Below are 288,358 nucleotides of genomic sequence, written 5' to 3'. Positions count from 1 at the left end.
AACAGCCTATAAAGGTTTACTTATCAAAACTTCAGAGTTTGCAGTGAGAACTATAAATTGCCTGCTGTCCCCTGTATCGCAGCTGGCATTGAAAGTCATTGACTCTCTCCACTGCCTACCACAATTCATAATTCAGTGCCAAGAAATTACCAGTTCTATGCACTGTCACATGGAATGTTTGCCCTGTGCAATATGAAACTTTAAGCAAGTCAAATGTTGAGTAGCAAAACAGACCGGTAGGGGACCAAAGTATAGATTGGTCACGCCTGCAGCAAACACCGCGACTTTTGAATTTGATTATTAAAATAATCAGTAAGAACATATCTAGGTATGGTAAAACAAATATTGTTGTATGTAAAGTTAAAAGTATAAAATATTACTGGGCGATGGTGACCTTTTAATTAGGCTTGATTTCTTAAATATATTACCTTGAGTATAAATATACCAGAATTAAATTTAATTATGACATAACTAACTACTGCCTATATCTAGTCTGAGAAAGAAAGTTTTATGAAGCAGAAACGACTTAAGACGCTTTGTCATTTCAGGCACAATGGTAGGTGTGGATGGAATACACTAATTGTCACTTTGGTTTGTCATGTATTGAGGCAGAGTGCCAGGTTCCCATGGGACAGCTGGCAGTGTCACTTGGGTAAATCATGCACACAAATCGAGCTGGTGTGATCTGTTAACTATCAGCTCTAAAGGATAACTGTACTTTTAGTGCTGCTGCACTGGGCCTAGAAAATCAAGTACAGAAAGTACAGGAGAAGGAAGTTAAAGCTGAGATTGATAGGATGAAGGGAAAACATGAAGGTGAGATGGTTAGGAGTTAGGTGAAACATGAAGGTGAAATAGGATGGAGGTGAAACATGAAGGTGAGATGGTTAGAATGCAGGTAAAACATGGAGGTAGAATTATTATGATGGGGTGAGATGGTTAGAATGGTGGTGAAACTTGAAAGTGGAATTATTACGATGGAGGTGAATTGGTAAGATGGAGGTGAAACATGTAAGTTAAATGGTTAGGATGGAGGTGAAACAGAGGTGAGATGGTTAGGTACAGGAAAAGAAACATAAAGGTGAGTTGGTTAGTATGAAGAAGAAATATGTAGGTGAGATGGTAAGGGTTTTGATGAAACATGGAGGCAAGATGGTTAGGGTTGGGGTAAAACATAGAGGTGAGATGGTCAGAGTGGAGATGAAACATGTAGGTGAGATGGTTAGAGTGGAGATGAAACATGGAGCAGAGATGGTTAGGGTGCAGATTAAACATGGAAGTGACATTGTTAGGGTGAATGTGAAAATGTGAAAAAAACTTTCCTCGCTATCTCTAGGTATAAACCACCTATTACTCAACTCTATATACTATAGGAAGCAGCTAGCACCACTATGCAATCAACCACCTCTACTAATATTGTTAAAATGAAGGTGAAACATGGAGATGAGATAGTTAGAATGGAGGTGAAACGGTTGGTATGGAAGTAAACTCTTCGGGGTGATGTCATCACACCCGAAAAGTCGGTGAGCGCCTATTTTAACTTATTTGTCCTGGATGTCCATGCTTAAGGGGGAAATAACATCTTTATTTTAAACTGGCGATTTTTTCTAGTGTAGCAGGATTCCAAGCCATTTTGCTGGATGTGGGTCCGCCTGGGTTACCGCTAGAACCAACAGCACATTTAAGCATGTTCTCCAAGTGTGAGCACTGAGACAAGAAACAGTCCAGTATCTTTGTGTTTTTTTGGTTTATTTTGGAACTTAGATGGGAGAAGGGATGAGTGGGATACTTCTCTGGCTCAACTATGCGCAATTTGAGTGGGACAACAGAAAAATGCCCATTGGCGCTGACTTGACGCTGGCTAGATGCGAGTCAACGCTGATTGACGCTGGTTAATGCTGACTTGCTGTCTGTTAACGCTGAACTGACTTCTGACACCTTCATGTGGCACAAAGTCCTATTAAAGCTTCTTTTAACCCTCTGCACTGAGGTACTGTAGCTACTTGTAAGTCTGCTGTATTGCTTAATACTTCAGGGCCCGCACCGGCACTCTCTTTCTCACACTTATCTTCAGGGGTTAGACACTGGCATCCCCTTTCTAAGCCTTCTCTAAAGGTTAGCTGGCTCCTGGATCCCTCCGACCTTCTGGAGTGGTCCTCTATCCTAGGCAGACCCCTGGGCAGTTTACAGTACTCACGGCACTGCTTTCCTGGAAACTTCTGCCCCAGCAGCTCCACTCGGCCCACAACACACTGGATCCCTCTCTGCAGCCCAGCTCAACCTTCTGTCCTTCAAGCCGACCGCCAGGGACACTTTCCTCACGTTGACAGGAGAAGAGACAGCCGTCACCCTCCTCCTGGGACTCTGTTTCTCGCCAAAGACGCCCTGTCATGTGCTCCCCCCCAGACGTATACCCCATCCCAGGATGCATTGCGGCAGATTCTGCCCTCTGGGATAGATACAAGCCCTGGAGTGCCATTGGCCAGGTTTCCTCCAACATTCAATGAGAGCCCTCATTGGACACAGTGGGGAGACTCCCCAAGCTCAACATGCACACCTGGAAACACATGACAGCCTAGCTGAACAATCAGCCCCCCCTGATAAGCAGACAGGCTCCCCCTTGTAGTTTTCCTAGCACCTACCTAGGAGGGTGCTACACTTGTGCACTTGGAGTGCACATTGTTTGTGAGTATTAATCTTTCTTAGCTAATAAAAGATCAGAGTGTTTGGCATACTACACTATGGTAGTGGGTCTTTCTGTGAGGTAAGAGGCAGCATAAACAGGTGGTGGAGCACTACTGCAGTGGATCATGTCCTTTTGCACATGCATTTAAATTAAATACATGGGTCCCCCTAGCGCATACTGCAATTAATTTTGTCTCTTGTCAATTGTCTACAACCAATTAGGAAAATTAGTGGGGGGGGGGGGAGCCTGTGATATGTAGAGTCACTATATATTTCAAAGTTTTGTGTCTAAATGTAGTTATGACTAAGGCCTTATAGAGCGAAACACGTCAACTGATCTCATCAGCAGTTGTGTTCTGTGGTTTTTGAATAAAGATGAAGATTTTTTAAGAGCAACTTAGTGAAACGGTTTGGGATCGGGCACCCGGGAGCTCTTTCATCAGTGAGTTGTATGGTAGTAGGACTGTTGCTTCTGTTTGCATTTAAATTAAAGCATGCATGTTTTAGATGCACTTTATTTATGTTACACACAATATTGGCGGACTTTTGGATAATTTTTATGTTTTACATCAATTATTGTATTCAGTTACTTATTTATTATTTTTTCACTCTTTGAATTTTTTATATATTTGTAGTGACTTATTTAAATTGTTTTCACAAAGTGTTATCACTTTTTTGGCACATATTCATTTGGTTTAGCGCAGTGTATTTTGTCATTCTTTTCTTTTACTTTTATTTGAATTTTCCCCAAAATAAAGCAATAGCACAGAAAGTCCCCATCTTCTCTGCTATCGGTACAGGTCATGCAGCTGTCTGGACTCCATCCAGTCTCGATTTTCAACTGTACTTTTCTTGCATCCACTGTGGTTCTGCCACTAAACACTGGCCTCAAGTTTGTCCTAACAAATGTGTCAAAAAATAACAAAGTGGCAAACCGTATCATAGCTAAATACAACATTTACTACATTCTATAGTTTATTTTATATATAAAGATGACAATCAAATATTTAATTCAGCCAATACATACTTTGCTACCGTAATATGTTGAACTTGCCAAAAAACACCCATTTAATCCAATTGAAGACGAGTTCCAACTGTCTTTATTGCATTCATGAAAGAACATCATCACCCTGAGAAAATTCCGCACATGTGACGTAAATGGATTTAAATGAATTAGAGTTATTCAGATTTCTTCTACAGAAAATACTGACTACATAATTGGATATAAAACATTTTAAAGATTTCAACATCAATAACAGTTTTAGAAGAAGGAACTTAACAGAGTTTTATACATTTTTTTTAACCGTCAGCACTCTCTAAACGTGGTATTAAAGTGATAGTAGACCGCATAAAAAAATATATATATGTATATACAGTGCATTGCGAAAGTATTCGGCCCCCTGGAACTTTTTGACCTTTTGCCACATTTCAGGTTTCAAACATAAAAATATAAAACTGTAATTTTTTTTGAAGAATCAACAACATGTGGGACACAATCACGAAGTGGAATGAAATTTATTGGATATTTCAAACTTTTTTAACAAATAAAAAAACTGAAAAATTGGGCGTGCAAAATTATTCAGCCCCCTTAAGTTAATACTTTGTAGCGCCACCTTTTGCTGTGATTACAGCTGTAAGTCGCTTGGGGTAGGTCTCTATCAGTTTTGCACATCAAGAGACTGAAATTTTTGCCCATTCCTCCTTGCAAAACAGCTCGAGCTCAGTGAGGTTGGATGGAGAGAGTTTGTGAACAGCAGTTTTCAGTTCTTTCCACAGATTCTCGATTGGATTCAGGTCTGGACTTTGACTTGACCATTCTAACACCTGGATATGTTTATTTGTGAACCATTCCATTGTAGATTTTGCTTTAGGTTTTGGATCATTGTCTTGTTGGAAGACAAATCTCCGTCCCAGCCTCAGGTCTTTTGCAGACTCCATCAGGTTTTCTTCCAGAATGGTCCTGTATTTGGCTCCATCCATCTTCCCATCAATTTTAACCATCTTCCCTGTCCCTGCTGAAGAAAAGCAGGCCCAAACCATGATGCTGCCACCACCATGTTTGACAGTGGGGATGGTGTGTTCAGGGTGATGAGCTGTGTTGCTTTTACGCCAAACATAACGTTTTGCATTGTTGCCAAAAAGTTTGATTTTGGTTTCATCTGACCAGAGCACCTTCTTCCACATGTTTGGTGTGTCTCCCAGGTTGCTTGTGGCAAATTTTAAACAACACTTTTATGGATATCTTTAAGAAATGGCTTTCTTCTAGTTCTTGCCACTCTTCCATAAAGGCCAGATTTGTGCAGTATACGACTGATTGTTGTCCTATGGACAGAGTCTCCCACCTCAGCTGTAGATCTCTGCAGTTCATCCAGAGTGATCATGGGCCTCTTGGCTGCATCTCTGATCAGTCTTCTCCTTGTATGAGCTGAAAGGGACGGCCAGGTCTTCGTAGATTTGCAGTGGTCTGATACTCCTTCCATTTCAATATAATCGCTTGCACAGTGCTCCTTGGGATGTTTAAAGCTTGGGAAATCTTTTTGTATCCAAATCCGGCTTTAAACTTCTCCACAACAGTATCTCGGACCTGCCTGGTGTGTTCCTTATTCTTCATGATGCTCTCTGCGCTTTAAACGGACCTCTGAGACTATCACAGTGCAGGTGCATTTATACGGAGACTTGATTACACACAGGTGGATTCTATTTATCATCATTAGTAATTTACGTCAACATTGGATCATTCAGAGATCCTCACTGAACTGGGCTGAATAATTTTGCACGCCCAATTTTTCATTTTTTTATTTGTTAAAAAAGTTTGAAATATCCAATAAATTTCATTCCACTTCATGATTGTGTCCCACTTGTTGTTGATTCTTCAAAAAAAAAATACAGTTTTATATCTTTATGTTTGAAGCCTGAAATGTGGCAAAAGGTTGAAAAGTTCAAGGGGGCCGAATACTTTCGCAATGCACTGTATATAGGCATCGGGCAGTTTAGGTTATAATGTGCTAGTATGCATCACATTCTAGCACATTATGGCAGACTTACTTTTAAAAGAAGCCTGCCAGCGGCACACTGTTATTGCTGAAGGCGCTTCTATCTTCACTCGGTCTTCCTTCTGGGTTCGCAGGCTTCGGCGATATGAATGGCCGAGTCGACGATGATGTCACTCCCGTGCATGCATGCGAGAATCACGGCATGGTTCTAAAGGAACAGTACGGGTATAGTTTGTTCTGGTATTGACATCTTGGAGCTGCATGGTTTCTGTATAAGACCTGTATGTTTTGGGTATAAAGGGCCTTGGTGCAGGATGTGCAGAATACGACTTAATTATCATTGGGGCTAAATCCTGGTAAACACAAATAGTTTTTTTGTTCAACCCAGCGGGTTAAATGAAAAAAAAACTGACCGCTCCAGTCGGAGCCACTGTGCTAATGATCCGACGCTGTACTAAAGGTCCCCCCCCCCCCCCCGTTGAGCTGTTGTGTCTTGACAGGGGGATACACCCCCCCATCCCACCGCCAGAACACTCCAGTCAGCACTCTCTGCACTCTCTGCCATTGGTCAAGAGTAAGTTGGCTGCTGGTTTTCCAGCATGCCGTCCGACAAAAGCCGGCCAAACAGGTGGCTTCTGTCGGAGCGGCTGACATACACATGGGCAGAATGTCGGCCGGTTTTCATTGAACCGGCCGATGTCTCCCGACATTCGGCCCGTGCATACTAACCAAAGGTCTAGGGGTTATGTGCATGTTAGGTTTAGATTGTAATGAATAAAGCTCATCTCTACCCCTTGCTAATCACATTTTATATTTAAAAACAAACTAAATGAATGACCCCCAAAACGTCCCTGAACCTGCAGACACATCAGGTCTGATCCCTTCTTCTCTTGCTCTGTAATATGGGAGGGTCTTTCTTGCAATGCCCACATATCTTCCTTGAGATGAGGGCACTGACTATTGGCTGCTGAGTTTGCTAATTTATATAGACCCAAAGAGGGTAGGTCCTAAAGGGATTGTAAAGTCAGAAGGTTTTTCATATCTTAGAACATTCTATGCATTTAGATAAAAAAAAAACCTTTTGTGTGTAGCAGCCCCCCTAATACTTACCTGAGTCCATCTCTATTCAGCTATGTTGCAGGAGTGTCTCAGCTGCCCAGGATTTCCCTCCTCATTGGCTGAGACTGCAGTATGGCACGATTGGCTCCTGCTTCTGTCAATCAAAGTCAGTCAGCCAATCAGGAGGGAGAGGGGCCGGGCCACGGCTCCATGTCTGAATGGACACAGGTCACAGCTGTGACTCGGCTCGGATGCCCCAACAGCAAGCTGCTTGCTGTGAAGGCACTCAACTGGAGGGAGGGGCCAGGAGCACCGAAGAGGGCCTGATAAGAGGAGGATTCGGGCTGCTCTGTGCAAAACCACTGCACAGAGCAGGTAAGTAGGACATGTTTGTTATTTTAAAAAACAAAACAAATTAGACTTACAATCACTTTAACTGTGTTGTGATGTCACAAAGGGGTAGTAACAAGACCGGTCAGGAAAACAGAGTCCAGTGGAAAACAGCAAGAGATCACCACCAACACTGGTAGAGGCCCCACAGGGGTACACGTGATTTGGTAAGTTATTATGGGATTTAAAAGCCTTTTTAAAGTGGCTGTAAACCCTTATGTATACCCAGTAAAGTGACTGACCTCAGGGGATACAAAGAGATGAAACAAATCCTCATACATAAGTTGTAGCTGTTTATCTTCAGTCTTCTCTTCTCTACAGCCGTTAAAGTGCAGAATTTATTCAGCTTGTCTGAGCTGTCAGAAGGCATGGGGAGGAGAGCTGAAATTACACTGGATGAGAAGAGCTCTGAGAACTGATTGGAGAGAAGGGGCACACCTAGAGGTCCCAACCCTGTCACTTTTTTTCTCGTGGTGTCAGGAAAACTTGTCAGAAGTGACTCATGTAGATAGCAGAGGAACAAGGCAGCAAAAGAAATGTCAAGGGATATCCTTTTAAAATATTTCATGTCTGAGGTTAGAAACTACTTTAAGCTAGATGGGGGGGAACAATGGCTCCACCTACCAAACATTACATCTCACTAGTGTGTTCCAGGTACATTTTTAAATGTGTCAGGCAATTTATTATTGTCCCATTTAGATGTCTTTATGCAATCTAGAGTGTGTTTTGGTCCATTTGGCTCATGGGTGCTGATCCTGGTGGTCTAAAAGTTGCAGTCTAGGATGTGTGTTTTTGATAAAAAAGCCAATTATTGAAAAAAAAAAAAGAGAGATTTTTTTATTTTGATTTAGTATCTGGGGGGTCTAAAAGGGGTACCTGTGAAGTTTCAGCTCTGTAGCATGTCCAGAACCATAAAAAAGATCATTTTTCAGTATTTTGTATTGTTTGTATTTTGTCACTTAGAACACAGGCAGTTGGCTTCTCGCTTTTCACACATTGCCGGTTTAATAGCAGGCGTTTTTTTGGGCATTTTTTTGGGTTCTTTTGAGGCAGGAAAAACATCTGAACTTGTGTATACGGGTATATATACCACTATATGTTTAAAAGTGATGGTGCGCTTTTCTTGAATGTGAAAAATCATATATTAAACAATATATATCAAAATTGGGAAAAAACCAAATCAAAATCACAGTGATAGGTGAATGGGTGTAAAATAAACAAACAAAATGGTCAAATAATATTCGATGTGACTTTCCAAATAAACATTAAAATAAAAGTCCATTGAATAAAGTGATCCAAAATGTGAAAAAATGGTGAAGAAAGTCCAATTAAAAATCAAGGTGATGATGTAGTGTTCCCTCCACCGGGTGAAATGCCTCCTTACCTGGCGGAAAGAAGGTAAGTGCCTGATAATGATATTCTAATATGGAAACCGGTGCTCTATTTCCACCTGCACACGTGCAAGGTCACCCAGGTGATAAATAAATACAAGCCTCTTACCAGATGTAAGAGACAATCAAGCCTCTAAATATCCTGATCATGAGGATGCTTCTTTAACACCATGGATGGATGAAATCATTCGCACTTTCTTCCCTCTGTATATACCAACATGTGTCTCCTATCCTTTTGGGGTGATGGACTCCCCGCGATGTTCCAACGTACATAAAAGAATGGATGGGACTAATAGTGCATTACCAAAAAAATTACGTTTGTCTTCATAATATTTATTGCCATACTTGTCCACACCAACAAGTGCACCTGTTTTCAGTTCAGCAGACCTGAGCAGCTCCCAGAAAGAGCCAAACAGTCCCCGCGCCCGGATCTGCTTTACAGAGCTGAAACTTCACAGGTACACTTTTTAGACCCCACAGATACTAAATCCAAAGATTTTTTTTTTTTTTAATTTTTTTTGTTTTTTTTTTTTATTTTTTCAATAATTGGCTCTCTATCAAAAAACTATCAAAAATTACAATTTTTAAGAACTTTTTTTGTGTGATTTTGTGTCTGGGGGTCTAAAAGGTGTACCTGTGAAGTTTCACCTCTGTAGCATGTCCAGAACCCCCAAAAAAAGATCATATAGGTGTAAAAGGGGGTCCCACCATCCCTGCTTTACTGAAAAATGATCTTTTTTTCTGGTTCTGGACATGCTACAGAGCTGAAACTTCACAGGTACACTTTTTAGACCCCCCAGATACTAAATCCAAAGAATTTTTTTTTTTAATTTTTTCAATAATTTTTAAGAACTTTTTTTTGTGTGATTTTGTGTCTGGGGGGGTCTAAAAAGTGTACCTGTGAAGTTTCAGCTCTGTAGCATGTCCAGAACCAGAAAAAAAAAGATCATTTGTATTAGTGCAATTATAGGTCTAGAATATGGCTTCTCTCCTTTCACACCTTGCCGGTTTAGTAGCAGGCGTTTCTTTGGGCATTTTTTTTGAGTTCTTTAGAGGCAGGCAAAACATCTGAACTTGTGTATAGTGGTATATATACCCGTATACACAAGTTCATATGTTTAGCCTGCCTCCAAAAACCCCCAAAAAATGCCTGCAACAACACACCTGGGCGTTTTTTTTTTTTTGACGCTAGCGTTTTTTTGGGCATTTTTCTTGGGTTCTTTGGAGGCAGGCAAAACATCTGAACTTGTGTATAGTGGTGTATATACATACATACTTATATGTATATACACACCTACACATATATCGATGTGATAGGAGCAGAAATATATTGGTGTAAATTATTTCATTAGCGCAAGTAGTTTTTTCTGCTCCTTTCACACCTATATATGTCTAGGTGTGTATATACAGACATGGGTGTGTATATATACCCCCTATACACATGTTCAGATGTCATGTCTGACTCCAAACATGTCCTCAAAAAAGCACTAGCAACGCCTGCAGCCAAAAATGCTGGCGGCGGCGAAGCCATATCCCTGCAGCGAAAGTGACACAAGAGAAACTAGCTTTTCTCTATAGCGGTCACCCTGATATGGAAGGGTTTGGTCACCCTGCCATAGCAGTCACTGTCAGTTCACCCTACACTACATTACGGTCACCCTGACACTTCACACTTTCCCTACAGAAACTAAATTTTTGAAGCTAACTAAAGTGTAAAGGAGCACTCTAACTACACTAGATATCCCTTTCCTCACACTAATAAATGCTAAATGACACTTTTAAAGTAAAATTAACAGAACTGCTTCCATTCTCTTCCATGTCCTGTATAACAATGCTAGGAATATGGCGGGGGCTATCTTATATACTGGGGGGCGTATTCACTAATGATTGGTCTAGGGACCCCCTAGTCACTCCAATCACATTCCTAGCATTCTCCTGCCCCCTCAATTGGCTTTTGCTAATGGTTCTGGTCCAATCACGGGTTTTTAAAGCCAATTTCCTGAACCATTGCATTTTAGTCGGTTCTGGTTGCCGAATTCCAAAATTTTTGGGCAAAAAGTTCTAAATTCGGCCGAACCTCGAACACCCAATGTTCGGGCCGAACCGATGGTCGACCCGAACTGTTTGATCATCCCTACCCAGGACCTTGCATTCACTGTATTTGATCTTCCACAGTACACAGAACATAGAAATGCAATAGTTTTAGTAAATTTAAACTGGTAAATACCGTTTTCAATCAGCAGTATATAGCAGTCCTATGTTTTCTATGAGTGCCTGGTTAAGCTTAAAGGAGGAGTTTCCATTCAAATTTGACTTTCCTATGAGGCTGCAGGACCCCTGATCCTCTGTCTGGACAGTGCTGATTGGCTCTTGTGCTGATCACATGCACCCTCCCAAGAGAAAGAAAAAAACTCTCTAGCAATACACACCGAACTGAGCATGTGCAAAGTGACTCCAAAAGCTCTGTCTTATTAGGAGATGGATTAGGGAAAGTAAAAGAAGGAGAGGGTCAGAAAAGACAGGATCAAACAGCCTTTTTACACAATGCAGTGAATGGAGATACCACTGCAAGGGTAACTTTTTCTGCTGCGGCAAACTGGAGCTTTAACATGCTTTAAGAGTGTAGATTATACAGAGACTGAGCCAGACCCATTTCTCAATAAGCCACTGTAAACCGATCCACTATAATAATGCTCTGGTGCAAGTGAAGTATAATGGCAACACCATGCTGGTCATCACAGCGCCCAAGTGAAGCTCAGCATGGATTAGCAGATAGGAGGAGAGAGAGAGAAGAGAGCTCTCATGGTGTAGTACTTAAAACCTTTATTTTAAAACAAACAATATTGCACTCAAATTCTAATAGACAAGAATCAGCATTTAAGACATAGGAATGCTGGTTTGCATTCCATCTGCTTTTCACCAACTACTGGAAATGACGTATCTCAGAGGTACCTCTCTACGTGTTTCGTCAGTAAACATCTGACGTCCTCAGGGGTCTCTCTCCTCTTACCTGCTAATCCATGCTGAGCTTCACTAGGGCGCTGGAGCGCCGTGATACACAATATCTGAGGATCTCCTTATCAGGATATCTGGGCGGATGCTAGGAACTATCTGGATTCGGGTGTGTGGATCAGTCTGTGAATTTTCAGGATATACCCCATTGCTGGTTTTGACTCTCGCATTTACAGTGCCTTGCGAAAGTATTCGGCCCCATTGAACTTTTCAACCTTTTGCCACATTTCAGGCTTCAAACATAAAGATATAAAACTGTAATTTTTTGTGAAGAATCAACAACAAGTGGGACACAATCATGAAGTGGAATGAAATTTATTGGATATTTCAAACATTTTTAACAAATAAAAAACTGAAAAATTGGGCGTGCAAAATTATTCAGCCCCCTTAAGTTAATATTTTGTAGCCCCACCTTTTGCTGCGATTACAGCTGTAAGTCGCTTGGGGTATGTCTCTATCAGTTTTGCACATCGAGAGACTGAAATTTTTGCCCATTCCTCCTTGCAAAACAGCTCGAGCTCAGTGAGGTTGGACGGAGAGCGTTTGTGAACAGCAGTTTTCAGTTCTTTCCACAGATTCTCGATTAGATTCAGGTCTGGACTTTGACTTGGCCATTCTAACACCTGGATGTGTTTATTTGTGAACCATTCCATAGTAGATTTTGCTTTATGTTTTGGATCATTGTCTTGTTGGAAGACAAATCTCCGTCCCAGTCTCAGGTCTTTTGCAGACTCCATCAGGTTTTCTTCCAGAATGGTCCTGTATTTGGCTCCATCCATCTTCCCATCAATTTTAACCATCTTCCCTGTCCCTGCTGAAGAAAAGCAGGCCCAAACCATGATGCTGCCACCACCATGTTTGACAGTGGGGATGATGTGTTGGTGGAAAGGACAGCACTTTGTCTTCACATTCTGGTGGATAGTCACTTCACTGTAACTGGATTTCATTTGAACTTTATGGACTGCCACGCTATAATATATTTATATGTTTTTTATATTTTTGTGACACTAATCACTTCACTTTGGCGCCATTTTATTTTTTTTTATTTTGATTGTGATTACATGTTTGCTGGCATACATTATATTTGGGAGTGCATTAAATGTTTAAGTTGATTGAACACAAAAATTGCAATGTGTGTGGCCAACATTATAGGGTACGGATTTTGCATAGTTGCCAACATTTAAAAAGAATTTCCAGGGACACTTTGCAGCACAGCTATCAATTACTTACCACACCCACTTCCCAAAGCTCCGCCCACTCTGCATAATTAATCTTGCCCATTTATCAGATTATAGAGTCTACTCAATATAGAGAGAATTAAAGGAAATGAAAACGGGAATTTCAAACTTAAGGCCAAAGTAGCAGAGTTGGAATAATTCTCCCATTCAGCTGTGCTACTTCTGCGTAACATCTATGGGCAGCCGGATTAACAGGCGCTTCCAGGGACAATATAAATTACCTGGGACAGGCTCCTATTTGCAGGGACTGTCCCAGGAAAAAAGGGACAGTTGGCAAGTATGATTTTGGAAATTCTAAAGAGGTGTTTTGGAACAAGGTTTCTATTACATCCATGTGAACATGTGAGAAGCTAAACAAATACACTGATCCTCTCTGCTGTAACTTGGAGGAAGCCAAGAACTTTCCTTCTCAGTATCAGCCAGTAAAACTAGCATAGTCAGCACTTTGGTGATCTGCTATAGCATTTAGTGTTGTTCTCGGATGTATCTATCGGATGTCTGGCTGTAGCAGCTTAATTGCGTTCTGGGGGAACACTGAGATGAGAACAGGGAGGGAGATTTCCTGAGCCTTGACACTGGTTTTGTAAGCTCTGAGAAAGTTTTCTTGCAGGAATTCCTACTTTGTTTCTGTCGCTGAGTACAAAACAGGAACAATAGTGTGAACTCAAGGCCGGCACACCCAGGTTACATACTGACAGAGCTTGTCTTTCAGTGGATGAACATTTACCCAGAGTATCTAAGCTGGCAATCACTGCCTTGTTCTGGAAATAAATGTAAATACAGTATGAGTTCAAAATAACCGATACTCAACTTCACTCATAAGGAATTGTTGTGTGGGAGAAAGTCATCAAAGCTGTTATCCACACTGTAAATTTAGCTACTGGTTTACTTAAAGCTGAACTCGAAATAGCTAAATACATCTTTGAAATACAAATATTGAAGCTGTTTAACCTGCCGCAGGATTTGCATTTCTATCCATCCAGTCCTGAGAAATATACAGTACTTTTACAGGGTGCAACCAGCCTGGCGACCTGGCTTTTTTCTGTTACTTTTAAGCAATACAGCAAGGTCACTCCCCTGCTCATAACCTGTGTCTGGACAGTGCAGTTCACCCATCTGCTCACGCTAATCTCTCCTTCCGTCAGTGTGCTCCTTGTAAATACATGTGCATGCTGAACCTTTCACTGGCTCCTTCTAATTCCCCTCCCTCTAATACGGTGTTGCTGGCCAATACGAAGTGAAACTAACTACAAGTACAAAATACATTTATTATTAATAAAAATGAACTGCATTAAAGTGGTATTAAAGCTTTGTTTTTTTTTTTGTAAATTAAAGAAGAAGTAAAGCTTTCTCTGTAACTTGTTCCTATAGGTAAGCCTATGATAAGGCTTACCTATAGGTACTGTAAATATCTAAACATGCACCGTTTAGGAGATATTTACTTTGCATGCAGCCAGTGACATCACGCCCGTGCCGTTCCTTCAAATCCCTGTGCCATGAACGGCGGCCCCCACATGCATGCACAATCAGATGACTGGAGAACGCGATGAGTGAACGTGTCAGTAGCGAGCGGGCTGCACTGCAGGGGCTTCATTCTAAGGTAAGTATTTCATAATGAGCTAGTATGCGATGCATGGGCTCCAACTGCTTTCTCAACCAATGAGGAGGGAGTGTCCTAGGACAGCCGAGGCTATCGTGAAAACATAACTGGAGTGGAGGGAGCTCAGGTAAGGATGAGGGGGGGGGGGGGGGTCAGGGGAACCACTGCACACAGAATGCTTTCTACATTTATGCATTGAATGCATGAAGAAAAAAAAACCTTCGGCATTTACAACCACTTTAAATGTTGTTATATTTGCCTGGATTTCATCTTTAAATTTGATAAAGTATTTTTGGTAGATGTAAATTGTTTTTGTGTATGTATATTTCTTATCATTGTAGCGCTTACCCCTGCAGGAGCCGATAGTGATGATGGGTCCTCTATTCTGCCACAACTCTCTAAATTGTTTAGTCTCCACTGACACACCTGGTTTTAAGGTAGAGGATGTTAGTAAGCTACCACTCTAAAAAAAATGCACAGAAATTAGGCCACATGCAGCTTAATGGTAGATTAATTCAATGCACAATAGAAATGCGGTTAAACAATATGTAAATCAATGAACAGGTAACCAAAAAGATTTAAAGATAATATAGTAGGTAGTAGATGGTCACTGACTCATAAATTGGCAATCAATAGAAGTATAGCAATGTTAAACTTAACAATAACTAGTGCAACTAGAGTTTAATTAACGGCAACAACAAACTCAGGAAAATAAAGGTCCTGGTGTGCACACTATGCATACAGCCCCAGTAGCAGGTGGGTTTATGCTTTCCTGGCATAGGTCAACCCTGAAGGTGACTAAAAGTACCTGGTGCCTAATTGTCCATTTTGACTGGATTTCAGGGGGCCCTTCTGTGGGTGGTGCATGAGTTTAAATTGATCAGTTCAGCTCACCACTTCTAGCAGGTGACAGACCTGATTCCATGTGTTTGGTAGTCAGCAGTTCTCTGAAGTCAGGTCCCAGCAGCTTAACTTCTCAGTTCAGGTGTAGGCTCCCATGGCAGCGAGTCTCTCAGCTCTGGTGTAGGCACTCACAGCAGCGGGTCCCTCATTTCTGGTCCCAAGGCAAAGCAAGAAATCCAATGGTGGCTCAGCCCTTAGGCTATTATGGACACAGCAAGAGCTACCCGTCCCCATAGGGGCTCAGATAAGGCAACAGGTCTGTGCATCTTGGCTTCTTCCTGCAAAAAAAGACCAAGAGTTCTCCAGATTTGTCCGGGAAAATAATCTCCATGTCCTTCCATGAGTGCCGGGATTTGTGGGTAGAGAAAGCTCCCAGAAAGAAGAAAGGCCTCCTTCTGCCTCTGATTGGTTCAAGCCCGCTGCCATTAGGGAGGGGGATGGTTGAAGCAGGAGAGGGTGATTTCACAGAGATCTACCCCTGTCAGCTGCAGCGAGAGAAGGGAGAGACACTGGCTGCACATACACACACATCTTTCATGACATGTAGCGTCCCAGCCGGAGGGTGAGGTGTATGAGGGGAGCAGGCACCAACACACATACAGCACACTTTTTGTATACAGCAGGGGTTGCAGGGACTTCAGCAGCTCCAGCTGCTGCTACACAATGCTCAGGAATAAAAACTACATTTCATTTTAAAAAATACTTATTTTATTATCAACATTTTCTTTTTAAAATGCCAGCAGGTGGCACTCCAAGTTCATTTTCACATGTTTACCAGCCTATTCTTAGCTGCCTGTGGAAAAATACTAGTTTTAGTCAATTTGAAAGTGCCTGTCTACAGGAGTCAGGTGTCAAATCTCCAGATAGACTATAAAAGGCTACTAAACACATATCCGGGAGGAATTTCATACAATATAATATACAGGTTAAAGCTCACAGCATAATAGAAGATAGAATAGAAGATACTGGAACATACTTGCATACTTACAGAAGCCACTGGTTGATTTGGGTCCTGTTTGAGGCCTCAACCTCACTGACGCCACCAGTATATATTTCTTTGAGCTTTATTGAGCACACAAGAATTAGACTCACACCTCTATGGAATATAGAAGTGTGTATTAGCGAGTTAAACTCAACCAACAGTTGACTAACAGAAACACAATCAGATCCACAGAGTTCCTTGCAGCGATATTAAACTTTAACATACTGTATATGATGACCCCAATAGCATAATCTGTAGCTCTCCTCATAAGATGAGCTGCAGTTAGTGACACCAATGAGTAACAAACTTGAGTATAGGCTGGCTCACTTGGAAGCTCTCACAATGAGGGACGAAGCTTAGGCTTGTGGTAATTGAATTAATGCCGAATATGGATCTGCCCTCAGGATAAGGTAACCTGGATACAGTCCTTAGCTTTCATTTTCTTCCAGCTTAGTTGGGGCCCTTGAAGACGTTGGCACGCATAAATGTGGTATGCCAATTATGTCAATAGTTGCAATCATGCGGGGTAGGGGTTCTTTAAGAGACAATTTTAGCAGTTGTGTCATAAGCAGGTTGAAAGTGTCCGGGCAGGCTTATTTCAGATGCAGCAGAATGCTAGGCCAGTTATGTGTAAAATTTTAGAAAAAAACACAAACTTCTTGCTATTGAATAATACAAACAATGTCAGTATTCCAGCTTGACTGTGGGTCTGCGACCCTTTCAAAACTTTCTCTTGGTATTTCCTTACAGTAACCAACCAGTTGACGGCTTTCTACAACTTCCCCCTCCTTCGCTTCCTGGGCTTTCCTTGTGATACCCCCTTTCTGTCTATTTCTCTCGGGTGCACTTGGGTACAGTAGTTCCTTTCCCAGCAGTGGTAAAGGCTCTGTTCTCTACATTTCCCAGCATCCTGCAGTCTAAATTGAATCCAAACAGCAAACACACCTGCTGCTGCCATCTTGTGGAAGAAAAAGAGGCCTGAACAGTCTAGTAACATGAATTCCTGTTACAGGTGGCAATGGAATAAAGAAGTATTCCTTAATGTGGCTACCTGTGTTTAAATTATAATAGAGGCCTTTGGGATTGAATTTTTATGGATGGTTGTCATATTATATATCTGTAAAAACTATCCTAAAAGTGCCCATATTTTCTCAAGGGTTAAACAACCTCTCCTGTATCTAATAAGTGATGTCATGTACTTCATGCCCCTGCACACCATTGTTGCTGCTTACCAGGAAAGCCTTGACACATCTCAGTGCAATGTATTATATGCAAGCCTGGACGGAGTGTGGTGGAAGAGGAATGTGTGTAGGAGAAATGGTTCTGGCTATTTTGGCACAATAGGAACAGAAGTTCTCAAAGAACTTTAAGCTCACTGAAACCTGAGAGATGACCTACAGTGCTGCTAAAACCTTTTAGACCATGAGTTGGCGGCACAGCTGTTATAAGCAAGGACACATAAGCTCAGCTATTGCAAAAGACAAATGTAGTGATCCCTCTGTAGACATTTCATGGCATATTGGAACCTGTTGTGATCTAGCATAGCCTGTAAATGTCTACCTTTTAAAGTTACATAAACGGTCCCTTCTTCAGGATGGATGGATTTAACATTTTACAGATAATCTTAAAGTATAATTTAAGTTTTGGATAGATTAGGGTAGTGCTAGGACAAGGTCATCTAGAACCGAGGGCAAACATGCCAAACTGCCCCCCCCCCCCCCCCAAGATACATGAGCATTATGTGTCATAAAAAATCCCCCCCCCCCCAAAGAAACTTAGCAGTAATCTGCATGATCACCCCTTACGCATAAACCCCCCCTCCCCCATTCAAATCTGCCCCCTTGCTGGACAAATCTTTGCCCCCCCCAAAAAAAAAAAAAATTAATAGAGGCCTTTGGGGTCTAATTTTTATGGATGGTTGTCATGTTTTATATCCGTAAAACTATATTAAAAGTGGCCATATTTTCTCAAGGGTTAAACAACCTCTCCTGTATCTCATAAGTGATGTCATGTACTTCATGCCCCTGCACACCATTGTTGCTGCTTACCAGAGAAGCCTTGCAACATCTTAGTGCAATGTATTATATGCAAGCCTGGACGGAGTGTGGTGGAAGAGGAATGTGTGTAGGAGAAATGGTTCTGGCTATTTTGGCACAATAGGAACAGAAGTTCTCAAAGAGCTTTCAGCTCACTGAAACCTGAGAGTTGACCTACAATGCTGCTAAAACCTTTTAGGCCGTGAGTTGGCGGCACAGCTGTTATAAGCAAGGACACATAAGGTCAGCCATGGCAAAAGACAAATGTAGTGATCCCTGTGTAGACATTTCATGCCATATTGGAACCTGTTGTGATCTAGCATAGCCTGTAAGACCGCATTCACACTGAAGCGGCACGACTTCGGGGGCGACTTGTGAAGTCCCGTGCAGCGCAACTTCGGCGCGACTTGCACGGACTCCACAGAATGAATGTCTATGCAAGTCGCTCCAGGTCGCCCCGAAGTAGTACAGGAACCTTTTTCTAAGTCGGAGCGACTTGTGTCGCTCCTATTAGAACGGTTCCCGTACCACACAACGGACCGCGACGGACCGTGACTTGTCAGGATGGCAAGTCGCCTGACAAGTCGTATTAGTGTGAATGGAGACTTCACGTCTCCCCTTTAAAGTTAAATAAATGGTCCCTTCTTCAGGATGGATGTATTTAACATTTTACAGATGATCTTAAAGTATAATTTAAGTTTTGGATTGAGTAGGGTAGTGATGAGACAAGGTCATCTAGAACCTAGGGCAAACATGCCAAACTGCCCCCCCCCCCCAATATACATGAGCATTATGTGTCAGCAACCCCCCCCCCCCCCAAAGAAACTGAGTACTAATCTGCATGATTACCCTTTACACATAAATTCCACCTCCTCCCCATACATATCTGCCCCCCTGCTGAAATCCCTCCACTCATAAAAAATCTTTGTCCCCCCCCCCCCCCCAAAAAAAAATCCTTTACCACTAAAATTAGTACACATCCTCTTCCCCCTACTCCAAACCCCCCCCAGCACAAATTACCGCCCAATCCCCAAATTTCCCCTCCTAGCACAAATCACCCCCCAATCATTCCAAGTTGCACAAATCTCCCTACAAAATATTTTTTTTCCCCTCCAAGCACCATCCCTCATCATATCACCTCTTCTAGCACAAAACACCTAAATCACTGCTCCTAGCACCCCCCCCCCCCAGATTTCCCCTCCTAAAGCAGTTCTTACCCCCTGTCTCCCCCCAACACAAATCCCCTCCCTCCAATCTCCGCACGATACCATCCCACTTCCCATGATACCACAGTGCCCCTCCTGCCCCCCCCCCCCTTGTCCTGGCCCTGGTGTAGGGAAGGATTAGACCCCCTGTTAGGGTTTTACTGATTCCTGGGTCCCACCTGTGGAGATTCGCTCTTTCAATTTGTCCTAGTGACCATTGTCGCTGGACAGAAAGTAATAGGAAATCCAAAATTTTGCAGTTGTCACTGATTCCTACTATATTAAATTGTATTTTAATTGTACTAGCTGCCATTATGTTGTAAAGCAATGTTGGCACTATATAAATCCTGTAAAATAATAATATCGGAGTGGGGGAAAAACTTCCAATGGGTGCATCTGTGCTGGTGACAACTGTCTAAGAGGAGATTTTCCTTTGCTCTGGGTAGATTTCTTCTTACTTCCTGCTGTGTTTCCAGGACAAACGGTGAAGGGAAATCACCCCAAAATGACACGGAAAGCAAATACAATGGCTTTATATAAATTATAATATTGTGTTTGATGGAACAAGTGGAATGAATTACAGGGAACATGCAGTGAGTGTAGTCATACATTTACATCTTTAAAATAATTGAACCTGCATATATAATATATACTGTATAAATACACATTATACATGTAGCACCACCTGACCCATGAAGGCAGGTGGAGTACCCCAGAGACAGCATTTACCCAAGGCTGAGTCTATGCCTGAAAGGTGGGGGACTTAAACACATTAGGCGCCAGCCACTTTAATGTCTTTTGAGACTTTTTATTACCCATCACACAAGGAGAGAGGGACAGGGTAGCATATCCTGAGCAACACTTACAAACTTCCAGATCTGCATCAAGCTTGTATAGTGTGAAGAGCTGTTAGGCCGACACTGGCAACATTGTTGGATAGCACCTCTGGCTGGTTAGCGAACTTCATCTATACTTATTCCCATGCCTCTGGGCATCCTTCCAGACCTCCATGCATCCCCCACAAGAGAGATCCCGGGCTGTTACGAGAAAACCAGCCTTTTTCCTGCTTTCTTCCCCCAGCAAGGTCCTCTCCCTGGTTCTCAATTCTGGTTCAACTTCCTTCAAGGCCAGACAGAACAGCTTCCAAGGACTACTTCTAGCCTAACTCCCAGGACAGAGCACATGCTAGATCCCACACAGGCTATGGGCCTAACAGATCTGAACAATCAGCAGCAGCTGACCAGGCCATAGCTGAAGAGAAGAGACAGCTCACATGGTCCACACCTAATATTTATGCTCTCCCCAGCATGCACCAGGGGTAAAAAAAAAACATCCTACCGGTTGGCTGGAATAAACTCAAGTATTCATACCTCAACATCACTGTGGAATCTCATACTATTGTCAAAGGTACTGGTGACTCCTACTGGCTGCAGAGAGAACCAACAGCAACAATGAGCTACGGGAAACCCAAGTGAACAAATAGACTATAAATTAGCTTGGGCTGCTGCCACCTAGCAAGGCTAAATGTATATAGTCACCTCAGTTCAGGACAGGGTGGCTACATATAATTGTCACTAATTAACGTATATGTTCTTTTAAAGCAGGGGTGGGGAACCTATGGTTGGGGGGCCGTATGCAGCCCTCAAAGTCATTTGGTCCGGCCCCCGTGCAGCTGAGTCTGTGTCTCTCAGCTGATCTGTCAGAAAGGAGCAGATTCTACTTGTATAGTTTCGGCTCTGTTCTGACAGTCTGAGTGAGTCACAGGCGAAGTGATATCAAATGCACTCCGCCTGTGACCAATACAGGAAACATTGCCTCTTCCTCCAGCGTGGCCCCGCTGCTAGCCAGCATTCCGACAGCAGCACACACAGCAGTACCAGCCAGAGCCAGCAGTACCAGCCAGCTATACCCACCAGCAGTACCCGCCAGCAGTTCTTTTCAAAACTTACCACCACAAAGAGTCGACTGCGCTCCAGACTAACTGACTCAAACCTGGAAAACCAGTTGCGAGTAGCAACATCATCAATATCAGCTAACATCACACACCTCACCAAAGAGAAGCAGTTGCAGCCATCACATTAGGGGTGAGTTAATTAAATGTTTGACCAAATATAACAGGCACATTTTTAAGTTGATAATTTTGTACGGCCCCCGAATGATTTTATAAATACCCAAATGGCCCTTGGCAGAAAAAAGGTTCCCCACCCCTTTTTTAAAGAGTAATAAATGAATTGTTCAAGTACTGCAAAAGTGCATCTAAAGCCTCCTATATGATGGTCTAAACCAGGGGCGTAAATACAGGAGTTGCAAGGGGTTGCAATTGCAACCGGGCCCCATGCTCCAGGGGGCCTGTGCGGCTCCCCTGTACACCTGGATAGGAGGGGTGGCGGGGGCAGCATGTAGAGAAATCACTGTCCTCCTTTTTCCTACTGTAGCCTCAGGAGGAAAATGGAGGAGATTGGTTCCTCTGTATGCTGCTCCCGCCACTCCTCCTATCCAGTTCACTTGTGTTCTGCTGTCTCTGGGCCCCTGAGTGCTCCCCTGGTTCCCCCCCCCCATTGTTCTGCCCCCCCCTCCCCCCACTGTGCTCCCTCCCATCACTGTGCTCCCTCCCCTCTCCTGTTGGCTGCTGCAGGGAATATGTCACAATAGAGAACCAGGAAGGGGTCGGTAAATATGTAATTTAATGTAATATATAATTTACCAGCTCCTTCCTTTTCTGAATGGACAGAGTCATAGTCAGTGACAATGACAGCGACAGTGACAATGTAAAAAAATAAATAAATATTATAAAAAATAATACAATTAAAATACAAAAAAATAAATACTACTGATATCAGTGGGTAAGCTTCCAGGATTGCAAAGGTTACACTTGCAACCGGGCCCTGGCATTCCACCACCACGGGGAGACCCCAAGATGGCAGAAAGGGGGCCCATTGTAAAGGCAGATGCACTTATAATTAGATGCTGCAGCACATTTTTTTTTTAATGGGAATCCATAGTTCTACTACAAACCTTGATTAAAGGTTGGAAGATTGTTTCTACAGTAGGGCAAGACCTCAAGGCGGGTACCACCAGAGTCATGCTGCTTATGTGTATTCCACTGTGCAGACAGGAGGATGGCCAGTGACATGGAGTATGTAAATGCTCCATATGTAGTGTAGCTTATATCATATTAATGGAGATAAACAAAGAAATTAACTATTGCGTTAATTGTTTAGTGTTTTCATTTTTGAATTTCAATATTTTTTGCCACTGAATTTTTTTCATGCCTGTTATTGTGTATGAAAATCTACCATATTTTAATTGGCTCCATCTCAATTGTTTTGGAAGAAGTCATACAAGTCTTACATCACAGACACATTAGAAATTACTCATTGTATGCTACTGACATCTAGAGGTCACGATCTCGTTTGTCATTGCACACGTCTGTGGATTCTACTGTTCATCATTACGTTCACTAACTTGGTTTACATCCGCAAAACAATTATTGGAATTCCAACTTCTTTGATAGATTTATTGATTCTCAGATGTGAACCACTCATAGATGCTCATTCACAAAGCAATACTGTATAAATAAAAAGCCATCCAGGGCTCAGTCCATAGAACTTACCAAAAGGACTATGGCAGGCAATAGTTTCAACGATGCAGCCAACCTGAAACTGGGCGACCTTCAGGATACTGTAGAAACACACACAAGAGAGCACGAACGCTTAGTGCGTTACCACCAAAAACCATTTATGAAAACACCTAACAATGTTATACTCACAAAAATAGGATTAAATCAAGCTCATCAAGTGCACAGCTCCAGCAGGTGAGACAGGTATCTCATCTGTAGAAAAATTATTATAACCCACGCTTAAAAATAAAAATATCAATGAAGTGTGTTTTGCAGCTGCTGTTCACTAGGTAAAATCCAAGAAAAATATGATATAAGATGCCAAAAACAGCGCTTGCAATAGTGTAGATATTAAAAAAATGGGTAGGTGTAAAGAACTTCAATTAATAAGAAGTGGGTATTCATATAGTGTAAAGTGCACTCGTGCTATACCAAATATTAACAACAAATGCCATCAATTAATAAAAAATGAAAGTGCAATCGTGCCAAAACGAAATAACAATAATATTGTGCATAAAGTGCAATAGTACTTGATGAAAAATGCAATAAACAGCATAAATGCAATAACTGGTGCTAAGGTGCAGAAAATGGTGTAAAATGTCCAAAATTAGGTAAACAGTCCCACTCAAAGTGCAGCTCAATAAAGTGCTGAAGCCAAAAGGAAGGTGCTATGGTGCTCCACACAGGGAAAGGTGCTTCAAAAACCCTTTTGGGGATTCACTCACCGGAACTAAATAGTTAATGGGCCTTGGAAATGGGAAGAACCAGTGATCCTCCAGCACAGTATGTTCCCTTCTGGGGTTACCCAAAGGATAAATGAGCCTCTGAAGTAAGTGGGTCAATAGATCTCCAATGGTGTGAAACCATCCAATATCACTCAAAAAGGAAGGAATGGACCAAAATAGTGAAGCCCGCAAGGTATCTTTATTTTAAATCCAAGATTATAAACACTTACACATGATAAAGGGTAAAAGCGTATGTAAGGCATGAAAACCACATCAGAACAAACGATCACCGTCTCCTTCCGGGAACGCCTAATAAAAAATACAGCTCTAGCAGGTGAGACAGGTATCTCATCTGATGTCACACGGTGGAAAAGCTTATGCATTTTGGGGGGACAAACTCCATTAGGCAGAGCTCAGGGCTTCCTCAGGGCTCTGAGGAAGGGGATCTGTCCCCGGAAAAGCATACGTTTTCCACCATGTGGCATCAGTTGAGATACCTGTCTCACCTGCTGGAGCTGTCCAGCTTGATTTTATTCTATTTTTGTGAGTATAACATTTTGTGTGCTTTTAATTAATGTTTTTTTTTGGTGGTAAATTAATACTGTATACATTAGATCTCTGTCAATGTCAAGCTATGTCAAAGTATAATCCCAATTTTTATTTGTTTTTTAAATTAATGTTAAGTAAAAACTTTAAAAAAAAAACATTTTTTATGCCTAAGCTGTCCCATAACACCCACTTACCTCCTTCACATATATTCTTCTGCACTTCAGACAAATTAAAATACTTTGCTTTTGGTTTCCCTAGGTTCGGTGTTTAGGTTCAGGGTTCATTTTTAGGGATCTGGTTAAGTTCAGGGTTCAGTGTTGGAATCGGGTGTATAGTTAGGTTCAGGGTTTGGGTTCACGGATCAAGGGTGAAGCTGAGAGTTTGGGCTCAGAGGTCAGTGTTAGGGTCAGGTTAGGGGTTAAGTTGAGTGTCTGAGTTCAGGGTTCAGTGTTAGGGATCAGGTTAAGGGTAAGTTCAGTGTTTGGGTTTAGAGGTCAGTGTTACAGTCAGATTAAGGGTTGAGTTAAGGGTTTGAGTTCAGGGTTCAGTGTTAGGTATCAGGTTAAGGGTAAGTTCAGTGTTTGGGTTCAGAGTTCAGTGTTATGGTCAGGTTAAGGCAGGGGAGGACTGGGAAGGGGGGCAGGGTGGCAATTGCCCCCCGGGCTGCTGTGATGCCAGGTAAAAAGGCCAGGAGCTTCCTAGGCACCGTCTGGTGTGATATCATGTATTTTTGTCAAACCTCCTTTGTTGCTATTAACATTAAATTATGTTATCGCATTGCATCATGTTTGTCTTGCTTCATAACATTAATATCCATTATAAAACCAGGTGGGCCTAGATGGTGAGCTGATTCGATGGTTCAATGGGCCACTTGACTGGACTTGCCCCCCCCAGGCCTAAGGCTGCCAGCCCTCCCCTGGGTTAAGGGTTAGGTTGAGGGTTTAAGTTCAGGGTTCAGTGCTAAAGATCAGGTTAAGGGTTAGGTTGAGGGTTTGTGTTCAGGCTTCAGTGTTAACCTCAGGTTAAGGGTTACGTTGGGGGTTTGGATTCAGGTTAAGTTTAGGCTTTGAATTCTGGGTTCAGTGTTAGGGTCACATTAAGGGTTACCTTGAGGGTTTTGGTTCAGAATTCAGTGTTAGGGTTAGGTTAAGAGCTTTAAGCTTTAAAGAGGTTGTAAACTTGTTTAAAAAAATTTTTTTTTTTTTAAAACCTGCAAGAGAAAGACATAATGAGCTAGTATGCATCGCATACTAGCTCATTATGAAATACTTACCTTAGAACGAGCCCCCGCCGTGCCGCTCTCTTACCTGTATGACGGGCGACATGACATGTCGCTCGTCTTCCGGGATCGCGGCATCCGGTCATCTGATTGGCCGGAGCCGCGGTGACGTCACTCCCGCGCACGCGCGCGGGAGCCGACGGTCACGGCACGGGGCTCTGAAGGAACGGCACGATCAGCCGTTCCTTCAGAGCGCATGCGCCAGTGACGTCACTGGCTGCATTAAAGGTAAATATCTCCTAAACGGTACATGTTTAGGAGATATTTACAGTACCTATAGGTAAGCCTTATCATAGGCTTACCTATAGGTACAACTTCCTGAGGAGGGTTTACTTCCTCTTTAAGAGCTAGGGTCTTAACTGGGTGCTAGGGTCATTTTTAAGCTTTAAGTGTTAGGGATATCATTGATCGTTAGCGGATATGTAGTCGTTGAGATATGGAGGAATTTTTCTTTACCTTTTTGGTGACTAAACCACACACCAAACACTAACAGCACTAGAATCCTGGTGCTAAAACATAAAAGTATATCCAATAGTTTCCTGGATGATACAGGCTGTCCCTAACTCTGCATGTCATTTTGGTGTTATAAGAAGCAATATACATTGTGTTTTGTTAAACGAACTACTCCAGCTTCTCCCTACAATGTTCATACCCTATTCATGGGCAGCACTAGGTGAATTATCACTCAATATAACAATTAGTAATAAAAACATAGAGGGAGCGGAAACACTGTAACCTTTTGAATTGATTTGTATGTCATTATAGTTTTATATGATTATATTTTGTTGCAGTTAGTTTATAGCCACTTATCCATGTTTTTACTTATGTTGCATTATGTTCTTATTTTTTTCATCTGAACCAGTATGTTCCTGGAGTTTTTGTGCATATACTTACATGCAATATTTTTCTTTTTATGACATTCCTGTTTCACCATATGTCATATAATAAAGCCATTTTTCTTTTGTGACAATTTCATATTATGTGTATTTGTAGATCCATGTTCTGTTCAGTTGACACTAATGCAAACCACTACCAAATCGGTTAATTGTACCAATTAGACAAGCTAATTTTCTTTTGGGTGGAGTTTTTGCCTAGGTATAAATATTTTGTCATTTTGTTTTACATTAGCTACGACTAAGGCTCTTTGCCGAAACACGTCAGCGTTATCTTTTTATTGTCACTCCTATGTAGCCAAATAAAGTACACTTTAGGATTACAGTGTTGCCGGCTCCCTCTACGTTTGCATGCTGATTTAGTGTGCAGGGACACACTGAGCCACGGCACCTGGGAGAGGATCTTGTGCTTGGACTGGGTTACCCCCTGTGGAGAACGCTGCCTCTATTTCTATTTTCCATAACAATTAGTAATAGCTTGTAAATTTTTTCTGTTTATTAAAGTGGAACTTCATTCTCCCAATCAAAATGTATTATTTTTAATCCTCATGCTGCTAGCATTAATAAAGAAATAGGAAAGTATATCTTATTTATTTGTTTTAAAATCTTTGTCTACATTTCTTTAGTTACTTCCTGGTTTCTATGCTAGGCAAATGATGTCATACATCCCAGGAGTCTTCAGGGGGGGGGGGCTAAGCATACTCTCCTGCATGCATACTTAAGCTAAGGGCAAGACGTAAATGCTACATAAATCATCTGCCCTTAGCAAAGATGGCCACAGCCAGAAATGCTAAGGGGGTGTTTTTCAAAGTGATTTCTCACCAAAATAAAGCATGAAGACATGGGTGGATGGGGGAGTGTGCTTTGAATATTAAAAAATTACTTAAATAGCTATTTTAGTTTATGGTGCTCAGATGCAGTAAAGATCCTCTTTAAGCCTAGTACACATGGGCTGAATGTCGGGCGGCATCGGACGGTTCAATAGAAGTCGTTCAATATTCGGGCCATTTGGCCAATGGCTGAGAGCGCTGACTGGAGTGTTCTGGCAGGAGGTGCCCTCTGTCAGAACACAATAGCACAGCAGGGGAGATCGCTGTACTAACATCGGATAATTAGTACAGTGGCTCCTTCTGAGCAGTCAGTTTTTTGGGGTTGAACAAAAAAAACTTGCAGTATGTACCAGGCTTTAGGCATTGAAACAATAACATCCCAGATATGCTTGGTTAGAACAATACAGACTCATTGTATATTTTTCCATGCTATAGTACCTTTACTCAGCCAGTAAAGCAATCTTATTCCACAGATACAGCATTAGCCGCTTCTTTAAGCTATCAGGGTAGCACATATGTCAGCATCCTGGCATGCTCTCTAGAGAGGAGCGAAATGTGACTGGCACAGCCTTCTGTTAATGAATCTACAAGATTCTTGTCCAAATGCTCAATCCCACATCGTGTGGTAAAATATGCTTCAATGATAGGCACAAGAAGTGTGGTATACGAAGATATGCCATGGAAGATGTGAAGTCATTGTCTTCCAAGAGATAAAAAAAACATTATTCATATGATGATGAGCACGATTCATTAATGCTTGCCATAAAATCTTGGCTTCAGTTATGATTAATTAGAACACAAACATTTGTTATTGGAGTCTTCTATGATTTATACGAGTTTGCTGCTACAGTGTGAAAATAGTATTATTAATAGTCATCTCTGATCAATGTTTTTTTTTTTTTATTATTTGGACAATTCATAGAAGGGGCAGAGAGAAGTGCAGGTTAGTGGGAAGCAGAAGTTACATTGAACTGAGACTTTGAAGGGCTAACCCAACCTAAAGAGATATTTGGGTATAGGTGGGGCTGGGTGTGTAGAGTCAACTTCTGGCTTCTTAAAAATCTCAGATACTCCAAGATATTTCAGACAAATGTAGCGGGGTTTCCCCTTATCCAATATGCATAAAGATGACTGTTTGACATTTGGAAGGAACTCGGCTCCATCTAGTGGCCAAAATGACACATTGCAGCTGCTCTGTGATTTCCTGTCAGGGAGTTTAACAGACTACATCATCCATAATTCTCTTGGAGTACCAGGGTGCACTGCCTCACCGCAAAGCCTTCTGGGGGAAGCTTTATAAAGGAAGGGAGGAGCCAGGCTCACTCTCTTGGGACAAAACTGTGAGACAAGCAGGAAGCCAGCGCTGTGGGCTGATGCTGCATGCTAGGCCAAAACTTCTGGGCCTGAAGTGATTAAGTTGAAGTGTTTCATCTTCAGTAGAAGACCCATCGATGTTTTGCAGAGACTAGAGTCATCCACCACCAATACCTAGCGCTGCTGGTTACAGAGGCCGGAGACTGAGACAGCAGCGGGGAGTTCCTGGGAACCAGTTCTATTGGTGAGAGGGCAAAGAAGTAACTTTAGTCAAGATTAGCAATACAGTAGTAGAAGGCAATATACTGGGTGGCCCAGTACATCTCTCACAGAAGTTTTACCGCCAAACCTGCACAGACACCCCGCGGTGATTACTAACTGTTTACTAACTGTTTGCTGCCATTCTCTCTATTGATCATCCATCCTCAATGTAGATTACAAATCGCGAGTGCACCAACGTTGCTAGCGAAGATATAGAGAAGAAACAGCGGAACCGCATGTGGGACTCAGATAGGTCTGTCTGTCTGGTACTGTGTCTAATTAAACGCTGAGCCTCATTTCCAAAAGTATAATAGTGATTAAGATGGCGGTCCTATAGGCTCTGAGACATTTCCTGAAGTAATTAATGTGCCCTTGGGGAGTGATATCACAGTATTTATCTTATCTTTGATTAATTAATCAGTATATCCTTTTACAAAGTCATATTTTACTGTATCAAAACTGTTTATTTGATTTACAGTAAATAATTTTCCTGTTTAAAAGCAAGCTTGTGTGTGGTCACATTGTGTTATCCAGAAGGACTGCAGCTGGAGAGAAGTAACAGGTCATTATTATTTATTGAAGTGTTCTATTCCAATCTGTGTAGCCATTTGGTATTCAAGTCCTATTCTGGGTCAGTTGTGCCTAGGGAGGGTTCGAGCCTATTTTGTGGGTTGTTAGGCAGGACGTAGACCCAATAATCTAATCAGCAGCTCCTGCGGGGGTGGTGCTACACAAATAAAAAGACATATTTATTGTTGTTCTGTAATTATTAATAGTGTTATTTAAATTTCTGTACCTAACTTGCACTGCCTGTACAGCAGACCTTAGACTGGGAGAAGATGAATTAGCAAACGAAACCATTCTTTTATGTGCTGACAAGAAGCATGCTGATAGGAACAGAGTGCAGAGTGACAGGGAGATGAGCCCATCCCCATACTTCCAATTTTATGAGATGGGAACCAGGGACACCTATTATGGTAGCAATAGTATGTAGGCATAGGACACACCCCTTAGAGGGGAAATATACAAAAAAATTATTAGTTAAACCCACAAATGCTTTTTTTTGTTTTGTTTTGTTTTTATCACTACTATTCCTTTATACTGGCTTTTTACATTTACAAATGCAGCAATTTAGAATTCGGATGAAAGGTGTAGTACTGGGAAACACTAAAAAGTGCATTTTATATACAACTATATATATATCAGACCAAAATGAGGGACAATGAGGAGGAAAGAGGGACTTTGTTCCAAATCAGGGACAGTCCTTTGGAATCAGGGATATTTGGGAGCTATACATCCCTGTGCTGCGTTCCCTACACAGTTCAGTCACTGGTTCAGGTAAAGACCATGTCAGCCTGGACTCAAAGAAAGTAATTTAAATGATGCTGGCAATTTTTTTTTAGCCAGGAAGTCTAGGGACATCTTGTGGCAGGAAAGAATTACTACAGGAGCAAACAGTTTTTTTTTCTTTTTTTATTGTATTTTTGACTGGAGTTCTGCTTTAAAGGATCATTTAATCCACAAGGTATATTTAGTTATAGGAAGGGCCTGCTGAGGGTTAATGAATTATCCCTGTCATAATTATGTTGCATCTGATACTGGTGTTTCTACTTACCTTTGCATGTTCCAGCTACTCCTGTTGCATTCTTCATAATATAACACACACACATATATATATACAGTGCCTTGCGAAAGTATTCGACCCCCTTGAACTTTGCGACCTTTTGCCACATTTCAGGCTTCAAACATAAAGATATAAAACTGTAATTTTTTTGTGAAGAATCAACAACAAGTGGGACACAATCATGAAGTGGAACAAAATTTATTGGATATTTCAAACTTTTTTAACAAATAAAAAACTGAAAAATTGGGCGTGCAAAATTATTCAGCCCCCTTAAGTTAATACTTTGTAGCGCCACCTTTTGCTGCGATTACAGCTGTAAGTCGCTTGGGGTATGTCTCTATCAGATTTGCACATCGAGAGACTGAAATTTTTGCCCATTCCTCCTTGCAAAACAGCTCGAGCTCAGTGAGGTTGGATGGAGAGCGTTTGTGAACAGCAGTTTTCAGTTCTTTCCACAGATTCTCGATTGGATTCAGGTCTGGACTTTGACTTGGCCATTCTAACACCTGGATATGGTAATTTGTGAACCATTCCATTGTAGATTTTGCTTTATGTTTTGGATCATTGTCTTGTTGGAAGACAAATCTCCGTCCCAGTCTCAGGTCTTTTGCAGACTCCATCAGGTTTTCTTCCAGAATGGTCCTGTATTTGGCTCCATTCATCTTCCCATCAATTTTAACCATCTTCCCTGTCCGTGCTGAAGAAAAGCAGGCCCAAACCATGATGCTGTCACCACCATGTTTGACAGTGGGGATGGTGTGTTCAGGGTGATGTTGCTTTTACGCCAAACATAACGTTTTGCATTGTTGCCAAAAAGTTTGATTTTGGTTTCATCTGACCAGAGCACCTTCTTCCACATGTTTGGTGTGTCTCCCAGGTGGCTTGTGGCAAACTTTAAAATGACACTTTTTATGAATATCTTTAAGAAATGTCTCTCTTCTTGCCACTCTTCCATAAAGGCCAGATTTGTGCAGTATACGGCATATGCCGTGCACATATGCATTAGGGACCGCAAATCCCTCGTGTAGCGGTGTAGCGGTGCCCTTCCGGGACGCGATGCGCTCCACCGACCGGATGAGCGGCTCACTCAAAAGGCAGCGGAACTGAGCGTGGTCACGTCAGTTCCGCTGCCTTGTGAGTGAGCCGCACATCCGGTCGGTGGAGCGCATCGCGTCCCGGAAGGGCACCGCTACACGAGGGATTTGCGGTCCCTAATGCATATGTGCACGGTTTTTAATTGCTAAATGTGAGTACCATGTACTATTTTTATTAATAAAGTGAAAGTTTATTAGCAATACTTCACTATTGGAGTCTTTTCTCTTCTTCACATTTTCCCTGGATACGGTTCCCCATTACTATTGTATCGGCATATTACTGAGGATTTACTGGCTACTGATTTCTAACTTGGAACAAGTGGATATCTGGTTAAGCATTGGAGGGACCCTCAGGATATATATATCACGCTGGTTACCCCTGTAGGGGTGCTACCCTCTGGTGAATGCGGGATCAAGAGGAGGGGAGCACTTATTCCTTCACTGAGCACCCCCATCCTTATTTATCACCCGGAACCCACTTTTTCCTCACTTTATCTGGAGTGTTTTTTAAATTTTTGTATGGACTCAATTGTGATCATTACCATATACATTTATTGCTGCTGACCTCTATGGACTGTTTATTTGAGGCTATTGGTTTTTCACATACTTTATAATAAGTGGTTTAATTTTTCTGAGCACTGTATACGCACTTTAATTGAACACTTCTTTTGATATATGCACTTTTTTAAATAAGCACCAATATTAGGGTGCGTCTTAATTTCTATATATGTGATCACCTTATATTGTGCACCTAAAGATTCTTTCATATATGTGTTTATATGTACTAGATTTTTTACTCACGCCTACCCATCACCAATTTATTTATTGCATTTATATTATTATCCATATTAATATCAATCACTTGCATATTTTCAAACAATTTTTTACTGCACATATTTAATATTATTTGCATTTTATTCAATCCTTTATTGCACTGATTTAGACACATATACTTTTATACACCAGATCATATATTTATTGGCCCTAGATTGCGAGATATATACCCTTACCCAATTTATAATATTTATATTGTGGCAGCGCCACTTACCTCTACATTTATTTCTATCTGGAGAGAGTTTGCTGCACTGAAAGTAAAGGGGCTGAATAATTTTGCACGCCCAATTTTTCAGTTTTTTATTTGTTAACAAAGTTTGAAATATCCAACAAATTTCGTTCCACTTCATGATTGTGTCCCACTTGTTGTTGATTCTTCACAAAAAATTTAAGTTTTATATCTTTATGTTTGAAGCCTGAAATGTGGCAAAAGGTTGCAAAGTTCAAGGGGGCCGAATACTTTCGCAAGTCACTGTAAATAACTAAAAGCAGCAGGAATGGGGGATATCTCTTGGAATTAATTTCTTCCATGTTGAAAATTGCTCTCTGTAACATTCTGCTCAGTGTAGATGTTAGTGAACTTTAGGGCCCTTTCACACTTGACGATTTTACCGCAATGTTTACTGGACTTGCCTGTCTATAGACCTCAAAATGCATAAAAGTTAGATCAAGGTAGTGCAGGTGCGACTTGAAGTCACACAGATATGAACGTTACTCATTGGAAACCATGGAGTAGGACTTGTCACGTGTCTCTGCAGTCCAGAGTGGCAGGACAAGTCGCACAAGTGGGAAAGGAGCCTTAAGATGACTGCTGCTATGCAATGCAAACACTGCCAGTGTGCAGCAAGGAACCATCATTTACCAGTGTGCGGCCTCATCTGCCACATTCCACACGCTTGTCACATGTTCACCAGAAGAACCCTTGTAGCAGCACTTATTGGGTTTGTGTTATAGTGGTCATGCTGATGAATGTATGAGTTGATATTGTTGCAGCTGGTCATGACATAAACACAGAAACAAGCCACTTGGCAGTTAGAAATAAGCAATGTTATTTTTAGTAGATGATTCCTCTGCTTAGTGAAAGCAAAGGGGAAAATACGCACTACGACAGTGTTTTCAAACATGTCATCAGTAGTTTACCACCATCTCAATTTCCAAAGAACCACCTTCAATCCTGCCAATGTTTAGAACATTAAAGGATCTCTATGGATAGCTACCAACTGCCCTTTAATTGGACTAAATGCTTCTGTACTTCTTTTCTAAGTTATCCCATTTTATAGTCTAATATATAGACATCTAAAACATTTACCTATCAAAAGTGTTTCAATAATTTTGAAAAGCCAGTATGAAGGAAAAGTATCAGTGAATAAAGCACTTTTTGAATTTAACCAATCACGTCTGCCTTTGCAGCACTGGGGGTCATCAGTTTAGGGTATTTCTTTACAAAAAGTTAGCCACTGCCCCCATCTATAACTGGCATTTGCAGCAAGGAGCATTGGAGGGCAACAGGGAAAAATTCAAAGCTCTATTTACCGACCAGCCTGCGACCAACCAAATTGACCTGTCTAACAGTATGCATTTGTAGCACCCTACAGGTATGTGCTAGGTAAAAGTATATTGGGCCTTGGCTGCCTAACAGCAGCGCCATGATTCAGAAGGCTGTCATGTATCCCAGGTGTGTCTGCTGAGAGGGGAGTCTCCCCACTCACTCCATGAGAGGATTCTCGTTGGACAGTGGAGGAAACCTAATCAGAGACACAATCAGGCCTGTATCTACCCCTGAAGGCAGATTCTGTTGCAGAGGATTCTGGGAGTGGGTATAAGTTCTGAAGGCAGGAAGCAGAGTCCCAGGAGGGAGAGTATGGCTGTCTCTCCTCCCAGGTGGTGGCCTGGGAATCCAAAGAGTGTGGAGCTGAGCTGCAGAGGGGATCCGGTGTGCTGAGAACCAGCGGAGAGAGAGAGAGGGGTCAAGTTCCAGGAAAGTCTACAAGTTATGCCTGTCCCTATGCGTGGAGAGAACTAACCATGGAGGAATTTAAAATATTATTGGGTCTCACTTTTAAAATGGGGACTCACAAAAAAAATAAATGTTACTCCTACTGGTCAACCAACCCTATCCACCACATGCCAATCTTCTCATTCATTATGCCAAGAAGGAGATACCTAATGATTATGTGGTTCCTTCATTACAACAACAACACCAAGTGTCCTCCCCAAAATGACCCAGCAATTTAAATTATTATTATTATTATTATATTATTATTAATTATTTAAAATTTGGCCACTTCTAAATTTTTTTCTCTGAGAAATTTGCCCAGTTATTTACCCCTGACCAAAATATCTCTGTGGATGAGTCACTTGTCCATTTCACAGGACCACTTGGCTTCAAGCAGTTTATCCCCAGCAAAAGGGCCCCAATATGGGGGTAAACTCTACAAATTATGTGACAGAGCCACGGGGTACATAGTTACATAGTAACATAGTAGTTGAGGTTGAATAAAGACATCAGTCCATCCAGTTCAACCTATATAGGTGTGTGTGTCTTTGCTGTAGGTGGTGCCTGAACACCGTAACCAAGCCCTCGCAGTTACTCTTGCTGGGTGCAGGAACGGGACCTGCTGGTAAGAATTCCATACAAATTCGAAATTGCATGTGCTATACAGGTGCCAAAAATTGGGCCTTTGCTGTAGGTGGTGCCTGAACACCGTAACCAAGCCCTCACAGTTACTCTTGCTGGGTGCAAGAACGGGACCTGCTGGTAAGAATTCCATACAAATGTGAAATTGTATGTGCTACACAGGTTCCAAAAATTGGGCCTTTTCTGTAGGTGGTGCCTGAACACCGTGACCATGCCCTTGCAGTTACTCTTGCTGGGTGCAGGAATGGGACCAGCTGGTAAGAATTTCATGCACATTTGAAATTGCATTAGCTACACAGGTGCCAAAAATTGGGCCTTTGATGTAGGTGGTGCCTGAACACCGTAACCCCTCACAGTTAGCAGGGCAGAGGGACAGGGCCTGCTGTTAAAAATGACATACAGCATTTAAATTGTATGCACCTGTTATACAAGTGCAGAAAAATTAGGCCTTGGGGGTTGGTAGTGACCTAAACCAAAACATTGTTGGAAGCTAGCAGAATCAAGGTAGAAGAATAGGATAGGCAGCAGATGCAGTCTTCAAGGGATGGCAGACCCCTAGCAAATTCAATCAGTTACATCAGCATCAGGGGCTTGATAGCTCTTGTTGATCCAGGACTGGTTCATTTTGATAAAAGTCAGTTAGTCAACAGAGTCTGTGGATAGACGCACTCTTTTGTCCGTCACAAAACCTTCAGCAGCACTGAACGTCCATTCCTAAAGCATGCTGGAAGCAGGACAGGCCAGTAGCTCCATTGCATATTGAGCAAGTTCTGGTCAGTGGTCCATCCTCAAGACCCATAAGCCAGTGGATGCTAAGCTTAAACTTAGATGTAGGGTTCCCTGGGAGAGGGCTCCTAGAGTCCTTTTTGATTCCAGCGTAAGAGAAGAGAACATCTAACTGTGAGTACACCAACAGCACACATACATACACTTAGCTAGGCATATTTACCCCCCGATCACCCCCCAGTTAACCCCTACACCCCCTGTCACATTGCACACTATATATAGTGTATAGCTGTTTTGCTAATTTCTGTATTAGTGTGTCTTGTGACTTCATTTAGCGTTAGCGACAGTTAGTTTCTGTCCCAAATAGTTTTAGGGTATCCGCCATCCCCCTCCAATAAAGATTTAACCCCCTGATCACCCCAAGTTAACCCCTTAATTTCCCTGTCACAGTGTCACTTTTATAGTGTACAGTTTTTTTTTTCTCATTACTATTATTAGTGTCACAGGTGACATTAGTTAGGGTTAGCGCTAGTTAGCGTCAGTCTAGGACAGCACAGATCCCCACCGCATAGTTAGAAATATTATTTAACCCTTTGATTATCAGTAACACACACGTACACACACATACACACACATACACACACTAAACACCTCCATTACTAGTATAGTATCTGAACGGATCAATATCTTTGATCTGATGAGAATTATACTAGTGTCCCCAATAGTTTAGGGTTCCCAAAATGCAGCGTTAGCAGGATCGGCCACAACACCTGCCAGCATCTGCGTTTAGCCCCTCCGCCCAGCCCACCCCACCCAGGCAAGTGAAGTAATCAATACATTACTGTCACTTCCAAAAACACATCACACAAAGCGGCAGCGTTAGCAGAGTCAGGCCTGATCTCTGCTAGCACTAGCAGTTTTTTTTTTGTAGCGTTTCAAATAGTCCTTGACTACCAGGTGCTTTTTTACCTGTGAGTCACACTAGGTACCTATAAATTTAGTGGCTAAAATGTCCAAACGGAGGCACACTAGTGAAGAGGCCATATTGGTCCACTAACCCAATCCTTCATTTGCGCGTGTTCTCTGCATGTACAGTATGGCCAGGGGGAGATACGAGCAAATTCTGCGGTTCATGCACTTCACTGACAATTAACTCTGTCGTCCTCAGGGAGACCCTGGATATTCGGCCCCTCGTAAACCACTCCAATCAGCAGTTTGCAGCCTTGTTTACCCCCCAACAAGTTGTCTGCGTTGATGAGTCCCTGATTAGGTTTTCTGGCCGCCTTGCTTTCAAGCTATTTTTCCCCAGCAAGCGTGCCAGATACGGGGTCAAGCTGTATACAGGGTCACAGGCTATACAGTTAGTTTTCGTGTTTACGAGGGTAAAGATAGCACTGTGGAGCCTCCCAACCCCCCAACTACATAGGAAGCAGAGGCAAGATTGTGTGGGACTTGGTTTCACCCCTATTTGGAAAGGGGTACCATTTGTACGTGGACAATTTTTTATTCAAGCGTGCCACTTTTTAGTCATCTTCTTCAATTTCAAATTGGTGCATATGGCACCATGCGACCTAATCACTGGGGCTTCCCCCCAACGGCTTGTAGATTCCCGTCTTAGTCGGGGGGAGAGAGCCTGCTTTAAAACTGACAAATTGCTTGCAGTGAAGTGGAGGGATACACAGAATGTTTTCCTTCTGGCCTCCCTTCACGCAGACATGACGGTCCAAATTTCTACGGCAGCTGGTGTTTTGGAGAAGCCCCTCTGTGACCACGACTACAATTTAATATGGGAGGGGTGGACCTCAATGACCAGTTTTGTCGCCGTACGTTGTTGCCCGTAAAGCCAGACGCTGGTACAAAAAAGTGTCTATTTATTTATTCCAATTGGCTTTGCTGAATGTTTTTGTGCTATACAAAGTGTAAGGACGAACTGGATCCTTCCTACAATTCCAGGTTGAGCTCATCAGTGCCTACATGTATCCAGGAGGTGCTCCTGCGCAACTTCCCCTACCAGATGCAGTGAGCCGGCTGCATGAGTGGCATTTTCAATATGCCATCCCAAGTACCCCTACCCAAACATACCCCCAAAGAAGATGTGTCTGTAGGAAGCTTGGATTTAGGCGTGACACCTGCACTTATTGTCCCACCTGTCCTGGCCAACCTGGTCTCTGCATCGGGGAATGTTTAGAACGCTACCACGCACTAGTGGAGTATTAGCATAGGGTACAGCACGGCACAGTCTAGGGCACACTTACACAGGGTCTCAAAAGATGTTCGATGGCTATCATTTTGAGAGACCCTAAGCTGGAACCTTTTACAGTTGAAGAAAAAAAAAGTGTAAAAAAAAGTGTAAAAAAAAGTTACAAAAAGAATAAAAAAAAACATAAAATAAAAGAGGCAAAAATAGTTGTTTTTGAGTTATTCTTTCTACTTTTACTGTACTTTATTGTTACTGCTTTTCATTGGTAACCGTTTTTTACTTTTCAGGTACCAATGTGATGTTTTATTTTTACTGTTCTATCTATCCAGTTTGCCTTGCAGGTACACCCATCAGCTGCCACACTGATTTATATATATTCTGACACAAACAGTGTTTGCGCTCAGCATTATTATTATTATTATTATTATTATACAGGATTTATATAGCGCCAACAGTTTGCGCAGCGCTTAACAAAATGAAGGCAGTCATTAGAATACAATTTGGAACAAAAGGAATCAGAGGGCCCTGCTCGTTAGAGCTTACAATCTAAAAGGGAGGGTCAATTGATACAAAAGGCAATAGCTGTGGGTGATGAGCTGATGGAGCAAGTGAAACAGTGTTATTAGTTAGTAGCTGGGTAGGCTTCTTTAAAGTGAAGGATTTTCAGGGATAGTCTAAAGATGGATAGATTAGGGGACAGTCGGACAGATTGGGGTAGAGAGTTCCAAAGAATGGGAGAAGCTCTGGAGAAATCCTGGAGGCGAGCATGGGAAGAGGTGACAAGGGAGCTAGAGAGTAGTGATGTCGCGAACATAAAATTCGCCGTTAGCGAACGCGGACATCGGCGAATGTTCGCGAACCGGCGAACATTGCGAACCGCCATAGACTTTAATAGGCAGGCGAATTTTAAAACCCACAGGGACTCTTTCTGGCCACAATAGTAATGGAAAAGTTGTTTCAAGGGGACAAACACCTGGACTGTGGCATGCCGGAGGGGGATCCATGGCAAAACTCCCATGGAAAATTACGTAGTTGACGCAGAGTCGGGTTTTATTCCATAAAGGGCATAAATCACCTAACATTCCTAAATTGTTTGGAATAACGTGCTTTAAAACATCCAGTGTGTGTATACGATCAGGTATGATGTTGTATCGATCAGGTAGTGTAAGGGCTACGCCCGCTTCACAGTAACAGACCAAACTCCCCGTTTAACGCACCGCAAACAACCGCAAACAGACCAGAACCGACCAAAATGGGACAGGAACTGGGCTTTAAGGGTTAGGGTTAGGTTTAGTGTTAGGGGCTAGGGTTAGGGTTATGGTGAGATACTTAGGGTTAGAGTTAGTAACCCTACCCCTATGCCTCTAACCCTAACCGTCTAACCCTAAGCACTAAAAATAACCCTAACCCTAGCCCTAACCCTAACCCTAGCCCTAACCCTAATTCTAATTTTTTTTCTGGTTCTGGACATGCTACAGAGCTGAAACTTCACAGGTACACTTTTTAGACCCCCAGACACTGAATCACACAATATATATATATATATATATATATATATAAATAAAAAAAATCCTCAATTACCAGCCCTTAAAAGGGCTTTTGGGGACACTAGATATATATATATATATATATATATAAAGAGAAAACTCAATTACAAGCCCTTAAAAGGGCTTTTGGGGACACTATATATATATATATATATACATATATATATATATATATATATATATATATATATATGTAAAAAAAAATTACACAAATACCAGCCCTTAGAAGGGCTTTTTGGGGTGCTGTCAGGATGCTGTCCTTACAGCAGTAGTGGACCAAGAACACTGACTAGCAAGACCAGGAACACTGACTAACAACTGTCCCTAGCTATTAACAGCAGCAGCAGCTCTCCCTGCTCTCACTAACACACACTGCTTCAGAATGATCTAAGATGGATGCTGCCCTTGCTTATTTATAGGAGGTGGGAGGGTGTGGGAGGGAGGTATGCTGATTGGCTGGAAATGTGCCTGCTGACTGTGAAGTTCAGGGTCAAAGTTTGCCTCAATGATGTATTATAGGGGGCGGACCGAACATCGCATATGTTCGCCCGCAGCGGCGAACGCGAACATGCTAAGTTCGCCGGGAACTGTCCGCCGGCGAACAGTTCGGTACACCTCTACTAGAGAGCAGGAGGTCTTGGGAGGACCGAAGAGAGCGGCTTGGCTGATATTTTGAGATCAGGTTAGTGATGTAGCTGGGGGCAGAGTTGTGAATGGCTTTGTAAACTATTGTTAGCACTTTGAATTGTATTCGTTGGGTGAGTGGAAGCCAGTGAAGGGATTGGCAGAGAGGGGTGGAGGACACTGAACGGTTGGTAAGGTGGATAAGTCTTGCAGCAGCATTCATTATGGATTGAAGGGGGGATGATCTATGTAAAGGTAATCCAATGAGTAGGGAGTTGCAGTAGTCAAGGCGAGAGATAACCAGGGCATGAATTAAAAGCTTTGTGGTGTCATTGGTTAAAAAGGGCCGTATTCTAGCGGTGTTGTGGAGGTTGTGAGCCTGAAAGGACAGTGCAGAGTCCAGGGTTACCCCTAGCACCCTGGCATGTGTGACAGGACTGATAGTTCCATTGATCTTGACAGAGAATTCCGGGGAAGGGGCATGTGGAGGAGGAAATATTATAAGCTCTGTTTTAGATAGATTCAGTTTGAGGAAGTGGTGAGACATCCAGGCTGATATGTCTGTTAGTAGATCAGTGATGAGGGAGGAGACTGATGGGGTGAGCTGAGGGGTAGAGAGGTAGATTTGGGTGTCATCAGCATAGAAATGGTAGTGAAAGCCATGGGAGGCTATTAGATTGAGAATTGTAGCGGTCCAAGGACAGAACCTTGAGGGACCCCAAGTATTGAGTGGTGACCATTGGTTTTAGCTGTTAGTACGTCATTTGTAAGTTTTAGGAGAGAAGTTTCTGTGGAGTGTTGCCGGCGAAATCCAGACTGAAGGGGATCAAGGAGGTTATTCTCAATGAGGTGCTTGCTCAGGCGGTTGTAGACTAAACGAGGAGTTTGGAAGCAAAAGGGAGTAAGGAGATGGGTCTTAAGTTATTATGATTGGTGGGGTCTAGTGAGGCTTTCTTTGGTATGGGAGTTATTAGCGCATGTTTTAGAGAGTTGGGGAAGATGCCAGTGGAGAGGGAGAGGTTGAAGATATGATTTAAAGAGTGTAGGATAGAGTCAGAGGGTGACCATAGTATTTGAGAAGGAACAGGGTCCAGGGGGCAGGAAGTTAGGTGGGCATTAGAAAAAATTTTAGTGACTTCCTCTACAGTAGTTGGGTTAAACAAGGGTAGTATTGATTGTGCGGGAGGACAAGGTGTGTAAGGTGAAGGAGATATCTGTAGTGTAAAGATCTCTCCACGAATTGTATCAATCTTATTTTTGAAGTGATTGGCAATCTTTTGGGTAGTGAGTAAGTTAGTGGGTGGAAGTAATGGAGGACGAAGTAGAGCGTTGACGGTAGAAAAGAGTTGACGGGGACTGTGTGAGAGGGTGTTAATGAGAGTGATAAAGTAGGTCTGTTTGGCAGTGAACTGTATTTTTGGAGGGCAGATTTATATTGGCTGAAATCTTGCTGTGTCTTAGTCTTACGCCACAGACGCTCAAGAGCACGATTACGTTTTTTGAGGCTTCTGGTATTGTCTGTCTGCCAGGGTTGTAGCGGTCGGGGCCTTATTCTGTGTGTAGTGAGGGAGGCCAAAGCATCCAGGGTAGATGACAGTGAACTGTTGTAGACAGAAGTGGCCATGTTGGGGCAGGAAAGGGATGAGATTGTGTTGAAGAGATAATCTGTAGCAGAAAAAAGAAGTGAAGGGTTAAGATGGCGAAGGTTTCTACGGGTAATTGTTCGGTAGTTGGAAGGTAAGGAGGAGGACAAGGAGAGACTGAAACTAATGAGGTGGTGATCAGAGAGAGGGAATGGAATGTTGGAGAGGTTGCGAGGAGTGCATAGGTAGGAGAACATGAGGTCAAGGCTGTTGCCATTAGAGTGTGTAGAAGCATGTGTCCATTGTTTTAGGTCAAAAGAGGAGGTTAAGCTCAAAAGTTTAGAAGTAGCAGGAGTGTTAAGATTAACAGGGATGTTGAAGTCTCCAAGAATGATTGTGGGAATTTCAGAAGAGAGAAAGTAGGGTAGCCAGGCAGAGAAGTCATCAAGGAAGCCTGATACCGGTCCGGGAGGCCGATAGATCACAGCAATTCTCAACAAAACTGGAGAAAATAGACGAATACAGTGAGCTTTAAATGAGGAGAGAGACAGAGAAGGGGGTGGATGAAAAACCTGAAAAGTGCTTTGAGGGGAAAGCAGAATTCCAACCCCACTTCCTTTCCGTCCACTAGGCCTGGGAGAGTGAGTCCACAGGAGGCCACCATGGGAGAGGGCAGCAGGAGAAGGAGAGTCAGATTCTTGAAGCCAGGTCTCTGTAATTGCAAGCAGGTTGAAGGAGTTTGTGATAAATAGGTAATGGACAGAGGTGAGTTTGTTGCAAACAGAGCAGGCATTACAGAGGACGCAGGAGAAGGTGAGGTTGGCTCTAGGCAGAAGAGGAATAGAAACCAGATTGTGTGGATTTTGGCTGGTGTCAGAGGATAGGGGGTGACGGGTATGTTTGCCAAAGGTAAATGATGGGGGTCCAGGATTTGGGGAAATATCTCCAGAGGTTAGGAGAAGCAGAAGGGTGAGGGAGGTGATATAGGAGTATGATTTATGAGGGGGGACACATCTCAGTGTCCTGGAGGTTTTATTGGTGTGTGGGTTGAGAATCCGCAGGAGTTGATGAGTGCAGTATAAAGTTGAGGATAGGAGTGAGGGTGATATATACAAGCTGTGGGGCGGAGAAGAGGGGTAAAGGAGAGAAAGTTTTAGGAGAGAGGATGCTAACATGAGAAGGAGAATTAGGGATTGCATAATACAGGGTGGTGAGATTGAGAAGTAGACTGAATGTGAAATGGAAAAGTTGTATAGAGACTCAGGTTACCTGTAGTTTGTCTGTTGGCTTGCAGTTGTATGCTTTGTGCATTCGCTGAAGTGCTGAGCCGAAGTGTAATACTTAATCCAATATTAATACTTTATCCAAGATGGTAGTTGCCAATGTAATCCCCGCCTGTGCTTCCCCTAGAAAGGGCTTACATTTATACTGAGTTGGGTGGAGGTATTGCCAATTAATCAATTAGGATTGCATATGAGGGACACATGGCTGACAGAATAAACTTCTCACACCAAAGACAGACTACAAGAAATAGCAAGAGAGCAGAATGGCAGAGTAATAAAGATAAGGACAGCTCATAATTTAGGTATAGACAAGAGAAAGCAAAACAAACATAAGTGTTCTATGGACAGAGGTAAAGATTTTGAAAGCAGCATAGATTACCATTGAGCAAGTTTGAAACAAGGATTCTATTTCAGTTAAAGGTGGATTTTGAAAGCAGCATAGATTACCTGTGGAGGGATAGAGAAGAGCTTTTTAGATAGTGCTGAGCCGAAGTGTAATACTTAATCCAATATTAATACTTTATCCAAGATGGTAGTTGCCAATGCAATCCCCGCCTGTGCAACCCCCTGCCATATATGGAAATCTATGATGGCAGCGCTGTAGAAGGTGATTTCACCACCGCAGTTAAAAAAAAAAAAAAAAAAACAGGCATACATGGCTTTCATTATGTATACCCATCATTAGAGAAGTGGGTGGATGTTTTGGGTGGTCTAATGATGGGTATACTACACATTTTCTGGTGGATATGTCTTCATCCACATTGATCAATGTGGATGAAGGAATCTGTTAGGTTCTCTTTTTTTCATCAGCCCACAGGCTGCATTAAAAAAAAATACCTACAATACTGTATATGCCAAACAAGAACCAGCAATGTACTGGTATGTTGCTGGACTTTGAGTGATTATACCAGGATGATGCCTGCAGATTTAGGCATCATACTGGTATAGTTTTTTACAGCCAGCAGTCAGCTTACATGTAAAAGCGATCCTAGTGGATAATTAGCCGCTAGACTGCTTTACAAGCAGTGGGAGGGGACTCCCCCCCCCCTCCCGCCGCCTTCCGCGGTTTTTCTCGGGCTCTCCTGTCCCATCGGGTAACCAGGCGGTGGTTCAATTATCTAATCACAGAGCTGATTGGAGACGAGAATGGCTCCAATCATCTCTATGGCCTAAGGTACCGGAAGCTATGAACATTTCATGACTTCGGTTTCGCCAGAAATAAACAGCGCCATTAGGAAATTGGGAAATCATCTTATCACACCATTCTTGGTGTGGTCAGATGCTTTAAGGGCAGAGGAGAGATCTAGAATCTAATAGGCCCCAATTTTTTTTAAAAAGAGTACCTGTCACTACAGATTGCTATCATAGGGGATATGTAAATTCACTGTAATAACAATAAAAATGATTAAAAAAATAAATAAATGAAAGGCAAGGTGTCAAAATAACATAAAAAAGCAAAATAAATAATAATAAAAAAAATTTAAGCACCCCTGTCCCCCCGGGCTTGCGCACAAAGGCTCACGCAAGCGTTGGTCTAGTGTCACATGTAAACAGCAATTGCAGCATGCATGTGAGGTATCCCCACGAGCGCCAGGTCGAGGGCAGTAATTCTTGCAGTAGATCTCCTCTGCAAGTCCAAAGAGGTAACCAGTAAAGACTTTTAAAGGCTTTTAAAAATGTACGTAGTTTGTTGCCGCTGCACGGGCGTGTGCAATTTTAAAGCATGTCATGTTAGGTGTCTATGTACTCACCATAAGGTCATCTTTTAAATTTTACCAAACAATTAGGATTTATATAGTGTATTTGTTAATTAAATTTTAGAAAAGTGTTTTTTTTTTCGCAAAAATTGCGTTCGGAAAATCTGTGCGCAAATACCGTGTGCCAAAAAAAAATAGCAAAATTGCAACATCCACCATTTTGTTTTGTAGGGTCTCTGCTTTAAAAAAATATATAATGTTTGGGGGTTCAAATTAATTTTCTAGTTAAAAAAAATATATTTTTTTTCATGTAAACAAAAAGTCACAGAAAAGGCTTGGTCTTCAAGTGGTTAGAAGAGTGGGTGATGTGTGGCTAAGATTGAGCATAAAATGCCAGGACAGTTCAAACACCCCCCAAATTACCCCTTTTTGGAAAGTAGACACCCAAAGCTATTTGCTGAGAGGCATGTTGAGTCCATGGAGTATTTTATATTTTGCCCTAAGTTTCGGGAAAATGACAATTTGTTTTTTTTGGGGTTTTTTTTACACAAAGTTGTCACTAAATGATATATTGCTCACGCATGCCATGGGTATATGTGAAATGACACCCCAAAAATACATTCTGATGCTTCTCCTGAGTATGGGGATACCCCATGTGCGAGACTTTTTGGTAGTCTAGCCACGTACACCAATCACCACCTTCAGGCTTTCTAAGGGTGTAAATTGTTGATTTCACTCCTCACTATCTTTTTATCTGTTGACTCTTGATATAAAGGGATATAAATATTTAATATCACCTATAACTAAGCGCCTTCACACCTTTTTTACTTTTATACTCCTCACTATCTATCAAAGTTTTGGAGGCCATGAAATGCCAAGATAGCAACCCCCCCCCCCCCCAAATTACCCCTTTTCGAAAAGTAGACACCCCAGGGCATTTGCTAAGAGGCATGGTGAGTATTTTGCAGCTCTCATTTTTTTTGGAATGAAGAAAATAAAGGAAAATGCATTTATTTTTCTCTTTTTTACAATTTCAAAACTTTGTAACAAAAAGTGAGATCTGCAAAACACTCAACATGCCTCTCTGCAAATAGCTTAGGGTGTCTACTTTCTGAAAAGGGGTCATTTGGAGGGGGTTTGTGCTTTCTTGGCATTTCATGGCCTTTAAAACTGTGATAGGTAGTGAGGCGTGATATCAACAATTTACGCCCTCGGAAAGCCTGAAGGCGGTGATTGGTTTTTGGGGTCCTCTACGCGGCTAGACTGCCAAAAAGACTTACACATGGGGTATCCCCATACACAGGAGAAGCAGCAGAATGTATTTTGGGGTGTCATTTTACATATACCCATGGCATGTGTGAGAAAAATTTAATTTAGTGACAACTTTATGTAAAAAAAAAAAAAATAATAATAATTTTCTCGAAACTTGTGGCAAAATATAAAATATTCCATGGACTCAACATGCCTCTCAGCAAATAGCTTGGGGTGTCTACTTTACAAAATTGGGTAATTTGGGGGAGTTTTGTGCTATCTTAAAATTTCGGGGCCTCCGAAACCGTGATAGGCAGTGAGAAAGTGCAATGAGCAATTTATGCCCTTTGAAATTCTGAAGGTGGTGATTGGTGTTTGGGGTCCTGTACACAGCTAGGCTCCCAAAAAGTCTCACACATGTGGTTTTCCTGTACTCAGGAGAAGCAGCAGAATATATTTTGGGGTGTAATTACACATATACCCATGGCATGCATGAGCAATATATAATTTCAATGACAACTTTGTTTTTAGTCATTTTTCAAACACCTGTGACAAAAAAATAAAATATTCAATGGGCTCAACATGCCTCTCAGGACATTTCTTAGGATGTCTACTTTCCAAAAAGTGTTAATTTGGGGGGGGGGGGGGTTTGTACTGCCCTGCCATTTTAGCACTTCAAGAAATGAGATAGGCAGTTAGAAAGTAAAAGCTGCATAAATTCCAGTATTTGCACCATAGTTTGTAGACGCTATAACTTTTGCGCAAACCAATAAAAAAACGCGTATTGTGATTTTTTTCTCAAAATTTTCGCTCTTTTTTTATTAATATATCGCAAAAAATAAAAAGCGCAGAGGTGATCAAATACCACCAAAAAAAAAGCTCTGTTTGTGGGGAAAAAAGGATGTAAATTTCGTTTGGGTACATGACCGCGCAATTGTCAGTTAAAATCACACAGTGCCAAGTTGGAAAAGTGGCCTGGTCATTAAGGCCTCCCTCTTATTGAGTGCCCCCACAGCAAGCAGCTTGCTATGGGGGCATCCCAGCCGAGCTACAGCTCCGTGTGTTCATTCAGACACAGAGCTAACGTTTGTCCCCGCCCCTATCTCTCCCGATTAGCTGACTGACTTTGACTGACAGCTGCAGGAGCCAATGGCCAATGGCGCGGCTGTATCTCAGCCAATCAGGAGGAAGAGTCCCGGGATGGCCGAGGAACTCGTGGATATTGCTGGACAGAGAAGGGCACAGGTGAGTGTTAGGGGGTGCTGGGGAGGCTGCTACACCCAGAAGGTTTTTTTTATCTTAATGCATAGAAAGCATTAAGATAAAAAACCTTCCTGAATTTACAAATCCTTTAAGAACAATATTAAATCTATTTATGAAGTTAAGCTGTTGCACAAGTATATAATTATTATTTAGTGATATCTAGTGTTTGTTTTGTCAGTTACTTAATGGCAGTAAATCATTTCAATTGCCAGACTGACAAAGATAAAAGCAAAAAAACCATCACGCTATATTAGGATCATCGAAACCTAAAGCAGAGCTTCACCCAAAATGGGAAGTTCTGCTTTAAGGCCTCCTTCCCTGCTCCTGTATACAACATGGCACTTTTTTGGAGGGGGGGGGGTGTAGCAGGTACTTGATTTTGGTTTTGGGTTATTTCTTGGAAGGTGAACTACATGCCCACTTCATATATGTCATATGGACTCTAAGATCTTCTCATTATAATTCCTTATAATTCCCTGTTCTGCCCCACAGCTGCTACTGGGGATAAGTCAAAGGTACATTCCAGTATAAACTGTAATTATATCTTGAATTACAAAAATGGAACATAACCTGTGTCAGGACCTGAATCACCCGCTAGTGGTACTGTGGTTCCCTGAGTGGAATGTTGTAGTTCCAGTGTTCACCAGTGGGCATCTCCTAGCAGCCAGCAGGTTCTAGTAGTCACTCTCAACCTGATGCTAGCTACTGGGACCCCTGAAATGTTTTTCTCCTCCTCTGCAAAAACGGCACCGACTGATCCGAGGCGCCAGACGGAAATACATCTGGCAGTGGCACACTTACTATGTGCTACTGCTAGTGGCATTACTAAGGTTGGTGTCACCTGGTGCAGTAAAACATGGTGCCACTCCCCCTCAAAAACATAAAAACCTGATTTTCCTGTTTTCTGAAAGTGCGCCAAAGATGCAGCATGCGGGACTTTTGGTGCGCTTTCAGAAAATGCATAAAAAAACGCGCAACATAAAAGAAATTCATAGTACTGCAGCTATAACTGCAGGTAAAATGTAGAAAGACCCCCTTTACATTACACAGCCCCCGTATCTCTGGACCCCTTTACATTACACAGCTCCTGTACTTCTGGACCCCTTTAAATTACACAGCCCCCGTACTTCTGGACTCCTTCACGTTACACAGCCCCCATACCTCTGGACCCCTTTACATTACACAGCCCTCATATCTCTGGACCCCTTTACATTACTCAGCCCCTGTACTTCTGGACCCCTTCACATTACACAGCGCCCGTACCTCTGGACCCCTTTACATTACACATCCTCCATACACAGAGCTGTCGTTTGGCCCCACCCCTATTTCTCCCGATTGGCTGACTGACTTTCCAGAAGTATGGGGTCCAGATGTACGGGGGTCTGTGTAATGTAAAGGGGTCCAGAGGGGCTGTGTAATGGAATGGGGTCCAGAGATATGGGGGCTGTGTAATGTAAAGGGGGTCTTTCTACATTTTACCCACAGTTATAGCTGCAGTCCTATAAATTTCTTTTAGGTTGCGCGTTTTTTTATGCATTTTCTGAAAGCGCACATAAAAGTCCCGCATGCTGAATCTTTGGCGTACTTTCAGAAAACTGGAAAATCATGTTTTCAGGTTTTTCAGGGGGGAGTGAGACCATGTTTTTCTACACCAGGTGATGCCAACCTTAGTGATGCCACTGGCAGTAGCACATAGTTAGTGTGCCACTGCCAGTTACATGTATTTCTGTCAGGCGCCTCGGGTCAGTCGGTGCCATTTTTGCAGAGGAGGAGAAGGAGAGGCCTGGCCACTGGGGGGAGCAGAGAGAGGAGGATTCTTTCTGGTTCCAGGCCGCACTTCCTCTCTATGGTCACTGATCCCAGTACCGCCCTTTCAAGCACTGTCAACCTGCATGACTGCAGCTGCCCCTTTCACTAGCCCTCCGGGCTAACATTCCCCCCACAGTCCTCCAGACTGACACTCTCTTCACAGTGCTCCAGACGAACACCTACTGGCCCACCCAGCTGACTCTCAGTCGATCTCCCAGACGTGGTGACTTGTTCCTGCTGTCCCCTCACATTCTCCCGTGCCTCCAGGAAGGGCTTCTTCCGTATGCTGTTGAGGGTCCCTCCAGCACCTGAGCCCCAGGACTAAAGTCATCCCCTCCAGATTTGGGGGTGCCCTCAAGGACCACCAACAGCCTCATCAGCACTCCATCTTCATCTTCCACCCGACTGCCCCTCCTAGCATGGCTCATGGCTATTTATGAGGTGGCCTGTCCCCTTCCAGCCCCTTTCTGCTGAGAATTGGCTGGGACCCTCTTACATATTCCAAACAGCCTCCCTAGCCTCCACCCACTGCATTTAGAAGCTTCTCCAATGTTCAGAAAACAGGGGGAGGCACCAGAAGAGCTGTCTGAATGAGTCATCCAGCCTCCCTAAGTCACTCAACCCTAACCCAGTTTCAACCCAGGCCTGGCTGTCAGCCAAGCCAATTTACTTACACTAACAACTAAACCTGTACACCTAGCACACTAGCTAGAGGGAGCTACACTAAAAAAAAAAAAACTGAGGTAGCCAATATATGAAAGGACTATAAGCTGCAATATATTACATTTTTGTTTTTGGGTTTAGTAATCCTTTAAGGAAAAGGTTACTGTTTATGGTAGATGACAGAGATAATGATTGTCTCTGTTAGAGAGATGTGATGCCACTTGTCTGATATCTTGGAAGGTCACTCTCATTAGTACAGCATTAGCTTTCTTCTGTGTTTCCTTCTGCTGTCATTTCTTAATTATACAAGCAGTAATGGGGCTTGTTTGCTTAATAAGTGAAAATCTCCCAAGCATTCATAATGGGAAAAACAGTCAAACTGTTGGAAGTTTACCTATCACCTGCATGGTAAGACGGAAGTCATAACAAATACCCATATCTGTATAGCAAAACACATTAGGCAACATCGTTTTTACATATAAGAGCTATAAGGTTTATTTCAATTACAGCTCTTTCAGTCTTCAGGTGTCATGTGGTACCCTCTGAAGTGTGGTCCTCATTTAGATCACTTTTCAGAGGGCATTTGACAGGTATTGAGGAGCCGTTCTATCGTCTCCTCATCTCTTGTTTTACCCTATAATGCTGCACTACTGCGCGTGTGCAGCCCCATTGAACTCAACAAGCGAGTTTGACAAGCAGTGCTGAATATCAGATGCTGCACCCCGAGTTCAGAAGCACAGCATCACACCCACTCTATGTGAACAGCCCCATTCAGCTGTTATTTTACAGTTCGGCTAAAGGCCAGGAAGCAGTAAAACCACTGCTCAGCCATCTGTCTTTACAGCCCCGCCCGCCGACCGCTTATCTTAAGGAGACCTTACTGAGATGTTGATGGATGTAATTCTATTTTAAAATGAAGACCACAGAAATGGATGATCAAGGGTGATCACACACTTCTTACCAAGAATGATAAAAAAATGTATTGCTTAAATATGCTTGATCCCTTCTCTTAGATTTTGCTCACATATGTACAAATATGTGATGATTGTTCAAACAGACTTTCCAACATAAAAACCTCTGCATGTGATTACATGACTTAAAGCGGAGTTCCAACCTAACCGCACACTCACCTGTCCCACGGTCCAGCGATGCGCCGTCTTCTCCCTCTCTGCTCCGCGGCGCCGGCATCACTGATGTGGGCACCCGGCAGTTTGCGGCTTCACAGCCGGGTATGCACTGCGCATGCGCGAGTTGCGCTATGTGTCGTAATTGGCCGGCAAACTTCTGGGACCTCTGACATGCCCCAGAAGATTGCAGGGAGGGAGGGAGAGAGGAGAACTTCCGCTCAGGGCGCCGCGGCGCTCCGAGCGGAAGTGGGAGCGGGTACATGTCAAATCTAGGTACCCGCTCCCCCCCCCCCCCCAAAAAAATGACTTGCCAAATGTGGCATGTCAGGGGGTTAGGACTATTTAAAGCGGAAGTTCTACTTTTGGGTGGAACTCCGCTTTAAGTTGGGTACACAGGGCCAGAATGTCGGGAGACATTTGCCAGTTGAAAAAAACAGCTGACATTCAGCCCGTGTGTATGTCGGATGAGCATGCTGGAATACCAGCAGCCAACCGACTCCCGATCAGCGCTCTCAGCCACTGGCTGAGCTGACTAACTGTACAAACTGCACCAGGCTTTAAGCTGTTCAGGAGTGGTTGGAATCCCTTTGAATTTGTCCGAATGGGGCCTAATTATAGCTATCAATATTTATATTTGTTGCATCCTTTGGATTTATTAGGTCATGTATAACCACTCCCTGCACAGAAAGTAATGTTATTAAATCTGAACTCCATGTATGATATATAGTAGGGCCAAGTTGAAAAATTGTTATCAATCATTGGCGGAGGCTGTTGTCAGAATACAATGTAGTGGCTGGGGGGGTTCCTCCATCTACCTAGTTTGTGTGATGGAAGAATTTGTTAGTTTTGTCCCATTCAGCCCACTGGCTGATTGAAAAAAACAGTGTATGGCCAGCATAAGCGTTTCCTATTAGCGGCTTTCTTTATTTGTTTGTAAAATTATGAAAATAGTTACAGGAGAGATGTTGTTTGGGTTCATTGAGTTTCAAAATGTGCATTTCTTTAACAAAAAAGCCTGTTATTTAATGAACTAAGTAGCTCAAGTTTCCAATTGAATGCACAATAGGATAACTCAGCTTGTCTGAAATGTTTCACACTGGTCCAATAGGGAGGCATATTGGACAGTGGGAGGAAACATGACAAGTAAGAGCACAGGCGTTGTTACAGCCCTGGTAATTGGCAGAGGAAAGTGCCTTGGTGCATACTGGGTGACTGTATAAATGCCAAGGGCACATGTGCTTGGGGTCTTTGGCTGGAGAGGGGGGTCCCAGTGGGAGGCGGCAGCTGCCCCTCCTCTGTAGAAGCTGCCATGCGGCCTCGGGTGGTCGACCTGAGGGCCTGAAAGTCATATAGGAGCTGAACTCAGAGGTCCTGCAGAGCTGATTGGAAGGGAGACACTGGAAAGGTTCTGATTCTGCCTACAGTGAGTACAGCTCTATGTCATGGGGCCTGTCATGTAAGGGCCATCCCTTAAGAGGAAGAGTCAGTGGATGGGAGTCAGTTTTGGAGATAAAGTAATTGCATCAAGTCTGCTGCTAGAGAGAGCAAGAGGACCTAAATTCTTCCATACAAGTGACAGTACGGTTAAAGTAGTGTGTCTGCTTCCACAAATAACCTGGTGAGGCCACGTGAGAGTTGTCCTTATCTACGGTGAATAGTTCAGTTCACGTATCTCACTATTCCCTTCTCCCCATTTAACTTCTCCCCACAATAAATACAAAACCAAATACCAAGCACTGTTTATTGAGTAACAAGCAAGCAGGAGTAAGGATGGATGTGTGAAAAATCCCCTAGTGACTGTATGCAGGTAATCAGAGGGGGACCCAAGAAGTAATCACACAGCAAGCCCTATGTGGACAGTGCTAAATATGGGGGCGTCGTCCGGCATTTTCCTTTGAGTTACAGCAGTGATTTCTACCGGTAATGACAGGATATATACCCAAGAAACACCATGTCTTCTTATGTAAAGTGCTGAAATGTTAGCGAAGGAAGTATTGTCTGCTTTACAGTGATCAAGGTAAGTGTGCTTTCAAGTTATGGTCAAGAAAGCAGTAACCTGGGATGCAGGGATCGGCGCATCAGGGTTTGTGTTAGTACACATGTCTGCAATGCAGTCAGTAACAGCAGGACAGTTTCCAGCAACAGTGGGGGAGTTCGGTTGACATGTGAATGAAAAGGTGTAACCGGAGCTCAAGTAAAGACAGAAGAGGCAGACTTATGTGTATCTGTGGCAGGGAACACAATCTACATTTCAGTACCAATCCTGGAGGCAGAGCAGTGGTATTGAGGCAGCGAATGGGTTACTATACCACATGGAAGAGAGCATGCCAAAGAGATCTGCCTAACAGGAGGAGCCACTGCCGGAGAGTCAGCTAGTCTGGGAACATGGACGGAGTCACCGTCTGCGGGCCGCCAATCCGAAAGGAGAAAGGGAGCTGAGACGTCACTTACCCCGTCAGGTGTAGCTGAGGAGAAGACACTTGTGTGGAATAGCAAGATGGCGGATGGAGTGAGCCAGAGAACGGAGGCTATCCCAGTGTTGGCTGAGATGCAGAATCTGACCTGTTGGACACAGGAGTCCGATTGATGCCTAAGGGAAGTCTGGCATTGTGCAGTGGAGGGGACACCGAGCATCTTGAACTGGTATGTGGAAGATGCCTAAATGTATCCGTGCGGCTGCGAGCATGGGGCCAGTGTAAGCACTGCATTGACATGTTGCTGAAGTTGAAGCAGAGCGATTGCCAGCCCAGAAGACTGTGTGTGAACTGGGAGGTAGGAACCCCCTCTGAACTGCTAATGCCAGTATTGGCTATTCCCTTTGGGAGAGGACGGGGAGTGCCGAGAACACCTCTGGGGCCCGAACCATTGGTGTAGACCCACACAATTATCTGCAAAACCAGGGAGACCCACATTTCAGAGGTGCAATGTACCCAAGAAATGAGAGGCCAGCAGCGGCCACAGGGTGCATTGGTTGCGGTCGCAGCAACAAAAGGTTCAGCTCTTAAAGAGGCAGAGGGGCCTCAATGGATCCAGAAGTTGAAGTCCTCTAGTTTATCCAGTGAGGAAGAGGCAAGGATCATTGATGTGGGGTCACCCAGCTTTGAATGCCGATATGGATCCCTGGAAGAGGGAATCTGTGAATGGGGATCAGATATGGAGACTGAGTGGAACTGGGGAACTGAAGGAATAAGAAGTCCTACAAGTTTCAGTTCACATACCAAAGAAACAGAAGCAGCGGTTGTTCGTATGAGGTGAGGGAGGAATCTCAGGTTCTGTGAGGCCTATGCTACAAGGGAACCACACTTATCCCGCCCCCCACCTATGCTCGGGCCTGAGCACAGAATGATGCTTATTCTACACTGATCTCTAAAGTAAAGACCCCATATGCCCCGCCTGGGAGAGAAGATAGGCAGAAACTTCCCAGGTTCTTTCGTTTCCAACGACTCATTCAGAGGAAGGTGGCAATGGAATACGGATACGATTATCCATATGCTCAACGGGAGGTAATGGAGGAAATCAAAAGCAAGAGGGAGGCTTGGTGTGAAGAAGTTGTCTGGGACTTTCTATAGGTCCCCAAGCCGCATTGGAATCCAACCAGGCCTCATCTGAGATGGTCAATAAACATTGATCGGGTGAAAGTCACGAGTCCAGATAGGAAACATCAAGCTTGGGCCATCACCATCTTGAGCCTGAAGAATTGCCACTACTGAAATGTTGCTGTTGTGTTGGAGATAAAATCCTTTTTTTCCCCAAATCCCCTTTCCCTTCTATCCTTGCAAATGAAGATGGGGATCATCAAAACTGCCATTGTTTCATCAACTGGGAGAAAAGAACTTCTGCCACAGAGGACTTCTCCTGTTAAAGCCAGGGGTTGCTACCTGGGAAGGTAGTTCACAGAGACACTTTGTGAAGATCCTTTGGGCCATGGGCCATTACCATTGCTGAGGCAATATCTCTTTAATGACACTTTGCGATGATGCCTCATTTGAGGACACTTTGCGAAGAAACTGTATTGAAGGGGAACTTTGTGAATATTCCTTTGCGCCAATGGGCCAGTATTATGTTGAAGAAAATTTGTGTGAGTTTCTACCTTTTGAAAAAAGGTAAGGGGGTAGTGGCTCATTGTATTTTCAGAGAGAGGGGTGCCAGGAAGAAAGGACCCCTTGAAGAGTTCTTACAGGCACTCACAAGTAGGCCAGCTATTGCTAAGGCTCCAGCAATGACAGCGTGTCGCCAAAAGAAGATGTGTTGCCTTGGTGTTGCAAAGGGAAGGATACTGTGAACACCAGTTGGATGGACTGTGCACTTCTTCATCCTAACTTGTGGGTCTGACTAGGATAGGAAAGAGTCAGTACCCTGGTAATTGAGAGGGACTTTGCCTATGGCTAGTCATGTGGTTCCTGAATGGAACCAGTACAGAATATGTTTAGTTAGTAAGAGTGGCAGGTTGTTCTTTTGTCTATTACAGGAACACAACGGGAAAGACGAGTTAAGAGTTGCCATTAGGGGGCTGGATGCATCAGCTGTCTCTACATGAATTCTAGTGATAGAGATTCTTCAGGTGAGAAGGTCGCCTCTGCGAAGAGGACAGTCTCACTGTGAGTACATAGAATGTAAATTTGCTACATGCTTACATTTTTTTGCAGGCTTGTAAGGGGTCCCCATGCTTCTTGGGAGGTTGTCCATGGCCCATTTCTGTGTATATGTGTGTAGCACTGTCCCCGTAGGGCTTGCTGTGTGATGACTTCTTGGGTCTCCTCTGATTACCTACAGACAGTCACTAAGGGACAGTTCACTCATCCTTCCTTACTCCCAGTTGCTTGTTACTCAATAAACAGTCCAGGGAATTTGTTTTTTGGTGTTTATTGTGAAACTTGGATGGGAGAAGGGAATAGTGAGATACTTCAACTTGAACTATTCACAGTAGATACTGTAAGTACAACTCTCACTTGGCCTCACTGGGTTATTTGTGGAAGCAGACACATTGCTTTAACCATACTGCCACTTGATTGGAAGAATTAAGTCTTCTTGCTCTCTCTAGCAGCAAACTTGATGCAAATACATTATCTTCAGGAGACTCTCTAGTATCCCCTTGACTGACACCCATCCACTGACTCTTCTAGCAGAAGGGATGGCCTTCTCAGGACAGGCCCCACGACACAGATCTGTACTTACTGTAGGCAGAATCAGATTCTTTCCAGTGTCTCCATCCTAGACAACTCTATAGGACATCTGGGTTCAGCACCTCTCTAAATCTCTGGCCCTCAGGTCGACTACCTGAGGCCACATGGCAGCTTCTACAGAGGAGGGGCAACCGCTGCCTTCCTCCGCACCCACTCTCCAGCTGAAAGATCCCGAGCACATGTACCCTTGGCATTTATACAGTATCCCAGCATGCGCTGAGGCACGTTCCTCTGCCAATCACCAGGGCTGTACTAAATTACTGTCAGGTTACTTGTCAGGTTTCCTCCCACTGTCCAATATGCATCACTATTGGACCAGTGTGAAACACTTCAGACAAGCTAAGCTGCACCTGAGCATCATGAGCAGACCTCACTTACAGCTCCTGCTCTCTGGTAGGCAGAGAACAATATAGATTTAACCGGCAATCTCTCTGATAAGCAGAAAATATTCAAAAACTATACTCTCTCTTCTAGAACCTACCTAGGAGGGTGCTACATGTCTACAAATCTTATTTGTAGTATAGTTAGTAAGGATGTTTAAAATGTATGGGTGGTTCCTGCGCTATCTGAGGTGGTGTATATTTTCCTTCTTACTGCAGCCCCACGGTGCTGGTACCAGAAACCAGTTTATACAGGTAAAAATAATTTGTATTTGTGGCGCGCTTCAGAAGTGAAAATACAAGTGCCTTATAAACTATTGTGAATCTGTATATAATCCTTGAATAAAACTGTGTTCTTATTTAGCTAAAAAATAGTGGGTCACTTAAACTTATACCGTGATTACATATAATACAAAATATAAATAAATAATTAAATGGTTCCAATATGTCTCTATATATATCAAAAAGTGCTGGGTGCTTATGTTCCAAATAAAATGAATAACTATCCAATTGACTCAATATAAATATTTCTTCAAAATCAATCAAAGGTGCTCTGTGCTTTCTTCAATAAAAAATTAATACAATACTGTGTTTCATAATGTCCATATACATAAATCCAAACGGAAAGGTGCAATACTATTCAATATCTTCAAAAGTGCTCTCATGCAAAGGAAAAGTGTTGTGACTTTCTACTTCCACCAGGTGTCACATCTAGGTGCTCTGGACTCTCACCTTAATGAGGTGTATATTGCGCCTATTATATACAACTTGGTCTCCGAATCGATAGTTGAGGGTTTTTTTAAAACGTTCCGATATCCTGTTATGACCACGGGTGTTTCCTGTCTTGTCCGTGTCTGGGGGGTTATATGCTTTCTAGCGTCCTTGACTTCTTATCATACCTCGGGCTCAATAAGCACAAAGGGGCATCATGGTGTAGTATATCAAACCAGTTTATTGTTAAAAAAATAGAGTTGCACTTACATTTAGCAGGTATTTTGTATGCCAAGATAATACAAATACAGCGTTGGGAGCGCTTCGCTCCGATCTCCAACGTCACTTCCGGTAATCTGGCGGCTCCTCCTACGCGTTACGTCACATCACGTGACTCCCTGAGGAAGTCACGTGATGTGACGTAACGCGTAGGAGGAGCCGCCAGATTACCGGAAGTGACGTTGGAGATCGGAGCGAAGCGCTCCCAACGCTGTATTTGTATTATCTTGGCATACAAAATACCTGCTAAATGTAAGTGCAACTCTATTTTTTTAACAATAAACTGGTTTGATATACTACACCATGATGCCCCTTTGTGCTTATTGAGCCCGAGGTATGATAAGAAGTCAAGGACGCTAGAAAGCATATAACCCCCCAGACACGGACAAGACAGGAAACACCCGTGGTCATAACAGGATATCGGAACGTTTTAAAAAAACCCCCAACTATCGATTCGGAGACCAAGTTGTATATAATAGGCGCAATATACACCTCATTAAGGTGAGAGTCCAGAGCACCTAGATGTGACACCTGGTGGAAGTAGAAAGTCACAACACTTTTCCTTTGCATGAGAGCACTTTTGAAGATATTGAATAGTATTGCACCTTTCCGTTTGGATTTATGTATATGGACATTATGAAACACAGTATTGTATTAATTTTTTATTGAAGAAAGCACAGAGCACCTTTGATTGATTTTGAAGAAATATTTATATTGAGTCAATTGGATAGTTATTCATTTTATTTGGAACATAAGCACCCAGCACTTTTTGATATATATAGAGACATATTGGAACCATTTAATTATTTATTTATATTTTGTATTATATGTAATCACGGTATAAGTTTAAGTGACCCACTATTTTTTAGCTAAATAAGAACACAGTTTTATTCAAGGATTATATACAGATTCACAATAGTAAGGATGTTTAACCATTTGTTGTCAAGCAAAGTTTTTTTGTTTGGCGGGGAATGTGTTAATATAATTCACTTGGTGGATACTTCCGTGTAAATTTGTACATTCTTGTACAGCAGACATCTAGATTTGTTCACATAAATGATTGTGCTCACTGGCCACATATGGAGTATGTCCCATGGCCCTTTACATATGTTATTTCCCTTTTCCCCCTTTTCCAAGTTTGTGAGATACTCCTCGTATATGTTTGTACAGGTATTTTTTTGTAGGGGGGATGCCCAGAGCCAATGAGGACATGGCTCAGTTTGGCGGGAGTGGATGTAGCACCCTCCTTGGTAGGTGCTAGAAGACTAAGAGAGTATAGTTTTTGGGTCTTTCTGCTTATCAGAGAGATTGCCAGGTAAATTTAGATTGCTCTCTGCCTACCAGAGAGCAGGATCCATTGATAGGGTCTGCTCATGGTACTCAGGTGCAGCTTTGCTTGTCTGACATGTTTTGCACTGGTCCAATAGGGAGGCATTGTTACAGCACTGTTAATTGGCAGTGTTAGGTGACTCAGTGCATGCTGGGTGACTGTATAAATGCCAGGGGCACAGATCTGTGTTATGGGGCCTGTCATGTGAGGGCCAACTCTTCAGAGGAGGAGTCAATGGACAGGTGTCAGTCAAGGGGATACTAGAGAGTGTCCTGAATCTAAAGTAGTTGCATCAAAAGTCTGCTGCTAGAGAGAGCAAGAGGACCTCAATTCTTCCATACAAATGGCAGAATAGTTAAAGCAGTGTCTGCTTCCACAAATACCCTGGTGAGGCCAAGTGAGAGTTGTCCTTGTCTGCTGTGAATAGTTCAGTTGGAGTATCCTACTACTCCCTTCTCCCATCCAAGTTCCACAATAAATAAATAAATACAAAACCAAATACCCTGAACTGTTTATTGAGTAACGCGCAAGTAGGAGTAAGGATGGATGTGTGAAAAATCCCCTAGTGACTGTCTGCAGGTAATCAGAGGAAGACCCAAGAAGTAATCACACAGCAAGCTCTACGGGGACAGTTCTACACACTATATTGTCAAAAGCATTGGGGCACCTGCCTTTCCACGAACATGAACTTTAACACCACCCCAGTCTTAGTTTGTAGGGTTCAATATTGAGTTGGTCCACCCTTTGGAGATATAACAGCTTCAACTCTTCTGGGAAGACTGTACACATGGTTTAGGAGTGGGAATGTTTGACCATTCTTCCAGAAGTGCATTTGTGAGGTCAGGCACTGATGTTGGACGAGAAGGCCTGGCTCTCAGTCTCCGCTCTAAGTTACCCCAAAGGTGTTCTAACAGAATGAGGTCAGAACTCTGTGCAGGCCAGTCAGGTTCCTCCACCCCAAACTCGCTCATCCATGTCTTTATGGACCTTGCTTTGTGCACTGGTCCAAATCTTTTGGTGGCGGGGGGGATTATGGTGTGGGGTTGTTCTTCAGGGGTTGGGCTTGGCTCCCTAGTTCCAGTGAAGGGAAAATCACAGGGCCCCAAACAGCCTATTATATTTTTTCTCCTCCCCCTCCCAAAATATCAAATTATATTTTTACTAAAATGCAAAGCCTGCAAAACTATGCCAGAAATTATACCCCTGCCAAACAGGACCTATTCAAGGGAAAAGTGGCACAGAGGCGATAGCTGCATCCCACAGCAGTGAGCAATCGGTGGTGTGTTCTTTCAAGATGGTGACACCCCAGCCCCCCCCCCCACCAACCACCGCACACCATCCTGAAATAACACACCTGTGTTCCCTCAGCAGCTGCTGGTGGGACAAAGGAAAGGAGAGGAGGGAAAACGGCAGCACTGCGGAGGAAAGAGGTGCACAGGGGTCCAAGACCCAGACAGCGGGGGGGGGGGGGCGGTCAGATACTAGAGCCGATCCCTCTGCAGCTGGAGGATGATAACACAAGTAGAAGCTGGTAGCACTGCACAAGAGTCAGCAGTAAGGCAGTACTGCCCGGGCCCCCCTTTTGAACTGATGAGGTCTGGGCCCAGTACAGGAGGGCTGGCTGTACTGCCTTATCAGCGGCCCTGTTCATAGTCAATCCTGGATGCTGGCTGCTATAGTCCGCCTCCACTCTCCATTGAAAATATGAAAAAATATCAGCTGCAGTCCACTTAGCGTATTTTTTAAATAGTCAGTGAATTGACTGCATAAAGCACGGTCTGCACCCAAGAACCAGCCTTCCTTGACGCGTTTTACCACTCCTGGCATGCTCACAAGGATCCTTTGGAGCAAACCAGGATTGGTGAGACAGATCAAAGAAGGCTAGTTCTTGGGTGGAGACATTACTATATGCGGTCAATTCATTGACTATTAGAAAATACACGAGGAGGAGCTAAGCAGAGTGCAGCTTCATTTTTTTTTAAATAAATAAATATGTAATTACGTTTTTATTAAAATTATGTAAAAGCAGAAAGTGTCTGTTTTTAGCTACTGGGAAATCTTTGTCATTGATAAATGCTCATTTTTAAACAAAACTATTATATAGATAGCAGAAAAAGCAACTAATATACAACTAATATAAAATTGACCCAAACAATATTGTTTTCCTTATCTTAAAGAGGAAGTCCACCCTAACACTAAAATCTCTACATCTAAAGACATTCATGACCTAAGACTAACCTATCTAGCTCTGTAAAGAAGAATAGTATACATACCTGTTTTGAAGCCGCTCCGGTCTGGTCTCCAGCGGCAGAAGCTCTGCATAGGGAGCAGACAGTTGACAACGGCTGTGAAATGAATGGGAAGTGACATTACCCGTAGAGTTATTATGGGGCTTCCATTGTGGGCTGCCTCCTCTGCACCCACCTACACAGCGAAGCCGCCGTGGACAGCTCAGTGTGGGACCGGATCAGTTAGGCTTCAGAAATTGTATGTATAGCGGTTTACCTACTGTATCTTTACAGTGTTAGATAGGTTAGTCTTAGATTGTGGATGTCTGTAGATGTAGAGATTTTAGTGTTAGGGTGGACTTATCCTTTAACCACTTGCCGACCGCCCCACGACTATATACTCGCCCACGAGCCTGTAGGGGGCGAGCGAGCGCCACCGGTCACTCGCGATCTCGTGCAGGAGAGGGAGAAAGGCAGATGGCTGATGTAAACACAGCCGTCTGTCATTCTCCCTGATGTAAGTACAGAGACTATACGATCCTGCTATGTAGGATCGTATGTCTCTGTGGTTACATGACAAGCCACGCCCCCCCCAACAGTTAGAATCACGCCCCTAGGGATACATTTAACCCATTGATCACCAATAAAGTCAACCTCTTCCCTGCCAGTGTCATTTTTACAGTAACAGTGCATATTTATAGCACTGATTACTGTAGTAATGTCACTGGTACTCCCAAAAGTGTCGAAAATGTCAGTCAGGGGTCCGATCTGTCCGACGCAATGTCGCAGTCCCGCAAACAAAATCGCAGATCGCTGCCATTACTAGTTAAAAAAAAAAACAATAAAAATGACATAAATATTTCCCGTAGTTAGTAAACGCAATAACTTTTGCGCAAACCAATCAAAATACGCTTATTGCGATTTTTTTTACCAAAAATATGTAGCAGAAGACAAATTGGCCTAAAATGTTAAAAAAATTAGATTTTTATATTTTTTTGAGAATTTCATATAAAAAAATTTGAAAAATAGTTATTTTTTCAAAATTGTCGCTTTTTTTTGTTTATAGCGCAAAAAGTAAAAATCGCACAGGTGATCAAATACCACCAAAAGAAAGCTCTGTTTGTGGGAAAAAAAGGACATCAATTTCTTTTGGGTACAGCATCGCACAACCGCGCAATTGTCCGTTAAAGTCATGCAGTGCCGAATCGCAAAATAGGGCCTGGTCTTTGAGCAGCCAAATCCTGAAGTGGTTAATGTGAAACTAAATTCCCATTAGGGCTCTTTCACACAGGCATTGAAAATAGGAAGTTGGCTCACATTTTTAATGCTTTCCGAACGCCTATCAATGCCACACAAAATTGTTACAATGGGGAGCGAATGACGAGGGAAAAATAACACTGTCTCTAGAGCTTAGCAAGTGTTGACACTTTGCAACTGCCTCCATTCACTTCTATTGAAATGCACCACAACCGCACCTTAAACATACTAGAAACACACCTATGTGTACCATGCGGTTGCAAAGCGTCAAAAGTGATTATTTCCCATCTTAGCCTTGTTGAAAAAAACCCAACACACACGTTTGAGAAGAACCATGCAATTTCCCTGTGGCTAAATTTTTTAAAAGGTGCATGCACCTTTTTTGTGGAAACACAAGTACAGCAGCCCTTTCATTTAAATATGCTGCTGTGCATACACAAACGCGGTGGGAACCTAGGGTAAAGAAGTGCCTTACTTGCCAAACAGCACCTTTCTTTAATGCACTTAAGCCCTGTACACAGGGGTAGAATGCCAGCCGACATTCGGCCCGTGTGTATGCCAGGCAGTCCGTTTGGCTGGCTTCTGTAGAAAATGCAGACCAGCTCCCGATCAGCGATTTCACCCAAAGGCAGAGAGCACCGACCAGAGTGTTCTGGTGGGGGGTGCCATCTCCCTGTCAGAACATAACAGCTCAGTGGGGGAGATCCCTGTACTAACGTCGGATCTCTAGTATAGTGGCTCCAACTGAGCGGGCAGTCTTTTTTTTGTTCAACCCGCTGGAAAATCCTTCTGGGACAACAGCCATGCAGACCAATTTAATGCAGTGTTCAGCATATGGTCTGAGCACTGACAGGCTGACCCCCCCACCCCTTCAACATCTGCAGCAATGCTGACAGCACCCATAGGTCTATTTCCCAAAGACAACCTCTGTATATGACGCTGAGCATGTGCACTCAACTGCTTTGGTCGACCATAGCCAGGCCTGTTCTGAGTGGAACCTGTCTTGGTCACTGTGCTGCAGCTCAGTTTCAGGGCCTTGGCAATCTTCATATAGCCTAGGCCATCTTTATACAACAATTCTTTTTTTCAGATCCTCAGAGAGTTCTTTGCCATGAGGTGCCATGTTGAACTTCCAGTGACCAGTATGAGAGTGAGAGCGATAACACCAAATATAACACACCTGCTCCCCATTCACACCTGAGACCTTGTAACACTAATGAGTCACATGACACCGGGGAGGGAAAATGGCTAATTGGGCCCAATTTGGACATTTTCACTTAGGGGTGTACTCACTTTAGTTGCCAATGGTTTAGACATTAATGACTGTGTGTTGAGCTATTTTAAGGGGACAGTAAATTTACACGGTTATACAAGCTGTACACTCACTACTTTACATTGTAGCAAAGTGTAATTTCTGTACCTCCTTGTATGATTATCTTTTACTGCCCTTCTGCACCCTTCTTTCTTCCAGGACACCAGGGAGGTTCAGATCAATTCTCATGGATCATCACGATCATGTTCAGACCAATGTCAGCTCAGCACCATGATGCTACACAGTCTCCAGGCTGCATATAGCTTTTTTCAGATGCCTGGGCTGCTGCACTGGCTGTGTGGGCAGCAGAAGATAATCAAAGAAAGAGGTATGTGCAGCAGGGACAGGGGGTGTGGAAAAGGTATAGTGAGTTAGTTCACCTTTTCATTTTATGTCAAAGGATGATTTAACACTTTATAAATCGGTTCACATATATGCAAATTGGATGTGTTTTTAACTGCATCCAATTCACATAACATGTGAATGTGACCGGCTTTCATTGGAGCTGGTTCACACATGTCCGGGCGGCCGGAGTGTGGTTTTGCAAAAGGTCTTGTGTGTTTTTGGGTCCAGTTCAGGTGCAAATTCAGGCAAAAATTTACACCTGAATCGCACCTGAACCAGGGAACAGGAACGCACCGGATTCCGGACTCCAAACCGAAGCCAAACATGTGTGAACTAGAGATGGGCTCAGACGTGTTCAGGATCCTAATCCCAACCTGCCTGCCCAAACCTGCTAGGAAGCCGACACTCCACATCTCTAATCACAGGCATTGAGACATTTCCTGATCTGTGCAGCTGCGGACCGGGCAACGTCTCACTGCCTGTGATTAGCGGTGTTCAGTGTCGGCTTCCTGGGAGGATCGGGCAGGTGGGTTGGTACTAGGATCCCGAACACACCTGAGCCCATCTCTAGTGTGAACCCAACTCACAGTTGAACTATACTTACCTTCAGTCTAGTGATTCGGCGTTCTGGAGTTCCCTGCCAGCCGCTGACATCTTTGAGCAGCTGGCTTCTGGGCTGCTATGAAGTCACTCCTGCAGCCTGACAGCAATGCAGCAGCCTAATGCGCAAACAAAGTTTCCCCTCTCAATCTCCAAATGTGAGTGGTAATCTAAAAACAGATTCACATGCAGTAGGACATTTCCCGTTAACACTAGTGCATTATTTGCACATTAACATGGATTGCGATAAGCAGCCTATTTTTTTTTTTTTAAATAGGCTGCCAACACTTCAAAATGCACATAAAAGCAGATATGCTTTACTTTAACCACAGCACACAACAAAACACAGATGGCTTACATCCATGCTTTGTAGTGGGCTACAATCAGAGGCGTAACTAGAACCTTCAGGGCCCCGGTGCAAGAAACCACGAAGGGCCCCCCGGACCACTGGCTGGGGCCCTTTTCTTCAAGCCTGGGGCTCTTCCGACTGATCCTGGGGCCTTTTACTCTCGTTGCGGAGGCCTTTATTACGGTCCCGCAGCGGGACCCTTTCACAAGTTCTGCAGTGCAGTGGGCCCCCATTCCTGCCATCTTGGGGCTCCCCCACGGTGGTGGAATGCCAGGGCCCGGTCGCAAGTGTGACCTTTGCGATCCTGGAAGTTCACCTACTGGTGTCAGTAGTTTTTATTTTTTGGTATTTTAATTGTATCATTTTTTATAATTTTTTTTTTTTTTTACAATGTCACTGACTATGACTCTGTCCAGAAAAGGAAGGAGCCCGTAAATTACATATTTACTGACCCTTTCCTGGTTCTCTATTGTGACACATCCCCTGCAGCAGCTGGCAGGAGAGGGAAGGGAGCACAGTGAGGGGGGGGGGGGCCAGGGGAGCACACAGGGGCCCAGAGACAGCAGAACACAAGTGAACTGGATAGGAGGAATGGCGCGGGCAGCATACAGAGGAACCAATCTCCTCCATTTTCCTCCTGCAGCTACAGGAGGAAAAAGGAGGACAGTGATTTCTCTACATGCTTCCCCTGCCGCCTCTCCTATCCATGTGTAGAGGGGAGCCGCACAGGCCCCCTGGAGCATGGGGCCTGGTTGCAATTGCAACCCCTGTAGTTACGCCCCTGGCTACAATGAAAGTGAATTGCACTGAGCTGCGCAGGTGTGTTGTGCTGCCATTATAAATGAATGGCACTGTCACCTAACACACTGTGCTTTATTCGCTGATTTGTATTGCAGTAATGCATGGTAAACCATGCTTATTTTCAATGCATTGCTCCAATGCACTGGTATGAAGAGGCTCTCACTAATGACTTTGGATAAATCCATAGGGAGCTTATCTCTATAATAATATTCATACTTACCATGACCAAACAATTCTGAGGTCAGAAATGATTTTCTTGCTGTGCCTATCTAGGCCACAATGTTTCTGTAAGCTGTATTTAGCTGTGCACGTAGCGAATGTCATCTGATTGGCTTCATGGCCTAATACTATGCCTGTTGCATAAAACATAATGTTGGAGGATGATTCAGATCATGACAGTATGTGGGAATGAGGGCAAGCCATGTAACATCATCGTCTGATAGGAAAGTGCCACCAGCTACGATCTGGCCTTGTTTTACATTTCTTCTGCCTAGTGACCTTTAGTCTTGTTTTTATGTCTGTTTATGTTTTTTTTCGAGTTGCCTTATTACATTGTGTGATTAACATTCCTTTAAGATTAGGGTGGAGCCACAGCAGGAATGTGCAGTCTCTATGATTGTATAACAACCTGGATATGAATAAGAGTAATTGGGTCAATGACTGGTTTATTCATTTGTAATACAGAAGATTTTTACGGGAAGAGAATTCTAGAGAAAGCGTTGAAGCAATTAATAAATATATAAATTGATACAAATAAATTCTCCCCTTACCTTAATTTTAATGTATTATTATAAGATTACACAGCTGCTAAATTTAAACAAATTAGAAAAGAAAAGGGACCTTAACCTGTGCCACATCCGGGACAGTTACTACAATAGGAAGAGAATGCAGGACCACGTCCGGCTAGTGGTGGATTTTAAAGGCACTCACTTGGGACAAATATATTGATTTCTAAAAAGTTATTTATTAAACATCATGTAAAACATAATAGGCACCATAGGTGACTATATAAAAAAAATACAAATATGCACATATACATATCAGTGATGGAGTTCGTGGCATATATTTAACCTCTGTACAGTGGCTTCACACAAGAGGTATCTGGATGACGTAGTTGGTCCAACCATATACCTCTTGTGTGAAGCCACTGTACAGAGCTTAAATATATATGCCACGAACTCCATCACCGATATGTATATGTGCATATGTGTATTTTTTTTTTTTTTAATATAGTCACCTATGGTGCCTATTATGTTTTACATGATGTTTAATAAATAACCTTTTAGAAATTCATATATTTGTCCCATGTGAGTGCCTTTAAAATCCCCCACTAGCAGGACATGGGGGTTCATGTCTTAAAGCGGTAGTATCCCGCTTTTTGACACTTTTACCTACAGGTAAGCCTATAATAAGGCTTACCTGTAGGTACAAATAATATCTCCTAAACCGACACGGTTTAGGAGATATTTACAGTGCATGCGCTCTGAAGGTCCGGGGGGACCTTCAATTAAGTTGCCGGGAGCTTGCCGGAAAAATCACTCCCGCGCGCATGCGCGGGAGTGACGTCATCGCGGCTCCGGCCAATCAGCGCGCCGGAGCCGTCTCTTCCGGCCAATCAGCGTGCCGGAGCCGCCGAACCCGGAAGAGACGACGAGGGATCATGGCAGCGCCCGCATCGATGTCGGGGGGTCCGTGTCGGGGCTTCGTTTTAAGGTAAGTTACACATAATGGGCTAGTATGCGATGCATACTAGCTCATTATGCCTTTGTCTTGCAGGTTTTTTTTTTTTATTTTTATTTTTATAGGGTTTACAACCGCTTTAAAATATAGACAATGCTCCTCTGCTGCTACAGATATTTCATACATCTGGATGTGTGGATTCCATCTCCTGCTGCACGTAGTGTAGCTTGAATGTTCGGTAATGGGTACGAGCCAGTGAGAGGAACCACAGTGTGTGGCAGGAGGAGATCATCTGCAAAGATGGACAAGAGGCTCATAATATGGCAGGTCAGCAGCGGGTAAGAATGTATATGGGGCGATGAGTGGGCAGGTTACTGTGTAGGGGGTGGCCAGAAAAGAGAAATGCACTTGCTCTGAAAGTACAGTTGTACTTTATTTATACAGTATATTACCAAAAGTATTGGGACGCCTGTGTTTACACGCACATGAACTTTAATGACATCCCAGTCTTAGTCCGTAGGGTTCAATATTGAGTTGGCCCACTGTTTGCAGCTATAACAGCTTCAACTCTTCTGGAAAGGCTGTCCACAAGGTTTAGGAGTGTGTCTATGGGAATATTTGACCATTCTTCCAGAAGTGCATTTGTGAGGTCAGGCGCTGATGTTGGACGAGAAGGTCTGGCTTGCAGTCTCCGCTCTAATTTATCCCAAAAGTGTTCTATCAGTCAAGTTCTTCCCCCCCAAACTTGCTCATCCATGTCTTTGTGGCCCTTGCTTTGTGCACTGGTACAAATCTTTTGGAGAAGGGGGGTTTGTGGTATGAGCTTGGCCCCTTAGTTCCAGTGAAGGGAATTCCTAAAGCAGTTGTAATGTCAATGCATAAAGATAAAAAGCCTTCTGTGTGAAGCAGCCTCCACAGCACCCCTTAATACTTACCTGAGCTCCATTACTGTCCAGCGATGTCCACGAGTCCCTCAGCCGTTGGGCCCTGCTGATTGGCTGAGACACAGCCGCGGCGCCTATGGCGCCTGCGGCTGTCAATTAAAGTCAGTGCGGAGCTGAACCACAGCCCCACGTCTGAATGGACACACATAGCTGCAGCTCAGCTCGGGTGCCCCCATAGCAAGCTGCTTGTTGTGGAGGCACTCAATAGGAGGGAGGAGATAGGAGCAGCGAAGAGGGACACGAGAAGAGGAGGATCCAGGCTTCCCTGTGCAAAACCAACTGCACAGAGAAAGTAAGTGTAACATGTTTGTTATTTTAATTTTTTTTAAGAACAAGACTTTACAATCACTTTAAGGTGTCAGCATACCAAGACATTTTGGACAATTTTATGCTCTCAACTTTGTGGGAATAGTTTGGGGATGGCCCCTTCCTGTTCCAACATGACTGCGCAACAGTACACAAACAAGGTCTATAAAGACATGGATGAGCGAGTTTGGGGTGGAGAAACTTGACTGGCCTGCACAGAGACGTGACCTCAACCAGATAGAACTCCTTTGGGATGAATTCGTGCAGAGACTGCGAGCCAGGCTTTCTCGTCCAACTTCAGTGCCTGACCTAACAAATTCGCTTCTGGAAGAATGGTCAAACATTCCCATAGACACACTCCTAAACCTTGTGGACAGCTTTCCCAGAAGAGTTGAAGCTGTTATAGCTGCAAAGGGTGTGCCAAGTCAATATTGAACCCTACGGACTAAGACTGGGATGCCATTAAAGTTCATGTGCGTGTAAAGGCAGGCGTCACGATACTTTTGGTAATATAGAGTATGTCAGGTGAAAAAGAAAAAAAACATATTTTCCTTTAAAAATACTGCCAAAAATGCCTCTTGATTAGCTAGAAATGCAGCATGGTACCAACTTCCTCCCTGGGTCGACAACACAATGCCTTTGCTGTTCTGAAGTCCCAGTCAGCATTGTCAGCCATGCCCGTTGGAACACAAAACTCCACCTTCACCTGTCCCTCTCTGTCCCACTCTTCATTCATACATTGATTCCTTTCTGCCATGACTCCCAGCCTGCTCACACACTAGGTGCAGGGAAAAGGCTCTTGGAAGATGTAGCTTTGGGTAGTTGTCTATGTCAGGAGAAACTGACCTACCATCAGCTGGCCGGTGATGATGTCACAGGGAACAATAATGTATTTTTCTCTCTACAGTGAATAAGTAGAATTAAGAATATTGTTGGGGCATACTCAAGAGACCAATAGGGAGGTCAGGAGTTAGATTTGCATAACACCTGGACATACACTTTAAGCTTTAAGTGTTTAAAGGAGTAATAAACTCTGCTTTTGAATTTGTACCTACAGGTAAGCGTATAAGAAGGCTTACCTGTAGGTACAATGAATATCTCCTGTAGCTCCTAGGGCTAGCTGTGTGATGACTCTTGGGTCTCCCTCTGATTACCTGCAGACACTAAGGGACATTCCACACATCCATCCTAACTCCCAGTTGCTCGTTACTCAATAAACAGTCCAGGGGATTTGGTTTTAAAATGTATTGTGGATCTTGGATGGGAGAAGGGAATAGTAGGATACTCCATCTTGAACTATTCACAGCAGACAAGGACAACTCACACATGCCCTCACCCGATTATTTGTGGAAGCAGACATGCTGCTTTACCCATACTGCCACTTGTATGGAATAATTATGTCCTCTTACTCTCTATAGCAGCAGACTTCATGCAACTACATTATCTAAACTAGGATACAATCTAGCATCCCTTTTACTGACACCCGTCTACTGACTCTTCTAGCAGAAGGGGGCGACCCTCTCAGAACAGGCCCCATGAAACAGATCTGTACTCGCTGTAGGCAGAATCAGATCCTCTTTAGTGTCTCCCTTCCAGTCAGTTCTGCAGGACCTCTGGGTTCAGTTTTTCTCTGACTCCTCGACCCTCTGAGGTCATATGGCAGCTTCTACAGAGAAGGAGCAGCCGCCCCCTTCCTCCGGGACCCTGCTCTCCAGCTAAAAGCCCCGAGCACATGTGCACTTGGCATTTATACAGTCACCCAGCATGCACCTATGCACTTTCCTCTGCCAATCACCAGGGCTGTAACAAATGCCTGTGCACTCACTCATCAGGTTCCCTCCCACTATCCAATATTCCTCCCTATTGGACCAGTCTGAAACATTTTAGACAAGCTGAACTGCACCTGAGCACATGAGCAGACCTCACTAATGGATGTTGCTCCCTGGTAGGCCGAGAACAACATAAATTTACCTGGCAATCTCTCTGGTAAGCAGAAAGAACCAAAAACTATACTTTCTCTCTCTAGCACCTAACTAGGAGGGTGCTGCACTCCTAAACTTGCAGTGTTTATGAGATATTCACACTGGATGCAGCCGGCAACGTCATAGTTACATAGTTAGTGAGGCTGAAAATTGACATCAGTCCATCCAGTTCAACCTATGATGTGTGTGTGTGTTTGATGTTAACCGTACATTGTATACCCCTGTATGTTGTGGTCTTTAAGGTGCCCATCTAATAGTTTTTTGAAACTATCGATGCTCCCTGCTGATACCACTGCTTGTGGAAGAGAATTCCACATCCTTACCGCTCTTACGTGAAGAACCCCTTACGTACTTTAAGGTTAAACCGCCTTTCCTCTAGTTTTAGTGAGTGGCCACGTGTCTTATTGTATTCCCTTTCTCTGAATAGTTTGTTCCTTATGCTAGGGTCGCCGGTACAGTATTTGTACATTGATATAATATCCCCCCTCAATAGTCTCTTCTCCAGAGAGACTAGGTTCAGTGCTTGTAGTCTTTCCTCATAGCTGATGTCCTCCATTCCCCTAATTATTTTTGTTGCCCTTCTCTGGACTCTTTCCAGTTCCAGCACATCCTTCCTGAGGACCGGTGCCCAGAACTGGACAGCATACTCCAGATGTGGCCGGACCAGAGTCTTGTAGAGCGGGAGAATAATCTCTTTATTTCTGGAGTGAATCCCCCTTTTTATGCATCCCAGTATTCTGTTGGCTTTGCTTGCAGCGGCTTCGCATTGCATGCCACTGCCAAGCCTGTTGTCTACCAGTACCCCCAGGTCCTTTTCCATCCTAGACTCACCCAGAGGTTCTCCCCCCCCCCTAGTGAGTAGCTTGCTTTCTGGTCTCTGGCACCCAAGTGCATTACTTTACATTTTTTACACATTAAACCTCATCTGCCATGTAGTTGCCCACCCCATTATTTTGTTCAGGTCCGCTTGTAAGGTTTCCACATCCTGCATAGAAGATATTGGCATGCTTAGTTTAGTATCAACTGCAAATACTGAGATTGTACTAGATATCCCCTCCTCTAGATCATTTATGAATAAATTGAACAGGATTGGCCCAAGGAAGAACCCTGGGGGACCCCACTTTCCACACCCGCCCAATCTGAGTACTCCCCATTAATCACCACCCTCTGGACTCTCCCCTGGAGCCAGTTCTCTATCCAGGTACTCACCTTATGGTCCATACCTACCTTCCTTAGTTTGAACAGTAAGCGTTTGTGGGGAACGGTGTCAAAGTCCAGGTACACCACATCCACAGGCTTTCCTTTATCTAGGTGGCAGCTCACTTCATCGTAGAAGGTTAATAGATTGGTTTGGCAAGAACGATTTTTCATGAATCCATGCTGATTACTACTAATAATAAAATTTTCATTACTAAAGTCTTGTATGTGGTCCCTTAACATCCCCTCCAAAATCTTGCAGACTACAGATTTTAGGCTGACCGGCCTATAGTTACCCGGGATATATATGCTCTGAAGGAATGGAATACCCATGCTGTCCCTTTAGAGCTCTGTGCCGTAAACCGTGAACACCACCACCAACTCCAGGTTTCATAGCTGCCACTTCCCCAGACTTCCAGTTGGGTAGCAAGAATTACATGTCCCATAAACTCTTGCCCATCCATCAGATTGTGCACACTATAAACACACCAAGGAGTCAGGACCCCAATTAGGCACCCAAGGCATGGCACGTAAATGGGAACACTGCAAAGTAAATTGCTCATCGTACACTGCACCTGCGTACACCCTCTAACAATGAAAAGGACCCTCCACCACACTGTGCATGCTCTGCTTAAGCTTGGCACCCAAGTATGCAAACCTGGCTGGGGCATTCATATCAGGATGGCTCCAGGGAGACCTTGCAAGCCACTTTGGAAGCACCACTTTGTGGACACCAAACCTTGGAAGACCAATTTTGCAGTAAAAAAATACTGCACGCAAAAACAGGTAGGAAGAAATTGTATGCAACTGGGTAAACTCAGGGAGTATACAACAAAAATATCTCAAGTGGGAAAAAGGTAGAAGGTCATCTTAAGTTTTATTTATAATAAATGGCTATTTACTTGCCAAATAGACATTATCCTTCATTCAGACTGGTCACTGGGGGCAAAAGCTTAAGTTTAGTTTACCATCTCTTTTTTTTTATTCTACCCCTTAGTTTTGCATTTTTCAGAGTGATACATTACATTTTTAAATGTGAACATTTTATGTTTCAGGACTTGTCACGTTGTGATGAGTGTTCTTAGAGCTGAGATTTTATGCATTCAGAAATAATGTGCCATTCTTTTCACAGCTAAAAATAATATACCATCTATAAAGTGTTTTCGAAGGTACTACTTGAAAGAAAAAAATGCTGAGGAATAGCTTGGGGCCTGAAGAAAGAGTGGATAACCAATCAGGTTATAGCGGGGTAAAAAAATTAAAAATTCCTCCACTCAAATGCTCTGAAGCATGACAGCAAGTTATTACCATGCAGCACTTCGATTACAAATAAAAAAAAATTTATTTCACATATAAGAAAAGTGGACGGAATCATGTGTATCATTTGCTTATGCTTTCATGACTAACATAACACCGGAATTGGCAAAATTCCTGGAGATCACTCACGGAACCCCAATTGAGAAAACCTGGCTTAATCAGAGAAGGGCTAAAAATCCTGAAACAACAGTAAACAAGTTGCATAAATGATGCTATACAGTATCTCACAAAAATGAGTACACCCCTCATATTTTTGTAAATATTTTACTATATCTTTACATTTAACAACACTGAAGAAATTACACTTTGCTACAATGTAAAGTAGTGAGTGTACAGCTTGTAAAAAAGTGTAAATTTGCTGTCCCCTCAAAATAACTCACAATAAACACACAGCCAATAATGTCTAAACCACTGGCAACAAAAGTGATTACACCCCCAAGTGCAAAAATGTCCAAATTGGGCCCAATTAGCCATTTTCCCTCCCCATTGTCATGTGACTTGTTAGTGTTACAAGGTCTCAGGTGTGAATGGGGAGCAGGTGTGTTAAATTTGGTGTTATCGCTCTTACTCTCTCATACTGGTCACTGGAAGTTCAACATGGCACTTTATGTCAAAGAAGTCTCTGAAGATCTGAAAAAAGAATTGTTGCTCTACATAAAGATGGCCTAAGCTATAAGAAGATTGCCAAGACCCTAAAACTAAGCTGCAGCACGGTGGCTAAGACCATACAGTGGTTTAACAGGACAGGTTCCACTCAGAACTGGCCTCGCCATGGTCGACCAAAGTAGTTGAGTGCACGTGCTCAGCATCATGTCCAGAGGTTGTCCTTGGGAAAAAGACCTATGAGTGCTGCCAGCATTTCTGCAGAGGTTGAAGGGGTGGGGGGTCAGCCTGTCAGTGCTCAGACCATACGCCGCACACTGCATCAAATTGGTCTGCATGGCTGTCATCCCAGAGGGAACCCTCTTCTAAAGATGATGCACAGGAAAGCCCACAAACAGTTTGCTGAAGACAAGCAGACTAAGGACATGGATTACTGGAGCCATGTCCTGTGGTCTGATGAGACCAAGATAAACTTATTTGGTTCAGATGGTGTCAAGTGTGTGTGGCAGCAACCAGGTGAGGAGTACAAAGACAAGTGTGTCTTGCCTACAGTCAAGCATGGTGGTGGGAGTGTCATGGTCTGGGGCTGCATGAGTGCTGCCGGCACTGGGGAGCTACAGTTCATTGAGGGAACCATGAATGACAACAAGTACTGTGACATACTGAAGCAGAGCATGATCCCCTCCCTTCGGCAACAAGGCCACTGGGCAGTATTCCAACACGATAACGACCCCAAACACATCTCCAAGATGACCACTACCTTGCTAAAGAAGCTGAGGGTAAAGGTGATGGACTGGCCAAGCATGTCTCCAGACCTAAACCCTATTGAGCATCTGTGGGGCATCCTCAAATGGGAGGTGGAGGAGCGCAAGGTCTCTAACATCCACCAGCTCTGTAATGTCATCATAGAGAAGTGAAGAGGACTCCAGTGGCAACCTGTGAAGCTCTGGGGAACCCCATGCCCAAGAGGGTTAAGGCAGTGCTGGAAAATAATGGTGGCTACACAAAATATTGACACTTTGGGCCCAATTTGGATATTGTCACTTAGGGGTGTACTCACTTCTGTTGCCAGCAGTTTAGACATTAATGGCTGTGTGTTGAGTTATTTTGAGGGGACAGCAAATTTACACTGTTATACAAGCTGTACACTCACTACTTTATATCGTAGCAAAGTGTCATTTCTTTAGTATTGTCACATGAAAAGATATAATAAAAAATTTACAAAAATATGAGGGGTGTACTCCCTTTTGCGAGATACTTTATATTAGACTGGGTTTATATGGGTTTTTGGGGTTTTAAAAGAGCTGCTGTCAGCCAAACAAGAGGACATTTGAGAATTCTCAGGAGTGAGGCCATCCTAAAATGGATCAGAGCACTAGACATGTTATGAAGTTGGGTTGTGCCAGAGGTTCATTCTTTTACATGGTTGGACAGGCCTCCAGACATTTTCATTCTTCATGCAGGAGGCAATGACCTAGATTTTGGAGTTAAAAGGAAGCTGATCAGGGATAATATGTTTTTATTTATTTTAGCTTTAAAATACATGGGGCCTTAACTAGCAGATTTAAGCCAGCTAACTTGGTGCCCGTCTGTAAGATTGGTAGTATTTGGATGCAAAAGGGCATTTATTTGAATGTGATGGGGATAGATATGTGGTGTTTTGGCCTACATTATGTCATTCAGCGGGTGTGAGAGGGAGGGGATTGCCATACAGGCATAATGTGTTATGCTTGTACTGTGGTGGCAGAGATATAAGATACTTAAAGCGGAGTTCCAGCCTAAACACACTCACCTGTCCCACGGTCCAGCGATGCGCCGTCGTCTCCCTCTCTGCTCTGCGGCGCCGGCATCACTGATGTGGGCACCCGGCTGTGACAGTTTGCGGCTTCACAGTCAGGTACGCACTGCGCATGCGTGAGTTGCGCTATGCATCGCAATTGGCCGGCAATCTTCTGGGACCTCTGACATGTCCCAGAAGATTGCAGGGAGGGAGGGAGAGAGGAGAACTTCCGCTCAGGGCGCCGCGGCGCTCCGAGCGGAAGTGGGAGCGGGTATCTGTCAAAACTAGGTACCCGCTCCCCCCCCCAAAAAAATGACATGCCAAATGTGGCATGTCAGGGGGTTAGGACTATTTAAAGCGGAAGTCCCACTTTTGGGTGGAACTCCGCTTTAAACGTTTGTCAAAATGTAGATTTTGTATTTGTATTTGGTAGAGATCCATCTTAGGTACCACACTAATGCTAGCCATACACTATATGAAAAATCGGCCGAAATTCGGTCATTTGGACAGTTCTTTTGTTTTTTCGGCCAGTTAATGGGCATGAATCGGTAATCGTTTGTGACGATTTTGAGCCGAAAAAACAAAGGACAAGTTTGGAAATTTTCTGCCGAATAAACGATAAATTGAAAGGTTAATGTGTTTCTCATCCAAACTGTTTGCATTAGCTATATGTGAAAAAACAAACAAAAAACTGATTCATTTATGTCCATTGAATGATTTATCGGTCATTACATGATGGCACAATCGTTTGCTCTCACGGCCGAGTGTTCGTTTTTTTGAAAATGAGTTTGAACGATTTTTCGTATAGTGTATGGCCAGCATTAGGGTGACATCATGGTTCCTGGAATTCCCAGCCATTGCTGAGCACTCCCTCCTCTACCCTGCAGCCTCTTCTCATAAACACAGATAATCACATAACAGAAGCTGACAAAATATAGGTAGGTATACACATTTTCTTTACAAGAGTTAGGCAGCATAGGTAGCAGGAAGGAGGGAACATTTTTGAAGACTTGTTAGTGTTAGGCTGGTGTAACAAAGGACAAGGGCTTTTGGAGGGGACTGCAGGCTAGACTCTTGCCTACTGACTATGGGCACTGGCTTGTGAGGGAATACTGCTCTTTGTAGGGTGTATGCGGGGGGGGGACCCTTGGAGTAATGTTACTTTGGACAAGTCCACATCTCCCCGAGACACACAAACTCTGGGACTCTAGGCCTAGGATCCTTGTTAAAGGCCTAGCTGCCTATTGCCAATAGGGGACTGCTCCGCATAGTAAGACTCATGGCATATGCTAATGTCATCAGCTTAACCACCTGTCTTCCAAACATTGTTGATTGTGCTGATTAACTCACCTATTGTCTACTGTGGGGATGTGTTTACACTTATAATAATGTGTACTGTACTTCATGAGCTTGATGACAGCAAGTCTGCTAGTTAATTAGCTCCAGTTAATTAAATCACTGTCATCTATTAGTTGCTAGTGGCTAGTGCAATTGAATATTGGAAACAGCCTAGTACTGTTGCTTTCACATGGAGGGCTAAGAGACAGGCTGAGTGGACATTTCCATCAGACAAGAATGAGGATGAGCAACAGATTGGTTCCAGGTGAAAAGAACATAGAAGGGAAAATGGCATCACTAGATTCAAATATCAATATAGGTGGTTTTTGTGTGCTGGGCGCAAATTATCCCATGTCTGTGAAACAAGCTGCAAAATTTGCTGAGCAACAATGCATTGTTAATATTTCTGCTAAACAGCAATGCATTGTAATGGCTTGCTCACACAAATAGCCAGAGAAGGCGGTCAAAATAGGTGGTTTTACCACCTTCCAAGCTACAACAGCAGCTGGATGGGGTTGTTCCCCAGAGCACCAATGCAAAACTTTCAGAATCCTTGCTACATGCATACAGTGCCTTGAAAAAGTATTCATACCTCTTGAAATGTTCCAATATTTGTCATATTACAACCAAAAACGTATATGTATTTTGTTGGGGCTTTATGTGATAGACCAACACAAAGTGGCATATAATTGTGAAGTGGAAAAAAAAAAAATAATAAATGGATTTCAAAATTGTTTACAAATAAATATCTGAAAAGTGTGGCAAGCATTTGTATTCAGCGATCTTTACTCTGCTACCCCTAACTACAATCTAGTGGAACCAATTGCCTTCAGAAGTCACCAAATAAAAAAGAGTCCACCTGTGTGTAATTTATTTTCAGTATAAATACAGCTGTTCTGCGAAGCCCTCAGAAGTTTGTTAGAGAGCCTTAGGCCCCTTTCACACTATCCGTCCGTCGGACGGATTCCGTTTTTCTCAGCGGGGGATCGAGCCGCTGATCCCCCGCTGAGCAGCAGGAGGACAACTGTGTCTCCGTGCTGTGTGTGGAGACACAGCTGTCAGTTCCCCATGCATCTCTATGGGAGAAATCGGATGGGAACGGACCGTCAGTCCGTTCTCATCCGATCCCATCCGATCCGCTGGACGGATGGAAAATAGGGTTTCCATCCGTCCAGATTTGACGGATCGGATGTCAGCGGACATGTCTCCGCTGACATCCGATCCCCCATAGAGATGCATGGGGGGACCGTTCAGATCCGCCAAAAAAACGGACAGGTGGATCTGAACGGTCCGCCTGTGTGAAAGGGGCCTTAGTGAACAAACAGCATCATGAAGGCCATGAAACACACCAGAGAGGTCAGGAATAAAGTTGTTGAGAGGTTTATAGCAGGGTTAGGTTATAAGAAAATATCCCAAGCTTTGAGCATCTCACAGAGCTCTGTTCAATCCATCATCCAAAAATGGAAAGAGTATGGCACAACTGTAAAACTACCAAGACATGGCTGTCCACCTAAACTGACAGGCTGGGAAAGGAAAGCATTAATCAGAGAAGCAGCCAGGAGGCCCATGGTAAATATGGAGGAGCTGCAGAGATACACAGTTCAGGTGGGAGAATCTGTCCACAGGACAACTATTAGTCCTGTACTCCACAAATCTGGCCTTTATGGAAAAGTGGCAAGAAAAGCCATTGTTGAAAGAAAGCCGTAAGAAGTCCTGTTTGCAGTTTGCGAGAAGCCATGTGGGGGACAGCAAACATGTGGAAGAAGGTGCTTTGATCAGATGAGACCAAAATTAAACTTTTTTGCCTAAAAAGCAAAACGCTATGTGTGGTGGAAAACTAACACTGCACATCACCCTGAACACACCATCCCCACCGTGAAACATGGTGGTGGCAGCATCATGTTGTGGAGATGATTTTCTTCAGCAGGGACAAGGAAGCTGGTCAGAGCTGATGGGAAGATAGATGGAGCCAAATACAGGGCAATTTAAAAGAAAACCTGTTAGAGTCTGCAAAAGACTTGAGACTGGGGTGGAGGTTCACCTTTCAGCAGGGCAACAACCCTAAACATAAAGCCAGAGCTACAATGGAATGGTTTAGATCAAAGCTTATTCATGTGTTAGAATGGCCCAGTGAAAGACCAGCCCTAAATCCAATTGAGAATCTGTGGCAAGACTTGGAAATGGCTTGGCACAGACTCTTTCCATCCAACAGACAGAGCTTGAGCTTGAGCTATTTTTCAAAGAAGAATGGGCAAGAATGTCACTCTCTAGATGTGCGGGGGGGGGGGGGGATACCATACAATTTTAAGATTATCTATTTGCCAAAAAAATGTGAAAACCATTTATCATTTTCCTTCCACTTCACAATTACAGTATGTGCCACTTTATGTTGGTCTACCACAGGCATCACTAAATGGCGGACCGCGGGCCAAGTCCGGACCCAATCAATGTTCCGTCCGGCCCCGCAGCAGCCGTGCCATTTGGGATCTGTTTATTTTCCCTCTGCTGCAGCCGCCGCTGCAGCTGCAGCTTTGTCTTTACAGACATGACATCGGAGGAGCAGCGCAGTGATTCACGGAGGACGGGGGCTGGTACAGTTAACTGATTGGTTGCTAGAACTGCCCTGTATTCTAGCAACCAATCAGTTAACTGGGGCAGGTCCCGCCCTCCGTCCATCCCTTTGCTGCACTTCCGATGTCAGCTGCTGTGCCTCCGATGTCAGCCACGCTGACGTTTTTAAGGTAGGACAGGGAAGAGGGCACTGCTAATGTAAAGGGGGAAAGAGGGGTGATATCAAAGAGGCAGGGCAGAAATGTAAAGGGAGTGATATGAAGGGGAATGGGGTTCTACTAAGGGGGTGAGGACTGAAATGTGAAGGGGGGCTGGATACTTCAGTGTGAAGGGGGGTTTTAAAAAAAGGGGATGCGCACAGGAATGTTAATGGGGGACTGGGGACTGCAGTGTGAAGGAGGGGTGCAATGAAATGAAGGAGGGCAGTTATGTGAAGAGGGTGTGATAGAAATGGGGGAGGACAGTTATTTGAAGTGGGGTGCTATAAAGGGTGTAAGGACAGTTATGTGAAGGGGGGTGCTATAAAGGGGGTAAGGACAGTTATGTGAAGTGGGTGCTATAAAGGGGGTGAGGACAGTTATGTAAAGCGGGGTGCTATAAAGGGGATAAGGACAGTTATGTGAAGGGGGTGCTATAAAGGGGGTGAGGACAGTTATGTGAAGGGGGTGCTATAAAGGGGGTGAGGACAGTTATGTGAAGGGGGGTGCTATAATGGGGTGAGGACAGTTATTTGAAGGGAGGTGCTATAAAGGGGTGAGGACAGTTATGTGAAGGGGGGTGCTATAAAGGGGTGAGGACAGTTATGTGAAGGGGGGTGCTATAAAGGGGATGAGGACAGTTATGTGAAGGGGGTGCTATAAAGGGGTGAGGACAGTTGTGTAAAGGGGGTGCTATAAAGGGGATGAGGACAGTTATGTGAAGGGGGTGCTATAAAGGGGTGAGGACAGTTATGTAAAGGGGGTGCTATAAAGGGGGTGAGGACAGTTATGTGAAGGGGGGTGCTATAAAGGGGGTAAGGACAGTTATGTGATAGAGGGGTGCTATAAAGGGGGTAAGGACAGTTATGTGAAGGGGGGTGCTATAAAGGGGGTAAGGACAGTTATGTGAAAAGGGGTGCTGTAAAGGGGGTGAGGACAGTTATGTGAAGGGGGGTGCTGTAAAGGGGGGAAAGACAGTTATGTGAAGCGGGGTGCTATAAAGGGGGTGAGGACAGTTATAAGAAGGGGGGTGCTATAAAGAAGGTGAGGACAGCCATGTGAACGGGGGTGCTATGAAGGGGGCGAGCACAGTTATGTGAAGGGGGGTGCTATAAGGGGGTGAGGACAGTTATGTGAAGCGGGGTGCTATAAAGGGGGTGAGGACAGTTATGTGTAGGGGGGTGCTAAAAAGAGGGGGGCGACAGTTATGTGAACGGGGGTGCTATGAAGGGGGTGAGGACAGGAATGTGAAGGGGGGTGTGTGCTATGAAGGGGGTGAGGACAGTTATGTGAAAGGGGTGCTATAAAGGTGGGGGACAGTTATGTGAAGGGGGTGCTATAAAGGGGAGGACAGTTATGTGAAGGGGGGTGCTATAAATAGGATAAGGACAGGAATGTGAAGCGGGTGCTGTAAAGGGGATGAGGACAGAAATGTGAAGGGGGGCTGGGGACTGCAGTGTGAAGGAGGGGTACAATAAAGGGGGCAAGAACAGGAATATGAAGGGTGGGTGATATGAAAGGGGCTTGGAATTGCAATTTAAAGTAGGGGGTGATATAAAGGGGGGCCGCAGACAGAAATGTGAAGGGCTGAGGACTGTAATCTGAAGGGGGGATGATGTGCAGGGGGACTGAGAACACTGAAATAAAAAGGATTGTGATGTGAAGGATCGTAGACTAGGTTCACATTATTGCGTAACGCGTGTAGGTGGCCCATTTATTTCAGTGGGCTGCCTTATAAGCAGAAACGCAGAAAAGTAAGTCCCTGACCTTTTTTTTTACTTTTTAATTGTGCCGTACCAAGCTGCATGGTACTGTGGCACCATGTGATCTGGTACTCGTGAAGACGCGCCATGTTTTGCGCATTGTGCAGAGGTGCCATTGAGAGCCAAACATGATTCGGACCTCGGTTGGCAGCAAATTTTACCTACTGGACCTTCATGAATTTTTATTCATTACCCTGGTCTAGCACATAAAATCCCAATAAAATAAATTTACGTTTTTGGTTGTAACATGACAAAATGTGGAAAATGTCAAGGGTTCTGAATACTTTTCAAGCACTGTAGATTTGATACATCTCTGTAGATGCATACATTTACCTGGAGTCATGGCAACAAAACTGAGAGATGCACTTAGTGGGGGGAATAACAAAATGGAAATTTGCATACTCACCTTTCTGTAATTTTTCTTTCCTGGTGCATCTTCATGGCAGCATACAATGGGTTGTGGCTCTGCCCCCACAACCTGAAAGGACTGGTTAACTATATATCAAACACAGACCCGGCTGGCAGCATTCTCTGTAACTCTCACCATTTGGGTGGGAATCTGTATGCTGCCATGAAGATGCTCCAGGAAAGGAAAATTACAGAAAGTATACAATTTTCCATTTTCCTGGCGCATCATGGCAGCATACAATGGTAACTAACTCGCCATACGGGAGGGAGCAAGAAAAATGTTGTAATGGTCAGAAGTATAAGTTTGCACAATGAATTTTCCAAATTTTACTGTCGTGAGCCAGGTTCACCTACTAAAGTGTAATGAAAGTTTCCTGGGAGGACCATATTGCTGACTTGCAAATAGCTTCATGAGACACTCGGCACTGCTCTGTCCACGGAGTTGAATTTGCTCTTAAGTCATCTGGAATAGGAAGGTCTTGTGAAGAGTAGGGATGATCGAACTTTTGAAAAGTTCGGTTCGGCCAGAACATCCGAACTTCCCGAAAGTTCGGCCCGGATTTCAGAACCCCATTGAAATCAATGGGACCCGAACTTCGGTAATCAAAAAACACAATTTTTAAGCCCTAAAACCCAATAAACGCCCCTAAAAAGTGCCCAGGGTTCTGGGTCATGCCCCATTAACTATTAATCACACAAAAAAAAGTTCTTAAAAATTGTCATTTTTGATAAAAAAGCCAATTATTGAAAAAAAGAAAAAAAAAAAAAAAGAGAGAGATTTTTACTTTGGATTTCGTATCTGGGGGGTCTAAAAGGTGTGCATGTGAAGTTTCAGCTCTGTAGCATGTCCAGAACCATAAAAAAAAGATTGTTTGTATTAGAACACTTTCTTTCAGGACAGGTAGTTAGCTTCTCTCCCGGTTTAATAGAAGGCATTTTTTTGGGGTTCTTTGCAGTCAGGAAAAACATCTGAACTTGTGTATAGTGGTACTGTGCACAAGTTCTGATGTTTTGCCTGCCTCCAAAAACCCCCAAAAAATGGCAGCAAAAACACACCTGGGCATTTTTTTTTTTGGACGCTAGCGTTTTTTTGGGCATTTTTTTGGGTACTTTTGAGGCAGGCAAAACATCTGAACTTGTCTATAGTGGTATATATACACACATACTTATATGTTTATACACACCTAGACATATATAGGTGTGATAGTAGCAGAAATATATGCTTGCGCTAATGAAATCATTTACAGTAATATATTTCTGCTGCTATCACACCTATATATGTCTAGGTGTGTATAAACATATAAGTATGTGTGTATATATACCATTATAGACAAGTTCAGATGTTTTGCCTGCCTCAAAAGAACCCAAAAAAATGCCCAAAAAAATGCTAGCGTCAAAAAAAAAAAAATGCCCAGGTGTGTTTTTGCTGCCATTTTTTGGGGGTTTTTGGAGGCAGGCAAAACATCGGAACTTGTGCACAGTACCACTATACACAAGTTCAGATGTTTTTCCTGACTGCAAAGAACCCCAAAAAAATGCCTGCTATTAATTTAATAGCAGGCATTTTTTTGGGTTCTTTGCAGTCAGGAAAAACATCTGAACTTGTGTATAGTGGTACTGTGCACAAGTTCAGATGTTTTGCCTGCCTCCAAAACCCCCCAAAAAATGCCAGCAAAAACACACCTGGGCATTTTTTTTTGACGCTAGCGTTTTTTTGGCATTTTTTGGGTTCTTTTGAGGCAGGCAAAACATCTGAACATGTGTATAGGGGGTATATATACACATATATGTCTGAATATATACCCCTAGACATATATAGGTGTGATAGTAGCAGAAATATATTACTGTAAATGATTTCATTAGCGCAAGCATTTATTTCTGCTACTATCACACCTATATATGTCTAGGGGTATATATTCAGACATATATGTGTATATATACCCCCTATACACATGTTCAGATGTCATGTCTGACATCAAACATGTCCTCAAAAAAGCACTGACAGTGGCAGCCCCTGCAGCATAAAAAATGCTTGCTGGTGAGAAGCCATAATGGTGTCCCGAAGCTATTCAGAGAAATGATCATTTCTCTATTGCGGTCACCCTGACATGGAAGGGTTTGGTCACCCTGCCATGGCAGTCACTGTCAGTTCACCCTACACTACATTACGGTCACCCTGGTATGGAAGGGTTTGGTCAGTCGGTCACCCTGCAATGGCAGTCAGTTAACCCTACACTACATTACGGTCAACCTGGTATGGAAGGGTTTGGTCAGTCGGTCAGCCTGCCATGGCAGTCAGTTCCCCCTACACTACATTACGGTCACCCTGGCACTTCATACTTTTCCTACAGAAACTAAATTTTTGAAGCTAACTTAAGTGTAAAGGAGCACTCTAACTACACTAGATATCCCTTTCCTCACACTAAAAATAGCTAAATGACACTTTTTAAGTAAAATTAACAGAACTGCTTCCACTCTCTTCCATGTCCAGTATAACAATGCTAGGAATTTGGCGGGGCGATCTTATATACTGGGGAGCGTATTCACTAATGATTGGTCTAGGGACCCCCTAGTCACTCCAATCACATTCCTAGCATTCTCCTGCCCCCTCAATTGGCTTTTGCTAATGGTTCTGGTCCAATCACGGGCTTTTAAAGCCCATTTCATGAAGCATTGCATTTTGGGCGGTTCTGGTTGCCGAATTCCGAACTTTTTGGGCAAAAAGTTCTAAATTCGGCCGAACCTCGAACACCCAATGTTCGGGCCGAACCGATGGTCGACCCGAACCATTCGATCATCCCTAGTGAAGAGTAGGTTCTTTTAATTGTCTTAACAATCTAGAAGGTAACTATGTTTTGATGCTGACTAACCCTGCCTTAAGCCATGCCAGAACCAAGCAAAGATTTCAGCTTCTCTGAATGAAAAAGGTAGCTGCCAAGCAGCTCATCAGAGTTTGATCAACATCCAGGGGATGTGGTTCTCTCACCTAACCAAGAAAGATGGTAAATTGACTTCCTAGGAGTGATGGACGAACATCAGACGGGGCGGTTCGCGAACGCGATCCGCAAACTTTCTCAAATGTTCGCGAACCGCAAGTTTGCGCCGGACCCCATTCACTTTAATGGCAGGCGAACATTAAAAACCTCCAGGTCATATTTGCAGCCACAAAATACTTACTAGCTGTGCACACATAGTCCCACAACATGAACACTGACATATCAGAAGTATTGCTATTGGAAAAGTTGCCATAAAACTTTTTTTTTTTATTTCAGCCAAAAAATTTATTTATTTTTTCTTAATCAGCCAGAACTGACAGCAGCCAGTAAATACATGTCAAATACATATAGGGTCCATTCACACGTCTGTAAAATGGGTCCGCATCCGTTCCACAATTTAGGGGAACGTTTACAGACCCAATGATTTTAAATGCTAGTCTGAAAAATTAGGCATTCACAGGATAAAGAAATAAGTGTCGGCCAGTATAGGCCCCAAAAATTAGCCAACAGGCATTCACCTGACAGCAAAGAACTTTGTATTCTGTGGCTGGAGGTACATTAGGCATTCACAGGATACAGAAGTAAGTGTCGGCCAGTACAGGCCCCAAAAATTAGCCCACAGGCGTTCACCTGACAGCAAAGAACTTGGTTTTCTGTGGCTGGAGGTACATTAGGCCAGTGTTTCTCAACTTCGTCCTCAGGGCACACTAACAGGCCAGATTTTAAGTATTAACTTGGGGAGATGCAGACTAGAATACTGCAATCACTGAGCAGCAAATGATATCACCTGTGATGTATTTCAGTTTTCTTGCAAACCTGGCCTGTTAGTGTACCCTGAGGACCGGAGTTGAGAAACACTGCATTAGGCATTCACAGGATACAGAAGTAAGTGTCGGCCATTACAGGCCCCAAAAATTAGCCCACAGGCGTTCACCTGACAGCAAAGAACTTTGTATTCTGTGGCTGGAGGTACATTAGGCATTCACAGGATACAGAAGTAAGTGTTGGCCAGTACAGGCCCCAAAACTTAGCCCACAATCGTTCACCTGACAGCAAAGAACTTTGTATTCTGTGGCTGGAGGTTGCTGTGTGGAGCAGGGACAGACTGTATAGTGACACGAGTCGCTAGCTAGTATGTCCACAAAAGTCTTTTGTCAGTGCAGGGAGAGGTTGCTGTGTGGAGCTGGGACAGACTGTAGCAATTAGGCATTCAACGGACATAAAAGGCCTTTTATGCCGCTGTATTTACCTAAGACAAGGACCATGAATTGTTATGGTTGTTGGCGGATATTTGTGGCCTGTCATGAGGAATTTGAATCAAACATGGTCTACTGGTCACATGTGTTGAATTCCTCCGATCCTCCGAGATCCATGCCTCATTCATTTTTAGAAATGTGAGGTAGTCAACACTGTTGTGAGCTAGGCGAGTGAGCTTATCGGTCACGATCCCCCTGCTGCGCTGAACGTCCTTTCGGACAGGACACTGGACGTGGGGCAAGCCAACAGTTCCATTGCAAATTGTGCAAGCTCTGGCCAGAGGTCAAGCCTGCCCACCCAGTAGTCCAGGGGTTCATCACTTCTCAGAGCGTCCACATCGGCCGTTAACCCGATGTATTCGGACAACTGATGCTGGAGCCTTTGCAGTCAACGCATAAGTCGCGGTAAGCCCAACACTCACCTAGGGATGGTCCGCTGGACGGATGGAAAATAGGGTTTCCTTCTGTCCAGATTTGACGAATTGGACCAGATGTCAGCGGACATGTCTCCGCTGACATCCAATGCCCTATATACATGCATGGGGGGACCCTTCGGAAAAAAACAGACAGGCGGATCTGAGCGGTCCGCCTGTGTGAAAGGGGCCTAAGAAGGCACCTGGACTCCCATCACCAAGCCCAGTGGGAGCAACGCCGTCAGAACCCACAAAGCCACACTCCAGGCTCTCACCGTCCAGCCTCTTCTCCTTCTCCTCTCTCCTCACAATTGTCCTCCACTTCACCTTCAATCATGCCGTCCTCACGGTTTTCTAGAAAAAGGCAGGCTTCCATGGCCCAAATGTTCGAGCATAAAAAAATCATGACGCCGGATAACCCTCTTGCCTAACTGGCTTGTCGGAACTGATAGCCCACCAACTACTGCCATATAAACTGGGGGACTCTGAGGCCTTTCGAAAATTTGTGGCCATTGGAACACCACTATGGAAGGTCCCAGGAAGGAAATATTTCTCGCAGAAAAGCATCCCAGAGCTATATGGCCAAGTTCAGCGGCAAGTGAATGTATCTCTGGCACACAGTGTCGGTGCCAAGATACATCTGACCACAGACACGTAGTCTAGCAAACACGGGAAGGGAAGGTATATAACTTTTACTGCCCACCGAGTGAACCTTCTGACGGCCTTCAAGCATGTAACCCGTGGCACCCATGTAGATTTGGTATTACCGCCACGGATTGCATGCAGGACTGCCTCTTCTTCTCCTCCTCCTACCCCACCCTCCCTCCTTTTCCTTTTTCCGCTGCGCTGCCCAAGATCCCCAGAACCTATTTGGCATGCCAGGTGAGACGTTGCCATGCTGTGCTGCGTCTGTTGTGCCTGGAAGCCAAGAGCCACACTGGTCCTGCACTCCTTTCAGCTTTGCGTTCACAGGCAGATCAGTAGCTAACACCGCTCAATTTGACAGTTGGTAAAGTAGTGTGTGACAACGGTGCCAATCTGCTGAAAGCGCTGAAATCTTTCCCGTAGTTAGTAAACGCAATAACTTTTGCGCAAACCAATCAAAATATACTTATTGCGATTTTTTTTTTACCAAAAATATGTAGCAGAAAACAAATTGGCCTAAAATGTAAAAAAATTTTGATTTTTACTTTTTTTTTTTGAGAATTTCATATAATAGAATGTGGAAAATATTGTTATCTTTTCAAAACTGTCGCTCTTTTTTTGTTTATAGCGCAAAAAATAAAAATCGCACAGGTGATCAAATACCACCAAAAGGAAGCTCTATTCGTGGGAAAAAAGGATGTCAATTTAGTTTGGGTACAGCGTCGCACGACCACGCAATTGTCCTTTAAAGTCAAGCAGTGCCGATTTGCAAAATAGGGCCTGGTCATTGAGCAGCCAAATCCTCCGGTCTGAAAGTGGTTAATGTTGTTAAATCCTATTTTTTTTTTTTTTTTTTCCGTTTTTTTACATATAGACTCTGAAATGTATTTGCCTTATAAGAATCGAATTGCTGTGACTAAATTGCTAGTTAGCATCCTGCCAGTTGCTAGGAAACCTGCTGACCTCTTAGTATTAGGGGTCTCCATCTACATAAAGTGCATCAGACAATCAAAACACTCGCAGATGGTGAGATATATCCTATTTGTTGTTCCTGATTCTGTGAATGTGAATATCAAAAGGAAACACCTACTGTATAAGATACTGATGTTTTCAATATACACATGCATGGTGGGAGCCTTGGTTATGGAATGGAACTTCTAAGATTTAAAAAAAAAAAGAGAATTCAAGCTCCTTTATCGAAATTTTACTGGTATAGTTTTGGTAAAATGAGCCACTCCAGCCCATCTTAAAGCATATCTAAACCCAAAAGCTAAATTGTATTACCTATTCTTCGATGTCTTAAACTTTTCCTTTACTATTTAACTGCAATAAGAACCCTTGCTTCTATTAATGTTTGGATAGAGGTGAGTGTCTCTTAAGTGATTGTAAAGAAGGATCTTTTTTTTTTTTTAATAACGAACATGTTATACTTACTCTGTAAAAAGGTTTTGCACAGAGCAGCCCTGATCCTCCTTTTCTGGGGTGCCCCGGCGGCGCTCCTGACTCCTACTCTTCATCGGGTGCCCTCTCAGAGAGCTGCTTTCCATGGGGGCACCAGTGTGGGGGCGCTCACGAGTCCCACTGTTGCATGCATTGACACAGACAGCAGGTCTCAGCCCTTCCCCCAGCTCCCCTGTCACTGGATTTGATTTACAGAAGTGGGAGCCAATGGCTCCTGCTGCTATCAATCTATCCAATGAGGACCTGAGACAGCGGCTGGAGCCACTGTGCTTGTGCTCTTGCTGGAACGATCGGATTCAGGTAAGAAAAAAGGGGGGTCTGGGGGGGGGGCAGCTAAAGCCCAAAAAGTTTTTCACCTTAATGCATAGAATGCTATAAGGGGAAAAACCACGAGACTTTACAACAACTTTAAGCCTGGTATACACCACTAGATTTTTTTTGTTCAACCCAGTGGGTTAAACAAAAAAAAAACACAGCTCCGGTCGGAGCCGCTTTGCTAACGATCCGACATTTGTACAGCGATCTCCGCTACTGTTTTTTTAAAGTGGAACTCTTTTTAGAAAATTAAGTCCTGCTAGATCACTTCAGGCTGGCCTATCTTGCAAGTATAGCTATGTAAAACATAATATATAAGTGCCTATACTGTTTAAAATCCAGTAATACGCTGTCTCACCCTGTTCTGCACATGCTCAGTTGCTCTCCCATTTTAGGCATTTTTAGGCACTGCTGAGTTTGTAGAGGCCAGTCTGCTGATAGCCTTAAGGCCCCTTTCACATTTGTGCGACCTGAAAGCCGCGAGATTTTGTCACGATTTTTTGCTGCGAATTTGACGTGACTTTGACTGGACTTGAAGCAATGCCAGTGTAATCTTGAGGTCTGTGGACCTCAGCTTGCATCCAAGTAGGACCAAAGTAGTGCAGGGACACTTTAAAGTCACCCAGATATAAATGGTACTCATTGAAAATCATGGGGTACAACTTGTCATGCTACTTTGCAGTCCCAAGTCGCAGGACAAGTCGCACAAGTGTGAAAGGGGCCTAAAGCAGAAGTAAATCCTCCTATCCTTTACAGTCAAGGATGCTGATTCTGTTGAAACTGCAAATGTCATGGTGCTGCCCATGTGATCACTTAAGACACCAAACTTTTGATGGTTTGACAGTTTGGTTAAGGACAGAAGCAAATGTGACAGCAATCCCAGGATTCCAGAAATGTATCTGTTTAGTTCCACTTTATGTTTTCTTACTGTTTGGGGGCTCTGGGCTTCAGAAAAATGGCAGCCTCCAGCAAGAAGCATGTTTTTATGGGTAAAGTTCCGCTTTAGGATCTGACAGGGGGTAAGGCCCCCCGCCAGAACACTCCAGTCAATGGCCGAGAGCACTGATCGGGAGCTGGTCAGTTGCTGGTTTTCCAGCATGCTCGTCCAACAGAAGCTGGCCAAGTGGTCGGCTTCTGTCTGACCGCCTGCCTTACACACAGGCTAAATGTTGGCTGGTTTTTATTGAACCGGCCGATGTCGGCCGACATTCGGCCGACATTCGGCCCATGTTTACAGGGATTTACTGTATGTTACAGATGCTGCTGTAGAGTCTAAGACCTCAGCCAGATCTACTGCTTTACTTAATTTGTCCAGAAGAACCATCTGGCTTAAATTATGAAATGGGGACACAGTGACGGCGGGTGCTCAAAATTTTTGGGGGGGCGCAAACAGAAAAATGTAATAGGCATTACTTTGCGGCAAAAAACGCGGTAAAAAATTGCGTGACTTTGAGGTCACAAAAGCGTGAAAGGGGACTTCAGTAATTAAGGCATAGCGTCCCCCCTTTCAATGCACAGAGACCAGCGTGCCCCCTTTCAATGCACAGAGATCAGCGTGCCCCCTTTCAATGCACAGAGACCAGCGTGCCCCCTTTCAATGCACAGAGACCAGCGTGCCCCCTTTCAATGCAGAGATGCCAGCGTGCCCCCTTTCAATGCAGAGATACCAGCGTGCCCCCTTTCAATGCAGAGATACCAGCATGCCCCCTTTCAATGCAGAGATGCCAGCGTGCCCCCATTCAATGCACAGATGCCAGCATGCCCCCTTTCAATGCACAGATGCCAGCATGCCCCCTTTCAATGCAGAGTGAACAGCGTGCCAAGCCCCCCCCCCCCCGAAGTGCACTTACCTGTAGCAACGGCTTCTCTTCAGTCCCCCGGCGTCTCCTCGAGTCCTCAGTCCTCCCGCCTCCTCCTCGGCCAATGGCATGGGGTTTGCCTTTCGGCCAATCAGGAAGCACGTATCGGACCTGCTTCCCGATTGGCCAGAAGGAGGATCCAAGTGACAATAGCGAATTTTCATTCGCTATTGTCACACAATGGGTGGGCTCGGGGCGCACTGCTCTGCGCCCCGGGTCCACCCTTTGCTGAAGCCTATTAGAGCCCCTGGCTTTAATCAGGTGACTAAAAAAAAAAAAAGCCCCATCGAACTCCATGCGTCCGGCGCCCCGCATGTAGATTGGGGGGCCGGACGCATGGACAGGGGGGGCAGCGCCCCTGCGCCCCCAACACACCGGCCGCCACTGTGGGGACATTTGCTTCAAGTCCAGGTTGTGTGTGGTACCCTCACTCAACTTGCTTTTGAGCACACAGTTAGGTTCTGTCTTTTCCAGATCTGCAGAGAACCGGAAGAAATTTCCTGAAAATAAAAGGAAAGATTGAAACAAGATTTTTTTTTTATAGATCTGTAGCACATAAAGTGCTGTTCTGGGATCAGTCCTGGGACCAATCTTGTTCAATTTATTTATAAATAGCATTGAGGACAGGATCAGTAACTCAATATCAGTTTTTGCAGATGACACTAAATTGAGCAGGGCAATAACTTCACATAGTGAGGCAGATATTCTACAGAGCGACCTGAAAAAAATCGCAGAGTGGGCAACTACATGGCAAATGAGGTTTAATGTGGAGAAGTGTAAGGTTTTGCATTTGGGGACAAAAAACATAAAAGCACAATACACCTTAGGGGGGAACCTCTGGGGGAATCAAAAATGGAGAAAGATCTGGGAGTCTTAGTAGAAGATAGACTTAACAATAGTATGCAATGTAAAGCTGCAGCTGCCAAAGCCGGCAGAATATTGGCATGCATAAGGAAGGGGATGTTTTCCAGAGACAAAGCTATAATCCTGCCACTTTATAAAACTCTGGTCCGACCGCATCTGGAGTATTCTGTCCAGTTCTCGTCGCCAGTCCTCAGAAGAGATGTGTTGGAGCTGGAGAGAGTCCAGAGAAGGGCAACTAAACTGATTAGGGGATTGGAGGACCTAAATTATGAAGAGTGCTTACAAGCGCTTGATTTATTCTCTCTGGAGAAGAGACGCCTGAGAGGGGACATGATAGCAATTTATAAATACCTCAATGGTGATATCAACATAGAAAAAAACTATTTAGTCGCAAAGAATGTAAGATGACACGAGGACATACAATGCGATTAGAGGAGAAGCTATTTAGCCTCAGACTACGCAGGGGGTTCTTTACAGTAAGGGCTACAAGACTGTGGAATAATCTACCACAAATGGTAGTTACTGCAGGGAGTATGGCTACTTTTAAAAGACTCTTGGACGTACATCTCAAGGATAAAAACATTCAGGGGTATAGGAAATGAATATGTCCACGCACGCCGACACAGGGTGAACTGGATGGACTGTTGTCTTTATTCAACCTTAACCGGTTGCCGACCGCCGCACGACTATATACTGCGGCGGTCAGCCCCGGCCAGGCAGAGTGACGTATCGGTACGTCACTCGCCTGTCACTGACTTGCGAGCCTATCGCGGGCGGGCGCGCGCCCGCCGCGGCTCGTTCACAGGCAAGTCAGTGCGTGTGACCGGCGGACTCGATGTCCGCCAGTCACACTGCGATCGCTCCTGTGAAGGGAGAAAGACAGAGCAGCTTGTGTAAACAAGCTGCCTGTCAGTTCTCCCTGTGTAAAAGTAAAGATCTGACCGTTCTACTATGTAGAACGGTTGATCTTTGCTTTTACACCAATAGGAATGTCCCTACACAGTAGAAAGCACGCCCCTAGGACACACTTAACCCCTCCCTGTCCAATAAAGTTAACCCCTTCCCTGCCAGTGTCATTTTTGCAGTAACAGTGCATATGTATAGCACTGATTACTGCAGTAATGTCACTGGTAACCCCAAAAGTGTCAAAAATGTCAGTCAAGGGTCCGATCTGTCCGCCGCAATGTCGCAGTACCGAAAAAAAAATCGCAGATCGCCGCCATTACGCGTTAAAAAAAAAAACACCAAAAATGACAAAAATCTTTCTCTTTGTTAGTAAACGCGATAACTTTTGCGCAAACCAATCAAAATACGCTTTTTGCGATTTTTTTTACCAAACATAGGTAGCATAAAACAAATTGGCCGAAAAATGTTAAAAAATTTTGATTTTTACTTTTTTTTTGGGGGAATTTCATATAAAAAAATGTGAAAAATATTGTTATTTTTGCAAAATTTACGCTCTTTTTTTGTTTATAGCGCATGATCAAAAAATCGCACAGGTGATCAAATACCACCAAAAGAAAGCTCTGTTTGTGGGAAAAAAAGGACGTCAAATTCGTTTAGGTACAGCGTCGCACGACCGCGCAATTGTCCGTTAAAGTCACGCAGTAAAAAATCGCAAAAAAACCCCTGGTCCTTTAGCAGCCAAATCCTCCGGGGCTTAAGTGGTTAACTACTATGTAACTACTATGTAACTATGTAACTACTATGTAACTATGTAACTACTATGTAGCACCCTCCTAGGTAGGTGCTAGAAGAGAGTATAGTTATTGGGTATTTCTGCTTACCAGAGAGATTGCCAGGTAAATTTAGATTGCTCTTTGCCTACTAGACAGCAGGATTCATTGGAAGAGTCTGCTCATGATGCTCAGATGCAGCTCAGCTTGTCTGAAATGTTTCACACTGGTCCAATAGGGAGGCATATTGGACAGTGGGAGGAAACCTGACAAGTGAGAGCACAGGCATTGTTACAGCCCTGGTGATTGGCAGAGGAAAGTGCCTCAGTGCATGCTGATTGTCATTATAACTGCCAAGGGCACATGTACTCAGGGTCTTTGGCTGGAGACCGGGGTCCGAAGGGCTGGGGCGGTTGCCCCTCCTCTCTAGAAGCTGCCTTGCAGCCTCAGGTAGTCGGCCTGAGGGCCTGAAAGTCAGATAGGAGCTAAACCCAGAGGTCCTGCAGAGCTGACTGGAAGAGAGACACAGGAAAGGGGGATCTGATTCTGCCTACAGTAAGTAAAGATCTGTGTCATAGGGCCTGTCATGTGAGGGCCATCCCTTCAAGTGGAAGAGTCAGTGTATGGGTGTCAGTCAAGGGGATGCTAGAAAGTGTCCTGAAGATAACGTAGTTGTATTAAGTCTGCTGCTAGAGAGAGAGCAAGAGGACTTAGTTCTTCCATACACATTCCAGTCACAGTGCACAGTGTGTAACACAGCCGCCGCGGCCACCCACCCACAGCTGCCCAGTGCCAACCAGCCAGCCACCCACACATACCCACAGGCCTGTACCAGCCAGCCAGCTACAGGCCCTGCCTGACTGTACCAGCTAGCCAGCCATAGGCCCTGGGCCTGTACCTGCCAGCCCCCCACCACACAGGGTGCCAGCCAGCCAGCCACCAAACTGTGCCAGTCAGTCACCCACCCACCACAGGGTGCCAGCCACCCACCACAGAGTGCCAGCCAGCCAGCCACCAACCACAGGGTGCCAGCCAGCCAGCCACCAAAGGGTGCCAGCCAGCCAGCCACCAAAGGGTACCAGCCAACCACCACAGGGTGCCAGCCAGCCAGCAACAAAGGGTGCCAGCAGGCCAGCCACCAAAGGGTGCTAGCCAACCATCACAGGGTGCCAGCCACCCAACCACAGAGTGCCAGTCAGCCACCAAAGTTTGCCAGCCAGCCAGCCACCCACCAAATGGTGCAAGCCAGCCACCCACCAAAGGGTGTCAGTCAGCCAGCCACCTACCAAAGAGTGCCAGCCACTAATCACCACAGGGTGCCAGCCAGCCATTATTTTTAAGGCTATAGTATATATTCATTCGTGAAAAATAGGAAATGTGCCGCGCTATGGATAAAAATAAGTGGTCAATAAGTGACCAAAGTGCAGCTGTGCAAAAAACTGGATGATAGCCAGATTCTCAGTGTAAAAATTCTAAAAAAACAGCGCAAAAAGGTACGTGTATCAAATGTTAAATATGTGAAAAATAATCATAAAGTGCCAGTGCTTACATACACCTAGGATATTCCACAATAAATATCATAGAATAAATTAGGAGATATAATAAAAATATTAGTATAAAATAGATAAGTGTCCATAAGAAAACAGGGCAAATAAACTAATTAAAAATAGTCCAATCAATAAAAAAGTGAATTCAGCATATGTCCATATGACAATCCACCAAAAGTGCGTTTAAGTGCTCAGAAACGTGTGCAACATCATGCCAAAAATCCTGTGCTGTGAACGGTGCCAGTCATCCCCCTTTGGATATCCACTTACCGAACTTAGTTGACCCCTAGGCTGTACAGCTATAGAGGGTCATGTCCCAATAGGGAACCAAATGGTAATCCTTGGAGATCTGTAGTTCTCAGTACACCGATGTGCATGGGTATAAAAAGAAAACTTACAATAGTGTAATCCCGTTTTCACTCTCTTTTATTGAAATGTTAAAAGTATATTACTCACATTTAATGAGAAGAATCAGGCAGAATCAGACAGAAATAGCATGAACGGCAGGTCTATTGTGTCTTTCTGGATGCGGTGTGCGCTCGGGTATGCCTTGGTCCCGGCGTGCGCTCCCCCGTCCCGGAAGTGACGTGCCACAGGGTCGTAGACCGGAAATTGCGTCTATTTTTAATTAGTTTATTTGCACTGTTTTCTTATGGACACTTATCTATTTTATACCAATATTTTTAATATATTTCCTAATTTATTCTATGATATTTATTGTGGAATATCCTAGGTACATATATTCATTAGTGTCTTTCAAGTTTCAATTGAGATGGATGGAGATAAAAAAATTAAAAGTGTGGTCTGGGACTATTTCTCTTCTCCATCTCCAGGAAAATCAGCAGCACTGTGCGACACTTGCAAAAACAATGTAAGCATGGGATCAATAACTGCAAAAACCAAAAATACGTCAAATCTTTGGGCCCATCTAAGAGTTCGTCATGTTGAATCGTATAATGCAGCACAGAAAAAACAAAATGAATCACAAGGTGAAACATCACTATCCCAGGCAACAATAACAGATGTTTCAGAAAAAAAACAGGTGGCTAAAATCGGATGGAAGATCCCAACTGCTGGACAGAGTAATCACAGAGATGATGGTCACTGATAACCAGCCATTTACAATAGTGTCTGACTCTGGATTTAAGCGGTTGTTGTCAATACTTGAGCCAAGGTACACACTGAAGAGTGACAAATTTTATCGAACTGAAATGCTGCAAAAGATTCATCAAAAGGTCGTTGACAAAGTAAAGGCTATGCTGCAACCAGAAAATGCTGGCAACTCACTCTCATTCACGACTGACTGCTGGTCAGGACAAACAGAATCACTAATGAGTCTTACATGCCACTACATTGACAGCGGATGGACAAGAAGGCATTTGGTGTTGAATACAAAAGTGATGCAAGGATCCCACACTGGGGAGTACATTAGAGAAATGTTTCTAGGCATGCTATAAGAATGGGGAATCACCAAAGACCGAGTGATGCTTGTGCTGCGAGACAGCGGAGCGAACATGGTTAAAGGTATCAGACTTGCTGAAGTGTCAGACCTCAGTTGCATGGCACACAACCTCCAACGTGTGGTAAATGATGGTCTGTCAAACCAGAAAGCTTTGCTTGACATTATTAGCATGCTGAATCCTATTCATTCTATCCTTGCCAAACAGTGACTGAGGTGCATTCAGGAAGACCTTGGCCTACCCAAAAACAACTTGATACATGCTGTTCCAACACAATGGAACTCTGATGATGTATTGGCCAAGGCAAAACAATGGCTGACAGAAGATATTCAACAGAAGGTGCAGGAGGTTACTGACAAAAAGAAAAGTCAAGAAGAGAAGGTTTCTGATGTTGAAGAGCAGGATGCAGGAGAAATATGTCCAAAATGACAATGGACAGAAGAGAAAATTCATCATGGTCAAATACAGTGCCTTGCGAAAGTATTCGGCCCCCTTGAACTTTGCAACCTTTTGCCACATTTCAGCCTTTAAACATAAAGATATAAAACTGTATTTTTTTGTGAAGAATCAACAAGTGGGACACAATCATGAAGTGGAACGAAATTTATTGGATATTTCAAACTTTGTTAACAAATAAAAAACTGAAAAATTGGGCGTGCAAAATTATTCAGCCCCTTTACTTTCAGTGCAGCAAACTCTCTCCAGAAGTTCAGTGAGGATATCTGAATGATCCAATGTTGACCTAAATGACTAATGATGATAAATAGAATCCACCTGTGTGTAATCAAGTCTCCGTATCAATGCACCTGCACTGTGATAGTCTCAGAGGTCCGTTTAAAGCGCAGAGATCATCAATGCACTGTAGATGCCATGTTCAGTGTTTTATAGGGGCCTCATGTGGAGAATTCTTCAGAATCTGCAATAATGAGCCTGGATGATGAACTTCATCTCTATTTGAAGGAACCAGTAATTGGCAGAAGAAGTGATCCTCTACAGTGGTGGAAAGAAAATGAGGCACGCTACTAAAGACTTGCTTCTCATGCTAGAAGATACCTTTCTGCTCCTCCTTCCTCAGTACCAAGTAGTGAAGTGGCAGCAATTTATGAAAAGAAAAGGAGCCGTTTAACTGGTGAACATGCTGAAATGTTATGCTTTCTGCACTATAATATTTTTCTACTGAACTGGGAGTATTGAAGTGTAGTAGTAGTGTCTGTCCAGTCCACTGAGTCTACTCCAATCCACTGTCTAGCTTTTGTCTAGCTTTTTTTCTAGCAGTTTTGCACTGATGGCGCTGCAGTGAAGTCAGTGCAAAAGTGATAGAAAAAAAGCTAGACAGTGGATTGGAGTCAGTGGACTACTGCTGCAGTAGTGCGCCACTCACTGCTGCAATAATTTTAAATCACTACTGGAGTTACTGCAGTAGTAATTTAAAATTATTGCGTGAATGAGTGCCCTACTGCATTGGTAGTCCACTGACTCCAGTCCAATCCACTGGGTAGCATTGCCTAGCTTTTTTTCTAGCAGTTTTGCACTGACTGCAGTAGTTGCAGTGAGTGATCTACTGCAGCAGTAGTCCACTTCACTGACTCCAGTCCAATCCCCTGTGTAACTGTTGCCTAGCTTTTTTACTAGCAGTTTTGCACTGACTGCAGTAGTTGCAGTGAGTGCCCTAATGCAGAGGTAGTCCACTGACTCCAGTCCAATCCACTGTGTGTAGTTGTTGTCTAGATTTTTTTTTCTAGCAGATTTGCACTGACTGCACTGCAGTAGTGATTTAAAATTATTGCAGTGAGTGAGTGCACTACTGCAGCAGTTTATTATGCATTAATGCACAATTAGAATGATGTGAAACTAAATGTCCCTGCAATTGAAGTTTTGCTATCATGCAGTTAAGGTGTGAAGAACGAGCCCTTAATGTTAAAAATGTTAATAAATGTTAATAAATAAAGTTTTACATGTTCAGTAACAGATATGTGTGGAAATTTGTGTTTATTTTGCAAAATTTTAAATGTACAAAAATATCGGCCAATATCGGCTGATACCGATATGCGATTGCCAAAATATATCGGTATCGGCAACGGAAAACCGATATCGGTCTATCACTAGTCACTATCCCTCATCCCACTCATGCTATTTAATATTTAGTATTTTTAGTCCCACTGACCACCAAGCCTGAGGCATTGTTTATTCTCACTGGCCCCCCTAAAGTCTTAAGGACAGTAAACTAGACCTTTGTTTAGAAAATTTGGAGACCAAAAGTGCTGCACATAAGGGTTTTTTTAAAATGTTTGCAGATTTTCTCAGGTGAAGAACAATTTACCACATCAATTGGGAGTTAAGCTTAAATGTTTTTTTTGATAGACTTCAGACTGGTGGGGCATACCCACCAAAGAAAAAGCAAAAAGGAAAGTAGAGCGATTTTTCTTGCTCAGGAAGGAAGTCAAGTAGCTAGGAGGGGACTTTGATCTGGTTTATGCATTTCCACCTATAGACCAAGAATAGTTCAAAGTTAAGCCAGTGCAAACTAATCATGATTAGGTATGAGCTTCGAGTTCGAGTTGAAGCTCATCCCCCTCTTGTAACGCTCCTGTGTTTTATGTATGATGTGGATTTTCAGCTGCAGAAATATTCCACTTCAGTAGTCATGTAGAGAAACGCTGAGACACCAATCCCAACTCTCAATGACTCATCATGTGTGGATGATCTCAATTCAGCAAGTAAATACACACACTCAATAAGATGTTTCCTAGAGTGACTTATGTATATAGTAACACAGTGATGATAGGCTGAAGAGACAGGTTGGGTAGAGATGGTAGATGACAGACACTTGAAAGGAAATGTTCTTGAAAGTAAGATAGTAGCAGATGGGATGCAGATAGGTTTAGCAATCATGTATGGTAGTAGATGACAGAGTAGCAGGTGGACATACAAGAGAGATCAACCCAGTGCAAGAACAGGTGGTAGTAGGCTCAAGAGCTAGCAATATTAGATAATGCAGATGTAGTAATAGTCCTTAGTATGCAGAGCTAGATAGTGTAAGCTTTAGTATGAAAGTTATAGAGGTTTCCCCTGTGGGGTACTTATCACTAATAGCAATGTAGTAGAGGAGAGGTTCGGCAAGAGCGGATGATCCGGTAGCGGGATACAGGGATCAGCGCAGCGTGGTTCCGACAGCGAGGTATGCTTGCAAGCATGAGAGCTTCAAGACAGGTTAGCATCAAGGCACAAAGCAGTTTGAACGAACACATGTGAGTGAGAGCCGGCGATCTAAATAGCCATCCAGTCCGGCGCTCAGTGATGACAGCATCAGTCTTAAAGGTGTATGCGCACCTTACAAAAGAGAATGGTGGGGCGCATACACTTATGAAAGAGTAATTAGGGTACCCAAAGGTACCAGAACATTACAGTACCCCCCCCCCTTAAGGCCGGCTCCTGAAGGCCTCTGGAGCTGGTTTGTCTGGGTACTTCGCATGAAAATTGCGGATTAATCTAGAGGCATGTATGTCAGAGGTGTTTAGCCAGGTGTCGTCTTGGGGCCCATAGTTCTTCCATCGAACCAAGTACTGAAGTCTTCCTCTGTGGATACGAGAATCCAGAATCTCTTTTATCTCGTATTCTTCTCCACCTTCAACTTGTACAGGAGGAGGAGGTGGGATAGTAGGCCTTATTCCTTGGTCAGGAACATGGGGCTTCAGTAGCGACACATGGAAAATGGGATGTATTTTGAGGTCTATTGGCAATGTAAGCTGTACTGCAGCTTTTCCAATAAGTTTCTTGATTGGGAAAGGTCCCAAGAACAGAGGTCCAAGCTTTTTGCTAGGGATTTTCAGTCTTAAATTTTTTGTTGAGAGCCAAACGAGGTCCCCGATAGCGTACTGAGGAGAAGGTCTTCTGCGAAGATCATAGTACTTCTTTTGTTGACTATGAGCGTGTGCAATGGTAGTATTAAGCAAACCCAGAGAGTCCTTTATTTGGGTAAGATAGTCTGAAGCTACTGGGTTATTTGAAGGAAGGATGCGTGGTGGAAGAATAGAGGGATGAAACCCATAGTTCAAGTAGAACGGACTCTGCTTGGTCGTACTGTGGGTTGCGTTGTTGTAGGCAAATTCTGCCAGAGGGAGAAGATCCACCCAATCATCCTGTTGGTAAGAAGTGTAACAGCGTAAATATTGCTCGATGCATTGGTTGACTCTTTCAGTCTGTCCGTTGGTCTGCGGATGGTAAGGAGAAGTGAGCTTCCGCTCGATCCGTAGTATGTGACATAGTTCTTGCCAGAACTTGGAAATAAATTGTGATCCAAGGTCAGACAGAAGAGTTTTTGGGATACCATGTAACTTAAAGACTTGTTTCATCAGGAGTTCTGCCGTTTGTTTGGACGAAGGTAGTCTGCGAATAGCAATGAAATGTGCCATTTTTGTCAGATGGTCCACTGACACTAAGATGGTATTAAATCCTTTGGAAGGAGGCAATTCCACTATAAAGTCCAAGGACACAACTTCCCATGGAGTTTGGGGTATTGGTAGACTGCATAGTAGACCGGATGGTCTCGTAGTGTCAATTTTGGACCTGGCAAAGACATTGCATGAAGAGACGAATTTTTGTATAGATGTTTTCATGTCAGGCCACCAGAATTGCCTGGTAATCAGATTAAGAGTCTTTGTCATACCCATATGTCCTGCCATAGGCACATCATGCGATAATTCCAAGATCTTGGTGCGTATGGTAGGTGGTATGTAAAGTTTGTCGTTGTAGTAGAGGAAGCCTTCTGCATCAGTATTTAGTTGTGGTGGGGGTGAATCCAAACTTATACCATGCAAAACCTCTTCCTTCAAGGAACGGACAACTCCAATAATGCGTTTGTGAGGTATTATAGGAACGGAAGGGATTTCGAAGTAGTTTTCTTCAGTTAGTCGTGATAGTGCATCCGCCTTTTTGTTCTTATCTGCAGGTGTGTAGGTCACTAGGAAGTTAAACCTTAAAAAGAATAGTGACCATCGTACCTGTCGGTGCGAGAGAGTTTTGTTAGTCTGAAGATATTGGAGATTTTTATGGTCCGTGTATATAAGTATTGGTAATTGGGTGCCTTCGAGTAGATGTCGCCAATTCTCCAGAGCCAATTTTATAGCAAGCAGTTCCTTTTCACCCACGGGGTAATTTATCTCGGGACTGCTTAGGGATTTAGAAAAAAAGGCGACTGGATGAAGTGGTGAAGTGTGAGTTGGTCGTTGGGAGAGTATTGCTCCTACTGCCATGTTTGACGCATCTACTTCCAGAATGTATTGGAGGGATGGGTCTGGATGGCGTAGTATGGGAGCAGAAGTAAACCTTGTCTTTAACAGGTGAAAAGCTTTATTTGCTTCATCTGACCATTTGAATGTTTTTTAATGCTAGTGAGCTGTGTGACACAATGGCAGAGAAGTTTCTAATGAACTTCCTGTAGAAATTCGAAAATCCAAGGGATCGCTGTAGCGCCTTGCGTGTGGTTGGTGTAGGCCAATCCTGAATGCAGGATATCTTACTCATGTCCATCTCGATTCCTGTTTTGGATATGATGTAGCCTAGAAAGAGTACCTCTTCTTTATGAAACAAGCATTTTTTCAGTTTCACATAAAGGTTGTGTGCAAGCAATCTCGATAATACTAGTCTTACATGTCTTATGTGTTCAGACAGGGATCGTGAATATATAAGTATATCGTCCAGATATACCACAACACAGACATCTAGTAAGTCTCTGAAAATATTGTTTATAAATCGTTGAAAAACTGCAGGGGCGTTGCATAGCCCGAATGGCATTACAAGATATTCGAACAATCCGTATCTGGTTCTGAATGCAGTCTTCCACTCGTGTCCATCACGGATTCGAATGAGATTGTATGCTCCTTTCAGGTCCAATTTTGAAAAATAGGTAGCTCCACGCACCTGCTCAATGAGCTCAGGGATATGCGGTAGAGGATAGCGATCTTTTATTGTAATAGCAGTCGATGATAGGCCTGAGACTTGAGTCCTTATTGCGGACAAAAAAGAGTCCTGCTGCTGTGGAAGAAGTGGAAGGTCTAATAAAACCTTTTTCCAAATTCTCATCCAAATAGTCTTTGAGATGGGAAAGTTCATCCTGTGAAAGAGGATAAACATGACCGAACGGCAATTTGCTATTTGGGAGTAGATCAATGCTACAATCATAGTCTCAATGGGGAGGTAGTGCTTGAGCATTTTTCTCAAGAAAAACCTCAGAGAGATCCTGATAACATAGTGGTGCAATCTCATCTGTCACCACAGACAGGATCTTCCCGAAAGACGGGAGGTTACAGGGTCCGTTCCTTCCAATCTATGGTTGGTTGATGTGTGTGCAACCAGGGAAGTCCCAAAACAATAGGAAAGTGGGGTGAAGGTATTAGATCGAAGGTAGTGGTCTCCATATGAGACCCGTTAGTAGTGACTAGGAGTGCCTGTGTCTGATCAGTGATCGGACCAGAGGATAAAGGAACACCGTTAATAAGACTCACTGAAACAGGTTTAAGTTTAGAAATAATAGGAACTTCATTTAAAGCAGCAAAACGTATGTCAATATAATTTCCACAAGATCCTGTGTCAATCATGGCCTTAGTAGTAATCCTGTTCTGGTCCCACTGTAATGTTAAGCAAACAGAAAGATAAGGGTTAGTGGTTGAAGTTGTCAATCCCCCTAGGAGGACATGTGAACACTCACCCTTCTTTTTGTAGACTAGGGGACAGACGTTTATCTTGTGATCCGGGGATGCACAGTACAAGCAGAGATTACCAGATCGTCTTCTGGCTCTTTCCATAATTGATAGAGGTGGGCGTATGGTTCCTACCTTCATAGGAACGGGGTCAACGGCCGAAATCCGAGAAGAACTGGATAATGGCATTCCCATTTTCTCAGCCTTTCTTTCTCGTAGTCTTCTATCTATGGTGATACTGAGTTGTATCAATGCATCCAGGGTTTTTGGCAGATCCGCTCGGGCGAGCTCGTCTTTAACGGCCTCTGATAGGCCAAGCCTAAATTGGGTTTTCAGAGATGCATCATTCCATTCTGAATCAAGGGTCCATCTCTTGAATTCTGCGACAAAGTCTTCTACAGGTCTATAGTGCAAAAGTATACCTGCGCTGCTATCAAATCAAATACATAAATAAATCCCAATAAATATGGTGTATAAATAATCTGTGTAAAGTGCTAGTGCTCAACTTCAAACACACATTACTATATCATAGATCCCAAACAATATATAAAAATATTAAAAATACAATAAATACATATTTCATCATGTGTAAATAAATATCAAATAAAGTCTTTCAATAAAAGACGTGCTTAAATAGTGACAGTCTTAGTGCAAAACATAAGTCCAAAGTGCTGCGTGCTCGTAAAACAAGTGCTGGTGCTTTCTCTACACGAGTAGGTGCTCCCCTCCTGGACCCCTACTCACCAGAAGCCAAATAATACACCGCTTTCAGAATATCCTTAGATAGGACGAGCCTTAATGGACCATCAACTCAATCAGCTTTTCTGTAGGTCATATCATCCAGGTATTGCTCAAAAAATGGAAAGAGATGCTGGCATCGTGAAGTATGTAATCACTTTATTCGATGCACACAATACAAGATACACTTACAATGTGACAAAGGTTAAAACGCCTAAAGAATCCTCCCACGGGTTGCCAATCCAAACAGCTATACTCACTCCCCGTGTCCCCGTATGTCGGAAGGTGGATGTAGTCTGGCGTAGTACGTACTCGGACGAATAGCTTGACGCATTTCGCTCCGCACACAGAGCGTTATCAAAAGAGACCATTTTGTGATGATGAACTTCACAAAATGGCAGCATTCTACTTCTGGTTCCTCTAAGGTGTCAGCAATAATGTAATTTGTTACCTTATAAATATAGTACGTATCCGGAGCGGAATTGCTTTTGATAACGCTCTGTGTGCGGAGCGAAACGCGTCAAGCTATTCGTCCGAGTACGTACTACGCCAGACTACATCCACCTTCCGACATACGGGGACACGGGGAGTGAGTATAGCCGTTTGGATTGGCAACCCGTGGGAGGATTCTTTAGGCGTTTTAACCTTTGTCACATTGTAAGTGTATCTTGTATTGTGTGCATCGAATAAAGTGATTACATACTTCACGATGCCAGCATCTCTTTCCATTTTTTGAGCAATACCTGGATGATATGACCTACAGAAAAGCTGATTGAGTTGATGGTCTATTAAGGCTCGTCCTATCTAAGGATATTCTGAAAGCGGTGTATTATTTGGCTTCTGGTGAGTAGGGGTCCAGGAGTGGAGCACCTACTCGTGTAGAGAAAGCACCAGCACTTGTTTTACGAGCACGCAGCGCTTTGGACTTATGTTTTGCACTAAGACTGTCACTATTTAAGCACGTCTTTTATTGAAAGACTTTATTTGATATTTATTTACACATGATGAAATATGTATTTATTGTATTTTTAATATTTTTATATATTGTTTGGGATCTATGATATAGTAATGTGTGTTTGAAGTTGAGCACTAGCACTTTACACAGATTATTTATACACCATATTTATTGGGATTTATTTATGTATTTGATTTGATAGCAGCGCAGGTATACTTTTGCACTATACACTTTATAAAGGTACACCACCTTTTATACCAGCAGCAGCCCACTATACAGTGGTATCAGAAAAAATAGTAATCCTCAGCGCTAGCCTACAATCTTTACTTCTACAGGTCTCCCACCTTGTTTCAAGGATCTTAATTGAAGATCGGCAGTACTCTGCCTGTTGGGATCATCATATAGGCTAGTGAGTTCTGCTAGGAACAAGGCATAGGAGTTGAGAAGCTGATCGCTTTTCTCAAAAAGAGAGTCTGCCCAGGCCCGAGGATCGCCTGTTAGGTAAGAAATAATAGTACAAACCTTAATGTGATCAGTAAGGTAGGTACGGGGTTATAGCAAGAAAAGTAACTCACATGCGTTTTTAAATTCGCAAAGTTTTTTGCGATCGCCTGTAAATACCAAAGGAGGATTTATTTTGGGTTCAGGGGACTGAGCAGTGGTAAGTTGTGTCAGTCTAATTACCTGCTGCGACAGAGCCTGATTGTCTTTTAATTCAGCAAGTGCGTGTATTAACGCAGTTACTTGCTGTTTTAATTGTGTCATCTGAGTGGTTATTTCTGCTGAATCCTTTTGTGGTTCGTTCAATCTGTAACGCTCCTGCGTTTTATGTATGATGTGGATTTTCAGCTGCAGAAATATTCCACTTCAGTAGTCATGTAGAGAAACGCTGAGACACCAATCCCAACTCTCAATGACTCATCATGTGTGGATGATCTCAATTCAGCAAGTAAATACACACACTCAATAAGATGTTTCCTAGAGTGACTTATGTATATAGTAACACAGTGATGATAGGCTGAAGAGACAGGTTGGGTAGAGATGGTAGATGACAGACACTTGAAAGGAAATGTTCTTGAAAGTAAGATAGTAGCAGATGGGATGCAGATAGGTTTAGCAATCATGTATGGTAGCAGATGACAGAGTAGCAGGTGGACATACAAGAGAGATCAACCCAGTGCAAGAACAGGTGGTAGTAGGCTCAAGAGCTAGCAATATTAGATAATGCAGATGTAGTAATAGTCCTTAGTATGCAGAGCTAGATAGTGTAAGCTTTAGTATGAAAGTTATAGAGGTTTCCCCTGTGGGGTACTTATCACTAATAGCAATGTAGTAGAGGAGAGGTTCGGCAAGAGCGGATGATCCGGTAGCGGGATACAGGGATCAGCGCAGCGTGGTTCCGACAGTGAGGTATGCTTGCAAGCATGAGAGCTTCAAGACAGGTTAGCATCAAGGCACAAAGGAGTTTGAACGAACACATGTGAGTGAGAGCCGGCGATCTAAATAGCCATCCAGTCCGGCGCTCAGTGATGACAGCATCAGTCTTAAAGGTGTATGCGCACCTTACCAAAAGAGAATGGTGGGGCGCATACACTTATGAAAGAGTAATTAGGGTACCCAAAGGTACCAGAACATTACACCTCTACGCCCCTTTCTTTAGCACATTTGGCTGCCATTTACAATGAACAGCACTCAAATGTGCATTGTGCGTTTGCACATTTTTTCCATGATCCGGAAAAAACGATTAACTGAAATTAAACATTTTAAGCTCCCCAGCTTCCATACACACACATACAAATGTAAACTTGAACGCCAGTTGTGTCTATGTATGAAAACAACCATTACAACGCACATATCAGGCATTGCCATGCACGCCTGGGTAAGAGCAAAAATTCTAGGGCAATCATTCGAGGTTAAATCTAAATTGATGAGCTGTAAAAGTTTCTAAAATATCACCTATGAAAGTTTTGGGTACCATAGTGTGTGGCCATTTCACTACGACCTGCAATTTTAAGGCTTGAAATGTTTGGGATCTATGTATTCGAAGCAACCATATCTTTTACATGATTACAAAAAAATCGGGCACTATGGTGTGTTTGTGTGCACTACAATTACCCTTAGTGTATGTTTTACTGAAAATATGGGTTTGATAACCGGAGGTTGCACTAATAATATGTGACATAAAAACTACACCTACTACCATTTTATTCTCCAGAGCCTCTGCTTTAAGAAAATATATAATGTTATAGTGGTTTAACTTAATCTCCAGGCCTAAAATGTGCATTTTTAACATGTGTGCATAAAATGAAAAAAAATGGCTGTGCAAGGGAAAGGTTTAAGCTGTTACAGAAACAGATAATGTTACAGGTAATGTTACAGGTGGAACTCAGAAAAACAAAGATTGCAGTGTTAATGCATTCTTACCTCGGGTGGATTTACACAGCACAAAGGGTTCTTGGGCACTGGAATATTCTTGTTTGTTTTTTACTGTACAGGATAATTTACCTGTGTGTATGGAAAAGGCATGGGTTTGCTTGAGGGTGAATAAATACAGACAATACAGTATATGCTAGTTGGCAATATATTATACTTCCCCTTTAATGCCGCCTTCTTTTCGTTGCCTCTGAAAACAATAACCAATAAAAACAAATGTCAAAACTTTTTTTTTAACTCAAAAGTTAAAAAACATCTGAAATTATACATTATGTGAAATGTACCGTGTAAGGCAAGAACACACAGATGTCTTGCAGACAAAGAAACTGCATATGAGTCTGCAAAGCTGAAGCCATTACTTCAACAAATAAATGGGCTATGATAAAGGCAAAACATTGTGTTCTAGCCTGCTATTTAATTATAGCTCTGTAAAATTTGCTCGCTTATCTAAGTTATTAAAGTACGAATAAGTAATTACCCTTTATTCATTTGACAGCTGTTTTTTTTTACTACAAGGAAGCCAAACTCCAAATTTAGAATTTCCTCGAAGGACCAAAATAAAATCATTAAACCTCCTTAGGTCCTAAACACATAGGCTTTGTTTAAGCTCAGATTTTAAGTGCTACACTAAAAGCATCAGCTTAAAAAAAAACTCTTACTGGGGGTGGAAATGGGAGGGAGGGGTGGCTCAAACTGGTACCTAGAGTCCTGGTGCCCAACCTGCAGCCTGGGGGCCACATGCAGCAACTTTGGCTCTTTTTGTGCAGCCTTCGGAGACCCTGCAGATATAAATCTGTGTTTCCCTATTGCCCCATTAAAGCAGTGGTTTCTAAGAATCAAGATGTCTCCAGGCAATGACTGTCGCCTGAAGCATATCCCCAGTCTCCAACAACTCCTTTACCATATTCACAGACTCTAACAGTCTCCTGCAGAATGTCTACACTCTTTGACCATCTCTTGTATCATATCTGCAGTCTCTGACCATCTCTTGTATCATGTTTGCGGTCTCTGACCATCTCTTGCACCATGTCTGTAGCCTCTGACCATCCCTTGTGTCTTGTTTGCAGTCTCTGATCATGTCTGGTACCATGTCCCGAGTCTTTGACCATCTCTTGTATCCAGAGGCGGCTCTAGGCTTTGTGAGACCTTAGGCAAAACTTAGACATGAGACCCCACTCACACTTATAATGGGAAAAATAATTCAAGCAATAAAAATTACCTACAGGGGGAGAGTAAGTGTAAGTGGAACACAGTACAGGGGGCAGCAGGGTACAGTACAAGCGGGAGCAGGAGGGAACAGTACAAGGAGGAGCAGGAGGGCACAATACAAGGAGGAGCAGGAGGGCACAGTACAGGGGAAGGGTAAGTGGACACAGTACAGTGGTTAGGAGGGTACAGTACAGGGGGAGGGTAAGTGGACACAGTACAGGGGGCAGAAGGGTACAGTATAGGGGCAGTAATGTATAATACCGTTATGGTCTCCTCAAGTAGAGCTGTGCAGGGAAGCTGCTCTCACGGATCCTACCTATTCTGGCAGGTTGTCCCTGGGCTAAATCTTCAACTGGAATGACAACTCCCTCTAACTTTCCCCTTCAGAGCTTCTGGCTTTCTTCGGGTACTTTGCAGGGGTTAAGGAAGAACCCAGAGGTGGAGCATCTTATTACTGCTGCTACTTGTGTGGGTGGGATGTGTACTGGGGCAATCAAATGGGATGAATAGAGGAGTAGTGTATCTAAGTTATTCGCTGGGATACAAAAGTACTATACTGGTAAGGAGAGTGCATTGCAATAAGGACTACAACCATTCAAGTTTGGGAAGTGAGTTGGTATTCAGTGGTGGATAGAAAGTGTGTCCGACACTTTTCCAATTTGTAGCAAATTTGCATGGAAAGTCTCTAGCAAGAGCAAAGTTGCAGTAGTGAGTCTACTCTACAGCAAGAGCTCTGCAAGTCTACAGCATGAAAATTCAGTGGTGGGATGATTATTGCACAACATAACTGAACCAGAACTTGCAGCAGACTTGCAGAATGTTTGCACAGAAAGTTGATCTTGAGTCATGCAATGCGGACTTGCTGCAATTGTGCAACACACTTGTGAAGCCTGGCAAGTCTAGCAATAGATTAGCAAGTCATTTTCAAACTTAGAAATGCAACAAACAGACCCAAGGCACTCAACCATAGAATGTGTCAGAGGAAAGAGATGACCAGGGGTGTCCTCTCTCCTATCGGATAAAAGCTCCCAGCTTCTTTGTCAAATTGAGATTTTGATTTTTGATTGATATTTTAGAAGAGGAAAGCACAAACACAATACATTTTAAAGTGATACTAAACACACACTGTTTGATTTACATTGTCCCTTCTATTTCTGTATGTTGATGATGGTACTGTAATTGTTTTATAAAATCTAAGTACCTTTTTCCTAATTGATATACAGCTTTCACATGACCCAGCTCTTTCTCAGCCTGTCTGCAGGGAAACATAAGCAGGAGAAGCTTCTAGTCCTCTACTGCTGGTCACATGTTCAAAAAAAAAAACAGCCTTCGTAATACGGAGTTAAAATAAATAATTCATATCAATAAACTGTTTTAAATTGTCATACAATTATATATATTTGAAATCAAATATTTATTATTTTTTGGCAATCACATGGTGTGGGCAGATTTCTGCCAGTCATGGGCTGTATCACACCCTTCCACCCTGTGTCTTAGAATAAGAGGGAGGTAAAGCATCCATTAATCTACATGTAATATCCTGCCCCTATTGTGTTTAGCTAGTTAGTGGACAGGGAGAAGGGAATGGGCTGTCATTTACCACAGTGTATATGCCCACATGTGGGCTGCTCAGATGTGATAGGAAGCCTAGAAACTCACTGAAAACTGAGCATGTGCAGACTTGCCACAACAACTGCAAAATCCCTAGCTGAATTGGGGACATGGACAGAGGGGGGAGATAGAGAACAACAGGGTCAACCAGGTTTTTTGCAGAATACAGAAAACAAATCTTGTAGTTACTGGGTGAGTATAAACAGGATGTAATACACCATTTATTGATAGTTTTTTATGATGTGGGTTTAGTGACACTTTAAAGGTCCCAGACACCAGAAAGTATATTGGCTGTTCTGCTGACACCCAAAGAAGGTAAAATTGCAACATGCTTATAATGAATGATTTTATCAGCTCCTTATTTTACCTCGTTATCCTATTTTCTGTCACACCTGATTCTTACAAAAAATGTACTTTCTAAATACACAATAAACTTTTACCAAGTTCTTTACTACTGCCAGCCATGAACTTCATTGTATATTACCTCCAAGTGGACAGTTATAAATCACAAAGAGGATAAAGTAAAGTCACCCAATCAGGAAACACTAGAGCCAATAAAAAAGAATAATTTATCTGCCTTGGACTGGGCAGCACATTTTATCGTGTGGTGTTTCTCATTATTGCATCACCTTGCTTATATTTTCTTGTAAGGAAGTCTCAAGTCTTTGGCATTAATAGCAATCAGGATTTACAACGTGTGGCAATATAACTGAGCTTTATTTTGTATCCACTGTATAAAGTGTGCAAGAGCAGAACTTTAAAGTCCAGGTTCACATTTCTCGCTGTATTTTCTGAACATATTTTGTTTAGAATTTTCTTAATTATGCTTAATTATTTTTCACGTTTTAACTCCTCTATTTAGCCATTTCACCCCTTTCCCCCACCACCACTTTTTAAACTTTGCTCACTTATCAGTTATTTTGGTACATATAGGGATCCAAGATACCTTTTGTTATAATGATGGATGTTTAGAGGTCCACAGTGAAGCTCACAGCAGCCTCAAGAAGAAATTGTGTATGCAAGAAGGGATATTGACCTTCCAATGGTTAAAAATGTTTTTTTTTGTTTAACCTCTTAACGTCAGCACCTCCCGGCATGGGCGTCCGCAGAATTTTTTTCCAGGGGGGGCATAATTTTAAAGTCAGCCATGCTCCGCCCCTTTTCAACAATGTCATGAAGGGGAGGGGCTTAGTCATTATCAAATAAAGCGCAGGCATTCAAAGGTTTAAAAAATCTGATGCAAAAGCAAAGCTGACCCTCTCTGTTTTGGGTTTGTGCAGGTGGCGCATGCATACACGTGACATCAGTGGTCCACGCAGCTGCTGATGTCAGTCACCGCGCAAGCCGCGAGTCGCGAGTATTTATTTTTAAAGGGGAAAAATACCAGTTTTCAGAGAGCTGATCGCAGCTCATGTAACCCGCCGCCTCTCGGCCTCCCCTCCTCCCCTCCCAACTGACATCAGCGGGGAATCCTCGGCCCCACTCGCTGCAGGCAGCTGTCAGACAGGGAGAGGAGCTAGCTGGCGGGTCAGGTGAGTGGCAATCAGCACTCTGAAAACTGGTAAAGAATAGCTTATTTTTTTAAAACACATACAGTACACAGACACAGGGACATGGGCACACAGGTTTATTAAACAGACCAGACAGGATAGTATAAAGTGGCTTTAAAGAGGAAGTTGAGATTCTGGGGGGGCACTTGTCCCCCCCCCCCCATGCAGAACGCCCATGCCTCCTGGCACTTTAAGAGGTTTCTGAGGCCAGGAGGCAGGGCGGGGATTCTGATCATGTGACTGCCGTGATTGGCCATCACATCGATCACATAATCAGAAAGCTCCCGATTGCAAGTAGAGATTGGGAGCTTTCCACTAGCCGCTGGTAACTGTGTGGGCACTCAGCACAGCTCTGATTACATTCTGGTACGCATATTTGCATTAAGGCCCACCCACCAAGAGGCCGTATATATGCATACTGTCAGCATGAAAGGGTTAAGCATATTAGGGAAGGGGTAGATCCTCTATCAGGATTACTTTTACTGTCTGTTCCCCAAACTTCTAGTCCTAGTAACAACGCTACTAGGACAGAAAATGATGGGCAATGATTACGCCAGGGAAGCACACAGGCAATACCCTACCTTAAAGCCTTTCTCTCATTACTTTTCCTTGTAAACCTGACACTAACCGTCATTCTAGCTCTCTTTGTAATCCCAACACTAACTTTCCCTGTAATTCCAAACACTAACCCTTACACTAACTTTTTCTGTCATCCCAACACTAATTCTCACACTAGCTGTACTTTTACTCTGACACAAATAATGACGCTAACTTTCCCTGTAAACCTAACACTAACCCTCATGCTAATCTTCTATGTAATCCTAACTCCAATCCTCATTTTAATATTCCCTGCTACCTAATACTAACACTATCTATACCCTAATACTAGCTCTCTCTGTAACCCTCACACTAGGAAACTAGAGAACAATCAGGAGTTGCACTTTAACAAACAGCATTTGATTTAAAAAAAAAAGGATTAGAATGGTGTATGCCATGGTAAAATAAACTTCTAGACGCTCCAAATGATGTCATGGCTTTTGTTTTGTCTTTTACCAGCTCAGTGATTTGCAAAATGCATAGCAGCTGCTTGCAGCCTTTCTATGTTCGGTCTTAGTGTAATAATTCATGCTTGCAGTCTTGCTTTTCATCCCAGAAGTGTGCCTGCTCAGCCTCCAACTGGTGCCAGTTTAATCAAAACACCTTCAGGCACATAAATCTTGCATACAAGTTTAGGGTCCTTTCACAATGAGGCGCTTTTGATGCCTTCCCATTGACTTACAATGGAATGTGCTTTTGAAAAACTGCACCAAAGACTTAGCATGCTGGATTTTTCCAAGTGCAGCTCATCTGCAGTGTGAAGATTTAAAGGAATACATTTTTTCATGCAGTTTTCTAAATAGTATCAAAAAGGAAGGGCCATTAAAGCAAGCCTGTTTGAATAGAAATAGAAGCTGCTATCCTTGATTGTATATGAAGGGACAAGTTCCAGTGCAGTCATCCTAATCCCTGGTTCACTGCTTGTAAGGCACTATTCGTGGAGTTGGAGACAACCATGTCCAGCCTGGAGGGCCTCACATGAATCATCCCACATTTACCATTATCCAGTGCCCCAGGCTATGCCCTGCAGCACCCAGTGGGTTCTCCGAATAGGGGCATTTAAAATTCACATTTAAATGCCTGCCTTTTACACCCCTAAAGAGATTTTCCTTCACTACCTGACCCAGTGGACACACAGAAATTGATGGCAATATACATTGTGTAAACTGGACATAGAACGCAAATCGAGATTCTAAACATTTCCCCATCTACAAACAAAATGTGTCTGAGCTACTGCCTTTGTCCCCTTTAGAGAGCTTCACCTTTACTTCCAGTCCTGTTGGCCACACTGGAAGTAAAAGATAATCTTCCCAATAGGGAAAACCTAAAACTTCGGCCTTAAAGCTGATTTCTACATGATGGCTGAGCTTCAGGTCCTCTTTCTTCCGTATTGTAACATGGGAGAGTGCTTTTTTCTGTGCCTTCATCAATACCTGGGTGACATGGAAATTCTCCATTGGCTTTCCATCAGTGGGGTCGTCACAGGCTCCAGGAGATTTCATTGGCATAGTGGCATCATGATGAGTGGTGGCAGCAAGTCTGTTCAGTTGTAGGCCTAGAGTGCGGTGATAGATCTTCATTCTTCATAGGTGGATGAAAAGCTGCAGAGGGCAACATGATGGGCTCAATTAAGTATAACATGGTGTTACTGGCATTTCTTTTCTCTATGAAACTTTAAGAATGGGTAAGAGAATGCTGAGTGGAAGAGATTTGGTATAACTGCAGATGGGCTTTAATTGTCAGAGTAATTGCATGACAGGAATAGATTTTTAGAATAGTCTGACACCCCTGCAGAAATGCCCACTAGTTGCACACATTTGATGTCATCCTCCTTATTCTACTGTGCATGGAATGCAGTGAGTCACCTAAGATGCAAACAACTGACTCCGAAATACATCCTCCGCTACTTGCTATTCTGCTCCATTCAACAGTTTTCATGTAAAAGTATTTTTATAATTTAATCAGTTCTGCTGTCTTTTATAGTTTCACAGTAGACTCATGTTTAGAGGGGTTAATTCCACGGGGCCCATTACCCATCCAGCATTTTCCAATACAATGCCTATTTTCCACCAAGGCATTAACAGAATTTCCACAATCAAAATCAATTACGCTAAAAGAAAAGATGGCAAAATGATGTGATTAAATGATACAGTATATTACAGAGTTGTGTTTGAAACCATAAACATCATTTACAGACCCCAGCCCCAGCAAATCTATAAAAAGAAAGGGATTGTTGATAATTAACTGTCATGATGATGAATTTTTCTATGTGAAAAAAGTTTGGTCATGATATGATACAGAACAGATCTATAGCTGCAAATCAATACCAGAAGCACAGAACAACATTACCTGACCAGAAGGCTCCTGTTAAATGATTGTCAAATTTGCAGAGATGCGCTCAAATGTTTTTTATTCCTCTTTAAGCCAGCTCACTATGTTTAGTTTTTTCACCATAACCCAAATTAAGTATAGTATAACCAGTTCTGGACCGAAAGGATTTGCCCCCTTAATGACCAGGCCATTTTTTGTGATTCGGCACTGTGTTATTTTAACGGAAAATTGCGCAGTCGTTCAACACTGTACTCAAATAAAATTGATGTCCTTTTTTCCCCACAAATAAAGCTTTCTTTTGGTGGTATTTGATCACCTGTGCGATTTTTATTTTTTGCGCTATAAACAAAAATAGAGCGACAATTCTGAAAAAAAAAAAAACTGTATTTTCACATTCTGCACTATAACATTCCCAAAAAAAATTAAAAATCCACATTTTTCATCCTTTTAGGCCAATTTGTATTCTGCTACATATTTTTGGTAAATAAAATTGCAATAGGCGTATTTTGATTGGTTTGCGCAAAAGTTATCCCGTCTACAAACTAGGCGAAAGATTTATGTCATTTTTATTTATTAATTTATTTATTTTTTTACTAGTGATGGTGGCGATCTGTGATTTTTAGCGGGACTGCGACATTGCGGCGGACAGATCAGACCCCTAACAGACATTTTTGATACTTTTTGGGGGGACCAGTGACATTACTACAGTAATCAGTGCTAACAATATGCACTGTTACTGTAATAATGACATTGGCAGGGAAGGGGTTAACACAGTGGTGATTAAAGGGTTGTGAGCCTAGGGGAGTGTATTCTAACTGTGGGGGGAGGGACTTGTGAAATGATCATAGAGACCTGTGATCCTATATAGAAGAATCACAGGCACTCTGTGATCATTTCAGAGAGAAGAACGGTCAGCTGTGTTTACAAAAGCGGGGAGTAATCGCGGGTGCCCGGCGGCAATCGCGGCCGCCGGCTCCGTGGATCGGCATCCTCACTGCCTAGTGGGGGTGCCCCCAGCACCACGCGCGCGACCGACATAGAGCTACCTTGATTCATGCAGGAGAGCCAGCCTGCTGCAGTAAAACTGAGGCGGGTGGTCGGGAACTGGTTAAAAATAAATTTATTTTGTATCAAAATTCACCAAAATAGTTACCCTAAAGGGTATTAAATAACACAATACTTTAAAAGTGCTTTCAAAGTAGTTGTAAATGTTTGATATATATATTTTTTTTTTAAACATGTCTATACTTACCTGCTCTGTGCAATGGTTTTGCACAGAGCACTCTAAATATCTTCTTCTGGGGTCCCCTGTCGGCGCTCTAGGGCCCTCCTCTTCATTGGGTGCCCCAACGGAAGGCAGCTTTCCATGGGGGCACCCAGGCAGGCTTGCTCCTGAGTCCTCCTGCTGAGTCCATTGACACAGACAGTGGGACTCAGCCCCGCTTCTGTGTCACAGCTTTTGTTTGACAGCAGTGGTAGCCAATGGCCTAAAAGGAGAGTGTCAGTGGCTGAAGCTCCTGCACATTGCTGGATCGGACTCAGGTAAGAAAAAAAGTGGGTTTGAGGGGGAGCTGCAGCACAGAATGTTTTTCACTTTAATGCATATAATGCACCAAAGTGAAAAACCTTAAGGCTTTACAACCACTTTAAATTCACCAAAATAGTAAACCTAAAGGGTATTAAATAACACGCAACACTTCACAAGCGACTTTACATAAGTTATATATATATATAAGTTGTTTTCCACCCCACAGTTCAGCCGAGATATGAAATTTATAAAATCTGGAAGAAAGCATATGTGGAAGAGTTGTCAGGTCAAAAAACTGAGTTAAAGGGTATCAGACACTAAAAACCCAGTTGGGTTTTGTTGATGCCAATGTATGTGCTGGGGAGATCCACCCCATTTTTTGTACTGGTGAAAATGGTACATCATAACAAAGATATATATCTTTGTATATCTAGATACACCACCCTATATTATCCACTTGACCTCCATAAGATTTACACCCCTTCATGACCAGGCCATTTGTTTTAGCTATACAACACTGCAATACTTTAACTGACAATTGCACGATCATGCAATGCTGTCCATAAATTAAATTTACGTCATTTTTTCCCACAAATAGAGCTAGTAAATTTGCTATAGGGCAGATGTTAAAGTAATTGTAAAGTTCTGTTTTATAAAAAAACAAAAAAAATATTTAACAAACATGTTATACTTATCTCCTCTGTGCAGTTGGTTTTGCACAGGGCAGCCCGGATCCTCCTCTTCTTGGGTCCCTCTTCACTGCTCCTAGCCCCTCCCTCCTGTCGCGTGCCCCCACAGCAAGCAGCTTGCTATGGGGGGTACCTGAGCCGAGCTGCAGCACTGTGTGTCCATTCATGCTAACTGACTTTGATTGACATCCGCAGGAGCCAATGGCATTGCTGCTGTGTCTCAGCCAATCAGGAGGGAGAGTCCCAGACGGCCGAGGAACTCATGGACATCGCTGGACAGAGATGAGACTCAGGTAAGTGATAGGGGGTGCTGGGGAGGCTGCTACACACAGAAGGCTTTTTATCTTAATGCATATAATGCATTCAGATAAAAAAAAATGTCTGCCTTTACAACTCCTTTAAGTGGTTAATCACAATACCAATAATATACATATACATTTCAATTATTTTATTTAATTACTACCAACCTCACCCTAAATCCTTCCTGTACCCTATTAAAAAACCCAATCTAATTTGGAGAGCACATCTCTCCCTAAGGTAAAGAGGTACAAAGTTATACTCCAAAAATGGATACATAGTTTTACAATAGTCCTAGTGCAATAGATGGTGTATACTGTACATATGTAATCATTACTACCATCAATTATAAATAGGAAAAAAATAACCAATATGGTTAAGTTACATAAACCCAAAGCAGGGATAGGAAATTGAGCTAAAAAATGTAGAGTATGAAAGACATAATGGATATACTAATTAACAATCAACGAGTGGTAAGAGCTATGCAGGAATCAAAGAGACCAAAAACACAAGTAAAAAAAAATGGAGTATTCAGCTTAAGGGATCAGCCTGGGCTAGCTGAGCTGTATAAAGGAAAATCCCTACTCATACCATAGTGACCATCACTTCCAGATGCCAGCGGGGTCTGTGGGGGTGCATCTCTGAAATCCAGTCCTAGGTTTAGCAAAATTCTGTTTTGTAAACATGGCGTTGACCTAAGGATGCTAATGAGATAGTAATATACAGTAAATAATGATATAAATATATTTTATAAATAACATCCTATAAATAACATGAATGAAATGAATGATATGATATGAATGAAGAAGCAAAACACATGCAAACACCTGAAAAGTCACAAAAAGAATTGAGTACAAAATGCATCTAAGTGAATATCAAATACACATAAATTTATGTACACTTTTTGTATGAATACCTCACAATGGTGGACCACTACACCCTTCATTTTGAGGACAAAACACCCATCATCTAGAACACAAACCAAAACCTTACTTTGATTCGAGACTGGGTCCTTGACCTTCCCTAAAACTTCAAGAGCGACCCATTACTCATCAAGGTCTGTATAGAGACAGGTCTGTTTTCCTAAAGTAAGCTTCTTGGTTGCAGAATTTATACAGCAACCTCCCCAAATATGAGTTCAAGTATACCTGGATATTTTTCCAATCACGTGTGTATATTTTTTGAAATGACAACTCCATTGGAGTCTTTCTCATTCTACCTCCTTCAATATGCTACTTATTCAATTCATAATTCGGTATCTCCCCAGTTTTCCAGGGTAATTGACGCTGGGTGTTAGTCAACTGCAGATGATTGATGAAATCTTGTGGTGAAAAAGGTACTGCAAGGTACAGCGCTGGAGAGGAGGTGAGTATTGCATCCTGAGCTGCTTTTTTACTTATAATACCTCCAAAGGATCTAATTTAAAAAAAAATAAAAAAAATGCCTGGAGTTAGGATTTGACCACTCCATGTAAAACAAGTTCACGGGCAGTCATAGTGATTTAATGACTTCTGTACTTTAAGTGTCACTGACCTATCACAAGCATGCACAAAGGAAGTTCTGACTTCACTATGACTTCTGAGCACTGCATACCTTTCTGTATCTCAATGGCAGACAACTATAATTTTCAGGGGAAAATCACCTATATTTGCCTCACAACAGGTTCTCTTTATGTTTTGTTTCCAGTCTATCCTATTCCCCCATAGTATTAATCAACAATTTTCTTTCAGTCAGATTGGTAGGTATGGTTTAGGCAAACCTCTCATTAGAAAAGTATAGGGGCTCTGTCTGAGAATGCCATTTGGTTGGAGAATCAGGGGACCCCTCTTTATATGAGTTATTTACAGAGACCTTCCCAGTGTGGTCGGTTCTACACATGCTTTAGGTAGGTGACCACCATTGTAGCTCTCAATATTTATTGACTATCCTAGCCCTAAGTTAAAGTGTCATTAAACCCAGACTATGAAAAACGATCATTACATGCTATATTAAAGAGTGTGCATACTCACAAAGGGGTTTATTTTACTAAGAGTTAAATAATGGCTAATATTATGCGGTAAAATACTGCATGTGATAGCAATTATGCAAGCGTTCAAGTCACTAAGAATTTGGAGTTTAATACCGAATGCGGTATTTGTTCGATTTATCCATAATTACTGCATTGAGCTGGTTGCTTAGGAGCGGGTAAGGAAGCTGGCCGCCGCATCTTTAACAACTGGTGACTCATTAGCTGTCAGTGAGCTTCCCTGCTTAAAGCTGATTGTAAAAAATGCAGACAATTAAAAGTATGAAAAAAACGGTGTGAGCCCACCCCCAAAATCCATACCAGACCCTTACCTGAGTTTGCAGTCTGGCAGGTCAGGAAAGGGGTGGATAAACGAGTGCCCCCCCCTGAACCATTCCAGGCCACATACCCTCAACATGGGGGGGTGGGTGCTTTGGGCCAGGGGAGCTCTGCTCCCCCACCCCAAAGCGCATTGTCCCTATGTAGATGGGGACAAGGGCCTAATCCCCACAACTGTGGTTGTGGGGGTCTGTGGGCAGGGGACTATTGGTGGCCCCGCCCCTTTGTGACATCACGGACTGGTGCATGATGGGTTGGTGATATCACAAGGGGCAGGGCCACCAGGTGATGTAGCCAGGTGACCCCACCCCTTACCTCTCTAATAAATGTCAGACGGGGAAGCCTGCAGCAGGCAGCCAACCTTCATCGATGGTGGGAGCGTCTTTGTTATTTTTTTTTTTCACGTCTGGCGGGCGGCGTGATTGATGGTGGATTTACATCGGGGACACTATTTTTTTATTTTTTAATAAAAGAATTGTCAAAAACTGTTTGTGTGTTTTTATTACCTTGTGACACTTTTTTGGTGAATGGGTAGGGGTACAATGTATCCGATACTCATTTACATGGGGGGCAGCGAGACCTGGGGGCCCCCTGCCCCAAAGCACCCATCCCTCTATGTTGAGGGCATGTGGCCTAGTATGGTTCAGGAGGGGGGGGCGTTCGCTCCTCCTCCCCCCTTTCCTGACCTGCTGGGCTGCATGCCCAGATAAGGGACTGGTGTTGGGGGGACCCAACTCCTTTTTTTTTTTTTTAGTTTGGGTGTCTTTCTTTTTTCATACCTTTAAATTGTCGCCTTTTTTTTTTACAATCAGCTGTGAGCAGGGAAGCCCACTGACAGCTAATGAGTCATCGGTTGTCAAGGAAATGACACCCAGGTTCCTGGCCCGCTGCTTAGCAACCAGCTAGTTGACAAAAAACAACCTGGGGGTCCCCCAAACCTCAGGCTGTTTTTTGACAAATACTGCATGTAATACCGCCAGCTAAACGCTGGTAATTATCACATGCATTTTAATGCTCTGGTCTGTTTGTGAATTGGACTTAAGAGCTTTTTATGCAGTTTACCAGCACATTTTTTTTTCAGTAAATACCGCATAATTGTTATTTCTTTTTTTTTTTGTGAATTGGACTTAGTATACCACATGCAATAATTTATGCAAATTAGTAATATGATACTCTTATCGTATGCAGTAAACGTTAGCAGGGCCAGCCTTAGGTGTTCAGGCGCCCTGTGCGAGCTAATCCTGTGGCGCCCCCCCCCCCCCTACCCTTTCCTCTCGCACCCCCCTAAACTTGGCTGTATCTATTGAAAAACTATTAAAGAGTATAATTGCTGCTAATTGACTCCAAGTGGGTGCAGCAGCAAGATAAAAACAGGGAAAAAAATGAGCGCAAAAATAGTATTTACCCTAAAATGATATATAAATACGTCACCCAAATCTGTTTCTGTTGTAAAAAGTGCACAGTGCAAAATAATAATTAAATCTGCATGGCTACTACAGTATACAGATCATATACCACTACTAGATAAATAACAATGAAATATTCATAACCTCTACAATGTGCAAAAATTTAATCAACATAGCGTAATTCCATAAAATGCATCGGCTTTTATTTAAGTCTGGTGAGTCAGTTTGGGGTGATTGGTGGAAGCAGCTTTGTCACCATAAATATTTATTTGCACTTTTTTGCACATTTTATTGCACCTTTTTGGCACTTCATTTGACTTTTCTTGGAACTTTTTTATGTTCACTAATAACTTAGCCCCCTAACATTAGAGACCCCCCCATGGAGCCCCCCTTACATCAGAGACCCCACAGAGTCCCCCTTACATCAGAGACCCCCACGGAGCCCCCCCCCTTACATCAGAGACCCTCAGAGCCCCACTTACATCAGAGACCCCCCACAGAGCCCCACTTACATCAGATACCCCCCACAGACCCCCTTACATCAGAGACCCCCACAGAGCCCCACTTACATCAGAGACCCCCCACAGAGCCCCCCCCCCTTACATCAGAGACCCTCAGAGCCCCACATACATCAGATACCCCCCGCAGACCCCCTTACATCAGAGACCCCCCTCAGAGCCCCCCTTACATCAGAGACCCCCATAGAGCCCCACTTACATCAGAGAACCCCCACAGAGCCCCCTTTACATCAGAGACCCCCCACAGAGCCCCCCTTACATCAGAGACCCCCACAGAGCCCCCCTTACATCAGAGACCCCCACAGAGTCCCCCTTACATCAGAGACCCCCACAGAGTCCCCCTTACATCAGAGCCCCTCCTTACATCAGAGACCCCCCCACAGAGCCCCCTTTACATCTAAGTCCCCCCCACAGACTCCCCTTACATCAGAGACCCCCCACAGAGCCCCCTTTACATCTAAGTACCCCCCCCCACAGACTCCCCTTACATCAGAGACCCCCCACAGAGCCCCCCTTACATCAGAGACCCCCCACAGAGTCCCCCTTACATCAGAGACCCTCAGAGCCCCCTTTACATTAGAGACCCTCCACAGACCCCCTTACATCAGAGACCCCCACCCCACAGACCTACCTTAAATCAGAGACCCCCACAGACCCCCTTACATCAGAGACCCTCACAGACTCCCTTTACATCAGAGCCCCCCCATAGACCCCCCTTACATCAGAGACCCCCACTCAGACTCCCCTTACATCAGAGACCCCCCCAGACCCCCCTTACATCAGAGCCCCCCCCAGACCCCCCTTACATCAAGCCCCCCACAGACCCCCCTTACATCAGAGACCCCCCTTACATCAGAGCCCCCCCACAGACTCTCCTTACATCAGAGCCCCCCACAGACTCTTCTTACATCAGAGACCCCCCCAGACCCCCCTTACATCAGGGCCCCCCACAGACCCCCCTTACATCAGAGACCCCCCTTACATCAGAGCCCCCCCACAGATTACCCCTTACATCAGAGCCCCCCACAGACCCCCCTTACATCAGAGACCCCCCTTACATCAGAGCCCCCCACAGATTACCCCTTACATCAGAGCCCCCCACAGACTCTCCTTACATCAGAGCCCCCCACAGATTCCCCTTACATCAGAGACCCCCACAGACCACCCCTTACATCAGAGACCCCCCTTACATCAGAGACCCCCCTTACATCAGAGCCCCCCCCAGACCCCCCTTACATCAGAGCCCCCCACGCCTTACTTCAGAGCCCCCCTTACATTTGTTACTGGAGCAGGGTAGGCTTACTTACCCCAGGATGAAGGAAGGCTCACGCTGCAGCTTTTCTTTTGTGTAGTGTTAAAATTCCCGCCCACACATCCCCGGAGAGTGTGGGCGGGGCAGACCCAGGAGGAGAGGGGAGGGGGGAGGAGGACGATCTCTCTCTCTCTCCTCTCGCGTCCCTGAAGCTGAGCTGTGTGTGAGATACACAGCTCAGCCGTGCAGAGAGTCGGAACTCGGAGACACAGGTACAGCCGCACAGCGGGAGGTAAGCGGCGGCCGCGGCCTGTGTTAACCCTCTCCAGGCCGTGGTCGCCGCATACCTCCCGCTGTGTGGCTTCATCATTTGCGAGCTGTGATGGCCACAGGGCGCCCCTATTGCCCATGGCGCCCTCTGCGGCCGCACAGCTCGCACACCCCAAAGGACGGCCCTGAACGTTAGTGAATTGACCCCAAAGCCACTAAAGCATTTTTTATGTTTAGAGTGAAATATACCCGAATGATCCTGTCTTCAGTTGTCCCTTCCATCTTCTCTGTGTAACCGCTGCAGCCTGAGATTGTGTAGACCAGCTGTTGTTATCTACTGAGTATGCTCCAGTTTCAGTTCCCTTCTAAGATGTTAATTTCCTCCTTTTTCTTTTCTGTGCAGTTGAAATTACTATAGAGACACATATGTGGGCGTATACACAGTAGTAAATGATACTCCCCTCCTTTCCAACTCCTCCATGTCCTCCTTTTGGGGGGCGTAAAATAGTAGGCTGATTAATTACAATCACTAAGAAACTCACAAAAGCTTACTTCAATATAAATCAATATTAAATATATCAAATGTAATTGCTAATACCTGTAAAGTAAAAAAGAGCCTTGGATGCAGATTGCAGATGCCATCTGAACAAAATTAAAGGTAGTGTCTTTTTTACTTCACTAACACCATATAATTTCACTGAAAATACACAATTTACGTTCAATAAAAATTTATGTTAAACTGTAAAACAGGTTTTTTTTTATATTCAATAATATATTTTTAATATTTACCAATCATGTCTGTGCAGACACAGACTCACACTGTAGAGAACATACATCAGCAGAGTAATAGAAGCCCCTCTCAAAGATCTTTCAATTCAGATGCCAAAGAACAGGGAGACATCATGTGACCATACAACAGCACTGCAGGAATAAGGTACTTAGAGGATTGAAAAAAGAAAAATTCACTGCCATGATATAAATGATTTTTGGGACTGAATTATGGCAAATAGCACTTATCTATTTAGTATCAATTTCAAGTAGAGACACCTTCTGGTTCGTGTACATATACAGTAGGTGTGTATGTGTGCATGGGCATCCACAGAACTTTTTTTTTGGGGGGGGGCATTATTTTAAGGTCACCCATGCTCGGCCCCTTTTTGACAATGTAATGAAGGCGACGTCAGTCACCGAGACTCGTGAGTATTTATTTTTAAAAGGGAAACAGTAGAATTTATTTTTAAAACGTTTGTTAACTTTAAAAATATTGATCCTCTTCCCTTAAATCATGTTATACAGCACAGTGCTTGTGCTGTGTCATTTGGCCCCTTCTATCATCTAAAATACCTGGCTGATCCTGCCTGGCTTTGTCCTCCCCTCTTTAAACTGACCACAATAAACCATGGCTGCTGAGCCCTGACACTGTGGTCAGTTTACACGCCTCCATCATCCACAGCCCCTCTCCCCCTCCCTCCCTGCCTGTATGCTCCTGTGTCAGCGCCCGCATCCTCCTCTCCTCCTGCTGTGGTTTAATTTAAAGTTACATATCCTGTCTACAGTCTGTTTAATAATCCTGCGTGCCCCTGTGTCTGTGTTTTAAAAAAAAAGCAATTCTTTACCAGTTTTTAGAGCGCCGATCGCCACTCACATCCTCTCGGTCTCTCCTCCTCCTCCCCTCCTGACTGACGCCAGTGGGTAATCCTAGGCCCCACCCACTGCAGGCAGCTGTCAGATGGGGAGAGGAGAAAGTTGGAGGGTCAGGTGAGTGGCGATCGGTGCTCTGAAAACTGGTAAAGAGCAACTTGACACAGACAATGGGGCATGGGCATAAAGGATTATTGAACAGATCAGACAGGATTGTATAAAGTAGCTTAACAACCACTTTAAAGGGAAAGTTGAGATTCCAGGGGGGGGCACTGGCCCCCCTCCCCCCCCCCCCCCTTTGCAGACGCCCATGTATGGGTGCATGTACAAATATTTAATGGAGGTTCCATGTACTGTATATACAGTTTACATTTGGCAACCAACACTAAGCAAGGACAGACAGACAGGAAAGAATGGTACTTTAATAGTAAGTGGGAAACTGAACATACAAAATATTTCAAAGGTAGAACAGGTTTTATCAATAATTTCAAATGTTGATTTGACACATTTTGCCGTCTCCAGCAATATGTCATAAGTCATTCATTCTTGGATTGACCCAACTACCCATTTTATTTTACCGTCTTACCTTATTTTACCGAATAGGTTCAGCTTTTTAGACTTTTTTTTTTCTCAACCTTGCTTGCTTTCGTACTTTTTAAACTGTCTTTTAACATAATATGTGCAGTACATGCTACTTGTTTAGGATTTTGCACAATAAATTCACGGAAGTGATTAGAGATCCAATTACAAGTATCAATAGCCTGATAATGAGTTATTAAAATCATAATATGTATTCATTCCCAGTAGGCAACAAACAAATGTTATAATGGAAAATCTTTGTATGCCAAGAGAAACACGTGGAGAAATTACACGTGTAATGAGCAGTAAAGGGTTTAAAGACAAGGTTAACGACTGAGAGTTTACCATTTCATTTGAAAGTGTTATTATATTCATAAATCTTGTATTCTCCAACATGCTTATTGTATAAACCCACTATCAACCTTTGTTAATTGATGATGGTTAGTCAGACATGGATAACTCAGCTTGCACAGCTCTACTGGAACAAATAGAAATAATTTCTAAATTATTATGATTTCCATTACAAGGTGCAAACAAGAACCGTAACAAACACTCAGTCTATATATATATATATATATATATATATGTTTGTTGGGGAGAAGAACTGTCTTCCATCCAGAGGGCCAATCAGAATCATCCAATATGCCACATGGTGCTTCTTGCTTTCGGTAAAATGTAACAGTAAACTAAAACTACAGTAACAGTGTTGCTGGAGTAGATACCGGATGAAAGGAGTACTGAGATACTTACCTTTCCCAGAGGATTCTTTCAGTGCTGTGCATAGTGAAGGTCTAGGACAGGGGTCTCCAAACTTTCTAAACAAAGGGTCAGTTTACTGTACTTCAGACTTTAGAGGGGCCAGACTGTGGCCATTAGGAGTAAAAATGGTCCTGACATCAGTGGGAGTAAACAATGCATCTTTGGTATTAGGAAGAGGAATGGCGCCCTGTCGTTGGTGTCATTGGAACGAATAGTGCCCCCTTGTTGGTGTCAAAGGAAGGAATAGTGCCCCATCATTGGTATCAGTGGGATAAATAGTGCCTCATCATTGGTGCCAGTGTATGGAATAGTGCCTCATTGTTGGTGTCAGTGTGAGGAATAGTGTCCCATTGTTGGAGTTAGTGGAAGGAATAGTGCCCCATCATTGGTTTCAATGGGAGGAATAGGACCCGATTGTTGTGTCAGTGGAAGGAATAGTGCCCCATCATTGATATCATTGGGATGAATTGTGCAATTGTTCCCCATTGTTACGGTTAGTAGCAGGAATTATGCCCCATCGTTGGTATCCTTGGTAGAAAAAGTGCTCCAAGGGCTGAAAAAAAATGCAAGGGTCGCATTCATCCCCTTGGGCTGCAGTTTAGAGAACACTAGTCCAGGACATCAATTCTTAATCTATTTACCCTGGAGCAGCCTTTCTTGACATTTTTACCTCAGAAAAACCCTTTTTAGGTCTCAGGGGAACACCCTAAAACCAATTTATTGGGAGGTCAGTGGGAAAATGCTCTTAGCATTGGTGGCCAGTTACATTAGTGGCCAGAATGCCACCCTTACAGACAGCTAAAAAAAAATTGGTGTCCTGCAGCTGCCTCTGCCAAGTGGCAATGACCCTGGATTTAAGCAGGCACCATCAAATGGGAGGTCTATCAGCCACTGCTCAAGGAACCCCTAGCAACCTCTGGAGGAACCATGGCTAAGAATGGCTTCTCTGGAGCAACTTTGTAAAAAAATATAGCATATCTAAAGTATATGACAACCAGAGTGGATTTGTTTACACAACTTACCTGCTTCATATGACAATAAAAATCATGAAATGAAACAAATAAAAATAATGACTTGAAATGAAACATACGGGTGTGAAAGTAGTAGTGTCCCATTACACTAGTCATCTGTGGGAAAGTGCCTCATTACATTGATAGTGGAAAAATGCCCCTTTACATTGGTGCTCAGTAGAAAAAAAAGCCCCTTATGTTGTCAATCATTGCAGAAGTGACACCTTACATTGGATGTCAATGCTAACTCCCCCCCGCGCCCCCCCCCCCCCACTTTGGTGGTCATTGTAGGTTGGAAATCAGTACACTGCTACTCACTGCTCACGGTACCCCTAGCAACCCTTGAAGTAACCCTAAGGGTCCACAGAACCTTGGTTGAGAAAGCCTTGTTTAGGAATTTGAGTCATGTGATCTCAGTTGAAAGAAAAGTCCAGCCAGTCTGGATTTAGATCTCAGTCTTTTAGTTCACCTGCCATGTCTCCTGAAGGTGTCATTTACGCCTGCCCCTAACCTTCACCTAGTGGATGCACAAGGTGACACAGTGTCATACTGCCTCAGCAGTTAATACGCAGCAGAGCCATTTCCCAGCTGAAGACTTGTCAAGGCTCTAATGAGGGCTTTAGGAACCAAGGTATGTCAGCAAGAAACTGGAACCCATACAGGCCTGCTGATTTAGAATGGCTTATTCTTTATACAAGATACAATATTATCATTAGCAAATTACTGTAATGCCTTTTATCAATATACAGCTACCCTTTAATATAATGTGCTGCTAAAATGATAAGACAGCTAGTAGCAAACAAACTCTACGATGGGAATAGTGAAAGGTGCAGAGCTGATCTATGTCTTAATGTTTGCATACATTTTTTTACCTTTACTGCTGTAGGTCTGCTGGCACCTGTGGTTCCACAACCCTGTGCTCTGCTCTTGCTGCACTGACTTAGTGGCTATGGGTGTCGCCTGCTTCACCTGATGGTTAATATACCTTCCTTCCTTCCTGCTACTTCCTGTCCAGCCTCCCATGTGTCTCCCTATTTAAATCCCACTCAGACCAGTTTCTGGTTGCTTGAGCAACACTTGTTCCTTAGCTCCTTTCGTGTTACCTTTCCTACCTTAATTCTTGTGGACTGATCTCTTGTGTACCAACCCAGCTTGTTCTTCTGATTACGTTTGTCTGCTGCCTGCCCTGACCTTGGCTCATTATCCGGCTTTCCTTTTGCTCCATCCATCCTTCCATCCATCCGTGCCTGCACCGTGTCTTTGGGAACTCTCCTCGTGAGCAGGGTGAACCTGGGGGTCATGACCTGGGTCAGTACGCAGCTAAGACCAAACTCCCGTGAGGAGGTCCCTGGCAGAACACCGGCTGGCCCTTAGATTCCATGCCCTGGGGGATCCTGTGTCACCTGCTCACATGTGGGCTCACATCCATAGAACTTTGACAGTTTGCTCAAGCCATGAGCTCCTCAGAGAGTCCGTCACCGGCTGAAGACCAATTGCAACACCTAGCTCAGAGACTTAACTCCCGGCAGGCCAATCAAGAGCGTATAACGTTGTTTTTACAGGATCTTACCTCCCACCTGGATCGTCTGCAAGCTGCTGTAACCTCAACTTCTTCAGTCCCTGCTTCTGCCTCATCGGCTCCAGTGTTACCTGCAACACCTGGCGATTCCTGCCTGGGTCTTGTTGTGGCTTCATTAATCAGTGTTCCATCCACTTTGAACTTTCTAGCCACCATTTTCCAGCAGATCACACCAAAGTGGCATATATCATCTCCCTCCTTTCTGGTGATGGCCTTGCTTGGGTCTCCCCACTCTGGGAACGACAAGATCCTATTACCTCCAACCTCCATGCATTTTTGGATGCATTTAGAAAAACTTTTGACGAGCCCGTCAGAGGGTCTTCTGCTGCTGGGGCCCTCCTTCGTCATCAAGGTATGACAGTCGGCCAATATGCAGTTCAATTCAGTGCGCTGGCCACAGAACTCACATGGAATAATGAGGCTCTTACCGCTACCTTCTGGCAAGTCCTGTCTGAGCGTGTTAGGATGAACTCATTGGACGCACCATTCCTACCACGCTCGATGATTTGATCGCATTGAGCATTAAAATAGACATACACTTCTAAGAACGGCCTCTGGAAAGATCCAGATCCACTCGTCCTCCTTCAGGCCATCCAACACAAGTTTCCCAAAAAACGTATGGAACCCTCTCCATCTCCAACCACGCAATCCTTGGAAAAACCTATGCAGCTCGGGCGAACTCGCCTCACTCCTGAGGAACGCACCTGTCGCTTTGGCTTGGGCTTGTGCCTTTACTGTGGCGTAAAAGGACCTCTTTTGAACTCCTGTCCAGCTTGTCCGGAAAACTCCAGGGTCTAGGTCACTCTGAGGGAGGTGATTTTGACTGATCCTCTAATTCTGTCAGCTTCCCCCACTCCTACCGTGTCTATCCATTGGGCTCAAAATGCCTTTTAACTCTCTGCTTATGTGAACTCTAGAGCAGCCGGAAACTTCATTGAGCAATCCTTGGCCTCCGAGTTGGGTATTCCCTTTGTTACTCTAACTATACTCCTCTCCATGACTGCAATAGATGACTCCTTCTGGCCAGTTGGCCCAATCCGGTTTCAAACATCTCCTATTGCGTTACACATTGGGGTTTTGCATGGTGAGGAGACTTCTTTCCTAATTCTGCCTAAATCCTCCAATCCCCTCATTCTGGGCCTTGCCCTCATTCTGGGCCCTGCATGTAAAAAGTGCAACTATGTTTGTTTTGCTATAGTCCACAACTTGGTATTTTTAAAGTGATTTTGTGCAAACGTAGATTATGGATTATGGTGTAAAATTTGTGCAATAAGGGATGACCATTTGTGACAGAGTGCAGTATGTTCGTAATAAAGTGCTTGGTGGATATAAATATGCTCAAAAAATTATATGAAAATAAATAATATGTATATGACAAAAAAGGTATGACTATTTTATAAGTACAATATATTATAATTCAAAGCATCCAAGGGCGTGTGGACCAATATATATATGAATAAGTGTACAGTCCAAAAGAACTTCCTGAGGTTAATCCCGCGGCATCACTTCCGATCAGGTAATTTCCGGTTAATGTGATTCACGATTTGGAACGCACGCTATTTTTGGGCACGGATCACTCCAAATAACGGGATAGAAGAGACCTCACAAAAATTTTTTGGACTGTACCCTTATTTTATGGACTATAACAAAACAAATATAGTTGCACTTTTTACATCCACTTTTGAACCCACACATATTGCATCAATTGCGCATTTTCTTGATTGCACCGGGAATTGCACTATTGCACTTTGGAATTTATTATAACATTCATGATGAAAAAATTATTTTGATGTATATTTATGCATTGTTGCACATTTTGCATTGGTTTGCATATTTGTTTGATTGCACATGATATTGCATAATTGTACTTTCATATGATTTGAATATTCAGGGCCAAACATAAACCAAACTTGTGCCTACACAGGATAGTAGTGGTACACTGCATCCTATATAGCAAAAATCTTGATTGCACTTGCAAAAAATCTTGATTGCACTTCAAAATAAATCTTGATTGCACTAGGAAAAGGCCCGATTGCACTTTAACACTGGAAATTTATTTTTTTCTGGGTCTGTACTAAAAGAGTTTAAAAAATCATTACTCAGCAAGGGTAGTAGCTCCTCACTACACCACATATGTTTGGTATATACTGTACAAGTATCTACCATCTCAGATATCAAAAAGTCTAATAACTGAGGCAAATGCGTCCCAGATTTTCAGGAAACTCCAGCCTGCCACATTCACCACATTTGCTGAACCAGACCATTGCCAATCAGTTCCATAGGTAATTCCAACATACAAGTCCTTTTTTGGAATATATAGGTGCTGATTTAATCTTCGTTTTATATTTTTCATTAGTAAATATCTTTTTTTAAACGTATGACTGCAAATCTCAAATAGTTACATAGATTGTAAATGCGCTGTTTAATCCCTTCACATATCTAATCAGCATGCTATTATCAAAGTTCATTCATATTCATGTACGCTGATGTTTAAGCTTTGTTTGATGATACATTTAATTCATCTGTTTGTCTGTGATCTTTTATTTGATCGTGATTTGTTTATCAAAAGTGTCCATCTTTTCATGTAAACATTCTATCTGTTGGTACATCCTGTCTTACAAAGGCTCCATTAGTCTTATGAATTCTGTGGAGGTTTGTTAGTTATTTATTTCCTTTCAAACAAATGATGATGTTTCTTTTTTAATTTGGTGATATCAAAGTGGACCTTTATTAGCTTGATTTCTGGGTAAGGAACACATATAAAAGTAATGTTTCCCTCCCAGACTTCATGAACAGCATGTACAAAATTTCCTGCTTTCATCAATCTTTATCACAAGCAGCATGGGGTAATTAGCACTGAACGCTTGATGAGCCTCTGTTTCTAAACCCCATCTATTGTAGATGAACTCCAGGCAAACCACTAACTACGCAGTTCAAAAAAGTGTATGGGAGCAAGGGTTTGTTATTTTGTATATCCAGCCTTGAAATGCACAGTCCGTTTTTTTAACTCTTCATTCTTTACTACAAGTAGTATAGATTAGTCAACTGAAACTGTGTCTACAATGCTACGACTAAGCCAGTAATGGTTTAATAAAGGCAGATGTCATTGAGTGTGATCTGCCTATTTGCTCTTGGATTTGTATAGAGTGATGGATGGCATCTTTTGGTCAGCATCCAGAAAGCCCACAATGGAGAGAGTAAGTGAAGTCTTTGGAGCAGTGGGGTTTACTTGGGATTTGCTATTAACATTTGAAAAAGAATTAAAGTAGTTTACATACTGTGTGTGTATGTCAACTGTGTGCATTGCTGTTTGGTAGGAGTTTGTCTTTAAGAACTGTTTTATGAAAATGCTTTACTTGATATGCAGTACTTCCAAATATGAGGACCACACTTGAAGAACGCTGATGCTAAGTGATTGTCCACTCAGGCATCTAGCACTGTCACATGGGGACAGCAAGAGAGTAAGGACTGTACTCTTTTACAGATCCTCCTCTCCTCACTTGTAAAGTGGACACCACCAGGTGTTTTCACATGGGAAAAAGGTTGGCACCTCTGTTGCCCAGTCCCACCTCCTGTGTCCATCACTGTGATAGCTGGGTGACCAAACTAAGCAATAGAATAGAGCTGGAGGCAAAAGAAGAGAAGAGTAAAGCACAAAGGAACCCTGTACATTGTGTCACCACCTCTGCCCATGTCCTGGTTAGTTGGGTCACCCATCACAGTGATGGACACAGGAGGTGGGACTGAGCAACAGAGCTGCCAACCAAAAGAACTAATCATTAACTTGTATATGAGCACCCTTATTTTCATAGTGGTAGGTTTGTGTAAGGGAGTTTTAGCTCCAAAAATGTCAGCACATGAAGCCTTAAAACCAGTGACCAATGAATGCATCTATCACACCTGGGCCAGGTTTTATGTCTTTCACATGCATGAAGAAACGGGTATCATTGACCTGAAAATTAATGAAATACCCCCACACCCTACATTAAAAGACTGTACTCTTGATTTTGAGCATCTAAAAAAATATTTATTATATATATATACTGTATATATATATATATATTTTTTTTTTAAATTTATACATAGAGGGGTTCATTTCAGAAAAAAAGGTTTGCTATGTGTAGCGCTACCCCCATAGGAGCCGCTGGTAAATGTGATAATCTCCCACCCTGCACAGCCAGACACACAGATTTTACACTCACTCCAAAGTCAAGAAACAGTCCTTGCAGCTTTGTTTTATTTTTTATTACTATTATTGAGGGGATTCAAACTTGGATAGGGAAAATGATGATATGGAATGCCCATTTTATCAGCAGAACTTGATAGGGACCATGGGCTTCCGCAGAACTTTTTTCAGGGGGGGGCAACATTTTAAGGCCACCAATGCTCCGCCCCTTTTGCAACAATGTCATGAAGGGGAGGGGCTTATTCCGTAAACTTATTTTGAGTATTGATTTTTAAAGAGCAAACAGGAGCATTTATTTTTAAAGCATTTGTTAACCTAAAAAAAAAAAATTGATCCTGTTCCCTTAAAGCATGTTATACAACACAGTGCTTGTGCTGTGTAATTTGGCCCCTTTTATCACTTAAAATACCTGGCTGATCCTGCCTGGCTATGTCCTCCCCTCTGTAAACTGACCACGGTATACCATGGCGACTAAGCCCTGACAACGTGGTCAGTTTGCATACCTCCATCATCCATAGCTCTCCTGTCCTCCTCTGTCCTCTCAGCTGCAGGCAGCTGTCAGATGGGGAAAGGAGAGAGACAACGGGTCACGAAAGCGGCCTCAGCCCTCTGAAAACTGGTAAAGAATGGCTTATTTTTTTAAAACACAGACTCTGGGGCAAACAGGATTATTAAAAAGACCAGACAGGATGGTATAAAGTGGCTTAACAATCACTTGAAAGGGGGAAGTTGAGATTCCGGGGGGGGGGGGCATTTGCCCCTACCTGCGGACGCCCATGGGGACTTGAACTATTGACACTCCAGTATATACAGGCACTTTCCTCTTCTACCTCCAGCACATTCCTGATTGTAGAACAGGTCCAAGGACCAGTTAGCACAGGTTTCAGATCCAACACAGTCTCAGCTGAATCTGAGTAAATGCCCTTTGCAGGCAGGGACCGTGGGCCCCTTTGGTGTAGCAAAAATTTGAGGTCTGCTAGCTGTCCTATTTGTGGCTACTGCTCCCAGTACTACCTCTTCAGGCACTGCCAGCACTCCTGGTTGAAGCTGCCCCTTTCTCCTGCCCATGCCACCACAGTCCTCCTGACTGGCTCTGCATCCATCCCAGACTGCTCCATCCCAGTCTTCTCAGATATGCCTACCAGTCCTCCTGACTGTGTGTCACTTAACAGCCCTGTTGGCTGTTCCTGTTCCTCCTTCCTGTTCCTCCTGGAGACTTAATTTGCCTGGCAATGTTTTCCTGCTGTCCTCTCCTTGCTCCCATGCCTTCTGGCCAGGACACCTCCATGTGTCTTGAAGAGGGTCCTGTCCGTACCTGAGCCCAGGCCTGGGGTTATTCCCCCCCACCCCCCAGACTGGGGAGCTCCCTCAAAGGCCACTGACAAACCCAACACTCCATCGCCAGCTTCTACCTGAACAACCCCTCCCCAGCTGGGTTTACCCAAAGTATTTGAGGGGGCCTGCCCCCTGCCAACCCAGGTTGGGGATTGGTCAGGGCCCTCAGTTTATTCCAGGCAGCTCTACCTTACCTCCCCTCCCATCATTCTGGAAGTTTCCAGAATGCTGCCTGTTAGTCATAAATCTCTCCCTGGATCTCTGTTCAACCCAGGAAAAACACAGACAGGCTTGGCTACACAAATTTACCTATACTAAACACGCAAAAATCTACCTACACTTCTAGTACACTAGAGGGTGCTACACATGCAAATGCCTGAGCATTCACACAAGCATCACAAAGAATCCCTTTAATGTGTCTAATATGTTTATTTCCTGTGATTGCAGGTCCTTCTTCTGGCTATAATGAGGTGTTTTCCTGAATGAGGTATTTCAGGAAAATACAGTATAGAAAATAAACATATTAGACACACTACAGATATTATTTATGATGGTTGTGCGGAATGCCTGCTCAGGTGGTCCTATCTCAAACAATCTTATCAGGAAATGTGTTAACCATGTTCTTGGGTTCTTGTCAGTCTGGGGGGAGGGTCCTGCTAAGTGGGGTACATACAATAAGAAAATTGGAAGAAGAATTCTGTACAAGGAACAATCGTCAGATTATCGTATAATGTGTACACGACTTTCGACATCTGATTCAGACTTTCCAAACGAAAATTTCCGACGGGACAAACTCCAAAATTTTTCTCGTACGTGAATAGAACTAAGGATTTTAATTTATCGTTTACAGTTTTCATACATCAAATGCGAAAGACTGCTCATGATCAGAAACATAAACAACAATAAGTAAAAAAAAAGAAAAAAACTATTGTTGTTTGAGAATTTTTGTACAATTAATACCACTCCCGGTACTTGCTGTAAAACATTGAGGAAAACCAGACGAACGTTCACCCAATTTTTTTATAGTGTGTAGCAAGCTTTAGACTAGCAGATTTACATGGACTTGACTAACAAATTGAAAGTGAACTAAAACTAACACTTTATAAGCAGTTACTACAACAGTTTTGTGCCTTTTGGGATAAAGGTTGTACATAAAGGGAAAAAAGCTGACGACTGCATGCACCCCTATCAGTGGTAAATAGTTTGTTTCTCTGGACAGCTTGATCTTAAAAGCAGTTGAAAACTAACAGACTTACTTGTAGGCGGTAGCAGTTAGCCTTCCCACCTGTAGATAGTATAGAAAGAAAAGGGGGGTCTCTATGGCCCCCCTTTTCTATATGGGACAGTGACAGGTAATTTAGACATGACAGGAATTAGTTTTGGCGGGCTTAGAGAGGAAGATTATAGTTACTAGGGGGTAACAGGTTTTCTAGTTGATGGTTGGCTGAATAAGCCCCTATCAAATTAGAGATAACAAGTAGCTGGGGAGATGGTGTGAGGTACCAGTTTTTTCTAGTCAGCTTCCCGCCTTCTGAGCCTGTTCCCAGCCCTATTTAAGGGGGCTCTCAGGTAGCTGGACCCTCAGATTACCTCAACATCCCGGATCGTGCGGTTCCTGTATCATCTAGACCGTCCATCGAGATGAGCCTCCTTCGCCGTCTAATTGAGCGAGCTGGTGCTGAAGGGGGAGAAGAATGGGTTAAGCGGTGTCTTGCTATCCCTAACCCGTCTACAGCAGAGCTGCCGGAGCCGTTACCTGAGCCGCCGGCGGAGTTGGAGCCCGTCGCCGGCCCGAGCTGGAGGAATGAAGCCGTGTCCGTGGCGCAGGGAAGTGCGCAAGTCGTGACCCCGGCGAGAGGAAGTTCCCAGCAATTGACCCCGGCGAGAGGAAGTTCGCAACAAGTGACCCCGGCCAGAGGAAGATCGTCGTCTACCCCGGAACCGGATGAAGATCATCGGGTGACGTCGGAGGTGCGCAGGCGCAGCTCATCAGGCCCGTCCGCCGAAGAGGCCGGTGCCAAGAAGAGGAGAAGACTCCCCTGCCGGAGATTCTCACCGCCCGCCGGGGACCGAACAGCGGCAAGACGTCCAGGGAAGTCCGCTTCGCGTGTCAGAGGTGCCAGTCAAGACCCCATCCCCGTCACCGGCAGGCTGGCCCGTTCCAGGGCAGCGTCTCCACGGCAACCACAGACTCGGGAGCACCCGTCCAGGAGTGGAGCTGATCACGCTGCAGGTGAGCTTTTTAACCCTGTGAGCGCAGTTGTCCAGAGCATGTCATTTTCTGCCCCTACAGGTGGTAGCGGGGGGGAGCCTTTGATGTCCAATGAGGGGGATGGGAGTGGGGTTTCTTATGCTCAGTCCTCCACAGGTGATATTGCTAGTGTACTGCAGAATTTTTTGACAGAATTCAAAAGTTTGATCAATCCTCCTAATCGGTTCCCTCAGCTACAGAGGTTCTACAGCCTGTGACTGCTTCTATTGTTGACGTGTGGGCGCCATCTAGCGGCCAGTCCGCAAATTGCGCTCCAAGCAACAATAATACAATTTCTGTGCCTGATTCAGTTATATTGCAGGATTTAAATGTGTCTCACGGTTCTTCTGCTTTATCTGCTGAATCCAATTCCTTTTTGTTAGCTAAAGCACAGAACTTGCCTGAAGTTTGTCTAAAAGAAGCTCTGACTTGTGAAATGTCCCCGCTGGGATTTAACTTGTCCGATGCTGTTAAGGAAAAAATTTGGAACGGTTGCTTTGTGGACATGCTCTCCCTCCTACCCTCAGCTAGGGATTTCGTGTCCAAAAGTGACAAGAAAGAGGATGAGGAGAGGAAACGCCCCGTTGCAAAAAATTTCAACAATTGGTTGCAATCGTTTTTTATATATTCCGCTGTGTTATGTGAAAGATTCCCGTCCAAAAGTACTGGTCTCTTTCAACACTTGGACATTGTTCTGGAAGCCTTTAAAAATTTTGGTGGCACAGCGTGGTACAACTACGATGTGGCTTTCCGCCAAAAGTTGGCTGTTCAGCCGAACCTGAAATGGGGGGTTAAGGATGTCAGCCTCTGGCTGGATCTGTTTCTCCCTCAACGGCCTATCCTTAACCGGCAGTCTTTTCCTGGCCAGCAGCCTCAACCAGCAACTTCCACCTTTCGTAAGGGAGTGTGCTTTAATTATAAAGAAACACAGTGTCGATGGCCTGGGACCTGCAAATATAGGCATGAATGTGCCTTCTGTGCAGGATCCCACCCCGTCCACAAATGTTTTAAGAAATTGCAGTGCGCTCAGAACCCAGGAAATATTCCAAAAAGCCTCAACGCCGGTGAACCTGCTCGCAATGCTCCCATGGTTGCAGCGGTACCCCGACAGGGTGAAGGCCACCTTAATAACTGAGGGCTTTAGAGATGGTTTTGTTTTACCCAGGTTTTCAGGACAGGGTTGTTCTTTGGTCCCTAATTTGAAGTCCGTTATGTATTTGGAAGATGTTGTTAAAGAAAAAATTAATAAAGAATTACAAGCCGGAAGGTTTTCTGGCCCTTTTGTTTACCCTCCTTTTGTCAACTTCAGGATTTCTCCTCTGGGCATTGTACAGAAGAAGGAGCCGAATACTTATAGGCTTATTCATCACTTATCGTTTCCCTTCGGCGGGTCCTTAAATGATGAGATAAGCGAGGACCTGGCTTCTGTGCAATACTCAACATTGGATGATGCCCTGGTTATACTTAGGCGTTTAGGCAGGGGTGCGCTCATGGCAAAGACGGACATCAAGTCCGCCTTTCGCTTGCTTCCGGTGCACCCTGAAGCATTCAATTCTTTAGGTTTTTATTTTTTAGGCCAATTCTTTTTTGACAGGTGTCTCCCCATGGGCTGCTCATTGTCTTGTTTTTATTTTGAATGTTTTTCATCCTTTTTAGAGTGGGTAGTGTCCTCAGTATCTAATTCTGCTAACATAGTCCATTATTTAGATGATTTTTTGTTTTTAGGTTCAGCTGGATCTTCAGATTGTCTGCATTTATTACATTCTTTTTTAAATATGTGCAGACAATTTGGCATTCCATTGGCCCACGAAAAAACTGAGTGGCCGTCAACGTGCATTCAGTTTTTGGGTATCACTATTGATTCCAACATGATGGAATTCAGGTTACCGTTAGAGAAGGTGGTTAAACTGGAACATTGCCTTTTGACAATGATGCGCAGGAAGAAAGTTTGCTTAAAGGAGGTTCAGTCTCTTTTGGGCTTGCTCGCCTTTGCATCTCGGGTCATTCCCCTTGGCAAATTATTTGCCAGAAAGCTTTACTCTGCAATTTCCGGTTTAAAATCTCCTTCAGCCCATGTCAGACTGTCAGCTGATATTAAAGAAGATATGCTAATTTGGATTCAATTCCTGATACATTTCAATGGTAAGTCTGTCTGGCAAGAGGACTTTATTTTAGATAGGGATTTTCTGTTATCCACTGACTCAGCAGGCTAAGTGGGGTTTGCCGCCATTTGGCGCAATCATTGGTGTGCTGACTCGTGGTGTCCTAGGTGGATTTCTTTAGGATATACCCGGAATAGTGTGCTTCTAGAGCTCTTTCCCATCATAGTAGCTTTAGAGATATGGGGTCATCAGTTCCAGAACAGGCGCTTGATGGTCAGGACAGATAATAAGGGCGTTTTATTCGCTATAAATTGTCTGTCTTCCAAGTCCCCGCCTGTCCTGAAGTTGTTGAGATATCTAGTTTCTAAGTGCTTACTTTTGAACATTTGGATCAAAGCTACTTTTATTGCGGGCAAGGACAACACATTGGCAGATTCTTTGTCTCGCCGACAGATGGATCGTTTTTTCCAGCTGTTACCAACCGCAGATCAGACGAGTCATCAATACCCGGCCCGCCTTTGGGATATTGTTTAAATTTAGTTTCAGACAACATATCAAATTCATTGGCCCCAGCAACCATGGCTGGATATCAGTCAGCTTGGTCTCTGTGGATATCTCATTTGAACGACATGGGTGAATGTCCTGATGCTTTTTCTGAACATCTTTTACTGTTTTTTCTGAATAAATGTTCGCACAACGCTACTCTTGGTCCCATATTAATAAAATCCTAGCGGGGATATCTTTCTTTGGTAAACTGCGTAATTGTCCCCCATGTTCGTCCTTTTTTTCAATAAGGCAGGCTATGAAAGGTTACCGTAAGTGTACCTGGCAAAGAGATTCCAGGCAACCTATTACACCGGAAATTTTGGAACGACTATGCGAAGCCACTACAAAGGTATGTTTTTCGTTTTATGAATCTGCTCTTTTTCAAGCTGCCTTCTCCATCATGTTTTTTGCTGCTCTAAGGGTTTCCGAGTTAGCCATGGATGTGAAGTATGGCAGAACTGGTTTGTTAATGTCTGATATCCTTTTTTATGATAATTCAATGAGCATTTTGTTGCGCTTTTCTAAAACCGACCAGTTGGGAGTGGGCAAATGGATTCACCTAAATGTCTATAAAGATTCTTGTATCTGTCCAGTTTTCCTGATGAAACAGTTCCTGCTGATCCGGTGCCCCAATACTGGCCCCTTTTTTGTTCATCAATCCGGAAAACCCTTAACAAAGTTCCAGTTTGTTGCTGTGTTTAATAAATGTTTACGTTTTTTGAAACTTGATCATTTGAAACTGTCTTCCCACTCTTTTAGGATTGGGGCAGCGACGGAAGCTGCGAGATTGGGTGTTGATACTGAGTTATTAAAGAATATTGATAGATGGCGATCAAATGCCTATTTGTCATATATCCGACCTAATTTTATGTCTTAATACTTCTAGGACGCAGGGTCTCAGTGTGGATTGTGGGCCATTCTTTCATCCACTGGGCCCGGGCGAGAGCTAGAAGACGCAGTTACACGGAGAATATCGGTTTGGATCCACGTCATTTTCAGGTCAACTGGTTCAGCAAGAGGGGCATGAAATGGTCCGAGCTTATCTTTGAAGTTTGTAGGTTAATGCAGCTCCTTTCCCCTCCAGATGTTCTCATCATTCATCTGGGGGGAAACGATGTGGGCAACGTAAAGACTCTTGATTTAATTTTTAGGATTAGGGATGATTTTTCTTTTTTGCAATCCTTTTCACCTCACACGGCTTTTGTTTTCTCGGAAATTATCCCAAGGTTGTCTTGGTTTAAACATGCACACTTGAAGCCTTTAGAGAAAGTCAGGAGGCGTATCAACAGGGCTTTAGAAAAACTGCTAGGAGGTATGGGAATTGCGTCCTTCCGACATCTGGAGCTGGAAGGCGGAATTCCTGGTCTTTACAGGAAGGATGACACGCATTTGTCTGACTTGGGTTTGGACATTTTGAATGCTAATCTGGGCACTTGTGCCGAGAGGGCCGCGCTGTGGGGTGGTGATAGGCGGGTGTGATGCCGCCTGTCTATTGGATATGTTTATTGATTATTTATTATTATTGTAAACCTGGATCGTAGTGGTCGGGTTTATTATTTATAAGTTGAAAGCTTTGAGTTTTAAATGTTATTTTATAAATAATAAACGGCCGCGGCCTTTTTATCCAACAGTTTTTTGTACAGTGTCATCCTTTCATAGATAAGTTTAGCTTTAAAGGTAAAGAATCCTGTCTACTGTCCCATAGAAAGAAAAGGGGGGTCTCTATGGCCCCCCTTTTCTATATGGGACAGTGACAGGTAATTTAGACATGACAGGAATTAGTTTTGGCGGGCTTAGAGAGGAAGATTATAGTTACTAGGGGGTAACAGGTTTTCTAGTTGATGGTTGGCTGAATAAGCCCCTATCAAATTAGAGATAACAAGTAGCTGGGGAGATGGTGTGAGGTACCAGTTTTTTCTAGTCAGCTTCCCGCCTTCTGAGCCTGTTCCCAGCCCTATTTAAGGGGGCTCTCAGGTAGCTGGACCCTCAGATTACCTCAACATCCCGGATCGTGCGGTTTCCCTCCCCCCCCCCATTTTTGTTTTGTCGCGGCCAGTTTGTTATTTTGGGTCACCTTTGTCAGTTTGCAAAGGGGGACGATATGTTTATATTTATTGATGAGTTTGATGGATATGTTTATTGATTATTTATTATTATTGTAAACCTGGATTGTAGTGGTCGGGTTTATTATTTATAAGTTGAAAGCTTTGAGTTTTAAATGTTATTTTATAAATAATAAACGGCCGCGGCCTTTTTATCCAACAGTTTTTTGTACAGTGTCATCCTTTCATAGATAAGTTTAGCTTTAAAGGTAAAGAATCCTGTCTACTGTCCCATAGTCCCATTGTTGCATAAGAAAGGGAGCCTCATAAGGGAATTGGGCCCTTACAGATTCCATGCAATGCCTTGAAAGAGGAAAGTAATCTGATTGGACACAGAATTCTCCAGAAACTTTGGGTGAGGGAACCTAAATAATTAAATAACTGACCCCATGTCATTTTGACAAGCTTCTGGTGAGTAAATGGTCATTGACAGAAACCAGTTTGTGAGGTACAGTACCTAGCACAGGGTGAGGTTTCAGTTGAGAAGGAATAGCGGAGGACAGGCTCCTTTTATACTTCTTACATACTGGTGATTGGCACAGATGTGTAGAGCCGATGCATGCTGATAAGTAGAGCCTTTGAATAAAATATATCAACAAAGAATCTCTTTGTCGGTATATGATGTACTGAGTAACACAATATATATTGGTCCACAGAGTAAATATACAAGTTGTGAGATATAATTGTCTAGTAGCACCTTCCATGAAGCTCTTACACAGCTGAGTGAACTCTAGAGTACTTGGTCCAGCTGGCATGAAATATATCTCAATGACTTGGCAATATTATAATTTCCCTTTGGTTGCTCTGTTGTTATTTTAAAATAGATGACACAGCAAGCTTACATATTTTCCTGATGTCATGACAGAATATATTATAACAATCTGGCGTGGTCATGCTGGGACATTCATAAATCCAACATTTTTTTGCACTTATCATTGTACTCAGAAAGAGAGAAACACATCCTTGTAGAATCCACACAAACTGTGTTTCATCTTTCCAATGTTGCAGAATAACCTCGTGTACACATTTCATGAAGTGACCCTTCCCCCACTTACTGAAGCCATCATTCGGCAACATCTCTCGTTAAATATTCAGACTGTATTCCTCTGCATCGCTATATATATATATATATATATATATATATATATATATATATATATATATATATAAATACGTGTGTGTGTGTGTGTATATATATATATATATATATATATATACGTATGTATATATATATATGTGTGTGTGTGTGTGTGTGTGTGTGTGTATGTGTAGCACTGCCCCCTTGAGGACTGCTGGGTAACACACTCTCGGGTCCCCCTGTTAGCAACACAGGCATTTACAGATTAACACTTTACTTCTTGGCTCAGTCAGTGATCAGTCCACAGGTATATAGTTGTTTTTGGTGTTTTATTTTAAATAGGGATGGGAGAAGGGAATAGTGGGATACTCTAAATTAACTATTCACAAGTTGTGAGGACTTCTATCTGAATACTGCTGTTCCACCTTGCCACTTATGTAGATTTAGGTTTTAAGTCTCTTGCTAGAAGACTTGGTAAGCTACATTTATCTTCGGGACACTCTCCTCAGTATGCCCTTTCTGGACCACTGACGCCCGTCCACTGACTATTCTACTTTTAGGGTGGCCCCCCTCAGGTCAGGCCCCTTGACACGATCCCCTGAACTCACTATACTGTTTTTCTAGGGTCTCCAGTGTTTCCCCACTCAGCCAGCTCCTGGACCTCTGGGTTCAACTCCTTTCCTCTGGTCCCCTGGTCGACCGCCTGTGATTTTATGTGATAGACCAACACAAAGTGGCACATAATTGTGAAGTGGGAGGAAAATTATAAATGGTTTTCAAAATTTTTTACAAATAAATATCTGAAAAGTGTGGCGTGCGTTTGTATTTACCCCCCTTTACTCTGATACCCCTACCTAAAATTTAGTGGAACCAATTGCCTTCAGAAGTCACCAAATTAGTAAAATAGTCTACCTGTTTAATCTCAGTATACATACAGCTGCTCTGTGAAGCCCTCTGAGGTTTATTAGAGAACCATAGTGAACAAACAGCATCATGAAGACCAAGGAACACACCAGACAGGTCAGGGATGAAAGTTGTGGAGAAGTTTAAAGCAGGAAAAGAGTATGGCAAAACTACAAACCTACCAAGACATGGCCGTCCACCTAAATTGACAGGCTGGGCAAGGAGAGCATTAATCAGAGAAGCAGCCAAGAGGCCCATTGTAACTCTAGAGGAGCTGCAGAAAAGAATCGGGTGGCTACACTAACCCAGCTTGTAATGATAAATTAAATAATACACCTCAGGAAGTACCCCCATTGCTAACAGAAGATAGACTTAGAACTAAACTAGAGAAACTTAACATAAATAAATCACCGGGACCAGATGGCTTGCACCGAGGGTTCCTAAAGAGCTCAGCCAGGTGGTTGCCAGACCATTATTCTTGATCTTTAAGGATAGTCTACTGACAGGTATGGTGTCAGCTGATTGGAAAATAGCCAACGTGATACCAATATTTAAAAAAGGGCAGAGATATATCCCAGGTAACTATAGGCCGGTTAGCCTAACATCAGTAGTCTGCAAGATTTTGGAGGGGATGTTAAGGGACCACATATAAGACTTTAGTAATGAAAACGGTGTTATTAGTAGTAATCAGCATGGATTCGTGAAAAATCGTTTTTGCCAAACCAATCTATTAACCTTCTACGATGAAGTGAGCTGCCACCTAGATAAAGGTAAGCCTGTGGATGTGGTGTATCTGGACTTTGCAAAGGCCTTTGACACCATTCCCCACAAACGCTTACTGTACAAACTAAGGAAGGTAGGTATGGACCATAGGGTGAGTACCTGGATAGAGAACTGGCTCCAGGGGAGAGTCCAGAGGGTGGTGATTAATGGGGAGTACTCGGATTGGGTGGGTGTCGAAAGTGGGGTCCCCCAAGGATCTGTCCTGGGGCCAATCCTGTTTAATTTATTCATAAATGATCTAGAGGAGGGGATATCGAGTACAATCTCAGTATTTGCGGATGATACTAAACTAAGCATGCCAATATCTTCTATGCAGAATGAGGAAACCTTACAAGCGGACCTGAACAAAATAATGGGGTGGGCAACTACATGGCAGAAGAGGTTTAATGTTGAAAAATGTAAAGTAATGCACTTGGGCGTTAGAAACATGAAAGCAAGCTACTCACTGGGGGAAAACCTCTGGGTGAGTCTAGGATGGAAAAGGACCTGGGGGTACTGGTAGACAACAGGCTTGGCCGTGGCATGTAATGCCAAGCCGCTGCAAGCAATGCCAAGCCGCTGCAAGCAAAGAATACTGGGATGTATAAAAAAGGGGATTCACTCCAGAAATAAAGAGATTATTCTCCCACTCTACAAGACTCTGGCCCGGCCACATCTGGAGTATGCTGTCCAGTTCTGGGCACCGGTCCTCAGAAAGAATGTGCTGGAACTGGAGAGAGTCCAGAGAAGGGCAACAAAAATAATTAGGGGAATGGAGAACATCGGCTATGAGGAAAGACTACAAGCACTGAACTTATTCTCTCTGGAGAAGAGACGATTGAGGGGGGATATGATATCCATGTACAAATACTGTACTGGCGACCCTAGCATAAGAAACAATCTTTTCAGAAAAAGGGAATACAATAAGACACGTGGCCACTCACTAAAACTAGAGGAAAAACGGTTTAACCTTAAAATACATAAGGGGTTCTTCACTGTCAGAGCAGTAAGGATGTGGAATTCTCTTCCACAAGCAGTGGTATCAGCAGGGAGCATCGGTAGTTTCAAAAAACTATTAGATGGGCACCTTAAAGACCACAACATACAGGGGTATACAATGTACAGTTAACAGCAAACACAAGCACATCATAGGTTGAACTGGATGGACTGATGTCTTTTTTCAACCTCACTAACTATGTAACTATGCAACTATGTAACTATGCAGAGATCCACAGCTCAGGTGTGAGAATCTGTCCACAGGACACTTATTAGTCATGCACTCCACAAATCTGGCCTTTATGAAAGAGTGGTAAGAAGAAAGCCATTGTTGAAAGAAAGCCATAAGAAATCCTGTATGCAGTTTGCAAGAAGCCATGCGGGGAACACAGCAAACTTGTGGAAGAAGGTGCTCTGGTCAGACGAGACCAAAATTAAAAATTTTGGCCTAAAAGCAAAATTCTATGTGTGGCGGAAAACTAACACTGCACATCACCCTGACCACACCATCCCCACAAGGAATATGGTGTTGGCAACATCCTGTTGTGGGGATGATTTCTTTAGCAAGGACAGGGAAACTGGTCAGAGTTGATGGGAAGATAAATGGAGCCAAATACAAGGCAATCTTAGAAGAAAACCGGAGTCTGCAAAAGACTTGAGACTGGGGCGGAGGTTCACCTTCCAGCAGGACAACAACCCTAAACATACAGCCAGAGCTACATCAGAATGGTTTAGAGCAAAGAATATTCATGTGTTAGAATGGTCCAGTCAAAGTCCAGACCTAAATCCAATTGAGAATCTGTGGCAAGACTTAAAAATTGCTGCTCACAGACGCTCTCCATTCAATCTGACAGAGCTTGAGCTATTTTGCAAAGAAGAATAGGCAAAAATTTCACTCTCTAGATGTGCAATGCTGGTAGAGACATACCCAAAAAGATTTGTGTTTGTAATTGCAGCGAAAGGTTGTTCTCATAGGCGGCTCTCTAATTAGGCGGTCGCCTAAGGCCTCACACCTACAGGGGCCTCGTCAGTGGCAGAACGACAACCTTTAGATGGGCGCAGTCAGGGAAATCTCCCAAGTAAAAGATTGTTTTAAATCTTCGGATATAAAAGTTGCAGCAGTGTGCTGCAGTCCCTTCACTGCGGCTGCCAGGTGTCTGTGGTCTGCTGACACTTACCCCGCCTTCTCTGCCTGGGGATTGGCCGTCTGATCATGTAATCCTAAGATGTGGAGGAATCGGTGGGCATGTACCTGCATCAGTAGGAAGTGACTGCCCGGTCAGCTTGCTCTGCTATCATCGGTTGTTGCTCTGGGAGGAGAGCTCTGCCCTGGCCCAGGGACATACAGGTAACCAGGCCCCGACTTGTCACTCTGCAGGCTGGTCATAGATTTGTGGTGTCTACTACGCAAAGGGGGTGAGTAGCACCAGGGAAGTTGGAAGAGTCCTAAAATGGTTGGTGGAGGAGGAGGAGGAGAAGAGAAAGGCCCTGGGTGGCTGGGGAAAGAGAGGGTGGCTGGAAGAGAAGGAGAGGGTCCCTGGGTGGCTAGGGGAAAAGGAGAGGGTCCCTGGGTGGCTAGGGGAAAATGAGAGGGCTCCTGGGTGGCTAGGGGAAAAGGAGAGGGCCCCTGGGTGGCTAGGGAAAAAGGAGAGGGCCCCTGGGTGGCTAGGAAAAAAGAGATGGCCCTGGGTGGCTAGGGAAAAAGAGAGGGCCCCTGGGTGGCTGGGGGAGAAGAAGAGGGCCCCTGGGTGGCTGGGGGAGAAGGAGAGGACCCCTGGGTGGCTGGGGGAGAAGAAGAGGACCCCTGGGTGCTTGGGGGAGAAAGAGAGGGCCCCTGGGTGGCTGGGGGAGAGGGCCCCTGGGTGGCTGGGGGAGAAGGAGGGGACCCCTGGGTAGCTGGGGGAGAGGGAGATGGCCCCTGGGTGGCTGGGGGAGAAGGAGATGGCCCCTGGGTGGCTGGGGGGAGAAGGAGAGGGCCCCTGGGTGGCTGGGGGAGAAGGACCCTGGGTGGCTGGGGGAGAAGGACTGGGCCCCTGGGTGGCTGGAGGAGAAGGAGAGGGCCCCTGGGTGGCTGGAGGAGAAGGAGAGGGACCCTGGGTGACTGAAGGAGGAGAAGGAGAGGGACCCTGGGTGGCTGGAGGAGGAGAAGGAGAGGGACCCTTGGTGGCTGGAGGAGAAGGAGAGGGACCCTGGGTGACTGAAGGAGGAGAAGGAGAGGGACCCTGGGTGGCTGGAGGAGGAGAAGGAGAGGGCCCCTGGGTGGCTGGGGGAGAAGGAGAAGGACCCTGGGTGGCTGGGGGAGAAGGAGAAGGACCCTGGGTGGCTGGAGGAGAAGGAGAGGGCCCCTGGGTGGCTGAAGGAGGAGAAGGAGAGGGACCCTGGGTGGCTGAAGGAGGAGAAGGAGAGGGACCCTGGGTGGCTGGAGGAGAAGAAGGAGAGGGCCCCTGGGTGGCTGGAGGAGGAGAAGGAGAGGGCCCCTGGGTGGCTGGGGGAGAAGGAGAGGGCCCCTGGGTGGCGGGGGGAGGAGGAGAGGCCCCCCGTGATGCCAGAGTCAGTTGCCAGGGAAGAGAGTGGAGCTGAGCCAGTCCCGCATATGTGACATCAAAGTCAAACATGGTTAAGCTGGAGCCCTTTGCCCTACACAATGACAGCACCAGAGGTGGAAGGTGAGAGGTAGCGGGGCTTTGACATTATATAGCATATGGACTCTGTACATTATTGGTAGTTTTGGTTGGAATTGTCCTTTAGATGTTTAACTCTGTTGTTTCCCCCCCCCAGCTGTGAGGGACTGAGGAATGACAGCCCACTATGCTGGGACTTATAGTGCCCTAGAATGTGGAGGACTGAGGAATCCTCAGTCCCTCACAGAGGGCACTACAAGTTCCAAAATAGCAGGCTGCCATGCCTTAGTCCCCACAGAGGGCACTACAAGTCTTAGCATAGCAGGCAGTAGTTCCTCAGTCCCCTACAGAGAGCAGTACAAGTCCAAGCATAGCAGGCTTCCATTCCTCAGGGAGGAATGGCAGTGCATTATACTGGAACGTACAGTGCCCTCTGTGGGGACTCAGGTATGGTAGCCTTCTGCAGTGGGACTTGTCGTGCCCTAGACTGTGGCGGACTGAGGAAGAGAAGTGTAAGGGGGTCTCTGGAAACTCTGATGCAAGGGGGAGCTTTGGTGACCACAGAGTTCCCTTTTATACCAGAGTCCCCAGCTTTCCCCCTCAAATCAGGGTTCCCAGAACTCTGCTTACATCAGAGTCTCCAGCATTCCCCCTTAAATGAGGGTTCCCAGAACTCCCCTTACTTCAGAGTCCCCAACATTCCCCCTAAATCATGGTTCCCAGAACTCCTCTTACATCAGAGTCTTCAGAGTTCCCTCTTACAGTGTAAGGGGGGAACTCTGGAGACTCTAATGTAAAGGGGGCTCTGTAAAATTTGATTTAGGAGGAGGACTCTAATGTAAAGAGGAATTCTGTGGACTCTGATATAAGGAGGAGATGCTGGGGGGAATATGATTTAAAGGAGAACTCTTATGTAAGGGGGGACACTGAACTCTGATGTAAGGAGGGACTCAGGGAATCATGACCTATAGATAAATGCTGGGGACTGTGATATAAGAGCTTATGTCCAAGTTTTGCCTTAGGCCTCACAAAGCCTAGAGCCGTCTCTGGTTGTTCTACAAAGTTTTGACTCAGGGAGACTGAATACAAATGCACGCCACATTTTTCATATATTTATTTGTAAAACATTTTGAAAAACATGTATAATTTTCCTTCCGCTTTACAATTATAGGTCTATCACACAAAATACATTTATGTTTTTGGTTGTAACATGACAAGATGTGGAAACTTTCAAGGGGTATGAATATTTTTCAAGGCACTGTATATAATGCGTTCATATATGTATATATATATATATATAAGGTTGGTTTATCTGTGTCTTTAGCTAATTTTCTCAAAACTTGTATAAAGAACACTGGTGCATTATACACTATATGAGAGTGATTCCTCCCAAAAGGGTAACAAACATAGGCCCCGCTTACAAACTGGCAGGATCACCAGGTAAAAATAAAGGAAAAAACAATATAAAAAAAGAAAAAAAATGCAGCTATTATGTTGCTTTTCTGGGAATCCACCATTTGTTCAGAGAACGTGAAGTACAGTAGATGCAATGGCGGTCATACATGGTGCGATAAAACGAAAGAATGGATGTTTGATTCGGAAAACAATCGAATTGGACATCAATTGAGGGGGAGAAAAAAATGGCATGGCAGAGTGATGAGTGACAGAGAGTGACAGTTTAGATCAACCCAAGTTGATCAGTCGTGGATGCAAAAAAAAAAAAAAAAAAATGATAGTAACACATGTATGGAACATTGAGCGAATTATGTTTGCCATGTAATTGATTTTTAGCTTGATATATGCACTCGATTGGTTTAGATCAATTGTTGGCATGTGGCCTGAGAAAGTGATATGTACAAGTTTAATGCTGTGTTTTACATGACTTATTATCTGAGTTCCCGTATCAACCACATTTCATCAGACTTCACTGTCAAACTGCTCCAAATCTTCAGCCAGAATGACACACACTTTGGAAACGAAGACATGATGACAGCAATGCTCAAATTTGGATCACTTTATTGTAAATAGAACTCTGGAAACTTTTCAGCATGTTGTAATTATGTGAAATCAGCAGTGAAACACTAAAATGTTTCAGTTCACCATGAACCATATAAATATATTTGTATATTTTGCTACCTTAAGCATTATGAGTCATCCATCCTATGAGGTAAATACGCACTCAAGCCAAAGTAAAACTAAAGTAAATAATTACATTATAAAAAAAAAATAAACTAATGCTAATGCCAAGGGCAAAAAAATAATTTTTTGTATCTGTTGTGGATCCTTCACACAGTGCACATTTTTTTTTTTTTGCAGAACTACAGGATTAACCTTAAAATGTATGTAGCACCCTACAGGTAGGTGCTTGGTAAACGTATAGTGTGCCTTGTCTGCCTAACAGCAGGGCTGTAAATTGTTTAGTCAGGGTGTCATGTTTTCCAGGTGTGCCTGCTAAAGGGGGAGTCTCCCCACTGGCTCCTGTGAGAGGCTTCTCATAGGGCGGTGGAGGATTCAGCACTACTATTGCATTACAGAGAGTTCTCAGTGTTAGTGAGCGTTGGCTGGTGCCGGCTGGCGTCAAGGAAGCGCCAACGGGCATTTTTCACTAACAAAGTCCCAAGTGTATATAGTTGAAGCCTAAAGGAGTATCCCGCTCTTTCCCTTCTCCCATCCCCTTAAAATACAATAAAAACCACAAACAAAGATGCCGGAGTTGTCAATGTCTCAGTGCTCACACCCAGGGTCACAGCTCACATGGGCTGGAGAGGTAACCGGTACCGATGGCAGACCCACATCAGGCCACAGGCCTGGGAAACCTTCTACATATATTTCCACTTTTGCAGTCAAATTGAAAGAAAAACCTACTATATGTTTGTTATATAGTATGTTCCCCTTAACACACTATGGCTATTTTTTTGTATACCGTATTTCTTACCTTTTGGATGTTTCTCAGTAGGTGTCATAACGGACTGAATTTTTTTTGAACAGTGTTAGAGTGAGCCTATCCCAAGTCTGTTCTCATTAGCATACAGGCTCTAAACTAGGATTGCTGAATCAAACTTCACGGATGCCCAGTCAGTAAACTTTTTTTTGCCGTAGAGGCATGAATCTCAATTTTGTTCTACGACTTTGATCCTTCACATCACAGTCCCCCCCCCCCCCCATTTACATCACAGGCCCCTTTACATCAGTTCCCTTAGTTCCCTCATTCACATCACAACCACCTTTATATCAGTGTCCTCAGTTCCCTCAATCACAACACAGATCCCCCCCCCCCTTTCACATCACAGTCACCTTCCCCACACAGTCCATTTCATATCAGTTTCCTTCACAACACAGTCCTCTTTGCAATCACAGCCCCCTTCTCACATCATAGCCCCCCTCTACATTAACCCTCCCTGCAATCACAGACCCCTCCTCGTATCAAACCCCCCCCCCATTAAGTCACAGCCCCCTCCATATTACAGCTCTCTCCTCACATCACTGTTCCCCCTTACATCACAGCCCCCCCTTGCAATCACAGCTCCCCTTTCCTCACATCACAGTCCCCCTTTACAATTACAACCCCTTCCTCATGTCACAGCCTTCCCTCACATCAGTAACCCCCCTCCTTACATCCCAGCCCCCTTTGCAATGACAGACTCCCCCCCCCCCCCACACACACACACACACGCACACACACAGTCCATTTCATATCAGTTTCCTTCACAACACAGTCCTCCTTGCAATCACAGACCCCTCCTCAAATCAAAATCCCCCATTAAGTCACAGTCCCCTCCATATTACAGCTCTCTCCTCCTCACATCACTGCTACCCCTTACATCACAGCCCCCCTTGCAATCACAGCTCCCCTTTCCTCACATCACAGTCCTTCTTTGCAATTACAACCCCTTGCTAATGTCACAGCCTTCCCTCACATCAGTTACCCCCCTCCTTACATCACAGCCCCCTTTGCAATGACAGCCCCCCACACAGTCCACTTCATATCAGTTTCCTTCACAAGACAGTCCTCCTTGCAATCACAGCCCCCTTCTCACATCACAGCTCCCCTCTACATCACAGACCCCTCCTGAAATCAAACCCCCCCCCCCCAATTAAGTCACAGTCCCCTCCACATTACAGCTCTCTCCTCCTCACATCACTGTTCGCCCTTACATCACAGCCCCCCTTGCAATCACAGCTCCCCTTTCCTCACATCACAGTCCCCCTTTGCAATCACAACCCCTTCCTCATGTCACAGCCTTCCCTCACGTCAGTTACCCCCCCTCCTTACATCACAGCCCCCTTTGCAATGACAGACCCCCCCCCCCCCACACACACACACACACTCACACACACATCACATACCTCCCTTATCATTATAGCTTATCTTGTCCTAGCGTCATTTTTTCTTACTGCACTATAACGACAATCCCCCCCCCCCCTTTATTTTTTGCTAACTGCACTTGTTATTTAGCCTTAACGAAAGTTTCACATGCGTTTTAGGGGGAAGGGATTTTTTTTTTTAGTTTAGTTGTGGAATTTACCGTTTTTCTTTTTCTTCCCCCCCCCCCCACCCCACCCCCTTCCCTCTTCAGACCATGTAGTATGAATATTTTTAGGCATCATGTATAGTCCTCACACCTACCAGGTCCCCCTGTACTCTTTCATCCACAATCATTGATATATAGTTGCTCACTATATAACAGTTTTAGAAAAATGTTTTATATTTTTTAAAATATATGTAATTTTATCCCTGTTGTAACTGAGAGCCTGTGGAGGGAACCTCATGGGGGAGGTCATGTTGCAGAAGCATGGTGCCTGTTGGAAAAACGTATTCAATATATATATATATATATATATATATATATATATATATATATATATATATATACACATATATATATATCATTTTATTATTATTTATTTTTTTTGTTTAATTTGTTCATCTTTTTTTATTTTTTTCTTTAGAAAGCACGCTCAACCTAGTGCAGGATGGAACAACCAGAACACGACTCACCTAAGGGAGAGATGACAGATAAGAAAACGTGAGTGGCCGAATTGTGTGCCACTTGAGACAATGAGTGGTCGGATCGTGTGCCACTGGAGATGTGCTTACAACGATTGCAAGAAAGTAGCCTCAACAGCGAGGCAAAAACAAGGACATGTTTTATGCAGGAGGTGACCAGCGCTATGGAGTTTATAATAAATACAAAAAAGGACCTAAGGTGTAAGCTGCCAACAACCAACCCTGAAAAGGGTTAAAAGTGATAAAAATGTAAGAAAGGTTGAAATCGGCGCTACCTTCAAAGTGCTAATGTGCCAAATAAATAAATAAATAAATAGTGTATGAAATAAAGTGCTGGTGTGTCTAATATGATGAATATTATTTATTTAAAGTGCTCATATGCTGAGTGATAACGGGTTAAATATTGCAACACTTATCAATCATAAGTGCTAGTGCCAGAAAAAACTTGAAAAAAAACCAAACCCAGTGTTTTTATTCAAATTAATATTGTGTATTACAGTGGTAAATCGTGGAAGTTTACACAAATAACATATAAACAAAAAGTGCTTATTTTATTGAAAAAATGACTGTAAAATAATAACCTGTTATCATGACGTGCTGTGATCAAAAAGTGATGTGAAACTTCACATATATATACAGGTGAAAAAAATAAATGAAGTAGTGAGTCCTCTCTAGTAGAGAAATGAGAAAACAGGTGTTGATAAAGAGGAAAGGAGAGCACGGGTTGCAAACACCAATGTAGCCACTAGGTGTCGCACCCGGCCAGTAAACCACCTGTATATCAATAGGGACCAATATGGAATCCTGGGGTTCCCTCACCACGATCTCTCCTCGTCCCGAGTACCTCAGAATACAAAAAGAGAGAGACAGAGGGGGACCCCTTGGTGCGATGTATGGTGCCAATTTTTTAAGGGCGAGGTAGTAACTCACGGTTAGGCTGTCCTCGATCAGTGAAGAGAAGCCGGGAAGCTTCCGCGTTCCACGGCCCAAGCTCCAAATACCGGAAGTGACGTAGTGACGTAAGACTCCACCCTACGCGTTTCGTAATACAACGTCTACTGGAGCGGCGTCAACATATCGGGCTCCCGGTGTTAAATAGCCGCACTGTCTCCTAGGTAACCATATGGCTTCCGCCGCCATATTGTTGCTCTCAGACCTGAAGCCGGACGGAGGACACCTTTAGCCTCACTGCAATGCCGGCGATTCTGGTTCTGTAATGGAGTGGCAGCTTTCATCATTTCGGGGACAGCCAATACCGATCAAGGTGAATATGTGAACTTACAAAAAATAAAAAATAAAAATAGTTTTATTTCAAAAAACTTCTCCGAAAAAAAAGGGGAGAAATAAAAGCAAAAAAAAAACTTTATTTAAAAACATGGCGACAACGGAACTGTCTTATAGCCAGACTGATAACCAATTCCCTGGGATATGTAACACTTCTCTCTACAGGCCCACTCTAATATTAGGTGTACAAAGGGGAACAGCAGAGGGGCATGTCAGAAAGGTTTTCTTAAATAACAGGGTAACCATGGTTGGTTAATGATTTAAAAGTTATATAGATAAAAAATAAAAAATAAAAATAACAAAAATAAAAATAAAAATAAATTAAATATAATAAAATATTTATATTAAAATAATGTCTATTCTTTGGAGTTCTTCTGATCTGATGTTCATGTTGATGTTAAACGGAATGGACCATATTATCCAACGTACATATTATAATAATGTTGATTTTATATTGATGCTGGATGAGAAGGCTTTTTTCTTTTTCCTCATTATGCTGAATAAAAATTCCACGTATCTATTTTACGTATGTACCATGCTGCTTGGTAGAATTAAATATATAATTCGATGGTTTTTATATTTGAAATCATGTGCTGAGGTTGGACGAGAAGGCTCCTCAGAATTATGATTCTTTTGTGGTCTTTTTCTGTGAGTATTTATGATCTCTTGGTTTAGTAAAAGGCAATTTTCTTTTATATATATAAAAAAAATGAGTTTGAGGCAAAAATATATTGTTAGGAGCTTGTTTACAGGCAATGTGAAAATATACAATGAGATGCAGATATGCTTGGAGATATATTTCAGTAAAATACAAATGTCCAAAAATTGATATTAAAATCCAAAATCAATTATTGGAATTCTTAATAGGAAAGAGATAAAAAATTAGTATGGGAGATTGGGTAGAAGCCTAAAACCTCTAAAAACTTTTAAAAGACTTTGAAAACGGGAATCTTTTAAAATTCTAGTATAAATTTTTTCCTTTAAAAAGAATTTTAAAATAGGATTTTAAAAGGAAGAATTTTAAAAAAGAATTTTTAAGAAAGGATTTAAAAAGCAAAAATGCAAAAATGGGAAGAGGAGCAAGTTTTTAGCGTGGAAAGGCCAAATTTAAAGTATTACCAGAGATACATAGATGATATCATTCTGATACGGAGAGGAGATATGGAATCATTACAAAACTTTTTTGATGAAATCAGCGCAAATGCTTATGGAATTTAGTTTACAGGAAATTGGGACAATCAAAAAGTGGCTTTTTTAGATTTGGAACTTTTTAAACAGGATGGGAGATTGGCTAGTAAGACCTTTTTTAAAAAAACAGACAAGAATGGATATATTCCAATTAGAAGCTGCCACCACCCACAGTGGTTGGGCAACATTCCGAAAGGGCAATTATTACGCATACGGAGAAACTGTAGTAATATCCAAGACTTTAATACACAAGCAGATGCCCTTATACAAAGGTTTGTGGAAAAAGGATACAAAAGGAAAAACCTGGAAATTTTAAAGAACATGATAAAGAACACTGACAGAAAGGATCTGATAAAAGAAAATGGGAGGAAAAAAGACAAACAAAATAAACATGAGTTTGCCTTTATTACTGGCTATAATAGGCAGCATAAAGATGTGGAGAAAATAATCAAGAAATATTGGCCCATTCTTACAGCGGACAGAACACTCAAAAAAATTTTACCTAATAAACCATCATTTGTATACAGGAGAGCACCTACACTGAGAGACAAGGTGGTACACAACGTGGTGAATCCCCCAAAAACAATAAAATTGCCTACAAACATTAATGGTTTTTTTAGGTGTCGGAATTGCCTTCATTGTAGGAACAATAGGCATCAATCAAGGAAGACTAATAGATTTAAATCTCACACCACAGGTGTAGAGTATAAAATAAGGGAAACCATCACCTGCAATAGCACACACGTAACCTATGTCATCGAATGCCCCTGTCATCTACAATATATAGGCAGAACAACTCGTCCCCTATATGTAAGAATTAGGGAACATATAAAAAATATCAAAAAGGGGTTCGATAAACACAACCTTTCAAGACATTTTAAAGAAAAACATGCAAAAAATCCGTCTGGCCTATTTTCTATGAAATTGATAAAATAAAAGGGGATTGGAGAGGAGGAAACAAGAAAAGGATGATATCAAAAAATGAAACTAAGTGGATTTTTCTGATGAGGTCTCTTCGCCCTGATGGGTTGAATGTAGATATAGATCTAAATTGCTTTATAACAGACATTTAATCCACAATTTTATATACATTTTATCCTTTATCTTGTAAACCCCCCCCCATCCCCCTTTCTTTTAAATCCTTTCTTAAAAATTATTTTTTAAAATTCTTCCTTTTAAAATCCTATTTTAAAATTCTTTTTAAAGGAAAAAATTTATACTAGAATTTTAAAAGATTCCCGTTTTCAAAGTCTTTTAAAAGTTTTTAGAGGTTTTAGGCTTTTACCCAATCTCGCATACTAATTTTTTATCTCTTTCCTATTAAGAATTCCAATAATCGATTTTGGATTTTAATATCAATTTTTGGACATTTGTATTTTACTGAAATATATCTCCAAGCATATCTGCATCTCATTGTATATTTTCACATTGCCTGTAAACAAGCTCCTAACAATATATTTTTGCCTCAAACTCATTTTTTGGTATATTATCACCATACGGGAAATAATTGCTATATAAAAATTTTTTTTCCTATTGAAACAAATTGTTCTATCTAGTCACTATATATGTATTTGGGGTCACCCGCACTAGACGTGTATATATATATATATACATATAAAAGAAAATTGCCTTTTACTAAACCAAGAGATCATAAATACTCACAGAAAAAGACCACAAAAGAATCATAATTCTGAGGAGCCTTCTCGTCCAACCTCAGCACATGATTTCAAATATAAAAACCATCGAATTATATATTTAATTCTACCAAGCAGCATGGTACATACGTAAAATAGATACGTGGAATTTTTATTCAGCATAATGAGGAAAAAGAAAAAAGCCTTCTCATCCAGCATCAATATAAAATCAACATTATTATAATATGTACGTTGGATAATATGGTCCATTCCGTTTAAACACTTAGGAAATATCCGAAGTAACATCAACATGAACATCAGATCAGAAGAACTCCAAAGAATAGACATTATTTTAATACAAATATTTTATTATATTTAATTTATTTTTATTTTTATTTTTGTTATTTTTATTTTTTATTTTTTATCTATATAACTTTTACATCATTAACCAACCATGGTTACCCTGTTATTTAAGAAAACCTTTCTGACATGCCCCTCTGCGGTTCCCCTTTGTACACCTAATATTAGAGTGGGCCTGTAGAGAGAAGTGTTACATATCCCAGGGAATTGTTTATCAGTCTGGCTATAAGACAGTTCCGTTGTCGCCATGTTTTTAAATAAAGTTTTTTTTTTGCTTTTATTTCTCCCCTTTTTTTTCGGAGAAGTTTTTTGAAATAAAACTATTTTTATTTTTTATTTTTTGTAAGTTCACATATTCACCTTGATCGGTATTGGCTGTCCCCGAAATGATGAAAGCTGCCACTCCATTACAGAACCAGAATCGCCGGCATTGCAGTGAGGCTAAAGGTGTCCTCCGTCCGGCTTCAGGTCTGAGAGCACCAATATGGCGGCGGAAGCCATATGGTTACCTAGGAGACAGTGCGGCTATTTAACACCGGGAGCCCGATATGTTGACGCTGCTCCAGTAGACGTTGTATTACGAAACGCGTAGGGTGGAGTCTTACGTCACTACGTCACTTCCGGTATTTGGAGCTTGGGCCGTGGAACGCGGAAGCTTCCCGGCTTCTCTTCACTGATCGAGGACAGCCTAACCGTGAGTTACTACCTCGCCCTTAAAAAATTGGCACCATACATCGCACCAAGGGGTCCCCCTCTCTCTCTCTTTTTGTATTCTGAGGTACTCGGGACGAGGAGAGATCGTGGTGAGGGAACCCCAGGATTCCATATTGGTCCCTATTGATATACAGGTGGTTTACTGGCCGGGTGCGACACCTAGTGGCTACATTGGTGTTTGCAACCCGTGCTCTCCTTTCCTCTTTATCAACACCTGTTTTCTCATTTCTCTACTAGAGAGGACTCACTACTTCATTTATTTTTTTCACCTGTATATATATGTGAAGTTTCACATCACTTTTTGATCACAGCACGTCATAATAACAGGTTATTATTTTACAGTCATTTTTTCAATAAAATAAGCACTTTTTGTTTATATGTTATTTATGTATACTTCCACGATTTACCACTGTAATACACAATATTAATTTGAATAAAAACACTGGGTTTGGTTTTTTTTCAAGTTTTTTCTGGCACTAGCACTTATGATTGATAAGTGTTGCAATATTTAACCCGTTATCACTCAGCATATGAGCACTTTAAATAAATAATATTCATCATATTAGACACACCAGCACTTTATTTCATACACTATTTATTTATTTATTTGGCACATTAGCACTTTGAAGGTAGCGCCGATTTCAACCTTTCTTACATTTTTAAAAACAAGGACAAATCATGTCAACTCAGGTCAAAGTTATGAAGCTAGAGTATCATGTTTTTGAGTAAGTGCGACCATATGAATGGTCTGAGTAACAACTGATGCTTGTGGCAGGAGCCTCATGAGAGAGACCGAGCTGCAGGAAGCTGTGATGTGTGTGACAACTGGAATCGACTTGTGTCGTACGGAGGATACAAAACACTATGTCGCTGTCACAACCCACCTGGGGTCTTGCAGTGGAGAGGGAACCCAGTTGCAGTGGAACAGCACTCCCTTACAATCACGACCCTCAGGAGTCCCTGGAAGTGGGAACAGGGCCCCGTAGGGTCTGTGGTGGCAACTCTGGAGTCAGGTCTGGCAGGCAATCAAGGAGTATCAACCTGAGGGAGAAAGGATCAGGAACCAGGAACACAGGCAAAGCAATAGCAGACACACAGGAGCAAGGAAAATAACCAAGCACTGACTGGAAGGTGTGCTTGGTTTATATAGGGAGCCAGGATCACATGACCCGCCACCTCCCACCAGTAGGTGGGGCTGCTAGGGGCTATAAAGGGAGGTCAGAGACCCAGCGCCATCTGGATTTGCTTCATAGAACCTGATCTTACCAGATCTTCAACTCTCCTCTCTCCCTCTGTGTAAAACACTGGAACCGCATGGCGGCCGCCATCTTGCCACGACAGTGTGCTGCTGCAGTCCTCAGAGGTGAGGGGAGGAGAAGGAACCACTGCAGACCCGAAGGAGGTGTCTCTGAAGATGGCAAGCACCGAGACTCTGTTGCGAGAACGCCGCAGGCGCCCAGACGCAGGTGAGTACGCGGCAGTGCCGTGACAGTCGCTCGGAGGCTTGGATCTACGAACTAATCATATGTTTGTGAATGGGATGACAAGCAAGGCAGAGGGAACCTGCAAATCTACTACGCCTGTGCCAAATTATGTAGGGACACGACCGAAAACAACTCGGAGGAAGCTAAGTACGAAAGGGATGCGGGATAGGAAACATAACGAATCGTAACATTGTGTATAAAACGAAAAAGGTACGATTCCTACCTGCAACAGCGAGAGAGAACCTCCAACAAAGACCACAAACTGAGAAGCCGCAACACACTTGTAATCAAATACACAGAGTCACGAACACCAAGTGAGCTGGGGAGAGTCTCCCCCTCCCCCGGACTCCTCTCATAAATTCAGGCCACCATACTGGCCTTCTAACATATATATATATTTTTTTTTTTTTTTTGTACTGTCACCACCACACCTGTTATATGATGACCCTGTACTGTACTGGTGACAGTATGTGAAAATGTCTTTATTTTCCAAAAAATTATGACAAAAAATTACAACTTGGGATTTTGACTTACTGTAAAACAAATTTCTCTAATGTTCATTGATGGACACAGCTCCTGATTCTTCTTAACCATTGGGTTATACTGCCCCCTACAGGAGTAGGACACTAGGCAGGAAAAAGTTTGACTACGCCTATAGGCAGTCCCAGGGGGTAAACACCCACACTCAGCTATAGGCACTCAGGTTTGTTACAAGCAGTGTCAGAAGAAAGCCAACTCCACAGAAGGGTGGGTACTGTGTCCATCAATGAACATCAGAGAAATGGATTTTACGATAAGTCAAAAATCCCATTTTCTCTATTGTTCATTGGCGGACACAGCTCCTGATTCTTCTTAACCATTGGGACGTCCCAAAGCAGTGTTAAACATGAGGGGTGGGAAAACAGCAGAAAAAATTCCCAAGGCTAACCATAGCCAACCAGGTAACATGGAGCCCAACCAAAACAACTGGAGCTCACCTGAAAATAACAATACACCCCCAAAGAGAACCAGTCCTCTAAACAGCAGTCTGCAAAAACTTGTGGCCAAAAGAAGCATCCGCAGATGCCAACACATCCACTTAATAAAACTTTGTAAAAGTGTGCACAGACAACCAGATGGCCGCCTTGCAAACCTGCATTACTGATACCTGATGACAGAAGGCCCAGGACACACTAAGCCCAGAGTACAGTGTGCCTTAACAGGGAAAGGAAGAACCTAATAAGAAAGACAGAAGTGACCAGCGCTATGGAATATGTGGTGATAGGTGAATAAATAATAGGTGTAAGCAGCCAACAACCAAACCCCGAGGGGTTAAAAATGAATAAAGGTGCAGAGAGGTTGATACGGCGCTACCTATGAGTTATCAAGTGTCAAAATAAATGATATAATGACTCAAAGTAATAAACTCCAAACTAAGAAATGACACCAAATAAAATAAGTGCTTCACAGTATTAATCCAATTAAAACCACTGGATCTGACTGTGTATGGTGACCTCGTGCAAAGTGCTTGTGTGCAAATAAATAAACAAAAATTCCAAAATAAGTGATTCATTTATTCCAAAACTCTTTATACAGTGCAGAGTCTAATGGACATTAGTGGTTACTGTAAATGAAAATAGTGTCCAAAATAAGGGAATTCTGGTGATGCTATTGGTGAAAGGTGATAAGCAATTCCCAATTGTGAATGAAAAAGTTGCAACCACCTGTGTGACCACTAGGTGTCGCAGCGGATATACAACCTGTTATCGTAGGTGTAGTAAAGCAGATTGTATGCAAGTCTCGGGGGGTTCCTCTCCTCGGCCAAGCAGGCACAGGCTGGCTAGTTTCTAGGAGAAAAAAGAGAGGGGAGCCCCATGATGCAGTATATACTTGTAAGGAATAAAGACGAGTGTAGAGACTCACGGTAAGGCTGTCTTTGATCAGTGTAGGTCCGCCGGGAAGCTTCCGCGTTCCACGGCTAGATGTTCCAAAACCGGAAGTGACGTATGACGTGGGCGGAGTCCATTGTGAAGCGGACGCGTAGGGAGGCTATCCTAATGGTCCCACAGAGCTAAAAGGGGTAGGTGCCCTTCACAATAATGGCAGCAATGCCAACAAAAATTAAACAGCTCCCACAGCGCCACCGCTTCCAAGGGAGGTGCCAAACTGGCCACATGGCCTAGTAGGTCGCAAGCCGCGGCCTCAGTTTGTGTGGAGGCCCAGCCGCAAGTGCACTCACCAATGGAGGCCGACTCGGCCGCATGGCCTAGTAGTCCGCAAGCCGCACCCTAAATTTTTGTGGATGCCCAGCCACCTGGGTGCAACCCTAAGCAGATCCGACCCCCCAGGGGCAGCGGAGGGGAGAGCGGATGCCCAACTGGAGGCTAGTAGCTTCAGCCACTCTCACTGGGGCCGCCCAACATAGCTCCCGACCAATAGGCTGCAAAGCCGTGGCCTACATTTTGGGCCCCGCGTGAGGTGCGGACCCGCGGATGCCAAACCATCCGCTCCCCCAGCCTAACAACTGCAACAGGGAGCCCAGGGGACACCCCTGCCCTATTCACCAACTCCCAGGGTAGCAGGGGAACCCTGCTCAACCCCCATTCTGCACCAGGAAAAACCAGCAGCAAATCCAACAAGCCCCCCTTGGGAGCATGTGGCAAAAGCCAGCTCATAACCTTACCCAGGGAGGGGGGGGGGAGTGGGGGGAGCCTGAACATCCACAGTGACCACCAAATTTTTAGAGGGCTGGGGGGGGGACTTAGAGGTCCCACCGTCCCAGGGAGGGGCCCACGTCCACCCCAAAAATCCTCCAGGGGTAGAGGGGGGGACAACTACTTACCATACCAGGAACAGGGCGGGCACCGCTCCTGACAGACCACCGCTCCATCGGGATGTGGGTGGCTGTCGGCCAGGAGGAATGCTGCGACTCAAGACGAGGCCAGGTCATATGCGCCCTCGCGAGACGTTTAACTTTCAGGTCAGCCAGCGTCCAGTGGGGCTATGTCGCAGCCAACCTAGCGCGGAGCTGAGGCCTGCGTGCGCTCGCTGGCCAGACTGGGGGGACCCTCTGGATCTAGATTATCCAGTCTGTCACCAAGTCTGGCAGTTGATAGTAGATTCTCACAGGAACAAAATAACAGAGATAGGAAAAAATAAATGTAAAAGGAAAAAAATTGAAAGGACTAGAGATCCCAGCAAGGAACTAGGTTACTCCTGACTAGGCAGAAAAAAAACTGAGTGCTTATAGCTGAGTGTGGTTGTATACCCCCTGGGACTGGGGCGTAGTCAAGCTTTTTCCTGCCTGGTGTCCTACTCCTGTAGGGGGCAGTATAACCCAAGGGTTAAGAAGAATCAGGAGCTGTGTCCATCAAAGAACAAAAGAGAAAACCAGCCATGCATCTTCCCAAATACCTTGGACTGTCTACTTTCCAAAAAGGGGTAATTTGAGGGGTATTTCTACTGTCCTGGTATCAAGAAATAAGATAGGCCGTCAGTACATCAGGACTGATCAATTTTCATAAATATACCATAGTTTGTGGACACTATAACTTTCACACAGACTAAATGATATACAGTGCACTGATTTGGGTTATTTTCACCAAAAAAAAATGTAGTAGAGTACATTTTGGGATAAATTTATGAAGAACAATTATTTATTTGCAAAATGTTAAAACAAAAACGAAGAAAAACACATTTTTTTTTTCAAAAATTTAGTAAAAAATAAAAAACCGAGGGGTGAATAAATACCTTCAAAAGAAAGCTCTATTTGTGTGAACAAAATTATAAAAACCTAGTTTAGGTACATTGTTTCATGACTGTGCAATTGTCGTTCAAAGTGCGACAGCATTGAAAGCTGGAAGTTGGTCTGTGCAGGAGGGGGTAAAAGTTCCTGGTATTGAAGTGGTTAATGAAACAATGCAAGTACCAACCACTTGATACCTAACAATCTATAGTACAATAGTATCAAACCATACTATTACCTAATGACCCTCCAATTGATCTTTCACCTCCTACCTAAACCACATTTTATGTCCCATTAACCAAGCCCCCCTCCTCCGCCACTTGCTCAATAACAGACCGATGGCCATCCAATAAACACTGCCTAATGTCTACTACTCTACCCCGTAGACCAGTTACATTTCAGATAGTATTATCAAAAAGAATACTTTTTTTGGACAAATGTTGCAGCCACCTTTATTGTCAGCTGGATTTTTATGCCAAAAAAAACACTTTAACATAATCCTTAATCTAACCCTTAAAATGAACCTTAAAGCTGTAATAAACCAAAACAAAAAAATGTAATATATTGCAGCTTATCAATCATTAGATGTGGTGGCTGCATTAGTTATCTTTTTTTAGTTCTGTTTTCACCTGGTGATCTGGCCAGTGACACATCTTCCGTATTAGAGTGCTCCCACACTGGACGAATGACATAGGGGGCACAGCAGACAGCAGCATTGTCAGTCTGGGGGAGGGGGTGGGAGTGATAGTGACAAATTGAAGCTAAACTCTAGCTCACACTTTATATTCAGTTACAGCAAACTGTTTTTTTTTTCTTTTTTAGGATAAAGGTTTTACATAAATAAATAAAAGGTAATCATTGTAAGCACCCCTGCCAGTTTTAAATGGTTTGTCCCATCCCTGAAAACTGATACATCTGGAAGAGAGCGTGTTCTTTTAAAGCGGAGTTCCGGGCACAGAAGTCATTTTTTAACAAACATACCCCCGGGACAGTCAGGGCTAGCACATTCCACAATGGCTAGCCTCTGATCTGTCCCGGTTCGCACTTATCTTTTAGAAGAAATACTTACTTATAAAATTTCTTCCACAGCGTTTCCATCTCTCTTGTGGGCAGCTGAAGCCGGCGCGATCCTTTTTATTAATTTTCATGTGTTTAATTGATTTGCATTTTCACTTATACTGTAAAGATAAGTTTTCAACATTGTTCACATACATTAAGTTAATTGTTTTTCTGCAGCAAGCGCTGTATATAGCCTAGGCTATTTTTCTATCATCCATTTTAAATCTACAGCTGCTGCCACACAATATATATTTTTTTATATTTATATCTCACTAATTACACACATTTTTATATTTTTATTTTATATTTAAACAAAACCTTTTCCGAGGCGCGGGGAGATACACTAGTATAGTGTTATCTTTTTTCTCTCACAATATAATAAATGTTTGTTTTTGGGTTTATTACTGTTTAACCACTTTACCACCGGAGGATTTTGCTGTCTTCCGTCCAGGCCACTTTTTGCGATTCGGCGCTGTGCGACTTCAACTGACAATTGCGCGGTCGTGCGACGCCGTACCCAAACGAAATTTACGTCCTTTTTTTCCCACAAACAAAGCTTTCTTTTGGTGGTATTTGATCACCTGTGCGATTTTTACTTTTTGCGCTATAAACAAAAAAAGAGCGTTTATTTTGAAAAAATAACAATATTTTTAACATTTTTTTATATGAAATTCCCCCCAAAAAAGATGTAAAAACCAATTTTTTAAAAAATTTTTGGCCAATTTGTTTTCTGCTACCTATGTTTGGTAAAAAAAATCGCAATAAGCGTATTTTGATTGGTTTGTGCAAAAGTTATTGCGTTTACTAACAAAGGGAAAGATTTCTGTCATTTTTGGTGTTTTTTTTTTAACGCGTAATGGCGGCGATCTGCGATTTTTTTTTGCGGGACTGCGACATTGCGGCGGACAGATCGGACCCTTGACTGACATTTTTGACACTTTTGGGGGTACCAGTGACATTACTGCAGTAATCAGTGCTATATATATGCGCTGTTACTGTAAAAATGACACTGGCAGGGAAGGGGTTAATTTTATTGGAGAGGGAGGGGTTAATGTATGCCTGGTGCTTACTGACGTGTGGGGGGGGAGGTGACTGAGTGAGTCATGGACAGATCGGATGTCCAGCTATGCTGAACAGTCCGATCTGTCACTCCCTGTCACTATGGAGATCCGCCCGCTGTGTTTACACACAGCGGGCGGATCTCCAGACTCGTTCCCCGACGATCGGGTAAGAGCAGCGGCGATCGCCGCTGCTCCTCCCCTGGCCCGACTCCCGCTGTGAATGAAAACAGCGGGAGCGAGCCTCCGGCGGCGCGCAAGCGCCGCCCAGAAGGGGGAGTGTCTGACGACGTAGTACTACGTCGTCAGACAATAACGAGCCACTCTGCCGCAGTAATATTACTGTGAGCAGTCGTAAAGTGGTTAAAGAGGGAACCTAATCATACACTTACATCTTGCATACTTAGGACATTTTCTTATTTGCCTTATCAGACATTGGAGGCTCACCCAGAATATTTTGTTAGCACCCTATTTATTTATTACATATATTTACAGTCCTTTACATCTGCATCGCTCATTGCCTTGAAGGAGCTTACATTCTAAGGTCCCTGTTGCACACACATTTAGGCTCCATGTACACGGGACGTTGTTAAAAGTCCCTTTGAATGCTGGAATTTTTAGGACGTTTGAAACGTCCGTTCGGTCGCATTTGTACCCGCGTTTAGCGGCGTTTGCGGGCGTTTGCGTTTAGAAGCGTTCCTAGAGGTCAAAAAAATGATTCCCCTTTAAAATGGAAAAACGTGAACGCTAAACGCGGGTCATCGCGTTCAGACGCGTTCGGACGCGTTTGTGCGTTTGAAACGCCGGGAAACACACGTTCGAACGCAAATAATTGCGTTCTAAAAAAAGTCCCTGAGCGCAACTGCCTGCAAATGACTGTAAACGACCTGGTGTACATGGACAGATAAGATAAAATGTAGATGGGTTCAGGGGCTTCTGAAAAAAACGCCCAACTGCTCCTAAACGACCATTTCCAGCGTCCCGTGTACATGGAGCCTTAGACATACTAGGACCAAGTAACACATCAGCATGTTTTCGGAGTGTGGGAGGAAATCTATACAAGCACAGGGAGAACATGAAAACCCCATGCTGATAATGTCCTGATCAGGAATAGAACCAGACACCCCATTGCCGAAGATCAGAAGTACATATCACTAAGACACTGTGCTGCTTCTATATTCTACAGATTTTACAGAGCAAAACTGTGTTGAAATGTAGTCCTTAATTTTATAGTGGTATTGAGATGATAGTTCCCAACATGTTTCGCCCACTGGGCTTCTTTAGGGGAAGCCTAAAAAATAATACATTTTTAATATAGTTTTGTTATCTAGTATACGGCACCTGAAAAGTCCTGATATGTATTATTCTTTTTTGTTCTGTAATATGGGATGCGGTGTTATAGTTTAATGGCGACTTATCCACACTAACTTATATCTACAGATTTTTCACATTAATTTACTATTATCCTAAAATCAAAAATTGTTAGTTTTGGGTAGACTTTTTCTTCACATTTGTCATGTGAACAACCAATCTATTATGTAATGAAAAAAAAAAAAACATTGGTATTAGTGGTTGTACTGTGAAGTGCACTACAGATATTCTGCTGTAAAAACATTTGGAAGATGAAGAGAGTAAAGCAGGTCAAGCAAATATATTTAGGACGCCTTTGGGTTTTCATGAATGCCTTGCATGACTCTTGCTATCAGATCGGCTCCTGTCTTCCAGCTTTGGTCGTGTTCTATTTTCTTTTCCCACAAGTTTAATATGTTTGCTTTCACAAAAAAGAAAAGCTCTTGGCATATTTCTTTCCATATAAAATGTTCTTTCAGAGTAATTGCATCGAGTACATTTCTTTTTAAACTAATATTGACCTTAAGGCAATTTCTTTAACTGTTGCACTGTTACAAATGCGTTTGTAACAGTGTGGATGCTGCATCAATATAGTGCACAAGCAGCACAATGTATCTTTAAAGTTGAGCTCCAGGCAAGAAGCTGAATATAAGGGATCTGATTTACCTGTCATAGGATTTGTATTTCTGTTCATCTAGTTCTGAGATTTTCACAGCTTTGTCACGCAGCACAGCCCTATCTGGCAAGACAGGAGATCTGATTTTTTTGTTCGCTGTTTTAGTTACATTTACAGGTCTTGTTCCTTCCCCAGTCTGTGACTGGACATTGCAAGGAGATGTAGTAGACTGATGAGCTCTCTGTGACTCTGATTTATCCTTCTATCAGCATTTCTTTTGTGTTAGCATATGAGCACTGTACAAAATCTGACTGGCTTCTCATGCTGCTTCCCCCTCTCTCAATCTGCTACACAGAGTAGACTGAAAGAGGCAGATACCTATTCAAATTCAGGCATTTACACTGTTTGTCTTAAAAATTACACTATATGACCAAAAGTATTGGGGCGCCTGCCTTTACAGGAACATGAACTTTAATGGCATCCCAGACTTAGTCCGTAGGGTTCAATATTGAGTTGGCCCACCCTTTGCAGCTTTAACAGCTTCAACTCTTCTGGGAAGGCTGTCCACAAGGTTTAGGAGAGTGTCTATGAGAATGTTTGACCAGAAGCACATTTGTGAGGTCAGGTACTGATGTTAGACGAGAAGCCTGGCTCGCAGTCTCAGCTCTAATTCCCAAAGGTGTTCTATTGGGTTGAGGTCAGGACTCTGTGCAGGCTAGTCAATTTCCTCCACCCCAAACTCGCTCATCCATGTCTTTATGGACCTTTCTTTGCGCACTGGTCCAAATTATTTGGTGGAGGGGGGATTATGGTGTAGAGTTGTTTTTCAGGGGTTGGTCTTGACCCCTTAGTTCCAGTTTAGGACAATTTCATGGAGTTTCGGGATGGCCCCTTCTTGTTCTTGTTCCAACAAGACTGCCCACTAGTGCACAAAGCAAGGTCCATAAAGACATGGATGAGCGAATTTGGGGTGGAGGAACTTGACCGGCCTGCACAGAGTCCTGACCTCAACCTGATAGAACACCTGACCTCACAAATGCACTTCTGGAAGAATGGTCAAACATTCCAATAGACACACTCCTAAACCTTGAGGACAGCCTTCGTAGAAGGGTTAAAGCTGTCATAGCTGCAAAGGGTGGGCCAACTCATTATTGAACTTTATGGATTGGACTGGGTTGCCATTAATGTTCATATGCGTGTACTTTTGGTAAGATAGTGTATATTTAAAGCCCAACTCCGGACACCATCTTTTTTTTTTTTTTCAAATATCATTTTATTAATTTTTCAACATACAATTTAAAACAGAGGTCCAAAATATAAATCATTCACATTATCCCAGGAATACAGAGTAATTCATTTTACATTTTCTCTCAATATTCACAAAGTATGCATTTTATACTACACTAAGGAGTCAAATCCATTTTCATTTTTCCAAAATATGTATAGCCTACTTTATTATATCAATAACGGTATATCTCTGATATCACATATTTTAATTATTAATGTAATATTTATTTTCTGTATTCCTGTACTATTGTTGCTCTATTCATTTTAAATTCGGCCTCTACTTACCAAATATCCACTCAACATAACCCTCCAACACAACCCCAGGACAAAAAAAAAAAAAAAAGGAACCGCCAGCCAGACCCTCGACAGCTATTACAAAGTCCAAACAATTTATTAAAACATCATAAAATACCCTAAAAAAATATATTTATTAAAATACCAAAGCAATAGCATGAAAATAAAAAATTAAATAAAAATAACACAAATAAAAATAAATAAATAAAAATATAAATAATAAAAATAAAAGTAAAAAAATATATATAAAAAAATAATAAAATAAAAATAAAACTGAGGAAGTCGTGACGCGAAAGCGTAAGACGCCACGCGTATAGGGGGCGGAGACTCGGACGGACGAGCGGCGACCCACCAGCACGGCTCCCGACAGCTACTGTTTGGCGTGTACGGTCCGCACAAGCCCATTGTGCCGATACATGTGTGTGTAATTCCATCTTGAATGTGACTGAATTAAAGGATAATAGCAGTGTACACTTAGATGCTTCATTATCTTTATTCACATATTATATCCATGGGATGGTGAGAGATCGATCAGGGAAGTGGTATCCCTTACACTGGTCTTACTGAGGATTCATTGTTGGTTTTATGCTTCAGTGAGGTGAGTGGCTAAACGGTGGTGGTGTCACTTGCACATTATATATGGAAACATCTATCAAGCATCTTGAATTTTAATCCACGGTTATATTTATGTCTTAGTGGACTTTCATGCACTTTACTTTAAATGCACTTTACGGACATTATATATTGCACCTAAGAGGAATATATATTGCACTTTAAGAGAGTCATTGATTTGTATTATGCACATTGTCACTTTATTTGATTATATATAGCGCTGTATATATATTTGTCTATAATAGCTCCTGCTGTTATCAGTCTGTCAACTGTACAGAAAAGTGGCAACCACCCCAATCTATAACTGGCCTTTGCAGCAAGGTGCACATGGAAGGGTAATGCACATCAAAAACAAACAAAGGCTTCCCAGCACACTTACTGACCAGCCAGAAAAACAACCAAGTGGGCCCAGTCTAATAGTTTACGTTAACACATTAGCAAATATATGCGTAAAACTGCAGTGCCCACACCAAGGGACCTTTGTATATACTGTGGTCCTAATGCCTGGTACACACTATTCGTTTTTTTTTCCGTTCAACTCACCAGGCTGAACGAAAAAAAAAAACTGAAGAGCTCAGGAGGAGCCGCTGTACCAACAATCTGATATTAGTACAGCAATCTCATTCGCTGAGCTTTTTGTGTTCTCACCGTTAGCCCCCCCCCACCAGAACACAACGGTCAGCGCTGTCAGACATTGGCTGAGAGTGTCCCTTTGAGAGAAGCCGGCCGTACAGCCACCGTAAACAGGGGGTTAATGTCAGGCGGGCAACCACCCCAATCTATAACTGGCCTTTGCATCAAGGTACACATGGAAGGGCAATGCACATCACAAACAAACAAAAGATTTCCCAGCACACTTACTGACCAGCCAACAAAACAAGAGAATTGGCCCAGTCTGAGAGTTTATGTTAAAAACAGAGGGTTTTGTTTGCACACATTTGCAAATATATGCATAAGCCATAGTGCCCACACCAAGGGACCTCTGTATATACTGTGGTCCTAACTCTAAATTTTCAGAGCCTCCATAGTAGGAGCACATGTACGAATGGATAGATTAAGGGCAGGTATATTTGCAAATGTGTGCAAAAAACCCTCTGTTTTTTATGTAAACTGTTAGACAGGGCAGATTTGGTTATTTTGCAGGCTGGTCAGTAAGGCCCCGTTCACATTGCCGCGATCCGACTTCCAGGGGCGACCTCGGAGCAACCGCCACGGACTTCATAACATTGAAGTCTATGGCGGTCGCCTCCGGGTCGCCCCAAAGAAGCTCCAGACCCTTTTTCTAAGTCGGAGCGACTTGTGTCGCTCCTATTAGAACGGGTCCGCAGCTTCCCTATGGAAGGCGACTTACGGCGACCTGTGAGGCGACCAGGTTGCCTCACAGGTCGCCTTAGTGTGAACGGGGACTTAGTGTGCTGGGAAATCTTTTGTTTGTTTGTGCAGTGAGGAGGTAGGGACAGAGCCAGGAGAGCTGCTGTCCTCATGCACAGCGCTAGATCGGGATCAGGGCCCAGGTAAGTACAGTAAACTCCCGCTCTATCGCGGTTCTAATTAAATCATTGAAAATTAATTATTTTTGTGTTTTCCATAGCTCTTGCTTGCATTGTCTCTCATTATCTTTTATGTGTTTAAATGAGTTTCTATTGTTTTAAAAGTGTGTTTAAAGACCTTAAAATGCTTTTAAAAGTACAGTGACAGTAAAAAAAACATGCCTATAGTGTATTTTAATAGGGTTTTTCTATTTAGCGGATTTTCACTTTTCGCGGGTGGGTCCGGAATGTAACCCCCGCGATGGAGGGGGGTTTACTGTATAAGGGGTGGGGGTGACACAAGCAGCACAGAAGGTTTTTCTCCCTTAATGCATAGAATGTATTAAGGTAAGAAACTCTAAGGATTTACAAGCACTTTAAATGTAAGTATTTGTTAAATACATTTTCAATATATAAAATAATATTAACAATTCATATTTTTGAAGAGATTATATGTTTATACATTTTAAGCTGCAGCCTTCCTAGCCCCATTGTCTAAGAATATAAATTACCTGACAATATATGATTCAGGAGTGACTGCCATTTTCCAAAGGACAAAAAAACAAACCAAAATGGACACATGCAAAAAAAAAAAAAAGAAAAAGGCATTTGCACCAATACACATTGCTGCGTAAAGAAATGTATAACAGTTCATGCTGTAACACACATGCACAGGGATGAATGAGCCCTCAGACTTCAGATACCCTTTGACCTCAGGCAAAGCCTACAAAATGAAAGTGGTATTAAACCCAAAAGCAACCATTTAAAATATTGCAGCTTACCATTTTTTAGATGGGACGGCCACATAGGCTTGCTTTCTTCTATTTTCACCTGGTGATCTGACCAGTAAGCCTGTTGTTTTTCAAAAGAACATGCTGTCCAGGAAATGTATCAGTTGCAGAGATGAGACAAACCATTTACCACTGACAAGGGTGCTTACAATGGTTAGCTTTTATTTAGTAATGTAAAACCTTTATCCCAAAAGGAACAAAACAGTTTGCTGTAACTGCTTATAAAGTATTAGCTGGAGTTTGGCTTTAATTTGTCAGTGTATCTAAATCTGCTAGTACATCTAACACTCCCCTCCCCGCAGACTGACAATGGTGCTGTCCAAAGGTGCCCCCTATGATCCTTTATCCAGAGTGGAGGCACTCAGAGAGGTGTGTTACTGACCAGATCATCGGGTAAAACAGAGGGGAAAAAAAGCCTACAAAAAGAAAATGAATGTAGCCACCACATCTAATTATTGGTAAGTTGTGATATATTAATGCAGCACTGTCCCCGTAGGGCTTCCTGTATGATGACTTGTTGGGCCTCCTATGATTACCAGCACACAGTCACTTAGGGTACAGTTCACACATTCGTCCATACTCCCACTGGCTTGTTGCTCAATAAACAATCCAGGGGTTTTGGTTTTTAGTGTTTATTTTGGAACTTGGTTGGGAGAAAGGAATAGTGAAATACTCCAACTGGAGTATTTATATTGGATAAGGACAACTCCCACTTGGCCTCACCAGGTTGCTTGTGGAAGCAGCTGCACTGCTTGAACCATATTGCCACATGTATGGAAAAGGATAGGTCTCCTTACTCTTTCTCTCTAGCAATAGACTTGGTGATCTACATTATTATCAGGACTCTCACCTAGCATCCCATTTACTGACACCCCTCCACTGATTCTTCTAGCTGCAGGGGTAGCCCCGCTCAGGTCAGGCCCCATGACACAGATCTGTCCTTACTGTACTGCAGAATCAGATTCTCCAGTGTTTTCCCTTTCAGTCAGCTTCACAGGACCTCCGGATTCAGTTCCTCTCTAGGCCCTCAGGTCGACTACCTGCGGCTGCATGGCACCTCTACAGAGGATGAGGCAGCAGCCCCCTCCTTCTGGGACTCTGCTATCCAGACAAAAGACCCCGAGCACATGTGCTCATGGGGTGCTTTTATAAGTATCCCAGCATGCACCAAGGCACTTTCCTCTGACAAATCACCAGGGCTGTATTAAATGCCTGTGCCCTCATTCGTCAGGTTTCCTCCCACTGTCCAATATGCCTCCCTATTGTACCAGTGTAAAACACTCCGCAGACAGACTGAGTTGCACTGAGCATATTGAGCAGACCTCACTAGCAGATTCTGCTCTCTGGTAGGCAGAGAACAAATATAGATTTACCTGCAATCCCTCTGGTAAGCAGATAGGATTCAAAACTATACTCTCTCTAGCACCTACCTAGGAGGGTGCTACAATACATTTATGGTTTTGGGCTTATTATCACTTTAAATCAAGGGATGAATATACATTTTTTTTATAAGCAAGCTTGATTGTTGCATAAGTCCAATTGTGATGTTTAATCTGGCTGTATAGGAAAAGTTTGGTCGTAGTTGATTGAAAATAGTTTCCTCTTTACTTGCGTACTAGAGTTGCAATTTCATTTTCACCAATTAGAACAGTAACATTTAGCTGACCGTGCACATGGAAAACGTGTTTACACAAAGTCAAGATGTTTATCATTTTGCATAATTGACTGGATAAATGGAGGAAGGATTCCATGTTTCCTCAGGCTTCGTAGCAAGCCAGATCCTATTTATGTTAAAACGTTTGACCTCTCACTACCTCCTCATCAGATTTTCTATCAATACAGCTGGAGCTCAGCACGCACAGCCTCATTGCGACTCCGGTGACAGAACAACTGTAATGTAATGTAAATATTTATCAATGACTTCCAATCGGAAGTAACTCACCAGCTTTGCTATTTACCTTCTCACAGAAATCCTGTTGTGGAAGAAATGTTAGTTCTTCCCGAGAAATGATAAATCCCTTGAATTGCAATAATAGCTAAAACAACAAATGTCATGCAGCTTGTGATTTCAGCTTTAAATCCGGCAATCCTTACGATGTTTAGGTAATTACAGAACTGGAGGCTGCTTGGAACTGCCTATAATTGCACCAATCCAAGATAATCTTCTGCTGTACTGAGCTGCCACTTGAAAGCCCAACTCCAGTTCAAACGTTTATTTAGTTTTGGATAAAGTAGAGAAGGGTTAGAGACTTTGATGGGTTTTTGATGCCATTTGTGTGACCTTGTTGAGGAGAATTTTGCCAACTAAGACACAAAAGAATATACAGTGGGTACGGAAAGTATTCAGACCCCCTTAAATTTTTCACTCTTTGTTATATTGCAGCCATTTGCTAAAATCATTTAAGTTCATTCTTCTTCCTCATGAATGTACACATAGCACCCCATGCTGACAGAAAAACACAGAATTTTCGACATTGTTGCAGATTTATTAAAAAAGAAAAACTGAAATATCACATGGTCCTAAGTATTCAGACCCTTTGCTGTGACACTCATATATTTAAATGCTTTCCATTTATTTAGCTGTGACACTCATATATTTAAATGCTTTCCATTTCTTCTGATCATCCTTGAGATGGTTCTACACCTTCATTTGAGTCCAGCTGTGTTTGATTATACTGATTGGACTTGATTAGGAAAGTCACACACCTGTCTATATAAGACCTTCCAGATCACAATGCATGTCAGAGCAAATGAGAATCATGAGGTCAAAGGAACAGCTTGAAGAGCTCAGAGACAGAATTGTGGCAAGGCACAGATCTGGCCAAGGTTACAAAAAGATTTCTGCTGCACTTAAGGTTCCTAAGAGCACAGTGGCCTCCATAATCCTCAAATGGAAGACGTTTGGGACGACCAGAACCCTTCCTAGAGCTGGCCGTCCGGCCAAACTGAGCTATCGGGGGAGAAGACCCTTGGTGAGAGAGGTAAAGAAGAACCCAATGATCACTGTGGCTGAGCTCCAGAGATGCAGTCAGGAGATGGGAGAAAGTAGTAGAAAGTCAACCATCACTGCAGCCCTCCACCAGTCGGGGCTTTATGGCAGAGTGGCCCGACGGAAGCCTCTTCTCAGTGTAAGACACATGAAAGCCCGCATGGAGTTTGCTAAAAAACACCTGAAGGACTCCAAGATGGTGAGAAATAAGATTCTCTGGTCTGATGAGACCAAAATAGAACTTTTTGGCCTTAATTCTAAGCGGTATGTGTGGAGAAAACCAGGCACTGCTCATCACCTGTCCAATACAGTCCCAACAGTGAAGCATGGTGGTGGCAGCATCATGCTGTGGGGGTGTTTTTCAGCTGCAGGGACAGGACGACTGGTTGCAATCGAGGGAAAGATGAATGCGGCCAAGTACAGGGATATCCTGGACAAAAACCTTCTCCAGAGTGCTCTGGACCTCAGACTGGGCTGAAGGTTTACCTTCCAACAAGACAATGACCCTAAGCACACAGCTAAAATAACAAAGGAGTGGCTTCACAACAACTCCGTGACTGTTCTTGAATGGCCCAGCCAGAGCCCTGACTTAAACCCAATTGAGCATCTCTGGAGAGACCTAAAAATGGCTGTCCACCAACGTTTACCATCCAACCTGACAGAACTGGAGAGGATCTGCAAGGAGGAATGGCAGAGGATCCCCAAATCCAGGTGTGAAAGACTTGTTGCATCTTTCCCAAAAAGACTCCTGGCTGTATTAGATCAAAAGGGGGCTTCTACTAAATACTGAGCAAAGGGTCTGAATACTTAGGACCATGTGATATTTCAGTTTTTCTTGTTTAATAAATCTGCAACAATGTCAGCAATTCTGTGTTTTTCTGTCAGTATGGGGTGCTATGTGCAGAGGCGGCTCTCTAATTAGGCCGGTAAGGCGGCCGCCGAAGGCCTCGCACTTAAAGGGGCCTCGCATCTTTCCCAAACTTTTTTTTTTTTTTTTTTAGCCCTGTCCTGACCTCACCATGCGACACGCCAGGTCGCCGGGGGCCGCATCCGCACTCCACATTCCACACATTGCGGCGCTACGCGCTAGCGTAGTAGACTGGGTGTCAGTGTCTCTAGACTGTCTGCATAGTGCATAACTCTAGCCAGGCCCGGCCCCGCACACACTCACATCGGACGGTTTCTTCTGGCTGCTGCTGCACTGTCTCCGCCTCAGGCTGCATTCAACGAATCATGGTCGGGGATTGCGATGACGTCACGACGTGATGTCACGTAACCCCACCCCTGCATTCTCTCCCGGCTTCGGTACCATGAGGAGAACTTGCAGAGAACAGCAGATGAGAAGAAGAAGACGAAAGGTAAGGACTGGAGTCTGGAGCTGAGGGTGAATGACTGTAAAAACAAGGCCTGTAGTGTCCTGTCCAAGAGGCAGCCAGCCCGCCGTCGGCCCTGCAGCTGCAGTGACTAGTAGTACTGTGTGTCCGACTGTCAGTCCTGTCATCCTTATTCTGAAATTCTGAATGAATAAATTAAATAATACCTTACCATCCAGGCTGGCTTGAAATTAAACGTCTATATGTATGGGGAAACGAAACGCTATGCAATTGAAAAAAATGAGATAAAAAAAAATAATAATAATAAAGTGCTCAGTCTCAGTGCTTCTGCTTCATGTATCATGCTAGTTCTTATTTTATGACAACCAAATGGTATGGTTTTTTTCTTTCTTTATATAAGTGCTCTGTGCTGCTCAGTCACATAGATTCCTCACAATTTATTTTTTATCCAGTGCATCCACTCAGTGCTCCCCTCTCAATCCCCCCCAAGTTCTCACTGTACAATTCAGTGCCGGTTCACACTCATGCGGCTGCGGCGTTTGCATGTAATGTCGGAGCGCACTTCTCCTTCCTTACATGCGATCGGCTGTGCGGTGTGAGTTTAGCCATATACTTTGTATGGCTGAATTCGCACCGCACCCGCAGCAAACACGCACAGGACCCTTTTTTGCAGCCGCATCAGGATCGGATCGCACAGCGGTTCACACTTGTGCGATCCGATCCTGTGCGAACTGCAAGATCGCACTGCGATCAAACTGGGGGTGTTGTTAAGATTACATTGACACCCCCTGCGTATCGCATATGGCAGTGTGAACTGCCAGGGGTGCGTTTGCGATGCGGGAACAGGCTGCGAATTCGCAGCCTTCCTGCATCGCATAAGGCCGGTTCACACTTATGCGATGCGGGAAGGCTGCGAATTCGCAGCCTGTTCCCGCATCGCAAACGCACCCCTGGCAGTTCACACTGCCATATGCGATACGCAGGGGGTGTCAATGTAATCTTAACGACACCCCCAGTTTGATCGCATATCGCAGTGCGATCTGACAGTTCGCACAGGATCGGATCGCACAAGTGTGAACCGCTGTGCGATCCGATCCTGATGCGGCTGCAAAAAAGGGTCCTGTGCGTGTTTACTGCGGGTGTGGTGCGAATTTAGCCATACACTTTGTATGGCTAAACTCACACCGCACAGCTGATCGCATGTAATGAAGGAGCAGTGCGCTCCGACATTACATGCAAACGCCGCAGCCGCATGAGTGTGAACCGGCACTAAGTGTGAACCGGGCCTCAAGGGAAAAACGCCTGTCACAGTGTCACAGCATTAAGGTGCCAGATCCCAGATGAATGGTGTGTAGACTGCCTGCACTTCTGTATAAAGGGGGTAACATGTTCTGGAGCTGAAGTAGTTAAAAAAGTTAGTGAATTGTTAATTTTTTTAAAAACCAATAAAAAAAGGCTGCAGAGACATTATTAATCCAGTTTGGTGTGTCCAGTATTCTTTGTATATTTGGAGTATATGTAATACCACCTACCGTCCCCTGTTACATCACTTCTGCTTTGAACGCAAAACATGTCGTCACTTTGACACCTGCGATTCATGAAGTGTATCCATATTTTTGACCAAACTCTGTGTGTGTGTGTGTGTGTGTGTGTGTGTGTGTAAATATATATATAAAAATAAAGTATATCAGACGGGGTTTCCCTTTTCCCCCCTATCTTTTACCACTTGCTGACCAGCCATCCAAAACATATACTGCAGGTTGGCAGATTCCCGCAAAATGATGTGCCCATATGTCGCTTTGCAGGAGCGCACGCACCCATTTGCTAGGGCAGAGGGGAAGCTGATCTTTGAATAAAATAACTGGAAGGTACCTCACTATGGAGATCTCCTTTTTTATACCCATGGGGGGAGCTATGTAAGAGGCACCGTGACCCAAGGACTTGACTGAGAGCCATGTTTATGCCACGGTCTTATCTTCAGCAGAAGTTCTGCGAGTCCTTGGGTCACGGTGCCTCTTACATAGCTCCCCCCATGGGTATAAAAAAGGAGATCTCCATAGTGAGGTACCTTCCAGTTATTTTATTCAAAGATCAGCTTCCCCTCTGCCCTAGCAAATGGGTGCGTGCGCTCCTGCAAAGCGACATATGGGCACATCATTTTGCGGGAATCTGCCAACCTGCAGTATATGTTTTGGTGGCTGGTCAGCAAGTGGTAAAAGATAGGGGGGAAAAGAGAAACCCCGTCTGATATACTTTATTTTTATATATATATTTACACACACACACACACAGAGTTTGGTCAAAAATATGGATACACTTCATGAATCGCAGGTGTCAAAGTGACGACATGTTTTGCGTTCAAAGCAGAAGTGATGTAACAGGGGACGGTAGGTGGCATTACATATACTCCAAATATACAAAGAATACTGGACACACCAAACTGGATTAAAAACGTCTCTGCAGCCTTTTTTTATTGGTTTTTAAAAAAAATTAACAATTCACTAACTCTTTTAACCACGTCAGCTCCAGAACATGTTACCCCCTTTATGACCAGGCCATTTTTTGCCATTTCGGCACTGCATTACTTTAACTGGCTATTGCAGCTCTTGCAGTTGCAGCGCTATACTCAAATACAATTTATCACACTGAGGGCCGGTTCAGACTTTTGCGAGTGCGCCGATCCGCATGTAATTCGGAGCGCGCTGCTCCTTCATTACATGCGATCGGAGGTGCGGATGCGAATTCAGCCATACACTTTGTATGGCTGAATTCGCACTGTATCCGCACCAAAAACGCACATGACCCTTTTTTCCAGGCGCATCAGGATCGGATCGCACTGTGGTTCACACTTGTGTGATCCGATCCTGAGCGCACTGTCAGATCGCACTGCGATATGCGATCAAACTGGGGGTGTCGTTAACATTTCATTGACACCCTCTGCGTATCGCATATGGCAGTGTGAATTGCCAGGGGTGCTTTGTGATGCGGGAACAGGCTGCGAATTCTCAGCCTTCCCGCATCGCACAAGTGTGACCCGGGACTAATAGAGCTTTTCTTTTGGTGTTAAAAATATGTGTTACTTTCTGCTGTAAAACCTATCCAATGAAAAAAATAGAATGTCTTCATTAAATTGGGCCAAAACGTATTCTGCTACATGTTTTTGATAAAAAAAATCCCAATAAGTGTAGATTGATTGGTTTGTGTGAAAGTTATCACGTCTACAAACTATGATATATACACTGTTCAAAAAAAAGAAAGGACCAATTTTTTAATCAGAGTATAGCAATCAAGTCAATTAAACTCCTGGGATATTGATTTGGTCAGTAAAATGGCAGAGGGGGTTGTTTATCAGTTTCAGCTGCTTTGGTGTTCATGAAATTAACAACAGGGGCACTAGATGGGCAACAGTTGATCTCCAAAACAGGAATGGTTTTACAGGTGGAGGACACTGAATTTTTTCCCCCTACTCATCTTTTAGGACTATTCTTCACTAGTTTTGCATTTGGCTACGGTCAGTGTCACTACTGGTAACATGAGGCCATACCTGGACCCTATAGAGGTTGCACAGGCAGTCCAACTCCTCCAGGATGGCACATCAATACGTGCCATTGACAGAAGGTTTGCTGTGTCTCCCAGCCCAGTCTCAAGAGCACGGAGGAGATACCAGGAAGACAGGTGGTTATTTTAGAAAAGCTGGACAGAGCCATAGAATGTCCTTAACCCATCAGTAGGACCGGTATCTGCTCCTTTATGCAAAGAGGATCAGGATGAGCCCTGCCAGAGCCCTACAAAATGACCTCCAGCAGGCCACTGGTGTGAATGTCTGACTAAACAATCAGAAACAGACTTTAGGATGGTGGATATATTATTTTTATTATATTATATTAATTATTATAATATATTCATATATTGATAATATTTTAATATTAACACAGGGCTTGACAAACCCCGGGTGCCAGGTCGCATTGGCGACTAGAATTAGCGACCTGGCGCCTGGGGTGCACTGCAGGAGGTGTTCTGTCCCTTTTGCGCCCCCCCAACCACTCACCGAGTGCACGGACTACCGCGCCATCCGATAATTGAGGCTGCAGCTTTTCGGCCTTCTTCAGTGAGAGAACGGGGAACTGGCGCCCTCTTGTGGTGGCCGGGAGTTTGACAAGAAGTTACTAATGGCTCTGTTTCCCCTGCCTGTTCTCAATGCCTGTCCATCTCCTTCCCAAGAGGAGATGAGAGGGAAGTTTTTGCAGGCTTCATCTCCCTGTCCACTTACCTTTGCTTAAAGGTAAGTGGACAGACAGGGAGTGTGGTTATTATTATGATTATTATTCATTTATTTTTTAAATTATTTAAAAAAAATAATAATTATTTTCTTTTTTTTCAATTATTAAAAAAAATATATATTTTTTCAATCATTATTATTATTAAAAAAACGTTCAACACCTTCACAGTGCGTTGAATACCGAGGTTTTGAGATGTATTAATGTTTGCCTTAAAATATGCAATTTATACAGTTAATAATATAGCCTGCTTATTTATTTTTTTTATCGTGCAAGGGGGGCCTCATATTTTAATTTCGCCTAAGGCCTCAAAAAGTCTAGAGCCGCCTCTGGCTATGTGTACATTCATGAGGAAGAAGAATGAACCTAAATGATTTTAGCAAATGGCTGCAATATAACAAAGAGTGAAAAATTTAAGGGGGTCTGAATACTTTCCGTACCCACTGTATATTTTCTTTCTGTGGGGAAGGGTTAGAACTTCTGAAAATGCTCTTACTGCTGTCTGTGTCTTTCTGTACTGATGATAAATAAAAGATATCCAGCGCACTTCATAAAGCCATCAGAACTAATTATAAATGGATGCTGTGGTGAAATGGTGGAGATAAAGCCACCATAAATAAGTCCAAGCGTTTTGGGTGGAAAAAAATCATAGGAGCGAGTGACCATTGGCCATTAGGAAGAAACTTAGAAACTTATATTCATGTAGATTAATAAATTAATAGGCAGTTCATACGTAGGAAAAAAAGTCCTATTATACTTGGATCCAAGGGCAGACACTTAGAGGAAGAGGCAGCCGGCTTTCAGAGTTAGAACAGCTCTTTAGGTAGTTCTGAAGAAAAAGAGCAGTGCCGCTCTAAGAGCAGTAAATTATACACCAATTTTAATATAAGTAATACATTTCACAGGATAAAAAAGGATAGGAGGCATATGGATTAGTAAGCCCCGCTGCAGTAGTCCCATTTGGATGGAAGGCTGTGATGTGTGCTGATGTGTTCATAGACAAACAGGCAGCCAAGACGTCACTGAGAAAAAGGCAGGAGTCAGGGCAACAGTGCACGTTCAGAGCATAAGGGCTCCTTCATCAGGCCTCATTTTCCTTCAAAAAAATAAGTCCCAGTCCAAGATATCACCAGCTTACCATGTTCAAAAAAAAAACAGGTTTTCCCCACCCCACAAAAAAAACTGCATTGGTGAATAATAGTACATTTTTGTTTATTAAAAATCTTACAAACATACAAAATAATAAAAACAGATTTACATATATATATATATACATACAGTGCATTGCGAAAGTATTCGGCCCCCTTGAACTTTTCGACCTTTTGCCACATTTCAGGCTTCAAACATAAAGATATAAAACTGTAATTTTTTTTGAAGAATCAACAACAAGTGGGACGCAATCATGAAGTGGAACGAAATTTATTGGATATTTCAAAGTTTGTTAACAAATAAAAAACTGAAAAATTGGGCGTACAAAATTATTCAGCTTCTTTACTTTCAGTGCAGCAAACTCTCTCCAGAAGTTCAGTGAGGATCTCTGAATGATCCAATGTTGACCTAAATGACTAATGATGATAAATAGAATCCACCTGTGTGTAATCAAGTCTCCGTATAAATGCACCTGCACTGTTATAGTCTCAGAGGTCCATTTAAAGTGCAGAGAGCATCATGAAGAACAAGGAACACACCAGGCAGGTCCAAGATACTGTTGTGGAGAAGTTTAAAGCCGGATTTGGATACAAAAAGATTTCCCAAGTTTTAAACATCCCAAGGAGCACTGTGCAAGCGATAATATTGAAATGGAAGGATTATCAGACCACTGAAAATCTACGAAGGCCTGCCCATCCCTCTAAACTTTCAGCTCATACAAGGAGAAGACTGATCAGAGATGCAGCCAAGAGGCCCATGATCACTCTGGATGAACTGCAGAGATCTACAGCTGAGGTGGGAGACTCTGTCCATAGGACAACAATCAGTCGTATACTGCACAAATCTGGCCTTCATGGAAGAGTGGCAAGAAGAAAGCCATTTCTTAAAGATATGCATAAAAAGTGTCATTTAAAGTTTGCCACAAGCCACCTGGGAGACACACCAAACATGTGGAAGAAGGTGCTCTGGTCAGATGAAACCAAAATCAAACTTTTTGGCAACAATGCAAAACGTTATGTTTGGCGTAAAAGCAACACAGCTCATCACCCTGAACACACCATCCCCACTGTCAAACATGGTGGTGGCAGCATCATGGTTTGGGCTGGCTTTTCTTCAGCAGGGACAGGGAAGATGGTTAAAATTGATGGGAAGATGGTTAAAATTGATGGGAAGATGGATGGAGCCAAATACAGGACCATTCTGGAAGAAAACCTGATGGAGTCTGCAAAAGACCTGAGACTGGGACGGAGATTTGTCTTCCAACAAGACAATAATCCAAAACATAAAGCAAAATCTACATTGGAATGGTTCACAAATAAACATATCCAGGTGTTAGAATGGCCAAGTCAAAGTCCAGACCTGAATCGAATCGAGAATCTGTGGAAAGAACTGAAAACTGCTGTTCACAAACGCTCTCCATCCAACCTCACTGAGCTCGAGCTGTTTTGCAAGGAGGAAAGGTCCTGAGGATTGGCCTTCTGCCAATCATCAGGACTGTAGCAAAAGCCTTTGCACCCATTCTTCAGGTTTCCACCCACTGTCCAACATGCCTCCCTAATGGACCAGCGTGAAACACTCTCCAGACTGAATGAATTGCATACTGAGCACAACAAGCAGACCTCACTAGCAGATCCTGCTCTCTAGTAGGCAGAGAACAACATAGATTTATCTGCAGCCCCTCTGGTAAGCAGACAGAGCTCACTATCTCACTAGCACCTACCTAGGAGGGTGCTACATAAAAATCTAGGGGACATGAAAGGACAGAAAGAAAAGTCGCACACCCATAGACTGACAGACATCAGCAACAGGGAACCTGACATTCCTCCACGTCTTTGTCCAGGCTATTGGTGAATAGTAACCTCCTCCTTTTCTTGTACAGGTGTCACAGGGACAGGTAGTGAAGGTAAATCAATTGGGCCAAAAACTGTTTAAAAATATTACCTAATGTTTAACTTTTCCTCTCTCTGAAATTAAAAAAAAAAAAAAAAAAAAAAAACATTTCAACAAGAACTAGATAAACCTTGTCAGTCACCTAAAAACATCTAACTAAAAAGTCTTGGGAGAAGAACTAATACATCTAAGGACCCAAGGCCTGTCTCCTGCCGTCCCACCTTTCTAGCTACAGCCTCCTCCAGGCTCTTTGTTAGCATGCAACATTTCTGGGAGTGGTGGACACCTGTGTCCCCCACTACACACAGTGGTTCTTTCCTACATCACTACAGGATTCAACAGTAATGTAGGAGGCGGATGTCTGGCGATTGGTCTTTTAAGCAACAAGCACTGAATTGTGGTAGGAAAGGGGGACCTCCAGTGTGTGCCCATCCACAGAGTATCAAGATTTTTCAAGGGGTCTGTAGCTGTGACTGAAGTGGTAGATGGAAACAGGAAAGGAAGGTAAAGATTCTAGTTGTGGGTTTTCTTTAAAGTCCAAGTCCAGTTAGGGCTCCAGGGGCATCTATAAATAAAAAAGTAACTCCCATCTTTTTCAGAGCTGTCCTTACCTGTGACTCACCTGTTCAGTAATCTAGCCATGTTCTTCTTTCAGACTGAATGATCACCACCAACATTCAACACATTTCCTGTGAGACCAGGGCATTAAAGTGTTACGAAACCCAGGACCCTGCATTGACTATATCTGATCTCCCACAGTACACAGAACATGGAAATGCAGTTATTTTAGAAACTATAAACTGCTAAATACCTTTTATCATCAGAAGTACATAGCAGTCTCGTGACTTCTATCAGTGTCTGGTTAACCACTTAAGCCCCGGAAGATTTTACCCCCATTCCGACCAGGGGGTATTTTGCGATTCGGCACTGCGTGACTTTAACGGACAATTGCGCGGTCGTGCGACACTGTACCTAAACGAATTTGGCGTCCTTTTTTTCCCACAAACAGAGCTTTCTTTTGGTGGTATTTGATCACCTGTGTGATTTTTTGATCACGCGCTATAAACAAAAAAAGAGCGTCAATTTTGCAAAAATAGCAATATTTTTCACATTTTTTTATATGAAATTCCCCAAAAAAAAAATTTAAAAATCAAAATTTTTTTACTTTTTCGGCCAATTTGTTTTATGCTACCTATGTTTGGTAAAAAAAATCGCAAAAAGCGTATTTTGATTGGTTTGCGCAAAAGTTATCGCGTTTACTAACAAAGGGAAAGATTTCTGTCATTTTTGTTGTTTTTTTTTTTAACGTGTAATGGCGGCGATCTGCGATTTTTTTTGCGGTACTGCGACATTGGGGCGGACAGATCGGACCCTTGACTGACATTTTTGACACTTTTGGGGTTACCAGTGACATTTCTACAGTAATCAGTGCTATATATATGCACTGTTACTGTAAAAATACACTGGTAGTGAAGGGGTTAACTTTATTTGGAAGGGAGGAGCTGTGTGTATCCCTAGGGGCGTGCTTTCTACTGTGATTGGCTGGGGCTTGAGCTGTATGGACACTGATCAACGGAGCTACATACTAGATCCGAGTGATCAGTATCCTAACAGCAAGGAGAATGACAGGTGGCTTGTTTACACAAGCTGCCTGACATTCTCCCTCTCCCCCGCCGATCGCCGAGTGACCGGCGGACATCGGGTCCGCCGGTCACACGCGCGGGGGGGTCCGTGACCACGCGGGAGCGCGCCTCCGGGGGCGCGCGCTCGCTCCCTAGACCCTCACAAGCTAGTGACGTAGCCCTACGTCACTTTGCCTGTGAGGGGCTGACTGCCGACGTAGATCGGCGTTAGGCAGTCGGCAAGTGGTTAAAGCTCGTAGGAGGATTTTTCATTCTTCTCTGATGCTGCAGAATCCCTGACCCTCTGTCTGGACAGTGATGATTGGCCCTGTGTTGATCACATGCATACTCCCAAGAAAAAAAAACTCTAGAAATGCTCACCAAACTGAGCCTGTGCAGATTTACTCCAAAGTCTCTGTCTTATCAGGAGATGGATTGGGGACAGTGGAAGAAGGTGAGGATCAGAGAAGACAGGGTCAAACAGCCTTTTTACACAATGTGGAGGATTAACCCCGTAGGTTCCATAGATGAGTATACTAAGCATGCTTTTCTGCATATACAGACTGATTTTACTGTAGTGGGTTTGGTAACACTTTAAGGTTCCACCTCCTACCCTGGAGTTACAGTTAAATGATTTAGAGAGCAGCACCACATTGTTTTGTGGCACTGGTCTCTGCAGCATCTAGTGTGCACCCATCACCAGACGTGTGTTGTGTGCTAAGAGCTTATGCTGGTAGCTCTGCACGACTGTGTAGATGGATAGTGGATGTCTTCCTATTTACCATATGAATCTCCTATCAATGAGCATGCAGAGAACTCTGGTTGAAATGCTGGGCTGTTGAGCAGGCATGCAGAAAGCAGTGCTTTGCATACTCTCCTAGGACCAGTTTACCACCCTGCTTCACAGTCGCTGGCTTTAGCAGCATGACCGTGTCTTGAGGGACAGGGGTCTTTTTTTCCGAATCAGTGATTCCTATAATGTTAAAAGCTAAGAAGTCAACTTACATTATGATCCACCATCACACATAGAAGACATACTTTGCTTGGTGCAAGGAAACATTTTCATTCCAGAAAATGTTCTGTAGGATGAATTCTGACCTTTTTGCAATTAGCATTTGGCCCTGAGTACCCTGATCTTATTCCAAAGACCGCTAGCCTCCTATTTTAAGATTAGGACCTTCGTAAAGGGTGTCTTTTATGGGTTTCACTCTTGTACGATCACCCATCACTCCGTGGAATTTAAATTTGGTTCTCAATATTTAAAAAAAAAAAAAACATATTTTAGGGATATTTACATTTCCTCTCTCACTCATAAGGTTTTATTCCTAGCCTGCAAGCCGTTTGTCTGGCAGCTTTCTCCTGTAAAGAATCCTTTTAGGTCTTACACAAGGACAAGGTGGTATTTATACATAGAAACCTCTTGCTTCCTAAGGTGGTTTCAGCCTTTTACTTCAACCAGGATATTGTGCTTCCACCCTACTGTCCAGCCCAATCAGAAGATGTCCCTTCATTGTCTATATCAAAATCGATGGCATAACTATCAGCCCATCTCCACATGCCAAGGTTCTAGGTGTAGTCCTGGACTCTGAACTCTCCCTAAAGCCTTACATCCAATCACTGTCCAAATCTTGCCGCCTCAACCTCTGCAACATCTGCAAAATACGCCCCTTCCTAACCAATGACACCAAAAAGCTCCTAATTCACTCCCTGGTCATCTCTCGTCTTGACTACTGCAACTCCCTTCTCATTGACTTACCTTTTCATAGGCTATCCCCCCTTCAGTCCATCATAAATGCTGCAGCCAGACTTATCCACCTTACCAATCGCTTTGTGTCTGCTACTACTCTCTGTTAATCCCTCCATTGGCTTCCGCTCACCCAACTAATTAAATTCAAAATACTAACAACAACTTACAAAGCTATCCACAACTCAGCCCCTAGCTACATCACTAGCCTAGTCTCAAAACATCAACCTAATCCTTCTCTTCGTTACTGCCAAAACCTCCTGCTCTCTATCTCCCTTGTCATCTCTTCCCATGCTAGCCTCCAGGACTTTAATAGAGCCTCTCCCATCCTACGGAACTCCTTACCCCAATCTGTCTGATTATCTCCTACTCTGTTAGCTTTTAGACAATTCCTGAAAACCCTCCTCTTCAGAGAAGTCTATCCTGCCCACACATAACAACTGTACTTTCATTTTCTCTATCAGCTCATCCCCCACAGTTATTAACTTTTGTATCACTTGACCCTCCCTTCTAGATTGTAAGCTCTAACAAGCAGGGCCCTCTGACTCCTCCTGTATTGAATTGTATTGTAACTGTACTGTCTGCCTTCATGTTGTAAAGCACTGCACAAACTGTTGGCACTATATAAATCCTGTATAATAATACTAGTATATCAGTGGCCTCCAAACTGCTGCCCAGGAGCTTGCTTTTACTCTTTATTCCTCCCACTGCCACCAACAGTGGGGCATAATGTCTGCCACTGACACCAACAATGGGGCACTAATGCTCCCACTGACACCAATGATAGGGCACTCTTCCTTCCCCCTCATACCAACAATGAGGCACTTTTTCCCCCATTATTATCAAGGATGAGGCATGGTTTTCTTCTCCCAGGGCATTTTCCACTCACACTGACCACAGTCCAGCTCCCTCAAAGGACAGTAAACCAGCGCTTTGGAAGCGGTAACAAAGCGAAGGCTGAGTGTCTGCATTGGGTATTATCCGCTGGAAGGAGAGATCGGGGAGTGTGTGTGCTGCAGGCAGTGCAGGGAGGACCGCTGTGCGGGATTGGGGACCGGAGACAGATCGCATTGAGGTAATAGACACCCGAGATCCTACCAGACATCCATCTACAGTGATTCCATACAGGACCCCTTCACAGGATAAGTTTCAGGCTTGCATCCTAGCGTTGTTCGGTAAGAGTCCAGACACTACCTGTGTGTGTAAGTGTCACCTGGGTGATTTGGAATCCTTTTGTAGCTGCATGATCTCCTGAGCAGGGATATCCCTATATGCCCTTATATTTCCATCGTTTGGTAAGGAGCTTAGCTGGAGGTGGGACCAGGGGCGTTGCTAGGTGGGAAAAAGACCAGGGGCTTCAGCCCGAAGGTAAATTTGATAACCCCTCCCACATTTTAAAGGAAGTCCCGCCCAAGCTCCTCCCACATTTAAAAGTACCGCCCAAGCTCCACCCAATGCCCCCCCTCAGTCAAGGGGTGGTATGGAGAGGAGTACAGGGGGTCAGACATGGGGTGGGATGGAGAGGGTCAGACATGGAGAGGAGAAGGTCAGACATGGAGAGGAGTAGAGAGGAGAGAAGAGAGGGTCAGACATGGAGAGGAAAAGAGAGGGTCAGACATGGAGGAGAGGAGAAGAGAGGAGAAGAGAGGGTCAGACATGGAGAGGAGAAGAGAGGGTCAGACATGGAGAAGAGAAGAGAGGGTCAGACATGAAGGAGAGGAGAAGAGAGGGTCAGACATGGAGAGGAGAAGAGAGGGTCAGACATGGAGAGGAGAAGAGAGGGTCAGACATGGAGAGGAGAAGAGAGGAGAGGAGGTCAGACATGGAGCGGAGAAGAGAGGGTCAGACATGGAGTGGAGAAGAGAGGGTCAGACATGGAGAGGAGAGGGTCAGACATGGAGAGGAGAGGGTCAGACATGGAGAGGAGAGGGTCAGACATGGAGAGGAGAGGAGAGGGTCAGACATGGAGAGGAGAGGAGAGGATCAAACATGGAGAGAAGAGGGTCAGACATGTAGAGGAGAGGGTCAGACATGGAGAGGAGAGGATCAGACATGGAGAGGAGAGGGTCAGACATGGAGAGGAGAAGAGAGGGTCAGACATGGAGAGGAGAGGAGAGGGTCAGACATGGAGAGGAGAGGAGAGGGTCAGACATGGAGAGGAGAGGAGAGGATCAGACATGGAGAGGAGAGGAGAGGAGAGGAGAGGAGAGGAGAGGGTCAGACATGGAGAGGAGAGGAGAGGATCAGACATGGAGAGGAGAGGGTCAGACATGGAGAGGATCAGACATGGAGAGGGTCAGACATGGAGGAGAGGGTCAGACATGGAGGAGAGGGTCAGACATGGAGAGGAGAGGATCAGACATGGAGAGGAGAGGATCAGACATGGAGAGGAGAGGATCAGACATGGAGAGGAGAAGAGAGGAGAGGGTCAGACATGGAGGAGAGGGTCAGACATGGAGAGGAGAGGGTCAGACATGGAGAGGAGAGGGTCAGACATGGAGAGGAGAGAAAAGGGTCAGACAAGGAGAGGAGAGGAAAGGGTCAGACAAGGAGAGGGTCAGACAAGGAGAGGAGAGGGGAGGGTCAGACAAGGAGAGGAGAGGGTCAGACAAGGAGAGGAGAGGGTCAGACAAGGAGAGGAGAGGGTCAGACATGGAGGAGAGGAGAAAATAGGAGAGGGTCAGACATGGAGAGGAGAGGGTCAGACATGGAGAGGAGAGAGTCAGACAAGGAGAGGAGAGGGTCAGACATGGAGAGGACAGGGTCAGACATGGAGAGGAGAGGGTCAGACATGGAGAGGAGAGGGTCAGACAAGGAGAGGAGAGGGTCAGACAAGGAGAGGAGAGGGTCAGACATGGAGAGGAGAGGGTCAGACATGGAGAGGAGAGGGTCAGACATGGAGGAGAGGAGAAGAGAGGAGAGGGTCAGACATGGAGAGGAGAGGGTCAGACATGGAGAGGAGAGGGTCAGACATGGAGAGGAGAGGGTCAGACAAGGAGAGGAGAGGGTCAGACATGGAGAGGAGAGGGTCAGACATGGAGAGGAGAGGAGAAGAGAGGAGAGGGTCAGACATGGAGAGGAGAGGGTCAGACATGGAGAGGAGAGGAGAAGAGAGGAGAGAGGGTCAGACATGGAGAGGAGAGGGTCAGACATGGAGAGGAGAGGAGAAGAGAGGAGAGAGGGTCAGACATGGAGAGGGTCAGACATGGAGAGGAGAGGGTCAGACATGGAGAGGAGAGGGTCAGACAAGGAGAGGAGAGGGTCAGACAAGGAGAGGAGAGGGTCAGACATGGAGAGGAGAGGGTCAGACATGGAGGAGAGGAGAAGAGAGGAGAGGGTCAGACATGGAGAGGAGAGGAGAAGAGAGGAGAGGGTCAGACATGGAGAGGAGAGGGTCAGACATGGAGAGGAGAGAAAAGGGTCAGACAAGGAGAGGAGAGGAAAGGGTCAGACAAGGAGAGGGTCAGACAAGGAGAGGAGAGGGTCAGACATGGAGGAGAGGAGAAGATAGGAGAGGGTCAGACATGGAGAGGAGAGGGTCAGACATGGAGAGGAGAGGGTCAGACAAGGAGAGGAGAGGGTCAGACAAGGAGAGGAGAGGGTCAGACAAGGAGAAGAGAGGGTCAGACAAGGAGAGGAGAGGGTCAGACATGGAGAGGAGAGGGTCAGACATGGAGAGGAGAGGGTCAGACATGGAGAGGAGAGGAGAGGGTCAGACATGGAGAGGAGAGGAGAGGATCAAACATGGAGAGAAGAGGGTCAGACATGTAGAGGAGAGGGTCAGACATGGAGAGGAGAGGATCAGACATGGAGAGGAGAGGGTCAGACATGGAGAGGAGAAGAGAGGGTCAGACATGGAGAGGAGAGGAGAGGGTCAGACATGGAGAGGAGAGGAGAGGGTCAGACATGGAGAGGAGAGGAGAGGATCAGACATGGAGAGGAGAGGAGAGGAGAGGAGAGGAGAGGAGAGGAGAGGAGAGGAGAGGGTCAGACATGGAGAGGAGAGGAGAGGATCAGACATGGAGAGGAGAGGGTCAGACATGGAGAGGATCAGACATGGAGAGGGTCAGACATGGAGGAGAGGGTCAGACATGGAGGAGAGGGTCAGACATGGAGAGGAGAGGATCAGACATGGAGAGGAGAGGATCAGACATGGAGAGGAGAGGATCAGACATGGAGAGGAGAAGAGAGGAGAGGGTCAGACATGGAGGAGAGGGTCAGACATGGAGAGGAGAGGGTCAGACATGGAGAGGAGAGGGTCAGACATGGAGAGGAGAGAAAAGGGTCAGACAAGGAGAGGAGAGGAAAGGGTCAGACAAGGAGAGGGTCAGACAAGGAGAGGAGAGGGGAGGGTCAGACAAGGAGAGGAGAGGGTCAGACAAGGAGAGGAGAGGGTCAGACAAGGAGAGGAGAGGGTCAGACATGGAGGAGAGGAGAAAATAGGAGAGGGTCAGACATGGAGAGGAGAGGGTCAGACATGGAGAGGAGAGAGTCAGACAAGGAGAGGAGAGGGTCAGACATGGAGAGGACAGGGTCAGACATGGAGAGGAGAGGGTCAGACATGGAGAGGAGAGGGTCAGACAAGGAGAGGAGAGGGTCAGACAAGGAGAGGAGAGGGTCAGACATGGAGAGGAGAGGGTCAGACATGGAGAGGAGAGGGTCAGACATGGAGGAGAGGAGAAGAGAGGAGAGGGTCAGACATGGAGAGGAGAGGGTCAGACATGGAGAGGAGAGGGTCAGACATGGAGAGGAGAGGGTCAGACAAGGAGAGGAGAGGGTCAGACATGGAGAGGAGAGGGTCAGACATGGAGAGGAGAGGAGAAGAGAGGAGAGGGTCAGACATGGAGAGGAGAGGGTCAGACATGGAGAGGAGAGGAGAAGAGAGGAGAGAGGGTCAGACATGGAGAGGAGAGGGTCAGACATGGAGAGGAGAGGAGAAGAGAGGAGAGAGGGTCAGACATGGAGAGGGTCAGACATGGAGAGGAGAGGGTCAGACATGGAGAGGAGAGGGTCAGACAAGGAGAGGAGAGGGTCAGACAAGGAGAGGAGAGGGTCAGACATGGAGAGGAGAGGGTCAGACATGGAGGAGAGGAGAAGAGAGGAGAGGGTCAGACATGGAGAGGAGAGGAGAAGAGAGGAGAGGGTCAGACATGGAGAGGAGAGGGTCAGACATGGAGAGGAGAGAAAAGGGTCAGACAAGGAGAGGAGAGGAAAGGGTCAGACAAGGAGAGGGTCAGACAAGGAGAGGAGAGGGTCAGACATGGAGGAGAGGAGAAGATAGGAGAGGGTCAGACATGGAGAGGAGAGGGTCAGACATGGAGAGGAGAGGGTCAGACAAGGAGAGGAGAGGGTCAGACAAGGAGAGGAGAGGGTCAGACAAGGAGAGGAGAGGGTCAGACAAGGAGAGGAGAGGGTCAGACAAGGAGAGGAGAGGGTCAGACATGGAGAGGAGAGGGTCAGACATGGAGAGGAGAGGGTCAGACATGGAGAGGAGAGGGTCAGACATGGAGAGGAGAGGGTCAGACATGGAGAGGAGAGGGTCAGACATGGAGAGGAGAGGGTCAGACAAGGAGAGGAGAGGGTCAGACAAGGAGAGGAGAGGGTCAGACAAGGAGAGGAGAGGGTCAGACATGGAGAGGAGAGGGTCAGACATGGAGAGGAGAGGGTCAGACAAGGAGAGGAGAGGGTCAGACAAGGAGAGGAGAGGGTCAGACATGGAGAGGAGAGGGTCAGACATGGAGAGGAGAGGGTCAGACATGGAGAGGAGAGGGTCAGACATGGAGAGGAGAGGGTCAGACAAGGAGAGGAGAGGGTCAGACAAGGAGAGGAGAGGGTCAGACAAGGAGAGGAGAGGGTCAGACATGGAGAGGAGAGGGTCAGACATGGAGAGGAGAGGGTCAGACAAGGAGAGGAGAGGGTCAGACAAGGAGAGGAGAGGGTCAGACATGGAGAGGAGAGGGTCAGACATGGAGAGGAGAGGGTCAGACATGGAGAGGAGAGGGTCAGACATGGAGAGGAGAGGGTCAGACAAGGAGAGGAGAGGGTCAGACAAGGAGAGGAGAGGGTCAGACATGGAGAGGAGAGGGTCAGACATGGAGAGGAGAGGGTCAGACATGGAGAGGAGAGGGTCAGACAAGGAGAGGAGAGGAGAAGAGAGGAGAGAGGGTCAGACATGGAGAGGAGAGGGTCAGACTTCGAGAGGAGAGGGTCAGACATGGAGAGGAGAGGAGAAGAGAGGAGAGAGGGTCAGACATGGAGAGGGTCAGACATGGAGAGGAGAGGGTCAGACATGGAGAGGAGAGGGTCAGACAAGGAGAGGAGAGGGTCAGACAAGGAGAGGGTCAGACATGGAGAGGAGAGGGTCAGACATGGAGAGGAGAGGGTCAGACATGGAGAGGAGAGGGTCAGATATGGAGAGGAGAGGGTCAGACATGGAGAGGAGAGGGTCAGACAAGGAGAGGAGAGGGTCAGACAAGGAGAGTAGAGGGTCAGACATGGAGGAGAGGAGAAGAGAGGAGAGGGTCAGACATGGAGGAGAGGAGAAGAGAGGAGAGGGTCAGACATGGAGAGGAGAGGAGAAGAGAGGATCAGACATGGAGAGGAGAGGATCAGACATGGAGAGGAGAAGAGAGGGTCAGACATGGAGAGTTGACTGGTTTCTATACAGATTTTGCACTCTCCAGTTTTAGTAAATCAACCCCACAGTCTTTATGAACCTGGATTTAAAGAGCAACTCAGGGGAAACTAAGAGTCCTTCCTTACACTGGGGCTGTGCCTGAACTGCAAGGTTTAAAGGCTCTTTGGTCTAAGGGACGGTAAAAGCACGTTTACCCCGGCAGATAGCGCTTTCCCTCACTCTGGCAGTGGACTTCCCTTCAGTATCCTCACATGCAATCCAGGGCTATGGTCCTTGCATTGGTCTTGATGATGTTAGAGGCATTCAACCGCCAGAGTTTAGGGGAGAAAAGGCTGCAGGGATTGGTCTAGCTGCACTGAAGATAATGTAGGATTGGAGGATCAGGTAAGTAAAGCTGCTTTACCTAGTTTCCCTAGATATAACTGAGCAGTTAACCTTTTTACTTTTCTCAGAGTTCAGCTAACCTTTATTGATTTATTTTGTAGTCCTACATTCAAAGAGTACTTTTTATTGCAGAATGTGATAGAACTTCTATGAATGGAGCATGGGAAAAGAAAAGGTGGGGACAGTCAGCACTTTTATAAATTGTATGATTTCTGCGCTAGGCCTTGTAAAATAAGGCACCTCACATATCACAAAAAGGATATGAAATAAATTGGATTTAAACAGAGGAATAGGTGGTGCTGCCTAGAAGTGTGAGAAAAGGTGGAAAAAAATATAAAAAAACAAAGATATGTATAAGTGACAGTGTAATGTGTACGGTGCTCAATGTGCTGTGAAAGCACAAAATAAACTAAAAAAAAGAATAAACCAAAACCTCCTATGAACTCACAGTACAAATCATATATAATCCAATAATCCAAATAACCAGATATCATTGCACTATAGTCATGTGTAAAGTGCTCTAAGTGCAAAAATATGTGACAAAATGAATATTATATAAAGTGCTCTACAAGGTGCAAAAAACAATGGTACATCAAATATCAGTTAATTCTAAAAATTCAAAAAGTTTATGAATCCATATAAAGTGACAGGTGCAAAAATAGGTGCAAATAAGCGCTATCTCGTGGTGTTAATCCGTGCAAGTGTATCCACTCATGCTCCCCCCTTTTAAGTCTGCACACACCAAAAAATGAAACTCCTATGGGGGTCACAGGTAGCCACTAAACAGTGGAATATCTCCTTGACCACCTTTATGTACCGGGCCACACAAATATGGAATGAGATCACCAACCAGACCATGATATACTGAATCCCTTTTTTCACTTCAGTTCATTAAGTTGCTAGGGACTCCCCTGCCCGCCCTGCTGCCTACCTGGTCCTGGCTGGTGGTCACCACCACATGTCCTCTTCTCTCCCTCTCTGACTGGAAACGGCGCCAGTGCCAGAAGAGGGAGGTGGCCGGTGGGTGGAGTCAGTTCATGGCGCGGAGGCGGAATTCTCGGGGCCGCCGCCGCGCGCTCTGCTGCTGCTGCTGTCACGTGAGTCACCTCACGTGACGCTCCTGTACTGACGTCACTGGTTGCTAGATGCTAAGCGGCAGGTTAGCAACCAGTGTGTCAGCGGCTCCGTGGCTTCAGGCGAGAAGGAAGGAAGAACGACCGGGCGGAGCAGAGAAGGAGTACACAGCGCCAGTCAGCCAGCCAGGTGAGGGGGTGGAGGAGGCTCGGGGCTAACAGTTTTTTAACTTGATGAGGAGACTCGGGGCTTTTCAAAGGGACACTCGGGGCTATAGCCCCTGTCAGCCCCCCCCTGCCGACGCCACTGGGTGGGACGCTGAACTTTTTCATCACGTGGCTTTCACCTTCTTGAGTTAAAGTGTGTTCACAGAACGATTTTTCATCAATTGGACTGTTTATCACATTTGTTTGGACACTATTGTTTGAGATACACTGGTGATCCCATTTGACTCACTTTTTGATTCACAACTGTTGGATTCATTTTGATATTCCTTGTTTCTATCACTTTCACGTATATGTTTATATGCTATGTTATGCTTTTTGGGTTAGCGCACCTGATTTCTACTTACTGTAACGCTCCTGCGTTTCTTATATGGTGTGGATTTTCAGCTGCAGAAATAGTTCCACGTCAGTTGTCATGTAAGAGATATGCTGAGATACCATTCCCAACCTCAATGACTCATCATGTGTGGAAGGTCTTATTTCAGCCAGTAAATACACACAATTAGCAAGCTGGTTCCTAGAGTGACTTTATATATGTGGTAACACAATGATGAAGGTTTGAGGGATAGGTTGAGTGGAGGTGGTAGGTGATAGACACTTGAAGGTGAGACAGTAGCAGATGGATGCAGGAAGGTTTAGCAATGTTGTATGATAGCAGATGATAGAATAGCAGGTGGACATACAAAAGAGATCAACCCAGTGCAGAAAAGTAGCAGTAGTCTCAAGAGCTAGCAATCTAGTTTATGCAGATGTGATAAACAGTCTCTACTATGCAGAGCTAGATAGTGTAAGCTTAGTATAAGTTTATAGAGAATTCCCCTGCGGGGTACTTAGCACTATTAGCGATACAGCCGAAGGGTGGTTCAGGAGAGGCGGATGATCCAGTAGCGGGATACAGGGATCAGCGCAGCGAGGTTCCGTCAGCGAAGTAAGCTTGCAAGCACGGAAGCTTCAAGCAAGGTTAGCATCCAGATAAGAGTGTTTGAACGAACACATGTGAGTGAGAGCCGACGCCTTAAATAGCCATCTAGTCCGGCGCTGGGTGATGATAGCTCCAGTCTTAAAGGTGTATGCGCACCTTTCCAAAAGTAAATGGTAGGGCGCATACACTTGTGGAAAGTGTAATTTAGGGTACCAAAGGTACCGGAACATTACAATACCCCCCCTTTAAGGCCTGCTCCTGAAGGCCTCTGGAGCTGGTTTGTCTGGGTATCTCGCATGAAAATTGCGGATTAATCTAGGGGTATGTATGTCAGAGGTGTTTAGCCAGGTGTCGTCTTGGGGCCCATAGTTATTCCATCTAACCAAGTACTGAAGTCTTCTTCTGTAGATACGAGAATCCAGAATCTCTTTTATCTCGTATTCTTCTCCACCTTCAACTTGTACAGGAGGGGGAGGTGGAATATTAGGCCTTATTCCTTGGTCCGGAACATGGGGTTTTAGTAGCGACACATGGAAAATGGGATGGATTTTTAGGTCCATTGGCAATGTAAGCTGCACTGCAGCTTTTCCAATAAGTTTCTTAATTGGGAAAGGTCCCAAGAACAGAGGTCCAAGCTTTTTGCTAGGGATCTTCAGTCTCAAGTTTTTTGTTGAGAGCCAAACGAGGTCCCCGATAGTATACTGTGGAGAAGGTCTTCTACGAAGATCATAGTACTTCTTTTGTTGACTGTGAGCGTGTGCAATGGTAGTATTTAGTAAACCCAGAGAATCCTTTATTTGGGAAAGATAGTCTGAGGCTACTGGGTTATTTGAAGGAAGGATGCGTGGAGGGAGAATAGAGGGATGGAACCCATAGTTCAAGTAGAACGGACTCTGCTTGGTTGTACTGTGAGTTGCGTTGTTGTAGGCAAATTCTGCCAGGGGGAGAAGATCCAACCAATCATCCTGTTGGTAAGAAGTGTAACAACGTAAATACTGCTCGATGCATTGGTTGACTCTTTCAGTCTGTCCGTTGGTCTGCGGATGGTAAGGAGAAGTGAGCTTCCGCTCAATCCGTAGTATGTGACATAGTTCTTGCCAGAATTTAGAAATAAATTGGGATCCACGGTCAGACAAAAGAGTTTTTGGGATACCATGTAATCTGAAGACATGTTTCATCAGGAGTTCTGCCGTTTGTTTGGACGAAGGTAGTCTGCGAATAGCAATGAAATGTGCCATCTTTGTCAGATGGTCCACTGACACCAAGATGGTATTAAATCCTTTGGAAGGAGGCAATTCTACGATGAAGTCCAATGACAGAACCTCCCATGGAGTTTGGGGTATTGGTAGACTGCATAGTAGGCCGAATGGTCTCGTAGTGTCAATTTTGGACCTGACACAGACATTGCATGAAGAGACGAATTTTTGTATAGATGTTTTCATGTCAGGCCACCAGAATTGTCTGGTAATCAGATTAAGAGTCTTTGTCATACCCATATGTCCTGCCATAGGCACATCATGCAATAATTCCAAGATCTTGGTGCGTAGGGTAGGTGGTATGTAAAGTTTGTCGTTGTAGTAGAGGAAGCCTTCTGCATCGGTATTTAGTTGTGGTGGGGGTGAATCCAACCTTATACCATGCAGAACCTCTTCCTTCAAGGAACGGACAACTCCAATAATGCGTTTGTGAGGTATTATAGGAACGGAAGGAATTTCAAAGTAATTTTCTTCAGTTAGTCGTGATAGTGCATCCGCCTTTTTGTTCTTATCTGCAGGTGTGTAGGTCACTAGGAAGTTAAACCTTAGAAAGAATAGTGACCATCGTACCTGTCGATGCGAGAGAGTTTTGCTAGTCTGAAGATATTGGAGGTTTTTATGGTCCGTGTATATAATTATTGGTAATTGGGTGCCTTCGAGTAAATGTCGCCAATTCTCCAGAGCCAATTTTATAGCAAGCAGTTCCTTCTCACCCACGGGGTAATTTATCTCGGGACTGCTCAGGGATTTAGAAAAAAAGGCGACTGGATGAAGTGGTGAAGTGGGGGTAGGTCGTTGGGAGAGTATTGCTCCTACTGCCAGGTTTGACGCATCTACCTCCAGAATGTATTGGAGGGATGGGTCTGGATGGCGTAATATGGGAGCGGAAGTAAACCTTGTCTTTAACAAGTGGAAAGCCTTATTTGCTTCTTCTGACCATTTAAATGGTATTTTTATGCTAGTGAGCTGTGTGAGGGGTCTCACAATAGCAGAAAAGTTTTTTATGAACTTCCTGTAGAAATTTGAAAATCCCAGGAATCGCTGTAGCGCCTTGCGTGTAGTTGGTGTAGGCCAATCCTGAATGCAGGATATTTTACTCATGTCCATCTCGATTCCTGTTTTGGATATGATGTAGCCTAGAAAGAGTACCTCATCTTTATGGAACAAGCATTTCTTCAGCTTCACATAAAGATTATGTGCAAGCAATCTCGATAATACAAGTCTTACATGTCTTATGTGTTCAGACAGGGTCCGTGAATATATAAGTATATCGTCCAGATATACCACAACACAGACATCTAGTAAGTCTTTAAAAATATCGTTTATAAATCGTTGGAAAACTGCAGGGGCATTGCATAGGCCGAATGGCATCACAAGATACTCGAACAATCCGTATCTAGTTCTGAACGCAGTCTTCCACTCGTGTCCATCACGGATTCGAATGAGATTGTATGCTCCTTTCAGGTCTAATTTTGAAAAATAGGTAGCTCCACGCACCTGCTCAATGAGCTCAGGGATAAGTGGTAGAGGATAGCGATCTTTTATTGTGATAGCATTCAATTTCCTGTAGTCGATGATAGGTCTGAGACTTGAATCTTTATTGCGAACAAAAAAGAGTCCTGCTGCTGTGGAAGAAGTGGAAGGTCTAATAAAACCTTTTTCCAAGTTCTCATCCAAATAGGTTTTGAGATGGTCAAGTTCATCCTGTGAAAGAGGATAAACATGACCGAACGGCAATTTGCTATTTGGGAGTAGATCAATGCTACAATCATAGTCTCGATGAGGAGGTAATGCTTGAGCATTTTTCTCAAGAAAAACCTCAGAAAGATCCTGATAACATAGTGGTGCAATCTCATCTGTCACCACAGACAGAATCTTCCCGGAAAACGGGAGGTTACACGTTTCCTCGCAATAACAAGAAGGGAAGGTCAAGGACCGTTTCTTCCAATCTATGGTTGGTTGGTGTGTGTGCAACCAGGGAAGTCCCAACACAATGGGAAAGTGGGGAGATGGTATTAAATCGAAGGTAGAAGTCTCCCTATGAGACTCGTTAATAGTGACTAGAAGTGCTTGTGTCTGATCGGTGATCGGACCAGAGGATAACGGAACACCGGTAATAAGACTTACTGAGACAGGTTTGAGTTTAGAAATAATAGGAATTTTATTTAAAGCAGCAAAACATATATCCATATAATTTCCACAAGATCCTGTGTCAATCATGGCCTTAGTAGTAATCCTGTTCTGGTCCCACTGTAATGTCAAAAAAACAGAAATGTAGGGGTTAGTGAATGAAGTTGTCAATCCTCCTAGAGAGACATGTGAACACTCACCCTTCTTTTTGTTGACTAGGGGACAGACGTTTATCTTGTGATCCGGGGATGCACAGTACAAGCAGAGATTTTCATTACGTCTTTTGGCTTTTTCCATAGTTGATAGCGGTGGGCGTATGGTTCCTATCTCCATAGGAACGGGGTCAACGGCCAGACTCCGAGAGGAAACGGATAATGGCATTCCCATCTTTTCAGCCTTTCTTTCTCGTAGTCTTCTATCTATGGAAATACTGAGTTGTATTAATGCATCCAGGGTTTTTGGCAGATCCGCTCGGGCGAGCTCGTCCTTAACGGCTTCTGATAGGCCAAGCCTAAATTGGGTTTTCAGAGATGCATCATTCCATTCTGAATCAAGGGTCCATCTCTTGAACTCTGCGACAAAGTCTTCCACAGGCCTCCTTCCTTGTTTCAAGGATCTTAACTGAAGATCAGCAGTACTCTGCCTATTGGGGTCATCATATAGGCTAGTGAGCTCTGCCAGGAACAAGGCATAGGAGTTGAGAAGCTGGTCGTTTTTCTCAAAAAGAGAATCTGCCCAGGCTCGAGGATCGCTTGATAGGTAAGAAATAATAGTACAAACCTTAATGTGATCAGTAAGGTAGGTACGAGGTTTTAGCAAAAAAAGTAACTCACATGCGTTTTTAAATTCGCGAAATTTTTTGCGATCGCCTGTAAATACCAAAGGGGGATTTATCTTGGGTTCAGGGGACTGAGCAGAGGTAAGTTGTGTCAGTCTAATTACCTGCTGCGACAGAGCCTGATTGTCTTCTTTTAATTCAGCAAGTGCGTGTATTAACGCAGATACTTGCTGTTTTAATTGTGTCACCTGAGTGGCTATTTCTGCTGAATCCATTTTTTAGGTTCGTTCAGTCTGTAACGCTCCTTCGTTTCTTATATGGTGTGGATTTTCAGCTGCAGAAATAGTTCCACGTCAGTTGTCATGTAAGAGATATGCTGAGATACCATTCCCAACCTCAATGACTCATCATGTGTGGAAGGTCTTATTTCAGCCAGTAAATACACACAATTAGCAAGCTGGTTCCTAGAGTGACTTTATATATGTGGTAACACAATGATGAAGGTTTGAGGGATAGGTTGAGTGGAGGTGGTAGGTGATAGACACTTGAAGGTGAGACAGTAGCAGATGGATGCAGGAAGGTTTAGCAATGTTGTATGATAGCAGATGATAGAATAGCAGGTGGACATACAAAAGAGATCAACCCAGTGCAGAAAAGTAGCAGTAGTCTCAAGAGCTAGCAATCTAGTTTATGCAGATGTGATAAACAGTCTCTACTATGCAGAGCTAGATAGTGTAAGCTTAGTATAAGTTTATAGAGAATTCCCCTGCGGGGTACTTAGCACTATTAGCGATACAGCCGAAGGGTGGTTCAGGAGAGGCGGATGATCCAGTAGCGGGATACAGGGATCAGCGCAGCGAGGTTCCGTCAGCGAAGTAAGCTTGCAAGCATGGAAGCTTCAAGCAAGGTTAGCATCCAGATAAGAGTGTTTGAACGAACACATGTGAGTGAGAGCCGACGCCTTAAATAGCCATCTAGTCCGGCGCTGGGTGATGATAGCTCCAGTCTTAAAGGTGTATGCGCACCTTTCCAAAAGTAAATGGTAGGGCGCATACACTTGTGGAAAGTGTAATTTAGGGTACCAAAGGTACCGGAACATTACACTTACCCCCCCTTTAAGGCCTGCTCCTGAAGGCCTCTGGAGCTGGTTTGTCTGGGTATCTCGCATGAAAATTGCGGATTAATCTAGGGGCATGTATGTCAGAGGTGTTTAGCCAGGTGTCGTCTTGGGGCCCATAGTTATTCCATCTAACCAAGTACTGAAGTCTTCTTCTGTAGATACGAGAATCCAGAATCTCTTTTATCTCGTATTCTTCTCCACCTTCAACTTGTACAGGAGGGGGAGGTGGAATATTAGGCCTTATTCCTTGGTCCGGAACATGGGGTTTTAGTAGCGACACATGGAAAATGGGATGGATTTTTAGGTCCATTGGCAATGTAAGCTGCACTGCAGCTTTTCCAATAAGTTTCTTGATTGGGAAAGGTCCCAAGAACAGAGGTCCAAGCTTTTTGCTAGGGATCTTCAGTCTCAAGTTTTTTGTTGAGAGCCAAACGAGGTCCCCGATAGTATACTGTGGAGAAGGTCTTCTACGAAGATCATAGTACTTCTTTTGTTGACTGTGAGCGTGTGCAATGGTAGTATTTAGTAAACCCAGAGAATCCTTTATTTGGGAAAGATAGTCTGAGGCTACTGGGTTATTTGAAGGAAGGATGCGTGGAGGGAGAATAGAGGGATGGAACCCATAGTTCAAGTAGAACGGACTCTGCTTGGTTGTACTGTGAGTTGCGTTGTTGTAGGCAAATTCTGCCAGGGGGAGAAGATCCAACCAATCATCCTGTTGGTAAGAAGTGTAACAACGTAAATACTGCTCGATGCATTGGTTGACTCTTTCAGTCTGTCCGTTGGTCTGCGGATGGTAAGGAGAAGTGAGCTTCCGCTCAATCCGTAGTATGTGACATAGTTCTTGCCAGAATTTAGAAATAAATTGGGATCCACGGTCAGACAAAAGAGTTTTTGGGATACCATGTAATCTGAAGACATGTTTCATCAGGAGTTCTGCCGTTTGTTTGGACGAAGGTAGTCTGCGAATAGCAATGAAATGTGCCATCTTTGTCAGATGGTCCACTGACACCAAGATGGTATTAAATCCTTTGGAAGGAGGCAATTCTACAATGAAGTCCAATGACAGAACCTCCCATGGAGTTTGGGGTATTGGTAGACTGCATAGTAGGCCGGATGGTCTCATAGTGTCAATTTTGGACCTGACACAGACATTGCATGAAGAGACGAATTTTTGTATAGATGTTTTCATGTCAGGCCACCAGAATTGCCGAGAAATCAAATTGAAAGTCTTTGTCATACCCATATGTCCTGCCATAGGCACATCATGCGATAATTCCAAGATCTTGGTGCGTAGGGTAGGTGGTATGTAAAGTTTGTCGTTGTAGTAGAGGAAGCCTTCTGCATCGGTATTTAGTTGTGGTGGGGGTGAATCCAACCTTATACCATGCAGAACCTCTTCCTTCAAGGAACGGACAACTCCAATAATGCGTTTGTGAGGTATTATAGGAACGGAAGGAATTTCAAAGTAATTTTCTTCAGTTAGTCGTGATAGTGCATCCGCCTTTTTGTTCTTATCTGCAGGTGTGTAGGTCACTAGGAAGTTAAACCTTAGAAAGAATAGTGACCATCGTACCTGTCGATGCGAGAGAGTTTTGCTAGTCTGAAGATATTGGAGGTTTTTATGGTCCGTGTATATAATTATTGGTAATTGGGTGCCTTCGAGTAAATGTCGCCAATTCTCCAGAGCCAATTTTATAGCAAGCAGTTCCTTCTCACCCACGGGGTAATTTATCTCGGGACTGCTCAGGGATTTAGAAAAAAAGGCGACTGGATGAAGTGGTGAAGTGGGCAGTGGCGTAGCGTGGGTTGTCAGCACCCGGGGCAAGGCAAGTCATTTGCGCCCCCTACACAAACCTACTAGACCACTATACAGACCTACCCCCCCCCCATACACTGACACCTACACTGACCCCCCTTCACTTAACCCCACTACACTGACACATACACTGACCCCCCCATACACTGACTCCCCCTTACATTTCTATACACCGACCCCCCCATACACTAACACCCCCTACACTGACACCTATACAGACCCCCCTACACACTGACCCCTACACTAACACCTATACTGACACCCCCTACACTGACCCCCCCCCATACACTGACAGCTACACTGACACCTATACTGACCCCCTTACATTCCCACATACACTGACCCCCAATACACTGACCCCTACACTGACTCCCCCCTACATTTTCACATACACTGACCCCCTACACTGACCCCTACACTAATAGCTATACTGACCCCCCCTACACTGACCGCCACATACACTGACACCTATACTGACCCCTGTACATTTCCACATACACTGACCCCCCCTACACTTTGCCCCCCCATACACTGACACCTACACTGACACCTTTGCTGACCCCCTACACTGACACACCCTCCTCTACACTGACCCCCCCATACACTGACACCTACACTGACCCCCCCGTACACTGACAGCTACACTGACACCTATACTGACCCCCTTACATTCCCACATACACTGACCCCTACACTGACTCCCCCCTACATTTCCACATACACTGACCCCCACTACACTGACCCCTACACTAATAGCTATACTGACCCCCCCATACACTGACACCTATACTGACCCACCTACACTGACCGCCACATACACTGACACCCCTACATTTCCACATACACTGACCCCCCTACACTGATCCCCCCCCATACACTGACACCTACACTGACACCTATGCTGACCCCCCTACACTGACACACCCTCCTCTACACTGACCCCCCCCATACACTGACACCTACACTGACCCCCCCCGTACACTGACAGCTACACTGACACCTATACTGACCCCCTTACATTCCCACATACACTGACCCCCCCATACACTGACCCCTACACTGACCCACCCCCCCCCCCCTCCCGCCCTCCCTCCCTCCCATGTCCACTTCCCCTACACTGACACCTATGCTGACCCCCCTACTACACTGACACCCCCCCCCCCCACTTCCCTGGGCCCTGGGGGCAGGCAAGACATCACTTACCTTGTTCTGTGCCAATACACTGGCGACTCGACAGTCACAGTCCAGTCAGTCCTGACTCCTGTCCTGTGTACACAGCCAGCCCACTGAGCCCAGTACAACTCCAGTCCAGTCACAGTCCAGTCAGTCCTGACTCCTGTCCTGTGTCACTCGTGACTCCTACCTTTTTTTTACAGGTGCACCCGATCACAACAGCAGCATGTCTTCTTCTCCAGGTCCTCCGGCTCCTAGGTTTTCCTCCTGCGTCTGTCACCACTGGCTCTCTCCTCTCTGGCCTGTCACCTGCCGCCGCTGCCAGCTTCTTCTTGCTGCTGCTGCCTGGGCTGGGCTGGTGTGGCTCCCGCGCTCAACGCTGCGCTGGGCGGCCGCTGCAGTGCATTGTCCCTCCCCCAGATAGTCCCTCGCTCTCCGCACGCCTGGCACCACCCCCCCCCCTCCACAGTGGGCGGCGACCCGGCGGCTCGGATTCGCACAGCGCCGCCGCCACAGCCAGCACTGCAGTGAGAGAGAATTTGTGAGCCAGGCAGGGCAGAGCTGCGAGTGCGCCCCCCCCGGATGTTGCGCCCGGTGCGGCCGGCCCCCCCTGCACCCCCCACGCTACGCCACTGGAAGTGGGGGTAGGTCGTTGGGAGAGTATTGCTCCTACTGCCAGGTTTGACGCATCTACCTCCAGAATGTATTGGAGGGATGAGTCTGGATGGCGTAATATGGGAGCGGAAGTAAACCTTGTCTTTAACAAGTGGAAAGCCTTATTTGCTTCTTCTGACCATTTAAATGGTATTTTTATGCTAGTGAGCTGTGTGAGGGGTCTCACAATAGCAGAAAAGTTTTTTATGAACTTCCTGTAGAAATTTGAAAATCCCAGGAATCGCTGTAGCGCCTTGCGTGTAGTTGGTGTAGGCCAATCCTGAATGCAGGATATTTTACTCATGTCCATCTCGATTCCTGTTTTGGATATGATGTAGCCTAGAAAGAGTACCTCATCTTTATGGAACAAGCATTTCTTCAGCTTCACATAAAGATTATGTGCAAGCAATCTCGATAATACAAGTCTTACATGTCTTATGTGTTCAGACAGGGTCCGTGAATATATAAGTATATCGTCCAGATATACCACAACACAGACATCTAGTAAGTCTTTAAAAATATCGTTTATAAATCGTTGGAAAACTGCAGGGGCATTGCATAGGCCGAGTGGCATCACAAGATACTCGAACAATCCGTATCTAGTTCTGAACGCAGTCTTCCACTCGTGTCCATCACGGATTCGAATGAGATTGTATGCTCCTTTCAGGTCTAATTTTGAAAAATAGGTAGCTCCACGCACCTGCTCAATGAGCTCAGGGATAAGTGGTAGAGGATAGCGATCTTTTATTGTGATAGCATTCAATTTCCTGTAGTCGATGATAGGTCTGAGACTTGAATCTTTATTGCGAACAAAAAAGAGTCCTGCTGCTGTGGAAGAAGTGGAAGGTCTAATAAAACCTTTTTCCAAGTTCTCATCCAAATAGGTTTTGAGATGGTCAAGTTCATCCTGTGAAAGAGGATAAACATGACCGAACGGCAATTTGCTATTTGGGAGTAGATCAATGCTACAATCATAGTCTCGATAAGGAGGTAATGCTTGAGCATTTTTCTCAAGAAAAACCTCAGAAAGATCCTGATAACATAGTGGTGCAATCTCATCTGTCACCACAGACAGAATCTTCCCGGAAAACGGGAGGTTACACGTTTCCTCGCAATAACAAGAAGGGAAGGTCAAGGACCGTTTCTTCCAATCTATGGTTGGTTGGTGTGTGTGCAACCAGGGAAGTCCCAACACAATGGGAAAGTGGGGAGATGGTATTAAATCGAAGGTAGAAGTCTCCCTATGAGACTCGTTAATAGTGACTAGAAGTGCTTGTGTCTGATCGGTGATCGGACCAGAGGATAACGGAACACCGGTAATAAGACTTACTGAGACAGGTTTGAGTTTAGAAATAATAGGAATTTTATTTAAAGCAGCAAAACATATATCCATATAATTTCCACAAGATCCTGTGTCAATCATGGCCTTAGTAGTAATCCTGTTCTGGTCCCACTGTAATGTCAAAAAAACAGAAATGTAGGGGTTAGTGAATGAAGTTGTCAATCCTCCTAGAGAGACATGTGAACACTCACCCTTCTTTTTGTTGACTAGGGGACAGACGTTTATCTTGTGATCCGGGGATGCACAGTACAAGCAGAGATTTTCATTACGTCTTTTGGCTTTTTCCATAGTTGATAGCGGTGGGCGTATGGTTCCTATCTCCATAGGAACGGGGTCAACGGCCAGACTCCGAGAGGAAACGGATAATGGCATTCCCATCTTTTCAGCCTTTCTTTCTCGTAGTCTTCTATCTATGGAAATACTGAGTTGTATTAATGCATCCAGGGTTTTTGGCAGATCCGCTCGGGCGAGCTCGTCCTTAACGGCTTCTGATAGGCCAAGCCTAAATTGGGTTTTCAGAGATGCATCATTCCATTCTGAATCAAGGGTCCATCTCTTGAACTCTGCGACAAAGTCTTCCACAGGCCTCCTTCCTTGTTTCAAGGATCTTAACTGAAGATCAGCAGTACTCTGCCTATTGGGGTCATCATATAGGCTAGTGAGCTCTGCCAGGAACAAGGCATAGGAGTTGAGAAGCTGGTCGTTTTTCTCAAAAAGAGAATCTGCCCAGGCTCGAGGATCGCTTGATAGGTAAGAAATAATAGTACAAACCTTAATGTGATCAGTAAGGTAGGTACGAGGTTTTAGCAAAAAAAGTAACTCACATGCGTTTTTAAATTCGCGAAATTTTTTGCGATCGCCTGTAAATACCAAAGAGGGATTTATCTTGGGTTCAGGGGACTGAGCAGAGGTAAGTTGTGTCAGTCTAATTACCTGCTGCGACAGAGCCTGATTGTCTTCTTTTAATTCAGCAAGTGCGTGTATTAACGCAGATACTTGCTGTTTTAATTGTGTCACCTGAGTGTCTATTTCTGCTGAATCCATTTTTTAGGTTCGTTCAATCTGTAACGCTCCTTCGTTTCTTATATGGTGTGGATTTTCAGCTGCAGAAATAGTTCCACGTCAGTTGTCATGTAAGAGATATGCTGAGATACCATTCCCAACCTCAATGACTCATCATGTGTGGAAGGTCTTATTTCAGCCAGTAAATACACACAATTAGCAAGCTGGTTCCTAGAGTGACTTTATATATGTGGTAACACAATGATGAAGGTTTGAGGGATAGGTTGAGTGGAGGTGGTAGGTGATAGACACTTGAAGGTGAGACAGTAGCAGATGGATGCAGGAAGGTTTAGCAATGTTGTATGATAGCAGATGATAGAATAGCAGGTGGACATACAAAAGAGATCAACCCAGTGCAGAAAAGTAGCAGTAGTCTCAAGAGCTAGCAATCTAGTTTATGCAGATGTGATAAACAGTCTCTACTATGCAGAGCTAGATAGTGTAAGCTTAGTATAAGTTTATAGAGAATTCCCCTGCGGGGTACTTAGCACTATTAGCGATACAGCCGAAGGGTGGTTCAGGAGAGGCGGATGATCCAGTAGCGGGATACAGGGATCAGCGCAGCGAGGTTCCGTCAGCGAAGTAAGCTTGCAAGCATGGAAGCTTCAAGCAAGGTTAGCATCCAGATAAGGGTGTTTGAACGAACACATGTGAGTGAGAGCCGACGCCTTAAATAGCCATCTAGTCCGGCGCTGGGTGATGACAGCTCCAGTCTTAAAGGTGTATGCGCACCTTTCCAAAAGTAAATGGTAGGGCGCATACACTTGTGGAAAGTGTAATTTAGGGTACCAAAGGTACCGGAACATTACACTTACCCATCAAACCAGCGCTTTGTTTAGAAAGTTTAGAATAGATCTAGATATAGTTAGAGCTATGCATGTCTACCTCGCGACTGCTTCCATTAGAAATATTACTCTCTCTCTCTCTTTGTCATTCCAGATGGTCCTTGTAAGCCAGAACCAGCTTTTCGTTCCACCATTTCTCCATAGCTCAGACAGATCATCATTTAAGCTTGTAGTCCTGTCATGGCGCATTCTACTACGGGGTTGCCAATCCATCGATCATGGTCTACCTGTCAATCATAGCCATCTGGCAGGTAGATCACGATGCCGACATGTTGCCACATCCCAACTGCACCTGTAGATCTTTTAGAACAGAGCCGCTTTTTGGAATATGTGAAGCAGAGCTGCAAGAAGCATTAGTAAGAGGCGGGGATGGGCTGGGCAGGAATTAGAGAATGAGTCTGATGGACCGCTTGCTGGAAAACAAACCTGTAACTAAATGCTGGATATTTGTGAGATTCCAGCAGGGAGTCTTTGCTAAGAGGCAGCAGTCTGTAAGGGCTGCCCCTCAGTGATGAGCTGGTAGTGTTATATTATGCTGCTTCCTACAATGCAGATGCGTGAATCTGCCAAATATCAACATTTATTTCACATTATAGTGGCAGCTGCCTGAGAGGAAGAAATGGTAAATGGCAGAGGCTATAGGTACAAACAGGCAGCAGCTTGTTACTTACCACTGACTTCTGCTTACATTCAACTGACCCTGCACTCTGTGTTACTACTTACCTCTGAACTCTGTGTTACATTCTTCTGATCTCTTAACTCTACATTGCTTAATACAGAACTCTGCAGGACTTATTACTGACCCCTGTGCTCTACATCACTTACTCATTACATTACTGACCACACCCACTGCCGTACTGACCCCTGTCCTCTGCCCTGCTGACCGCTGTACACTGCCCTACATACTACTGACCTCTGTTCACTGCCCTAGATACTACTGACCGCTGTACACTGCCCTACATACTACTGACCTCTGTTCACTGCCCTAGATACTTCTGACCCCTGTACACTGCCCTATATCCTACTGACCTCTGTACACTGCTCTACATACTACTGACCTCTGTACACTGCCCTACATACTACTGACCTCTGTACACTGCCCTACATCCTACTGACCTCTGTACACTGCCCTATATACTAATGATCTAAGTACACTGCCCTACATACTACTGACCTATGTACACTGCCCTATATACTACTGACCTCTGTACACTGCCCTACATACTACTGACCTCTGGACACTGCTCTACATACTACTGACCTCTGTACACTGCCCTACATACTACTGACGCCTGGACACTGCTCTACATACTACTGACCTCTGTACACTGCCCTACATACTACTGACTCCTGTACACTGCCCTATATACTAATGATCTAAGTACACTGCCCTACATCAGTGGTGTATTTAGGTTTTGTGCTGCCCTAGGCCTAACTATGCTTGGGCACCCCCTAATTTACATATGACCCACCCCTTCCTGTAAAGGCCACACCCCTTCCTGTTACCCGCCCTGTCATCTGTAAACCACAGACCATAACGACAGTCTATCAGTGCCCTTCAATACAGCCTCATCAGTTCCCATAAGTTCAGCCTCATCAGTTCCCATAAGTTCAGCCTCACCAGTGCCCATCAGTGCAGCCTCATTAGTTTCCATAAGTGGCTATCAATGCAAAATATCAGTGCCCATCAGGACAGCATATCAGTGCGGCCTCGTGCCCATTAGTGCAGCATATCAGTTGCCCATTAAGTGCCACCTCGTGCCAATTAGTGCAGCACATCAGTTGCCCATCAGTGCAGCACATTGGTTGCCCAGCAGTGCAGCATATCAGTTGCCCATCAGTGCAGCATATCAGTACCCATCAGTGCAGCTTATCAGTGCTGCCTTATTAGTGCAGCTTATCAGTGTCACCTCATCAGTGCAGCCTTATCGGTGCCCATTAGTACAGCCTTATATCACTGGATTAGTAAGGATTACTCCTTTCTTTTGGGATATTTGGATTTGTGTTTGCTGCCACTGATTTGTAATCATAGGATTATTTCACTTATTTGTATAATGAATAGGACGTCCATAGTCATTATACAAATAAGTGAAATAATCAGTGGCAGCAAACACAAGTATATCCAAGTACAAGTATATCCAAATATCTTATAAGCTGGCGGGGACCCTTTTCGTGTGGGAGCTGGGAGGAGGCTATTTTTTTTTCGTGCGGGTTGCAGCTTTTTTGCTGCCCCCTGCAAAGTGCTGCCCTAGGCCTGGGCCTTGTTGGCCTAGGCCAAGATACAGCACTGCCCTACATCCTACTGACCCCTGGACCCTGCTCTACATACTACTGACCTCTGTACACTACTCTAAGCTTCATGCATGTAGAGTTCTCCAGATTTGAAAGGAGGGCTCTGTTCTTTTGTTCACATGTTCTTTAAGTTGCACCAGGTGGATGTTCAGGGGCTATCTGATGCCAGCTTCAGACATAAGGTCCTTCAGACAGGTCTTTGGCCTTCACTCAGTCCGTAGATCTTTTGTTACTTGCAGTTAGGCCTGTAAGCATTTTATTTGCTGTGTTGACCACCACTGCATTTGGATGTCCCAATTACCTCTAAATCCTTTGTACTTCAATGAACCAAAAAGGATATAGGATTCTTGTACTCATCATAAAAACCTTATCTTTGAGTTCATTAAAGGACACGGGCTCCACCCCTTTATGTTTAAAGTCTTGTTCCCAGCACTTTGTTATAAAACTAAGGTTTTCTGGGAATGGGAGGAGTTATACCATACTGATCCCTGTTTTTTTGTTTGCCACTGTCCAAAGTCTCCTATTGGTTGCAATATAACCCAATTGTATCTGAATCTTGTGTTCCTCAAAGAACTCTAAGGAAAGGGATTTTACAGTGAGTACAAAAATCCTATTATTACAGTGTGATGATTTTCAAGTGAAGAATCTGCAGGTGCAGGCTTCTTAAAATACAATCAGACAAAGGGAATTATTAATTTCAGTGTAGTTACAGAAGCGTCTTAAAATAATAGCAGGGTACAAAACGAGCAGACAGCCACAAATTACCGTCTAACGATTGTCGGAAATGGCAGTCTTGAATGTTAGCGAGCTTGCCACCCTGGAGTCCTTTTCAACGTCTGGCTGCTAGCAGAAGAGTGTAGCAATTTGCCTACTCTTTCATTTACAGCACTGCTATCCTAAAAACGTCAACTAATAACACCAAGTGCTAACTACAAGCTGCGCTCCTTTGTATATGTATGTTGTAGACAGAGAGCGAAGGCTGCATGTTTGTCTGTCGGAAATTATGTATTATTGCACACACGTGTACAGTTCGCATTTCATACTTAAAGTGATTCTAAAGGTTTTTTTTTCTTTTTATAAAATAACAAACATGTTATACTTACCTGCTCTGTGCAATTGTTTTGCACATTGTTTTGCACAGAGCAGCCCCAATTCTCCTTTTTTTTGGGGGGTCCACCGTGGGCGATCCTGGCTTCTCCCCTCGGTCAAGTGCCCCCAACAGCATGCCTCTTGCTATAGGAGCACTTGAGCCCGGCGCGCCCCTGTGAATGGACCTTAGGGTTTATTTACTAAAGGCAAATCCACTGTGCACTACAAGTGCACTGCAAGTGCATTTGGAAGTGCAGTCGCTGTAGATCAGAGTGGGACATGCAAGGAAAGTGAAAAGCAGCATTTTTGCTTGCACATGATTGGATGATAGAAATCAGCAGAGCTTCTGCTCATTTCAGATCTTCCCTTCAGCTATACATTAACTGCACTTCCAAGTGCACTTTTAGTGCACAGTGGATTTGCCTTTAGTAATTAAACCCCATAGCCTACTCACACACAAAGCATGGCTCGGACCCGCCACCCGCTCTCTCCTCATTTGCTCACTGGCTGTGATTGATAGCAGCAGGAGCCAATGGCTCCCCCTGCTGTGTGAGCCAATGAGGAAAGAGAGACATAGAAGAGCTGATGCTCTCATTCACATCACTGGATCTAAATGGGGCATGGGTAAGTATTAGGGGAGGACTGGGGAGAATGCATTAAGGTAAAAAACCTTCTGCCTTTAGAAACACATTAGATGGATCAAATTTTAGCCAGTTCAGCAAGGACCAGCCAAATTTTGATCCATCTATGGCCATCCCTCTTCATGAGAATCTAATAATCAACCTCTCACAAAAGAGCTTGTTGGAAAATGTGCATTTAATCAACACTGCAGTCATCCGCCTCAAACGTGTGGATGGAGGAATCCACTCAGGTTTTTTCAATCAACCTGCTGGCTGATTAAAAAACCCATATATGCCTAGCTTTAGGAACATATTAAAGGTCTATTCACAATGTTCTAAATGTTTGGGTTTTGGTGTGTTACCACACATGTTAAAGTGACCCATGACCAACCAAATTGCATTTAAAAGCAAAGAGAAATCAAGTAATGTAAATGCTTACTAGCAGTGTTTTTCTATTTCTTTAAATGGTTATGTAGCTGCCTGTGGAGGAATAAAAGGAGAACAAAATACAGTAGAGTGTTACTTAACCAGTTCCCTACCGGCGCATAATAATATGACGCCGGCGGGAACACTCTGTCCCTCCAGGCAAGCGTCATATGATGTCCACCTGTTCTCGCCGCTACTGAGCGCCCCCGGGTACGCACAGCGGATGAGGCATGTCGCTTGGACACAGCCCATCCCCGATCAGTTTAAAGAGCCAATGAAATTGGCTCTTTACCACATAACTGGCTGTGTCCAATCACAGACGGTCACATGCGAGGCTCCAGCGCAAGCCGCTCCTGCGCGCCCCTGGGGGTGCGCAGCGCGGCGATCAAGGACGAGGCTTGTCCCTCGGACAAAGCCCATCCCCGATCAAGATAAAGGGTCAATGAAATTGGCTTTTTACCACGTGACCGGCTGTGTCCAATCACAGCCAGTCACAAATGTCAACAAAGAGGGGTAAAGGTCTGTTACCAGGTTCTCCACCTCACACACCGATCCAGTGTGAGGAGGAGATCTGAAAACAGTGAGTTACCAATTTACTGTGAATTCTACTGTGCCCTGATTGCCACACCTAATAAAGAGGACCTGTCACCAGCTCATCCTAGTACCTATCTGTGAGCCCATCAGAGTATCTGTCACCTGCTCATGAGAGTACCTTTCACCTGCCCATCAGAGTACCCGAGTACCTGTCACCTGTTCATTAGAGTACCCGAGTACCTGTCACCTGCCTATCAGAGTACCCGAGTACCTGTCACCTGCCTATCAAAGTACCTGAGTACCTGCCACCTGCCTATCAAAGTACCCGAGTACCTGCCACCTGCCTATCAAAGTACCCGAGTACCTGCCTATCAAAGTACCCGAGTACCTGTCATCTGCTCATCAGAGTACCCGAGTACACATCACCTGCTCATCAGAGGACCTGTCTCCACCTCATCAAAGTACCTGAGCACCTGTCGTGTAGCCCAGCAGTACCTGACGTGCATCCTATCACTACCTATCGTGCAGCCCATCAGTGTCACCCTTCATACAGCCACCATGTCCCAAAAAAATTTCACTACCAAAGAGGCATATCAATTTCTAAGCCTGACGGATGAGAAGCGGGAAGCTCTCACTGTTCGATTCCAGTTCCGAATCTGGTTCAGAATTCGAGCCCTTTGAAGGCAGTACATCAGCGAATGAGGAGAATTTAGGAGGAATAAGTCCGTCCTAAAAGAAGACGCTCTGAAAACCAGGCAGACACCAGCAGCACCATACATCCAAATAGCCAATCAGCAAACGCCAATGGCGCTAGACCCTAGGAGGAAAGGCCCAGTACAAGCACTGGAATTTCACACCAGACCCAAAGAATTAGAGCCTAAACTCATCTTCTGGTTGCCTTAGCAAACTCATTGTGGCTGCCTTCTAGCTCAGGGTCAGCTACAATCCCCCCTTTCACAGCACAGCCAGGTTTGCAGGTGAACACCGAAAAATTTTCTGTAATTGATTTTTTAAATGTAGTTTTCGATAATGAGTTCCTTCAAAGCATCGTGGACCAAACAAATCTTTTTGCCCGACAGTATATAGAGAGCAACCCCAACTCATGCTATGCCCGTCCTTTCGAATGGAGACGCCTAACAGTGGAAGAGCTTAGATTGTTTTTGGGCCTTACAATCAACATGGGGCTTACAAAAAAAAAAAATAATAAATTGCATTCTTATTGGTCCACCAACCTCATCCACCACATGCCAATTCTTTCAGCTGTCATGTCCAGGCCCCGCTATGACATGATAATGCGCTTCCTGCATTTCAGCAACAACTCACTGTGCCCTCCCCGAGATCATCCCAATTTTGACAAACTATATAAAATTTGTCCCCTAATTGATTTTTTTTCTAAGAGGTTTCCCGAACTTTATGTCCCTGATCAGAACATCTCTGTGGACGAATCCCTGGTCCATTTCACAGGCCAGCTGGGATTTAAGCAGTACATTCCCAGTAAGAGGGCCAGGTATGGATTAAAGCTCAACAAGCTCTGTGAAAGCACCCCCGGGTATGTGTATGCCTTTCACGTGTACGAAGGCAGAGACTCCCAGCTCCAGACCCCTGAGTTCCCAATGTATATGGAAATAAGTGGTAAAATTGTCTGGGACCTAGCATTCCCACGGTTGCAAAAGGGATATCACATTTACATGGATAATTATAATACAAGTTTGCCCCTTTTCAGCCACCTGTACTTGAAGAAAACTTTGGCCTGCGGTACAGCAAGAAAAAACAGGAAGGGCTTCCTACAGCGTCTAGTCACCACAAAACTACGACAGGGGGAATCCGCAAGCCTTATGAACGAGGAAATGTTGGCCGTGAAGTGGAGGGATAGGAAAGATGTCCACCATCCACAATGACACCTCAGTTGAACTTCAAAGAAGACACAGTTCCATTCAAAAACCTGGGTGTTTCCACAAGTACACAAAGTTCGTGGGGAGGGGGTTTCAAACGATCAAATGTTGCAGCCCTATCTCTCAACACAAAAGTCCCTCTTCTGGTATAAAAAAGTCACAATTTACTTTTTCCATTTGGCCATTTACAATGCATACAGAAATCTACGGAAAAACCAAACACCTTCCTCAAGTTTATCGAAGATACTGCCACTGCCCTGATCTACCAGCAAGGATCCCCCCCAGAAAGCATTCGTTCCGATTGTGTCAGCAGACTTCATGAGTGCCATTTCCCTGAAAATATCCCACCATCAGAAACCGGAAGAAGACGCAAAAAAAAGAGTCAGGTGTGTAGCAAAAGAGGAATTAGGAAAGACACCAGTTTTCATTGTCCCCAATGTCCCCCCTAACCTAGCCTATGCATCGGTGAATGCTTCAGACGCAATCACACTGCCCTAAACTATTAGCCCATATTTCTATTGGACTGCAATTTCCCCTTTTTCAATTTCTGTGCTGAATATTTTCCTGCCGCCTCAACCAGCCATATCACTGCCTTCCATGTGAACCGACCCTGGCCTGTTTATCGACTATGCCTCTGCCTGCCGTCTGCATTGTTTATCCGCCACGTTTCTGCTTTTCACGTGAATTGACCCAGGACTGTTTATCGACTATGCCTTAGCCTACCATCTATTTTTGCCTTTTACCTGCACTGACCTCTGCCTGTTACTACCATGTTTTTTGCCTGCCACTTAGACTGATCTTTCACTCTGCTACTGTAGTAGTGGGATTCAAAATAACACAGGGGTCTCCCTCTTTTGAGGGGCTTCGTAATAGTGTTCTGAGTTGAGAAAAACAGTTTGTGGTTTTCTCTAGGTTTTGTAACTCCCAGAACATGGTCTGGAGTACGGAGACTTCGGGTGGGAGAAGCCAATACCCTTGTCCCCATTCTTTCCTGACCGAGGCCCTAAGCTTGATGGTTCTGATTGCTGCCTAGACCAATACTTTGGCTGTACTGCTTAAATCTCTGCCTGCACTGACCCAGGACTTTTTATGGAGCATGTGCCTGTTGCCTGGACCAATATTTTGGCTGTACTAACTATATCTCTGCCTGCTGCCTGTACTAACTATGAACAGTATTCCTGCCTGCTGTATGGACAATCCTTTTGCTGCTGCAGACCACATCCCGGCCTGCTACCTGGACCAATGCTTTGGCTGTGCTGACAATATCTCTGCCTCTACTGACTATGGACAGTATTCCTGTCTGCTGCCTGGACGATCCTTTCACTGTCACTGTTTACGTTCCTGCCTGCTGCCTGGACCACTTCACTGCTAAAACCACAGGTAATCTTTTGTTTACCCTTTGCTCAGCAGAATGTATTTTGGTATGTATTATGCTATGTGTTAGGGCCTTCAACAATGTGATAGGTTGTCAGGAATTTATGTGTGTGATTTATGTCCCTAGAACGCATGATGGTGCTCCTTGGTTGTTGGGCCCCTCTATGTGGCTAGGCTGTGAAAAAGTCTTACACATGTGGTATTGCCATACTCAGGAGGAGTAGCAGAATGTATTTTTGGGTGTCATGTTTGCTATGTACATGCTATGTGTTAGAAATAGCCTATAAATTGACAACTTTGTGTAAAAAAAAATAGGTTTTCATTTTTTTCCCACATTTTCCAAAAACTTGTGGAAAAAATTATATGTTCAAAAGACTCATTATGCCTCATAGAAAATACGTTGGGGTATTTGCTTTCCAAAATGGGGTCATTTTGTGGGCGTTTCCATTGTCTTGGTGCTCTAGGGCCTTCAAAAGTGTAATAGGTAATAAGAAAATCATGTGTGTAATTTATGCTGCTAGAACGCCTGAAGGTGCTACTTGGATGTTGAGTCTCTTTATGTGGCCAGGCTGTGTAAAAGTCTGTGCTGTTTTGTAAAGGGGAGTGCTGTGATGTAAAAGGGGCACTGTAATGTAATTGGAGGCTGTATTCGAAAAGGGGGTTCTCTGATGTAAAGTGGGGCTTCTGCAATGTAAAAGGGGGCGCTGTGATGTAAAGGGGGGGCTGTGATGTAAGAGGAAGGACTGATAACACTGATGTAAAAGGGGCAACTGTAATGTAAGGCGAAGGGGCTGTGATGTGAAGAAACTGAGTCATAGCACAAACATAAAATTTGGACCTCTGCTGGATGAAAATTTTAATAGCCGAACCTCCATGAATTTTAGTTCAATACCCCTGCTCTAAGGTAAAAAGGGTTGGCAAAGGCTGATCTAAATGATGAACATACAAAAACTAAGAAAGGAAGAAGGTAAAGCATCTAGATTTAGGTTTGAATAATAGGCCACAACATCAGTTCTTTGGTTTGGAGCTCATAGTCTAGTTTTCAGGTTTCCAGTTGTGCCATGGCATATCATTCAGTGTACTGAACTGTCAAAATCTGTTGATCTATCTACTTCCTGTCAAATGAGCTTTTTTCAAATGTGTTTCCATCCACATTGGAAGACAGCTGGTGTGTGTTTATTTGCACCTCAGCTTTCAGCCTTTATAATGTAGGAACAGAAAATCTGGGGGTAAATAGTAGTGTTGTATTGGATATCCATTTTCTCATATACCACCTTGCTGTCAGAAAGCAAATATGTGTCCATTCTGTGACACCTTTTGGGTTTGAAGCTATTTTTAGGTTCATGAACAAATGGGGTCACTTGTTTTTTTTTTTTTTAGCGGATACAGTTTGGAGGTTTCTGTTCACTTGGCCCAAAACTTAGATATGGGAGAACATGACCATAAGCTGTGAAGTCAAGGGTGTTCACATGAAACAATAGTTAACGTGGCATGCGCTATTTTTTTCAATGCAGTGCATCACAAAATACTGGTGGTCCATATGTGCGCATTGCAGTGTGCTTCCTTGGTGATTTGGGGTGGCATTCAAAATTAATGGGAACCCCAATACATTGTACCTAGCCATGTGTAGTAATGTTTTTGTAGCAAAGCACATTTTACCACATCAGTAATTTGCAGAAATATTGTCAGCCTACAGTGAGCTCTCCTTAAGTTGGCCATTGGGCTGCCAATCAGGTCTATTACATTTTTGACCAAAAAGATCCTTGAAATTATTAAATATATCACAGATCCATTATTTATTAACTAACCCTCCTATTAGGTTGTGACACCAAGAGGTACACTGGCCACGAAAGTAAACCCAAGAAAATATGGAGTTTGTCACTGGTGACTTTCTGAAAATGCAACTTGCCTAGCTGTCATAATGACTCATTGGCTTCAGTATTTCTGAGGTGCCGACTGAGATCAATTATGCAGATCAAGAAACTCATAATTCCCTATCTGCATACTTGTTCTTGGTCATTGATTCAAAGCATTGAAGCCAGAGGACAGCCAGGCAAGTAGAAGGTCAGCAATGGCAAGCCCCATATTTCTAAAGGTTTTTTACTTGTATTTTTCCTACTCTCTACCCATCAGAAATATATACAAGGGATACGAGAACATGAACCTTTACCACATTGTTATAAGGTTTTGCTCATATCAGGATTACCTGGTACTTATAGGTATAGCCAGGGGTGTACCTACAGGGGTCTCAATTTGACCAGGCCCCATGCTCCAGGGGGCCGTGAGGCTACCCTGTACACCTGGGTAGGAGGGGTGGTGGGGGCAGCTGCATTTACAGGAACTGATGTCCTCTATGTAACTCCTGCACCTTCTAAAAATCCGCTTTTTCTCCTCTCCCTCCCACAGACATTCAACAGCTGCATGAGGAAAATGGAGGGGAGATCAGCTCTTCTCTATGCCACCCCACCACTTCTACTATCCTGGTCCTGTTCCCCCTGGGCCCCTATGTGCTCTCCTGGCCCCACCATATCCCCCCCCCCCAAACCCCCCCCGCAGCACTACTGGTACCGATAACTGACTCTGTCCATTCATAAACTGAGGTAGTAAAATGTCTTTTCTATGCTTTGATTTGTGAATGAGCAGGAAGCTCTGTGCAGAGCTATTCCTGTCCATTCATTCTGTGCCGCTGAGGCTGCAGATATGGAGATGGGGGGCTGTGCTCTCAATTGCCTTTCTCTGTCTGAAAGGAGGGACATCCGAGGTATGTTTAGACCCCTCTCATATCTCACTAAAGCCCCCCCCCCCAACGAGGCTTTTAAAAAATTGTAAAAAAAAATAATAATAAAATACAATGGTAACAAATAATAAATAAAGTAAAATAACAAAAATAAAAAAACTACTAGCGAAACTACCAGGGTTGCAAAGGTCACACTTGCGACCAAACCCTGGCATTCTGCCACCATGGGGGAGCCCCAAGAAAGCAGGAAGAGGGCCCTCTGCAGAACATGTGAAAGGGTTCTGCTGCGGGACCTTAACCACTTAAGCCCCGGAAGATTTTACCCCCTTCCTGACCAGGACCTATTTTGCAATTCAGCACTGCGTGACTTTAACGAACAATTGCGCGGTCGTGCGAAGCTGTACCTAAACGAATTTGACGTCCTTTTTTTCCCACAAACAGAGCTTTCTTTTGGTGGTATTTGATCACCTGTGCGATTTTTTGATCATGCGCTATAAACAAAAAAATAGCGCCAATTTTGCAAAAATAACAATATTTTTTACATTTTTTTATATGAAATTCCCCAAAAAAAATGTAAAAATCTAAATTTAACATTTTAGGCCAATTTGTTTTATGCTACATATGTTTGATTAAAAGAAAAAAAAATCGCAAAAAGCGTATTTTGATTGGTTTGCGCAAAAGTTATTGCATTTACTAACTAAGGGAAAGATTTTTGTCATTTTTGTTGTTTTTTATTAACGCGTAATGGCGGCGATCTGCGATTTTTTTCCGGGACTGTGACATTGCGGCGGACAGATCGGACCCTTAACCTCTTGCCGACTGCTCACAGTATATTTACTGCGGCAGTCAGCCCCTCACAGGCAGAGTGACGTAGGTCTACGTCGCTCGCCTGTGAGGCTCTGGGGAGCGAGCGCGCGCCCGCGGAGGCGCGCTCCCGCTCCCGCGCAGTCACGGACCCCCCCGCGCGTGTGACCAGCGGACCCGATGTCCGCCGGTCACTCGGCGATCGGCGGGGGAGAGGGAGAATGTCAGGCAGCTTGTGTAAACAAGCCACCTGTCATTCTCCTCGCTGTAAAGACACTGATCACTCGGATCTAGTATGTAGATCCGTTGATCAGTGTCCTTACAGCTCAAGCCACAGCCAATCACAGTAGAAAGCACGCCCCTAGGGATACACACAGCCCCTCCCTCCCAAATAAAGTTAACCCCTTCACTACCAGTGTATTTTTACAGTAACAGTGCATATGTATAGCACTGATTACTGTAGAAATGTCACTGGTAACCCCAAAAGTGTCAAAAATGTCAGTCAAGGGTCCGATCTGTCCGCCGCAATGTCGCAGTACCGCAAAAAAAATCGCAGATCGCCGCCATTACGCGTTAAAAAAAAAAACAACAAAAATGACAAAAATCTTTCCCTTTGTTAGTAAACGCGATAACTTTTGCGCAAACCAATCAAAATACGCTTTTTGCGATTTTTTTTACCAAACATATGTAGCATAAAACAAATTGGCCGAAAATGTTAAAAAATTTGGATTTTTAAATTTTTTTTGGGGGGAATTTCATATAAAAAAATGTGAAAAATATTGTTATTTTTGCAAAATGTACGCTCTTTTTTTGTTTATAGCGCAAAAAGTAAAGATCGCACGGGGTAATCAAATACCACCAAAAGAAAGCTCTGTTTGTGGGAAAAAAAGGACATCAAATTCGTTTAGGTACAGCGTCGCACGACCGCGCAATTGTCCGTTGAAGTCACGCAGTGCTGAATCGCAAAATACCCCCTGGTCGTTTAGCAGCCAAATCCTCCGGGGCTTAAGTGGTTAACTGACATTTTTGACACTTTTGGGGTTACCAGTGACATTACTACAGTAATAAGTGCTATACATATGCACTGTTACTGTAAAAATGACACTGGCAGTGAAGGGGTTAACTTTTTTTGAGAGGGAGGGGTTAAGTGTGTCCCTAGGGGCGTGCTTCTAACTGTTATTGGTTGTGGCTTGAGGTGTTAGAACAGAGATCAACGGTCCTACATAGCAGAACCGTATGATCTCCATTCTTACACAGGGGAGAATGAAAGGCGGCTTTGTTTAGATTAGCCGCCTGCCTTTCTCCCACTGTAACGGACAATTGCGAGTGCCTGGCGGACATCGGGTCCGTCGGGCGCGCGGGGGGGGGGGTCTGTGAGCGAGCAGGAGCGCGCCTCCGGCGGCGTGCGCTTGCTCCCTAGATCCTCACAGGCTAGCGAGAGAGGACACAATAACGTAACTATATAGCCCTCTCTGGGTTCCTATTTGAAACAGAAAATGTTTTAAAGCGGAGTTCCACCCAAAAGTGGAACTTCCGCTTTAGGGAGTCCTGACCCCCCGACATGCCACATTTGGCATGTCATTTTTTGGGGGGGGGAGCGGGTACCTAGTTTTGACAGGTACCCGCTCCCACTTCCGCTCGGAGCGCCGCGGCGCCCTGAGCGGAAGTTCTCCTCTCCCCCTCCCTCCCTGCAATCTCCTCTCCCCCTCCCTCCCTGCAAACGTCAGAGGTCCCAGAAGATTGCCGGCCAATCACGGCGCGCAGCGCGACTCGCGCATGCGCAGTGGGTACCCGGCTGTGAAGCCGCAAACTGTAACAGCCGGGTGCCCACAGCAGTGATGCCGGCGCCGAGGGAGAGGATCGAGGCTTCCGGCGGCCGCATCGCTGGACCGTTGGACAGGTGAGTAAATGGCTGGAACTCCGCTTTAAGTACTCTAAATTTAAAAGGCTAAGATCACCTTTTCCAGAAAATAGACTCTACTGAGGCTTCTTGACTGTGTGGGCTATTTTCTGAAAAAAGTGAACTTAGCCTTATTTTTATACCAACATTATTTTGACGGCCTGCAGAAACAAAACAAAAAAAGCACTTTCTGACAATGATTGCAATGACCCAGTGCTCGAAGTTTCAGCTTGTTTTGAATTGTGTGAATTACTCTGTCTTTCAGAGAAGTCCTTTCAAGTGCAAAGATCCTAACATAGATCTGTATTTTCCTTAGGCACAGCATAAGAGAGAAACGTGGGCAGGCGGCACACGCCACTGGTTAGTAACTAAGGAAACCGCAGTCAATAAAAACAGTGCAAATTCAACAAAATGTTCAAACAACTTATAATTATAACTTTTCAACTGTGCAAGTGAGTGGAGCCACAGAAAGTGAAACAATGTCTGTCTGGAGTCACGTTCCCTGGCTTGTCTTCTATTTCTGAACTGGAAGTCAACACAAAACCAAAAGTGAGTGGAAGAGAAACTCAATGTTTCTTCAGCTACCGAGGATACGAACCGCCAGCTGGATTCCAACTGGTGTGCTCTCTACTAACCCAAAGATCTAAACCTTCTGTCGTCACAAACACAGTCACAATTTCAGAGGCGTAACTAGAACCTTCAGGGCCCCGGTGCAAGAAACCATGAAGGCCCCCCCCCGGACCCCTGGCCAGGGCCCTTCCCTTCAAGCCTGGGGCTCTTCCCACTGATCCTGGGGCCCTTTACCCTCATTGCAGGACCCTTTCACAAGTTATGCAGTGGGCTCCCTTCCTGCCATCTTGGGGTCTCCCCACGGTGATGGAATGCCAGGGCCCGGTCGCAAGTGTGACCTTTGCGATCCTGCTAGTTAATCCACTGGTGTCAGTAGTTTTTATTTTTTTGGTATTTTAATTGTATTATTTTTATTCATTTTATTTTATGTTTTTATAATGTCACTGACTATGACTCTGTCCATTCAGAAAAGGAAGGAGCTAGATAAATTACATGTTTACCGACCCCTTCCTGGTTCTCTATTGTGACATCCTATCCTATCCAGGTGTACAGGGGAGCCGCACAGGCCCCCCTGGAGCATAGAGCCCGGTTGCAATTGCAACCCCTGCAACCCCTGTAGTTACGGCCCTGCACAATTTCTAATGTTGGCATGGTCAGCATACCTCATAAGTGGATGTACTACACAGAGCTCTCAGTAAAGCCCCGTACACACGTACCGATCGTCGGCCGACCGATCGGCCGTCTTTTGTCCAGGGCTGTCGTGTCTGTTGAAAACTGCAAAAGACTGCACACTAATTTTGTTGGCCAACAACAGCCGACTGCAGAAGTGATGTCATGTGATAGTTAACTTTCCGTGTGTTTTTTCTTTTCTGAGCATGCCCAGTCTTGCAAATCTGCTGTCTGTCGGCCGAATTCTGTACTGACTGGCGAACAATCGGCCGTTCTGGTGTTGGCCAACAAAAATTTTAATGCTTGCACGACAGATTCTTTTCAGCCGAAAGTGCGCTGTCGGCTGTCGGAAGCATCATACTAACAAGCCGAAAATCGACCGATCGTTCGGCGGCCGAACATTTTCGGCCAACAATCGGTACGTGTGTACGGGGCTTTACCATAGGCTCAGACGGATCCACATCACAGTAAACCATGGAGCAAGGTCCAACTCTTATTTACTTAGCAATTTCAACCCCGGGTACTTTCACCCTCTTCCTGCCCAGGTAAATTTTTAGATTTCAGTGCTGTCGCACTTTAAATGACTATTGCGCTGTCATGCAATGCTGTACCCAAATGAAAATTTTATCTTTTTTGTTTTTTTTAGAAATGTAGAGCTTTCTTTTGATGGTATTTAATCACCACTGGGTTTTTTTATTTTTTGCTAAAAAAACGAAAAAAAGGCAAAAAAGTTTGAAAAAAAAAAAAAGTTTTTCTTAGTGTGTAAATAAGTAATTTTTCTGCTTCGCTGATGTGTGCTGATGAGGCAGCACTGATGGGCAATGATGAGACAGCACTGAAGGGCACTAGTATGCAGCATTGATGGGTGGCACTGATGAGCAGGCACGGAAAGGCAGTGTACGTGGGTGTCAGCGCTGCTAACCAAATTCAAACACTCAGATTCAATAAATAAATAAACAATCATCAGATGCAAATAATAAAGTGCTTAGTGCAATCTGTGCAAAATATAGTGCAATAGTTATATATAATGTCCTCCAAAAAGTATATAATGTTCTTGAGTGCAAATTGTGCAGGAAAGTGCTTCTGTGCTCCAATCAAAAAGATGTGCTCTGCGTGGTTGTGCTCCCCCTCTGCTTCCCTACTCACCGGAACAATCCAATATCAAAGCCTGTGTATCCAAATGTTGTTCCCGTGCATGTGATTATTTGCATCTGATGATTGTTTATTTATTTATTAAATCTGAGTGTTTGAATTTGGTTTGCAGTGCTGACACCCACGCACCTTCAACCTTAGTGCCGGTTCACACTTGTGCGGATGCGCTGATCGCATGTAATTTAGAGCGCACTGCTCCTTCATTACATGCGATCTCCTCTGCGGATGCGAGTTCAGCCTTACACTTTGAATTCGCAGTGCATCCGCAGCAAACTCGCACATGAGGAATTTTTTGAGCCGCCTCAGAATCGGATCGCACAGTGGTTCACACTTGTGCGATCCGATTCTGTGCGAACTTGCAGATCGCACTGTGATATGCGGTCAAACTGGGGGTGTCGTTAACATTTAATTGACACCCCCTGCGTATCGCATATGGCAGTGTGAACTGCCAGATGTGCGGATGCGATGCGGGATCACGCTGCATATTCGCAGCGTTCCCACATTGCATAAATGTGAACCGAGCCTTAAAGGCACAGTCACCTTTTTCGTCAGCAGAAGCTTCTTTATACACATTTACATTATTATCACTTTCCCAATATCATTTAACCCACAAGCGCAAGGATTTTCCTTGTTTTTCAGCACTGACTAGTATCACTGATTGGCACTGACTGGTATCACTGCAGAGCACCGTTGGGCTGCACTGATGATCAGTGCCCTGATTATCTGTGTAAAGCTCCCCTGCGAGGAAATGGCACTAATCGGCTCTCCTCTCCTCACACGCTGGCAGAGCCACCCTGCCGCTGTCATTTCTCAACCTTAGGCAGGCCATAGACGATTCGAATTTCGTTCGAAAATCGTAAATGGCAGTGTTATCGAACGATTTTCGTATCGTTAGTGTGGTATGTAAAACGTTCGATTTTCGTACGACAGCAAAAATTCACATATCCAACATGTTGGGTTTTTTTGCGAAAATCGGCCGAATTTCGTATCATTAGTGGGGGAGTTGTATGATTTCGCTTAACAAAACACAGAACAGTAGGGAGTGTGTCCGGTAGAGATGTGGTTAAAAGGCACAAAAAATAGTGTTTTGTCGTACGATTTTCGGCTCACATTGATGGTACACTCGATGATGTGCACGAGTGCCGCTTTCGTTTATCGAACAATAAACCGTACGTAATTCGAATCGTCTATGGCCTGCCTTAAAGGCATAGCTCACTATACCAAAAAAAAACCCTGTGCAGGTAAGGGATACCTATAGATAAAATCTAATTGTGCAGCTAGCCAAAGTTTGCTAATGCCTTTGCTGTAAGTGTAGGCCAATTACATACCTCTTGAAGCCTGACTGAAAAACTCCCAGAGATCCCATCATCCCATCCTGCCTGGTTGCTAGGACATTGCTAAGAGACTCCTAGTTCTTACTGTAACTGACTTGTTGGTTATGGGCAGTACTTTTCTCACACGCTGTCACAGCATGCAAAAAGGGAGCTGGTACTGTCAAGTGTGACAAGGGACATATACACAGATAATCAGGGCACTGATTATCAATACAGCCCATCAGTGCTAACTATCAGTGCCTATCAGTGCCCATCAATGATGCCTATCAGTGCCTCCTTATCAGTGCTGACTATCCGTACCCATCAGTGCCTCCTCATCAATGCCATCTATAAGTGCCCATTAGTGCCGCCTATCAGTGCCGCATATTAGTTCAGCCTTATCAGTGCCTCCTCGTCAGTGTCCACCAGGGCTGCCTCATCAGTGACCACCAGTGTAGCACACATCAGTGGAGGAGAAAAATTACCTATTTGCTCAATCTTTTAAAACAGAAACAAAAAAAAAGTTTTTTTGTTTTTTTTGTTTTTTTTTAACATTTTGGTCTTTTTTTAATTTGTTTGGCAAAAAAAAAAACAGTAGTGAGAGAAAGCTCTATTTGTGTGGAAAAAAATGATAAATATATGTCATACTGTATGTGTAGCAGAATTCCCAGCCATTGTGCTGAATGTGGGTCCACCTGGGTTACCCCTAACAACAACAGCACATTTAAGCATGTTCTCCAAGTGTGAGCACTGAGACAATGACCAGTCCAGTATCTTTGGGTTTTTATGTTTATTAAGAACTTGCATGGGGGAAGGGAAGTGTAGGATACTCCTCTGGCTCGACTATGCACAATATACTGAGGACAACTGAAAAATGCCTGTTGGCACTGACTTGATGCTGGCTTGATGCCGGTCAACGCCGGTTAACGCTGGTTAACGCTGGCCTGCTGCCTGTTAACACTGAACTGACTTCTGATCACCTCCTTGTGACTCAAAGTCCTTTTTGAAGCTCCCTTTGGCACTCCTTGCTGAGGTAGCTACTTTATCACTGCTGAACACTTGTACGCTTCAGGGCCCGCACCGGCACCCTCTCACACACACTTATCTTCAGGGCACCCCCTTTTCTAAGCCTTCTCTACTGGTTAGCTGGCTCCCAGATCCCTCTGACCTCCTGGAGTGGTCTCCTATCCTAGGCAGACCCCGGGGCAGTTTGCAGTACTCATGACACTGCTTTCCTGGAAACCTCTGCCTCGGTCCTCAGCACTCTGGATCCCTCTCTGCAGCTCAGCTCACCCTTCCGTCCTCTAGGCCGACTTCTCAGGACACTTTCCTCACGCTGAAAGGAGGAGAGACAGCCGTCACCCCCCTCCTGGGACTCTGCTTCCCGCCAAAGGCACTCTGGCATGTGCTCCCCTCAGACTTATACTCCATCCCAAGATGCATTGCGGCAGAATCTGCCCTCTGGGATAGATACAAGCCCTGGTGTGCTATTGGTCAGGTTTCTTCCACTGTCCAATAAGAGCCCTCATTGGACATAGTGGGGAGACTCCCCAAGCTCAACACACACCTGGAAAACACATGACAGCCTAGCTGAACATTCAGGCCCCCCTGATAAGCAGACAGGGCCTCTCTTGTGGTTTTCCTAGCACCTACCTAGGAGGGTGCTACATATGGATACAGTGTTGCATTACCGTGCAACTGTCATTTAAAGTGTGAGAACACTGAAAGCTGAAAATTGGCCTGGGCAGGAAGGGGGTGAAAATGCCTGCTATTGAAGTGGTTAAAATGCTCTACATTTCCCCTTGTTTCTTTGGTGTATTCATTTAAAAGGCTAGTTCACCTTTACAAAAAAAAAAAAAAAAAAAAAAAAAAAAAACCTGTCTATACAGGTAAGGGATGTTTGTAGACTAAAGATTTATATACTTTTGTTATAGGTGTGGGCCATTTATATACCTTATGAAGCCTGAGTGAAATACTCCTAGGACGTTGCTAAGTTCTCCCAGGACTTTGCCAAGTGAGGCCTAGTCGTCACTGCTCACCTCCACCATCACAGAAATGAGCTCTTTCTCTGATTCAAACCCCCTCACATGCTCTCTCTCCTAATACTGTAGCTCTGAGCTCAGCATGTGATGGTGGTTGTGAGCAGTGATGACTAGGCCTCACTTACCAATGTCCTGGGAGTATCCCAGTCAGGTTTCATAAGGTATGTAAATGGCCTACACCCATATCAAAGGCTAATATCAACTTTAGTCAGAGCTGTCCCTTTCATAAAGGTGTTCTTTTAGTCCATTTTTGACCTGTGATTAGTTTGGTCCATGTCTGCTTTTGTAGACCTGACCAGACGTATGTGGATATAGGTGGATGCAGATCTGTTTACATCCGTCACCCATATGGATTACATGGGTCTGTTTTTGCTCCATCACAAGATAATACGTGGCATCCATTTCTGTTCTGATCTGACCCAACAGGAGATCCGTCTATGGATCTCTTGCTGAAATGGAATGGAGGTGTCAATGTGAAAGTTATTATTGAATTGATCTGAAAGCAGGAACCAACCTCTGTTTTCTTAGATCTCTCCCTATTCAGATAATCCTTCGTGCCAGATTATGCTGGGTCATTCTCTATTTACCGCCCACACGAAAGTAAAAGGATGTTTTTTTCTCCAGAGGCATGTTTCCTGAAAACATAGAATAAGCAACACCCACAATATCAGCTGTGGAGTCCCTTCTCTTTGGTGCTGTGCACATATGTTGTCAAGATGATGTTTTCCTGTTTTTAACACCAGATAGTATTCCCAGCCTGGAATGTTATACATGGATCATGGAATCCCTTGGCAGATGTTTACATTTTTTTTTTTTACAAAGAGTAGTTTATTTAATGTACACTTATCACCATTTATTAAGGCATCTTCAGAAGTTAAAGATAAACACGCAGATATTAAAATTACTTATGAATGCAGTTATGTATTAATTAACAGCTTCCATACAGAGCAGTTAGACCCCCTTCCTGCCCAGACCAATTTTCAGCTTTCAGCACTCTCACACTTTGAATGACAATTGCTCAGTCATGCTACACTGTAACCAAACAAAATTTTTATCATTTTTTTCCCACAAATAGAGCTTTCTTTTGGTGGTATTTGATCACAACTAGGTTTTTTTTTTTTTTTCGTGATATAAGCAAAAAAAGAGCAAAAATTTTGCAAAAAAAAACCACTTTTTTTAGTTTCTATTATAAAATTTTGCAAAAAATTAATTTTTCTTCATACATTTGGGCCAAAATTTATACTGCTACATATCTCTGGTAAAATTAACCCAAATTAGTGTATATTATTTAGTCTGTGTGAAAGTTATTGAGTCTAGAAGCTATGGTACCAATTACTGAAAATTGATCACACCAGATGTACTGATGGCCTATCTCCGTTCTTGAGGCCCTGAAATGTCAGGACAGTACAAATACCCCCCAAATGACCCCTTTTTGTAAAGTTGACAGTCCAAGGTATTTAGTAAAAGGCATGGTGAGTTTTTTGAAGTTATAATTTTTTCCCACAATTCTTGGGAAAATTAAGAAAAATTTTTTTTCTTTTTTTTCCCAAAACGTTGTCAATTTATAAGCTATTTCTAACACATAGCATGTACACAGCAAAAATGACACCCCAAAATTCATTCTGCTACTCCTTCTGAGTATGGTGATACCACATGTGTGAGACTTCTACACAGCCTGGCCACAAAAAGAGACTCCACGCCCAAGTAGCACCATAAGGCGTTTTAGGAGCATAAATACACATAAAACTTTCTTACTACCTATCACACTTTTCAAGGCCCTAGAGCACCAATACAATGGAAAAGTCCACAAAATGACCCCATTTTGGAAAGAAAACACTCCAACGTATATTCTTTGAGGCATTATGGGTCCTTTGAACATGTCATTTTTTTCCACAAGTTTTTGGAAAATGTGGGAAAAAAATAAAAACTTTTTTTTTTTTACACAAAGTTGTCAATTTATAGGATATTCCTAACACATAGCATGTACATAGCAAAAATGACACCCCAAAATACATTATGCCACTCCTCCTGAGTATGGCAATACCACATGTGTGAGACTTTTTCACAGCCTAGCCATATAGAGGGGCCCAACATCCAAGGAGCATCATCATGCATCCTAGCCACTTGCCTAGGCCTATTTTTGACATTTGGTGTTTACAAGCTAAAATCAGTTGTTTTTGCTAGAAAACTACTTAGAACCCCAAAACATTATATATATTTTTTTAGCAGAGACCCTAGAGAATAAAATGGAGATTATTGCAATATTTTTTATCACACCGTATTTGCGCAGCGGTCTTCCAAACGCAATTTTTTGGGAAAAAAATCACTTGTTTGAATTAAAAAATAAGAAACAAGTAAAGTTAGCCCAATTGTTTTCCATAATGTGAAAGATAATGTTACGCCGAGTAAATAGATACCCAACATGTCATGCTTCAAAATTGCGCACGCTCACAGAATGGTGACAAACTTTGGTACTTAAAAATCCCCATAGGCGACACTTTAAAAATTTCTACAGGTTGCTATCTTAGAGTTACAGAGGAGGTCTGGGGCTCAAATTATTGCTCTTGCTCTAACGATCGCGACGATACCTCACATGTGTAGTTTGAACACTGTTTACATATGTGGGCGGGGTTTCCATATGCGTTCGCTTCTGTGCGCGAGCTCGCGGGGACAGGGCGCTTTAATTTTTTTTTTTTTACTATTTATTTTATTTATTATTTTTTATTTTTACACTGTTTTTTTAAAAAAAAAAATTGATCATTTTTATTTCTATTACAAGAAATGTAAACATTACTTGTAATAGAAAAAGGCACGACAGGACCTCTTTTTTGTGAGATCTTGGGTCAAAAAGTCCTCAGATCTCACAAGTACACTAAAAGATAGAAAAAAAAAAATAAAAAAATTAAAAAAAGAATTAAATAAAATGAAAAAAAAAGGGACCTTTAAACTGGTTGCTAGGCAACGACGTTTGCCGTAGCTCCGGTCCTCCAAGACCATAGAGTCGAGTGAGGGCAAGCTTGCCCTCACTCGACATCCTGTCTGTGAGGATCTGGGACCGGATCGTTTTCCCCGCTGCCGGCGGGTCCGGTAAGCGGGGAAAAGGACCAGAATGCGGCGGGAGGGGGGGGCACCTCTTGGACCACCCCGAAAGGGTGATCCCGCGGCGAATCCACCGCTGGGACCACCCTTATCGGAAAGCCAACCGTCCACCGTTTAAAAAAATACCAGGGTTATGGCAGCTATCTGCTGCCATAACACCGGTATTTAGGTTTAAACGGAGGATGTATATAAACCTTTTTGGGCTTAGACATGGTGGCTGTATGAAGGGTGACAGGTACTCGGGTACTTTGCTGGGCAGGTGACAGGTACTCTGGTACTGATGAGCAAGTGGCAGGTACTCGAGTACTCCGATAGGCAGGTGACAGGCAGGTGATAGGTACTGATGAGTAGTACTGATACTGATAGGTGATACTGATACTGTACTGATGGGTACGGATGATCAGTACTGATACTGATAGGTGATAGGTACTGATGGGTACTGATGAGTACTGATGAGTAGTGATGGGTACTGATGAGCAGGTGGCAAGTACTCGGGTACTTCAGGTGTCAGGTACTCTGATGAGCAGGTGGAAGGTACTCGGTTACTCTGATGAGCAGGTGGAAGGTACTCGGGTACTCTGATGGGTAGGTGACAGGTACTCGGGTACTCTGATGGGTAGGTGACAGGTACTCGGGTACTCCGATGACGGGTACTCGGGTACTCCGGTGACGGGTACTCAAAGTACCAGAGTACCTGTCATCAGAGTACCCGAGTACCTGTCATCAGAGTACCCGAGTACCCGTCATCAGAGTACCCGAGTACCCGTCATCAGAGTACCCGAGTACCCGTCATCAGAGTACCTGAGTACCCGAGTACCTGTCATCAGAGTACCCGAGTACCTGTCATCAGAGTACCCGAGTACCCATCATCAGAGTACCCGAGTACCTGTCACCAGCCCATCAGAGTACCCGAGTACCCATCATCAGAGTACCCGAGTACCTGTCATCAGCCCATCAGAGTACCCGAGTACCTGTCATCAGAGTACCTGATGGGCTGGTGACAGGTACTCGGGTACTTTGATGTGCAAGTGACAGGTGCTTTTTATTGGGGGGGGGGGGGGGCAATCAGTGTGGTTGGGGTGCACTGTACTTGGTAACTAGCTGTTACCACAATCTCCTCCTCACACAGGATCAGTGTGTGAGGAGGAGAACACGGTGACAGCTAGTTACCGTGTTCTCTGTTGATATTTGTGACCGGCTGTGATTGGACACAGCCGGTCACGTGGTAAAGAGCCAATTTCATTGACGAGCCTCGTCCCCGATCGCCGCACTGCGCGCCCCCGGGGGGCGCGCATTAAGAAAGGAACGAGCGGCTCGCGCTGGAGCCGCTCATGTGATCGGCTGTGATTGACACAGCCGATCACGTGGTAAACAGCCAATTTTATTGGCTGTTTACCTTGATCGGGGTTGGGCTCAGTCCGAGGGACGAGCCTCACCCCCGATCGCCGCGCTGCGCGCCCCCGGGGGCGCGCAGTAGCGGGGAGATCCGGGCGACGTCATATGACGGCAGCCCGGATCGCTAAAGCCATGTTGCCGACGTCATTTTACAATGACTCGGTATTGAAGTGGTTAAAAATCACTAACTCTTTAATGCTACTTTCACTTACGCCTGCACTCATGCAACGCTATACAATTTTGAAAAGAAAAAAAAACTATATTTTTTTTGCTATTAACCTCCCTGGCGGTATGATTCTGTCAGGAATTCTGTTCCAAAAGCGGTACAATTCTTTTCATGGAAATTTGGCGTTATGTATTATAGGCCTACAATTCTTAGTAATTACTGACTTAAACCTGACCAAAACAAGTCTCTAGTAGACATCCCAGATGTGATAAATTTGAAACACAAACAAGTGAATTATAATCGAATCAATAATATTATTTTATTATTTAATATATAATATATATAATAAAATTATATTATTGATTAGATTATAATTCATGCGTTATATATTATATATATATGTGTATATATATATATATATATATATATATATATATATATATATATATATATGTGTGTGTATATAGATATATATATATATATATATGTGTGTGTGTATATATATAACGCATGAATTATAATCGAATCAATAATATAATTTCATATATATATATATATATATATATATATATATATATATGTGTGTGTGTGTATATAGGTATATATATATATATATATACATATATATATATATATATATATATATATATATATATATATATATATATACATATATGCGCATATATATATATATATATATATGCATATATATATATATATATATATATATATATATATATATATATATATATATGCATATATATATATATATATGCATATATATATATATATATATATATATATATGCATATATATATATATATATATATATGCATATATATAATATAAAATGTGTTATGTGTTTTGTGCAACGTTTTTTTTTTTTTTTTTGAATTTCCCTCCCTAGTTCCGCTCCCATGCAGCATTGCTGCTGCAGGGAACGGAACTAGGAAGTCCTCACACCGACAGACGAGCGGCGGAGATCTCACTGGCGGTCACAGCAATGAGAGCTCATCGCTGGATCGCCAGGATAAGGTAAGAGAAGCTCCGCTGCGCTGTCTGCACGCTCTGCCCATTGACCCCGAGCGTGACTCGGGGATACCGCTAATAGCAGAAAATTCCTACCCCGAGTCACGCTCGGGGATACCGCTAAGGCGGTTAAGCATCCAATAAAAAAAAAAAAAATTAAAAGTTTAAAAAATCAAATGTCTTCAAAAACTTAGGCCAATATGTATTCCGCTACATATTTTTGGTAAAAAAAAAAAACCCAATAAGCGTACAGTCAGGTCCATAAATATTGGGACATCGACACAATTCTAATATTTTTGGCTCTATACACCACCACAATGGATTTGAAATAAAACAAACAAGATGTGCTTTAACTGCAGACTTTCAGCTTTAATTTGAGGGTATTTACATCCAAATCAGGTGAACGGTGTAGGAATTACAACAGTTTGTATATGTGCCTCCCACTTTTTAAGGGACCAAAAGTAATGGGACAGATTAACAATCATAAATCAAACTTTCACTTTTTAATACTTGGTTGCAAATCCTTTGCAGTCAATTACAGCCTGAAGTCTGGAACGCTTAGACATCACCAGACACTGGGTTTCATCCCTGGCGATGCTCTGCCAGGCCTCTACTGCAACTGTCTTCATTTCCTGCTTGTTCTTGGGCATTTTCCCTTCAGTTTTGTCTTCAGCACCTTTTGCTTTAATTCCAGCCTTTAGTCTGTTGGGATATGTCCTTTGCACATCTGGACTTTGCAATATTTGCAGAATTGCTCAAGTTCAGTTAAGTTTGATAGTGACTGTTTGTGGACTGCAGTTTTCAATTCATTCCACAGATTATCAATGGGGTTTAAAGCAGTAGTAAACCGCAGGATGTTTTTTTTTTGTCTAACCTGCAAGGTAATATCATAATGTGCTAGCATCACATTCTAGCACATTGTTAAACTTACCTGAAAACAAAAAAAAGGGACATCAATTTTTTTTGGGTACAGTGTCGCATGACCGCGCAATTGTCAGTTAAAGTAACGCAGTGCCATATCGCAAAAAATGGCCTGGTCATTAAGGGGGTAAATCCTTCCGGTCCAGAAGTGGTTAATCTTAGTATAAATACAGCTGTTCTGTGACACCCTCAGAGTTTTGTTAGAGATCCTTAATGGACAAACAGAAAAAAATTTTGAAAAACATTTATTAATTTCCTTTCACTGCACAATTATGTGCCACTTTGTGTTGGTCTATCACATAAAATCCCCAATAAAATACATTTACGTTTTTGGTTGTAACATGACAACATGTGGAAAATTTCAAGGGGTATGAATACTTTTACAAGGCACTGTACGTGGAGGACGCAGGAGTGCAACCAAAGCCAAGAGCCCTTTAAACAGGAGTCTTCATGAGTTAATAAATCTTATTTCTGCACCCCTAGACTGAACAAGCAGTGGAAGGGGGGGGGGCACTGCAAGAATGAATTTTACATTTCTGTAATGTATTCATGATTACAGAGCTGCATTACATTGCATCTTTTATATCTGCCCAGAGTTCAGTTTTGGAGTGTTTGAAATTTTTTTTTTTTATATAAAAATAACGAACCTGCACTTACCTGCTCTGTGGAATTGTTTTGCACAGAGCAGCCCTGATCCTCTTCTTTTGGGCCTCCCCCTGGTGCTCCAGGCCCCTCCTCTTTATCCGGTGCCCCAACGGAAAGCTTGCTCCCGAGTCCCACTGCTTGCTTCTGAGTCCCCTGGCTCTCATGTCACAGGATTTGATTGACAATGGCATCTGCTGCTATTAGCCTGTCCAATGAGGAGAGCAGCTGGAGCCACTACACTCGTCCACATTGCTGGATCGGATCGAGCTCAGGTAAGAAAAATAAGGTTTTTACCTTAGGGCATAAAATGCATTAAGGCAGGGGTGTCATACTCAATTTCATTGCGGGCCGCATCAGCATTATGGTTGCCCTCATAGGGCCGGTTATATCTGTAGGATTAGATGTCCAGAGCACCCCACGCCCCATTACACAATTACATAGGATTTCAAAAACCACCACCATCAGAAGTCCTTCCTTACATCACAATGCACCCCCTTAGCTTGTGCTGCTGCAAGGAGATGCAGGTGGATCTGGGAAGAAGTGCAGAGTCTGGAAGAGAACCAGAGGAGAGCTGGAGTCAGCTGAATGCTGAGACCAGGGGGGCAGGGGCAAGGTGGAGAGGTGCAGGATCTGCAGGAGGAGTTCTGCCCTCCTCTCTGCTGCGGACTGCTGCAAAGGGTGGGGGGGGGCAAAGATGAGCCTTTCTGCAGCTGCACTGAGGAGTGCAGGATCTGGCAAAGGAGTCCTGTCCTCTCTGCTGCCGACTATAGAGACAAGGTGGGTGCCGCAGCTGCAGGAGAGGTGCAAGGGCCACATGCAATGGCCTGGGGGGGCGCATTCGGCCCGCGGGCCTTGTGTTTGACACCTGTGCATTAAGGTGAAAATCCTTGAGGCTTTACAACCACTTTAAGTGTTATTACCTGTCAATCCTGATCCAGTAGATCACATATTTTACCACTGTAACAGGGTGATAACACTGCGCACTGCAATAAAATCCTACAGCAGTGTTGTCACCCTGTGGACTAGGGTGCCCATGTGTCCTGGATTGCCCGAGACAGTCCCGCATTTTGCAAGACTGTCCCAGGCCCCTTACCTATATAAGAACTTTCAAACGGCGGAACCTGCAGTAGGCAGCCAGCCTCCATGGATGGCGGGAGCCTTTTTTTTTCCTTTTTCAGGTCGGCAGTGCAGCGAGTTGCGTGATTGATGATGGATTTTCATTTTTTTTTTTTAATAAAGGAATTGTCAAAAAACTGTCCATGTTTTTATTATTTTTTGGCACTTTTTTGTTGAATGGGTAGGGGTACTATATACCCCATACTCATTCACATAGGGAGGGCCAGGATTTGGGGGCCCCCTTGTTAAAGGGGGCTTTCAGATTACAATAAGCCCCCTGCCCTCATACCCACACAACCACAGCCCAGGGTTGTGGGAGGGAAAAAGACTCTTGTCCCCATCAACAAGAGGACAAAGTGCTTTGTGGTGGGGGGGGGGGGGAGAGCCCATCCTGCCCCATAGCATTCCCTCCTATGTTTAGAACATGTGGCCTGGTATGGTTCAGGAGGGGGGGTGCTCCCTCATTCCCCCCCCCCTCCCCTTTCCTGACCTGCCAGGCTGCTTGCTTGGATAAGATTCTGGAATGGATTTTGGGGGCACCCCACACATTTTTTTTCTTTCTTTGCTGGCAATTGCAACTGCGAGTCGTTTTAAATATGATTTTTTGTTTTTCTTTAAAAGTGTCATTTTTGCTACAGCATGTTCTATATATGCTACAGATGCTCCACTTTACAGGCAGACTAAGGGGACCCCCCTGATGCACAAAGTATGCCGCTGTCATGGGGTGACTTCGTAGCAGGTGCACATTGCATACTACTTCTTTAAACTGGTGACCACTGTTTGCTTTTGGTTTTCCAAAAATTGTAAAATAAAAATAAGACATCAAAAATCATCTTTTTTTGGGAAGGGGGGGTTGTCCCTCAATGGCAGTTTGGAAATATGGTCACCCTACCTAGTGGGGGATGGTGCTGACAATATAAGGTATTTACCTTATTGCAGACAATGCATTAAGGAAAAAAAAAACCTTCAGCCTTTACAACTACTTTATTGTTTGTAGGCACACATCTCCTGTACTCCTCATTGTCAATACCCATAGAGGCTGCATAGGACAGTCCGCAGGCTCCACCACAATAAATCCAAACACAAGCTGTGGCTCAAATGGTATTTGGAGGTTTCATAAATTTCTATATTCTATGAAGTCTCATGCAATTTGAGGTTATTGTAGAATTCTTTATTTCAAGATCTAGTAACAACATAGACAGAAGCGTGTACGGACCTTTGGATGTACTTGAAGAAGCATTGGTGCCAAAGGCAAGACTATAATTTTGCTTCACTTTTGTAATCTATCTGAGCGGAGATTTTGATGAGGCACATTTTATTCTTTAAAGCTAAACTCTAAACAAATTTGTAATTAAAAAAAAAAAAGTGTACTGTATGTGAATAGGGTAGTTTTGGACAGACTTTAAAGTGATATTAAAGGCAAGGGTTTTTTTTTATTTTTGTTTAAATAATAAAAATGTCATACTCACCTCCTCTATTCAGTTGGTTTTGCACAGAGCAGCCTGAATGCTCCTCTTCTCGGGTCCCCTGCCAGTGCTCCTGGCCCCTCCCCTCCTGCCTAGTGCCCCGAGAGCTAACAGCTAGCTGTGGGGGCACCTGAGCAGGTTCCCTCCCGAGCCACTGCTATGTCTCTTCTCTTAGACACAGAGCTGTGGCTCAGTCCCGCCCCCTCTCTTTTCTAATGGCTCCTGCTGCTGTCCCAGTCACTGAGAGAGAGTCTCCGGAGAGCCGAGGATCCCGTGCACATTGCTGGATCGCAAAGAGGTTCAGGTAAATATTAGTGAGAGCTGCTACACACACACAAAGTTTTGTACCTTCATGTATAGAAACTTGAGCCTTCACAAACACTTTAACCACTTGCCGACCATATACTGCGTCAGGTCGGCAGGATCCCGTGAAATGACATACCCGTACGTCGCTTCACGGGAGCACTCATGGGGGCCCGGGCGAAGCTGATCTGCCATGATTGCCGCTGGGCACCCGCGATCGCTCCCCGTGGAGACAGAACGGCGGTCTGCCATTGTAAACATGGCAGACCACTGTTCTGTCGACAATGAACACAGGGATCCTGTGTTCCTCCTATTTAGAAACGCAGGTCCCTGTGTTCATTCCATAAGCCCATCCCCCGCACAATTAGAAAGCACCCCCTAGGGACACATTTAGCCCTTTGATCGCCCCTGGTGTTAACCCCTTCCCTCCCAGTGTCATTATTACAGTAACAGTGCATATTTGTAGCACTGATTACTGTAGTAATGTCACTGGTCCCCCCCAAAAGTGTCAAAAATGTAAGTTAGGGGTCCTATCTGTCCACCGCAATGTTGCAGTCTCACGATAAATCGCTGATCGCCGCCATTACTAGTAAATAAAGCAATAAATAAAATTAACATAAATCTTTTCTCTAGTTTGTAGACGTAATAACTTTTGCGCAAACCAATCAATATACTCTTATTAGGATTTTGTTTTACCAAAAATATGTAGCAGAATACAAATTGACCTAAAATTATGAAAAAATTTTACATTTTTTTTTTATTGGGATCGTTATATAGCAGATTTTTTTCAGAATGGTCGCTATTTTTTTGTTTATAGCGCAAAAAATAAAAATTGCAGAGGTGATTAAATACCACCAAAAGAAAGCTCTATTTGTGGGGAAAAAAACACATACATTTTATTTAGGTACAGCGTTGCACAACCGCACAATTGTCAGTAAAATTAACGCAGTACCGAATCGCAAAAAGTTGCCTGTTTATTAAGGGGGAAAACCTTCCGGTCCAGAAGTGGTTAAACACTTGACCTCCGGAAGATTTACTCCTCTTCATGACCAGGCCATTTTTTGCGATACGGCCCTGTGTTACTTTAAATGACAATTGCGCAGTCATGCGACACTGTACCCAAATAAGTTGATGTCCTATTTTTCCCACAAATAGAGCTTTCTTTTGGTGGTATTTGATCACCTCTGTGTTTTTTATTTTTTGCGCTATAAACAAAAATACTGACAATTTTGAAAAAAAAACAACAACAATATTTTTTACTTTCTGCTATAAAACCTATCCAATCAAATGTAAAAAAATTTAAATTTCTTAATAAATTTAGGCAAATATATATATTCTGTTACATATTTTTGGTAAAAAAAATTCCCAATAAGAATATATTTATTGGTTTACGCAAACTTTTTACCGTCTAAAAACTATGGGATATATTTATGGAGTTTTTATTTATTTTTTATACTAGTAATGGCAGCAATAGCAAATTATAGCGGGACTGAGGGCGGTCCCCAAGTAGTTAAAGTGGTTCTAAAGCCTTCCATGCTGCAGCTGCCCCCCAGACCTCACCTTTTTCTTACCCGTGCCCATCTGATCCAGCGATGTGCATGAGCACAGCGGCTCCCGTCACTGTCTCTCTCCTCATTGGACAGACTTGGCTCCTGCTGCTGTCAATCAAATCTGGTGAGACTGGGGCGGGGGGGTGGGGCCAAGTCCTGCTGTCTGTGTCAATGGATGCAGCGGTGGGACTCTGGAGCGAACACGAATGGTGGCCCTAGGAAAAGGGCTTTCCCAGGGGGCACCTGATGAAGAGGAAGGGTCTGGAGTGCCGGCGGGGGACCCCAGAAGAAGACCGGGCCTTTCTGTGCAAAATGATTAAGTATAGGCATGTTTATTATTTTATTTAAAAAAAAAAAAAAAGCTTCATAACCAGTTTAAAGCCCCACCCTGGGATAAAACTCATTTTTGACCCCCCCACCATAATTTCTACAGTCGGAGGTATGTGCCTCTTCTGCATCTGCCTCATCCCCAGCCCAGGTTAGAAGCCCTAGATGGAAACTTTTATACTCTTCTCTATTTTGTTAGCAATAAAGTAAAAGTGGGGCGTGGCCTGGGAATAAGAGAATTACATTTTTAATTTTAAACCAAAAATGTAATATATTGCAGCTTACCAATCATTAGATGTGGTGGCTGCATTTGTTTTCTTTTTACGCTTTTCTCACTCTGTTTTCACCTGGTGAGCTGGCCAGTATTAGAGTGCCTACAACAGGGGTGTCAAACTCATATTCATCGTGGGCCGTATCAACATTATGGTTGCCCGCAAAGGGCCGGGTTATATCTGTAAGATTAGATGTCCAGAGCACCCCACGCCCCCTTACACCCTCACATGGGATGTCAAGAACCCCCCCCCCCACCATCAATCAAGAGTCACCCACCCTTCCATACATCACAATGCACCCCCTTACCTTGTGCGGGTGGATCTGGAGGAAAACCAGAGGAGGGTGGGAGTCAGCTTCCAGAATCTGCTGAATGCTGAGACCAGTGGAGGCAAAGGCAAGGTGGTGTTGTGGCTGCACAGAGAGGTGCAGGATCTGCAGGAGGAGTTCTGCCCTCCTCTCTGCTGTGGACTGCTGAGAAGGGGGGGGCAAAGATGAGCCTTTCTGCAGCTGCACAGAGGGGTGCAAGATCTGGCAAAGGAGTTCTGTCCTCTCTGCTGCCGACTACAGAGACAAGGTGGGTCAGAGACCAGGGGGGTGCTGCAGCTCCAGGAGAGGTGCGAGGGCCACGCGAAATGGCCTGGGGGTCCGCATGCGGCCCGCGGGCCTTGTGTTTGACACCTGTGGCCTACAATATGGATGAAGGAGCACAGGGGCACCTTTGGACATCAGCTTTGTCAGTCTGGGGGAAGGGGAGTGTTAGATGTACTAGCAGATTTAGATACAGTAACCAATTGTAACCAAACCCAGGCTAATACTTTTTAAGCAGTTACACCAACACCTTTTTCCTTTTGGGATATACATTTAATAAATTAAAGCTGATTTTTGTAAGCAACCCTGTCAATGGTAAATGGTTTGCCTCAACCTTCTAACTGCCACATCTGCAGGACAGCTTGTTCTCTTGAAAAACGACAGACTTACTGACTAGGTCACCAAATGAAAATGAAGGAAAGAAAGCCCCAAAAAAAAAGAAAACCAGTGCAGCCATCACATCTAAGAATTGGCAAGCTACAATTTAATAAATGTTTGCTTTAGCGTTTAAGGCTTTTTACACAGGAAATGTTTTTTGCAATGTTTCCCTTTGAGCACAAAATTTAGATTGTGAACTCATAAGAAAGTCAATATAACTCCAACATTCCCTGCAATAAATCAAATAGGTAGAAGGTTAGAAAAATGACTCAGCATTCATCTTCAAATGAGAACCTAATGTGCATTTGAGCAGATGGGTAATTTCCTTTATTTCAATTAATTTGCCATTGTCAGTCGTACTTTTTAAACAGCTGCTGGAAACAAATAGTAATTACAGTGACAGGATGCTGCATCTCCTCCGCTGGGTATTTATAAGCATCAGGAACAGAAGACAAAGATGTCTTTGAAGATGTTGGTGTTCTTTGCAGTTTTTTTCACATTAAAAGAGCAATTTTGTTAGATCAAAATGCACTCAGGGACATTTATCAATTCTGACACAAAGCAAGGCAATGGTAAACAGGAGATGTGAGAAGGAATATGAGACTGATTCAGGATGTGGATCGCAGACTGATTCATATGTTCCTCCCTCTGCTGCCCTAAGGCTGCATTCACACCTGAGCATTGTGCTTTTGAGCATTTTTTTAGGGGTTTTTTTTCCAAGTTTTTTCCGAGTTTTCTATGCGCACATTTGAGTGTTTGTATACAGCGTTTTTTAAGCTTTTTGAGCTTCGAAGTTTTCTTAAATAGCCAATACAATATAACATAGGGAAAACGATCATCTGTTTTCATCATTTGTTGCTCTGCTTTTTAGCTTTTTCATCCTCTTTTATTTATTATTTGTTTATTAATATTTCTATTTTTTTTTCTATTGTAATTGGTTAAGGCTCCTTTCACACGGCCGCTCCGTGTGAAAGGTCCGCTGCGGGACTTTTTTTTTTTTTTTTTCCACGGAGCGGATGACATTTCTGTCATCCGCTCCGTGTGCCCGCATATCATCCCATCCGTTTGCGGATGATATGCGGACATAATGTAAGTATATGGCACTGCGGATGTCAGCGGATGACACCGCTGAAATCCGATTTTCCTTCCTTTCCGTTTTTTACACGGAAGGAAAAATGGGGTTCTGTTCCATTCGTAAAAACGGAACAGAACTGACAGGAGGAAAATCGGGTGTCAGCGGATGGTATTCCGCTGACATCCGCAGTGCCATTCACTTACATTATGTCTGCAAATCATACGCAAACGGATTGGATGATTTGCGAACACACGGAGCGGCCGTGTGAAAGGACCCTAAGGGTTAGTGCCGGTTCACACTTCTGCGATGCGGGAACGCTGCGAATATGCAGCGTGTTCCCGCATCGCTTCCACACATCTGGCAGTTCACACTGCCATATGCGATACGCAGGGGGTGTCAATTAAAAGTTAACGACACCCCCAGTTGCGATCGCATATCGCAGTGCGATCTGCAAGTACGCACAGAATCCGATCACACAAGTGTGAACCACTGTGCGATCCGATTCTACTGATCTCAAAAAAAGCCTCATGTGCGTGTTTGGTGTGGATACATTGCGAATTCAGCCATACAAAGTGTATGGCTGAAGTAGCATCCGCACATCAGATCACATGTAATGAAGGAGCAGTGCGCTCCGAATTACATGCGATCTCCGCAAACGCGGAAGTGTGAACCTGCACTTAGTGTTGGAAGAATTTCAAGCTGAATACCGGTGATGTGTAGGAAAACAAGTAACTTCGCTTTATTTCATGTGCATATCGAGGAATACACAAATGGCCTCGATATGCACAGGGCTTAAGCTTTTATAGTAATGAATATGCATGAGACATAGATGTATCCTGGGCTGTAACCTAGGTGTGACCATGTAACTGGTCCAATCAGAGTCCATTTTCTTCTTATGGTGAGTTGAGAGTTAAATATTAGAACTGGTGGGCAATTTTGTTGGTTCAAACAGGGAAGTAAGCCGTTGGTTTTCATCATGCTGTAACTGTATTCTTTTGAAATAAGCAGACCATCTGTTTCCGTTAGCAGATGTTTTCCTCGGATAAGCACATTTCATTAGTAAGCTTAAAGCATAACTCTAGATATATTTTAGGTTTACACAAAACATGGTTTATTCAATTTACCTGACATTTAGGTTTTAAATGTCAGGGGTTAATGTAATAAATTTATTTATTATTTATTTATCTATTTTTTATTTAGATTTAGTTAGGTTAAAAGTTAAGATTAGGGTTTATTATTAGGGTATGGGTCCTTTCACACGGTCCGCCTCCGTAGGCGGATCCGTGCTGCTCAGCAGGGGATCGTAAACACCGATCCCCACTGAGTAGGAAGGTGACAGCTCCCTATCCGCTCTGTGTGCGGAGAGGGAGGTGTCAGAGCCCCAAACATCTGTATGGGGGAATCGGATGAGAGCGGACCGCTGAACGGATGGAAAATAGGGTTTTCATCCGTCCGGATTTTACGGACAGGATCGGATGCGGATGGCAGCGGACATGTCTACATTGACATTTGCTGCCCCATAGGGATGCATGGAGGATCCGATCAGATCCGCCTAAAAAACTGACAGGTGGATCTGATCGGAGCGGTCGTGTGAAAGGACCCTAAGTGCCCATTCACACTACCGCGACTTGTCAGGCGACTGGTCACAAGTCGCGGTCCATGCAGTGCTACGGGAACCCTTCTAATAGGAGCGACTCAAGTCGCTCCGACTTAGAAAATAGTTCCTGTACTACTTCCGGGCGACATCGGAGCGACTTGCATTGACATTCATTATATGAAGTCCGTGCAGGTCGCGCCGAAGTCGTGTCACGGTAGTGTGAACCGGGACTTAGGGTTTAGGGTTAGGGCTTAATATTAGGGAATAATATTAGGGTTAAGGGTTTGTTTGTTTTTTTAATTTACATATTTTATTATTTATTTTTAATTTTTATTATTATTATTATTATTGTTATTAATATTATTTATTTTCATTTAATTATTGCATTTGAGCAGGAAAGCACAGAACAAAATGCAGAAAAATGCCTAACTGAGGCGTTTCCATGCATTTCTGCAGTACAAAAAATTCATTAAAAAACACACCAATGTGCTCAAATTGAGCTACAAAAAAGCGTCCAGAACTTTTTTGAGCTTCAGGCGTCTTCTAGTAGAGATATGAACCACCTGCATAGACAATAATTGAATTTTTTCCCCTCCAGCGTTTTGTAACAGAGGTGTGAATGGGGCCTTAAGTTGCACTGCGACAGAAAAAAAAACCTGAATCTGACTACTTCTTAATTGGTTCCGGGCCGCCCACCGCATATTTACTGCGGCAGGGTGGCCCTCCTGTGCGAACCAAGGTAGGGTTACTTCGGTCGCGCGCCAGCAGCTAGGGGGCGAGAGCGCGCAGCCGGTGGTGTGCTCCAGCCCCCACTCGGCAGCGGGGACTCCGATGCATGGGGCAGGCGGCTCCAATTGCTGCCTGGCACCCCGATCGCTCCCTGCTGAGAGAGAAGAACAGTCAGCTGTTGTAAACACAGCTGACAGTCCTTCTCTCTGGAATGATCACAGAGCTCCCGTGATCCTTCTATACAGGATCACAGGTCTCTATGGTCATTCCATAAGCCCTGCCCCCTTACAGTTAGAATAACTCCCCTAGGCTCACACTTAACCCATTGATCACCCACAGTGTTAACCCCTTCCCTGCCAGTGTCATTATCACAGTAACAGTGCATATTTATAGCACTGATTACTGTAGAATTGTCACTGGTACCCCCAAAAGTGTCAAAAATGTCAGTTAGGTGTCCGATCTGTCGATCTGTCTGCCGCAATGTTGCAGGCGGCTGAAAATCGCAAATCGCTGCCATTACTAGTAAAAAAAAAAAAAAACAATAAAAATGATATAAATCTTTCCCGTAGTTAGTAGACGCAATAACTTTTGCGCAAACCAATGAAAATACGCTTATTGCGATTTTCTTTACCAAAAATATGTAGCAGAAAACCAGAGATGTATAGTAACGAAGTAGAACTACTTAAGTACTGTACTTAAGTACCAAAATGCGGTATCTGTACTTTCCTAGAGTAGAATTTTTTTTCTCCTACTTCTACTTTTACTTCACTACATTTTTTCGATGATTTCGATACTTCTACTCCGATATTTTTTTTTTGTGTGCTGCATCCTTACTCGTTACTTTTCTCTGCTTTTCCCTTTTTCGTTTGGTTTCCCTCCTTACTGCTCTCTCCTACTCTTTCAATTATCCTCCCTATTCTGCCTTCCCCCTTCCCCTCCCCTCCCCTCCCCTTTTCTATAGGAAGGCAAAGGCAAAGGTAAAGATACCCCCCTTTTTCATGGGTACCTGGTCTCTGGCCATTTGGGTAGCGTTGTTCCGCTCCAGGCTTCCGCTGGGCCGGCGTTGAGTGCTCCCACATGCGCCTCTCGGCGCTCTGACATGTGTGGCGGCCTTCGGCCACTCCGCTCCTCCCCTCCTTGTCTCCATTCGCTGACGTCTCAGCACTGGGAGGCGGGGATTCCGGCGGCCGCGCAGTAGAGGCACGTGCGCATGCGCAGTGCGATCGAGGCACTGGCGGCCATCTTGGTTAAGGGAAACATGGGGGGGTCTCTGATGTAAGGGGGGGCTTTGTGTGGACGGTCTCTGATGTAAGGGGGCTCTGTGTGGGGGGTCTCTGATGTAAGGGGCTCTGTGTGGGGGGTCTCTGATGTAAGGGGGCGCTGTGTGGGGGGTCTTTGATGTAAGGGGGCTCTGTGTGGGGGGTCTCTGGTGTAAGGGGGCTCTGTGTGGGGGGTCTCTGATGTAAGGGGGCTCTGTGTGGGGGTCTCTGATGAAAGGGGTCTCTGATGTGTGGGGGTCTCTGATGTAAGGGGGCTCTGTGTGGGGGGGTCTCTGATGTAAGGGGAGCTCTGTGTGGAGGGGCTCTGATGTAAGGGGAGCTCTGTGGGGGGCTCTATGGGGGGGGGCTCTGATGTAAGGGGGGCTCTGTGGGGATGGTCTCTGATGTAAGGGGGCTCTGTGTTGGGGTCTCTGATGTAAGGGGGGCTTTGTGTGAGGGGTCTCTATAGTAAGGGGGCTTTGTGTGGGGATGGTCTCTGATGTAAGGGGGCTCTGTGTTGGGGTCTCTGATGTAAGGGGGGCTTTGTGTGGGGGGCTCTGATGTAAGGGGGCTCTTTGGGGGGGTCTCTGATGTAAGGGGAGCTCTGTGTGGGGGGGGTCTCTGATGTAAAGGGGGCTCTGTATGGGGGTCTCTGATGTAAGGGGGCTCTGTGTGGGGGGTCTTTGATGTAAGAGGGGCTCTGTGTGGGGGGTCTCTGATGTAAAGGGGGCTCTTTGTGGGGGCTGGGGGGTCTCTGCTGTAAGGGTGCTCTGTGTGGGGGGTCTCTGATGTAAGTGGGGCCTCTGTGGGGGGTTTCTGTTGTAAGGGGGGCTCTGTTGGGGGGTCTCTGATGTAAGGGGGGTCTCTAATGTAAGGGGGGCTAAGTTTGTAGTGATCATAAAAAAGAAAAGTCAAATGAAGTGCAAAAAAAGTGCAAGAAAAAATGTGCAGGGCGCTGGTGGGGGCGCCACAGGATCAGCTCGCACAGGGCGCTTGAACACCTAAGGCCGGCCCTGGTTGGGAGGTTCTCTTTCCCATTAACAGCAGATATGAAATTATATTCATCTTGTTTTGTCACATATATATATTTGAAGATTCACAATATTTTGAACTTTTTATTGACTTAGATTTCATACACTCTTCCTTTATTTCATTATTGGAATATATTGTTGTATATCACATTGGTTTATATATGATTTTTTGCGCACCAATAAGCTGTGGAGAAAAAAAAACAGGCAGGGAAGAGAAGGAGGGATGCTTTAAAAGGGGAAGGGAGGGACATACTTTATCTGTTTTTTGTTTACAAAAAGTTACAGCCTAAGGAATTGTGATTGTCCTTTAGGTTAATCATTTGAATAAATCATTTGAAATAATAAAAAAACAATATGACGTTCAAACTTTTGACTTCTTTCTTTAATAACTACATAACACAGTACTTTTACTTCTACTTTCAGTACTTGAGTAGATTTTTTTTTTCAAAACTACTGGTACTTTTTACTTTTAGTACTTAAGTAGCAATTTTTTTGAAAATACTACTTGCAATACTTAAGTAAAAAAAAATGTTGAATACTTTAGTACTTCCACTTAAGTAACTTTTTCTGCGAGCACTTCCACTTCTACTTAACCATGCTAGCGGTATCCCCGAGCGTGACTCGGGGTAGGAATTTCCTGCTATTATCGGTATCCCCGAGTCTCGCTCAGGGTGAATGTGCAGAGCTGTGCAGACAGCGCAGCGGAGTGTCTTACCTTATCCTGGCGATCCAGCGATGAGCTCTCATTGCTGTGACCGCCAGCCGAGATCTCCGCCGCTCGTCTGTCGGTGTGATGACTTCCTAGTTCCGTTCCCTGCAGCAGCAATGCTGCATGGGAGCGGAACTAGGGAGGGAAATTAAAAAAAAAAAAAAAACGTTGCACAAAACACAAAACACAACATTTTATATTATATATATGCATATATATATATATATATATATATATATATATATATATATATATATATATATATATATATGCATATATATATATATGCATATATATATATATATGCATATATATATATATATATATATATATGTATATATATATGTATATATATATATATATATATATATATATATGTATATATATATGTATATATGTGTATATATATATATGTATATATGTGTATATATATAAAATTATATTATTGATTCGATTATAATTCATGCGTTATTATAATCGATAATCGAATAATTATAATCGAATCAATAATATAATTTTATTATAGAATATATATAATATATATATATAATAAAATTATTATTGATTAGATTATAATTCATGCGTTATATATTATATATATACATATATATATATATATATATATATATATATATATAACGCATGAATTATAATCAAATCAATAATATAATTTTATATATATATATATATATACACACACACACATATATATATATATATATATATATATATATATATATATATATATATATATATATATAATATATAACGCATGAATTATAATCTAATCAATAATAATTTTATTATATATATATTATATATATTCTATAATAAAATTATATTATTGATTTGATTATAATTCATGCGTTTGTGTTTCAAATTTATCACATCTGGGATGTCTACTAGACTCTTGTTTTGGTCAGGTTTAAGTCAGTAATTACTAAGAATTGTAGGCCTATAATACATAACGCCAAATTTCCATGAAAAGAATTGTACCGCTTTTGGTACAGAATTCCTGACAGAATCATACCGCCAGGGAGGTTAAGTAACTTTTTGATCGAGCACTTGTACTTTTACTCAAGTAGAAATTTTGAGTACTTTATACAAGTCTGCAGAAAACAAATTGGCCTAAAATGTTAAAAAAAATTAGATTTTTACATTTTTTTTTTTTTTTTTTGTAATGTTATATAGCAGAATGTGAAAAATATTGTTTTTTTTTTTCAGAATTGTCGCTATTTTTTTGTTTATAGCGCAAAAAATAAAAATCGCACAGGTGATCAAATACCACCAAAAGAAAGCTCTATTTGTGGGGAAAAAAAGGACATCAATTTTATTTAGGTCAATTAAATAATGCAGTGCCGAATCGCAAAATATGGCCTGGTCATTAATGGGGAAAATCTTCCTGTCCAGGAATGGATAATTGTGCTTTAGTTTGGAGTAAAATTCTTTCTCACCTTCAGTCCAAAACTTTTTTAAGAACTTTGAAAATCTGTCCCTGTTTGATGGGCAGATTTCAGATGCACGGGTCACAATACACATAAAAACTCTCACACTTCCCCCTCCTATCTTTCCATCTTATTTCTTATCTCCCTCTTCTTCTTTCTCTTTATCTCTAATTGTGCCATAGCATTATAATCTGAGCACATTGGCTATTTATCATATATAGTTCCATAAGAATTGTTTTCTCTATTAAGCTGGTTTTCCCTATGGAAAGTATTATTTTCCATTCAGCAGCCATCAATCTCCTTTATGACTTTCCATTCTTAATTTCATGAGTCTACAAAGTTTTTTTGTTATGTTATTCAACAGATCTACCCTCTGCTTGTCAACATTTCTTTTTTTGTGTGGCCATCAAAACATGTTTTTCTGCAGGTCTTGCAATGAAGTAGGAGCTGGCAGGAGGAACCACAGAGCATAATGGAAAAGCAGGTATTAATCTGGCCAAACACTTTACAGTAAAATATAAACTGAACCTACCTAGTGGATTTTCCTCCTGCAGCAGCTGAATGTCAGTAGGAGGGAGAGGGGGAGAAGCTGACTTTCAGCTACTGCAGGAGGAAAATACAAGGTATCATTGGAGGATAGGTATTTTAAACATCTAAACCATAGTTACATTGGTAAAGTCCATCCAGTTCGATCCGCAAAGAAGAAAAAAAACAACACAGATAGAAAACCTCCAAATCCACTATCCAATACCCACAGTTGATCCAGAGGAAGGCAAAAAAATCCCCAATAAAGCATGATCCAATTTGCTCTAGCATTGGAAAAAATTCCTTCTTGATCCCCAAGAGGCAATCGAATATTCCCTGGTTCAACTTTACCTATAAATGTTAGTGTCCAGTTATATGTACATTTAGGGAAGAATCCAGGTCTTTCTTAAAACAATCTGCTGAGTTGGCCAGAACCAGCTCTTGAGGGAGTCTACTCCACATTTACACAGATCTTACTGTGAAGAAACCTTTCCAAATTTGGAGATTAAATCTCCTTTCTTCCAGCTGCAAAGAGTGCCCCCTTGTCCTCTGTGATGACCCTAAAGTGAATAACTCTACACCAAGTTCACTATATGGACCACTTATGTATTTATACATGTTGACCATATCTTCCCTTAAAGCGGAGTTCCGGCCACAAAAAATGTTTTCAATAAAAATACCCCTGGGACAGTCAGGGGGTACATTCCACAATGGATAGCCTCTGTACTGTCCCGGGTCGCACTTACCTTTTAGAAGAAATACTTACCTTGAAAATTTCTTCTCCAGCGCTGCCATCTCGGATGTGGGCAGCTGAAGCCAGCGCGTCCTCTTCTGCGTCCTCTTCCGTGTCCTCTTCTCCCAGAATGCCCTGCACCGGCCCTGCTTGTCACTTCCGGTGCGGGTGCGTCATCCCGCCACAGCTTCTGGGCATGCTCAGAAGCTATTTAGCAGGGAATGAGGCGCCGCACCAGAACTGACGAGCGGGGCCGGTGCAGGTGCATTGATTCCTGGGAGCGATGATGTTCAGCTCCCAGGAATCAGTGCAAAGAGGAAGTGACGGCGCGGGCCGCGGCCGCAGAGGAAGGAAGTGGAAGAAAGGTGAGTATATTTTTCTTCAATAACAAGGTAAGAAAACAAAAAAAAAAAATTGTAACTATCCATTTCTTTTTCAGGTGACCAATAGCAAGTGGATGGCCCAAAATCGATTATGTCGATTTTGTGGCCGGAACTCCGCTTTAATCTCCTCTTCTCAAGAGAGAAGAAACTCAGTTCAGCTAATCTTTCCTCATTCAGATTTTACCACCCCATCCTGGTGCCCTAAGGCAGCTGCATAAGCAGACTAATGGTGGCGCTGGCCCTTCCCATAGCAGTGTCCTCTGCCCCCTTCACATCACATCCACTGTCCTCTGACCCCCCTTCCCCCCGTAGCAGTGTCTTCTGCCCCCCTTCCCCCCCATAGCAGTGACCTTTGCCTTCTCCCCCCATAACAGTGTCCTCTGACCCTTTTTGTGATGTTTATAGCCTGCCCTTGGACATCAACCAAGGAGCAATGGCAGTTAGTGGGAAGGCAGTATTTAGACCTTGGGGCACCTGTAGAGTGGTAGGTATTAGGAGAGGGAGAGCAGCCCAGTTAAAGGGATCACAGGCGTTGGGGGTCCTTGTGACCTGTTGGAAGCTGGTAAGAGGCCACGTGTGATACACCCCAGCACCTGGAGCACAGTGAAAAAGAAAAAAACAAAGATTTAAAAAGCACAATCTGGTTGCACGAATTGCCCAGATTTTTAGAGACACTATTTTGAGCACTTATTGTTATTAGATGTGATTTAATTTATTGGTGGATACACCAGCAAGCACTTTGTTGATTTATTTATTATAATAAGCTTTTTTACAAAAATCAAGGTCAGCACTTGCACTTTAAATAGATTATGCACCTGTAAGCACTTTTTTTGCTTGTTGCACTAATTGGATAATAATATATGCACTACTAGAAATTAGCACTTATAATTGTAGCACTAGTAAGCACCTTGATATAAATGAATCACATTTTGCACTTTATATAAGCAAGTATAATTTTATATTGTCATACTATCTTATTTTATTTTTAATATATTTATAAAATACGTGACATCTTAGTATCTACATCCAGCAAAAGATTACCAGCGCCTTTTTTACCTATTATACATACCTGTGATAAAATTGCTGGATCTGTGTTATGCTTCGGAGGAACGTGCGCCCCCCCTCCACCTCTGCTTACCAGGAGATATCGCTGGAGGAGCATCCTGAGGCACTCCGGGTGTCAGAGGGGTGGCAGGAGCCCGGGTAAGGGTAACTGGTGGGTGTGCCTGAAAAGATGCAGATCCTCACAGCATAAGCTGAGGTTGGGAACTACTGGACCGTTCCAGCACCATCTTGGGCACGCCCCCCCCCTTTTCCGTGTTAACAAGCAGGTGATTGGTTGCTAGACCTGCCCTGTGTCCAAGTAACCAATTACCTACCGGTTAACTTGAAAAATTAACTTGGCCAGCTCCCGGCCTCCATTCTGAGCTGTGGTGCCTACCGCTCTCCATTCGGCCATGAGGATGAGAGCAGTGGAGGCTGGGGGGAAGGAGTGGAACCTAAGTAGCAGACCAGTCAAGTTCCTCCACCCCAAACTTGCTCATCCATGTCTTTACGGACCTTGCTTTGTGCACTGGTGTGCAGTCATGTTGGAACAGGAAGGGGCCAACCCCAAACTGTTCCCATAAAGTTGGGAGCATAAAATTGTCCAAAATCTCTTGGTATGCTGATGCCTTAAGAGTTCCCGTTACTGGAACTAAGGGGCCAAGCCCAACCCCTGAAAAACAACCCCACACCATAATCCCCCCTCCACCAAATGATTTGGACAAGTGCACAAAGCAAGGCCCATTAAAACATGCATAAGCGAGTTTGGGGTGGAGGAACTTGACTGGCCTGCCCAAAGCCCTATAACCAGATAGAACACCTTTGGGATGAATTAGAGCAGAGACTGCGAGCCAGGCCTTCTCATCCACCATGGTCAAACATTCTCATAGACACACTCCTAAACATTGTGGACAGCCTTCCCAGAAGAGTTGAAGCTGTTATAGCTGCAAAGAGTGGGCCAACTCAATATTGAACCCTACGGACTAAGACCGGATGCCATTAAAGTCCATGTGCGTGTAAAGGCAGGTGTCCCAATACTTTTGGTAATATAATGTATCTTTTTTAAAGCCAGAGTTTAGTGTCAGTTTAAACTTGGAGCTCTTTCTTACAAGGTCACTTTAAAATGGAACTCCACCAAATCTTTGTTTTAGATAGATCTGGGAAAGGTTAAAATGTCTGTCTAGTTTTTAACCACTTGCCGACCAATCACTGGGACTGTACTGCGGCAAAGTGGCTAGATTCCGTCCAGCGATGTAGACCTACGTCGCTGGACTCCTCCCCTTGTGGGCGGCGCTCGTGCGCCACTGGAGACTCGCTCCCACTGTTTTCAGTCACAGCGGGAGTCGGGCCAGGGGAGGAGCGGCGGTGATCACCCCGCTTGCGCAAACCAATCAAAATACGCTTATTGTGATTTTTTTTTACCAAACATAGGTAGCAGAAAACAAATTGGCCAAAAATTTTAAAAAATTTGGATTTTTACATTTTTTTGGGGGGGAATTTCATATAAAAAAATTTGAAAAATATTGTTATTTTTTCAAAATTTACGCTTTTTTTGTCTATAGCGCGAAAAGTAAAAATCGCACAGGTGATCAAATACCACCAAAAGAAAGCTCTGTTTGTGGGGAAAAAAAGGATGTAAATTTCGTTTGGGTACGGCGTCGCACGACCGCGCAATTGTCAGTTAAATTCGCACAGTGCCGAATCGCAAAAAGTGGCCTGGACGTAAGACAGCAAAATCCTCCAGTGGTAAAGTGGTTAAAGTGGCATGGGTCCCCTTTGAGAAGATCTACCATTATTTCCTTCCCAGTGGGGTTGATTTACTAAAACTGGAGAGTGCAAAATCTGTGCAGCTGTGGATGGTAGCCAACCAGCTTCTAGCTTCAGGTTGTTCAGTTAAGCTTTAACAAAAAAAAAAAACCCGGAGGCCGATTGGTTTCTATGTAGAGCTGCACCAGATTTTGCACTCTTCAGTTTCGGTAACCCAAGTGACACTACAGGAAGAGAAGAAAAATCTTCCCACTGGAACCACAGACAGCAACATTATCAGGTTCCAACACTTCTAAAAAGAATTTGCTAAATGTGTTGAATTTAAAAATATACTGTATGGGTAAATTTAGAAGTGTCACAGCCTAACCCAGTCCTCTAACACATGTTAATAAATGTACTGAATTGTAAAATAGAATATTAGGAAGAAAGCAGCAAAGTACCCATTTCAATCCTTAAACAGACTCCGTAGCAAAAACCCAACGCAGTTGGTTATTGTCTGCATTCAATTAAGTCTTGAAGCAACATGTCACTTGCCATCTAACTGGAAAGATTTCATGCCATGATGTCTGTCAATAACATTGTACAGAATACAGAACAGTAAAAAATACAAATTATTCTGAAATGCTCTTTTTATAGACACATTCTGGTGCAGCAGATTGCATGCAGAACGGCTTTTCCGCCGTCAGCCGGAACTAATATCCTTCATTGGTCTTCCATGTGATTCTCAGATAACTAAATCTAAGAAATGATTTCTATATTATATATAACATATCTAAGTGTATGCCGTTCAAAGGTTTCAAACATATTAAGAATTTCTCACAGCTCAAATAAATAACATTGTCAAATGTAATGAAGCTGTCTGTCTGGGAACTGTGGAAACATTTATATAAAATGGTATTCTTTAAGCGGCAACCAATACTGGAATAGAACAGTTTCTGGCTGGATATTCTTCAATGCTTTTTGGACAGCGGGAGAGACTAAGAACTTAAGCTGTCCATAGACTAAATAGATAAATTCGGCCCGTCCTGCAGATTGCAACGTCCCAATGGGAGGAAATCCTCCATCCACCTCATTTGTGTGGATGGAGGAATCAAAATTTTTTTTTTTTTTTTTGTTCAGTCCGCTGGACGAACAAAACAAAATGAATCATCAGGGCTGGATTTACATCTCAGGAGCCTAGAGGCAGAGAATTCCTCCCGCAAATCCCCCCCCCAGCATAAATCCTCCCCCAAATTCCCCCTCCTAGCACAAATCCTCTCTCCCAAATACCCCCTCCTAGCACAAATCCTCTCCCCCAAATACCCCCTCCTAGCATAAACCCTCTCCCCCAAATCCCCACTCCCAGCACAAATCCTCTACCTCCCAAATCCCCCTCCTAGTACAGATCTTCCCCCCAAATACCCCCCTCTAGCACAAATACCCTCAAATCCTTCCTCTTAGCACAACCCCCTCAAAAATACCCTTCCCAGCACGCGTCCCTTCCCAGCACAGACAGCCCCCCTCTAATCTTACAGGAGTAGTGAGGAGGTGTGGGCTCTCTGTGACCTCACAGGCCAGCCCCCCTTGAACATTGTACTCATGCCCGCTGCAAGTAAGGACAGGAGAAGTGTCAGTGAGGAGAGAGCTGGGAAACAGCGCTCCTCCATATAGCAGATAACACAGGATCCTCTCAGATTGGACAGTACACACCTTGATTACCCATCTCCCAGAAATGTGGATAGAGGGCAGTTAATCAAGCTGTGTACTTGGCAATCTAAGAGTAATCTGCTGAATGGAGGAGTGCTCCACTGACAGGGGCAGGGAGAACACAGAAAGCCCACACCTCCTCCATGCTCTCTTCTTGCTGACAATTCTCCTGTCCGGACTTGGGGGGGGGGCTGGAGGGGACAACTCAAATCTGGGGGGCACAGGCCACCCCAGCACCCCTGTAGATCTGGCCATGTACAGATGGGCGCCCCTCTAGGAAGGGTGCCTGTAAGCAGCGGCGGCTGGTGCTCCATGGGCCGGGGGGGGCAGAAGACCACACCAGGGGGCAGGTCCCCCCCGGACCACACCAGGCCGCACACCATTCTCCCCCCGGACCATAGCAAAACAGGAGAGGACAGGACGGACAGGCAGGACTCCCCCCGCTCACTCACCCTGCCTGGATGCAGCAGTAGGCAGCGGCAGCTTCGGCTTCTTCCCCGTCTTCTGCGTCTCCTCCCTCCTCCTCCATGCCAAATGGCATGGCTTCTCCTTTCGGCCAATCTGGAAACGGGTCTCAAAACCTGCTTCCTGATTGACCAGGAGGAGGATCCGTGTGACAATAGTGAATTTTCATTCGCTATTGTCACACAACTAGGTGGACTCGGGGCGCACTGCTCTGCGCCCCGAGCCCACCCTTTTTTTTAGCCTGTGAGAGCTAATCACATGGTTAAAAAAAAAAGCCCCATTGAACTCTTTGCGTCCGGCGCCCCTCATGTAGATTAGAGGGCTGGACGCATGGATAGGGGGGGCGATGGAGTCTAATCTTTTTTATATCCCCCCCCCCTTTTTTTTCCTCATACTCTTTTTTTTTTTGCCATTTGCACAGTAAAAATAAGTTAGCTCTGTGGGCGATAATAAAAATTCACTTGCTATTTCAAAACAAACTATAGAAACCCTTGGGTCTTACTCAGGCTTGAAGATTAATTTAGCGGAAGTCAGTGCTCATACCTTTGAAAGCGGGAGCTTTTCCTCACAAGCATGATAATGTAGCACTGTCTCCATAGGGCTTGCTGTGTGTTGACTTCTTAAGCCTCCCTCTGATTACCTGCAGACAGTTGGTGGTTTTTTTTTTCACATATCCCTCCTTACTCCTGTATGCTGGTTCCTCAATAAACAAACAGACCAGGGTATTTGGTTTTGTATTTATTATGGAACTTGGATGGGAGAAGGGAATAGTGGGATACTTCAACTAAACTTTTCACAGTAGATAGGACAACTCTCACTAGGACTCACCAGATTACTTATGGAAGCAGACACACTGCTTTTACCATACTGCCACTTGTATGGAGGAATTAGGTCTTCTTGCGCTCTCTAGCAGCACACTTGATGCCACTACTTTATCTCGAAGACACTCGCTAGCATCCCCTTGACTGACACTGTCCGCTGACTCTTCTACTTGAAGGGATAGCCCTCACAGGACAGGCCCTATGACACAGATCTGTACTCACAGTAGGCAGAATCAGATTCTTCCTGGTGTCTCCCTTCTAGTCAGCTCTATCTGACATTCAGGCCCACAGGTCGACTACCCAAGGCTGCATGGCAGCTTCTACAGAGAAGGGGCAAATAACCACCCACCTCCTTCCTCCGGGGCCCTGCTCTCCAGCCGAAGACGCAGAGCATGTGTGCCCCTTGCATTTATACAGTCACCCAGCATGCAACGAGGCACTTTCCTCTGCCAATAGCCAGGGTTGTAACAATGACTGTGCCCTCACTTGTCAGGTTTCCTCCCACTGTCCAATATGCCTCCCTATTGGACCAGTGTGAAACATTCAAACAAGCTGAGCTGCACCTGAGCAGACCCTATCAATAGATCATGCTACCTAAAAGGCAGAGCACTCTAAGTTTACCTAGCAATCTTCCTGATAAGCAAAAAGACCCAAAAACTATACTCTCTTCTAGCACCTACCTAGGAGGGGGCTACAATAACTTCTGACAAGTTCTCGGACACAAGAGATAAAAGCAGCTGTAAATGCAATGTAATTGTGCTATAAATGGGTTAGCAGAAAGTTGGTTTATTCACAGCACAGCTCTGCAAGTATCTGTGTTCTTTTCCCTATGTGGAGGGGGAATGCCTTTCCTCCAATAAGCTATCACACAGTGTATGCCAAGACTACACTCACACACCTGAAACAGGAAGAATAAAAAGGAGGCACAATAAGAGCCCACGTGCTTGGGATTGTGGACACCCTCAGTATGGTTAGAATTATAGTGTAAGGTTGTTAGGTATGGTTAAATAATATTGGGATAATAAAAGGTTAATGTTCCTTTAAGGTAGGAAGCAGGTAGGGAATTTAGTAGGAAGCTGAGGGAGGCTTTATAAGGACAGGGTGGTCTAGAATTCCTCCTTTTGCATCCGAAGAGCACCAGCTGAAAAGCATTCCAGTATGGTCCTGTATTTGGCTCCATCCATCTTCCCATCGATTTTAACCATCTTCCCTGTCCCTGCTGAAGAAAAGCAGGCCCAAACCATGATACTGCGACCACCATGTTTGACAGTGGGGATGGTGTGTTCAGGGTGATGAGCTGTGTTGCTTTTACGCCAAACATAACGTTTTGCATTGTTGCCAAAAAGTTGGATTTTGGTTTCATCTGACCAGAGCACCTTCTTCCACATGTTTGGTGTGTCTCCCAGGTGGCTTGTGGCAAACCTTAAACAACACTTTTTATGGAGATCTTTAAGAAATGGCTTTTTTCTTGCCACTCTTCCATAAAGGCCAGATTTGTGCAGTATACGACTGATTGTTGTCCTATGGACAGAGTCTCCCACCTCAGCTGTAGATCTCTGATGATCTCTTCATTCAGAGTGATCATGGGCCTCTTGGCTGCATCTCTGATCAGTCTTCTCCTTGTATGAGCTGAAAGTTTAGAGGGACGGCCAGGTCTTCGTAGATTTGCAGTGGTCTGATACTCCTTCCATTTCAATATTATCGCTTGCACAGTGCTCCTTGGAATGTTTAAAGATTGGGAAATATTTTTGTATCCAAATCCGGCTTTAAACTTCTCCACAACAGTATCTCAGACCTTTCTGGTGTGTTCCTTGTTCTTCATGATGCTCTCTGCGCTTTAAACGGACCTCTGAGACTATCACAGTGCAGGTGCATTTATACGGAGACTTGATTATACACAGGTGGATTCTATTTATCATCATTAGTCATTTAGGTCAACATTGGATCATTCAGAGATCCTCACTGAACTTCTGGAGAGAGCTTGCTGCACTGAAAGTAAAGGGGCTGAATAATTTTGCACGGCCAATTTTTCAGTTTTTTATTTGTTAAAGTTTAAAATATCCAATAAATTTCGTTCCACTTCATGATTGTGTCCCACTTGTTGTTGATTCTTCACAAAAAATTACAGTTTTATATCTTTATGTTTGAAGCCTGAAATGTGGCAAAAGTTCAAGGGGGCCGAATACTTTCGCAAGGCACTGTGTGTATATATATATATATATATATATAAATATATATATATATATATTTTTTTTTTTTTTTTTTTTTTTTTTCTTTATGCAGGAAGAAGGCTTAAAGCTTGAACAGTGGATTTTAGCACAGTGATATTACTGTGAATAGTCTGCTAGATAATATGGACCTGTATGAGTTGGCATAGCCAATTGCAAAGGCAATATGTATAATTGTCTCCAAATAGGTTTCTTTTCATTTATTTTCAATGCAAGACACTCTGTAAAAAAGAAGTAGGTCAAATTTCAATTTAATTTCCCCAGTTAATTAAAGTGTTTCTGCATCTGAACCATTTTTTTTAATTCTGAAAAACCTAATAAAGAGAATCTTGGACAAAAGCATACATCATGACCAATGTCAAGGGCAGGATACATCAAAATAATATTAATTAAAAAAAAACATGAATAAACATGAAAGATCAGAGGAGAGATTCAGCCACATAAAACAACTAACCAGTCCTAAAATTTCTGTTGTGAAAAGTTGACAATATAACTGTGCGTGGGATCGTTCCTGGTTGTCCCTTGACATTTTCATCTTGCAAGGAAGCTTTAAACATCCTGTTTATAAAATGATTCTATGGAAAAAATGAAAAGCCAGGCAGTAGAAAATAACAAGTTAAAAGCGTGCTTCTAATGCCAGTTTTCCTAAGTGCTGCACAACACCAAGATAATAAGAGGTTCTACAGATGCAGAGCGAAACAAGTGGCTTGATGTATGGCCAAGTTTAAATAACAATACTTCTATTATGTAGCCCACCCATAGCTGGTTAGTGTTTGTCTTGTGCGAGAGTCAACATGTGGGATTTGCCCATAAATACATATTAATGGTTTAGGGGTTTCTGTGTTGTCTGCCATGGAGAGGCCTCTTATTGGAAGGACAACTTGACATAGAATTCCATTACAGTCAGACATGAACGTTTGACATTTAGATTTGCTGAGTGGACACTTCCTACATGCCAAATGGCCTTAAAGAGTATATGTTGCTTTGCCCATTCAGGCAAACCCTCAAGCCTGCTCACCCACTGATATTCATCTTCAAAGCGCTCACTTGTTGCACTACTGGGTCCTGAATCTGAACCCTGTGAAAGTTCTGTGTGTGACAGTGCTGAGCTTACACAAAATAAATTAGTTTTTTTTTCTCTCCATTACATTGTTAGTTTGAAAAAATTCCATTAACTTTAACACGGTTGTAAACCTCAGACATAAAATATGAACAAAGCATATCCCTCTATAGCAGGGGTCGCCAAACTTTTCAAACAAAGGGCCAGTTTATTGTCCTTCACACTTTAGGAGGGCCAGATTGTGGCTAGTGGGGGCACAAAATATCCAGGGCCATGGCATCAATGAGAATAAATATGGCTTCAGGGTTGGTGGTCAATAGGAGGAGTAGTGCCCCTATAAGTAGGAGGAATAGTATCCTATAATTGGTATCAGTGGAAGAAATAATGCCTAATTGTTGGTGTCAGTGGGCGGAATAGTGCCTCATATCAGTGGGAGGAATAGGGCCCCAAGGGCCAGATAAAGGCTAGCAAAGGGCCACATCTGGCCCTTGGGCCGCAGTTTGGAGACCCCTGCTCTATAGTGTGTCTCAATCCAGAGCACTGTGTAATTTCTGTCTGCTGCCCCATTCCTCTGCTATCTGTATATCCCTGACACCAAGAGAAAAAAGGTGACAGGAGGGAGCTCCAGCACACAGCTTGTGATTGACAGCCTAAGCTCTGTTCCTGTGTGCTGTACGAGGAGGAGGGGGTGTGTCCATTCTCTCCCTTTTTTTTTTTAACTGCTCAGACAAGCTTTATCACATCTGGACTTAAAATGGATGTAGGGAAGAGAAGACTGGATAAAAAGGTACAACTTATGTAGATGGATTTGTTTCATCTCTGTGTATTACCTGAGGCCAGTCACCTAATTGGGCATATGTAAGGGTTTACAACCACTTTGGATCTTTAAAGCGGTTGTAAACCCAAAAATCGCGAACAAAAAAAAAAAAAACTTGCAAGACAAAGGCATAATGAGCTAGTATGCATCGCATACTAGCTCATTATGTATTACTTACCTTAGAACGCGCGGGAGTGATTTTCCGGCAAGCTCCCGGCAAGTAAAACTGAAGGTCCCCCTGGGCATTCAGAGCGCATGCGCCGCTCGCGCGAGCAGCTGCATGCACTGCAAATATGCCGGTTTAGGAGATATTATTTGTACCTACAGGTAAGCCTTATTATAGGCTTACCTGTAGGAAAAAGTGTCAAAAAGCGGGATACTACCGCTTTAACTTTAAAATTATTGTCAAGGTACCATAAAATCATTGTCTAAAATCAAGACACATGATCTGACTGTGCTGCTTCCTGTTCCAATAATTGTCTTTGTTTTTAGAGGAGAATAACAACAGTCACGCCCACATAGGGGATAAAGCATCTGATAGAAATAATAGTCAATAGGGGTAAAGATGAAAAAAAATCTTGCATCGGTAAACAATCAGAACATATGTGAAGTACTGCTAGAGGGCCCCTTAGGGTAAGGTGACTACGTTTTTAAAACTAAATCCGGGGACATATTTTTTTTTTATTAGCAAATTTTCAACAATCTTTAAGCATATTTTATGTGGTATGTGTTTATGAAATGATTGTATGATATATACGTTATTTCTCACATATCCATGAGATAGAAAAAAGATACTTCTTAGAATTTTTTTAGATATGACTACCAAATTTTATGAAGATAAGAAAGAGAAAAAACAGAGTGCAGATTTCAGGAGTGCGCTACTTACAGAGTGCAGAGTTCAGAAGTGCACTACTTACAGAGTGCAGAGTTCAGGAGTGCGCTACTTACAGAATGCAGATTTCAAGAGTGCGCTACTTACAGAATGCAGATTTCAAGAGTGCACTACTTACAGAGTGCAGAGTTCAGGAGTGCACTACTTACAGAGTGCAGAGTTCAGGAGTGCGCTACTTACAGAATGCAGATTTCAAGAGTGCACTACTTACAGAGTGCAGAGTTCAGGAGTGCACTACTTACAGAGTGCAGAGTTCAGGATTGCGCTACTTACAGACTGCAGGGTTCAGGAGTGCGCTACATAAAGAATACAGGGCTAAGGAGCACACTACATAAAGAATTCAGGGCTAAGTAGCGCTCAGGAGCATGCTACATAAAGAATGCAGGGCTCAGGAGTGAGCTACATAAAGAATGCAGGGCTCAGGTGTGCGCTACATAAAGAATGCAGGGCTCAGCTGTCCCCATCTATGCAGCCTCATTAGTGCCCATCTATGCAGCCTCAACAGTGCCCATCAATGCAGCCTGACCAGTGCCCAGCAATGCAGCCTCATCAGTGCCCATCTATGCAACCTCATCAGTGCCCATCAGTGCAGCCCATCAGTGCCGCCCATCAGTGCCATCAAATCAGTGCCCATCAGTGCAGCCTCATCAAGGCCCATCAGTGCCACCTCATCAATGCCCATCAGTGCCACCTCATCAGTGCCCATAAGTACAGCCCATCAGTGCCACCTCATCAATGCCCATCAGTGCCACCTCATCAGTGCCCATTAGTGCAGCCTATCAGTGCCACCTTATAAGTGCCCATCATTGCAGCCTATCAGTGCCCATGAGTGAAGGAGAAAAATTATCTTTTTGCTACATTTTATAACAGAAACTCACCTCCTCCTGGCATGTGGCCATTACACTCAGTCTGTAGCCGAATTCATTTTCAAGGCAATCCTGTGCCTCTGGACTACATTACCCATAATTCTTTGCAGTACATCATCCAGGAGGGAGGAACACTGTGCATTGTTCTCTCCCCTATGTACTACTGCTGCAGGAGAGAGATGGGAGGAGGAAGCAGACTTAGGAGGAGAGGAGTGGGATGCTGGAAGAGGGCGGTCACGTCACTGTCCCCGGGATTGCAGCCCGCGGTTCTATCTAGCTGACAAATTGGGAGGAGGAGTGGCGGCTACGGCGCTACAAGCAGCACACAGTCAAGCTGGAGTGCTCCAGCTCCTCTGTCAGTGTCAGAGTATTATTGCACAAGTGCTCAGAGCTGAAACTGACTCCTCTCACACTGTGAGACTCACAGCCAATGGGGCCCCCGCCCACCTGGAAACTGCCCACCCAAGTCAGGATCGGCCCTGCAAAGCAGGGACAAATCTGGGAATAGACGTGGTCCGGGGACAGTGTCCTCAGTCTGGGGACTGTCCCCAGAAATCAGGGACGTCTGGTCACCTTTAGGGGTCTGTAGAGACTGTAGTTGTGGATAGGGGGCCTAATCCACTGGTTGAAAAAATAGGTCCAGGAAAAAAGGAACAGGGGTAGAAGAGGGGGTGGGAAGAGGAAATATATGGGAAACAGTGGAAGGGGATGGGAAAGTGAAAAGGTGCAAGCCAGGGAAGAGAGGGAGCAATAAGTGCAAGCTATCTGAGATATAGAGGTTGAAATAGGGCAGAAAAAGAGGTTAGGGGACAAGAACAAGACAGACGGACAGGTAACAGATAAGGGATCCTCCACAGACTGTCATAAAGGTCAGGTAAAAAGCTATACATAACTCTAGAAGAGTTCAAATATGAAAAGGTTGGCCATTGTTCCCATATTTTAAGGGAATTCATTTGTGAGTCATTAAAAATACTGAATAGTTTTCCCATTACCTAGCGTCATATTCATGTGTTCCCTTCAGGAATGAACAATGGGCTTCTTCCAGACTTTGACTATTGTAAGTTTAGCAGCCAGAAACAAATATGTAGTCAATATCTGTTGGTCAGAAAAAGGCTGAAGTTGTATAATGGAAGAGAACCACCTTCACGTTCTTTGGGACTACTACTTGAAACAAGATTTGAAGGTCAAACATTCTGGTGCTGCTTCCTGTTTCAAAAGATGCAGCCTAGGAAAAGGGATCACTGCAGAGGCTTTAGTTGGTAACATGATATAGTCACTTGAGACTGGAAGGGGATCTGCTATGCATATTACTCAATAAGCCTGACATATGCTGCCAATCAGCCTACAAAGGCACCGGTTCAAGAAACCCTACAAACTCTGAGTCACCAGAAGTGACAGAATGGTTGCCATGTATTGCAGTGCCCCCACAACAGCCCAAAAGAATCATTATCCAGACCACAACCCATGTGTACAAACTGATATGCCAAGAATGCAAATAAATTATTCAAATGATAAGGCACATTGTTTAGGGGTAATGATTGCAAGAGCTAAAATAAAATTATCTTTAGGTTGATGTCAGAGGGACAAATCTGCTGCTAGCAATTTGTCTGTTGTCCCTTTGTAATTGCTTCCTCTGTAGCTGAGGCAGCAAGCTATTACTCCCATCGATAGTGAGAATCGGCAGCATTCAGGCCAGCGACAGCTCAATATCTTGCTGCATCTGGCTACAGATGGAGCAATTCCATAGGGACACAAAGGCAGCCTCTTTAGCAGTGGCGGCTGGTGCTCCATGGGCCGGGGGGGGGCTTTAGGCGGACAACGCCATACCCCCCGCCCCCCCCCCCCGGGACCACACCAGCTCGCACACAACCCCCCCATCGCCGGCTCACTTACCTTAAAGCGCTAAAGATGCTATGGAACACTCCTGCCTGGCCCCATTAGAAGCCTCCTATCAGCTTCATCTCCATCGGCGGCTTCCCCTGGCAGCGATGGTGGCGGCTTTCCTGGTATCTCCTCCCTCCTCATTGGCCAATAGCATGGGATAGCATAGGATCCACTATTGTTTCATTCGCTATTGTCACACAACTGGGTGGACTCGGGGCACAGTGCTGTGCGCACCGAGCCCACCCTTTTTTTTAGCCTGTGAGAGCCTCTGGCTCTAATCACATAGTTAAAAAAAAAAAAAAAATCCCCATTGAACTCCATGCGTCCGGCGTCCCGCATGTAGATTAGGAGGCCGGACGCATGGATGGGGGCAGCGCCCCTGCGCCCCATATACACAGCCACTACTGCTCTTTAGCAATTCTGCTGCTGATTTGTCTCTTGCAGCAGAGTTGCCCCTCTGACATCAGCCTTACAATTTTACATTCAGCCTCATTACCCTTTTAAAACAATCCCACTATACAAATATCAGGGGCTCTACAAACTGGCCACTGTTCTTACTGAGGAAGCTGCTCAAATTGGCCTGTCCATGACCACCTGCTACAAGAAACCATATAAAGAAAAAACTGCACACACCTTTGTCTGGCATACTCTAGCTATCTATTTTAAACAGCTCTGTAAAGGTTTTCTCTTACAATTTTATAGATGTGCAGAGTTATGGCCGTACACAGGATCAGAAAATCATACAAAAAATACCGCTTTTGAAGAGATCGTACGATAATTAAAAAGTACAGAGCTTTCGAGAGCTGATTGTAACATTTCTTTCGATATTATCCGATGGGACAAGCATGAACATTTTTCTCCTACCATACCAGAACGTACGATTTTCGTTTAATCAGTACAGTAATCATCTGAAAATGCAATATTAATACGCTACAACACATTATATCACTTCCGTTTTTACATTCTGTCGTACGAGAATTTTCGCAACTTTAGTAAACTCTTAATTTTCAATATGAGATTAGCATGCAAATCATTTGTCCGATAATTTCATCACGTGTACCAGGCAATATACCCAAGGTGACTTAAATTGTTTCATTGATTTCCTCCCACATTGGATGTTTTGGCTCATGTCCCTTTTTCCATCCAGTTTTGTATTCTCAGCAGAACATCCCAGAAAGGTTTTCGTGTAATGTTAATTAGCAAACTAATGACAGCATTATATGTTTTGCCAAGCAGTGCCTTGCATAATTAAATCTCCAGTTAATTTTTTGAATGCTATTTTTACACACCACTGCACAAGTAAAGCTGTACTTATAAGGTCCAAGCCAAACTAATCAGTAGAAGGAGGTAGGCCCCTTAAGCTTGTCCTGAAAATTTAAAGGATAAGTTCAAGTGATACTAAAGTCTCATTTCTTTAAAAATAACAAACATGTCATACTCACCTGCTCTGTTGCAGTAAATTTTCAAAGAGCAGCCTCGATCCTCCTCTTCTCGGGTCCCTCCCTGATGCTCCTGGCCCCTCTCTCCTGTCGAGTGCCCCCACAGCAAGCAGCTTGCTATGGGGAAACCTGAGCTGAGCAACAGCTCTGTGTGTCCATTCAGACACTAAGCCATGGTTTGGGCCCGTCCCGCCCCCTTTCTCTCCTCATTGGCTAAATGGCTTTGATTGACAGCATTGGGAGCCAATAACAGTGCTGCTGTGTCTCAGCCAGTCATAAGTGAGAGTCCCGGACAGCCGAGGCACTCGTGCACATTGCTGGATCGAGATGGCGCTCAGGTAAGTATTAGGGGGGCTTCTCCACACAGAAGTTTTTTTTTATCTTAATGCATAGAATGCATTAAGATAAAAAAAAAACCTTCTGCCTTTAGAACCACTTTCAGCTTTAAGAACATGTTAAATGTTCCACCCAATTTTAGGGTTGGACATGTAGCATGCTCCCACTGGTGCACCTGCCGCCTGCTGCTTGTTCTCTCCCTTTACCTGCAAAAAATTGTACATTTTATTTTTTATTTTTTTCAAAAGGTGAACTTATCCTTTAACTATTGCCTCCAATAAAAAAAAAAATGATCGTGGACAGTACTCTGTGTTGTCATAAATAAATAAAAGCTGACCATTGTAGGCACCCTTGATAATGGTTAAATGGTTTGTCTGAAACTTTTCCCTTTTGCTATGTGAATGGAGACATGTAACAATTATAAATACTCAAAAAAGAGAAGATAGCTGCGCTCAATACATGAACAGATGCAGGCTGCCCGTACAAAGGTAATATCAGACCGAAGAGCAATAAATAATATAGTACAGCGCCAAAATTCCAAATAAATGAATATATAGGAGAAAAAGACTAAACAAAGTCCATAAAGTCCGTGAGGCCAGATGCTGAAGTGCAGGGATGAATACACAAAGATTCCAACACCATAAATAAGAACTCAATCCTGACGATCACCACGTGCTCATGTATAGTGATTCCCTTACCGGAACATTAGACCCCCTGTTATGGAAGGTCAGCCAAGCATGGAACATGGAGATAACCACCAGGATAGGGTCCACTCTAAGGTCCAGCACCAGATCCACCACAGTACTTCATCCAGAGTAATGTATCCTCATATGTTCATGTGTCACAGATAATAGAAGATAATATCCCTCCAAAGACAGATGAGGCTCAAATAGTGAAGTATGCACATTTATTTGAATATAAAAACCAAGTAAAAAACTCACATGACATCTGTATGATAAAGGCATGTAGTTACAATCGCCGCAGCTGGAGGCGTGTCTGCATGAGGGCTGGTGTGCCTGATGCGTTTCGTCTTGCCATCAGACGTTGTCAAAGGCAAAAGATTATATTCAAAATTATAAATACTCCAATTTTGCTGAAAAAGTGAAAATGCACTTTAATTTGGTTCCTAACTGGACAGCTGCAGCATTGAGAACTTTACATAAAGTCAGGCAGAGGGCATCTGATTTATATATTTCACATAATAGAAAAAAATGTTAAATGTGTCATTAAAGCTATATAAACTATTTTTCACCTAGTAACAAAACAATGGAAGCAATAGTCAACTGTATAGATCACATGCACTGCACTGTGAGATGGGTGGGTGAAGCAAGCATGAAATCTCTGATGCAGCCTTCAGACATCTGCTTTGATTTAAGTGACAGCTGCACTAATACATAATTAATAAACCCATGCGTGAATTCAAAGTGCATACAAAAATTCAACTTTGTGCAAAACAAATATATGTGTGTTCACTCCTCTGTGATTCCAAATTCCAGTTCAGTGCCGTGCATACTATTCCACACCAATGTGACCGTATCCTCTACCTACAAATCTACTCACTCACCAGAGCTCCTCCAGACATCACCCATCACTGTGGAAGGTTTGCATTCTTTTTTCTGCAGCTGTGTTGGTGCTGTTGCAGTCATGAAAATGTATTTCAGTTGTTAATAACAATAGTAAACAAACAATTTTCAAGACAATTTTATTATCTTAAATAACAACTGCAATAGCATTAAATCAATTATTATCATTATTGCAATGGTAGAGGTGGAGTTTATGCTGATTGGCAGCCCATGCTATGATGGGGGCCAATAGCAGAGGAAGCTGATGTCATTTATATTTAAATTGCTGAATCCACCCCAGAAGCCAATGAAATGAGTCACATGGGGCAGGTTCAGGAGGAGAAATAAGGAAGTGAACAGATTTGGTATTTACAACAGATGCATGATGGGAAAGCTTCTGCACACAGGTAAACAAAATATTTTAAAGGAATAGGCACAATGAAAAAATGAGGGTTTAATGACACTCTAAAGTGAATCTTCACCCTCAAAAAAACGTACCTCTCCTCTTCCTCCGGACCTCTACACGAATAGCACTCTTTTTTTTCTCTTTATTTACCGCCCTTCGTTGCACATCACTCACCTAGGCAAATAACCTGCACTGCCTTTGCTTCCTGGGGTATGCATGTCACTTATCTCGGTAGGAGGACAACGCTGGATCCACTGGGTAGATAAGTATCTAATTGGAAAAGGGGAGGGTGAAAATCTGCTTACCAGTTATTAATTGTTGTGGAATTTTTCCTCAGGTACAAAATACCTGTTACCTGTCAGTGATACCAAATCAGAAATATATATAGCTATATATTGTGAGATCAAACAAGACTCAAGATAGTTTGATCAAAGTGAGCTGATTTATTACAGCGTGTTGGAGTTTAAATATACTTTATGACTTATAAAAGTAGGCTGTATTAACATCTGACGTATAAAAATGGGTTGTTATTAAGATCTTTTGTCCAATCAAGGTTAGCAATTAATTATGGTAAGCATAGGGTTAATCTATATTGTGATTTTCTGTCATCAGGGAATCTTTTTTGTAATGTTCATCAAGGAATTTTCCGGGGACTTTTGATTCAGATATAAATTGTTCTACGGTCAAGATGTCCAGACAGAGTTCCTCTTAATGAGAGATAGGGAATTTTCAGAAGTGCAGAAATATCTCAGCTTATATATATTTTTAGCTTTTGAAAGCTTGTGATACATGTAAGAAATCAAGAGACAATGAGATTAATACCTTAAAGACATAATGTATGAAATCAGACATTTTGTATACAAGCAGACATTTTGTATATAATCAGACATCTTGTATAAAATCAGACATCTTGCCACCTCATTTTCCCCCTCTTGAGAATTTACTGATCACCCTAACTACCTATCCACTCATCAGATCCCTCCAAGGGAGCAGCCCCTTACGCTTGGGACACTGGCCCAGAGGGCAAACCTCGGTGGGGGGTGTCCGAGTCTTGGCAAGGTTCTGAGGCGGAAATTACTTCTTCATACATGGGGGGTTGAGGTGACAGACGTCTCATTACAGCATACTCAGCATCATCAATCACTTCTTATTTCCGTATAGAGTTGAAATAGGTTGTCTTCTTGGCCTTGGTAACCTTATCAACCAAACACATAATTATTTTAATTCAACAGGTAACTAGAGATCATAATTATCATAAACATCAATATGAATACACCACTTTCTTCATTTTAGGAGATACTTAGGATAATGCAAATCCTCCAAGGACTGTGTTCATTAGGAAGGGCGGACACCATTGGAAGTAAAGAGGCTATAGTACATGTTCCTGTGACACACTGAGCAAGTCAACTATGGGCCTTATTGCCACAGACATAATAGATTCCAAACCCCGAATGTGACCACCCTGGGGTGAAAATGGGTATTAATAACTTTTCTGCATAATACCCCAGTTGCTGTCTGAACAACAGAAACCTGAGGGCTTCTCCTAGGTGAGAAATGTCCATATTGTAATTTAATATGGCTTATATTTTATGTTTAACAGTTTCATTTCTGTAATGCATGCAAGATTCATTTTATGGGCTGTTCGCAGTCAGCTGTGGACAGGATATGTTTATCAGTTCTTGTGAACAGTCCATCCTCCCTACATCAGTTTTATTTCTATAGAACGCTATACACACTGTAGTATTCTTGATTAGACCTGCAACTTCCAGGGGAACTAACATGTCCTTTTGTGCACTGGTAATGTTTCTATAGGATTTTGAAAACTCTGTCTGATTTAGATCCTCTAATGCAAGTGGGTTTACTAGCACAGGTATAGTCTGGGACTCTGGGTGTAATTGTGAACATATCTAGCACCCTGAGTATCCTGACTTCCTGGCTACCTGTTATTTAAACTTTAACAGTGCATTAGGCCTTGGGTTGTTTGTCTCTTTATCGTCCTGCCCATTCATTTTACCAAACATTTCTATACATATCAAAAAATTGGAAGAAAATCATTGTACCACCTTTTTGCAATGACTGGCGTGAATCCATGTATCCCTTCTACCTTGAGGGGTGTTGGTGTAACCAATTGCACTCTTAGTAGCCTGTCAAACCGAGAGTCGAGACTCCTTCTGACTTGTCTCCTGATTACTAACCCAATCACCAAGCCTTACTTAATGACTTTTAGTATCCTCATTTGGATCTGGTAGGGATGAAAACACACTGTTATGCATTTTTGTCAATTGCTTTTGAAGCGCTGCAACTCATCTAGTGAGATCTGAGTGTGTGGCTTGCAGTTGCTGTGGTAAATAGAGACCTGCTTCAGGAGAGCACCCAAAGAGTACCTACATCTCTCTTGGGAGTGTTCCTGACAAAGGAAAAAACATAAAACAATAGGTGGGTACTCTACCTGTTTCTGCTATTATTTTTCTCAACTTGTTTTTTTTTTTTTTTTTACCATTTAACCTTTCTACCTTCCCGCTACTCTGTGAGTGATATGGAGTGTGAAAGGCTTCAATATTTAGTGCGGATAGGACCTCTTGTAGAACCCTTCCTGTAAAGTGAGTACCCCTGTCACTTTCGATAGTTTCTGAAATTCCATACCTGCACACTACATCGGACAAGAGCTTTTTTCTGTGGTTTGTACTGTACCCCTAGAGACTGGCCAGGCCTCAGGCCATCCTGAAAAAATGTCTATACAAACCAAAGCATGTGCATAGGGACCAGACTGTGGGAAATCAATGTAATCTATTAGAGTTCCCTGGAAAGGACAGTCTGGCTTAGGTGGTGCTTTTGTGGGGTGCTTACAGTTCTACCAGCATTGTACCTAGCACAGGTAAGACAAGAAGCAGTATATTTTGCAACTACTCCAGGAAAAACTGGTGCTAACCAGTGTTGCATTACCAAGGTGGTCATTAGAGTCTTTGAGTTATAACACGGTCCGTGAGCTGCGGCGGCTACCCTTCGGTATAGGGCCTGAGATCAGACAGAAATGCTCCTCCATCCTCCAGCAACCAGTTACATCCTGTGTTGCACTTTTCTTCCGCCACTTCTCACGCTCCTGTGAGTGGGCTTTTTCTGCAATAATATCAAGATTGCCATACTTACCGGAGTTGGTTGCTTTCCTGTGAGTGTCAGTACCTATATAGGGACTCTTTCCAGTGCAGCCTCTTTCGCTGTCTTGTCAGCCCTAGCATTTCCTGCAGCTTCTTCTGTGTCTTCTCTTGCACGTGCCTTGGTTTTTTAAAATAAATGGCCACCTTGGTGGGACACTGGAAGACTAAGAACAGTCTCTATTATATCTGCATGCTTTATTGGCTTACCAGCTGAGGTCAGTTACAAGCTTTCAAAAATAGGACCAAAATCATGTCAATGTAAATCTTAACTTTTTAAAATTCACAGGCCTTTGCCAAAGCCATCAGCTGCTTGTAAGGCTCCATGCACACAGGGCGTCATAAAAATGAGCTCCAAAGCTGTTTCTTGACGCCAGGAAAAAGCAGCTGTAAAAACGTGCTTTCAGTAGCTTTTTCCATTTGCGTTATTGCACGTTTGGCCACGTCGCTTTTAGCAGCGTTTTTTCTGCCTCCATTCAAATCAATGGTTCCCTATGTGAGCCTATTGATTTGAAGGGAAGGCGCACCGCAAGTCGGATCAGGATCATCCGACTTGCGGTGCGACTTGCGCTGTGAGAATCTTGAGGGGGAACTCCACGCCATAATGGGGAAAAAAACGGCGTGGGGTTCACCCCCCAGGTTCCAAACCAGGCCCTTCGGGTCTGGTATGGAATTTGAGGCTACACCCCACACCGAAAAAATGGCGGGGGTCTCCCCCAAAATCCATACCAAACCCTTATCCGAGCATGCAGCCCGGCAGCCCAGGAAAGGGGATGGGACGAGCGAGCGGCCCCACCTCCCACTGGACCATACCAGACCACACGCCCTCAACATGGGGGGGTGTGGGTGCTTTGGGGCAGGGGGGGCTCTGCACCCCCCCACCCCAAAGCACCTTGCCCCCATGTTGATGAGGACAAGGGCCTCATCCCCACCAACCCTGGCCGGTGGTTGTGGGGGTCTGCGGGCAGGGGGCTCATCGGAATCTGGAAGCCCCCTTTTAACAAGGGGGGCCCCCCAGATCCCGGACCCCCTCCCTATGGGTATGGGGTACATTGTACCCCTACCCATTCACCCCATAAAAGGCAGTGTATGTAAATAATGACAGGAGACGTTTTGAAATGTTTATTAAAAATCTTCATCCGGTCTTCTCCTCTCCGCTCTTCTCCCCTCCGCTCTTCTCCCCTCCGCTCTTCTCCCCTCTGCTCTTCTGCCCTCCGCTCTTCTGCTCTTTTGCTTTTCTGCTCTTTTGCCTCCTCTGGTCTTCTTCTTCCTAGCTAACAGCAGCTCCAAAAACATCCAGTGTGCATGGGGCCTAAAACTTTAGATTTAATGCCTCTGCATTCCTTTTTTCCTTTTGTTTATTTATTTATATATTTTGCTGTTACTACTGCATACCCAGTTACAGGCTTACCCTCTTCTGTGTAGAAACATGATCCATCTACATAAAGGGTCTCTTCAGGGCTTTAGAGAGGAGCCTTTTTGGTAGGGCTCAAAGATTTGGACTCTGCCATCATCAACTCAAAGCAGTCAAGAGGGGTATTAAACAAACACTTTCTCCTCCCCCTCTAGTGCCTGCTCCTGTACTGGAAGTAAACTGGCTTCAACACATTGCACCGTTTTATTGTGATATGGTCACTACTCAACAGGGCACACTCATACACTGATATCCGTGCTGAGGAGATGTGTCTGGTTTGTGCCCTGTGGAGTATCTCCTGTACAGCATGTGGGACAATTATGGTTAAGGGATGTCACAAAACCATATCAGTTGTCCTATCCAGCAGCTCCTTGCAGGCTGCTACAGCCCGCACACAGCTGAGGATCCTTTTATTACTGGGTCAAGCTGGCCAGAAACATATGCTAGTGGCCTCTGTTTGCCCCCATGTTCCTGTGTGAGAACCCCGGATGCGTGTCCATTCAACTCGTGACAAAACAAAGTAAAAGGTTTCACCTGGTTTGGGAGAGAAAGGGTGGGAGCAACCTGTAACCCTTCCTTCAGTTCACCCAGATATCCCACTATCTCTTCCTGATTTAAAGAGACAGACTGCCTGGTTGTCAGAGACAGCAAATACTGCAAGTCATCTATACACTGGATTAATGCCGCCTCTGCATCAAAATATTTGATATTTGCCCCTACTACAGTCATAATGTCAGCTCCTAACAAATTAATGGGCACGACATTTGAAACTGAAACTAAACTTAGTGTTTTTTTTTTTTTCATCTGTAAAATCATTTTCCTTTTTTCTTTTAAAGCGGGCAGAAGGTCATTCACAGCCCCACCCCTGCTACTGTTTTCTTACTGATTAACCCCTTCTAGCCACCTTCGCAAATCAAAAGGCAGCTGCTTGAACATCAGCTGAATCTGCGCTTCTGATGGGGATATGCGGACACAGGTTGGCTGAATCCCTTATTCACTTTCTCTCTTCTGGGGGGTTGCAATTCTTTGCTTTAATGTCCTGTCTTTACACAATTTGTAGTAGGTCACTTTCTTATACACCCATAATGACAGGAATTAACGTAGTTTTATCTTTCAAACAAATATCCTCTAAAGACTTTGTCCCAATTTTATAGAAATCTGATTAGAGGTTCCCCTTTGGTTATGGAGGATGCCCCTAAAATACCACTTAAATACTATACTAAGATAAAAAGTTTATCTAATTTAAAACTTTTGGCTCAGTGCCAATAGGGTTCATTGGTCACGTTAATTGCGGTAACTCTTAATGTCCAAAAATTAATTCTATAACTATTATAGGAACAAAGATAATTACATTTGAACCCCCTTGGCAAACAGCCAATTTTCAAAATTTTTCACCAAGACTCCCTTTCTCATAATACTGCTGCTAACACATCAGCTTCCACTAAGTCTGCTTCATACATTCTGCAAGGAATCTGTCACATATCAAAAACCACAATAGGCTGTCACGCAAAAAAAATATGCTCCCGGAGCATATAATCTAAGGCAGTGGTCCTAATGACCCTCGACATTGACCCCTTTGGTCAGAATCCGTGGTAGTCCAACTACCATTATTTCACTATTACCCTGTAATAGAAAACTGCCTTAAATCTCCCAGGTCCCTGACCTGGGTTTGTAATTGGACAGCCAACACAATTACTGGACAATTAATTATGACAGGTTCCCTTGCTTGAAATCAAACTATTACCACATACTGTACATATATATATATATATATATATATACTAGAGCATAGAGGACGAAAATTTATACGTATATAGAATGACAGGTTGATTAGTCATATAGTTTCAATGCTTGCTGCGTCTCAGATGGACACTCCAAAATGAGACCGCTTACCAAAACACACCGTGGGTCACATTTCTGCGTGTCCAAGACACCCACATCGGTGACCCAACCTCACCTTTCGCAACAAGTGTTAGTAGCAACAATATATACACCAACTAAGGGTTTAGGTTCTTTTAAGAGGGTATTACGTCAAAAATAATCAGAGTTACCTGGATGACTGAGAGGACTGGAAATACATTGTAAGCAAACAAAGGGCTTACCTGGCGAGTTTTCTTTCCAGAGTCCCCAGCGCCGTCCAGGTGTCTCACTCCGTCCGCAGATGACGTCACCTCTCCTGGGCTCAAGCTCGCCAAGCTGTTGTGGAATTTTTCCTCAGGTACAAAATACCTGTTACCTGTTAGTCAGTGATACCAAATCAGAAATATATATAGCTATATATTGTGAGATCAAACAAGACTCAAGATAGTTGAATCAAAGTGACCTGATTTATTACAGCGTGTTGGAGTTTAAATATACTTTATGACTTATAAAAGTAGGCTGTATTAACATCTGACGTAAAAAATGGGTTGTTATTAAGATCTTTTGTCCAATCAAGGTTAGCAATTAATTATGGTAAGCATAGGGTTAATCTATATTGTGATTTTCTGTCATCAGGGAATTTTTTTGTAATGTTCATCAAGGAATTTTCCGTGGACTTTTTATTCAGATATAAATTGTTCTGCGGTCAAGATGTCCAGACAGAGTTTTTCTTAATGAGAGATAGGGAATTTTCGGAAGTGCAGAAATATCTCAGCTTATATATATTTTTAGCTTTTGAAAGCTTGTGATACATGTAATAAATCAAGAGACAATGAGATTAATACCTTAAAGACATAATGTATGAAATCAAACATTTTGTATACAAGCAGACATTTTGTATATAATCAGACATCTTCTATAAAATCAGACATCTTCTATAAAATCTGACATCTTGCCACCTCATTAATAATAAGAATTTTTTGTGTGTTATTTATATACTATTCAATGCAACCTGTATATCTGAATGTGGTTTGTGCCCTTTTCTTTGTATGGTAAGAATTTTGTTTGAAGCCTCTGTACACTGCTATATATACCCTTTCTAGCAAACTTTGCTATAACAAACAGGGATTTTTAGTTCACATGTATTGCAATACATCCCTCTCTGGCCAGTCCCTACTCTGCTCTGCAAAATGCAAATGCTCAAGTGGATATAGTGCCAATATGGGGCAGATAGACACAAACTGAAGGAGAGGGTCTGGTCACTAACCTACACTATGCAATAGAAGTAAGATGTACCTGTGCTCAAATCCCAATAGCTTCTACATGTATATGAGATGTGTCTAAATAGTTCAGTGAATGGTATCAGAAAACAAACAAACAGAAGATACAAACAAATTACCTTTATTTGCCTTATTTACCATCCTTCACAACACACTTTTGGCAACATTCATGAAGCTTCTGGAAACTGTCAGCAAAGGCCTCTTTAGGCATCAATCGCAAATCCACTGTCACACATTCTTGTACTGCCGCCATATCCGCAAAACACATGCCTTTCATGACGCTGTTCAGGCTGAAAAACAGAAAGAAGTCCGCAGGCGCCAGATTATGGGAGTACAGTGGATGATCGGGAACAGGTACGCCGCTGAGTCACGCTTGGATTTCGGATCGAACTGATAGCACCATGTCTCATCCCCTGTGACAATGGTTCCCAAAAAAAAAATGAATCCTGGTCACACATGGTAATGAAATCTCCAGATATTTCCATCCGATTTGCTTTTTGTTCATTTGTCTGCAGCACAAACCGGGAACAGATCTTCTGCTTACCAAAATCTTTGCAAACGATGGTGTGCACTGTGTCCTTGTTAATGCCCAATTCCTCCGCCATCAATCGTAGAATCAGTTGCCAATCTCATGCCAACATTTGTCACACTCGCTTAATCATGTCTGGGGTTCTGCTTGTGGATGGCCGACCGGAACGTGGCTCATCTTCATTGGTTTCCTTCCCATCCCAAAAGCACTTGATCCAATCATAAACAACTTTTCTGCTCACGGCTTCTGGCCCGTACACTTGCGCAAACATTTCATGTGTCTCCATCGTCGTTTTCCCCAATTTGTACCAGAATCCAATGTTCACTCATTGCTCCATTGCACTGTGACCCTACCTTTTATATGGAACTACGTTCAACTTCCTGCAGCGGGTTTACCCTGACGATCACATGTACTCCACAGTCCACACCAGGTGGAGTTTTTCAAAGTGTCTCTGGATAGCCATGTGCATGTGCGCGCACCTGGCCCATATTGCTGTTGAGCTATTAGACCATTCACTGAACCTTTTAGACACATTTTGAATAATCCATCAGGTGCTAAATGGGTGTGACCACGTGGTAACACTAAAGCCCCTTTCACACGGGCAGACTCCGTCATATCCACTCTGCTTTTGCAGAGCGGACACAGACACTTTTCTCTTTGAAGCGGTTGCCTATCCATTAACAGAACGAAACGGATCCCCATACGTATGTTTTTGGCGGACTGGATTGGATGCAGGAGGGTGTTAAAGGACACATGTCCGTTTGCATCCGCCTCCCCATAATGAACAATGAGTGATCCGATCCAGTCCACCTGAAAAAAGACAGGGGGGCCTGGTCGGTCTGCTCATTTGAAAGGGGCCTAAAAATTCGGGATAAACCCTCTGCACATTGCTATATATACCTTTTCTAGAATAAGGTGACTAGGTTTTTAAAATTAAATCCGGGGAGATATTTTTTTTATTGGCAAATTTTTAACTATTTTATAAGCATATTTTATGTGGTATGTGTTTATGGAATGATTGTATGATATATACTTTATTTCTCATATTTCGTCCATGAGATGAAAAAAAGATAATTCTTAGAATTTTTTGAGATATGACTACTAAATGTTATGAAGATAAGATAGGGAAAAAACAGTGTGCAGATTTCAGGAGTGCGCTACTTACAGAGTGCAGAGTTCAGGAGTTTGTTACATAAAGAATGCAGGGCTAAGGAGCGCACTATGATGACATTGATGGGCGGCACTGATGGGCACTGATAGATGGCACTGATAGGCAGCACTGATGAGGAGGAACTTACAGGCAAATACTGATGTGCACGGGTTGGCATTCCTGGTGGGAACGGGTTGGCACTTTAGGTGGACACTATTCAATGTGCTGATTATCAGCGCGAATAGAGCAAAAGCCGATAAATAGAACTTCCTGGTTACGACATGACCAGCTGTTATTGGACACAGCTGATCAAATGGTAAAGAGCCTACATTGGCTCTTTACCGAGATCGGAGATGTGTCAGAGCAACACACCGTACCACCGATCGCAGCGCTGGGCACCGCTTATCCTGCTGGACGTCATATGACGCCCAGTCAGGATAACTGATCTCCTGCCCGGTCACCATTCTGCTATACGCCAGACAGGAAGTGGTTAAGCATGTAATTCTGCTCTATCAGCTTTTTCAATTGCACTACATCTTTCAGCAAAACGTGCAACCAAAGATTACTAAACCATGCGGTTACTGAACATTCAGACTTTTTGTCAGCAGCAATGGCCTCACCTCCATTGCTAATCACTCCTATTTGTTACAGCTCAGAAGTAATTATCATCTGTAAGGCCTTCATTAATTCATCACCAAATGAAAAGTAGGCAGCCAGCAGAGGCAGACGCTTCATGGATGGGGATAAAAGTAATCTTTGATCTGTTTCCAGTGACTGAAGATCCTCCTGAGTAAATAATGACATAATACAGACATTCCGAGGATATTACATACAATATTAGAGTATCTTACCTGGCTGCTGCCATTTAGAAACATTAAAGAAGATCTATCACTGTGTAGTCTCCATTTTTTTCTTGCAAAATGCTCACAAGCAGCCTATGAAGTATGACAGTGATTGGGTTAGTTTGGCTTTACCTACATTAAAGTGTCCAGCTAAAAATTTTTTTTGGTTACGGCACAGATTGTAATAAAAACTGTTGGGGAAAACCTGTCGGAGATTGTAACCGTTCTCTACTCTATTCAAAACTAAAACAAAAAATGTTGGCTTAACCTACACTTTAACCACTTCAGCTCCGGAAAGGTTTTACCCCTATAACGACCAGGCCATTTTTTGCGATTTGGCATTGCGTTACTTTAATTAAAAATTGCGCGGTCGTGCGATGCTGTACCCGAATACAATTGATGTCCTTTTTTTCCCACAAATAGAGTTTTATTTTGGTGGTATTTGATCACCGCTGCAGTTTTTAGATTTTGCACTATAAACAAAAAAAGAGCGACAATTTTGAAAAAAAAAACATATTTTTTACTTTCTGCTATAAAACATTGGCAATAAAAAATTTTTAAAAATCACATTTTTTATCACTTTAGGCCAATTTGTATTCTGCTACATATTTTTGTTAAAAAAAGAATCCCAAAAAGCGTATTTTAATTGGTTTGCACAAAGGTTATAGCGTTTACAAACTGCGGGATATACTTTTTTTTTTTATTTTTATTAGTAATGGCGGCGATCAGCGATTTTTAGTGGCACTGTGACATTGCGGCGGACAGATCAGACCCCTAATTGACATTTTCAACACTTTTTGGGGACCAGTGACATTACTACAGTAATCAGTGCTAAATATTATGCACTGTTACTATATAAATGACACTGGCAGGGAAGGGGTTAACACTGGGGGTGATCAAAGGGGTTAACGTACGCCTGTTGGTTCTTACTCTCTGTGGGGGGGGGGGGGCTCTGTGACAGGCACAGAGAGATGGGGGATTCAGCTTAGCTGAAACTCCTGATCTCTCTCTCCCTGCCTGCCTGACAGAAGACTCGCCTGCTTTGTTTACATAAGCAGGCGGGTCTTCTGTCAGTTTCAGATCGCCGCTGTCAGTTTCAATCGCCGCTGCTCCTCCCACAGCCTGCCCCCCGCTGTGTCTAAACTAGATCTACGTAATTTTGCGCAGCCGAGCTGCCCTGCCGCAGTATATTTGTGTGGGGCGGTCAGCAAGCGGTTAAAGAGACCCTGTCAAAAGACCATTCTTTTCAACAACAATCTTCCCAGAAGATTATAGGTAATTTAATGTATTTTATGCATGTTGATTATCTGTAAAAGTATCCCTTGTATAGACATTCAAAAGCCCCAAGACTTTTGTTGTGTAACACCATCCTTGATGTGATATCAGCAAGCCTAGTAGATTTGGCGTGATTACTCTAAGTGACAATCCATAGTATTCACCTTCGCTCCTACCACAGCAGATACATTACATAGTTACATAGTCAGATGAAAAAAAGAAAGTCCATCTGTGTCAACCAACAGAAAAAAAAAAATTAACCACTTAAGCCCCGGAAGATTTTACCCCCTTCCTGACCAGGGCCTATTTTGCGATTCGGCACTGTGTGACTTTAACGGACAATTGCGCGGTCATGCAACGCCATACCCAAACGAAATTTACTTCTTTTTTTCCCACAAACAGAGCTTTCTTTTGGTGGTATTTGATCACCTGTGCGATTTTAACTTTTTGCTCTCTAAACAAAAAAATTGCGTAAATTTTGAAAAAATAACAATATTTTTCACATTTTTTATATGAAATTCCCCCAAAAAAATGTAAAAATCAAAATTTTTTAAAATTTTAGGCCAATTTGTTTTCTGCTACATATTTTTGGTAAAAAAAATCGCAATAAGCGTATTTTGATTGGTTTGCACAAAAGTTATTGCGTTTACTAACTAAGGGAAAGATTTCTGTCATTTTTTTTTTTTTTAACGAGTAATGGCGGCGATCTGCGTTTTTTTTGTTTTTTTTTTTGCGGGACTGCGACATTGCAGCGGACAGATCGAACCCTTGACTGACATTTTTGACACTTTTGGGGGTACCAGTGACATTACTACAGTAATCAGTGCTATACATATGAACTGTTACTGTAAAAATGACACTGGCAGGGAAGGGGTTAACTTTATTGGAGATGCAGGGGTTAAGTGTGTCCCTAGGGACGTGCTTCTTACTGTAAAGGGATGTGGCTTTTCATGTAACCACAGAGATATACGATCCTGCATAGCAGGACCGTATGATCTCTGCAGTTACACAAGGGAGAATGACAGGAGGCTTTGTTTACATCAGCCGCCTGCCTTTCTCCCTCTGCAGCGGACGATCGCGGGTGGCCAGCGGACATCGGGTCTGCCAGTCACCCGCACGGACATATTAGGGAATGAGCCGGGGCGGGAGCGCGCCTCCGGCGGGGCGCGCCTGCCCCCTAGAGGTGTAACGCTCCTGCGTTTTTGTAGTAGGCTGGATTTGCAGCTGCAGAATCTCCACTCAGTAGTCATGTAGAGATGTGTTGAATAACCAGATCCAACTCTCCAGACTCATCACTGTGGGCCTGTCAGCTTCAGCATACAGATATACACACTCAATAAGATGTTCCTGGAGTGATAGGATGTATATGATAGTATGAAGATGATGTGCTGAAGGGACAGGTGTGAACAGTGACAGAGATGGCAAGCACTTGATAGAAATGTTCAGGAGAGTATTAGATGGTATTAGGTAGAATGCAGATAGGTTAGTAATCGAGTATGGTAACAGGTGGTAAGTACAGCAGATGACAAATACAGGATAGACTAACCCAGTGCAAGGATAGATGGTAGTAGACTCAAGAGCTAGCAATCTATGTAACAGTGCAGATGATAGAATTAGTATGCATAGATAGTAACAAGACAAGCTTGTAAGCATGTGGACACACAGGCAGGTTGAACGAACAACATGAGAGAGAACACCGGCGGTTGAAATAGCCGCTCTGCGGCGCTCGGCGATGACGTCATCCGTCTTAAAGGTGTATGCGTACCACCTAATTAGAAAGGTGGGACGCATATTGAAAGAAAATGGAAAATAAGGGTACCAGAGGTACCAGAATCTTACAGTACCCCCCCCCCCCCTTAAGGCCGGCTCCGGAAGGCCTGTAGCACTGGTTTCTCCGGGTATTTCGAGTGAAACCTTCGTATAAGCCTAGGTGCGTGAACATCAGAGGTATCCAACCAGGTGTCGTCTTGGGGTCCATAGTTCTTCCATCTTATGAGATACTGGAGTCTTCCTCTGTGGATACGAGAATCCAAAATCTCCTTAATCTCATATTCTTCTCCGCCTTCAACTTGTACTGGAGGTGGAGGCAAGATGGTAGGCCTTATTCCTTGGTTAGGAACATGGGGTTTCAGTAGCGACACATGGAAGATGGGATGGATCTTGAGATCTGCTGGTAAGGTGAGCTGTACTGCAGCTTTTCCAATAAGTTTCTTAATTGGGAAGGGTCCCAGAAATAAAGGTCCAAGCTTTTTGCTAGGGATCTTTAATCTTAAATTTCTTGTCGATAGCCAAACGAGGTCCCCAATAGCATACTGAGGAGAAGGTCTTCTACGTAGGTCATAGTACCTTTTTTGTTGGCTATGGGCGTGTGAGATAGTGGTATTAAGTAAACCCAGAGAGTCCTTTATTTGGGTAAGATAGTCTGAGGCTACTGGGTTACTTGATGGTAGGATGCGTGGTGGAAGAAGTGTGGGATGAAACCCATAGTTCAAGTAGAACGGACTTTGCTTAGTAGTACTGTGGGTTGCATTGTTATAAGCAAATTCCGCCAGAGGGAGAAGGTCCACCCAATCATCCTGTAGGTATGATGTGTAGCAACGCAGATATTGTTCTATACACTGGTTGACTCTTTCAGTCTGTCCGTTGGTCTGAGGGTGGTAGGGAGAAGTGAGCTTTCGCTCAATCCGTAATATTTGACAAAGAGCTTGCCAAAATTTAGAGATGAACTGTGAACCACGGTCGGATAAAAGAGTCTTTGGAATTCCGTGTAACTTGAACACATGTTTCATCAGTAGTTCCGCTGTTTGTTTAGATGAAGGTAGTCTACGGATAGCGATGAAATGTGCCATCTTTGTCAGGTGGTCCACTGACACTAGAATGGTATTAAATCCTTTGGAAGGTGGTAGTTCTACTATAAAATCTAAGGACACAACTTCCCATGGAACCTGGGGTATTGGTAGACTGCAGAGTAGACCAGATGGTTTTGTAGTGTCAATTTTGGACCTTGCACAGATGTCACATGAAGATACAAATTTTTGTACAGACGTCTTCATATCAGGCCACCAAAACTGCCTAGTAAGCAAATTAAGGGTTTTCGTCATACCCATATGTCCTGCCATGGGCACATCATGTGATAACTCCAAGATCTTGGTGCGCATAGTAGGGGGTATGTAGAGTTTGTCGTTGTAATAGAGGAAGCCTTCTGCATCAGTACTTAGTTGTGGTGGAGGTGAATCCAATCCTATACTGTGCAAAATCTCTTCCTTCAGGGAACGAACAACCCCAATAATACGTTCATAGGGTATTATAGGAATAGAAGGGATTTCAGCGCAGTTATCTTCGGTTAATCGTGATAGCGCATCCGCTTTTTTATTTTTGTCTGCAGGCGTGTAGGTCACTAAGAAGTTGAATCTTAGGAAGAATAATGACCATCGTACCTGCCGGTGGGAGAGTTTTGTTAGTCTGGAGGTATTGAAGGTTTTTATGATCTGTATATATGAGTATTGGTAACCGGGTACCCTCAAGTAGATGTCGCCAATTCTCCAGTGCCAGTTTTATGGCAAGCAACTCCTTTTCACCCACTGGGTAATTCACCTCTGGGCTGCTTAATGATTTTGAAAAGAAAGCAACTGGGTGGAGTGGTGAAGTATTTGTTGGTCGTTGGGAGAGAACTGCTCCTACTGCCATATTGGACGCATCTACCTCCAGGATGTATTGGAGGGATGGGTCTGGATGGCGTAGTATGGGAGCAGAAGTAAAGCTTGATTTTAACAAGCAGAAAGCTCGATTTGCTTCTTCTGACCATTTGAATGGTTTCTTTATACTTGTCAGTTGTGTGAGAGGTCTCACAATGGCAGAAAAGTTCTTGATGAACTTCCTATAGAAGTTTGAAAATCCAAGGAATCGCTGTAATGCCTTACGAGTTGTTAGTATAGGCCAGTCCAGAATACAGGATATCTTGCTCATATCCATCTTAATTCCGGTTTTGGATATGATGTATCCTAGGAATAATATTTCTTCTTTATGAAATAGGCATTTTTTTAATTTCACATATAGATTGTGTGCGAGTAATCTGGATAACACAAGTCTTACATGTTTTATATGTTCAGAGAGAGATCGAGAATAGATAAGTATATCGTCCAGATATACTACAACACAGACATCAAGTAAGTCTCTAAAGATGTCGTTTATGAACCTTTGGAAAGCTGCGGGAGCATTACACAACCCGAATGGCATCACAAGATATTCGAATAATCCGTATCTGGTTCTGAATGCTGTTTTCCACTCATCACCGTCACGGATTCGGATTAGGTTGTATGCCCCTTTCAGGTCTAATTTAGAGAAGTAAGTAGCCCCACGCACTTGTTCAATGAGTTCAGGGATGAGCGGTAAAGGATAGCGATCCTTTATTGTAATCGTATTTAATTGCCTATAATCGATAATAGGCCTAAGACTTGAATCCTTATTGCGGACAAAGAAAAGTCCTGCAGCTGTGGAAGAAGTAGAGGGTCTGATGAACCCTTTTGTCAAATTCTCATCCAAGTATTCCTTGAGATGAGAAAGTTCATCCTGTGAAAGCGGATAAACATGACCGAAAGGCAATTTGCTGTTAGGGAGTAGATCGATAGTGCAATCATAATCCCTATGGGGAGGCAACACTTGAGCATTTTTTTCGAGGAATACTTCGGACAGGTCCTGATAGCATAGTGGTGCAATCTCATCTGACACCACAGACAGGATCTTTCCATAAAATGGGAGGTTACACGTAATCTCGCAATAGTGAGAAGGGAAAGACAAAGTCCGTCTTTCCAATCTATGATTGGTTGATGTGTGTGTAACCAGGGGAGTCCCAAAATAATAGAAAAATGGGGTGAAGATAGTATATCAAAAGTGGTGGTCTCCATATGAGACTCGTTAGCAGTGACAAGGAGTGCTTGTGTCTGGTTGGTGATTGGACCAGAAGATAGTGGAATACCGTTAATGAAACTAACAGAAACAGGTTTAGGTTTTGAAATAATAGGTATTTTATTTAAGGTAACAAAACATGTATCAATATAGTTTCCACAAGATCCGGTGTCGATCATAGCCTTGGTGGTAATCCTAGTCTGGTCCCACTGCAATGTCAAATGAACAAAGAGATAGGGGTTAGAAAAGGAAGTCGTTAATCCTCCTAGCAAGACATGTGAACACTCACCCTCTTTTTTGCGGACAAGGGGACAGACGCTTATCAAATGATCCGGGGATGCGCAGTACATGCAGAGGTTTCTGGATCTTCTTCTGGCTCGTTCAGTAGTTGATAAAGGTGGGCGTATGGTTCCTACCTCCATGGGAGTAGGGTCAACGGCCGAAATCCGAGAAGGACTAGACAATGGCATTCCCATTTTCTCAGCCTTTCTTTCACGCAGTCGCCTGTCGATGTTGATATTGAGTTGTATTAAGGCATCCAAGGTGCCAGGTAAATCCGCTCGGGCGAGCTCCTCTTTAACAGCTTCTGACAACCCGAGTCTGAATTGAGTTCGCAGAGATGTATCATTCCACCCTGAATCAAGGGTCCATCTTTTGAACTCAGCTACAAAGTCTTCTACAGGTCTCCTTCCTTGTTTTAAAGCCCTCAATTGAATATCAGCAGTACTCTGCCTGTTGGGGTCATCATATAAACTAGCGAGTTCCGCTAGGAATAAAGAATAGGAGTTGAGAAGCAGATCATTTTTCTCAAAGAGAGAGTCTGCCCAGGCCCGTGGATCACCCGTTAAGTATGAGATAACGGTACAGACTTTAATTTGATCAGTAGGGTATGTACGAGGTTTTAACAAAAAAAAGCAACTGACATGTGTTTTTGAATTCACGAAATTTTTTCCGATCACCTGTAAACACTAGAGGAGGGTTTATTTTAGGTTCAGGGGGTTGAGCAGTAGTAAGCCGTGAGAGACGGGTTACCTGCTGTGTCAGAGTCTGATTTTCTTCTTTTACTTCAGTAAGAGCAAGTATTAATGTATTTACTTGTTGTGTTAATTTTGTCACTTGAGTGGGTAATTCTGCTGAATCCATTTTTTAGGTTCGTTCAATCTGTAACGCTCCTGCGTTTTTGTAGTAGGCTGGATTTGCAGCTGCAGAATCTCCACTCAGTAGTCATGTAGAGATGTGTTGAATAACCAGATCCAACTCTCCAGACTCATCACTGTGGGCCTGTCAGCTTCAGAATACAGATATACACACTCAATAAGATGTTCCTGGAGTGATAGGATGTATATGATAGTATGAAGATGATGTGCTGAAGGGACAGGTGTGAACAGTGACAGAGATGGCAAGCACTTGATAGAAATGTTCAGGAGAGTATTAGATGGTATTAGGTAGAATGCAGATAGGTTAGTAATCAAGTATGGTAACAGGTGGTAAGGACAGCAGATGACAAATACAGGATAGACTAACCCAGTGCAAGGATAGATGGTAGTAGACTCAAGAGCTAGCAATCTATGTAACAGTGCAGATGATAGAATTAGTATGCATAGATAGTAACAGTCCTTAATGTGCAGAGGTAGATAGTGTAAGTAAGGTTATGGAGGATTCCCCTGTGGGGTACTTATCACTAGTAAGGTTAGTAGTAGAAGGGTCCAGTAGTGAAGGAGTGATCCAGTAGCAAGATACAGGGATCAGTAGCGAGGTTCCGGTCTGTTCCAAGTAGAAGAGAATAGCTGGAGGTTCCGGCAGCAAGACAAGCTTGTAAGCATGTGGACACACAGGCAGGTTGAACGAACAACATGAGAGAGAACACCGGCGGTTGAAATAGCCGCTCTGCGGCGCTCGGCGATGACGTCATCCGTCTTAAAGGTGTATGCGTACCACCTAATTAGAAAGGTGGGACGCATATTGAAAGAAAATGGAAAATAAGGGTACCAGAGGTACCAGAATCTTACAAGAGGCTCTCAGGCTAGCGACGTATTCCTACGTCACTTTGCCTGTACGGGGCTGACCGCCGCAGTAGATAGTCGTGCGGGGGTCGGGAAGTGGTTAAAAACCTCCATATACAGAATCCTATATCCACAGTTGATCTAGAGGAACGCAATAAATCATAGTTCAGTTTGCTCTAGTAGGGAGAAAAACTTTCTAATCCTGAAGGCAATCCTGAAGGAATGAAAAATGAAGGCAATCAGATACTCCTTGGATCAACAATCTCTGCTTATGTACAATAGCTAAGCAAAGGGAGGGGCAGGGGAGCTGTGCCAGCACAGAAGGTAAAAGAAGAGATGACTATGACATGCAAGGAGGGAGGGAGCTTTAATAGGGAACTGACTCTTCCCAAAGTACTCAAATTGCAAGCAAAACCTAAGTAGTTGTGGCATTATGTAAGCAGCCTGGTGGCAATATACAGGTAATCATGAAAAATCAATGGCAACCAGTATCAATATACAAGCATCCCAGCATCAATAAGAGCATTAGGTATAGCATATCCTTCTCCCTAAATCTGTGTGTCTTCTCTTCCCAATTGCTAACTGAAGGTAGAGAAGGAGGAAAAAAACAGCCTGCCTGGCACATGCTGGGACTGAGAAAATACTGGTATTGCTACTACAGTCAGTTACCAAACAGGCCAACATTTTTATAATTCCAGCAAGGGTACTGAAAATTTGGAATATCAAGACTCCCAGCCCTGGTTATTCCACTGAGGGATAGCCCTAAATTGCAATGGTTTACAAGCATTCTGTACCTTCTCCATGCGGCATTTCTTTTTTCATCATGATAAAGGTGCCTACCCATGTTAGCCCCATGGATTTAGACCTAAAAAGTAAAGATTTGCTATCTTTTAGGAAATATACAGAAATGTTATCTGTGACTAAGCCCTACCTGAAAGATTTATTTTTTGTCTTGAATTGCACCCAAAAAATTGCAGTACGCTATCTTTCCTGTGCCTAAGCATTTCTGTTCACTGAGTCTCAAAACAGTACAGTGGGTATAAAAAAAGAATCAGCCCAAAATGAAGACAGCTGTATTTACCCAGTGCAACCTATAACATCCAAGTGAAAGATATCACACCAACATATCAGAATTTATATCATATATCATATTTTATTTAAGAAAATTCAAAAACAGAATCACTAAGTTGGAAAAAGTATAACCCCGTTCCTAAAAATGACTTGTAAACTCAATTGGGTGCAGCTAATCCCCTTCTCAATGGCACACAACGCCATTTGACTTTCAACTGTGATCAGCTGTGGCCATTTTGATTAGCTCAGCATAAAAAGAGCATTCCTGGAGCATTTCAGTCCCTAGTAGGGCAACTGAAGCAAACAATCAATTATGGGTGGCAAGGGGCTGTCAAAATATCTCCAGGATGAAGTTGTGGATAGGCACAAGTCAGATAAAAAAAAAACATTTCAAAGGCTTTATCAATACCTAGAAGCACAGTGAAGTCTATTACTAAGTGGAAGGTATTTGGTACAACACAGACCCTCCCTGGAACAGGACATCACTCCAAACTGGATGAAAGAGCCAGGAGGAAACTGGTCAGAGAGGCTACCAAGAGGCCTACAGCAACTTTGAAGCAGTTGCAGGAATTTATGACAAAGAGTGGTTATTCTCCACAAATGGGGCTTGTATGGGAGGGTTGAAAAAAAAAGCCACTCCTCAAGAAAGTCCACATGCAGTCACGACCGAGGTTTGCCAAAACGCACCTTCTGAAGATTCTGAGGCCACATTGAAAAAGGTGTTATGGTCAAATGAGACTAAAATGTATTTATTTGGCCTCAACACCAAACAATATGTATGGCTGAAATCCAATACAGCTCACCATCCAAATAACACCATTACTACAGTAAAGCATGGAGGTGGTAATATCCTGTTATGGGGATGTTTTTCTGCAGCAGGGACTGGAGAACTTGTCAGGATAGAAGAAAAATGAATGGGGCAAAATACTGTCAAATTCTTGAGGAAAAACCTGCTGCCCTCGCCCAGAAAGTTGTCAATGGGAAGAAAGTTTACCTTCCAACATGACAATGACCCAAAGCACACAGCAAAAATGACCACACAGTGGTTGAAGGAGAAAAAGGTTAATGTCCTTGCATGGCTTAGTCAGAGCCCAGACTTAAACCCAATTGAAAACCCCATGGAATGACTAACATTGCAGTCCACAAACGGTCACCATCAAATTTGACTGAACTTGAGAAGTTCTGCAAAGAAGTGTGGGCAAATATTGCAAAGTCTAGATGTGCAAGGTTAGTAGAGACAAATCCCAACAGATTAAAGGCTGTAATTAAAGCAAAAGAAGGTTCAACAAAATACTGACACAAGAGGGTGATCCTTTTTGCAACACAGTAATTCTGTTTTTGATTTTTTTTTTCTTTTTCTGACATGTTGGTGTTATATCTTTCGCTTGGATGAGTAAATAGAGCTGGAAAAAAACAGAAAATGTGTCTGCCTTCATTTCATGCTACAAAGCAACAAAATGAGATTAATTTAAAAGAAGGTGATTCCTTTCTGTACCCACTGTATATCTGCAGTGTGAAAATCGTCTCAGGCACTGTTGCCTTTGACTGCTAGTCCTACAAGATCTGGAGGGAGATTTGGTGATTATTGTGCTGCTCACTGTTCTCCTTGCCGAAGAGGAAGTTGTACCTAATGACCTGCACTGCAAGAATCTCCCTTCCCTGCTTCTACTTCATTTATTATGTGGATCTGCTTCCTCCACCTCTTCTGCTGCACCTCTAGGTAATAGATCACCATTTACCAGGAAGGTAGCTCTGACATGAGAAAGAAAAGCTCTGCCTCTACCATGATGGCTGCCCTCTCAGTAAGGCTCAGTATGGAATAACCACTACTCTGTTCTTTTGTAAATACCCATTCCTTCCAAGTATGGAGGAGCA

This window comes from Pelophylax lessonae, assembly GCF_965119305.1.
Source record: "Pelophylax lessonae genome assembly, chromosome: 1".
NCBI lineage: Eukaryota > Metazoa > Chordata > Amphibia > Anura > Ranidae > Pelophylax > Pelophylax lessonae.
Note: the sequence above shows the minus strand (reverse complement) of the source record.